Here is a 288,358-nt window from a genome sequence, read left to right as displayed (position 1 = left end):
GACGTGCTGTGATTTACCAGGGGGGAATGTAGCACCCTGAGGATTCGGCTGCTACAGGGGTATTGCACCTCAACCCAGAGGTGTGATATTCCACTCCCGGGTAAGGATGGAGTGTGGAACTGAGCTCAGAGCGCTGCATGCACTACACACATCCCATTTCCGGAGGGCAGACCAACGGTACTCCCACTTAGAAATGTGCAGGTACGATCGAGTCTGTCCTTGGCTGGAGTGGGAGGGGGGTGGAATATCCCAGTAGTGTAGGGGCAGATAGGGGGAGCAGTCTGGGTAGAGCTAGGAGCTCATTGGGTGCTGGTCACCTGAGCTCACACATAGAGGGTTATAAAAGGTGGGAACCATCTAAGATCAGGGTCAGTTGTTAGAGAGTCAGTCAGAGGAAGAGCCTGCAGAGCGAAGAGAGAGAGAGAGAGGAGCCAGAAAGACCCAGAGGGGGAGAAAGAAGGACTCTGAGATCCCAAATCCAACCATAGGGTGAAGAGTTGGCAACAGGGTACCGGATCCCAAACTGGTGGGGGCTACAGCATACCTCAGCCAGAGACCGGAGGCCGTGGGCAGGATCTGCCACGGCCACCCACCATATCCACCCGGAAGGCAGACCACGACTAGGGTCAGGGAACCCAGGGCCAAGGGTTTTCCAACAGAAGGCCCGAGGGAGCTGGACTTAGGTGGATCCCTGGTGGGGAAGGCCAGAGACGAGGACAAGACAGAAGGAGGGATCAGGGCCACGCTCCGGACTTGCTTGGGGGTTGGCCGAATCCAGGACCTGGTGGACGCAGCACGGCTCGGGTGGTCACTCAAGGCCGGAGTGGCCAGCACAACAGCAGTAAGTAAAGACCATGAACTGCAGAACCCGACTCTGAGTCTTTATACCATCTATACTGCACCACCACAACCCCCATCCTCTGCACCTGACCCCCTGAGGCTATACCCCTCCCGTTGGGGGTTATACTACCTGGGCTGCACGAACGCCATCAGCCTCAGTGGACCCTGCTGCAGCGGCGGCCATAGTGACCGCACATCAACGGGTGGCGTAGTCGACAAAAAGAACTTTATAACATCTGTAGGACTGCCACACACTCTGAGCTTGACACCCTGGGCACGGACCGGGTCACAGCCACTCGGCGACTACAACTCCCATCTGATCCGGCTCCGGGTATTCCCCTAAAGAATATGGCCCAGGGGGCGCGTCAACTGCGACCTCCACCACTCTTCCAAGGGGCATTTAAACCGTCTTGTTAAGCTACTGCGACCTGCACGTCTCTTCCAAGGGGCATTTAAACCGCCTTATTAAGCTACTGCGACCTGCACGTCTCTTCCAAGGGGCATTTAAACTGTCTTATTAAGGTACTGCGACCTGCACGTCTCGTCCAAGGGGCATTTAAACTGTCTTGTTAAGCTACTGCGACCTCCACCGCTCTTCCAAGTGGCATTTAAACGGTCTTGTTAAGCTACTGCGACCTGCACGTCTCATCCAAGGGGCATTTAAACCGTCTTGTTAAGCTACTGCGACTTGCACGTCTCTTCCAAGGGGCACTTAAACCGTCTTGTTAAGCTACTGCGACTTGCAAGTCTCTTCCAAGGGGCATTTAAACCGTCTTTTTAAGCTACTGCGACATGCGCGTCTCTTCCAAGCGGCATTTAAACCATCTTGTTAAGCTACTGCGACCTGCACGTCTCTTCTAAGGGGCATTTAAACCGTCTTGTTAAGCTAATGCGACTTGCACGTCTCTTCCAAGGGGCATTTAAACCTTCTTGTTTAGCTACTGTAACCTCCACCATTTTTCCAAGGGGCATTTAAACTGTCTTGTTAAGCTACTGCGACTTGCAAGTCTCTTCCAAGGGGCATTTAAACCGTTTTGTTAAGCTACTGCGACCTGCACGTCTCTTCCAAGGGGCATTTAAACCGTCTTGTTAAGCTACTGCGACTTGCACGTCTCTTCCAAGGGGCATTTAAACCTTCTTGTTTAGCTACTGTAAATTCCACCACTTTTCCAAGGGGCATTTAAACCGTCTTGTTAAGCTACTGCGACCTGCAAGTCTCTTCCAAGGGGCATTTAAGCCGTCTTGTTAAGCTACTGGGACCTGCACGTCTCTTCCAAGGGGCATTTAAACCGTCTTGTTAAGCTGCTGCGACCTGCATGTCTCTTCCAAGGGGCATTTAAACCGCCTTGTTAAGCTGCTGCGACCTGCACGTCTCTTACAAGGGGCACTTAAACCATCTTGTTAAGCTACTGCGACTTGCACGTCTCTTCCAAGGGGCATTTAAACCGTCTTTTTAAGCTACTGCGACCTGCAGGTCTCTTCCAAGGGGCATTTAAACCATCTTGTTAAGCTACTGCGACCTGCACGTCTCTTACAAGGGGCATTTCAACCGTCTTGTTAAGCTACTGCGACTTGCACGTCTCTTCCAAGGGGCATTTAAACCTTCTTGTTTAGCTACTGTAACCTCCACCACTTTTCCAAGGGGCATTTAAACCGTATTGTTAAGCTACTGCGACCTGCACGTCTCTTCCAAGGGGCATTTAAACCTTCTTGTTTAGTTACTGCGACCTCCACGTCTCTTCCAAGGGGCATTTAAACCGTATTGTTAAGCTACTGCGACCTGAACGTCTCTTCCAAGGGGCATTTAAACCTTCTTATTAAGCTACTGCGACCTGCTTGTCTCTTAAAAGGGGCATTTATACTGTCTTGTTAAGCTACTGCGACTTCCACCGCTCTTCCAAGGGACATTTAAACCATCTTGTTAAGCTACTGCGACCAGCACGTCTCTTCCAAGGGGCATTTAAACCCTCTTGTTAAGCTACTGCGACCTGCACGTCTCCTGAAAGGGACATTTAAACCCTCATGTTAAGCTACTGCGACCTGCACGTCTTTTTCAAGGGTCATTTAAAACATTTTGTTAAGCTACTGCGACCTGCACGTCTCTTCCAAGAGGCATTTAAACCGTCTTATTAAGCTACTGCGACCTGCACGTCTCTTTCAAGGGGCATTTAAACTGTCTTGTTAAGCTACTGCAACCTCCACCTCTCTTCCAAGGGGCATTTAAACCGTCTTGTTAGGCTACTGCGACCAGCATGTCTCTTCCAAGGGGCATTTAAACCGCATTGTTAAGCTACTGCGACCTGCATGACTCTTCCAAGGGGCATTTAAACCTTCTTATTAAGCTACTGCGACCTGCTCGTCTCTTAAAAGGGGCATTTAAACTGTCTTGTTAAGCTACTGCGACCTCCACCGCTCTTCCAAGGGACATTTAAACCATCTTGTTAAGCTACTGCGACCTGCACGTCTCTTCCAAGGGGCATTTAAACCGTCTTGTTAAGCTACTGCGACCTGCACGTCTCTTCCAAGGGGCATTTAAACCGTCTTGTTAAGCTCCTGTGACTTGCACGTCTCTTCCAAGGGTCATTTAAACCTTCCTGTTAAGCTACTGTAACCTCCACCACTTTTCCAAGGTGCATTTAAACCGTCTTGTTAAGCTACTGCGACCTGCACGTCTCTTCCAAGGGGCATTTAAACCATCTTGTTAAGCTGCTGCGACTTGCACGTCTCTTCCAAGGGGCATTTAAACCATCTTGATAAGCTACTACGACCTGCACGTCTCTTCCAAGGGGCTTTTAAACCATCTTGTTAAGGTACTGTGACTTGCACGTCTCTTCCAAGGGGCATTTAAACTGTCTTTTTAAGCTACTGCGATCTGCATGTCTATTCCAAGGGGCATTTAAACCGTCTTTTTAAGCTACTGCGACCTGCACGTCTCTTCCAAGGGGCATTTAAACCATCTTGTTAAGCTACTGCGACCTGCACGTCTCTTCCAAGGGGCATTTAAACCATCTTGTTAAGCTGCTGCGACTTGCACGTCTCTTCCAAGGGGCATTTAAACCTTCTTGTTTAGCTACTGTAACCTGCACGTCTCTCCCAAGGGTCATTTAAACAGTCTTGTTAAGCTACTGCGACCTGCACGTCTCTTCCAAGGTGCATTTAAACCATCTTGATAAGCTACTACGACCTGCACGTCTCTTCCAAGGGGCTTTTAAACCATCTTGTTAAGCTACTGTGACTTGCACGTCTCTTCCAAGGGGCATTTAAACCGTCTTGTTAAGGTACTGTGACCTGCACGTCTCTCCCAAGGGGCATTTAAACAGTCTTGTTAAGCTACTGCGATCTGCATGTCTCTTCCAAGGGGCATTTAAACCGTCTTTTTAAGCTACTGCGACCTGCTCGTTTCTTAAAAGGGGCATTTAAACCGTCTTGTTAAGCTACTGAGATCTGCACGTCTCTTCCAAAGGGCATTTAGACCGTCTTGTTAAGCTACTGCGACCTCCACCACTTTTCAAAGGGGCATTTAAACTGTCTTGTTAAGCTACTGGGACATGCACGTCTCTTCCAGGGGGCATTTAAACGGTCTTATTAAGCTACTGTGATCTGCACGTCTCTTCCAAGGGGCAATTAAAACGTCTTGTTAAGCTACTGCGACATGCACGTCTATTCCAAGTGGCATTTAAACCGTCTTGCTAAGCTACTGCGACCTGCACGTCTCTTCCAAGGGGCATTTGAACCGTCTTGTTAAGCTACTGCGACCTCCACCACTCTTCCAAAGGGCATTTTAACTGTTTTGTTAAGCTACTGCGACCTCCACCACTCTTCCAAAGGGCATTTTAACTGTCTTGTTAAGCTACTGTGACCTGCACGTCTCTACCAAGGGGCATTTAAACCGTCTTGTTAAGCTACTGCGACCTCCACTGCTTTTCTAAGGGGCATTTAATCCATCTTGTTAATCTACTGCGACCTGCACGTCTCTTCCAAGGGGCATTTAAACCGTCTTCTTAAGCTACTGCGACCTCCACCGCTCTTCCAAGGGGCATTTAAACCGTCTTGTTAAGCTACTGCGACCTGCAAGTCTCTTCCAAGGGGCATTTAAACCATCTTGTTAATCTACTGCAACCTCCACCGCTTTTCCAAGGGGCATTGAAACCGTCTTGTTAAGCTACTGCGACCTGCACTTCAATTCCAAGGGGCATTTAAACTGTCTTGTTAAGCTACTGCGACCTCCACCGCTCTTCCGAGGGGCATTTAAACCATCTTGTTAAGCTACTGCGACCTGCACGTCTCTTCCATGGGGCATTTAAACCGTCTTGTTAAGGTACTGCGACCTGCACTTCTCTTCCAAGGGGCATTTAAACTGTCTTGTTAAGCTACAGCGACCTGCACGTCTCTTCCAACGGGCATTTAAACCGTCTTGTTAAGCTACTGCGACCTGCACGTCTCTTCCAAGGGGCATTTAAACCGTCTTGTTAAGCTGCTGCGACCAGCACGTCTCTACCAAGGGTCATATAATCCGTCTTGTTAAGCTACTACGACCTCCACGTCTCTTCCAAGAGGCATTTAAACCGTCTCGTTAAGCTACTGCGACCTGCACGTCTCTTCCAGGGGGCATTTAAACCGTCTTGTAATGCTACTGCGACCTTCACGTTTCTTCCAAGGGGAATTTAAACCGATTGTTAAGCTACTGCTACCTGTACGTCTCTTGCAAGTGGTATTTAAACCCTTTTGTTAAGCTACTGAGATCTGCACGTCTCATCCAAAGATCATTTAAACCGTCTTGTTAAGCTTCTGCGATCTCCACCGCTTTTCAAAGGGGCATTTAAACCGTCTTGTTAAGCTACTGGGACCTGCACGTCTCTTCCAAGAGGCATTTAAACCGTATTATTAAGCTACTGTGATCTGCACATCTCTTCCAAGGGGCAATTAAAACGTCTTGTTAAGCTACTGCGACCTCCACCGCTCTTCCAAGGGGCATTTAAAGCGTCTTGTTAAGGTACTGCGACCTGCACTTCCCTTCCAAGGGGCATTTAAACTGTCTTGTTAAGCTACAGCGACCTGCACGTCTCTTCCAACGGGCATTTAAACCGTCTTGTTAAGCTACTGCGACCTGCACGTCTCTTCCAAGGGGCATTTAAACCGTCTTGTTAAGCTGCTGCGACCAGCACGTCTCTTCCATGGGGCATTTAAACCGTCTTGTTAAGGTACTGCGACCTGCACTTCTCTTCCAAGGGGCATTTAAACTGTCTTGTTAAGCTACAGCGACCTGCACGTCTCTTCCAACGGGCATTTAAACCGTCTTGTTAAGCTACTGCGACCTGCACGTCTCTTCCAAGGGGCATTTAAACCGTCTTGTTAAGCTGCTGCGACCAGCACGTCTCTACCAAGGGTCATTTAATCCGTCTTGTTAAGCTACTACGACCTCCACGTCTCTTCCAAGAGGCATTTAAACCGTCTCGTTAAGCTACTGCGACCTGCACGTCTCTTCCAGGGGGCATTTAAACCGTCTTGTAAAGCTACTGCGACCTTCACGTTTCTTCCAAGTGGTATTTAAACCGTTTTGTTAAGCTACTGAGATCTGCACGTCTCATCCAAAGATCATTTAAACCGTCTTGTTAAGCTACTGCGACCTCCACCGCTTTTCAAAGGGGCATTTAAACCGTCTTGTTAAGCTACTGGGACCTGCACGTCTCTTCCAAGAGGCATTTAAACCGTATTATTAAGCTACTGTGATCTACACATCTCTTCCAAGGGGCAATTAAAACGTCTTGTTAAGCTACTGCGACCTCCACCGCTCTTCCAAGGGGCATTTAAAGCGTCTTGTTTAGCTACTGTGACCTGTACGTCTCTACCAAGGGGCATTTAAACGGTCTTGTTAAGCTGCTGCGACCTCCACCACTCTTCCAAAGGGCATTTTAAGCGTCTTGTTAAGCTACTGTGACCTGCAAGTCTCTACCAAGGGGCATTTAAATGATCTTGTAAAGCTACTGCGACCTCCACTGGTTTTCCAAGGGGCATTTAATCCGTCTTGTTAATCTACTGCGACCTGCATGTCTCTTCCAATGGGCATTTATACCGTCTTGTTAAGCTACTGCGACCTCCACGTCTCTTCCATGGGGCATTGAACCCGTCAATTTAAACCACTCTGAACTCCACAGCTCTTGCAAGAGGCATTTATATTGTCTTTTTATTCCACTGTAACCTCCACCACTCTTCCAAGGGCATTGATTTTGTCTTTTTAATCCACTGCGACCTCCATCTCTCTTCCAAGTAGCATTAAAACCGTCCTGTTTAGCTACTGTGACCTCCATGTCTCTTCCACGTTGCCTTAAAACCTTCTGGTTAAACCACTGTGATCTGCACATCTCTTCCAAGGGGCAATTAAACTGTCTTGTTAAGCTACTGCGACCTCCACCGCTCTTCCAAGGGACATTTAAACCGTCTTGTTAAGCTACTGCGACCTGCACGTCTCTTCCAAGGGGCATTTAAACCATCTTGTTAAGCTACTTCTACCTGCATGTCTCTTCCAAGGGGCATTTAAACCATCTTGTTAAGCTACTGCGACCTGCAAGCCTATTCCCAGGGGCTTTTAAACCCTCGTGTTAAGCTACTGCGACTTGCAAGTCTCTTCCAAGGGGCATTTAAACCGTCTTTTTAAGCTACTGCGACATGCGCGTCTCTTCCAAGGGGCATTTAAACCCTCTTGTTAATCTACTGAGACCTGCACTTCTCTTCCAAGGGGCATTTAAACCATCTTGTTAATCTACTGCAACCTCCACCGCTTTTCCATGGGGCATTGAAACCGTCTTGTTAAGCTACTGTGACCTGCACTTCACTTCCAAGGGGCATTTAAACCATCTTGTTAAGCTAGTGGGACCTGCACGTCTCTACCATGGGGCATTTAAACCATCTTGTTAAGCTACTGCGACCTGCACTTCTCTTCCAGGGGGCATTTAAACCGTCTTGTTAAGCTACTGCGACCTGCACATCTCTTCCAACGGGCATTTAAACCGTCTTGTTAATAAGCTACTGCGACCTGCACGTCTCTTCCATCGGGCATTTAAAGCGTCTTGTTAAGCTGCTGCGACCTGCACATCTCTACCAAGGGTAATTTAATCCGTCTTGTTAAGCTACTACGACCTCCACGTCTCTTCCAAGGGGCATTTAAACCGTCTTGTTAAGCTACTGCTACCTGCACGTCTCTTGCAAGTGGTATTTAAACCGTTTTGTTAAGCTACTGAGATCTGCATGTCTCTTCCAAAGGGCATTTAAACCGTCTTGTTAAGCTACTGCGACCTGCACGTCTCTTCCAAGGGGCATTAAACCGTCTTGTAAAGCTACTGCGACCTTCACATTTCTTCCAAGGGGAACTTAAACCGTCTTGTTAAGCTACTGCTACTTGCACGTCTCTTGCAAGTGGTATTTAAACTGTTTTGTTAAGCTACTGAGATCTGCATGTCTCTTCCAAGGGGAATTTATACCGTCTTATTAAGCTACTGCTACCTGCACGTCTCTTGCAAGTGGTATTTAAACCGTCTTGTTAAGCTACTGGGACCTGCATGTCTCTTCCAAGGGGCATTTAAACGGTCTTGTTAAGCTACTGCGACCTCCACCACTCTTCCAAAGGGCATTTTAAGCGTCTTGTTAAGCTACTGCGACCTGCACGTCTCATCCAAGGGGCATTTAAACCGTCTTGTTAAGCTACTGCGACTTGCACGTCTCTTCCAAGGGGCACTTAAACCGTCTTGTTAAGCTACTGCGACTTGCAAGTCTCTTCCAAGGGGCATTTAAACCGTCTTTTTAAGCTACTGCGACATGCGCGTCTCTTCCAAGCGGCATTTAAACCATCTTGTTAAGCTACTGCGACCTGCACGTCTCTTCTAAGGGGCATTTAAACCGTCTTGTTAAGCTAATGCGACTTGCACGTCTCTTCCAAGGGGCATTTAAACCTTCTTGTTTAGCTACTGTAACCTCCACCATTTTTCCAAGGGGCATTTAAACTGTCTTGTTAAGCTACTGCGACTTGCAAGTCTCTTCCAAGGGGCATTTAAACCGTTTTGTTAAGCTACTGCGACCTGCACGTCTCTTCCAAGGGGCATTTAAACCGTCTTGTTAAGCTACTGCGACTTGCACGTCTCTTCCAAGGGGCATTTAAACCTTCTTGTTTAGCTACTGTAAATTCCACCACTTTTCCAAGGGGCATTTAAACCGTCTTGTTAAGCTACTGCGACCTGCAAGTCTCTTCCAAGGGGCATTTAAGCCGTCTTGTTAAGCTACTGGGACCTGCACGTCTCTTCCAAGGGGCATTTAAACCGTCTTGTTAAGCTGCTGCGACCTGCATGTCTCTTCCAAGGGGCATTTAAACCGCCTTGTTAAGCTGCTGCGACCTGCACGTCTCTTACAAGGGGCACTTAAACCATCTTGTTAAGCTACTGCGACTTGCACGTCTCTTCCAAGGGGCATTTAAACCGTCTTTTTAAGCTACTGCGACCTGCAGGTCTCTTCCAAGGGGCATTTAAACCATCTTGTTAAGCTACTGCGACCTGCACGTCTCTTACAAGGGGCATTTCAACCGTCTTGTTAAGCTACTGCGACTTGCACGTCTCTTCCAAGGGGCATTTAAACCTTCTTGTTTAGCTACTGTAACCTCCACCACTTTTCCAAGGGGCATTTAAACCGTATTGTTAAGCTACTGCGACCTGCACGTCTCTTCCAAGGGGCATTTAAACCTTCTTGTTTAGTTACTGCGACCTCCACGTCTCTTCCAAGGGGCATTTAAACCGTATTGTTAAGCTACTGCGACCTGAACGTCTCTTCCAAGGGGCATTTAAACCTTCTTATTAAGCTACTGCGACCTGCTTGTCTCTTAAAAGGGGCATTTATACTGTCTTGTTAAGCTACTGCGACTTCCACCGCTCTTCCAAGGGACATTTAAACCATCTTGTTAAGCTACTGCGACCAGCACGTCTCTTCCAAGGGGCATTTAAACCCTCTTGTTAAGCTACTGCGACCTGCACGTCTCCTGAAAGGGACATTTAAACCCTCATGTTAAGCTACTGCGACCTGCACGTCTTTTTCAAGGGTCATTTAAAACATTTTGTTAAGCTACTGCGACCTGCACGTCTCTTCCAAGAGGCATTTAAACCGTCTTATTAAGCTACTGCGACCTGCACGTCTCTTTCAAGGGGCATTTAAACTGTCTTGTTAAGCTACTGCAACCTCCACCTCTCTTCCAAGGGGCATTTAAACCGTCTTGTTAGGCTACTGCGACCAGCATGTCTCTTCCAAGGGGCATTTAAACCGCATTGTTAAGCTACTGCGACCTGCATGACTCTTCCAAGGGGCATTTAAACCTTCTTATTAAGCTACTGCGACCTGCTCGTCTCTTAAAAGGGGCATTTAAACTGTCTTGTTAAGCTACTGCGACCTCCACCGCTCTTCCAAGGGACATTTAAACCATCTTGTTAAGCTACTGCGACCTGCACGTCTCTTCCAAGGGGCATTTAAACCGTCTTGTTAAGCTACTGCGACCTGCACGTCTCTTCCAAGGGGCATTTAAACCGTCTTGTTAAGCTCCTGTGACTTGCACGTCTCTTCCAAGGGTCATTTAAACCTTCCTGTTAAGCTACTGTAACCTCCACCACTTTTCCAAGGTGCATTTAAACCGTCTTGTTAAGCTACTGCGACCTGCACGTCTCTTCCAAGGGGCATTTAAACCATCTTGTTAAGCTGCTGCGACTTGCACGTCTCTTCCAAGGGGCATTTAAACCATCTTGATAAGCTACTACGACCTGCACGTCTCTTCCAAGGGGCTTTTAAACCATCTTGTTAAGGTACTGTGACTTGCACGTCTCTTCCAAGGGGCATTTAAACTGTCTTTTTAAGCTACTGCGATCTGCATGTCTATTCCAAGGGGCATTTAAACCGTCTTTTTAAGCTACTGCGACCTGCACGTCTCTTCCAAGGGGCATTTAAACCATCTTGTTAAGCTACTGCGACCTGCACGTCTCTTCCAAGGGGCATTTAAACCATCTTGTTAAGCTGCTGCGACTTGCACGTCTCTTCCAAGGGGCATTTAAACCTTCTTGTTTAGCTACTGTAACCTGCACGTCTCTCCCAAGGGTCATTTAAACAGTCTTGTTAAGCTACTGCGACCTGCACGTCTCTTCCAAGGTGCATTTAAACCATCTTGATAAGCTACTACGACCTGCACGTCTCTTCCAAGGGGCTTTTAAACCATCTTGTTAAGCTACTGTGACTTGCACGTCTCTTCCAAGGGGCATTTAAACCGTCTTGTTAAGGTACTGTGACCTGCACGTCTCTCCCAAGGGGCATTTAAACAGTCTTGTTAAGCTACTGCGATCTGCATGTCTCTTCCAAGGGGCATTTAAACCGTCTTTTTAAGCTACTGCGACCTGCTCGTTTCTTAAAAGGGGCATTTAAACCGTCTTGTTAAGCTACTGAGATCTGCACGTCTCTTCCAAAGGGCATTTAGACCGTCTTGTTAAGCTACTGCGACCTCCACCACTTTTCAAAGGGGCATTTAAACTGTCTTGTTAAGCTACTGGGACATGCACGTCTCTTCCAGGGGGCATTTAAACGGTCTTATTAAGCTACTGTGATCTGCACGTCTCTTCCAAGGGGCAATTAAAACGTCTTGTTAAGCTACTGCGACATGCACGTCTATTCCAAGTGGCATTTAAACCGTCTTGCTAAGCTACTGCGACCTGCACGTCTCTTCCAAGGGGCATTTGAACCGTCTTGTTAAGCTACTGCGACCTCCACCACTCTTCCAAAGGGCATTTTAACTGTTTTGTTAAGCTACTGCGACCTCCACCACTCTTCCAAAGGGCATTTTAACTGTCTTGTTAAGCTACTGTGACCTGCACGTCTCTACCAAGGGGCATTTAAACCGTCTTGTTAAGCTACTGCGACCTCCACTGCTTTTCTAAGGGGCATTTAATCCATCTTGTTAATCTACTGCGACCTGCACGTCTCTTCCAAGGGGCATTTAAACCGTCTTCTTAAGCTACTGCGACCTCCACCGCTCTTCCAAGGGGCATTTAAACCGTCTTGTTAAGCTACTGCGACCTGCAAGTCTCTTCCAAGGGGCATTTAAACCATCTTGTTAATCTACTGCAACCTCCACCGCTTTTCCAAGGGGCATTGAAACCGTCTTGTTAAGCTACTGCGACCTGCACTTCAATTCCAAGGGGCATTTAAACTGTCTTGTTAAGCTACTGCGACCTCCACCGCTCTTCCGAGGGGCATTTAAACCATCTTGTTAAGCTACTGCGACCTGCACGTCTCTTCCATGGGGCATTTAAACCGTCTTGTTAAGGTACTGCGACCTGCACTTCTCTTCCAAGGGGCATTTAAACTGTCTTGTTAAGCTACAGCGACCTGCACGTCTCTTCCAACGGGCATTTAAACCGTCTTGTTAAGCTACTGCGACCTGCACGTCTCTTCCAAGGGGCATTTAAACCGTCTTGTTAAGCTGCTGCGACCAGCACGTCTCTACCAAGGGTCATATAATCCGTCTTGTTAAGCTACTACGACCTCCACGTCTCTTCCAAGAGGCATTTAAACCGTCTCGTTAAGCTACTGCGACCTGCACGTCTCTTCCAGGGGGCATTTAAACCGTCTTGTAATGCTACTGCGACCTTCACGTTTCTTCCAAGGGGAATTTAAACCGATTGTTAAGCTACTGCTACCTGTACGTCTCTTGCAAGTGGTATTTAAACCCTTTTGTTAAGCTACTGAGATCTGCACGTCTCATCCAAAGATCATTTAAACCGTCTTGTTAAGCTTCTGCGATCTCCACCGCTTTTCAAAGGGGCATTTAAACCGTCTTGTTAAGCTACTGGGACCTGCACGTCTCTTCCAAGAGGCATTTAAACCGTATTATTAAGCTACTGTGATCTGCACATCTCTTCCAAGGGGCAATTAAAACGTCTTGTTAAGCTACTGCGACCTCCACCGCTCTTCCAAGGGGCATTTAAAGCGTCTTGTTAAGGTACTGCGACCTGCACTTCCCTTCCAAGGGGCATTTAAACTGTCTTGTTAAGCTACAGCGACCTGCACGTCTCTTCCAACGGGCATTTAAACCGTCTTGTTAAGCTACTGCGACCTGCACGTCTCTTCCAAGGGGCATTTAAACCGTCTTGTTAAGCTGCTGCGACCAGCACGTCTCTTCCATGGGGCATTTAAACCGTCTTGTTAAGGTACTGCGACCTGCACTTCTCTTCCAAGGGGCATTTAAACTGTCTTGTTAAGCTACAGCGACCTGCACGTCTCTTCCAACGGGCATTTAAACCGTCTTGTTAAGCTACTGCGACCTGCACGTCTCTTCCAAGGGGCATTTAAACCGTCTTGTTAAGCTGCTGCGACCAGCACGTCTCTACCAAGGGTCATTTAATCCGTCTTGTTAAGCTACTACGACCTCCACGTCTCTTCCAAGAGGCATTTAAACCGTCTCGTTAAGCTACTGCGACCTGCACGTCTCTTCCAGGGGGCATTTAAACCGTCTTGTAAAGCTACTGCGACCTTCACGTTTCTTCCAAGTGGTATTTAAACCGTTTTGTTAAGCTACTGAGATCTGCACGTCTCATCCAAAGATCATTTAAACCGTCTTGTTAAGCTACTGCGACCTCCACCGCTTTTCAAAGGGGCATTTAAACCGTCTTGTTAAGCTACTGGGACCTGCACGTCTCTTCCAAGAGGCATTTAAACCGTATTATTAAGCTACTGTGATCTACACATCTCTTCCAAGGGGCAATTAAAACGTCTTGTTAAGCTACTGCGACCTCCACCGCTCTTCCAAGGGGCATTTAAAGCGTCTTGTTTAGCTACTGTGACCTGTACGTCTCTACCAAGGGGCATTTAAACGGTCTTGTTAAGCTGCTGCGACCTCCACCACTCTTCCAAAGGGCATTTTAAGCGTCTTGTTAAGCTACTGTGACCTGCAAGTCTCTACCAAGGGGCATTTAAATGATCTTGTAAAGCTACTGCGACCTCCACTGGTTTTCCAAGGGGCATTTAATCCGTCTTGTTAATCTACTGCGACCTGCATGTCTCTTCCAATGGGCATTTATACCGTCTTGTTAAGCTACTGCGACCTCCACGTCTCTTCCATGGGGCATTGAACCCGTCAATTTAAACCACTCTGAACTCCACAGCTCTTGCAAGAGGCATTTATATTGTCTTTTTATTCCACTGTAACCTCCACCACTCTTCCAAGGGGCATTGATTTTGTCTTTTTAATCCACTGCGACCTCCATCTCTCTTCCAAGTAGCATTAAAACCGTCCTGTTTAGCTACTGTGACCTCCATGTCTCTTCCACGTTGCCTTAAAACCTTCTGGTTAAACCACTGTGATCTGCACATCTCTTCCAAGGGGCAATTAAACTGTCTTGTTAAGCTACTGCGACCTCCACCGCTCTTCCAAGGGACATTTAAACCGTCTTGTTAAGCTACTGCGACCTGCACGTCTCTTCCAAGGGGCATTTAAACCATCTTGTTAAGCTACTTCTACCTGCATGTCTCTTCCAAGGGGCATTTAAACCATCTTGTTAAGCTACTGCGACCTGCAAGCCTATTCCCAGGGGCTTTTAAACCCTCGTGTTAAGCTACTGCGACTTGCAAGTCTCTTCCAAGGGGCATTTAAACCGTCTTTTTAAGCTACTGCGACATGCGCGTCTCTTCCAAGGGGCATTTAAACCCTCTTGTTAATCTACTGAGACCTGCACTTCTCTTCCAAGGGGCATTTAAACCATCTTGTTAATCTACTGCAACCTCCACCGCTTTTCCATGGGGCATTGAAACCGTCTTGTTAAGCTACTGTGACCTGCACTTCACTTCCAAGGGGCATTTAAACCATCTTGTTAAGCTAGTGGGACCTGCACGTCTCTACCATGGGGCATTTAAACCATCTTGTTAAGCTACTGCGACCTGCACTTCTCTTCCAGGGGGCATTTAAACCGTCTTGTTAAGCTACTGCGACCTGCACATCTCTTCCAACGGGCATTTAAACCGTCTTGTTAATAAGCTACTGCGACCTGCACGTCTCTTCCATCGGGCATTTAAAGCGTCTTGTTAAGCTGCTGCGACCTGCACATCTCTACCAAGGGTAATTTAATCCGTCTTGTTAAGCTACTACGACCTCCACGTCTCTTCCAAGGGGCATTTAAACCGTCTTGTTAAGCTACTGCTACCTGCACGTCTCTTGCAAGTGGTATTTAAACCGTTTTGTTAAGCTACTGAGATCTGCATGTCTCTTCCAAAGGGCATTTAAACCGTCTTGTTAAGCTACTGCGACCTGCACGTCTCTTCCAAGGGGCATTAAACCGTCTTGTAAAGCTACTGCGACCTTCACATTTCTTCCAAGGGGAACTTAAACCGTCTTGTTAAGCTACTGCTACTTGCACGTCTCTTGCAAGTGGTATTTAAACTGTTTTGTTAAGCTACTGAGATCTGCATGTCTCTTCCAAGGGGAATTTATACCGTCTTATTAAGCTACTGCTACCTGCACGTCTCTTGCAAGTGGTATTTAAACCGTCTTGTTAAGCTACTGGGACCTGCATGTCTCTTCCAAGGGGCATTTAAACGGTCTTGTTAAGCTACTGCGACCTCCACCACTCTTCCAAAGGGCATTTTAAGCGTCTTGTTAAGCTACTGTGACCTGCACGTCTCTACCAAGGGGCATTTAAACCGTCTTGTTAAGCTACTGCGACCTCCACTGCTTTTCCAAGGGGCATTTAATCTGTCTTGTTAATCTACTGCGATCTGCACGTCTCTTCCAAGGGGCATTTAAACCGTCTTGTTAATCTACTGCGAACTGCACGTCCCTTCCATGGGGCATTTAAACCGTCTTGTTAAGCTTCTGCGACCTGCACGTCTCTTCCAAGGGTCATTTAAACCATCTTGTTAAGCTACTGCGACCTGCATGTCTCTTCCAAGGGGCATTTAAACCGTCTTGTTAAGCTACTGCGACCTCCACCGCTCTTCCAAGGGGCATTTAAACCATCTTGTTAAGCTACTGCGACCTGCACGTCTCTACCATGGGGCATTTAAACCATCTTGTTAAGCTACTGCGACCTGCACTTCTCTTCCAAGGGGCATTTAAACCGTCTTGTTAAGCTACTGCGACCTGCACATCTCTTCCAACAGGCATTTAAACCGTCTTGTTAATAAGCTACTGCGACCTGCACGTCTCTTCCATGGGGCATTTAAAGCGTCTTGTTAAGCTGCTGCGAACTGCACGTCTCTACCAAGGGTAACTTAATCCATCTTGTTAAGCTACTACGACCTCCACGTCTCTTCCAAGGGGCATTTAAACCGTCTTGTTAAGCTACTGCGACCTACACGTCTCTTCCAAGGGGCTTTTAAACCGTCTTGTAAAGCTACTGCGACCTTCACATTTCTTCCAAGCGGAATTTAAACCGTCTTGTTAAGCTACTGCTACCTGCACGTCTCTTGCAAGAGGTATTTAAACCGTTTTGTTAAGCTACTGAGATCTGCATGTCTCTTCCAAAGGGCATTTAAACCATCTTGTTAAGCTACTGCGACCTGCACGTCTCTTCCAAGGGGCATTTAAACCATCTTGTAAAGCTACTGCGACCTTCACATTTCTTCCAAGGGGAATTTAAACCGTCTTGTTAAGCTACTGCTACCTGCACGTCTCTTGCAAGTGGTATTTAAACCGTTTTGTTAAGCTACTGAGATCTGCATGTCTCTTCCAAGGGGAATTTAAACTGTCTTGTTAAGCTACTGCTACCTGCACGTCTCTTGGAAGTGGTATTTAAACCGTCTTGTTAAGCTACTGGGACCTGCATGTCTCTTCCAAGGGGAATTTAAACGATCTTGTTAAGCTACTGCGACCTCCACCACTCTTCCAAAGGGCATTTTAAGTGTCTTGTTAAGCTACTGTGACCTGCACGTCTCTACCAAGGGGCATTTAAACCGTCTTTGTTAAGCTACTGCGACCTCCACTGCTTTTCCAAGGGGCATTTAATCTGTCTTGTTAATCTACTGCGAACTGCACGTCTCTTCCAAGGGGCATTTAAACCGTCTTGTTAATCTACTGCGAACTGCACGTCTCTTCCATGGGCATTTAAACCGTCTTGTTAAGCTTCTGTGACCTGCAAGTCTCTTCCAAGGGGCATTTAAACCATCTTGTTAAGCTTCTGCGACCTGCATGTCTCTTCCAAGGGGCATTTAAACTGTCTTGTTAAGCTACTGCTACCTCCACCGCTCTGCCAAGGGGCATTTAAACCGTCTTGTTAAGCTACTGCGACCTGCACGTCTCTTCCAAGGGGCATTTAAACCGTCTTGTTAAGCTACTGCAACCTGCATGTCTCTTCCAAGGGGCATTTAAACCATCTTGTAAAGCTACTGCGACCTGCATGTCTCTTCCAAGGGGCATTTAAACCGTCTTGTTAAGCTACTGCGACCTGCACGTCTCTTCGAAGGGGCATTTAAACCGTCTTGTTAAGCTTCTGCGACCTGCATGTCTCTTCCAATGGGCATTTATACCGTCTTGTTAAGCTACTTCGACCTCCACGTCTCTTCCAAGGGGCATTTAAACAGTCTTCTTAAGCTACTGCGACCTCCACAGCTCTTCCAAGGGGCATTTAAACCGTCTTGTTAAGCTACTGCGACCAACACGTCTCTTCCAAGGGGCATTTAAACCATCTTGTTAATCTACTGCAACCTCCACCGCTTTTCCAAGGGGCATTGAAACCGTCTTGTTAAGCTACTGTGACCTGCACTTCACTTCCAAGGGGCATTTAAACTGTCTTGTTAAGCTACTGCGACCTCCACCGCTCTTCCAAGGGGCATTTAAACCATCTTGTTAAGCTACTGCAACCTGCACGTCTCTTCCATGGGGCATTTAAACCGTCTTGTTAAGCTACTGCGACCTGCACTTCTCTTCCAAGGGGCATTTAAACTGTCTTGTTAAGCTACTGCGACCTGCACGTCTCTTCCAACCGGCATTTAAACCGTCTTGTTAATAAGCTACTGCGAACTGCACGTCTCTTCCATGGGGCATTTAAACCGTCTTGTTAAGCTGCTGCGACCTGCACGTCTCTACCAAGGGTCATTTAATCCGTCTTGTTAAGCTACTACCACCTCCACGTCTCTTCCAAGGGGCATTTAAACCGACTTGTTAAGCTACTGCGACCTCCACCACTCTTCCAAAGGGCATTTTAAGCGTTTTGTTAAGCTACTGTGACCTGCACGTCTCTACCAAGGGGCATTTAAAACGTCTTGTTAAGCTACTGAGACCTCCACTGCTTTTCCAAGGGGCATTTAATCCGTCTTGTTGACCTACTGCGACCTGCACGTCTCTTCCAAGGGGCATTTAAACCATCTTGTTAAGCTTCTGCGACCTGCACGTCTCTTCCAAGGGCATTTAAACCGTCTTGTTAAGCTACTGCGACCTGCACGTCTCTTCGAAGGGGCATTTAAACCGTCTTCTTAAGCTTCTGCGACCTGCATGTCTCTTCCAATGGACATTTATACTGTCTTGTTAAGCTACTGCGACCTCCACCGCTCTTCCAAGGGGCATTTAAACCAACTTGTTAAGCTACTGCGACCTGCACATCTCTTCCAAGGGGCATTTAAACCGTCTTGTTAAGATACTGCGACCTCCACCGCTTTTCAAAGGGGCATTTAATCCGTCTTGTTAAGCTACTGGGACCTGCACGTCTATTCCAAGGGGCATTTAAACCGTATTATTAAGCTACTGTGACGTGCACGTCTCTACCAAGGGGCAATTAAATCGTCTTATTAAGATACTGCAACCTCCACCGCTCTTCAAGGGGCATTTAAACCGTCTTGTTTAGCTACTGCGATCTGCACGTCTCTACCAAGGGGCATTTAAACCGTCTTGTTAAGATACTGCGACATGCATGTCACTTCCAAGCGGCATTTAAACCATCTTGTTAAGCTACTGCGACCTGCACGTCTCTTCCAAGGGGCATTTAAACAGTCTTGTAAAGCTACTGCGACCTTCACATTTCTTCCAAGGGGAATTTAAACCGTCTTGTTAAGCTACTGCTACCTGCACGTCTCTTGCAAGGGGTATTTAAAACGTTTTGTTAAGCTACTGAGATCTGCACGTCTCTTCCAAAGGGCATTTAAACCGTCTTGTTAAGCTACTGGGACCTGCACGTCTCTTCCAAGGGGCATTTAAACCGTCTTATTAAGCTACTGTGATCTGCACGTCTCTTCCAAGGGGCAATTAAAACGTCTTGTTAAGCTACTGCGACCTCCAACGCTCTTCCAAGGGTCATTTAAAGCGTCTTGTTTAGCTACTGCGACCTGTACGTCTCTACCAAGAGGCATTTAAACCGTCTTGTTAATCTACTGCGACATGCACGTCTCTTCCAAGTGGCATTTAAACAGTCTTGTTAAGCTACTGCGACCTGCACGTCTCTTCCAAGGGGCATTTAAACCGTCTTGTTAAGCTACTGCGACCTCCACCACTCTTCCAAAGGGCATTTTAAGCGTTTTGTTAAGCTACTGTGACCTGCACGTCTCTACCAAGGGGCATTTAAAACGTCTTGTTAAGCTACTGAGACCTCCACTGCTTTTCCAAGGGGCATTTAATCCCTCTTGTTAATCTACTGCGACCTGCACGTCTCTTCCAAGGGGCATTTAAATCGTCTTGTTAATCTACTGCGAACTGCACGTCTCTTCCAAGGGGCATTTAAACCGTCTTGTTAAGCTACTGCGACCTGCACGTCTCTTCGAAGGGGCATTTAAACCGTCTTCTTAAGCTTCTGCGACCTGCACGTCTCTTCCAATGGGCATTTATACCGTCTTGTTAAGCTACTGCGACCTCCACCGCTCTTCCAAGGGGCATTTCAGCCATCTTGTTAAGCTACTGCGACCTGCACGTCTCTTCCAAAGGGCATTTAAACCGTCTTGTTAAGATACTGTGACCTCCACCGCTTTTCAAAGGGGCATTTAAACCGTCTTGTTAAGCTACTGGGACCTGCACGTCTATTCCAAGGGGCATTTAAACCGTATTATTAAGCTACTGTGACCTGCACGTCTCTTCCAAGCGGCAATTAAATCGTCTTGTTAAGATACTGCAACCTCCACCGCTCTTCCAAGGGGCATTTAAACCGTCTTGTTTAGCTACTGCGACCTGCACGTCTCTACCAAGGGGCATTTAAACCGTCTTGTTAATCTACTGCGACATGCATGTCTCTTCCAAGGGGCATTTAAACCGTCTTGTTAATCTACTGCGACATGTACGTCTCTTCCAAGGGGCATTTAAACCGTCTTGTTAAGCTACTGCGACCTGCACGTCTCTTCCAAGGGGCATTTAAACCATCTTGTTAAGCTACTGCGACCTCCACTGCTTTTCAAAGGGGCATTTAAACCAACTTGTTAAGCTACTGGGACCTGCACGTCTCTTCCAAGGGGCATTTAAACCATCTTGTTAAGTTACTGCGACCTCCACCTCTCTTCAAACGAGCTTTTAAACGTCTTGTTATGCTACTGCGACCTGCACGTCTCTACCAAGGGACATTTAAACCGTCTTGTTAATCTACTGCGACATGCACGTCTCTTCCAAGGGGCATTTAAACTGTCTTGTTAAGCTACTGTGACCTCCACTGATCTTCCAAGGGGCATTTTAACCGTCTTGTTAAGCTACTGCGACCTGCACGTCTCTTCCAAAGGGCATTTAATCCGTCCTGTTAAGCTACTGCGACCTCCACCGCTGTTCAAAGGGGCATTTAAACCGTCTTGTTAAGCTACTGCAACCTGCACGTCTCTACCAAGGGGCATTTAAACCATCTTGTTAAGCTACTGCGAACGCCACTGCTTTTCCAAGGGGCATTTCTACCGTCTTGTTAAGCTACTGCGACTTGCACGTCTCTTCCAAGGGGCATTTAAACCGTCTTGTTAAGCTACTGCGACCTCCACTGCTCTTCCAAGGGGCATTTTAACCCTCTTGTTAAGCTACTGTGACCTGCACGTCTCTACCATGGGGCATTTAAACCGTCTTGTTAAGCTACTGCGAACTGCACGTCTCTTCGAAGGGGCATTTAATTCGTCTTGTTAAGCTTCTGCGACCTCCACCGCTCTTCCAAGGGGCATTTAAACTGTCTTGTTAAGTTACTGCGACCTGCACTACTCTACCAAAGGGTATTTAAACCGTCTTGTTAAGCTACTGCGACCTGCACGTCTCTTCCAAAGGGCATTTAAACCGTCTTGTTTAGCTACTGCGACCTCCACCGCTTTTCAAAGGGGCATTTAAACCGTCTTGTTAAGCTACTGTGACCTGCATGCCTCTTCCAAGGGGCAATTTAATCATCTTGTTAGCTACTGCGACCTCCACCGCTCTACCAAGGGGCATTTAAACCGTCTTGTTAATCTACTGCGACATGCACGTCTCTTCAATGTGGCATTTAAACCATCTTGTTAAGCTACTGCGACCTGCACGTCTCTTCCAAGTGGCATTTAAACCATCTTGTTAAGCTACTGCGACCTGAACGTCCCTACCAAGGGGCATTTAAACCGTCTTGTTAAGCTACTGCGACCTCCACTGCTTTTCCAAGGGGCATTTCTATCGTCTTGTTAAGCTACTGCGACCTGCACGTCTCTTCCAAGGGGCATTTAAACCTTCTTGTTAATCTACTGCGAACTGCACGTCTGTTCCAAGGGGCATTTAAACCGTCTTATTAAGCTACTGCGACCTGCACGTCTCTTCCAAGGGGCATTTAAACCATCTTGTTAAGCTACCGCGACCTGCACCGCTCTTCCAAAGGGCATTTTAACCGTACTGTTAAGCTACTGTGACCTGCACGTCTCTACTAAGGGGCATTTAAACCGTCTTGTTAAGCCACTGCGACCTCCACTGCTCTTCCAAGGGGCATTTAATCCATCTTGTTAAGCTTCTGCGACGTCCAACGCTCTTCCAAGGGGCATTTAAACCGTCTTGTTAAGCTACGGCGACCTGCAAGTCTCTTCAAAGGGGCATTTAAACCGTCTTCTTAAGCTACTGCGACCTGCACGTCTCTTCCAAGGGGCATTTAAACCATTTTCTTAAGCTACTGCGACCTGCACGTCTCTACTAAGGGGCATTTAAACCGTCTTGTTAAGCCACTGCGACCTCCACTGCTCTTCCAAGGGGCATTTAAACCGTCTTGTTAAGCTACTGCCACCTGCACGTCTCTTCCATGGGGCATTTAAACCGTCTTGTTAAGCTACTGCGACTTCCACTGCTCTTCCAAGGGGCATTTTAACCGTTTTGTTAAGCTACTGTGACCTGCACGTCTCTACCAAGGGGCATTTAAACCGTCTTGTTAAGCTACTGCGAACTGCACGTCTCTTCGAAGGGGCATTTATTCCGTCTTGTTAAGCTTCTGCGACCTCCATCGCTCTTCCAAGGGGCATTTAAACCGTATTGTTAAGCTACTGCGACCTGCACTACTCTACCAAAGGGTATTTAAACCGTCTTGTTAAGCTACTGCGACCTGCACGCCTCTTCCAAAGGGCATTTAAACCATCTTGTTAAGCTACTGCGACCTCCACCGCTTTTCAAGCGGCATTTAAACCGTCTTGTTAAGCTACTGGGACCTGCACGTCTCTTCCAAGTGGCAATTTAATCATCTTGTTAGCTACTGCGACCTCCACCGCTCTACCAAGGGGCATTTAAACCGTCTTGTTTAGATACTGCGACCTGCAATTCTCTACCAAGGGGCATTTAAACCGTCTTGTTAATCTACTGCGACATGCACGTCTCTTCCAAGTGGCATTTAAACCATCTTGTTAAGCTACTGCGACCTGCACATCTCTTCCAAGGGGCATTAAACCGTCTTGTTAAGCTACTGCGACCTCCACCACTCTTCCAAAGGGCATTTTAACTGCCTTGTTAAACTACTGTGACCTGCACGTCTCTACCAAGGGGCATTTAAACCGTCTTGTTAAGCTACTGCGACCTCCACTGCTTTTCCAAGGGGCATTTCTACCGTCTTGTTAAGCTACTGCGACCTGCACGTCTCTTCCAAGGGGCATTTAAACCGTCTTGTTAATCTACTGCGAACTGCACGTCTCTTCCAAGGGGCATTTAAACCGTCTTGTTAAGCTCCTGCGACCTGCACGTCTCTTCCAAGGGGCATTTAAACCATCTTGTTAAGCTACCGCGACCTGCACCTCTCTTCCAAAGGGCATTTTAACCGCATTGTTAAGCTACTGCGACCTGCACGTCTCTACCAAGGGGCATTTAAACCGTCTTCTTAAGCTACTGCGACCTGCACGTCTCTTCAAAGGGGCATTTAAACCATTTTCTTAAGCTACTGCGACCTGCACGTCTCTTCCAAGGGGCATTTAAACCATCTTGTTAAGCTACTGCGACCTGCACTTCTCTTCCATGGGGCATTTAAACCATCTTGTTAAGCTACTGCGACCTGCACTTCTCTTCCAAGGGGCATTTAAACCATCTTGTTAAGCTACTGCAACCTGCACGTCTCTTCCAAGGGGCATTTAAAACATCTTGTCAAGCTACTGCGACCTGCATTTCTCTTCCAAGGGACATTTAAACTCTGTTGTTAAGCTACTGCGACCTACACCGCTCTGCCAAGGGGCATTTAAACCGTCTTGTTAAGCTACTGCGACCTGCACGTCTCTTCCAAGGGGCATTTAAACTGTCTTGTTAAGCTACTGCGACCTGCATGTCTCTTCCAAGGGGCATTTGAACCATCTTTTTAGGCTACTGCGACCTGCATGTCTCTTCCAAGGGGCATTTAAACCGTATTGTTAAGCTACTGCGACCTGCACGTCTCTTCGAAGGGGCATTTAAACTGTCTTGTTAAGCTGCTGCGACCTGCATGTCTCTTCCAAGGGGCATTTAAACCGTCTTGTTAAGCTACTGCGACCTCCACCGCTGTCCCAAAGGGCATTTAAACCGTCTTGTTTAGCTACTGCGACCTGCACGTCTCTACCAAGGGGCATTTAAACCGTCTTGTTAATCTACTGCGACATGCATGTCTCTGCCAAGGGGCATTTAAACCGTCTTGTTATGCTTCTGCGACCTGCAAGTCTCTTCCAAGGGGCATTTAAACCATCTTGTTAAGCTACTGCGACCTCCACTGCTCTTCCAAAGGGCATTTTAACCGTCTTGCTAAGCTACTGTGACCTGCACGTCTCTACCAAGAGGCATTTAAACCATCTTGTTAAGCTACTGCGACGTCCACTGCTCTTCCAAGGGGCATTTAATCCTTCTTGTTAAGCTACTGCGGCCTGCACGTCTCTTCCAAGGGGCATTTAAACCGTCTTGTTAAGCTACTGCGAGCTGCACGTTTCTTCGAAGGGGCATTTAATCCGTCTTGTTAAGCTTCTGCGACCTGCACGTCTCTTCCAAGGGGCATTTAAACCGTGTTGTTAATCTACTACGAACTGCATGTCTCTTCCAAGGGGCATTTAAACCATCTTGTTAAGCTTCTGCGACCTGCACGTCTCTTACAAGGGGCATTTAAACCATCTTGCCAAGCTACTGCGGCCTGCATGTCTCTTCCAAGGGACATTTAAACTGTGTTGTTAAGCTACTGCGACTTCCACCGCTCTGCCAAAGGGCATTTAAACCATCATGCTAAGCTACTGCGACCTGCACGTCTCTTCCAAGGTGCATTTAAACTGTCTTGTTAATCTACTGCGACCTGCATGTCTCTTCCAAGGGGCATTTGAACCATCTTTTTAAGCTACTGCGACCTGCATGTCTCTTCCAAGGGGCATTTAAACCGTATTGTTAAGCTACTGCGACCTGCACGTCTCTTCGAAGCGGCATTTAAACCGTCTTGTTAAGCTACTGCGACCTGCACATCTCTTCGAAGGGGCATTTAAACCGTCTTGTTAAGCTACTGCGACCTCCACCTCTCTTCCAAGGGGCATTTAAACCATTTTGTTAAGCTACTGCGACCTGCACGTCTCTTGAAAGGGGCATTTAAAACCTCTTGTTATGCTACTGCAACCTGCACGTCTCTTCCAAGGGGCATTTAAACTGTCTTGTTAAGCTACTGCAGCCTCCACCTCTCTTGCAAGGGGCATTTAAACCGTCTTGTTAAGCTACTGCGAACTGCACGTCTCTTCCAAAGGGCTTTTAAACCGTCTTGCTCAGCTACTGCGACCTGCACGTCTCTTCCAAGGGGCATTTAAAGCGTCTTATTAAGCTTCTACGACCTGCACGTCTCTTCCAAGGGGCAGTTAAACTATCTTCTTAAGCTACTGCGACCTCCACCGCTCTTCCAAGGGGCATTTAAACCATCTTGTTAAGCTACTGCGACCTGCATGTCTCTTCCAAGGGGCATTTAAACCGTCTTGTTAAGCTACTGTGACCTCCACCGCTTTTCCAAGGGGCATTTAAACCATCTTGTTAAGCTACTGCGACCTGCACGTCTCTTCCAAGGGGCATTTAAACCATCTTGTTACTCTACTGCGACCGACACCGCTTTTCCAAGCGGCGTGTAAACCGTCTTGTTAAGCTACTGCGACCTGCACGTCTCTTCCAAGGGGCATTTAAACCATCTTGTTAAGCTACTGCGACCTGCACGTCTCTTCCATGGGGCATTTAAACCATCTTGTTAAGCTACTGCGACCTGCACTTCTCTTCCAAGGGGCATTTAAACCATCTTGTTAAGCTACTGCAACCTGCACGTCTCTTCCAAGGGGCATTTAAAACATCTTGTCAAGCTACTGCGACCTGCATTTCTCTTCCAAGGGACATTTAAACTCTGTTGTTAAGCTACTGCGACCTCCACCGCTCTGCCAAGGGGCATTTAAACCGTCTTGTTAAGCTACTGCGACCTGCACGTCTCTTCCAAGGGGCATTTAAACTGTCTTGTTAAGCTACTGCGACCTGCATGTCTCTTCCAAGGGGCATTTGAACCATCTTTTCAGGCTACTGCGACCTGCATGTCTCTTCCAAGGGGCATTTAAATCGTATTGTTAAGCTACTGCGACCTGCACGTCTCTTCGAAGGGGCATTTAAACTGTCTTGTTAAGCTGCTGCGACCTGCATGTCTCTTCCAAGGGGCATTTATACCGTCTTGTTAAGCTACTGCGACCTCCACCGCTCTCCCAAAGGGCATTTAAACCGTCTTGTTTAGCTACTGCGACCTGCACGTCTCTACCAAGGGGCATTTAAACCGTCTTGTTAATCTACTGCGACATGCATGTCTCTGCCAAGGGGCATTTAAACCGTCTTGTTATGCTTCTGCGACCTGCACGTCTCTTCCAAGGGGCATTTAAACCATCTTGTTAAGCTACTGCGACCTCCACTGCTCTTCCAAAGGGCATTTTAACCGTCTTGTTAAGCTACTGTGACCTGCACGTCTCTACCAAGAGGCATTTAAACCATCTTGTTAAGCTACTGCGACGTCCACTGCTCTTCCAAGGGGCATTTGATCCTTCTTGTTAAGCTACTGCGGCCTGCACGTCTCTTCCAAGGGGCATTTAAACCGTCTTGTTAAGCTACTGCGACCTGAGCCTCTCTTCCATGGGGCATTTAAACAGTCTTGTTAAGCTACTGCGACCTGCACGTCTCTTGCAAGGGGCATTTAAACCGTCTTGTTAAGCTACTGCGACCTGCACGTCTCTTCCAAGGGGCATTTAAACTGTCTTGTTAAGATGCTGCAACCTGCACGTCTCTACAAAGGGCCATTTAATCCGTCTTGTTTAGCTACTACGACCTCCACGTCTCTTCCAAGGGGCATTTAAACCGTCTTGTTAAGCTACTGCGACCTGCACGTCTCTTCCAAGGGGCATTTAAACGATCTTGTAAAGCTACTGCGACCTGCATGCTTCTTCCAAGGGGCATTTAAAACGTCTTGTTACGCTACTGCTACCTGCACGTCTCTTGCAAGGGGTATTTAAACCGTTTTGTTAAGCTACTGCGACCTGCCCGTCTCTTTCAAGGGGCATTTAAACCGTCTTGTTAAGCTACTGGGACCTGCATGTCTCTTCCAAGGGGCATTAAAACCGTCTTATTAAGCTACTGCGACCTGCACGTCTCTTCCAAGGTGCAATTAAATTGTCTTGTTAAGCTACTGCGACCTCCATCGCTCTTCCAAAGGGCATTTTAACCGTCTTGTTAAGCTACTGTGACCTGCACGTCTCTACCAAGGGGCATTTAAACCGTCTTGTTAAGCTACTGCGACCTCCACTGCTTTTCCTAGGGGCTTTTAATCCGTCTTTTTAAGCAACTGCGACCTGCACGTCTCTTCCAAGGGGCATTTAAACCGTGTTGTTAATCTACTACGAACTGCACGTCTCTTCCAAGGGGCATTTAAACCGTCTTGTTAAGCTTCTGCGACCTGCACGTCTCTTCCAAGGGGCATTTAAACCATCTTGTCAAGCTACTGCGACCTGCATGTCTCTTCCAAGGGACATTTAAACTGTGTTGTTAAGCTACTGTGACCTCCACCGCTCTGCCAAGGGGCATTTAAACCGTCTTGTTAAGCTACTGCGACCTGCACGTCTCTTCCAAGGAGCATTTAAACTGTCTTGTTAAGCTACTGCAACCTGCATGTCTCTTCCAAGGGGCATTTAAACCATCTTTTTAAGCTACTGCGACCTGCATGTCTCTTCCAAGGGGCATTTAAACCGTATTGTTAAGCTACTGCGACCTGCACGTCTCTTCAAAGGGGCATTTAAACCGTCTTGTTAAGCTACTGCGACCTGCATGTCTCTTCCAAGGGGCATTTATACCGTCTTGTTAAGCTACTGCGACCTCCACCGCTCTTCCAAGGGGCATTTAACCCATCTTGTTAAGCTACTGCGACCTGCAGGTCTCTTGAAAGGGGCATTTAAAACCTCTTGTTATGCTACTGCGACCTGCACGTCTCTTCCAAGTGGCATTTAAACTGTCTTGTTAAGCTACTGCAGCCTCCTCCTCTCTTACAAGCGGCATTTAAACCATCTTGTTAAGCTACTGCGAACTGTACGTCTCTTCCAAGAGTCTTTTAAACCATCTTGCTCAGCTACTGCAACCTGCACGTCTCTTCCAAGGGGCATTTAAACCGTCTTATTAAGCTTCTGCGAACTGCACTTCTCTTCCAAGGGGCATTTAAACCATCTTGTTAAGCTACTGCGACCTGCATGTCTCTTCCAAGGGGCATTTAAACCGTCTTGTTAAGCTACTGTGACCTCCACCGCTTTTCCAAGGGGCGTTTAAACAATCTTGCTAAGCTACTGCGACCTGCATGTCTCTTCCAAGGGGCATTTAAACCATCTTCTTACTCTACTGCGACCTCCACCGCTTTTCCAAGCGGCGTGTAAACCGTCTTCTTAAGCTACTGCGAACTGCACGTCTCTTCCAAGGGGCATTTAAACCATCTTGTTGAGCTACTGCGACCTCCACCGCTCTTCCAAGGGGCATTTAAACTGTCTTGTTAAGCTACTGCGACCTGCACGTCTCTTCCATGGGGCATTTAAACCGTCTTGTTAAGCTACTGCGTCCTGCACGTCTCTTCCAAGGGGCATTTAAACCGTCTTGTTAAGCTACTGCGACCTGCACGTCTCTTCCACGGGGCATTTAAACCGTCTTGCTAAGCTACTGCGACCTGCACATCTCTTCCAAGGGGCATTTAAACCATCTTGTAAAGCTACTGCGACCTGCATGCTTCTTCCAAGGGGCATTTAAACCGTCTTGTTACACTACTGCGACCTGCACGTCTCTTGCAAGGGGTATTTAAACCGTTTTGTTAAGCTACTGCGACCTGCACGTCTCTTCCAAGGGGCATTAAAACCGTCTTATTAAGCTACTGCGACCTGCATGTCTCTTCCAAGGGGCATTTGAACCATCTTTTTAAGCTACTGCGACCTGCACGTCTCTAAGAAGGGGCATTTAAACCATCTTGTTAAGCTGCTGCAACCTGCATGTCTCTTCCAAGGGGCATTTAAACCGTCTTGTTAAGCTACTGCGATCAGCACGTCTCTTGAAAGGTGCATTTCAAACCTCTTGTTAAGCTACTGCGAACTGCACGTCTCTTCCAAGGGGCTTTTAAACCGTCTTGCTCAGCTACTGCGACCTGCACGTCTCGTCCAAGGGGCATTTAAACCATCTTATTAAGCTACTGCGACCTCCACTGCTTTTCCAAGGGGCATTTAATCTGTCTTGTTAATCTACTGCGATCTGCACGTCTCTTCCAAGGGGCATTTAAACCGTCTTGTTAATCTACTGCGAACTGCACGTCTCTTCCATGGGGCATTTAAACCGTCTTGTTAAGCTTCTGCGACCTGCACGGCTCTTCCAAGGGTCATTTAAACCATCTTGTTAAGCTACTGCGACCTGCATTTCTCTTTCAAGGGGCATTTAAACCGTCTTGTTAAGCTACTGCGACCTCCACCGCTCTTCCAAGGGGCATTTAAACCATCTTGTTAAGCTACTGCGACCTGCACGTCTCTACCATGGGGCATTTAAACCATCTTGTTAAGCTACTGCGACCTGCACTTCTCTTCCAAGGGGCATTTAAACCGTCTTGTTAAGCTACTGCGACCTGCACATCTCTTCCAACAGGCATTTAAACCATCTTGTTAATAAGCTACTGCGACCTGCACGTCTCTTCCATGGGGCATTTAAAGCGTCTTGTTAAGCTGCTGCGAACTGCACGTCTCTACCAAGGGTAACTTAATCCGTCTTGTTAAGCTACTACGACCTCCACGTCTCTTCCAAGGGGCACTTAAACCGTCTTGTTAAGCTACTGCGACCTACACGTCTCTTCCAAGGGGCTTTTAAACCGTCTTGTAAAGCTACTGCGACCTTCACATTTCTTCCAAGGGGAATTTAAACCGTCTTCTTAAGCTACTGCTACCTGCACGTCTCTTGCAAGAGGTATTTAAACCGTTTTGTTAAGCTACTGAGATCTGCATGTCTCTTCCAAGGGGAATTTAAACCGTCTTGTTAAGCTACTGCTACCTGCACGTCTCTTGGAAGTGGTATTTAAACCGTCTTGTTAAGCTACTGGGACCTGCATGTCTCTTCCAATGGGAATTTAAACGGTCTTGTTAAGCTACTGCGACCTCCACCACTCTTCCAAAGGGCATTTTAAGTGTCTTGTTAAGCTACTGTGACCTGCACGTCTCTACCAAGGGGCATTTAAACCGTCTTGTTAAGCTACTGCGACCTCCACTGCTTTTCCAAGGGGCATTTAATCTGTCTTGTTAATCTACTGCGAACTGCACGTCTCTTCCAAGGGGCATTTAAACCGTCTTGTTAATCTACTGCGAACTGCACGTCTCTTCCATGGGGCATTTAAACCGTCTTGTTAAGCTTCTGCGACCTGCAAGTCTCTTCCAAGGGGCATTTAAACCATCTTGTTAAGCTACTGCGACCTGCATGTCTCTTCCAAGGGGCATTTAAACTGTCTTGTTAAGCTACTGCGACCTCCACCGCTCTGCCAAGGGGCATTTAAACCGTCTTGTTAAGCTACTGCGACCTGCACGTCTCTTCCAAGGGGCATTTAAACCATCTTGTAAAGCTACTGTGACCTGCATGTCTCTTCCAAGGGGCATTTAAACCGTCTTGTTAAGCTACTGCGACCTGCACGTCTCTTCGAAGGGGCATTTAAACCGTCTTGTTAAGCTTCTGCGACCTGCATGTCTGTTCCAATGGGCATTTATACCGTCTTGTTAAGCTACTTCGACCTCCACGTCTCTTCCAAGGGGCATTTAAACAGTCTTCTTAAGCTACTGCGACCTCCACAGCTCTTCCAATGGGCATTTAAACCGTCTTGTTAAGCTACTGCGACCAAGACGTCTCATCCAAGGGGCATTTAAACCATCTTGTTAATCTACTGCAACCTCCACCGCTTTTCCAAGGGGCATTTAAACTGTCTTGTTAAGCTACTGCGACCTCCACCGCTCTTCCAAGGGGCATTTAAACCATCTTGTTAAGCTACTGCAACCTGCACGTCTCTTCCATGGGGCATTTAAACCGTCTTGTTAAGCTACTGCGACCTGCACTTCTCTTCCAAGGGGCATTTAAACCGTCTTGTTAAGCTACTGCGACCTGCACGTCTCTTCCAACCGGCATTTAAACCGTCTTGTTAATAAGCTACTGCGAACTGCACGTCTCTTCCATGGGGCATTTAAACCGTCTTGTTAAGCTGCTGCGACCTGCACGTCTCTACCAAGGGTCATTTAATCCGTCTTGTTAAGCTACTACCACCTCCACCGCTTTTCAAAGGGGCATTTAATCCGTCTTGTTAAGCTACTGGGACCTGCACGTCTATTCCAAGGGGCATTTAAACTGTATTATTAAGCTACTGTTACCTGCACGTCTCTACCAAGGGTCATTTAATCCGTCTTGTTAAGCTACTACCACATCCACCGCTTTTCAAAGGGGCATTTAATCCGTCTTATTAAGCTACTGGGACCTGCACGTCTCTTCCAATGGGCATTTATACCGTCTTGTTAAGCTACTGCGACCTCCACCGCTCTTCCAAGGGGCATTTCAACCATCTTGTTAAGCTACTGCGACCTCCACCGCTTTTCAAAGGGGCATTTAAACCGTCTTATTAAGCTACTGGGACCTGCACGTCTATTCCAAGGGGCATTTAAACTGTATTATTAAGCTACTGTGACCTGCACGTCTCTTCCAAGGGGCAATTAAATCGTCTTGTTAAGATACTGCAACCTCCACCGCTCTTCCAAGGGGCATTTAAACCGTCTTGTTTAGCTACTGCGACCTGCACGTCTCTACCAAGGGGCATTTAAACCGTCTTGTTAATCTACTGCGACATGCATGTCTCTTCCAAGGGGCATTTAAACCGTCTTGTTAATCTACTGCGACATGCACGTCTCTTCCAAGGGGCATTTAAACCGTCTTGTTAAGCTACTGCGACCTGCACGTCTCTTCCAAGGGGCATTTAAACCATCTTGTTAAGCTACTGCGACCTCCACTGCTTTTCAAAGGGGCATTTAAACCAACTTGTTAAGCTACTGGGACCTGCACGTCTCTTCCAAGGGGCATTTAAACCATCTTGTTAAGTTACTGCTACCTCCACCTCTCTTCAAACGAGCTTTTAAACGTCTTGTTATGCTACTGCGACCTGCACGTCTCTACCAAGGGACATTTAAACCATCTTGTTAATCTACTGCGACATGCACGTCTCTTCCAAGGGGCATTTAAACTGTCTTGTTAAGCTACTGCGACCTCCACTGCTCTTCCAAGGGGAATTTTAACCGTCTTGTTAAGCTACTGCGACCTGCACGTCTCTTCCAAAGGGCATTTAAACCGTCTTGTTAAGCTACTGCAACCTGCACGTCTCTACCAAGGGGCAATTAAACCGTCTTGTTAAGCTACTGCGAACGCCACTGCTTTTCCAAGGGGCATTTCTACCGTCTTGTTAAGCTACTGCGACTTGCACGTCTCTTCCAAGGGGCATTTAAACCGTCTTGTTAAGCTACTGCGACCTCCACTGCTCTTCCAAGGGGCATTTTAACCCTCTTGTTAAGCTACTGTGACCTGCACGTCTCTACCATGGGGCATTTAAACCGTCTTGTTAAGCTACTGCGAACTGCACGTCTCTTCGAAGGGGCATTTAATTCGTCTTGTTAAGCTTCTGCGACCTCCACCGCTCTTCCGAGGGGCATTTAAACTGTCTTGTTATGCTACTGCGACCTGCACTACTCTACCAAAGGGTATTTAAACCGTCTTGTTAAGCTACTGCGACCTGCACGTCTCTTCCAAAGGGCATTTAAACCGTCTTGTTTAGCTACTGCGACCTCCATCGCTTTTCAAAGGGGCATTTAAACCGTCTTGTTAAGCTACTGGGACCTGCACGTCTCTTCCAAGGGGCATTTATACCTTCTTATTAAGCTACTGTGACCTGCATGCCTCTTCCAAGGGGCAATTTAATCATCTTGTTAGCTACTGCGACCTCCACCGCTCTACCAAGGGGCATTTAAACCGTCTTGTTAATCTACTGCGACATGCAAGTCTCTTCAAACTGGCATTTAAACCATCTTGTTAAGCTACTGCGACCTGCACGTCTCTTCCAAGTGGCATTTAAACCGTCTTGTTAAGCTACTGCGACCTGAACGTCTCTACCAAGGGGCATTTAAACCGTCTTGTTAAGCTACTGCGACCTCCACTGCTTTTCCAAGGGGCATTTCTATCGTCTTGTTAAGCTACTGCGACCTGCACGTCTCTTCCAAGGGGCATTTAAACCGTCTTGTTAATCTACTGCGAACTGCACGTCTCTTCCAAGGGGCATTTAAACCGTCTTGTTAAGCTACTGCGACCTGCACGTCTCTTCCAAGGGGCATTTAAACCATCTTGTTAAGCTACCGCGACCTGCACCGCTCTTCCAAAGGGCATTTTAACCGTACTGTTAAGCTACTGTGACCTGCACGTCTCTACTAAGGGGCATTTAAACCGTCTTGTTAAGCCACTGCGACCTCCACTGCTCTTCCAAGGGGCATTTAATCCATCTTGTTAAACTTCTGCGATATCCAACGCTCTTCCAAGGGGCATTTAAACCGTCTTGTTAAGCTACGGCGACCTGCACTACTCTACCAAAGGGTATTTAAACCGTCCTGTTAAGCTACTGCGACCTGCAAGTCTCTTCAAAGGGGCATTTAAGCCGTCTTCTTAAGCTACTGTGACCTGCACGTCTCTTCCAAGGGGCATTTAAACCATTTTCTTAAGCTACTGCGACCTTCACGTCTCTTCCAAGGGGCATTTAAACCGTCTTGTTAAGCTACTGCGACCTGCACGTCTCTTCCATGGGGCATTTAAACCGTCTTGTTAAGCTACTGCGACCTCCACTGCTCTTCCAAGGGGCATTTTAACCGTCTTGTTAAGCTACTGTGACCTGCACGTCTCTACCAAGGGGCATTTAAACCGTCTTGTTAAGCTACTCCGAACTGCACGTCTCTTCGAAGGGGCATTTAATCCGTCTTGTTAAGCTTCTGCGACCTCCACCGCTCTTCCAAGGGGCATTTAAACTGTCTTGTTAAGCTACTGTGACCTTCACTACTCTACCAAAGGGTATTTAAACCGTCTTGTTAAGCTACTGCGACCTGCACGTCTCTTCCAAAGGGCATTTAAACCATCTTGTTAAGCTACTGCGACCTCCACCGCTTTTCAAGCGGCATTTATACCGTCTTGTTAAGCTACTGGGACCTGCACGTCTCTTCCAAGTGGCAATTTAATCATCTTGTTAGCTACTGCGACCTCCACCGCTCTACCAAGGGGCATTTAAACCGTCTTGTTTAGCTACTGCGACATGCACGTCTCTACCAAGGGGCATTTAAACCGTCTTGTTAAGCTACTCCGAACTGCACGTCTCTTCCAAGTGGCATTTAAACCATCTTGTTAAGCTACTGCGACCTGCACATCTCTTCCAAGGGGCATTAAACCGTCTTGTTAAGCTACTGCGACCTCCACCACTCTTCCAAAGGGCATTTTAACTGCCTTGTTAAGCTACTGTGACCTGCACGTCTCTACCAAGGGGCATTTAAACCGTCTTGTTAAGCTACTGCGACCTCCACTGCTTTTCCAAGGGGCATTTAAACCGTCTTGTTAATCTACTGCGAACTGCACGTCTCTTCCAAGGGGCAGTTAAACCGTCTTGTTAAGCTACTGCGACCTGCACGTCTCTTCCAAGGGGCATTTAAACCATCTTGTTAAGCTACCGCGACCTGCACCTCTCTTTCAAAGGGCATTTTAACCGTATTGTTAAGCTACTGCGACCTGCACGTCTCTACCAAGGGGCATTTAAACCGTCTTGTTAAGCCACTGCGAACTCCACTGCTCTTCCAAGGGGCATTTAATCCATCTTGTTAAGCTTCTGCGACCTCCACCGCTCTTCCAAGGGGCATTTAAACCGTCTTGTTAAGCTACGGCGACCTGCACTACTCTACCAAAGGGTATTTAAACCGTCCTGTTAAGCTACTGCGACCTGTACTTCTCTTCCAAGGGGCATTTAAACCGTGTTCTTAAGCTACTGCGACCTGCACGTCTCTTCCAAGGGGCATTTAAACCATTTTCTTAAGCTACTGCGACCTGCACGTCTCTTCCAAGGGGCATTTAAACCATCTTGTTAAGCTACTGCGACCTGCACGTCTCTTCCATGGGGCATTTAAACCATCTTGTTAAGCTACTGCGACCTGCACTTCTCTTCCAAGGGGCATTTAAACCATCTTGTTAAGCTACTGCAACCTGCACGTCTCTTCCAAGGGGCATTTAAAACATCTTGTCAAGCTACTGCGACCTGCATTTCTCTTCCAAAGGACATTTAAACTGTGTTGTTAAGCTACTGCGACCTCCACCGCTCTGCCAAGGGGCATTTAAACCGTCTTGTTAAGCTACTGCGACCTGCACGTCTCTTCCAAGGGGCATTTAAACTGTCTTGTTAAGCTACTGCGACCTGCATGTCTCTTCCAAGGGGTATTTAAACCATCTTGTTATGCTTCTGCGACCTGCACGTCTCTTCCAAGGGGCATTTAAACCGTCTTGTTAAGCTACTGCGACCTCCACTGCTATTCCAAAGGGCATTTTAACCGTCTTGTTAAGCTACTGTGACCTGCACGTCTCTACCAAGAGGCATTTAAACCATCTTGTTAAGCTACTGCGACGTCCACTGCTCTTCCAAGGGTCATTTAATCCTTCTTTTTAAGCTACTGCGGCCTGCACGTCTCTTCCAAGGGGCATTTAAACCGTCTTGTTAAGCTACTGCGAACTGCACGTTTCTTCGAAGGGGCATTTAATCCGTCTTGTTAAGCTTCTGCGACCTGCACGTCTCTTCCAAGGGGCATTTAAACCGTGTTGTTAATCTACTACGAACTGCATGTCTCTTCCAAGGGGCATTTAAACCATTTTTTTAAGCTTCTGCGACCTGCACGTCTCTTACAAGGGGCATTTAAACCATCTTGCCAAGCTACTGCGACCTGCATGTCTCTTCCAAGGGACATTTAAACTGTGTTGTTAAGCTACTGCGACCTCCACCGCTCTGCCAAAGGGCATTTAAACCATCATGTTAAGCTACTGCGACCTGCACGTCTCTTCCAAGGTGCATTTAAACTGTCTTGTTAATCTACTGCGACCTGCATGTCTCTTCCAAGGGGCATTTGAACCATCTTTTTAAGCTACTGCGACCTGCATGTCTCTTCCAAGGGGCATTTAAACCGTATTGTTAAGCTACTGCGACCTGCACGTCTCTTCGAAGGGGCATTTAAACCGTCTTGTTAAGCTACTGCGACCTGCAAATCTCTTCGAAGGGGCATTTAAACCGTCTTGTTAAGCTACTGCGACCTCCACCTCTCTTCCAAGGGGCATTTAAACGATTTTGTTAAGCTACTGCGACCTGCACGTCTCTTGAAAGGGGCATTTAAAACCTTTTGTTATGCTACTGCAACCTGCACGTCTCTTCCAAGGGGCATTTAAACTGTCTTGTTAAGCTACTGCAGCCTCCACCTCTCTTGCAAGGGGCATTTAAACCGTCTTGTTAAGCTACTGCGAACTGCACATCTCTTCCAAGGGGCTTTTAAACCGTCTTGCTGAGCTACTGCGACCTGCACGTCTCTTCCAAGGGGCATTTAAACCGTCTTATTAAGCTTCTACGACCTGCACGTCTCTTCCAAGGGGCAGTTAAAATATCTTCTTAAGCTACTGCGACCTCCACCGCTCTTCCAAGGGGCATTTAAACCATCTTGTTAAGCTACTGCGACCTGCATGTCTCTTCCAAGGGGCATTTAAACCGTCTTGTTAAGCTACTGTGACCTCCACCGCTTTTCCAAGGGGAATTTAAACCATCTTGTTAAGCTACTGCGACCTGCACGTCTCTTCAAGGGGCATTTAAACCATCTCGTTACTCTACTGCGACCGACACCGCTTTTCCAAGCGGCGTGTAAACCGTCTTGTTAAGCTACTTCGAACTGCACGTCTCCTCCAAGGGGCATTAAAACCGTCTTGTTGAGCTACTCCGACCTCCACCGCTCTTCCAAGGGGCATTTAAACCGTCTTGTTAAGCTACTGCGACCTGCGCCTCTCTTCCATGGGGCATTTAAACAGTCTTGTTAAGCTACTGCGACCTGCACGTCTCTTGCAAGGGGCATTTAAACCGTCTTGTTAAGCTACTGCGACCTGCACGTCTCTTCCAAGGGGCATTTAAACTGTCTTGTTAAGATGCTGCAACCTGCACATCTCTACAAAGGGCCATTTAATCCGTCTTGTTTAGCTACTACGACCTCCACGTCTCTTCCAAGGGGCATTTAAACCGTCTTGTTAAGCTACTGCGACCTGCACGTCTCTTCCAAGGGGCATTTAAACCGTCTTGTTAAGCTACTGCGACCTGCATGCTTCTTCCAAGGAGCATTTAAAACGTCTTGTTACGCTACTGCGACCTGCACGTCTCTTGCAAGGGGTATTTAAACCGTTTTGTTAAGCTACTGCGACCTGCACGTCTCTTTCAAGGGGCATTTAAACCGTCTTGTTAAGCTACTGGGACCTGCATGTCTCTTCCAAGGGGCATTAAAACCGTCTTATTAAGCTACTGCGACCTGCACGTCTCTTCCAAGGTGCAATTAAATTGTCTTGTTAAGCTACTGCGACCTCCATCGCTCTTCCAAAGGGCATTTTAACCGTCTTGTTAAGCTACTGTGACCTGCACGTCTCTACCAAGGGGCATTTGAACCGTCTTGTTAAGCTACTGCGACCTCCACTGCTCTTCCAAGGGGCATTTAATCCGTCTTGTTAAGCTACTGCGGCCTGCACTTCTCTTCCAAGGGACATTTAAACCGTCTTGTTAAGCTACTGCGACCTGCACGTCTCTTCCAAGGGGCATTTAAAGCATCTTGTTAAGCTACTGCGACCTCCAACACTCTTCCAAAGGGCATTTTAACCTCTTGTTAAGCTACTGTGACCTGCACGTCTCTACCAAGGGGCATTTAAACCGTCTTGTTAAGCTACTGCGACCTCCACTGCTTTTCCTAGGGGCATTTAATCCGTCTTGTTAAGCTACTGCGACCTGCACGTCTCTTCCAAGGGGCATTTAAACCGTGTTGTTAATCTACTACGAACTGCACGTCTCTTCCAAGGGGCATTTAAACTGTCTTGTTAAGCTTCTGCGACCTGCACGTCTCTTCCAAGGGGCATTTAAACCATCTTGTCAAGCTACTGCGACCTGCATGTCTCTTCCAAGGGGCATTTAAACCGTATTGTTAAACTACTGCGACCTGCATGTCTCTTCAAAGGGGTATTTAAACTGTGTTGTTAAGCTACTGTGACCTCCACCGCTCTGCCAAGGGGCATTTAAACCGTCTTGTTAAGCTACTGCAACCTGCATGTCTCTTCCAAGGGGCATTTAAACCATCTTTTTAAGCTACTGCGACCTGCATGTCTCTTCCAAGGGGCATTTAAACCGTATTGTTAAACTACTGCCACCTGCACGTCTCTTCAAAGGGGTATTTAAACCGTCTTGTTAAGCTGCTGCGACCTGCATGTCTCTTCCAAGGGGCATTTATAACGTCTTGCTAAGCTACTGCGACCTCCACCGCTCTTCCAAGGGGCATTTAACCCATCTTGTTAAGCTACTGCGACCTGCAGGTCTCTTGAAAGGGGCATTTAAAACCTCTTGTTATGCTACTGCGACCTGCACGTCTCTTCCAAGTGGCATTTAAACTGTCTTGTTAAGCTACTGCAGCCTCCTCCTCTCTTGCAAGGGGCATTTAAACCGTCTTGTTAAGCTACTGCGAACTGTACGTCTCTTCCAAGGGGCTTTTAAACCGTCTTGCTCAGCTACTGCAACCTGCACGTCTTTTCCAAGGGGCATTTAAACCGTCTTATTAAGCTTCTGCGAACTGCACGTCTCTTCCAAGGGGAATTTAAACCATCTTGTTAAGCTACTGCGACCTGCATGTCTCTTCCAAGGGGCATTTAAACCGTCTTGTTAAGCTACTGTGACCTCCACCGCTCTTCCAAGGGGCGTTTAAACAATCTTGCTAAGCTACTGCGACCTGCATGTCTCTTCCAAGGGGCATTTAAACCATCTTCTTACTCTACTGCGACCTCCAGCGCTTTTCCATGCGGCGTGTAAACCGTCTTCTTAAGCTACTGCGAACTGCACGTCTCTTCCAAGGGGCATTTAAACCATCTTGTTGAGCTACTGCGACCTCCACCGCTCTTCCAAGGGGCATTTAAACTGTCTTGTTAAGCTACTGCGACCTGCACGTCTCTTCCATGGGGAATTTAAACCGTCTTGTTAAGCTACTGCGACCTGCACGTCTCTTCCATGGGGAATTTAAACCGTCTTGTTAAGCTACTGCGACCTGCACGTCTCTTCCACGGGGCATTTAAACCGTCTTGCTAAGCTACTGCGACCTGCACATCTCTTCCAAGGGGCATTTCAACCATCTTGTAAAGCTACTGCGACCTGCATGCTTCTTCCAAGGGGCATTTAAACCGTCTTGTTACACTGCTGCGACCTGCACGTCTCTTGCAAGGGGTATTTAAACCGTTTTGTTAAGCTACTGCGACCTGCACGTCTCTTTCAAGGGGCATTTAAACCGTCCTGTTAAGCTACTGCGACCTCCACCGCTTTTCAAAGGGGCATTTAAACCGTCCTGTTAAGCTACTGGGACCTTCACGTCTCTTCCAAGGGGCATTAAAACCGTCTTATTAAGCTACTGCGACCTGCATGTCTCTTCCAAGGGGCATTTGAACCATCTTTTTAAGCTACTGCGACCTGCACGTCTCTAAGAAGGGGCATTTAAACCATCTTGTTAAGCTGCTGCAACCTGCATGTCTCTTCCAAGGGGCATTTAAACCGTCTTGTTAAAATACTGCGATCAGCACGTCTCTTGAAAGGTGCATTTAAACCTCTTGTTATGCTGCTGCGACCTGCACGTCTCTTCCAAGGGGCATTTAAACCGTCTTGTTAAGCTACGGCAGCCTCCATCTCTCTTGCAAGGGGCATTTAAACCGTCTTGTTAAGCTACTGCGAACTGCACGTCTCTTCCAAGGGGCTTTTAAACCGTCTTGCTCAGCTACTGCGACCTGCACGTCTCGTCCAAGGGGCATTTAAACCGTCTTATTAAGCTACTGCGACCTGCACGTCTCTTCCAAGGGGCATTTAAACCGTCTTGTTAAGCTACTGTGACCTCCACCGCTCTTCCAAGGGGCATTTAAACCATCTTGTTAAGCTACTGCAACTTGCACGTCTCTTCCAAGGGGCATTTAAACCATCTTGTTACTCAACTGCGACCTCCACCGCTTTTCTAAGCGGCGTGTAAACCGTCTTGTTAAGATACTGCGAACTGCACGTCTCTTCCAAGGGGCATTTAAACCGTCTTGTTGAGCTACTGCGACCTCCACCGCTCTTCCAAGGGGCATTTAAACCGTCTTGTTAAGCTACTGCGACCTGCATGTCTCTTCCAAGCGGCATTTAAACCGTCTTGTTAAGCTACTGCGACCTGCACGCCTCTTCCAAGGGGCATTTAAACCGTCTTGTTGAGCTACTGCGACCTCCACCGCTCTTCCATGGGGCATTTAAACCGTCTTGTTAAGCTACTGCGACCTGCACGTCTCTTCCAAGCGGCATTTAAACCGTCTTGTTAAGCTACTGCGACCTGCACGCCTCTTCCAAGGGGCATTTAAACTGTCTTGTTAAGCTGCTGCAACCTGCACGTCTCTACCAAGGGCCATTTAATCTGTCTTGTTTAGCTACTACAACCTCCACTTCCCTTCCAAGGGGCATTTAAACCGTCTTGTTAAGCTACTGCGACCTGCACGTCTCTTCCAAGGGGCATTTAAACCATCTTGTAAAGCTACTGCGACCTGCATGCTTCTTCCAAGCGGTATTTAAACCGTCTTGTTACGCTACTGCGACCTGCACGTCTGTTGTAAGGGGTATTTAAACCGTTTTGTTAAGCTACTGCGACCTGCACGTCTCTTTCAAGGGGCATTTAAACCGTCCTGTTAAGCTACTGCTACCTCCACCGCTTTTCAAAGGGGCATTTAAACCGTTTTGTTAAGCTACTGGGACCTGCACGTCTCTTCCAAGGGGCATTAAAACCGTCTTATTAAGCTACTGCGACCTGCATGTCTCTTCCAAGGTGCATTTGAACCATCTTTTTAAGCTACTGCGACCTGCATTTCTCTTCCAAGGGGCATTTAAACCGTATTGTTAAGCTACTGCGACCTGCACATCTCTTCGAAGGGGCATTTAAACCATCTTGTTAAGCTGCTGCGACCTGCATGTCTCTTCCAAGGCGCATTTATACCGTCTTGTTAAGCTACTGTGACCTCCACGTCTCTTGAAAGGGGCATTTAAAACCTCTTGTTATGCTACTGCGACCTGCACGTCTCTTCCAAGGGGCATTTAAACTGTCTTGTTAAGCTACTGCAGCCTCCCCCTCTCTTGCAAGGGGCGTTTAAACCGTCTTGTTAAGCTACTAATAACTGCACGTCTCTTCCAAGGGGCTTTTAAACCGTCTTGTTCAGCTACTGCGACCTGCACGTCTCTTCCAAGGGGCATTTAAACCGTCTTATTAAGCTACTGCGACCTGCACTTCTCTTCCAAGGGGCAGTTAAACTATCTTGTTAAGCTAGTGCGACCTCCACCGCTCTTCCAAGGGGCAATTAAACCATATTGTTAAGCTACTGCGACCTGCATGTCTCTTCCAAGGGGCATTTAAACCGTCTTGTTAAGCTACTGTGACCTCCACCGCTCTTCCAAGGGGCATTTAAACCATCTTGTTAAGCTACTGCGACCTGCACGTCTCTTCCAAGGGGCATTTAAACCATCTTGTTACTCTACTGCGACCTCCACCGCTTTTCCAAGCGGCGTGTAAACCGTCTTGTTAAGCTACTGCGAACTGCACGTCTCTTCCAAGGGGCATTTAAACCGTCTTGTTGAGCTACTGCCACCTCCACCGCTCTTCCAAGGGGCATTTAAACCGTCTTGTTAAGCTACTGCGACCTGCGCCTCTCTTCCATGGGGCATTTAAACCGTCTTGTTAAGCTACTGCGACCTGCACGTCTCTTCCAAGGGGCATTTAAACCGTCTTGTTAAGCTACTGCGACCTCCACCGCTCTTCCAACGGGCATTTAAACCGTCTTGTTATGCTACTGCGACCTGCACGTCTCTTCCAAAGGGCATTTAAACCGTCTTGTTAAGCTCCTGCGACCTCCACCGCTTTTCAAAGGGGCATTTAAACCGTCTTGTTAAGCTACTGGGACCTACACTTCTCTTCCAAGAGGCATTTATACAATCTTATTAAGCTACTCAGACCTGCATGTCTCTTCAAAGGGGCAATTTAATCATCTTGTTAGCTACTGCGATCTCCACCGCTCTTCCAAGGGGCATTTAAACCGTCTTGTTTAGCTACTGCGACCTGCACGTCTCTACCAAGGGGCATTTAAACCGTCTTGTTAATCTACTGCGGCAGGCACGTCTCTTCCAAGGGGCATTTAAACCATCTTGTTAAGCTACTGCGACCTGCACGTCTCTTCCAAGGGGCATTTAAACCATCTTGTTAAGCTACTGCGACCTCCAACACTCTTCCAAAGGGCATTTTAACCGTCTTGTTAAGCTACTGTGACCTGCACGTCTCTACCAAGGGCATTTAAACCGTCTTGTTAAGCTACTGCGACCTCCACTGCTTTTCCAAGGGGCATTTAATCCGTCTTGTTAAGCTACTGCGACCTGCACGTCTCTTCCAAGGGGCATTTAAACCGCGTTGTTAATCTACTACGAACTGCATGTCTCTTCCAAGGGGCATTTAAACCGTCTTGTTAAGCTTCTGCGACCTGCACGTCTCTTACAAGGGACATTTAAACCATCTTGCCAAGCTACTGCGACCTGCATGTCTCTTCCAAGGGACATTTAAACTGTGTTGTTAAGCTACTGCGACCTCCACCGCTCTGCCAAGGGGCATTTAAACCGTCTTGTTAAGCTACTGCGACCTGCACGTCTCTTCCAAGGGGCATTTAAACTGTCTTGTTAAGCTACTGCGACCTGCATGTCTCTTCCAAGGGGCATTTGAACCATCTTTTTAAGCTACTGCGACCTGCATGTCTCTTCCAAGGGACATTTAAACCGTATTGTTAAGCTAGAGCGACCTGCACGTCTCTTGGAAGGGGCATTTAAACCGTCTTGTTAAGCTACTGCGACCTGCACGTCTCTTCGAAGGGGCATTTAAACCGTCTTGTTAAGCTACTGCGACCTCCACCGCTCTTCCAAGGGGCATTTAAACCATCTTGTTAAGCTACTGCGACCTGAACGTCTCTTGAAAGGGGCATTTAAAACCTCTTGTTATGCTACTGCAACCTGCACGTCTCTTCCAAGGGGCATTTAAACTGTCTTGTCAAGCTACTGCAGCCTCCACCTCTCTTGCAAGGGTCATTTAAACCGTCTTGTTAAGCTACTGCGAACTGCACGTCTCTTCCAAGGGGCTTTTAAATCGTCTTGCTCAGCTACTGCGACCTGCACGTCTCTTCCAAGGGGCATTTAAACCGTCTTATTAAGCTTCTACGACCTGCACGTCTCTTCCAAGGGGCAGTTAAACTATCTTCTTAAGCTACTGCGACCTCCACCGCTCTTCCAAGGGGCATTTAAACCATCTTGTTAAGCTACTGCGTCCTGCACGTCTCTTCCAAGGGGCATTTAAACCATCCTGTTACTCCACTGCGACCGCCACCGCTTTTCCAAGCGGCGTGTAAACCGTCTTGTTAAGCTACTGCGAACTGCACGTCTCTTCCAAGGGGCATTAAAACCGTCTTGTTGAGCTACTGCGACCTCCACCGCTCTTTCAAGGGGCATTTAAACCGTCTTGTTAAGCTACTGCGACCTGCGCCTCTCTTCCATGGGGCATTTAAACAGTCTTGTTAAGCAACTGCGACCTGCACGTCTCTATCAATGGCCATTTAATCCGTCTTGTTTAGCTACTACGACCTCCACGTCTCTTCCAAGGGGCATTTAAACCGTCTTGTTAAGCTACTGCGACCTGCACGTCTCTTCCAAGGGGCATTTAAACCATCTTGTAAAGCTACTGCGACCTGCATGCTTCTTCCAAGGGGCATTTAAAACGTCTTGTTACGCTACTGCGACCTGCACGTCTCTTGCAAGGGGTATTTAAACCGTTTTTGTTAAGCTACTGCGACCTGCACGTCTCTTTCAAGGGGCATTTAAACTGTCCTGTTAATGTGACACCCCAGGGGTCTGGTTGCCACAGTAATAGAGATATTATGTCTGAGAGCAAGTGGGAGGTTTCTCTGGTCAGGATCCCTAAACATGCAACACGGTCCGCCCAGGCCTGGGAGGGGAGGAATCTGCCCTTTTAAACTAGGTCTGGGGCGGAATTAGAGCAGTCAGAGCCTGGAGAGGGAAAGCAAGAACAGGAGCTCTGGAGGAGCAGAGGCAGAAGGCCAGGAGCTTTGAGCAGAGATATAGCTCGCCCTGGCTGAGTACACTAAAACCGGACACAGGAGTCCGAGGCTGTGGGGATTGATCTACACCCAGCAGCAGAAACCAGCCGGCAGGGGATTCCAGGTCCTCTGGCCATAGAAGCCCGGAGGCTCAGTCACAGAGAAGGGACCAGCGCCGCCATCCAGGAGCGGAGGCTAACAGAAGGCCCCAAGTCACCAGCCATACGGGTGAGCACCACACGGTATACTCAGGGACGTGGGCTACTTGTAAACGCTGACAGCAAGGTAGCCAGGAAGAGTGCAGATTAACGGGGAGGCCTACAACTCCACCTGGCCAGGGGAACTCCTGCTTGCTCGCAGACTGACCAGGCCCCTTATACTAGCCAGTACTCCCGGGAGGGTCCGCCTTGTACCATCAGTAAAGACCCTGAACTGCACCTCACGTCTCTGTGATTCCTTTCCGCTCCAGCACCATTAGCACTGGGACCCTCACACCATCACTCCCATCATCTTCCACATTAGCTGCCCTGAGGCAATACTTCTCCCGTGGGGAGTCATCCCATACTCGGCTGCGCGAACAACATCAGCCTCAGCGGTCTGCAGCGCAGCGGCGGTCCCCACTGACCGCAATCCACGGGTGGCATAGTCGGACACTTATTACAACATTTAGACTGCCACTGGTTTGACCACCCTGGGCACGGACCGGGTCACCGCCACACGGAGACTACAACCCCCAGCATCTCAGCGATCCGGCTCCGGGTATTCCCCCTGCACAGCAGCAGCAGCATAGGCCCAGGGGGCGCGTCAACTTTGGCATAGTCGGCACGATTTCTTGCCCGCAACCACCGGGTACTGCGTGCCTGAAAAAGAGACTTTTATACTTACCTGTGGTGAAGTTTCCCGCCGTCCGGAGTCGTTTCCCGCCATCCGGAGCCGATTCCCGCCTTCAGACGCCATCTTGGACTGTTTCCCGCCGTCTTCTACCTTCTTCCCGCCATCCGCAGCTGCTTCCCGCCTTCGGACGCCATCTTCGGGACGCCGCACGGGAAGAAGAGGGGCGTGGACGCCGAAAGCGCGCGAGATCCGAAGCTCCGCCCCACGCTCTGACGCTGCGCAAGGTCCTGGATGGGAGGAAGAGCGACGCTGACGTCATCGGAGCGCGACGCCAGGTCCTCAACCCCGACGATCGACTGCGGAGCCGCGGCCTACGGAAGAAGAGCATCGCAAGGTAGGCCACGGTCCACTAGGGGGGAGGAGGATGCCGGACACCGAGGGGAGCTCCACTGCCACAGCCACCGCCAGCGCAACCGCTGCAGCAGTCATGCCATTCACCATGCCCTATATCCCGGGGGCAACCTGGCTACCCCAGTACTCAGGGGAGTCACATACCCTAAATGACTTTAGAGAAAGACTGGATAGCCTCTTCCAGTTGTACCCCCTCACAGAAGAGCAAAAAGTGAGCATACTGGTGGCCCAATTAATCAGGGACAGCTGTAGCCCCTGGGCAGCTCCACTAGTCTTAGTGAAAAAGAAAGACAACACCATAAGAATGTATGTAGACTACAGGAAGGTCAACCGTATCACACACAAAGATGCGTACCCGTTACCAAGGATAGAAGAGTCCTTAGCTGCATTAAAATCTGCTAACTTCTTCTCTACTTTGGATCTCACTAGCGGGTACTGGCAGGTTCCTGTAGCAGAGGCGGACCGGGAGAAGACCGCATTCACCACCCCGATGGGTCTCAGTGAATTTAACTGCATGCCGTTCGGGCTCTGCAACGCACCAGGAACCTTCCAACGGTTGATGGAATGCTGTCTGGGACACCGGAACTTCGAGACGGTCCTGTTATACCTGGACGATGTCATCGTCTATTCCAAGACCTACGAGGACCACCTGAAACACCTGGCAGAAGTGTTCGAAGCTCTGGCAAATTACGGCCTAAAGGTGAAACCCTCCAAGTGTCACCTCCTGAAATCAAAGGTGCAGTACCTGGGACACGTGGTGAGTGCTGACGGAGTGGCTCCCGACCCTGATAAGATCACTGTGATTAAGGACTGGCCAAGGCCCTCCAGCATAAAGGAAGTGCGGCAGTTCCTCAGGTTGGTAGGCTACTACTGAAGATTCATTCCCGGTTTCACCAAAATGGCAGCCCCTATGCAGGACCTCCTGATAGGTCAATCTTGGAAAGCCAAAAACCAGAAGCCGCCCTTCAGGTGGGAAAAGCTGGAAGAGGAGTCCTTTTGCCAGCTGAAGATGGCCCTCACGGGGGATGAAATCCTGGCATATCCAGACTACAGCCAGCCCTTTATCCTCCACACGGACGCAAGCAACATCGGGCTAGGAGCCGTACTGTCCCAGATCCAGCAAGGGAAAGAACGGGTAATCGCTTACGCCAGCCGAAAGCTACGGCCCACGGAGAGGAACCCTGAGAATTATAGCTCATTCAAGCTGGAGTTCCTGGCAGTAGTGTGGGCAGTGACCGAATGTTTCAAGCATTACTTTGCCTCCTCCAAACTCACCGTGTACACGGATAACAACCCATTGACACACCTGGACACTGCAAGGCTCGGTGCCCTGGAACAGAGATGGATGGCCCGCCTGTCCAACTTTGAATTCACCATCAAATACCGGGCAGGACGCTCAAATGCCAACGCGGATGCCCTGTCTAGAATGCCGAACTTACCGGACGTAGGGGAAGATCCAGAAGATCTGGAAGAAGTTGAGCTCCCTGCGTTCCACCGTCATGGGATTACCCTGTATTCCCACCGTGTGAAGGACAGGCGCTCCGTGACGTTCAATCCCTTGCCCCACTACAACTGGGCGAAGACGCAAGACAGTGATCCCGCAGTCCGTTTGGTGAAGGAAATGCTGACCCAGGCCGATGCCAGTCTTGACCCAGACGCTCCGGAGGAGACCAAGCAACTGTGGAAGGAGAAAAGTAAGCTGTTCCTCTACAGGGAGAAGCTGTGCTGGAGAATGGTTAACTCTCGAACACATGAGTTGACCTGGCAGGTAGTGGTCCCAAGACGAGACGCGGCTATGGTTCTGGAGGCATACCACAACGGAGCAGGGCATTTCGGATGGAAGAAGCTGGAGTTCTTGTTGCGTGAACGGTTCTACTGGGTAGGCATGAGAGGAGCCATCGAGAGGTGGTGCAGAGACTGTGGCCCGTGCCACCTGAGAAGAAAAGACCGTGCCAGCCAGAAGACTCCCCTGCAGCCCATCATCACCAGACAGCCACTGGAACTGGTAGCCCTGGACCATGTGAAACTGGCTCCAAGCAGATCTGGGTATGGCTACGCCCTCACAATCGTAGTTCATTACTCCCGGTTCCTGGTGGTGGTCCCGGTCAAGGATTTAACGGCTCAAACAGCAGCTAGAGCCTTCCAGCAGCACTTCTGCCGTCCACACGGGTACCCGGACCAAGTGCTGACAGACCAAGGACCAGCCTTTGAAGCGGAGGTCTTCCAGGAGTTCTGCAACCTGTATGGCTGCAAGAAGATAAGAACAACGTCCTATCACCCTCAAACCAATGGACTCTGCGAGAAGATGAACCAGGTGGTGATAGATCTGCTAAAAACATTGCCCCTGGAAGAACACAGTCTGTGGCCTGAGAAACTGCCCGATCTGGTGGACCTGTATAACCACATCCCTGTAGGTTCCACCAACTGTACCCCGGCTTACCTAATGAGAGCAAGACCTGGTAAGCTGCCTATTGACCTGGATATGGGAGTCCTGATGCATGAGGACACCTCGCCAGAGGCAGACTGGGATACAGAACGGCAGCAGCAGCATCGGAAAGTACAGGAGAGCGTCAAGCGAAGTCTGTCTCAAGCTAGAGAAAGGCAAGAGAAGGCTTATAACCAGTATGCTCCCACTATTCCCCTGGTACCTGGAGAGCAGGTCTTGAAGAGGAAGAGGCGGCTCCACAAGTTGGACGACCAGTGGGAGAAGGACCCGTACACCGTACTGCCATCAAGCCATGAGAACCCAAAAATCTGCGTAATCAGTAAGGATGGAGGAGAAACCACAGCCATTGTCTCCAGAGACCACCTGAAGAAGTGTCCCGAGCAGCTGCAAAGCCCTGAAGAAGATCAAGAAAACCCTCAACCCGCAGAGGAAAGGGAAGAAATGATCAGTACCGTACTCGGAGACTTCCCCCGGTCTTGGACACAAGTAAACGGCGCTGTCGTAGTACCCGTCCTCACCTTTCTCCAGCCAGCCCCGCAAGTGCCTACAGAGGAACCGGTAGAGCTGGAAGGGCAGCCGGCCCAAAAGGCAGAAGAGTCCACACCAGCAGTACAGGAGAATCAACCCTCTGCTAGTAGTGAGCCTGCCGTGCCCCTAGTGAGCCAAAGAGTGCGCAGAAAGCTGCCCAGCTTGCCCATAACACCTCCTACACCCTGTAGTGCAGAACCAGTTAGTGAGCTCCGTAGGTCCACTAGAGTCACTAGAGGTCAGATGCCCGCTCGCTGGAGAATCTAAACCAATGCACTGTAAAGTTGACTGTTTATTGAAAAATGTTTATGGTTTTTGTTGTTGCCTGTTACTAATTATGTTTCTCAGTTACCCTGCAGATTTATTTGGACTAACAGGTTATGGACACTGGATAACCGGAACAATGCTTGTAGATAGTTGCACCTTGGTGCCTCTTGCGAAGACGGCCGCAGAAGAGAAAACCTGTCTGGCGTGGCCTACTTGCGGCCCAAAGTAGCTAGCTCCAGCCTTGCAGCCACGCCCAAGGACAACGCAAGGGGTTTGCTTTGGACAGGTCCCCTATTCTGTGCCAAGACTTCGCCTTGTTGGGTGACATGGACACCCCATTTGTTTCATAAACTTCACCTTGGGTGATATGGACACCCGGTCACGGAAACGCCGTGACCTCTACAGACTAAAGTTTCTTGTAAATATGTTGTCTTGTTATTGTTATACCTTGTATTTATGTTTCTTTAAAAATGTGTTTAGTCCCGGAGTACTAAAATTTACTAGGGGGGAATGTGACACCCCAGGGGTCTGGTTGCCACAGTAATAGAGATATTATGTCTGAGAGCAAGTGGGAGGTTTCTCTGGTCAGGATCTCTAAACATGCAACATGGTCCGCCCAGACCTGGGAGGGGAGGAATCTGCCCTTTTAAACTGGGTCTGGGGCGGGATTAGAGCAGTCAGAGCCTGGAGAGGGAAAGCAAGAACAGGAGCTCTGGAGGAGCAGAGGCAGAAGGCCAGGGGCTTTGAGCAGAGATATAGCTCGCCCTGGCTGAGTACACTAAAACCGGACACAGGAGTCCGAGGCTGTGGGGATTGATCTACACCCAGCAGCAGAAACCAGCCGGCAGGGGATTCCAGGTCCTCTGGCCATAGAAGCCCGGAGGCTCAGTCACAGAGAAGGGACCAGCGCCGCCATCCAGGAGCGGAGGCTAACAGAAGGCCCCAAGTCACCAGCCATACGGGTGAGCACCACACGGTATACTCAGGGACGTGGGCTACTTGTAAACGCTGACAGCAAGGTAGCCAGGAAGAGTGCAGATTAACGGGGAGGCCAACAACTCCACCTGGCCAGGGGAACTCCTGCTTGCTCGCAGACTGACCAGGCCCCTTATACTAGCCAGTACTCCCGGGAGGGTCCGCCTTGTACCATCAGTAAAGACCCTGAACTGCACCTCACGTCTCTGTGATTCCTTGCCGCTCCAGCACCATTAGCACTGGGACCCTCACACCATCACTCCCATCATCTTCCACATTAGCTGCCCTGAGGCAATACTTCTCCCGTGGGGAGTCATCCCATACTCGGCTGCGTGAACAACATCAGCCTCAGCGGTCTGCAGCGCAGCGGCGGTCCCCACTGACCGCAATCCACGGGTGGCGTAGTCGGACACTTATTACAACATTTAGACTGCCACTGGTTTGACCACCCTGGGCACGGACCGGGTCACCGCCACACGGAGACTACAACCCCCAGCATCTCAGCGATCCGGCTCCGGGTATTCCCCCTGCACAGCAGCAGCAGCAAAGGCCCAGGGGGAGCGTCATTAAGCTACTGCGACCTCCACCGCTTTTCAAAGGGGCATTTAAACCGTCTTGTTAAGCTACTGGGACCTGCACGTCTCTTCCAAGGGGCATTAAAACCGTCTTATTAAGCTACTGTGACCTGCACGTCTCTTCCAAGGGGCAATTAAATCGTCTTGTTAAGCTACTGCGACCTCCATCGCTCTTCCAAAGGGCATTTTAACCGTCTTGTTAAGCTACTGTGACCTGCACGTCTCTACCAAGGGGCATTTAACCGTCTTCTTAAGCTGCTGCGACCTCCACTGCTCTTCCAAGGGGCATTTAATCCGTCTTGTTAAGCTACTGCGGCCTGCACGTCTCTTCCAAGGGACATTTAAACCGTCTTGTTAAGCTACTGCGAACTGCACGTCTCTTCGAAGGGGCATTTAAACCGTCTTGTTAAGATTCTGCAACCTCCACCGCTCTTCCAAGGGGCATTTAAACCGTCTTGTTAAGCTACTGCGACCTGCACGTCTCTACCAAAGGGTATTTAAACCGTCTTGTTAAGCTACTGCGACCTGCATGTCACTTCCAAGGGGCATTTAAACCGTCTTGTTAAGCTACTGCGACCTCCACCGCTCTTCCAAGGGGCATTTAAACTGTCTTGTTATGCTACTGCGACCTGCACGTCTCTTCCAAAGGGCATTTAAACCGTCTTGTTAAGCTACTGCGACCTCCACCGCTTTTCAAAGGGGCATTTAAACCGTCTTCCTAAGCTACTGGGACCTGCACGTCTCTTCCAAGGGGCATTTATACCGTCTTATTAAGCTACTGTGACCTGCACGTCTCTTCCAAGGGGCAATTTAATCATCTTGTTAGCTACTGCGACCTCCACTGCTCTTCCAAGGGGCATTTAAACCGTCTTGTTTAGCTACTGCGACCTGCACGTCTCTACCAAGGGGCATTTAAACCGTCTTGTTAATCTACTGCGGCATGCACGTCTCTTTCAAGTGGCATTTAAACCATCTTGTTAAGCTACTGCGACCTGAACGTCTCTTCCAAGGGGCATTTAAACCATCTTATTAAGCTACTGCGACCTCCAACACTCTTCCAAAGGGCATTTTAACCGTCTTGTTAAGCTACTGTGACCTGCACGTCTCTACCAAGGGGCATTTAAACCGTGTTGTTAATCTACTACGAACTGCACGTCTCTTCCAAGGGGCATTTAAACCGTCTTGTTAAGCTTCTGCGACCTGCACGTCTCTTCCAAGGGGCATTTAAACCATCTTGTCAAGCTACTGCGACCTCCACTGCTTTTCCAAGGGGCATTTAATCCGTCTTGTTACGCTACTGCGACCTGCACGTCTCTTCCAAGGGGCATTTAAACCGTGTTGTTAATCTACTACGAACTGCACGTCTCTTCCAAGGTGCATTTAAACCGTCTTGTTAAGCTTCTGCGACCTGCACGTCTCTTCCAAGGGGCATTTAAACCATCTTGTCAAGCTACTGCGACCTGCATGTCTCTTCCACGGGACATTTAAACTGTGTTATTAAGCTACTGCGACCTCCACCGCTCTGCCAAGGGGCATTTAAACCGTCTTGTTAAGCTACTGCGACCTGCACGTTTCTTCCAAGGGGCATTTAAACTGTCTTGTTAAGCTACTGCGACCTGCATGTCTCTTCCAAGGGGAATTTGAACCATCTTTTTAAGCTACTGCGACCTGCATGTCTCTTCCAAGGGGCATTTAAACCGTATTGTTAAGCTACTGCGACCTGCACGTCTCTTCGAAGGGGCATTTAAACCGCCATCTTGGACTGTTTCCCGCCGTCTTCTGCCTTCTTCCCGCCATCCGCAGCTGCTTCCCGCCTTCGGACGCCATCTTCGGGACGCCGCACGGGAAGAAGAGGGGCGTGGACGCCGAAAGCGCGCGAGATCTGAAGCTCCGCCCCACGCTCTGACGCTGCGCAAGGTCCTGGAAGGGAGGAAGAGCGACGCTGACGTCATCGGAGCGCGACGCCAGGTCCTCAACCCCGACGATCGACTGCGGAGCCGCGGCCTACGGAAGAAGAGCATCGCAAGGTAGGCCACGGTCCACTAGGGGGGAGGAGGATGCCGGACACCGAGGGGAGCTCCACTGCCACAGCCACCGCCAGCGCAACCGCTGCAGCAGTCATGCCATTCACCATGCCCTATATCCCGGGGGCAACCTGGCTACCCCAGTACTCAGGGGAGTCACATACCCTAAATGACTTTAGAGAAAGACTGGATAGCCTCTTCCAGTTGTACCCCCTCACAGAAGAGCAAAAAGTGAGCATACTGGTGGCCCAATTAATCAGGGACAGCTGTAGCCCCTGGGCAGCTCCACTAGTCTTAGTGAAAAAGAAAGACAACACCATGAGAATGTATGTAGACTACAGGAAGGTCAACCGTATCACACACAAAGATGCGTACCCGTTACCAAGGATAGAAGAGTCCTTAGCTGCATTAAAATCTGCTAACTTCTTCTCTACTTTGGATCTCACTAGCGGGTACTGGCAGGTTCCTGTAGCAGAGGCGGACCGGGAGAAGACCGCATTCACCACCCCGATGGGTCTCAGTGAATTTAACTGCATGCCGTTCGGGCTCTGCAACGCACGAGGAACCTTCCAACGGTTGATGGAATGCTGTCTGGGACACCGGAACTTCGAGACGGTCCTGTTATACCTGGACGATGTCATCGTCTATTCCAAGACCTACGAGGACCACCTGAAACACCTGGCAGAAGTGTTCGAAGCTCTGGCAAATTACGGCCTAAAGGTGAAACCCTCCAAGTGTCACCTCCTGAAATCAAAGGTGCAGTACCTGGGACACGTGGTGAGTGCTGACGGAGTGGCTCCCGACCCTGATAAGATCACTGTGATTAAGGACTGGCCAAGACCCTCTAGCATAAAGGAAGTGCGGCAGTTCCTCAGGTTGGTAGGCTACTACCGAAGATTCATTCCCGGTTTCACCAAAATGGCAGCCCCTATGCAGGACCTCCTGATAGATCAATCTTGGAAAGCCAAAAACCAGAAGCCGCCCTTCAGGTGGGAAAAGCTGGAAGAGGAGTCCTTTTGCCAGCTGAAGATGGCCCTCACGGGGGATGAAATCCTGGCATATCCAGACTACAGCCAGCCCTTTATCCTCCACACGGACGCAAGCAACATCGGGCTAGGAGCCGTACTGTCCCAGATCCAGCAAGGGAAAGAACGGGTAATCGCTTACGCCAGCCGAAAGCTACGGCCCACGGAGAGGAACCCTGAGAATTATAGCTCATTCAAGCTGGAGTTCCTGGCAGTAGTGTGGGCAGTGACCGAATGTTTCAAGCATTACTTTGCCTCCTCCAAACTCACCGTGTACACGGATAACAACCCATTGACACACCTGGACACTGCAAGGCTCGGTGCCCTGGAACAGAGATGGATGGCCCGCCTGTCCAACTTTGAATTCACCATCAAATACCGGGCAGGACGCTCAAATGCCAACGCGGATGCCCTGTCTAGAATGCCGAACTTACCGGACGTAGGGGAAGATCCAGAAGATCTGGAAGAAGTTGAGCTCCCTGCGTTCCACCATCATGGGATTACCCTGTATTCCCACCGTGTGAAGGACAGGCGCTCCGTGACGTTCAATCCCTTGCCCCACTACAACTGGGCGAAGACGCAAGACAGTGATCCCGCAGTCCGTTTGGTGAAGGAAATGCTGACCCAGGCCGATGCCAGTCTTGACCCAGACGCTCCGGAGGAGACCAAGCAACTGTGGAAGGAGAAAAGTAAGCTGTTCCTCTACAGGGAGAAGCTGTGCTGGAGAATGGTTAACTCTCGAACACATGAGTTGACCTGGCAGGTAGTGGTCCCAAGACGAGACGCGGCTATGGTTCTGGAGGCATACCACAACGGAGCAGGGCATTTCGGATGGAAGAAGCTGGAGTTCTTGTTGCGTGAACGGTTCTACTGGGTAGGCATGAGAGGAGCCATCGAGAGGTGGTGCAGAGACTGTGGCCCGTGCCACCTGAGAAGAAAAGACCGTGCCAGCCAGAAGACTCCCCTGCAGCCCATCATCACCAGACAGCCACTGGAACTGGTAGCCCTGGACCATGTGAAACTGGCTCCAAGCAGATCTGGGTATGGCTACGCCCTCACAATCGTAGATCATTACTCCCGGTTCCTGGTGGTGGTCCCGGTCAAGGATTTAACGGCTCAAACAGCGGCTAGAGCCTTCCAGCAGCACTTCTGCCATCCACACGGGTACCCGGACCAAGTGCTGACAGACCAAGGACCAGCCTTTGAAGCGGAGGTCTTCCAGGAGTTCTGCAACCTGTATGGCTGCAAGAAGATAAGAACAACGTCCTATCACCCTCAAACCAATGGACTCTGCGAGAAGATGAACCAGGTGGTGATAGATCTGCTAAAAACATTGCCCCTGGAAGAACGCAGTCTGTGGCCTGAGAAACTGCCCGATCTGGTGGACCTGTATAACCACATCCCTGTAGGTTCCACCAACTGTACCCCGGCTTACCTAATGAGAGCAAGACCTGGTAAGCTGCCTATTGACCTGGATATGGGAGTCCTGATGCATGAGGACACCTCGCCAGAGGCAGACTGGGATACAGAACGGCAGCAGCAGCATCGGAAAGTACAGGAGAGCGTCAAGCGAAGTCTGTCTCAAGCTAGAGAAAGGCAAGAGAAGGCTTATAACCAGTATGCTCCCACTGTTCCCCTGGTACCTGGAGAGCAGGTCTTGAAGAGGAAGAGGCGGCTCCACAAGTTGGACGACCAGTGGGAGAAGGACCCGTACACCGTACTGCCATCAAGCCATGAGAACCCAAAAATCTGCGTAATCAGTAAGGATGGAGGAGAAACCACAGCCATTGTCTCCAGAGACCACCTGAAGAAGTGTCCCGAGCAGCTGCAAAGCCCTGAAGAAGATCAAGAAAACCCTCAACCCGCAGAGGAAAGGGAAGAAATGATCAGTACCGTACTCGGAGACTTCCCCCGGTCTTGGACACAAGTAAACGGCGCTGTCGTAGTACCCGTCCTCACCTTTCTCCAGCCAGCCCCGCAAGTGCCTACAGAGGAACCGGTAGAGCTGGAAGGGCAGCCGGCCCAAAAGGCAGAAGAGTCCACACCAGCAGTACAGGAGAATCAACCCTCTGCTAGTAGTGAGCCTGCCGTGCCCCTAGTGAGCCAAAGAGTGCGCAGAAAGCTGCCCAGCTTGCCCATAACACCTCCTACACCCTGTAGTGCAGAACCAGTTAGTGAGCTCTGTAGGTCCACTAGAGTCACTAGAGGTCAGATGCCCGCTCGCTGGAGAATCTAAACCAATGCACTGTAAAGTTGACTGTTTATTGAAAAATGTTTATGGTTTTTGTTGTTGCCTGTTACTAATTATGTTTCTCAGTTACCCTGCAGATTTATTTGGACTAACAGGTTATGGACACTGGATAACCGGAACAATGCTTGTAGATAGTTGCACCTTGGTGCCTCTTGCGAAGACGGCCGCAGAAGAGAAAACCTGTCTGGCGTGGCCTACTTGCGGCCCAAAGTAGCTAGCTCCAGCCTTGCAGCCACGCCCAAGGACAACGCAAGGGGTTTGCTTTGGACAGGTCCCCTATTCTGTGCCAAGACTTCGCCTTGTTGGGTGACATGGACACCCCATTTGTTTCATAAACTTCACCTTGGGTGATATGGACACCCGGTCACGGAAACGCTGTGACCTCTACAGACTAAAGTTTCTTGTAAATATGTTGTCTTGTTATTGTTATACCTTGTATTTATGTTTCTTTAAAAATGTGTTTAGTCCCGGAGTACTAAAATTTACTAGGGGGGAATGTGACACCCCAGGGGTCTGGTTGCCACAGTAATAGAGATATTATGTCTGAGAGCAAGTGGGAGGTTTCTCTGGTCAGGATCTCTAAACATGCAACATGGTCCGCCCAGACCTGGGAGGGGAGGAATCTGCCCTTTTAAACTGGGTCTGGGGCGGGATTAGAGCAGTCAGAGCCTGGAGAGGGAAAGCAAGAACAGGAGCTCTGGAGGAGCAGAGGCAGAAGGCCAGGGGCTTTGAGCAGAGATATAGCTCGCCCTGGCTGAGTACACTAAAACCGGACACAGGAGTCCGAGGCTGTGGGGATTGATCTACACCCAGCAGCAGAAACCAGCCGGCAGGGGATTCCAGGTCCTCTGGCCATAGAAGCCCGGAGGCTCAGTCACAGAGAAGGGACCAGCGCCGCCATCCAGGAGCGGAGGCTAACAGAAGGCCCCAAGTCACCAGCCATACGGGTGAGCACCACACGGTATACTCAGGGACGTGGGCTACTTGTAAACGCTGACAGCAAGGTAGCCAGGAAGAGTGCAGATTAATGGGGAGGCCTACAACTCCACCTGGCCAGGGGAACTCCTGCTTGCTCGCAGACTGACCAGGCCCCTTATACTAGCCAGTACTCCCGGGAGGGTCCGCCTTGTACCATCAGTAAAGACCCTGAACTGCACCTCACGTCTCTGTGATTCCTTGCCGCTCCAGCACCATTAGCACTGGGACCCTCACACCATCACTCCCATCATCTTCCACATTAGCTGCCCTGAGGCAATACTTCTCCCGTGGGGAGTCATCCCATACTCGGCTGCGTGAACAACATCAGCCTCAGCGGTCTGCAGCGCAGCGGCGGTCCCCACTGACCGCAATCCACGGGTGGCGTAGTCGGACACTTATTACAACATTTAGACTGCCACTGGTTTGACCACCCTGGGCACGGACCGGGTCACCGCCACACGGAGACTACAACCCCCAGCATCTCAGCGATCCGGCTCCGGGTATTCCCCCTGCACAGCAGCAGCAGCAAAGGCCCAGGGGGCGCGTCATTAAGCTACTGCGACCTCCACCGCTTTTCAAAGGGGCATTTAAACCGTCTTGTTAAGCTACTGGGACCTGCACGTCTCTTCCAAGGGGCATTAAAACCGTCTTATTAAGCTACTGCGACCTGCACGTCTCTTCCAAGGGGCAATTAAATCGTCTTGTTAAGCTACTGCGACCTCCATCGCTCTTCCAAAGGGCATTTTAACCGTCTTGTTAAGCTACTGTGACCTGCACGTCTCTACCAAGGGGCATTTAAACCATCTTCTTAAGCTGCTGCGACCTCCACTGCTCTTCCAAGGGGCATTTAATCCGTCTTGTTAAGCTACTGCGGCCTGCACGTCTCTTCCAAGGGACATTTAAACCGTCTTGTTAAGCTACTGCGAACTGCACGTCTCTTCGAAGGGGCATTTAAACCGTCTTGTTAAGATTCTGCGACCTCCACCGCTCTTCCAAGGGGCATTTAAACCGTCTTGTTAAGCTACTGCGACCTGCACGTCTCTACCAAAGGGTATTTAAACCGTCTTGTTAAGCTACTGCGACCTGCATGTCTCTTCCAAGAGGCATTTAAACCGTCTTGTTAAGCTACTGCGACCTCCACCGCTCTTCCAAGGGGCATTTAAACTGTCTTGTTAAGCTACTGCGACCTGCACGTCTCTTCCAAAGGGCATTTAAACCGTCTTGTTAAGCTACTGCGACCTCCACCGCTTTTCAAAGGGGCATTTAAACCGTCTTCCTAAGCTACTGGGACCTGCACGTCTCTTCCAAGGGGCATTTATACCGTCTTATTAAGCTACTGTGACCTGCACGTCTCTTCCAAGGGGCAATTTAATCATCTTGTTAGCTACTGCGACCTCCACTGCTCTTCCAAGGGGCATTTAAATCGTCTTGTTTAGCTACTGCGACCTGCACGTCTCTACCAAGGGGCATTTAAACCGTCTTGTTAATCTACTGCGGCATGCACGTCTCTTTCAAGTGGCATTTAAACCATCTTGTTAAGCTACTGCGACCTGAACGTCTCTTCCAAGGGGCATTTAAACCATCTTATTAAGCTACTGCGACCTCCAACACTCTTCCAAAGGGCATTTTAACCGTCTTGTTAAGCTACTGTGACCTGCACGTCTCTACCAAGGGGCATTTAAACCGTGTTGTTAATCTACTACGAACTGCACGTCTCTTCCAAGGGGCATTTAAACCGTCTTGTTAAGCTTCTGCGACCTGCACGTCTCTTCCAAGGGGCATTTAAACCATCTTGTCAAGCTACTGCGACCTCCACTGCTTTTCCAAGGGGCATTTAATCCGTCTTGTTAAGCTACTGCGACCTGCACGTCTCTTCCAAGGGGCATTTAAACCGTGTTGTTAATCTACTACGAACTGCACGTCTCTTCCAAGGGGCATTTAAACCGTCTTGTTAAGCTTCTGCGACCTGCACGTCTCTTCCAAGGGGCATTTAAACCATCTTGTCAAGCTACTGCGACCTGCATGTCTCTTCCACGGGACATTTAAACTGTGTTGTTAAGCTACTGCGACCTCCACCGCTCTGCCAAGGGGCATTTAAACCGTCTTGTTAAGCTACTGCGACCTGCACGTTTCTTCCAAGGGGCATTTAAACTGTCTTGTTAAGCTACTGCGACCTGCATGTCTCTTCCAAGGGGAATTTGAACCATCTTTTTAAGCTACTGCGACCTGCATGTCTCTTCCAAGGGGCATTTAAACCGTATTGTTAAGCTACTGCGACCTGCACGTCTCTTCGAAGGGGCATTTAAACCGTCTTGTTAAGCTGCTGCGACCTGCATGTCTCTTCCAAGGGGCATTTATACCGTCTTGTTAAGCTACTGCGACCTCCACCACTCTTCCAAGGGGCATTTAACCCATCTTGTTAAGCTACTGCGACCTACACGTCTCTTGAAAGGGGCATTTAAAACCTCTTGTTATGCTACTGCGACTTGCACGTCTCTTCCAAGTGGCATTTAAACTGTCTTGTTAAGCTACTGCAGCCTCCTCCTCTCTTGCAAGGGGCATTTAAACCGTCTTGTTAAGCTACTGCGAACTGCACGTCTCTTCCAAGGGGCTTTTAAACCGTCTTGTTCAGCTACTTCAACCTGCACGTCTCTTCCAAGGGGCATTTAAACCGTCTTATTAAGCTACTGCGAACTGCACGTCTCTTCCAAGGGGCATTTAAACCATCTTGTTAAGCTACTGCGACCTGCATGTCTCTTCAAAGGGGCATTTAAACCGTCTTGTTAAGCTACTGTGACCTCCACCGATCTTCCAAGGGGCATTTAAACCATATTGTTAAGGTACTGCGACCTGCATGTCTCTTCCAAGGGGCATTTAAACCATCTTCTTACTCTACTGCGACCTCCACCGCTTTTCCAAGCGGCGTGTAAACCGTCTTGTTAAGCTACTGCGAACTGCACGTCTCTTCCAAGGGGCATTTAAACCATCTTGATGAGCTACTGCGACCTCCACCGCTCTTCCAAGGGGCATTTAAACCGTCTTGTTAAGCTACTGCGACCTGCGCCTCTCTTCCATGGGGCATTTAAATCGTCTTGTTAAGCTACTGCGACCTGCACGTCTCTTCCAAGGGGCATTTAAACCGTCTTGTTAAGCTACTGCGACCTGCACGTCTCTTCCAAGGGGCATTTAAACCATCTTGTTAAGCTACTGCGACCTCCAACACTCTTCCAAAGGGCATTTTAACCGTCTTGTTAAGCTACTGTGACCTGCACGTCTCTACCAAGGGGCATTTAAACCGTGTTGTTAATCTACTACGAACTGCACGTCTCTTCCAAGGGGCATTTAAACCATCTTGTCAAGCTACTGCGACCTCCACTGCTTTTCCAAGGGGCATTTAATCCGTCTTGTTAAGCTACTGCGAACTGCACGTCTCTTCCAAGGGGCATTTAAACCGTGTTGTTAATCTACTACGAACTGCACGTCTCTTCCAAGGGGCATTTAAACCGTCTTGTTAAGCTTCTGCGACCTGCACGTCTCTTCCAAGGGGCATTTAAACCATCTTGTCAAGCTAATGCAACCTGCATGTCTCTTCCACGGGACATTTAAACTGTGTTGTTAAGCTACTGCGACCTCCACCGCTCTGCCAAGGGGCATTTAAACCGTCTTGTTAAGCTACTGCGACCTGCACGTTTCTTCCAAGGGGCATTTAAACTGTCTTGTTAAGCTACTGCGACCTGCATGTCTCTTCCAAGGGGAATTTGAACCATCTTTTTAAGCTACTGCGACCTGCATGTCTCTTCCAAGGGGCATTTAAACCGTATTGTTAAGCTACTGCGACCTGCACGTCTCTTCGAAGGGGCATTTAAACCGTCTTGTTAAGCTGCTGCGACCTGCATGTCTCTTCCAAGAGGCATTTATACCGTCTTGTTAAGCTACTGCGACCTCCACCACTCTTCCAAGAGGCATTTAACCCATCTTGTTAAGCTACTGCGACCTACACGTCTCTTGAAAGGGGCATTTAAAACCTCTTGTTATGCTACTGCGACCTTCACGTCTCTTCCAAGTGGCATTTAAACTGTCTTGTTAAGCTACTGCAGCCTCCTCCTCTCTTGCAAAGGGCATTTAAACCGTCTTGTTAAGCTACTGCGAACTGCACGTCTCTTCCAAGGGGCTTTTAAACCGTCTTGTTCAGCTACTGCAACCTGCACGTCTCTTCCAAGGGGCATTTAAACCGTCTTATTAAGCTACTGCGAACTGCACGTCTCTTCCAAGGGGCATTTAAACCATCTTGTTAAGCTACTGCGACCTGCATGTCTCTTCAAAGGGGCATTTAAACCGTCTTGTTAAGCTACTGTGACCTCCACCGCTCTTCCAAGGGGCATTTAAACCATCTTGTTAAGCTACTGCGACCTGCATGTCTCTTCCAAGGGGCATTTAAACCGTCTTGTTAAGCTACTGCGACCTGCGCCTCTCTTCCATGGGGCATTTAAATCGTCTTGTTAAGCTGCTGCGACCTGCACGTCTCTACCAAGGGCCATTTAATCCGTCTTGTTTAGCTACTACGACCTCCACGTCTCTTCCAAGGGGCATTTAAACCGTCTTGCTAAGCTACTGCCACCAGCATGTCTCTTCCAAGGGGCATTTAAACCATCTTGTAAAGCTACTGCGACCTGCATGCTTCTTCCAAGGGGCATTTAAACCGTCTTGTTACGCTACTGCGACCTGCACGTCTCTTGCAAGGGGTATTTAATCCATTTTGTTAAGCCACTGCGACCTGCACGTCTCTTTCAATGGGGCATTTAAACCGTCCTGTTAAGCTACTGCGACCTCCACTGCTTTTCAAAGGGGCATTTAAACCGTCTTGTTAAGCTACTGGGACCTTCACTTCTCTTCCAAGGGGCATTAAAACCGTCTTATTAAGCTACTGCGACCTGCATGTCTCTTCCAAGGGGCATTTGAACCATCTTTTTAAGCTACTGCGACCTGCATGTCTCTTCCAAGGGGCTTTTAAACCGTATTGTTAAGCTACTGCGACCTGCACGTCTCTACGAAGGGGCATTTAAACCATCTTGTTAAGCTGCTGCGACCTGCATGTCTCTTCCAAGGGGCATTTAAACCGTCTTGTTAAGCTACTGCGACCTGCACGTCTCTTGAAAGGGGCATTTAAAACCTCTTGTTATGCTGCTGCGACCTGCACGTCTCTTCCAAGGGGCATTTAAACCGTCTTGTTAAGCTACTGCAGCCTCCATCTCTCTTGCAAGGGGCATTTAAACCGTCTTGTTAAGCTACTGCGAACTGCACGTCTCTTCCAAGGGGCTTTTAAGCCATCTTGCTCAGCTACTGCGACCTGCACGTCTCTTCCAAGGGGCATTTAAACCGTGTTATTAAGCTACTGCGACCTGCACGTCTCTTCCAAGGGGGAGTTAAACTATCTTGTTAAGCTACTGCGACCTCCACCGCTCTTCCAAGTGGTATTTAAACCATCTTGTTAAGCTACTGCGACCTGCAGGTCTCTTCCAAGGGGCATTTAAACCGTCTTGTTAAGCTACTGTGACCTCCACCGCTCTTCCAAGGGGCATTTAAACCATCTTGTTAAGCTACTGCAACTTGCACGTCTCTTCCAAGGGGCATTTTAACCATCTTGTTACTCTACTGCGACCTCCACCGCTTTTCTAAGCGGCGTGTAAACCGTCTTGTTAAGCTACTGCGACCTCCACCGCTCTTCCAAGGGGCATTTAAACCGTCTTGTTAAGCTACTGCGACCTGCGCCTCTCTTCCATGGGGCATTTAAACCGTCTTGTTAAGCTACTGCGACCTGCACGTCTCTTCCAAGGGGCATTTAAACCATCTTGTTAAGCTACTGCGACCTGCACGTCTCTTCCAAGGGGCATTTAAACCATCTTGTTACTCTTCTGCGACCTCCACCGCTTTTCCAAGCGGCGTGTAAACCGTCTTGTTAAGCTACTGCGAACTGAACGTCTCTTGAAAGGGGCATTTAAACCGTCTTGTTGAGCTACTGCCACCTCCACCGCTCTTCCAAGGGGCATTTAAACCGTCTTGTTAAGCTACTGCGACCTGCGCCTCTCTTCCATAGGGCATTTCAACCGTCTTGTTAATCTACTGCGACCTGCACGTCTCTTCCAAGGGGCATTTAAACCGTCTTGTTAAGCTACTGCGACCTGCACGTCTCTTCCAAGGGGCATTTAAACTGTCTTGTTAAGCTGCTGCGACCTGCACGTCTCTACCAAGGGCCATTTAATCCGTCTTGTTTAGCTACTACGACCTCCACGTCTCTTCCAAGGTGCATTTAAACCGTCTTGTTAAGCTACTGCGACCTGCACGTCTCTTCCAAGGGGCATTTAAACCATCTTGTAAAGCTACTGCGACCTGAATGCTTCTGCCAAGGGGCACTTAAAACGTCTTGTTACGCTACTGCGACCTGCACGTCTCTTGCAAGGGGTATTTAAACCGTTTTGTTAAGCTACTGCGACCTGCACGTCTCTTCCAAGGGGCATTTAAACCATCTTGTAAAGCTACTGCGACCTGCATGCTTCTGCCAAGGGGCATTTAAACCGTCCTGTTAAGCTACTGCGACCTTCACCGCTTTTCAAAGGGGCATTTAAACCGTCTTGTTAAGCTACTGGGTCCTGCACGTCTCTTCCAAGGGGCATTAAAATCGTCTTATTAAGCTACTGCGACCTGCACGTCTCTTCCAAGATGCAATTAAATCGTCTTGTTAAGCTACTGCGACCTCCATCGCTCTTCCAAGGGGCATTTAAACCGTCTTGTTAAGCTACTGCGAACTGCACGTCTCTTCCAAGGGGCTTTTAAACCGTCTTGTTCAGCTACTGCAACCTGCACGTCTCTTCCAAGGGGCATTTAAACCGTCTTATTAAGCTACTGCGAACTGCACGTCTCTTCCAAGGGGCATTTAAACCATCTTGTTAAGCTACTGCGACCTGCATGTCTCTTCAAAGGGGCATTTAAACCGTCTTGTTAAGCTACTGTGACCTCCACCGCTCTTCCAAGGGGCATTTAAACCATCTTGTTAAGCTACTGCGACCTGCATGTCTCTTCCAAGGGGCATTTAAACCATCTTCTTACTCTACTGCGACCTCCACCGCTTTTCCAAGCGGCGTGTAAACCGTCTTGTTAAGCTACTGCGAACTGCACGTCTCTTCCAAGGGGCATTTAAACCATCTTGATGAGCTACTGCGACCTCCACCGCTCTTCCAAGGGGCATTTAAACCATCTTGTTAAGCTACTGCGACCTGCGCCTCTCTTCCATGGGGCATTTAAATCGTCTTGTTAAGCTTGTGCGACCTGCACGTCACTTCCAAGGGGCATTTAAACCGTCTTGTTAAGCTACTGCGACCTGCACGTCTCTTACAAGGGGCATTTAAACCGTCTTGTTAAGCTGCTGCGACCTGCACGTCTCTACCAAGGGCCATTTAATCCGTCTTGTTTAGCTACTACGACCTCCACGTCTCTTCCAAGGGGCATTTAAACCGTCTTGCTAAGCTACTGCCACCAGCATGTCTCTTCCAAGGGGCATTTAAACCATCTTGTAAAGCTACTGCGACCTGCATGCTTCTTCCAAGGGGCATTTAAACCGTCTTGTTACGCTACTGCGACCTGCACGTCTCTTGCAAGGGGTATTTAATCCGTTTTGTTAAGCTACTGCGACCTGCACGTCTCTTTCAATGGGGCATTTAAACCGTCCTGTTAAGCTACTGCGACCTCCACCGCTTTTCAAAGGGGCATTTAAACCGTCTTGTTAAGCTACTGGGACCTTCACGTCTCTTCCAAGGGGCATTAAAACCGTCTTATTAAGCTACTGCGACCTGCATGTCTCTTCCAAGGGGCTTTTAAACCGTATTGTTAAGCTACTGCGACCTGCACGTCTCTACGAAGGGGCATTTAAACCATCTTGTTAAGCTGCTGCGACCTGCATGTCTCTTCCAAGGGGCATTTAAACCGTCTTGTTAAGCTACTGCGACCTGCACGTCTCTTGAAAGGGGCATTTAAAACCTCTTGTTATGCTGCTGCGACCTGCACGTCTCTTCCAAGGGGCATTTAAACCGTCTTGTTAAGCTACTGCAGCCTCCATCTCTCTTGCAAGGGGCATTTAAACCGTCTTGTTAAGCTACTGCGAACTGCACGTCTCTTCCAAGGGGCTTTTAAGCCATCTTGCTCAGCTACTGCGACCTGCACGTCTCTTCCAAGGGGCATTTAAACCGTGTTATTAAGCTACTGCGACCTGCACGTCTCTTCCAAGGGGGAGTTAAACTATCTTGTTAAGCTACTGCGACCTCCACCGCTCTTCCAAGTGGCATTTAAACCATCTTGTTAAGCTACTGCGACCTGCAGGTCTCTTCCAAGGGGCATTTAAACCGTCTTGTTAAGCTACTGTGACCTCCACCGCTCTTCCAAGGGGCATTTAAACCATCTTGTTAAGCTACTGCAACTTGCACGTCTCTTCCAAGGGGCATTTAAACCATCTTGTTACTCTACTGCGACCTCCACCGCTTTTCTAAGCGGCGTGTAAACCGTCTTGTTAAGCTACTGCGACCTCCACCGCTCTTCCAAGGGGCATTTAAACCGTCTTGTTAAGCTACTGCGACCTGCGCCTCTCTTCCATGGGGCATTTAAACCGTCTTGTTAAGCTACTGCGACCTGCACGTCTCTTCCAAGGGGCATTTAAACCGTCTTGTTAAGCTACTGCGACCTGCACGTCTCTTCCAAGGGGCATTTAAACCATCTTGTTAAGCTACTGCGACCTGCACGTCTCTTCCAAGGGGCATTTAAACCATCTTGTTACTCTACTGCGACCTCCACCGCTTTTCCAAGCGGCGTGTAAACCGTCTTGTTAAGCTACTGCGAACTGCACGTCTCTTGAAAGGGGCATTTAAACCGTCTTGTTGAGCTACTGCCACCTCCACCGCTCTTCCAAGGGGCATTTAAACCGTCTTGTTAAGCTACTGCGACCTGCGCCTCTCTTCCATAGGGCATTTAAACCGTCTTATTAATCTACTGCGACCTGCACGTCTTTTCCAAGGGGCATTTAATCCGTCTTGTTAAGCTACTGCGACCTGCACGTCTCTTCCAAGGGGCATTTAAACTGTCTTGTTAAGCTGCTGCGACCTGCACGTCTCTACCAAGGGCCATTTAATCCGTCTAGTTTAGCTACTACGACCTCCACGTCTCTTCCAAGGTGCATTTAAACCGTCTTGTTAAGCTACTGCGACCTGCACGTCTCTTCCAAGGGGCATTTAAACCATCTTGTAAAGCTACTGCGACCTGCATGCTTCTGCCAAGGGGCACTTAAAACGTCTTGTTACGCTACTGCGACCTGCACGTCTCTTGCAAGGGGTATTTAAACCGTTTTGTTAAGCTACTGCGACCTGCACGTCTCTTCGAAGGGGCATTTAAACCATCTTGTAAAGCTACTGCGACCTGCATGCTTCTGCCAAGGGGCATTTAAACCGTCCTGTTAAGCTACTGCGACCTTCACCGCTTTTCAAAGGGGCATTTAAACCGTCTTGTTAAGCTACTGGGTTCTGCACGTCTCTTCCAAGGGGCATTAAAATCGTCTTATTAAGCTACTGCGACCTGCACGTCTCTTCTAAGATGCAATTAAATCGTCTTGTTAAGCTACTGCGACCTCCATCGCTCTTCCAAGGGGCATTTAAACCGTCTTGTTTAGCTACTGCGACCTGCACGTCTCTATCAAGGGGCATTTAAACCGTCCTGTTAATCTACTGCGACATGCACGTCTTTTCCAAGGGGCATTTAAACGGTCTTGTTAAGCTACTGCGACCTGCACGTCTCTTCCAAGGGGCATTTAAACCGTCTTGTTAAGCTACTGCGACCTCCACCGCTCTTCCAAAGGGCATTTTAATCGTCTTTTTATGCTACTGTGACCTGCACGTCTCTTCCAAGGGTCATTTAAACCGTCTTGTTAAGCTACTGCGACCTTCACTGCTCTTCCAAGGGCCATTTAATCCATCATGTTTAAATACTGCGACCTGCACGTCTCTTCCAAGGGGCATTTAAACTGTCTTGTTATTCTACTGCGAACTGCACGTCTCTTCCAAGGGGCATTTAAACCGTCTTGTTAAGCTTCTGCTACCTCCACCGCTCTTCCAAGCGGCATTTAAACTGTCCAGTTAAGCTACTGCGACCTGCACTACTCTACCAAAGCGTATTTAAACCGTCTTGTTAAGCTACTGCGACCTGCACGTCTCTTCCAAGGGGCATTTAAACCGTCTTGTTAAGCTACTGCTACCTCCACCGCTCTTCCAAAGGGCATTTAAACTGTCTTGTTAAGCTACTGCGACCTGCACGTCTCTTCCAAGGGGCATTTAAACCATCTTTTTAATCTACTGCGACCTCCACCACTTTTCCAAGGGGCATTTAAACTGTCTTGTTAAGCTACTGCGAACTGCACGTCTCTTCCAAGGGGCATTCAAACCGTCTTGTTATGCTACTGCAACCTCCACCGCTCTTCCAAGGGGCATTTAAACCGTCTTGTTAAGCTACTGCGACCTGCACGTCTCTTCCATGGGGCATTTAAACCATCTTTCTAAGCTACTGCGACCTGCACGTCTCTTCCAAGGGGCATTTAAACCGTCTTGTTAAACTACTGTGACCGGCACGTCTCTTCCAAGGGGCATTTAAACCGTCTTGTTAAGCTGCTGCGACCTGCACGTCTCTACCAAGGGGCATTTAATCCGTCTTGTTTAGCTACTACGACCTCCACTTCTCTTCCAAGGGGCATTTAAACTGTCTTGATAAGCTACTGCGGCCTGCACGTCTCTTCAAAGGGGCATTTAAACCGTCTTGTTAAGCTACTGTGACCTCCACCGATCTTCAAAGGGGCATTTAAACCATCTTGTTAAGCTACTGCGACCTGCATGTCTCTTCCAAGGGGCATTTAAACCATCTTCTTACTCTACTGCGACCTCCACCGCTTTTCCAAGCGGCGTGTAAACCGTCTTGTTAAGCTTCTGCGAACTGCACGTCTCTTCCAAGGGGCATTTAAACCATCTTGATGAGCTACTGCGACCTCCACCGCTCTTCCAAGGGGCATTTAAACCGTCTTGTTAAGCTACTGCGACCTGTGCCTCTCTTCCATGGGGCATTTAAATCGTCTTGTTAAGCTACTGCGACCTGCACGTCTCTTCCAAGGGGCATTTAAACCGTCTTGTTAAGCTACTGCGACCTGCACGTCTCTTCCAAGGGGCATTTAAACCATCTTGTTAAGCTACTGCGACCTCCAACACTCTTCCAAAGGGCATTTTAACCGTCTTGTTAAGCTACTGTGACCTGCACGTCTCTACCAAGGGGCATTTAAACCGTGTTGTTAATCTACTACGAACTGCACGTCTCTTCCAAGGGGCATTTAAACCGTCTTGTTAAGCTTCTGCGACCTGCACGTCTCTTCCAAGGGGCATTTAAACCATCTTGTCAAGCTACTGCGACCTCCACTGCTTTTCCAAGGGGCATTTAATCCGTCTTGTTAAGCTACTGCGAACTGCACGTCTCTTCCAAGGGGCATTTAAACCGTGTTGTTAATCTACTACGAACTGCACGTCTCTTCCTAGGGGCATTTAAACCGTCTTGTTAAGCTTCTGCGACCTGCACGTCTCTTCCAAGGGGCATTTAAACCATCTTGTCAAGCTACTGCGACCTGCATGTCTCTTCCACGGGACATTTAAACTGTGTTGTTAAGCTACTGCGACCTCCACCGCTCTGCCAAGGGGCATTTAAACCGTCTTGTTAAGCTACTGCGACCTGCACGTTTCTTCCAAGGGGCATTTAAACTGTCTTGTTAAGCTACTGCGACCTGCATGTCTCTTCCAAGGGGAATTTGAACCATCTTTTTAAGCTACTGCGACCTGCATGTCTCTTCCAAGGGGCATTTAAAGCGTATTGTTAAGCTACTGCGACCTGCACGTCTCTTCGAAGGGGCATTTAAACCGTCTTGTTAAGCTGCTGCGACCTGCATGTCTCTTCCAAGGGGCATTTATACCGTCTTGTTAAGCTACTGCGACCTCCACCACTCTTCCAAAAGGCATTTAACCCATCTTGTTAAGCTACTGCGACCTACACGTCTCTTGAAAGGGGCATTTAAAACCTCTTGTTATGCTACTGCGACCTTCACGTCTCTTCCAAGTGGCATTTAAACTGTCTTGTTAAGCTACTGCAGCCTCCTCCTCTCTTGCAAGGGGCATTTAAACCGTCTTGTTAAGCTACTGCGAACTGCACGTCTCTTCCAAGGGGCTTTTAAACCGTCTTGTTCAGCTACTGCAACCTGCACGTCTCTTCCAAGGGGCATTTAAACCGTCTTATTAAGCTACTGCGAACTGCACGTCTCTTCCAAGGGGCATTTAAACCATCTTGTTAAGCTACTGCGACCTGCATGTCTCTTCAAAGGGGCATTTAAACCGTCTTGTTAAGCTACTGTGACCTCCACCGCTCTTCCAAGGGGCATTTAAACCATCTTGTTAAGCTACTGCGACCTGCATGTCTCTTCCAAGGGGCATTTAAACCATCTTCTTACTCTACTGCGACCTCCACCGCTTTTCCAAGCGGCGTGTAAACCGTCTTGTTAAGCTACTGCGAACTGCACGTCTCTTCCAAGGGGCATTTAAACCATCTTGATGAGCTACTGCGACCTCCACCGCTCTTCCAAGGGGCATTTAAACCGTCTTGTTAAGCTACTGCGACCTGCGCCTCTCTTCCATGGGGCATTTAAAATGTCTTGTTAAGCTACTGCGACCTGCACGTCTCTTCCAAGGGGCATTTAAACCGTCTTGTTAAGCTACTGCGACCTGCACGTCTCTTACAAGGGGCATTTAAACCGTCTTGTTAAGCTGCTGCGACCTGCACGTCTCTACCAAGGGCCATTTAATCCGTCTTGTTTAGCTACTACGACCTCCACGTCTCTTCCAAGGGGCATTTAAACCGTCTTGCTAAGCTACTGCGACCAGCATGTCTCTTCCAAGGGGCATTTAAACCATCTTGTAAAGCTACTGCGACCTGCATGCTTCTTCCAAGGGGCATTTAAACCGTCTTGTTACGCTACTGCGACCTGCACGTCTCTTGCAAGGGGTACTTAATCCGTTTTGTTAAGCTACTGCGACCTGCACGTCTCTTTCAATGGGGCATTTAAACCGTCCTGTTAAGCTACTGCGACCTCCACCGCTTTTCAAAGGGGCATTTAAACCGTCTTGTTAAGCTACTGGGACCTTCACGTCTCTTCCAAGGGGCATTAAAACCGTCTTATTAAGCTACTGCGACCTGCATGTCTCTTCCAAGGGGCATTTGAACCATCTTTTTAAGCTACTGCGACCTGCATGTCTCTTCCAAGGGGCTTTTAAACCGTATTGTTAAGCTACTGCGACCTGCACGTCTCTACGAAGGGGCATTTAAACCATCTTGTTAAGCTGCTGCGACCTGCATGTCTCTTCCAAGGGGCATTTAAACCGTCTTGTTAAGCTACTGCGACCTGCACGTCTCTTGAAAGGGGCATTTAAAACCTCTTGTTATGCTGCTGCGACCTGCACGTCTCTTCCAAGGGGCATTTAAACCGTCTTGTTAAGCTACTGCAGCCTCCATCTCTCTTGCAAGGGGCATTTAAACCGTCTTGTTAAGCTACTGCGAACTGCACGTCTCTTCCAAGGGGCTTTTAATCCATCTTGCTCAGCTACTGCGACCTGCACGTCTCTTCCAAGGGGCATTTAAACCGTGTTATTAAGCTACTGCGACCTGCACGTCTCTTCCAAGGGGGAGTTAAACTATCTTGTTAAGCTACTGCGACCTCCACCGCTCTTCCAAGTGGCATTTAAACCATCTTGTTAAGCTACTGCGACCTGCAGGTCTCTTCCAAGGGGCATTTAAACCGTCTTGTTAAGCTACTGTGACCTCCACCGCTCTTCCAAGGGGCATTTAAACCATCTTGTTAAGCTACTGCAACTTGCACGTCTCTTCCAAGGGGCATTTAAACCATCTTGTTACTCTACTGCGACCTCCACCGCTTTTCTAAGCGGCGTGTAAACCGTCTTGTTAAGCTACTGCGACCTCCACCGCTCTTCCAAGGGGCATTTAAACCGTCTTTTTAAGCTACTGCGACCTGCGCCTCTCTTCCATGGGGCATTTAAACCGCCTTGTTAAGCTACTGCGACCTGCACGTCTCTTCCAAGGGGCATTTAAACCGTCTTGTTAAGCTACTGCGACCTGCACGTCTCTTCCAAGGGGCATTTAAACCATCTTGTTAAGCTACTGCGACCTGCACGTCTCTTCCAAGGGGCATTTAAACCATCTTGTTACTCTACTGCGACCTCCACCGCTTTTCCAAGCGGCGTGTAAACCGTCTTGTTAAGCTACTGCGAACTGCACGTCTCTTGAAAGGGGCATTTAAACCGTCTTGTTGAGCTACTGCTACCTCCACCGCTCTTCCAAGGGGCATTTAAACCGTCTTGTTAAGCTACTGCGACCTGCTCCTCTCTTCCATAGGGCATTTAAACCGTCTTGTTAATCTACTGCGACCTGCACGTCTCTTCCAAGGGGCATTTAAACCGTCTTGTTAAGCTACAGCGACCTGCACGTCTCTTCCAAGGGGCATTTAAACTGTCTTGTTAAGCTGCTGCGACCTGCACGTCTCTACCAAGGGCCATTTAATCCATCTTGTTTAGCTACTACGACCTCCACGTCTCTTCCAAGGTGCATTTAAACCGTCTTGTTAAGCTACTGCGACCTGCACGTCTCTTCCAAGGGGCATTTAAACCATCTTGTAAAGCTACTGCGACCTGCATGCTTCTGCCAAGGGGCACTTAAAACGTCTTGTTACGCTACTGCGACCTGCACGTCTCTTGCAAGGGATATTTAAACGTTTTGTTAAGCTACTGCGACCTGCACGTCTCTTCCAAGGGGCATTTAAACCATCTTGTAAAGCTACTGCGACCTGCATGCTTCTGCCAAGGGGCATTTAAACCGTCCTGTTAAGCTACTGCGACCTCCACCGCTTTTCAAAGGGGCATTTACACCGTCTTGTTAAGCTACTGGGTCCTGCACGTCTCTTCCAAGGGGCATTAAAATCGTCTTATTAAGCTACTGCGACCTGCACGTCTCTTCCAAGATGCAATTAAATCGTCTTGTTAAGCTACTGCGACCTCCATCGCTCTTCCAAGGGGCATTTAAACCGTCTTGTTTAGCTACTCCGACCTGCATGTCTCTATCAAGGGGCATTTAAACCATCCTGTTAATCTACTGCGACATGCACGTCTTTTCCAAGGGGCATTTAAACCGTCTTGTTAAGCTACTGCGACCTGCACGTCTCTTCCAAGGGGCATTTAAACCATCTTGTTAAGCTACTGCGACCTCCACCGCTCTTCCAAAGGGCATTTTAATCGTCTTTTTAAGCTACTGTGACCTGCACGTCTCTTCCAAGGGTCATTTAAACCGTCTTGTTAAGCTACTGCGACCTTCACTGCTCTTCCAAGGGGCATTTAATCCATCATGTTAAAATACTGCGACCTGCACGTCTCTTACAAGGGGCATTTAAACCGTCTTGTTATTCTACTGCGAACTGCACGTCTCTTCCAAGGGGCATTTAAACCGTCTTGTTAAGCTTCTGCTACCTCCACCGCTCTTCCAAGGGGCATTTAAATTGTCCAGTTAAGCTACTGCGACCTGCACTACTCTACCAAAGCGTATTTAAACCGTCTTGTTAAGCTACTGCGACCTGCACGTCTCTTCCAAGGGGCATTTAAACCGTCTTGTTAAGCTACTGCTACCTCCAACGCTCTTCCAAGGGGCATTTAAACTGTCTTGTTAAGCTACTGCGACCTGCACGTCTCTTCCAAGGGGCATTTAAACCATCTTTTTAATCTACTGCGACCTCCACCGCTTTTCCAAGGGGCATTTAAACTGTCTTGTTAAGCTACTGCGAACTGCACGTCTCTTCCAAGGGGCATTCAAACCGTCTTCTTATGCTACTGCAACCTCCACCGCTCTTCCAAGGGGCATTTAAACCGTCTTGTTAAGCTACTGCGACCTGCACGTCTCTTCCATGGGGCATTTAAACCATCTTTCTAAGCTACTGCGACCTGCACGTCTCTTCCAAGGGGCATTTAAACCGTCTTGTTAAACTACTGTGACCTGCACGTCTCTTCCAAGGGGCATTTAAACCGTCTTATTAAGCTGCTGCGACCTGCACGTCTCTACCAAGGGGCATTTAATCCGTCTTGTTTAGCTACTACGACCTCCACTTCTCTTCCAAGGGGCATTTAAACTGTCTTGATAAGCTACTGCGGCCTGCACGTCTCTTCCAAGGGGCATTTAAACCATCTTGTAAAGCTACTGCGAACTGCACGTCTCTTCCAAGGGGCTTTTAAACCATCTTGTTAAGCTACTGCGACCTGCATGTCTCTTCAAAGGGGCATTTAAACCGTCTTGTTAAGCTACTGTGACCTCCACCGATCTTCCAAGGGGCATTTAAACCATCTTGTTAAGCCACTGCGACCTGCACGTCTCTTCCAAGGGGCATTTAAACCATCTTGTAAAGCAGCTGCGACCTGCGTGCTTCTGCCAAGGGCCATTTAAACCGTCCTGTTAAGCTACTGCGACCTTCACCGCTTTTCAAAGGGGCATTTAAACCGTCTTGTTAAGCTACTGGGTCCTGCACGTCTCTTCCAAGGGGCATTAAAATCGTCTTATTAAGCTACTGCGACCTGCACGTCTCTTCCAAGATGCAATTAAATCGTCTTGTTAAGCTACTGCGACCTCCATCGCTCTTCCAAGGGGCATTTAAACCGTCTTGTTTAGCTACTGCGACCTGCACGTCTCTTTCAAGGGGCATTTAAACCGTCCTGTTAATCTACTGCGACATGCACGTCTTTTCCAAGGGGCATTTAAACCGTCTTGTTAAGCTACTGCGACCTGCACGTCTCTTCCAAGGGGTATTTAAACCGTCTTGTTAAGCTACTGCGACCTCCACCGCTCTTCCAAAGGGCATTTTAATCGTCTTTTTAAGCTACTGTGACCTGCACGTCTCTTCCAAGGGTCATTTAAACCGTCTTGTTAAGCTACTGCGACCTTCACTGCTCTTCCAAGGGGCATTTAATCCATCATGTTTAAATACTGCGACCTGCACGTCTCTTCCAAGGGGCATTTGAACCGTCTTGTTATTCTACTGCGAACTGCACGTCTCTTCCAAGGGGCATTTAAACCGTCTTGTTAAGCTTCTGCTACCTCCACCGCTCTTCCAAGCGGCATTTAAACTGTCCAGTTAAGCTACTGCGACCTGCACTACTCTACCAAAGCGTATTTAAACCGTCTTGTTAAGCTACTGCGACCTGCACGTCTCTTCCAAGGGGCATTTAAACCGTCTTGTTAAGCTACTGCTACCTCCACCGCTCTTCCAAGGGGCATTTAAACTGTCTTGTTAAGCTACTGCGACCTGCACGTCTCTTCCAAGGGGCATTTAAACCATCTTTTTAATCTACTGCGACCTCCACCGCTTTTCCAAGGGGCATTTAAACTGTCTTGTTAAGCTACTGCGAACTGCACGTCTCTTCCAAGGGGCATTCAAACCGTCTTGTTATGCTACTGCAACCTCCACCGCTCTTCCAAGGGGCATTTAAACCGTCTTGTTAAGCTACTGCGACCTGCACGTCTCTTCCATGGGGCATTTAAACCATCTTTCTAAGCTACTGCGACCTGCACGTCTCTTCCAAGGGGCATTTAAACCGTCTTGTTAAACTACTGTGACCGGCACGTCTCTTCCAAGGGGCATTTAAACCGTCTTGTTAAGCTGCTGCGACCTGCACGTCTCTACCAAGGGGCATTTAAACCGTCTTGTTTAGCTACTACGACCTCCACTTCTCTTCCAAGGGGCATTTAAACTGTCTTGATAAGCTACTGCGGCCTGCACGTCTCTTCCAAGGGGCATTTAAACCATCTTGTAAAGCTACTGCGAACTGCACGTCTCTTCCAAGGGGCTTTTAAACCATCTTGTTAAGCTACTGCGACCTGCATGTCTCTTCAAAGGGGCATTTAAACCGTCTTGTTAAGCTACTGTGACCTCCACCGATCTTCCAAGGGGCATTTAAACCATCTTGTTAAGCTACTGCGACCTGCATGTCTCTTCCAAGGGGCATTTAAACCATCTTCTTACTCTACTGCGACCTCCACCGCTTTTCCAAGCGGCGTGTAAACCGTCTTGTTAAGCTTCTGCGAACTGCACGTCTCTTCCAAGGGGCATTTAAACCATCTTGATGAGCTACTGCGAACTCCACCGCTCTTCCAAGGGGCATTTAAACCGTCTTGTTAAGCTACTGCGACCTGCGCCTCTCTTCCATGGGGCATTTAAATCGTCTTGTTAAGCTACTGCGACCTGCACGTCTCTTCCAAGGGGCATTTAAACCGTCTTGTTAAGCTACTGCGACCTGCACGTCTCTTCCAAGGGGCATTTAAACCATCTTGTTAAGCTACTGCGACCTCCAACACTCTTCCAAAGGGCATTTTAACCGTCTTGTTAAGCTACTGTGACCTGCACGTCTCTACCAAGGGGCATTTAAACCGTGTTGTTAATCTACTACGAACTGCACGTCTCTTCCAAGGGGCATTTAAACCGTCTTGTTAAGCTTCTGCGACCTGCACGTCTCTTCCAAGGGGCATTTAAACCATCTTGTCAAGCTACTGCGACCTCCACTGCTTTTCCAAGGGGCATTTAATCCGTCTTGTTAAGCTACTGCGAACTGCACGTCTCTTCCAAGGGGCATTTAAACCATGTTGTTAATCTACTACGAACTGCACGTCTCTTCCTAGGGGCATTTAAACCGTCTTGTTAAGCTTCTGCGACCTGCACGTCTCTTCCAAGGGGCATTTAAACCATCTTGTCAAGCTACTGCGACCTGCATGTCTCTTCCACGGGACATTTAAACTGTGTTGTTAAGCTACTGCGACCTCCACCGCTCTGCCAAGGGGCATTTAAACCGTCTTGTTAAGCTACTGCGACCTGCACGTTTCTTCCAAGGGGCATTTAAACTGTCTTGTTAAGCTACTGCGACCTGCATGTCTCTTCCAAGGGGAATTTGAACCATCTTTTTAAGCTACTGCGACCTGCATGTCTCTTCCAAGGGGCATTTAAAGCGTATTGTTAAGCTACTGCGACCTGCACGTCTCTTCGAAGGGGCATTTAAACCGTCTTGTTAAGCTGCTGCGACCTGCATGTCTCTTCCAAGGGGCATTTATACCGTCTTGTTAAGCTACTGCGACCTCCACCACTCTTCCAAGAGGCATTTAACCCATCTTGTTAATCTACTGCGACCTACACGTCTCTTGAAAGGGGCATTTAAAACCTCTTGTTATGCTACTGCGACCTTCACGTCTCTTCCAAGTGGCATTTAAACTGTCTTGTTAAGCTACTGCAGCCTCCTCCTCTCTTGCAAGGGGCATTTAAACCGTCTTGTTAAGCTACTGCGAACTGCACGTCTCTTCCAAGGGGCTTTTAAACCGTCTTGTTCAGCTACTGCAACCTGCACGTCTCTTCCAAGGGGCATTTAAACCGTCTTATTAAGCTACTGCGAACTGCACGTCTCTTCCAAGGGGCATTTAAACCATCTTGTTAAGCTACTGCGACCTGCATGTCTCTTCAAAGGGGCATTTAAACCGTCTTGTTAAGCTACTGTGACCTCCACCGCTCTTCCAAGGGGCATTTAAACCATCTTGTTAAGCTACTGCGACCTGCATGTCTCTTCCAAGGGGCATTTAAACCATCTTCTTACTCTACTGCGACCTCCACCGCTTTTCCAAGCGGCGTGTAAACCGTCTTGTTAAGCTACTGCGAACTGCACGTCTCTTCCAAGGGGCATTTAAACCATCTTGATGAGCTACTGCGACCTCCACCGCTCTTCCAAGGGGCATTTAAACCGTCTTGTTAAGCTACTGCGACCTGCGCCTCTCTTCCATGGGGCATTTAAAATGTCTTGTTAAGCTACTGCGACCTGCACGTCTCTTCCAAGGGGCATTTAAACCGTCTTGTTAAGCTACTGCGACCTGCACGTCTCTTACAAGGGGCATTTAAACCGTCTTGTTAAGCTGCTGCGACCTGCACGTCTCTACCAAGGGCCATTTAATCCGTCTTGTTTAGCTACTACGACCTCCACGTCTCTTCCAAGGGGCATTTAAACCGTCTTGCTAAGCTACTGCGACCAGCATGTCTCTTCCAAGGGGCATTTAAACCATCTTGTAAAGCTACTGCGACCTGCATGCTTCTTCCAAGGGGCATTTAAACCGTCTTGTTACGCTACTGCGACCTGCACGTCTCTTGCAAGGGGTATTTAATCCGTTTTGTTAAGCTACTGCGACCTTCACGTCTCTTTCAATGGGGCATTTAAACCGTCCTGTTAAGCTACTGCGACCTCCACCGCTTTTCAAAGGGGCATTTAAACCGTCTTGTTAAGCTACTGGGACCTTCACGTCTCTTCCAAGGGGCATTAAAACCGTCTTATTAAGCTACTGCGACCTGCATGTCTCTTCCAAGGGGCATTTGAACCATCTTTTTAAGCTACTGAGACCTGCATGTCTCTTCCAAGGGGCTTTTAAACCGTATTGTTAAGCTACTGCGACCTGCACGTCTCTACGAAGGGGCATTTAAACCATCTTGTTAAGCTGCTGCGACCTGCATGTCTCTTCCAAGGGGCATTTAAACCGTCTTGTTAAGCTACTGCGACCTGCACGTCTCTTGAAAGGGGCATTTAAAACCTCTTGTTATGCTGCTGCGACCTGCACGTCTCTTCCAAGGGGCATTTAAACCGTCTTGTTAAGCTACTGCAGCCTCCATCTCTCTTGCAAGGGGCATTTAAACCGTCTTGTTAAGCTACTGCGAACTGCACGTCTCTTCCAAGGGGCTTTTAAGCCATCTTGCTCAGCTACTGCGACCTGCACGTCTCTTCCAAGGGGCATTTAAACCGTGTTATTAAGCTACTGCGACCTGCACGTCTCTTCCAAGGGGGAGTTAAACTATCTTGTTAAGCTACTGCGACCTCCACCGCTCTTCCAAGTGGCATTTAAACCATCTTGTTAAGCTACTGCGACCTGCAGGTCTCTTCCAAGGGGCATTTAAACCGTCTTGTTAAGCTACTGTGACCTCCACCGCACTTCCAAGGGGCATTTAAACCATCTTGTTAAGCTACTGCAACTTGCATGTCTCTTCCAAGGGGCATTTAAACCATCTTGTTACTCTACTGCGACCTCCACCGCTTTTCTAAGCGGCGTGTAAACCGTCTTGTTAAGCTACTGCGACCTCCACCGCTCTTCCAAGGGGCATTTAAACCGTCTTGTTAAGCTACTGCGACCTGCGCCTGTCTTCCATGGGGCATTTAAACCGTCTTGTTAAGCTACTGCGACCTGCACGTCTCTTCCAAGGGGCATTTAAACCGTCTTGTTAAGCTACTGCGACCTGCACGTCTCTTCCAAGGGGCATTTAAACCATCTTGTTAAGCTACTGCGACCTGCACGTCTCTTCCAAGGGGCATTTAAACCATCTTGTTACTCTACTGCGACCTCCACCGCTTTTCCAAGCGGCGTGTAAATCGTCTTGTTAAGCTACTGCGAACTGCACGTCTCTTGAAAGGGGCATTTAAACCGTCTTGTTGAGCTACTGCCACCTCCACCGCTCTTCCAAGGGGCATTTAAACCGTCTTGTTAAGCTACTGCGACCTGCGCCTCTCTTCCATAGGGCATTTAAACCGTCTTGTTAATCTACTGCGACCTGCACGTCTCTTCCAAGGGGCATTTAAACCGTCTTGTTAAGCTACAGCGACCTGCACGTCTCTTCCAAGGGGCATTTAAACTGTCTTGTTAAGCTGCTGCGACCTGCACGTCTCTACCAAGGGCCATTTAATCCATCTTGTTTAGCTACTACGACCTCCACGTCTCTTCCAAGGTGCATTTAAACCGTCTTGTTAAGCTACTGCGACCTGCACGTCTCTTCCAAGGGGCATTTAAACCATCTTGTAAAGCTACTGCGACCTGCATGCTTCTGCCAAGGGGCACTTAAAACGTCTTGTTACGCTACTGCGACCTGCACGTCTCTTGCAAGGGGTTTTTAAACCGTTTTGTTAAGCTACTGCGACCTGCACATCTCTTCCAGGGGCATTTAAACCATCTTGTAAAGCTACTGCGACCTGCATGCTTCTGCCAAGGGGCATTTAAACCGTCCTGTTAAGCTACTGCGACCTCCACCGCTTTTCAAAGGGGCATTTACACCGTCTTGTTAAGCTACTGGGTCCTGCACGTCTCTTCCAAGGGGCATTAAAATCGTCTTATTAAGCTACTGCGACCTGCACGTCTCTTCCAAGATGCAATTAAATCGTCTTGTTAAGCTACTGCGACCTCCATCGCTCTTCCAAGGGGCATTTAAACCGTCTTGTTTAGCTACTGCGACCTGCATGTCTCTATCAAGGGGCATTTAAACCATCCTGTTAAACTACTGCGACATGCACGTCTTTTCCAAGGGGCATTTAAACCGTCTTGTTAAGCTACTGCGACCTGCACGTCTCTTCCAAGGGGCATTTAAACCGTCTTGTTAAGCTACTGCGACCTCCACCGCTCTTCCAAAGGGCATTTTAATCGTCTTTTTAAGCTACTGTGACCTGCACGTCTCTTCCAAGGGTCATTTAAACCGTCTTGTTAAGCTACTGCGACCTTCACTGCTCTTCCAAGGGGCATTTAATCCATCATGTTAAAATACTGCGACCTGCACGTCTCTTCCAAGGGGCATTTAAACCGTCTTGTTATTCTACTGCGAACTGCACGTCTCTTCCAAGGGGCATTTAAACCGTCTTGTTAAGCTTCTGCTACCTCCACCGCTCTTCCAAGGGGCATTTAAACTGTCCAGTTAAGCTACTGCGACCTGCACTACTCTACCAAAGCGTATTTAAACCGTCTTGTTAAGCTACTGCGACCTGCACGTCTCTTCCAAGGGGCATTTAAACCGTCTTGTTAAGCTACTGCTACCTCCAACGCTCTTCCAAGGGGCATTTAAACTGTCTTGTTAAGCTACTGCGACCTGCACGTCTCTTCCAAGGGGCATTTAAACCATCTTTTTAATCTACTGCGACCTCCACCGCTTTTCCAAGGGGCATTTAAACTGTCTTGTTAAGCTACTGCGAACTGCACGTCTCTTCCAAGGGGCATTCAAACCGTCTTCTTATGCTACTGCAACCTCCACCGCTCTTCCAAGGGGCATTTAAACCGTCTTGTTAAGCTACTGCGACCTGCACGTCTCTTCCATGGGGCATTTAAACCATCTTTCTAAGCTACTGCGACCTGCACGTCTCTTCCAAGGGGCATTTAAACCTTCTTGTTAAACTACTGTGACCTGCACGTCTCTTCCAAGGGGCATTTAAACCGTCTTGTTAAGCTGCTGCGACCTGCACGTCTCTACCAAGGGGCATTTAATCCGTCTTGTTTAGCTACTGCGACCTCCACTTCTCTTCCAAGGGGCATTTAAACTGTCTTGATAAGCTACTGCGGCCTGCACGTCTCTTCCAAGGGGCATTTAAACCATCTTGTAAAGCTACTGCGAACTGCACGTCTCTTCCAAGGGGCTTTTAAACCATCTTGTTAAGCTACTGCGACCTGCATGTCTCTTCAAAGGGGCATTTAAACCGTCTTGTTAAGCTACTGTGACCTCCACCGATCTTCCAAGGGGCATTTAAACCATCTTGTTAAGCTACTGCGACCTGCATGTCTCTTCCAAGGGGCATTTCAACCATCTTCTTACTCTACTGCGACCTCCACCGCTTTTCCAAGCGGCGTGTAAACCGTCTTGTTAAGCTACTGCGAACTGCACGTCTCTTCCAAGGGGCATTTAAACCATCTTGATGAGCTACTGCGACCTCCACCGCTCTTCCAAGGGGCATTTAAACCGTCTTCTTAAGCTACTGCGACCTGCGCCTCTCTTCCATGGGGCATTTAAATCGTCTTGTTAAGCTACTGCGACCTGCACGTCTCTTCCAAGGGGCATTTAAACCGTCTTGTTAAGCTACTGCGACCTGCACGTCTCTTCCAAGGGGCATTTAAACCATCTTGTTAAGCTACTGCGACCTCCAACACTCTTCCAAAGGGCATTTTAACCGTCTTGTTAAGCTACTGTGACCTGCACGTCTCTACCAAGGGGCATTTAAACCGTGTTGTTAATCTACTACGAACTGCACGTCTCTTCCAAGGGGCATTTAAACCGTCTTGTTAAGCTTCTGCGACCTGCACGTCTCTTCCAAGGGGCATTTAAACCATCTTGTCAAGCTCCTGCGACCTCCACTGCTTTTCCAAGGGGCATTTAATCCGTCTTGTTAAGCTACTGCGAACTGCACGTCTCTTCCAAGGGGCATTTAAACCGTGTTGTTAATCTACTACGAACTGCACGTCTCTTCCTAGGGGCATTTAAACCGTCTTGTTAAGCTTCTGCGACCTGCATGTCTCTTCCACGGGACATTTAAACTGTGTTGTTAAGCTACTGCGACCTGCACGTTTCTTCCAAGGGGCATTTAAACTGTCTTGTTAAGCTACTGCGACCTGCATGTCTCTTCCAAGGGGAATTTGAACCATCTTTTTAAGCTACTGCGACCTGCATGTCTCTTCCAAGGGGCATTTAAACCGTATTGTTAAGCTACTGCGACCTGCACGTCTCTTCGAAGGGGCATTTAAACCGTCTTGTTAAGCTACTGCGACCTGCACGTCTCTTCCAAGGGGCATTTAAACTGTCTTGTTAAGCTGCTGCGACCTGCACGTCTCTACCAAGGGCCATTTAATCCGTCTTGTTTAGCTACTACGACCTCCACGTCTCTTCCAAGGTGCATTTAAACCGTCTTGTTAAGCTACTGCGACCTGCACGTCTCTTCCAAGGGGCATTTAAACCATCTTGTAAAGCTACTGCGACCTGCATGCTTCTGCCAAGGGGCACTTAAAACGTCTTGTTACGCTACTGCGACCTGCACGTCTCTTCCAAGGGGCATTTAAACCATCTTGTCAAGCTCCTGCGACCTCCACTGCTTTTCCAAGGGGCATTTAATCCGTCTTGTTAAGCTACTGCGAACTGCACGTCTCTTCCAAGGGGCATTTAAACCGTGTTGTTAATCTACTACGAACTGCACGTCTCTTCCTAGGGGCATTTAAACCGTCTTGTTAAGCTTCTGCGACCTGCACGTCTCTTCCAAGGGGCATTTAAACCATCTTGTCAAGCTACTGCGACCTGCATGTCTCTTCCACGGGACATTTAAACTGTGTTGTTAAGCTACTGCGACCTGCACGTTTCTTCCAAGGGGCATTTAAACTGTCTTGTTAAGCTACTGCGACCTGCATGTCTCTTCCAAGGGGAATTTGAACCATCTTTTTAAGCTACTGCGACCTGCATGTCTCTTCCAAGGGGCATTTAAACCGTCTTGTTAAGCTACTGCGACCTGCACGTCTCTTCCAAGGGGCATTTAAACTGTCTTGTTAAGCTGCTGCGACCTGCACGTCTCTACCAAGGGCCATTTAATCCGTCTTGTTTAGCTACTACGACCTCCACGTCTCTTCCAAGGTGCATTTAAACCGTCTTGTTAAGCTACTGCGACCTGCACGTCTCTTCCAAGGGGCATTTAAACCATCTTGTAAAGCTACTGCGACCTGCATGCTTCTGCCAAGGGGCACTTAAAACGTCTTGTTACGCTACTGCGACCTGCACGTCTCTTGCAAGGGGTATTTAAACCGTTTTGTTAAGCTACTGCGACCTGCACGTCTCTTCCAAGGGGTATTTAAACCATCTTGTAAAGCTACTGCGACCTGCATGCTTCTGCCAAGGGGCATTTAAACCGTCCTGTTAAGCTACTGCGACCTCCACCGCTTTTCAACGGGGCATTTAAACCGTCTTGTTAAGCTACTGGGTCCTGCACGTCTCTTCCAAGGGGCATTAAAACCGTCTTATTAAGCTACTGCGACCTGCACGTCTCTTCCAAGGGGCAATTAAGTCGTCTTTTTAAGCTACTGCGACCTCCATCGCTCTTCCAAGGGGCATTTAAACCGTCTTGTTTAGCTACTGCGACCTGCACGTCTCTATCAAGGGGCATTTAAACCGTCCTGTTAATCTACTGCGACATGCACGTCTTTTCCAAGGGGCATTTAAACCGTCTTGTTAAGCTACTGCGACCTGCACGTCTCTTTCAAGGGGCATTTAAACCGTCTTGTTAAGCTACTGCTACCTCCACCGCTCTTCCAAAGGGCATTTTAATCGTCTTTTTAAGCTACTGTGACCTGCACGTCTCTTCCAAGGGTCATTTAAACCGTCTTGTTAAGCTACTGCGACCTTCACTGCTCTTCCAAGGGGCATTTAATCCGTCATGTTAAAATACTGCGACCTGCACGTCTCTTCCAAGGGGCATTTAAACCGTCTTGTTATTCTACTGCGAACTGCACGTCTCTTCCAAGGGGCATTTAAACCGTCTTGTTAAGCTTCTGCTACCTCCACCGCTCTTCCAAGGGGCATTTAAACTGTCCAGTTAAGCTACTGCGACCTGCACTACTCTACCAAAGCGTATTTAAACCGTCTTGTTAAGCTACTGCGACCTGCACGTCTCTTCCAAGGGGCATTTAAACCGTCTTGTTAAGCTACTGCTACCTCCACCGCTCTTCCAAAGGGCATTTAAACCGTCTTGTTAAGCTACTGCGACCTGCACGTCTCTTCCATGGGGCATTTAAACCATCTTTCTAAGCTACTGCGACCTGCACGTCTCTTCCAAGGGGCATTTAAACCTTCTTGTTAAACTACTGTGACCTGCACGTCTCTTCCAAGGGGCATTTAAACCGTCTTGTTAAGCTGCTGCGACCTGCACGTCTCTACCAAGGGGCATTTAATCCGTCTTGTTTAGCTACTACGACCTCCACTTCTCTTCCAAGGGGCATTTAAACTGTCTTGATAAGCTACTGCGGCCTGCACGTCTCTTCCAAGGGGCATTTAAACCATCTTGTAAAGCTACTGCGAACTGCACGTCTCTTCCAAGGGGCTTTTAAACCATCTTGTTAAGCTACTGCGACCTGCATGTCTCTTCAAAGGGGCATTTAAACCGTCTTGTTAAGCTACTGTGACCTCCACCGATCTTCCAAGGGGCATTTAAACCATCTTGTTAAGCTACTGCGACCTGCATGTCTCTTCCAAGGGGCATTTCAACCATCTTCTTACTCTACTGCGACCTCCACCGCTTTTCCAAGCGGCGTGTAAACCGTCTTGTTAAGCTACTGCGAACTGCACGTCTCTTCCAAGGGGCATTTAAACCATCTTGATGAGCTACTGCGACCTCCACCGCTCTTCCAAGGGGCATTTAAACTGTCTTGTTAAGCTACTGCGACCTGCGCCTCTCTTCCATGGGGCATTTAAATCGTCTTGTTAAGCTACTGCGACCTGCACGTCTCTTCCAAGGGGCATTTAAACCATCTTGTTAAGCTACTGCGACCTGCACGTCTCTTCCAAGGGGCATTTAAACCATCTTGTTAAGCTACTGCGACCTCCAACACTCTTCCAAAGGGCATTTTAACCGTCTTGTTAAGCTACTGTGACCTGCACGTCTCTACCAAGGGGCATTTAAACCGTATTGTTAATCTACTACGAACTGCACGTCTCTTCCAAGGGGCATTTAAACCGTCTTGTTAAGCTTCTGCGACCTGCACGTCTCTTCCAAGGGGCATTTAAACCATCTTGTCAAGCTCCTGCGACCTCCACTGCTTTTCCAAGGGGCATTTAATCCGTCTTGTTAAGCTACTGCGAACTGCACGTCTCTTCCAAGGGGCATTTAAACCGTGTTGTTAATCTACTACGAACTGCACGTCTCTTCCTAGGGGCATTTAAACCGTCTTGTTAAGCTTCTGCGACCTGCACGTCTCTTCCAAGGGGCAATTAAGTCGTCTTTTTAAGCTACTGCGACCTCCATCGCTCTTCCAAGGGGCATTTAAACCGTCTTGTTTAGCTACTGCGACCTGCACGTCTCTATCAAGGGGCATTTAAACCGTCCTGTTAATCTACTGCGACATGCACGTCTTTTCCAAGGGGCATTTAAACCGTCTTGTTAAGCTACTGCGACCTGCACGTCTCTTTCAAGGGGCATTTAAACCGTCTTGTTAAGCTACTGCGACCTCCACCGCTCTTCCAAAGGGCATTTTAATCGTCTTTTTAAGCTACTGTGACCTGCACGTCTCTTCCAAGGGTCATTTAAACCGTCTTGTTAAGCTACTGCGACCTTCACTGCTCTTCCAAGGGGCATTTAATCCGTCATGTTAAAATACTGCGACCTGCACGTCTCTTCCAAGGGGCATTTAAACCGTCTTGTTATTCTACTGCGAACTGCACGTCTCTTCCAAGGGGCATTTAAACCGTCTTGTTAAGCTTCTGCTACCTCCACCGCTCTTCCAAGGGGCATTTAAACTGTCCAGTTAAGCTACTGCGACCTGCACTACTCTACCAAAGCGTATTTAAACCGTCTTGTTAAGCTACTGCGACCTGCACGTCTCTTCCAAGGGGCATTTAAACCGTCTTGTTAAGCTACTGCTACCTCCACCGCTCTTCCAAGGGGCATTTAAACCGTCTTGTTAAGCTACTGCGACCTGCACGTCTCTTCCATGGGGCATTTAAACCATCTTTCTAAGCTACTGCGACCTGCACGTCTCTTCCAAGGGGCATTTAAACCTTCTTGTTAAACTACTGTGACCTGCACGTCTCTTCCAAGGGGCATTTAAACCGTCTTGTTAAGCTGCTGCGACCTGCACGTCTCTACCAAGGGGCATTTAATCCGTCTTGTTTAGCTACTACGACCTCCACTTCTCTTCCAAGGGGCATTTAAACTGTCTTGATAAGCTACTGCGGCCTGCACGTCTCTTCCAAGGGGCATTTAAACCATCTTGTAAAGCTACTGCGAACTGCACGTCTCTTCCAAGGGGCTTTTAAACCATCTTGTTAAGCTACTGCGACCTGCATGTCTCTTCAAAGGGGCATTTAAACCGTCTTGTTAAGCTACTGTGACCTCCACCGATCTTCCAAGGGGCATTTAAACCATCTTGTTAAGCTACTGCGACCTGCATGTCTCTTCCAAGGGGCATTTCAACCATCTTCTTACTCTACTGCGACCTCCACCGCTTTTCCAAGCGGCGTGTAAACCGTCTTGTTAAGCTACTGCGAACTGCACGTCTCTTCCAAGGGGCATTTAAACCATCTTGATGAGCTACTGCGACCTCCACCGCTCTTCCAAGGGGCATTTAAACTGTCTTGTTAAGCTACTGCGACCTGCGCCTCTCTTCCATGGGGCATTTAAATCGTCTTGTTAAGCTACTGCGACCTGCACGTCTCTTCCAAGGGGCATTTAAACCGTCTTGTTAAGCTACTGCGACCTGCACGTCTCTTCCAAGGGGCATTTAAACCATCTTGTTAAGCTACTGCGACCTCCAACTCTCTTCCAAAGGGCATTTTAACCGTCTTGTTAAGCTACTGTGACCTGCACGTCTCTACCAAGGGGCATTTAAACCGTGTTGTTAATCTACTACGAACTGCACGTCTCTTCCAAGGGGCATTTAAACCGTCTTGTTAAGCTTCTGAGACCTGCACGTCTCTTCCAAGGGGCATTTAAACCATCTTGTCAAGCTCCTGCGACCTCCACTGCTTTTCCAAGGGGCATTTAATCCGTCTTGTTAAGCTACTGCGAACTGCACGTCTCTTCCAAGGGGCATTTAAACCGTGTTGTTAATCTACTACGAACTGCACGTCTCTTCCTAGGGGCATTTAAACCGTCTTGTTAAGCTTCTGCGACCTGCACGTCTCTTCCAAGGGGCATTTAAACCATCTTGTCAAGCTACTGCGACCTGCATGTCTCTTCCACGGGACATTTAAACTGTGTTGTTAAGCTACTGCGACCTGCACGTTTCTTCCAAGGGGCATTTAAACTGTCTTGTTAAGCTACTGCGACCTGCATGTCTCTTCCAAGGGGAATTTGAACCATCTTTTTAAGCTACTGCGACCTGCATGTCTCTTCCAAGGGGCATTTAAACCGTATTGTTAAGCTACTGCGACCTGCACGTCTCTTCGAAGGGGCATTTAAACCGTCTTGTTAAGCTACTGCGACCTGCACGTCTCTTCCAAGGGGCATTTAAACTGTCTTGTTAAGCTGCTGCGACCTGCACGTCTCTACCAAGGGCCATTTAATCCGTCTTGTTTAGCTACTACGACCTCCACGTCTCTTCCAAGGTGCATTTAAACCGTCTTGTTAAGCTACTGCGACCTGCACGTCTCTTCCAAGGGGCATTTAAACCATCTTGTAAAGCTACTGCGACCTGCATGCTTCTGCCAAGGGGCACTTAAAACGTCTTGTTACGCTACTGCGACCTGCACGTCTCTTGCAAGGGGTATTTAAACCGTTTTGTTAAGCTACTGTGACCTGCACGTCTCTTCCAAGGGGTATTTAAACCATCTTGTAAAGCTACTGCGACCTGCATGCTTCTGCCAAGGGGCATTTAAACCGTCCTGTTAAGCTACTGCGACCTCCACCGCTTTTCAACGGGGCATTTAAACCGTCTTGTTAAGCGACTGGGTCCTGCACGTCTCTTCCAAGGGGCATTAAAACCGTCTTATTAAGCTACTGCGACCTGCACGTCTCTTCCAAGGGGCAATTAAATCGTCTTTTTAAGCTACTGCGACCTCCATCGCTCTTCCAAGGGGCATTTAAACCGTCTTGTTTAGCTACTGCGACCTGCACGTCTCTATCAAGGGGCATTTAAACCGTCCTGTTAATCTACTGCGACATGCACGTCTTTTCCAAGGGGCATTTAAACCGTCTTGTTAAGCTACTGCGACCTGCACGTCTCTTTCAAGGGGCATTTAAACCGTCTTGTTAAGCTACTGCGACCTCCACCGCTCTTCCAAAGGGCATTTTAATCGTCTTTTTAAGCTACTGTGACCTGCACGTCTCTTCCAAGGGTCATTTAAACCGTCTTGTTAAGCTACTGCGACCTTCACTGCTCTTCCAAGGGGCATTTAATCCGTCATGTTAAAATACTGCGACCTGCACGTCTCTTCCAAGGGGCATTTAAACCGTCTTGTTATTCTACTGCGAACTGCACGTCTCTTCCAAGGGGCATTTAAACCGTCTTGTTAAGCTTCTGCTACCTCCACCGCTCTTCCAAGGGGCATTTAAACTGTCCAGTTAAGCTACTGCGACCTGCACTACTCTACCAAAGCGTATTTAAACCGTCTTGTTAAGCTACTGCGACCTGCACGTCTCTTCCAAGGGGCATTTAAACCGTCTTGTTAAGCTACTGCTACCTCCACCGCTCTTCCAAGGGGCATTTAAACTGTCTTGTTAAGCTACTGCGACCTGCACGTCTCTTCCAAGGGGCATTTAAACCATCTTTTTAATCTACTGCGACCTCCACCGCTTTTCCAAGGGGCATTTAAACTGTCTTGTTAAGCTACTGCGAACTGCACGTCTCTTCCAAGGGGCATTCAAACCGTCTTGTTATGCTACTGCAACCTCCACCGCTCTTCCAAGGGGCATTTAAACTGTCTTGTTAAGCTACTGCGACCTGCACGTCTCTTCCATGGGGCATTTAAACCATCTTTCTAAGCTACTGCGACCTGCACGTCTCTTCCAAGGGGCATTTAAACCGTCTTGTTAAACTACTGTGACCTGCAAGTCTCTTCCAAGGGGCATTTAAACCGTCTTGTTAAGCTGCTGCGACCTGCACGTCTCTACCAAGGGGCATTTAATCCGTCTTGTTTAGCTACTACGACCTCCACTTCTCTTCCAAGGGGCATTTAAACCGTCTTGATAAGCTACTGCGGCCTGCACGTCTCTTCCAAGGGGCATTTAAACCATCTTGTAAAGCTACTGCGAACTGCACGTCTCTTCCAAGGGGCTTTTAAACCGTCTTGCTCAGCTACTGCAACCTGCACGTCTCTTCCAAGGGGCATTTAAACCGTCTTATTAAGCTACTGCGAACTGCACGTCTCTTCCAAGGGGCATTTAAACCATCTTGTTAAGCTACTGCGACCTGCATGTCTCTTCCAAGGGGCATTTAAACCGTCTTGTTATGCTACTGTGACCTCCACCGCTCTTTCAAGGGGCATTTAAACCATCTTGTTAAGCTACTGCGACCTGCATGTCTCTTCCAAGGGGCATTTAAACCATTTTCTTACTCTACTGCGACCTCCACCGCTTTTCCAAGCGGCGTGTAAACCGTCCTGTTAAGCTACTGCGAACTGCACGTCTCTTCCAAGGGGCATTTAAACCATCTTGTTGAGCTACTGCGACCTCCACCGCTCTTCCAAGGGGCATTTAAACCATCTTGTTAAGCTACTGCGACCTGCCCCTCTCTTCCATGGGGCATTTAAACCGTCTTGTTAAGCTACTGCGACCTGCACGTCTCTTCCAAGGGGCATTTAAACCGTCTTGTTAAGCTACTGCGACCTGCACGTCTCTTCCAAGGGGCATTTAAACTGTCTTGTTAAGCTGCTGCGACCTGCACGTCTCTACCAAGGGCCATTTAATCCGTCTTGTTTAGCTACGACGACCTCCACGTCTCTTCCAAGGGGCATTTAAACCGCCTTGCTAAGCTACTGCGACCTGCACGTCTCTTCCAAGGGGCATTTAAACCGTCTTGCTACGCTACTGCGACCTGCACTTCTCTTTCAAGGGGCATTTAAACCGTCCTGTTAAGCTACTGCGACCTCCACCGCTTTTCAAAGGGGCATTTAAACCATCTTGTTAAGCTACTGGGACCTTCACGTCTTTCCAAGGGGCATTAAAACCGTCTTATTAAGCTACTGCGACCTGCATGTCTCTTCCAAGGGGCATTTGAACCATCTTTTTAAGCTACTGCGACCTGCATGTCTCTTCCAAGGGGCTTTTAAACCGTTTTGTTAAGCTACTGCGACCTGCACGTCTCTACGAAGGGGCATTTAAACCATCTTGTTAAGCTGCTGCGACCTGCATGTCTCTTCCAAGGGGAATTTAAACCGTCTTGTTAAGCTACTGCGACCTGCACGTCTCTTGAAAGGGGCATTTAAAACCTCTTGTTATGCTGCTGCGACCTGCACGTCTCTTCCAAGGGTCATTTAAACCATCTTGTTAAGCTACTGCAGCCTCCATCTCTCTTGCAAGGGGCATTTAAACCGTCTTGTTAAGCTACTGCGAACTGCACGTCTCTTCCAAGGGGCTTTTAAACCGTCTTGCTCAGCTACTGCGACCTGCACGTCTCTTCCAATGGGCATTTAAACCGTGTTATTAAGCTACTGCGACCTGCACGTCTCTTCCAAGGGGCAGTTAAACTATCTTGTTAAGCTACTGCGACCTCCACCGCTCTTCCACGTGGCATTTAAACCATCTTGTTAAGCTACTGCGACCTGCAGGTCTCTTTCAAGGGGCATTTAAACCGTCTTGTTAAGCTACTGTGACCTCCACCGCTCTTCCAAGGGGCATTTAAACCATCTTGTTAAGCTACTGCAACTTACACGTCTCTTTCAAGGGGCATTTAAACCATCTTGTTACTCTACTGCGACCTCCACCGCTTTTCTAAGCGGCGTGTAAACCGTCTTGTTAAGCTACTGCGACCTACACCGCTCTTCCAAGGGGCATTTAAACCGTCTTGTTAAGCTACTGCGACCTGCGCCTCTCTTCCAAGGGGCATTTAAACCGTCTTGTTAAGCTACTGCGACCTGCACGTCTCTTCCAAGGGGCATTTAAACCATCTTGTTAAGCTACTGCGACCTGCACGTCTCTTCCAAGGGGCATTTAAACCATCTTGTTACTCTACTGCGACCTCCACCGCTTTTCCAAGCGGCGTGTAAACCGTCTTGTTAAGCTACTGCGAACTACACGTCTCTTGAAAGGGGCATTTAAACCGTCTTGTTGAGCTACTGCCACCTCCACCGCTCTTCCAAGGGGCATTTAAACCGTCTTGTTAAGCTACTGCGACCTGCGCCTCTCTTCCATGGGGCATTTAAACCGTCTTGTTAATCTACTGCGACCTGCACGTCTCTTCCAAGGGGCATTTAAACCGTCTTGTTAAGCTACTGCGACCTGCACGTCTCTTCCAAGGGGCATTTAAACTGTCTTGTCAAGCTGCTGCGACCTGCACGTCTCTACCAAGGGCCATTTAATCCGTCTTGTTTAGCTACTACGACCTCCACGTCTCTTCCAAGGTGCATTTAAACCGTCTTGTTAAGCTACTGCGACCTGCACGTCTCTTCCAAGGGGCATTTAAACCATCTTGTAAAGCTACTGCGACCTGCATGCTTCTGCCAAGGGGCACTTAAAACGTCTTGTTACGCTACTGCGACCTGCACGTCTCTTGCAAGGGGTATTTAAACCGTTTTGTTAAGCTACTGCGACCTGCACGTCTCTTCCAAGGGGTATTTAAACCATCTTGTAAAGCTACTGCGACCTGCATGCTTCTGCCAAGGGGCATTTAAACCGTCCTGTTAAGCTACTGCGACCTCCACCGCTTTTCAACGGGGCATTTAAACCGTCTTGTTAAGCTACTGGGTCCTGCACGTCTCTTCCAAGGGGCACTAAAACCGTCTTATTAAGCTACTGCGACCTGCACGTCTCTTCCAAGGGGCAATTAAGTCGTCTTTTTAAGCTACTGCGAATTCCATCGCTCTTCCAAGGGGCATTTAAACCGTCTTGTTTAGCTACTGCGACCTGCACGTCTCTATCAAGGGGCATTTAAACCGTCCTGTTAATCTACTGCGACATGCACGTCTTTTCCAAGGGGCATTTAAACCGTCTTGTTAAGCTACTGCGACCTGCACGTCTCTTTCAAGGGGCATTTAAACCGTCTTGTTAAGCTACTGCTACCTCCACCGCTCTTCCAAAGGGCATTTTAATCGTCTTTTTAAGCTACTGTGACCTGCACGTCTCTTCCAAGGGTCATTTAAACCGTCTTGTTAAGCTACTGCGACCTTCACTGCTCTTCCAAGGGGCATTTAATCCGTCATGTTAAAATACTGCGACCTGCACGTCTCTTCCAAGGGGCATTTAAACCGTCTTGTTATTCTACTGCGAACTGCACGTCTCTTCCAAGGGGCATTTAAACCGTCTTGTTAAGCTTCTGCTACCTCCACCGCTCTTCCAAGGGGCATTTAAACTGTCCAGTTAAGCTACTGCGACCTGCACTACTCTACCAAAGCGTATTTAAACCGTCTTGTTAAGCTACTGCGACCTGCACGTCTCTTCCAAGGGGCATTTAAACCGTCTTGTTAAGCTACTGCTACCTCCACCGCTCTTCCAAGGGGCATTTAAACCGTCTTGTTAAGCTACTGCGACCTGCACGTCTCTTCCATGGGGCATTTAAACCATCTTTCTAAGCTACTGCGACCTGCACGTCTCTTCCAAGGGGCATTTAAACCTTCTTGTTAAAATACTGTGACCTGCACGTCTCTTCCAAGGGGCATTTAAACCGTCTTGTTAAGCTGCTGCGACCTGCACGTCTCTACCAAGGGGCATTTAATCCGTCTTGTTTAGCTACTACGACCTCCACTTCTCTTCCAAGGGGCATTTAAACTGTCTTGATAAGCTACTGCGGCCTGCACGTCTCTTCCAAGGGGCATTTAAACCATCTTGTAAAGCTACTGCGAACTGCACGTCTCTTCCAAGGGGCTTTTAAACCATCTTGTTAAGCTACTGCGACCTGCATGTCTCTTCAAAGGGGCATTTAAACCGTCTTGTTAAGCTACTGTGACCTCCACCGATCTTCCAAGGGGCATTTAAACCATCTTGTTAAGCTACTGCGACCTGCATGTCTCTTCCAAGGGGCATTTCAACCATCTTCTTACTCTACTGCGACCTCCACCGCTTTTCCAAGCGGCGTGTAAACCGTCTTGTTAAGCTACTGCGAACTGCACGTCTCTTCCAAGGGGCATTTAAACCATCTTGATGAGCTACTGCGACCTCCACCGCTCTTCCAAGGGGCATTTAAACTGTCTTGTTAAGCTACTGCGACCTGCGCCTCTCTTCCATGGGGCATTTAAATCGTCTTGTTAAGCTACTGCGACCTGCACGTCTCTTCCAAGGGGCATTTAAACCGTCTTGTTAAGCTACTGCGACCTGCACGTCTCTTCCAAGGGGCATTTAAACCATCTTGTTAAGCTACTGCGACCTCCAACACTCTTCCAAAGGGCATTTTAACCGTCTTGTTAAGCTACTGTGACCTGCACGTCTCTACCAAGGGGCATTTAAACCGTGTTGTTAATCTACTACGAACTGCACGTCTCTTCCAAGGGGCATTTAAACCGTCTTGTTAAGCTTCTGCGACCTGCACGTCTCTTCCAAGGGGCATTTAAACCATCTTGTCAAGCTCCTGCGACGTCCACTGCTTTTCCAAGGGGCATTTAATCCGTCTTGTTAAGCTACTGCGAACTGCACGTCTCTTCCAAGGGGCATTTAAACCGTGTTGTTAATCTACTACGAACTGCACGTCTCTTCCTAGGGGCATTTAAACCGTCTTGTTAAGCTTCTGCGACCTGCACGTCTCTTCCAAGGGGCAATTAAGTCGTCTTTTTAAGCTACTGCGACCTCCATCGCTCTTCCAAGGGGCATTTAAACCGTCTTGTTTAGCTACTGCGACCTGCACGTCTCTATCAAGGGGCATTTAAACCGTCCTGTTAATCTACTGCGACATGCACGTCTTTTCCAAGGGGCATTTAAACCGTCTTGTTAAGCTACTGCGACCTGCACGTCTCTTTCAAGGGGCATTTAAACCGTCTTGTTAAGCTACTGCGACCTCCACCGCTCTTCCAAAGGGCATTTTAATCGTCTTTTTAAGCTACTGTGACCTGCACGTCTCTTCCAAGGGTCATTTAAACCGTCTTGTTAAGCTACTGCGACCTTCACTGCTCTTCCAAGGGGCATTTAATCCGTCATGTTAAAATACTGCGACCTTCACGTCTCTTCCAAGGGGCATTTAAACCGTCTTGTTATTCTACTGCGAACTGCACGTCTCTTCCAAGGGGCATTTAAACCGTCTTGTTAAGCTTCTGCTACCTCCACCGCTCTTCCAAGGGGCATTTAAACTGTCCAGTTAAGCTACTGCGACCTGCACTACTCTACCAAAGCGTATTTAAACCGTCTTGTTAAGCTACTGCGACCTGCACGTCTCTTCCAAGGGGCATTTAAACCGTCTTGTTAAGCTACTGCTACCTCCACCGCTCTTCCAAGGGGCATTTAAACCGTCTTGTTAAGCTACTGCGACCTGCACGTCTCTTCCATGGGGCATTTAAACCATCTTTCTAAGCTACTGCGACCTGCACGTCTCTTCCAAGGGGCATTTAAACCTTCTTGTTAAACTACTGTGACCTGCACGTCTCTTCCAAGGGGCATTTAAACCGTCTTGTTAAGCTGCTGCGACCTGCACGTCTCTACCAAGGGGCATTTAATCCGTCTTGTTTAGCTACTACGACCTCCACTTCTCTTCCAAGGGGCATTTAAACTGTCTTGATAAGCTACTGCGGCCTGCACGTCTCTTCCAAGGGGCATTTAAACCATCTTGTAAAGCTACTGCGAACTGCACGTCTCTTCCAAGGGGCTTTTAAACCATCTTGTTAAGCTACTGCGACCTGCATGTCTCTTCAAAGGGGCATTTAAACCGTCTTGTTAAGCTACTGTGACCTCCACCGATCTTCCAAGGGGCATTTAAACCATCTTGTTAAGCTACTGCGACCTGCATGTCTCTTCCAAGGGGCATTTCAACCATCTTCTTACTCTACTGCGACCTCCACCGCTTTTCCAAGCGGCGTGTAAACCGTCTTGTTAAGCTACTGCGAACTGCACGTCTCTTCCAAGGGGCATTTAAACCATCTTGATGAGCTACTGCGACCTCCACCGCTCTTCCAAGGGGCATTTAAACTGTCTTGTTAAGCTACTGCGACCTGCGCCTCTCTTCCATGGGGCATTTAAATCGTCTTGTTAAGCTACTGCGACCTGCACGTCTCTTCCAAGGGGCATTTAAACCGTCTTGTTAAGCTACTGCGACCTGCACGTCTCTTCCAAGGGGCATTTAAACCATCTTGTTAAGCTACTGCGACCTCCAACACTCTTCCAAAGGGCATTTTAACCGTCTTGTTAAGCTACTGTGACCTGCACGTCTCTACCAAGGGGCATTTAAACCGTGTTGTTAATCTACTACGAACTGCACGTCTCTTCCAAGGGGCATTAAAACCGTCTTGTTAAGCTTCTGAGACCTGCACGTCTCTTCCAAGGGGCATTTAAACCATCTTGTCAAGCTCCTGCGACCTCCACTGCTTTTCCAAGGGGCATTTAATCCGTCTTGTTAAGCTACTGCGAACTGCACGTCTCTTCCAAGGGGCATTTAAACCGTGTTGTTAATCTACTACGAACTGCACGTCTCTTCCTAGGGGCATTTAAACCGTCTTGTTAAGCTTCTGCGACCTGCACGTCTCTTCCAAGGGGCATTTAAACCATCTTGTCAAGCTACTGCGACCTGCATGTCTCTTCCACGGGACATTTAAACTGTGTTGTTAAGCTACTGCGACCTGCACGTTTCTTCCAAGGGGCATTTAAACTGTCTTGTTAAGCTACTGCGACCTGCATGTCTCTTCCAAGGGGAATTTGAACCATCTTTTTAAGCTACTGCGACCTGCATGTCTCTTCCAAGGGGCATTTAAACCGTATTGTTAAGCTACTGCGACCTGCACGTCTCTTCGAAGGGGCATTTAAAACGTCTTGTTAAGCTACTGCGACCTGCACGTCTCTTCCAAGGGACATTTAAACTGTCTTGTTAAGCTGCTGCGACCTGCACGTCTCTACCAAGGGCCATTTAATCCGTCTTGTTTAGCTACTACGACCTCCACGTCTCTTCCAAGGTGCATTTAAACCGTCTTGTTAAGCTACTGCGACCTGCACGTCTCTTCCAAGGGGCATTTAAACCATCTTGTAAAGCTACTGCGACCTGCATGCTTCTGCCAAGGGGCACTTAAAACGTCTTGTTACGCTACTGCGACCTGCACGTCTCTTGCAAGGGGTATTTAAACCGTTTTGTTAAGCTACTGTGACCTGCACGTCTCTTCCAAGGGGTATTTAAACCATCTTGTAAAGCTACTGCGACCTGCATGCTTCTGCCAAGGGGCATTTAAACCGTCCTGTTAAGCTACTGGGTCCTGCACGTCTCTTCCAAGGGGCATTAAAACCGTCTTATTAAGCTACTGCGACCTGCACGTCTCTTCCAAGGGGCAATTAAATCGTCTTTTTAAGCTACTGCGACCTCCATCGCTCTTCCAAGGGGCATTTAAACCGTCTTGTTTAGCTACTGCGACCTGCACGTCTCTATCAAGGGGCATTTAAACCGTCCTGTTAATCTACTGCGACATGCACGTCTTTTCCAAGGGGCATTTAAACCGTCTTGTTAAGCTACTGCGACCTGCACGTCTCTTTCAAGGGGCATTTAAACCGTCTTGTTAAGCTACTGCGACCTCCACCGCTCTTCCAAAGGGCATTTTAATCGTCTTTTTAAGCTACTGTGACCTGCACGTCTCTTCCAAGGGTCATTTAAACCGTCTTGTTAAGCTACTGCGACCTTCACTGCTCTTCCAAGGGGCATTTAATCCGTCATGTTAAAATACTGCGACCTGCACGTCTCTTCCAAGGGGCATTTAAACCGTCTTGTTATTCTACTGCGAACTGCACGTCTCTTCCAAGGGGCATTTAAACCGTCTTGTTAAGCTTCTGCTACCTCCACCGCTCTTCCAAGGGGCATTTAAACTGTCCAGTTAAGCTACTGCGACCTGCACTACTCTACCAAAGCGTATTTAAACCGTCTTGTTAAGCTACTGCGACCTGCACGTCTCTTCCAAGGGGCATTTAAACCGTCTTGTTAAGCTACTGCTACCTCCACCGCTCTTCCAAGGGGCATTTAAACTGTCTTGTTAAGCTACTGCGACCTGCACGTCTCTTCCAAGGGGCATTTAAACCATCTTTTTAATCTACTGCGACCTCCACCGCTTTTCCAAGGGGCATTTAAACTGTCTTGTTAAGCTACTGCGAACTGCACGTCTCTTCCAAGGGGCATTCAAACCGTCTTGTTATGCTACTGCAACCTCCACCGCTCTTCCAAGGGGCATTTAAACCGTCTTGTTAAGCTACTGCGACCTGCACGTCTCTTCCATGGGGCATTTAAACCATCTTTCTAAGCTACTGCGACCTGCACGTCTCTTCCAAGGGGCATTTAAACCGTCTTGTTAAACTACTGTGACCTGCAAGTCTCTTCCAAGGGGCATTTAAACCGTCTTGTTAAGCTGCTGCGACCTGCACGTCTCTACCAAGGGGCATTTAATCCGTCTTGTTTAGCTACTACGACCTCCACTTCTCTTCCAAGGGGCATTTAAACCGTCTTGATAAGCTACTGCGGCCTGCACGTCTCTTCCAAGGGGCATTTAAACCATCTTGTAAAGCTACTGCGAACTGCACGTCTCTTCCAAGGGGCTTTTAAACCGTCTTGCTCAGCTACTGCAACCTGCACGTCTCTTCCAAGGGGCATTTAAACCGTCTTATTAAGCTACTGCGAACTGCACGTCTCTTCCAAGGGGCATTTAAACCATCTTGTTAAGCTACTGCGACCTGCATGTCTCTTCCAAGGGGCATTTAAACCGTCTTGTTATGCTACTGTGACCTCCACCGCTCTTTCAAGGGGCATTTAAACCATCTTGTTAAGCTACTGCGACCTGCATGTCTCTTCCAAGGGGCATTTAAACCATTTTCTTACTCTACTGCGACCTCCACCGCTTTTCCAAGCGGCGTGTAAACCGTCCTGTTAAGCTACTGCGAACTGCACGTCTCTTCCAAGGGGCATTTAAACCATCTTGTTGAGCTACTGCGACCTCCACCGCTCTTCCAAGGGGCATTTAAACCATCTTGTTAAGCTACTGCGACCTGCCCCTCTCTTCCATGGGGCATTTAAACCGTCTTGTTAAGCTACTGCGACCTGCACGTCTCTTCCAAGGGGCATTTAAACCGTCTTGTTAAGCTACTACGACCTGCACGTCTCTTCCAAGGGGCATTTAAACTGTCTTGTTAAGCTGCTGCGACCTGCACGTCTCTACCAAGGGCCATTTAATCCGTCTTGTTTAGCTACGACGACCTCCACGTCTCTTCCAAGGGGCATTTAAACCGCCTTGCTAAGCTACTGCGACCTGCACGTCTCTTCCAAGGGGCATTTAAACCGTCTTGCTACGCTACTGCGACCTGCACTTCTCTTTCAAGGGGCATTTAAACCGTCCTGTTAAGCTACTGCGACCTCCACCGCTTTTCAAAGGGGCATTTAAACCATCTTGTTAAGCTACTGGGACCTTCACGTCTTTCCAAGGGGCATTAAAACCGTCTTATTAAGCTACTGCGACCTGCATGTCTCTTCCAAGGGGCATTTGAACCATCTTTTTAAGCTACTGCGACCTGCATGTCTCTTCCAAGGGGCTTTTAAACCGTTTTGTTAAGCTACTGCGACCTGCACGTCTCTACGAAGGGGCATTTAAACCATCTTGTTAAGCTGCTGCGACCTGCATGTCTCTTCCAAGGGGAATTTAAACCGTCTTGTTAAGCTACTGCGACCTGCACGTCTCTTGAAAGGGGCATTTAAAACCTCTTGTTATGCTGCTGCGACCTGCACGTCTCTTCCAAGGGGCATTTAAACCGTCTTGTTAAGCTACTGCAGCCTCCATCTCTCTTGCAAGGGGCATTTAAACCGTCTTGTTAAGCTACTGCGAACTGCACGTCTCTTCCAAGGGGCTTTTAAACCGTCTTGCTCAGCTACTGCGACCTGCACGTCTCTTCCAATGGGCATTTAAACCGTGTTATTAAGCTACTGCGACCTGCACGTCTCTTCCAAGGGGCAGTTAAACTATCTTGTTAAGCTACTGCGACCTCCACCGCTCTTCCAAGTGGCATTTAAACCATCTTGTTAAGCTACTGCGACCTGCAGGTCTCTTTCAAGGGGCATTTAAACCGTCTTGTTAAGCTACTGTGACCTCCACCGCTCTTCCAAGGGGCATTTAAACCATCTTGTTAAGCTACTGCAACTTACACGTCTCTTTCAAGGGGCATTTAAACCATCTTGTTACTCTACTGCGACCTCCACCGCTTTTCTAAGCGGCGTGTAAACCGTCTTGTTAAGCTACTGCGACCTACACCGCTCTTCCAAGGGGCATTTAAACCGTCTTGTTAAGCTACTGCGACCTGCGCCTCTCTTCCAAGGGGCATTTAAACCGTCTTGTTAAGCTACTGCGACCTGCACGTCTCTTCCAAGGGGCATTTAAACCATCTTGTTAAGCTACTGCGACCTGCACGTCTCTTCCAAGGGGCATTTAAACCATCTTGTTACTCTACTGCGACCTCCACCGCTTTTCCAAGCGGCGTGTAAACCGTCTTGTTAAGCTACTGCGAACTACACGTCTCTTGAAAGGGGCATTTAAACCGTCTTGTTGAGCTACTGCCACCTCCACCGCTCTTCCAAGGGGCATTTAAACCGTCTTGTTAAGCTACTGCGACCTGCGCCTCTCTTCCATGGGGCATTTAAACCGTCTTGTTAATCTACTGCGACCTGCACGTCTCTTCCAAGGGGCATTTAAACCGTCTTGTTAAGCTACTGCGACCTGCACGTCTCTTCCAAGGGGCATTTAAACTGTCTTGTCAAGCTGCTGCGACCTGCACGTCTCTACCAAGGGCCATTTAATCCGTCTTGTTTAGCTACTACGACCTCCACGTCTCTTCCAAGGTGCATTTAAACCGTCTTGTTAAGCTACTGCGACCTGCATGCTTCTGCCAAGGGGCATTTAAAACGTCTTGTTACGCTACTGCGACCTGCACGTCTCTTGCAAGGGGTATTTAAACCGTTTTGTTAAGCTACTGCGACCTGCACGTCTCTTTCAAGGGGCATTTAAACCGTCCTGTTAAGCTACTGCGACCTCCACCGCTTTTCAAAGGGGCATTTAATCCGTCTTGTTAAGCTACTGGGACCTGCACGTCTCTTCCAAGGGGCATTAAAACCGTCTTATTAAGCTACTGCGACCTGCACGTCTCTTCCAAGGGGCAATTAAATCGTCTTGTTAAGCTACTGCGACCTCCATCGCTCTTCCAAGGAGCATTTAAACCGTCTTGTTTAGCTACTGCGACCTGCACGTCTCTATCAAGGGGCATTTAAACTGTCCTGTTAATCTACTGCGACATGCACGTCTTTTCCAAGGGGCATTTAAATCGTCTTGTTAAGCTACTGCGACCTGCACGTCTCTTCCAAGGGGCATTTAAACCGTCTTGTTAAGCTACTGCAGCCTCCATCTCTCTTGCAAGGGGCATTTAAACCGTCTTGTTAAGCTACTGCGAACTGCACGTCTCTTCCAAGGGGCTTTTAAACCGTCTTGCTCAGCTACTGCGACCTGCACGTCTCTTCCAAGGGGCATTTAAACCTTGTTATTAAGCTACTGCGACCTGCACGTCTCTTCCAAGGGGCAGTTAAACTATCTTGTTAAGCTACTGCGACCTCCACCGCTCTTCCAAGTGGCATTTAAACCATCTTGTTAAGCTACTGCGACCTGCAGGTCTCTTTCAAGGGGCATTTAAACCGTCTTGTTAAGCTACTGTGACCTCCACCGCTCTTCCAAGGGGCATTTAAACCATCTTGTTAAGCTACTGCAACTTACACGTCTCTTTCAAGGGGCATTTAAACCATCTTGTTACTCTACTGCGACCTCCACCGCTTTTCTAAGCGGCGTGTAAACCGTATTGTTAAGCTACTGCGACCTACACCGCTCTTCCAAGGGGCATTTAAACCGTCTTGTTAAGCTACTGCGACCTGCGCCTCTCTTCCATGGGGCATTTAAACCGTCTTGTTAAGCTACTGCGACCTGCACGTCTCTTCCAAGGGGCATTTAAACCGTCTTGTTAAGCTACTGCGACCTGCACGTCTCTTCCAAGGGGCATTTAAACCATCTTGTTACTCTACTGCGACCTCCACCGCTTTTCCAAGCGGCGTGTAAACCGTCTTGTTAAGCTACTGCGAACTGCACGTCTCTTGAAAGGGGCATTTAAACCGTCTTGTTGAGCTACTGCCACCTCCACCGCTCTTCCAAGGGGCATTTAAACCGTCTTGTTAAGCTACTGCGACCTGCGGCTCACTTCCATGGGGCATTTAAACCGTCTTGTTAATCTACTGCGACCTGCACGTCTCTTCCAAGGGGCATTTAAACCGTCTTGTTAAGCTACTGCGACCTGCACGTCTCTTCCAAGGGGCATTTAAACTGTCTTGTCAAGCTGCTGCGACCTGCACGTCTCTACCAAGGGCCATTTAATCCGTCTTGTTTAGCTACTACGACCTCCACGTCTCTTCCAAGGTGCATTTAAACCGTCTTGTTAAGCTACTGCGACCTGCACGTCTCTTCCAAGGGGCATTTAAACCATCTTGTAAAGCTACTGCGACCTGCATGCTTCTGCCAAGGGGCATTTAAAACGTCTTGTTACGCTACTGCGACCTGCACGTCTCTTGCAAGGGGTATTTAAACCGTTTTGTTAAGCTACTGCGACCTGCACGTCTCTTTCAAGGGGCATTTAAACCGTCCTGTTAAGCTACTGCGACCTCCACCGCTTTTCAAAGGGGCATTTAAACCGTCTTGTTAAGCTACTGGGACCTGCACGTCTCTTCCAAGGGGCATTAAAACCGTCTTATTAAGCTACTGCGACCTGCACGTCTCTTCCAAGGGGCAATTAAATCGTCTTGTTAAGCTACTGCGACCTCCATCGCTCTTCCAAGGGGCATTTAAACCGTCTTGTTTAGCTACTGCGACCTGCACGTCTCTATCAAGGGGCATTTAAACCGTCCTGTTAATCTACTGCGACATGCACGTCTTTTCCAAGGGGCATTTAAACCGTCTTGTTAAGCTACTGCGACCTTCACTGCTCTTCCAAGGGGCATTTAATCCGTCATGTTAAAATACTGCGACCTGCACGTCTCTTCCAAGGGGCATTTAAACCGTCTTGTTATTCTACTGCGAACTGCACGTCTCTTCCAAGGGGCATTTAAACCGTCTTGTTAAGCTTCTGCTACCTCCACCGCTCTTCCAAGGGGCATTTAAACTGTCCAGTTAAGCTACTGCGACCTGCACTACTCTACCAAAGCGTATTTAAACCGTCTTGTTAAGCTACTGCGACCTGCATGTCTCTTCCAAGGGGCATTTAAACCGTCTTGTTAAGCAACTGCTACCTCCACCGCTCTTCCAAGGGGCATTTAAACTGTCTTGTTAAGCTACTGCGACCTGCACGTCTCTTCCAAGGGGCATTTAAACCATCTTTTTAATCTACTGCGACCTCCACCGCTTTTCCAAGGGGCATTTAAACTGTCTTGTTAAGCTACAGCGAACTGCACGTCTCTTCCAAGGGGCATTCAAACCGTCTTGTTATGCTACTGCAACCTCCACCGCTCTTCCAAGGGGCATTTAAACCGTCTTGTTAAGCTACTGCGACTTGCACGTCTCTTCCATGGGGCATTTAAACCATCTTGCTAAGCTACTGCGACCTGCACGTCTCTTCCAAGGGGCATTTAAACCGTCTTGTTAAACTACTGTGACCTGCACGTCTCTTCCAAGGGGCATTTAAACCGTCTTGTTAAGTTGCTGCGACCTGCACGTCTCTACCAAGGGGCATTTAATCCGTCTTGTTTAGCTACTACGACCTCCACTTCTCTTCCAAGGGGCATTTAAACCGTCTTGATAAGCTACTGCGGCCTGCACGTCTCTTCCAAGGGGCTTTTAAACCGTCTTGCTCAGCTACTGCAACCTGCACGTCTCTTCCAAGGGGCATTTAAACCGTCTTATTAAGCTGCTGTGAACTGCACGTCTCTTCCAAGGGGCATTTAAACCATCTTGTTAAGCTACTGCGACCTGCATGTCTCTTCCAAGGGGCATTTAAACCGTCTTGTTATGCTACTGTGACCTCCACCGCTCTTCCAAGGGGCATTTAAACCATTTTGTTAAGCTACTGCGACCTGCATGTCTCTTCCAAGGGGCATTTAAACCATCTTCTTACTCTACTGCGACCTCCACCGCTTTTCCAAGCGGCGTGTAAACCGTCCTGTTAAGCTACTACGAACTGCACGTCTCTTCCAAGGGGCATTTAAACCATCTTGTTGAGCTACTGCGACCTCCACCGCTCTTCCAAGGGGCATTTAAACCGTCTTGTTAAGCTACTGCGACCTGCGCCTCTCTTCCATGGGGCATTTAAACCGTCTTGTTAAGCTACTGCGACCTGCACGTCTCTTCCAAGGGGCATTTAAACCGTCTTGTTAAGCTACTGCGACCTGCACGTCTCTTCCAAGGGGCATTTAAACTGTCTTGTTAAGCTGCTGCGACCTGCACGTCTCTACCAAGGGCCATTTAATCCGTCTTGTTTAGCTACTACGACCTCCACGTCTCTTCCAAGGGGCATTTAAACCGTCTTGTTACGCTACTGCGACCTGCACGTCTCTTGCAAGGGGTATTTAATCCGTTTTGTTAAGCTACTGCGACCTGCACGTCTCTTTCAAGGGGCATTTAAACCGTCCTGTTAAGCTACTGCGACCTCCACCGCTTTTCAAAGGGGCATTTAAACCGTCTTGTTAAGCTACTGGGACCTTCACGTCTCTTCCAAGGGGCATTAAAACCGTCTTATTAAGCTACTGCGACCTGCATGTCTCTTCCAAGGGGCTTTTAAACCGTATTGTTAAGCTACTGCAACCTGCACGTCTCTACGAAGGGGCATTTAAACCATCTTGTTAAGCTGCTGCGACCTGCATGTCTCTTCCAAGGGGCATTTAAATCGTCTTGTTAAGCTACTGCGACCTGCACGTCTTTTGAAAGGGGCATTTAAAACCTCTTGTTATGCTGCTGCGACCTGCACGTCTCTTCCAAGGGGCATTTAAATCGTCTTGTTAAGCTACTGCAGCCTCCATCTCTCTTGCAAGGGGCATTTAAACCATCTTGTTAAGCTACTGCGAACTGCACGTCTCTTCCAAGGGGCTTTTAAACCATCTTGCTCAGGTACTGCGACCTGCATGTCTCTTCCAAGGGGCATTTAAACCGTGTTATTAAGCTACTGCGACCTGCACGTCTCTTCCAAGGGGCAGTTAAACTATCTTGTTAAGCTACTGCGACCTCCACCGCTCTTCCAAGTGGCATTTAAACCATCTTGTTAAGCTACTGCGACCTGCATGTCTCTTCCAAGGGGCATTTAAACCGTCTTGTTAAGCTACTGTGACCTCCACCGCTCTTCCAAGGGGCATTTAAACCATCTTGTTAAGCTACTGCAACTTGCACATCTCTTCAAAGGGGCATTTAAACCATCTTGTTACTCTACTGCGACCTCCACCGCTTTTCTAAGCGGCGTGTAAACCGTCTTGTTAAGCTACTGCGAAATGCGCGTCTCTTCCAAGGGGCATTTAAACCGTCTTGTTGAGCTACTGCGACCTCCACCGCTCTTCCAAGGGGCATTTAAACCGTCTTGTTAAGCTACTGCGACCTGCGCCTCTCTTCCATGGGGCATTTAAACCGTCTTGTTAAGCTAATGCGACCTGCACGTCTCTTCCAAGGGGCATTTAAACCGTCTTGTTAAGCTACTGCGACCTGCACGTCTCTTCCAAGGGGCATTTAAACTGTCTTGTTAAGCTGCTGCGACCTGCACGTCTCTACCAAGGGCCATTTAATCTGTCTTGTTTAGCTACTACGACCTCCACGTCCCTTCCAAGGGGCATTTAAACCGTCTTGTTAAGCTACTGCGACCTGCACGTCTCTTCCAAGGGGCATTTAAACCATCTTGTAAAGCTACTGCGACCTGCATGCTTCTTCCAAGGGGCATTTAAACCGTCTTGTTACGCTACTGCGACCTGCACGTCTCTTGCAAGGGGTATTTAAACCGTTTTGTTAAGCTACTGCGACCTGCACGTCTCTTTCAAGGGGCATTTAAACCGTCCTGTTAAGCTACTGCGACCTCCACCGCTTTTCAAAGGGGCATTTAAACCATCTTGTTAAGCTACTGGGACCTGCACATCTCTTCCAAGGGGCATTAAAACCGTCTTATTAAGCTACTGCGACCTGCATGTCTCTTCCAAGGGGCATTTGAACCATCTTTTTAAGCTACTGCGACCTGCATGTCTCTTCCAAGGGGCATTTAAACCGTATTGTTAAGCTACTGCGACCTGCACGTCTCTTCGAAGGGGCATTTAAACCGTCTTGTTAAGCTGCTGCGACCTGCATGTCTCTTCCAAGGCGCATTTATACCGTCTTGTTAAGCTACTGCGACCTCCACGTCTCTTGAAAGGGGCATTTAAAAGCTCTTGTTATGGTACTGCGACCTGCACGTCTCTTCCAAGGGGCATTTAAACTGTCTTGTTAAGCTACTGCAGCCTCCACCTCTCTTGCAAGGGGCGTTTAAACCGTGTTGTTAAGCTACTGCGAACTGCACGTCTCTTCCAAGGGGCTTTTAAACCATCTTGCTCAGCTACTGCGACCTGCACGTCTCTTCCAAGGGGCATTTAAACCGTCTTATTAAGCTACTGCGACCTGCACGTCTCTTCCAAGGGGCAGTTAAACTATCTTGTTAAGCTACTGTGACCTCCACCGCTCTTCCAAGGGGCATTTAAACCATCTTGTTAAGCTACTGCGACCTGCACCTCTCTTCCAAGGGGCATTTAAACCATCTTGTTACTCTACTGCGACCTCCACCGCTTTTCCAAGCGGCGTGTAAACCGTCTTGTTAAGCTACTGCGAACTACACGTCTCTTGAAAGGGGCATTTAAACCGTCTTGTTGAGCTACTGCCACCTCCACCGCTCTTCCAAGGGGCATTTAAACCGTCTTGTTAAGGTACTGCGACCTGCGCCTCTCTTCCATGGGGCATTTAAACCGTCTTGTTAAGCTACTGCGACCTGCACGTCTCTTCCAAGGGGCATTTAAACCATCTTGTTAAGCTACTGTGACCTGCACGTCTCTTCCAAGGGCCATTTAATCCGTCTTGTTTAGCTACTACGACCTCCACGTCTCTTCCAAGGGGCATTTAAACCGTCTTGTTAAGCTACTGCGACCTGCACGTCTCTTCCAAGGGGCATTTAAACCATCTTGTAAAGCTACTGCGACCTGCATGCTTCTTCCAAGGGGCATTTAAACCGTCTTGTTACGCTACTGCGACCTGCACGTCTCTTGCAAGGGGTATTTAAACCGTTTTGTTAAGCTACTGCGACCTGCACGTCTCTTTCAAGGGGTATTTAAACCGTCCTGTTAAGCTACTGCGACCTGCACCGCTTTTCAAAGGGGTATTTAAACCGTCTTGTTAAGCTACTGGGACCTGCACGTCTCTTCCAAGGGGCATTAAAACCGTCTTATTAAGCTACTGCGACCTGCACGTCTCTTCCAAGGGGCAATTAAATCGTCTTGTTAAGCTACTGCGACCTCCATCGCTCTTCCAAGGGGCATTTAAACCGTCTTGTTTAGCTACTGCGACCTGCACGTCTCTATCAAGGGGCATTTAAACCGTCCTGTTAATCTACTGCGACCTGCACGTCTTTTCCAAGGGGCATTTAAACCGTCTTGTTAAGCTACTGCGACCTGCACGTCTCTTCCAAGGGGCATTTAAACCGTCTTGTTAAGCTACTGCGACCTCCACCGTTCTTCCAAAGGGCATTTTAATCGTTTTTTTAAGCTACTGTGACATGCACGTCTCTACCAAGGGTCATTTAAACGGTCTTGTTAAGCTACTGCGACCTCCACTGCTCTTCCAAGGGGCATTTAATCCGTCATGTTAAAATACTGCGACCTGCACGTCTCTTCCAAGGGGCATTTAAACCGTCTTGTTAAGTTTCTGCTACCTCCACCGCTCTTCCAAGGGGCATTTAAACTGTCTAGTTAAGCTACTGCGACCTCCACTACTCTACCAAAGCGTATTTAAACCGTCTTGTTAAGCTACTGCGACCTGCACGTCTCTTCCAAGGGGCATTTAAACCGTCTTGTTAAGCTACTGCTACCTCCACCGCTCTTCCAAGGGGCATTTAAACTGTCTTGTTAAGCTACTGCGACCTGCACGTCTTTTCCAAGGGGCATTTAAACCATCTTTTTAATCTACTGCGACCTCCACCGCTTTTCCAAGGGGCATTTAAACTGTCTTGTTAAGCTACTGCGAACTGCACGTCTCTTCCAAGGGGCATTTATACCGTCTTGTTATGCTGCTGCAACCTCCACCGCTCTTCCAAGGGGCATTTAAACCGTCTTGTTAAGCTACTGCGACCTGCACGTCTCTTCCATGGGGCATTTAAACCATCTTGCTAAGCTACTGCGACCTGCACGTCTCTTTCAAGGGGCATTTAAACCGTCTTGTTAAACTACTGTGACCTGCACGTCTCTTCTAACGGGCATTTAAACCGTCTTGTTAAGCTACTGCGACCTGCACGTCTCTTCCAAGGGCATTTAAACCGTCTTGTTAAGCTACTGCGACCTGCACGTCTCTTCCCAGTGGCATTTAAACTGTCTTGTTAAGCTGCTGCGACCTGCACGTCTCTACCAAGGGGCATTTAATCCGTCTTGTTTAGCTACTACGACCTCCACTTCTCTTCCAAGGGGCATTTGAACCGTCTTGATAAGCTACTGCGGCCTGCACGTCTCTTCCAAGGGGCATTTAAACCATCTTGTAAAGCTACTGCGACCTGCATGTTTCTTCAAAGGGGCATTTAAACCGTCTTGTTACGCTACTGCGACCTGCACGTCTCTTGCAAGAGGTATTTAAACCGTTTTGTTAAGCTACTGCGACCTGCACATCTCTTCCAAGGGGCATTTAAACCGTCCTGTTAAGCTACTGCGACCTCCACCGCTTTTCAAAGGGTCATTTAAACCGTCTTGTTAAGCTACTGGGACCTGCACGTCTCTTCCAAGGGGCATTTAAACCGTCTTGTTAAGCTACTGCGACCTGCACGTCTCTTCCAAGGGGCAATTAAATCGTCTTGTTAAGCTACTGCGACCTCCATCGCTCTTCCAAGGGGCATTTGAACCGTCTTGTTAAGCTACTGCGACCTCCACCGCTCTTCCAAATGTCATTTTAACCGTCTTGTTAAGCTACTGTGACCTGCACGTCTCTACCAAGGGGCATTTAAACCATCTTGTTAAGCTACTGCGACCTCCACTGCTCTTCCAAGGTGCATTTAATCCATCATGTTAAGATACTGCGACCTGCACGTCTCTTCCAAGGGGCATTTAAACTGTCTTGTTATTCTACTGCGAACTGTGTTATGATCTGCTACAAGCACTAAGGAAAGACAGGAGATCTGTCCCTACAATAGAACTAAACTGGATCCCTACGATGTAACGGGGAACCTGATCCTCCGATCAGACCCGCTAAAGTCCTCGGCTAGTCTGTACGAAGACCTATAGATGCAAGCGAGGGATCCCTACAAGAACTAGGGACTGGGATAAAGTTGGACACCTCCTAGCAGAAATTGTAGCAGTAGAAGACAAACACACAACATAGAACATAGAGGTCAGAAGAATTAGCAAAACTAACAGAGAAAGGTAACAGAGTACCAAGCTAGCTCAAGAGTAGAAAATACAATGAAGTCCAGCAAGGCCAGGAGGGCGGAGCCGGATTAAATAGGCAAAAATGGTCATGTGACCAGCAAACTAGAAAAACCTAACAGGAGAGTTCTAACAGTACCCCCTCTTCTAAGAGGATCCTCCGGATCCCCTAGGACCGGGCTTATCAGGAAACCTCCTGTGAAACGCTCTGACAAGTCTGGAAGCAGAAACATCATCCGCCCTCACCCATGAGTTTTCCTCGGGTCCGAAACCCTTCCAAGCGACGAGATACTGCAAACTCCCTCTATACCGTCTAGAATTTAGGATGTGGGAAATTTCATATTCCCCGTCCTCCACCACCGGAGGAACAGTGGTAGAGGCGTCACCAACCGACACATCAGCTTTTTTCAACAGAGAAACATGAAACACCGGATTAATCTTCCAGGAGGTAGGAACCTCCAACCTAACAGCAGATTGGTTAACTATCTGAAGCACCTTATAGGGCCCTACAAACTTGGGACCCAATTTTTTCGAAGGAATCCTCAATCGCAGATTCTTAGAGGACAACCAAACCATGTCACCAATAGCAAACGAAACCTCTTGCCGTTTCCTATCAAAGTACCTCTTAGATTTTTTGTTAGCCTCCTGAAGATTATCATGCACATCCATCCAAACTCTCTCTAAATCACCGGAAAAACTCTCCTCCTCAGGCACAGCCGATACCAATTTGGAGAACGACCCAAAAGACGGATGTCTCCCAGAACAACAAAAAAAAGGCGAACACCCAGCAGAAGAGGATGTATGGTTGTTAAGAGCAAATTCAGCAAGTGGCAGAAACTCAGACCACCCCTCTTGATTGTCTGCCACAAAGCAACGCAAGAACTGCTCAACATCCTGGTTCTTTCTTTCTGTCTGGCCATTAGACTCAGGATGATATCCGGATGAAAACGACAAATGAACTCCCAACCTGTCACAAAAGGCACGCCAAAAACGAGCCACGAACTGAGGTCCCCTATCAGAAACAATGTCAGTAGGAATGCCATATAGTCTGACAATTTCCTTGACAAAGGCCTTAGCGAGTGTCTTAGCGCAAGGCAGTTTGATGAAGGGAACCAAGTGACACATCTTGCTAAAACGGTCCACGACCACCCAGATGACCGTGAAACCTTCAGAGGGGGGAAGGTCAGTAATAAAGTCCATAGCCAGATGTGTCCAAGGTGCACTAGGAACCTCCAGAGGGCAAAGCAACCCCGCAGCAGGAGCATGCGAAGACTTAGATCTAGCACACACAGTACATTGACGCACCCACTTAATGACTTCCTTCTGCCATCCAGGCCACCAAAAACTGCGACCCACAAGTCCCTTGGTCTCAGAAATTCCTGGATGACCTGCCAACCGAGACTCATGACACTCAACAAACAAATCTCTCCAAAAGGTCCTAGGCACAAACAACCTCCCATGGGGAGTGTTAGATGGGGCATTCTCCTGAGCTTTAAGAATCTCATCCTCCAAAACGGAGTCCAAAGCAGCAATCACAACACCTTCTTGTAAAATGCTCTCCTCCTCCTCCTCAGCACTGACCATGGGAGAAAAGCTGCGAGACAAAGGATGAAACTAAATGGGAGGAGACACAGATTAGATATTAGAAAAAACTTTTTGACAGTTAGGGTGATTAATGAGTGGAACAGGCTGCCACGAGAGGTGGTGAGTTCCCCTTCAATGGACGTCTTCAAACAGAGGCTGGACAGACATCTGTCTGAGATGATTACTGAAACCTGCTTTGAGCAGGGGGTTGGACCAGATGACCCAGGAGGTAACTTCCAACTCTACCATTCTATGATCCGCTTTAACATTCTTGGTACCCGGGATGTAAGTAACGGAAAAATTAAACCGCGAGAAAAAAAGTGCCTACCTAGCCTGACGGGCATTCAAGCGCTTGGCAGCATCAAGATAGATCAGATTTTTATGATCAGTGAAAACCTGAATGGGAAATTCAACACCTTCCAAGAGATGACGCCAGTGTTCAAATGCGAGTTTAATAGCCAGGAATTCCCGATTACCAATATCGTAATTAAGTTCGGTCTCAGAAAATTTTTTTGAAAAAAAGGCACAGGGATGTACTCCATCCTTGCTTTCCTGAGACAACACCGCACCAACCCCCACAGAAGAAGCATCAACCTCAACCAAAAACGGCTTAGTCACATCAGGCTGCATAAGGATGGGAGCAGAGGTGAACCGCTCCTTTAGAAACACAAAAGCTTCAATGGCCTCAGAAGTCCACTGAACCGCATTAGCACCTTTCCTAGTGAGATCGGTCAGCGGTTTGACAATAATAGAAATTTTTTTTATGAATTTTCTGTAATAATTGGCGAAACCCAAAAGCCTCTGTATCGATTTCAAACCAGTAGGCCTAGGCCATTCCTGCACAGCTTGAACTTTAACTGGGTCCATCTCAAAACCTTAACTGGAGATAATGTAACCCAAAAAACTAATTCTCTGTACAGCGAACTCACATTTCTCTAGCTTAGCAAAAAGCGAATTGTCCATTAATAACTGTAAAACCTCACGTATGCTCCGCCAATGAGACTCCAGATCCGGTGAATAAATCAAAATGTCATCCAAATACACAACCACATTTTTGCCGATCAAAGGTCTAAGGATGTCATTAATAAGATTCTGAAAAAATGCTGGAGCATTGGTAAGACCAAAAGGCATAACCAGATTCTCAAAATGACCCACAGGAGTGTTAAAAGCAGTCTTCCATTCATCACCCTCCTTCATGCGCAACAAATTGTATGCCCCCTGGAGATCAATTTTAGAGAACCACTTGGCCCCCACTAACTGGTTAAACAAATCAGGAATCAATGGCAGTGGGTAAGGATTGCGTACAGTAATTTTATTAATCTCACGAAAGTCCAGACAAGGACGTAAACCGCCATCTTTTTTTTTAACAAAAAAAAATCCAACAGCCACAGGAGACTTGGAAGGCCTAATGTGACCGGCGGCCAAGCTTGTCTGTATGTATTCCTCCAAAGCCTTTCTCTCAGGAATAGTAAGATTAAATAAACGACTTTTAGGAAGAGTCGCTCCAGGGACAAATTCAATGGTACAATCATAGTCTCTATGGGGAGGCAAAATTTGTGACTCCTCCTCAGAAAAAACTCTCCAAAAATCCTGAATAGGTACAGGTAATTCCCCTTTTTCCACCGCAGCAATACGTCCGTTACAACACTTGTCATAACATTTAGGGCTCCAGGACTTAATTTCATTGGTAGACCAATCCAGTACAGGATTATGCAATTTTAACCAGGGCAACCCCAATATTACTGGAAAAGGCAAATTATTCAATACTACCAAATCCAAATTCTCTTGATGAACACCATTAATAGTGAGGGGAAACTCACAGACCTTGTGAGTAACACTCTTCAAGGGAGAGTCATCAACAGAAACCACAGCAATAGGGGATGACAAAGGTTTAGGTTTTAATGTAAGTTTTTCCAAGAATCCCCCATCAATCACATTCAGAGTAGAACCACAATCCACAAATACCCGAAACTCAATTAATTCTTCCTGAGCAGCGGTAGTAGCAGATAGGAATACTCCCTTAGTATTTAAACAGGCTATACGTGCATAACTGACCATTTTTTTTTCTTTGTTCATACAAAGCACACAGATCTTAATAAAATGACCAAAATTTCCGCAATAGAAGCACAAACCTTCAGAAAGCCTGTGGTCTTTTTCCTGAGAGCGGGGTGTCATCGCCCCAATCTCCATCGGCTCTCCTTTGTCAGCACAGACCCTCTCAAGACTCGGAGCTAACATAGCAGAGGATTTGCTCTCATTAACCTTTGCACGCAGTCTCCTGTCCACCCGTATAGCTAATTGTATAGCCTCATGCAAGTTTCCAGGTGTGGGATAAGCAATCAGCAAATCTTTAACCCTTTCACCTAGCCCCGCAAGAAACAAACTTTTCAAAACTGAATCGTTCCACCCCACCTGGGCAGACCACCGACGGAAGTGAGAACAATATTTTTCCACATTACCTGATCCCTGCCTCAAACGTCTCAATTCAGACTCAGCAGATGAGACACGATCAGGATCATCGTACAACAAACCCAAAGCAGAGAAACAACTATCCACTGATCTAAAGCACGGATCACTAGGTTGGAGAGAAAAACACCATCCCTGAGGATCCTTGCGCAAAAGTGACATTATGAACCCTATGCGCTGTGATTCATCACCAGAGGATCCGGGTCTTAAACGAAAATACAATAAACAAGCATTTTTAAAAGAAAAAAAATCTTGTTGTTCACCAAAAAATAGATCAGGCAGACGTACCTTTGGCTCCACAAAATGTGCTCCAGGGCAGCTACTCACGTGTTGTTGGAGCTTGACCACCTCCAGAGAGAGTCCCTGTAAGCGTTGAGCCAAATCTTGAACCGAGACCATGATGGAAACTGGAGGTCTTTCCTTAGAGAAATTTATTTATTTTTTTTTTGGGCTGGACTTACTGTTATGATCTGCTACAAGCACTAAGGAAAGATAGGAGATCTGTCCCTACAATAGAACTAAACTGGATCCCTACGATGTAACGGGGAACCTGATCCTACGATCAGACCCGCTAAAGTCCTCGGCTAGTCTGTACGAAGACCTATAGATGCAAGCGAGGGATCCCTACAAGAACTAGGGACTGGGATAAAGTTGGACACCTCCTAGCAGAAATTGTAGCAGTAAAAGACAAACACTCAACATAGAACATAGAGGTCAGAATACCTAGCATAACTAACAGAGAACGGTAACAGAGTACCAAGCTAGCTCAAGAGTAGAAAATACAATGAAGTCCAGCAAGGCCAGGAGGGCGGAGCCGGATTAAATAGGCAAAAATGGTCATGTGACCAGCAAACTAGAAAAAACCTAACAGGAGAGTTCTAACAAACTGCACGTCTCTTCCAAGGGGCATTTAAACCGTCTTGTTAAGCTTCTGCTACCTCCACCGCTCTTCCAAGGGGCATTTAAACCGTCTAGTTAAGCTACTGCGACCTGCACTACTCGACCAAAGGGTATTTAAACCGTCTTGTTAAGCTACTGCGAACTGCACGTCTCTTCCAAGGGGCATTTAAACCGTCTTGTTAAGCTACTGCGACCTGCACGTCTCTTCCAAGGGGCATTTAAACCATCTTGTTAATCTACTGCGACCTCCACCGCTTTTCCAAGGGACATTTAAACTGTCTTGTTAAGCTACTGCGAACTGCACGTCTCTTCCAAGGGGCATTTAAACCTGTCTTGTTATGCTACTGCGACCTCCACCGCTCTTCCAAGGGGCATTTAAACCGTCTTGTTAAGCTACTGCGACCTGCACGTCTCTTCCATGGGGCATTTAAACCGTCTTGCTAAGCTACTGTGACCTGCACGTCTCTTCCAAGGGGCATTTAAACCGTCTTGTTAAACTACTGCGACCTGCACGTCTCTTACAACAGGCATTTAAACCGTCTTGTTAAGCTCCTGCGACCTGCACGTCTCTTCCAAGGGGCATTCTAACCGTCTTGTTAAGCTGCTGCGACCTGCACGTATCTACCAAGGGTCATTTAATCCGTCTTGTTAAGCTACTACGACCTCCACGTCTCTTCCAAGGGGCATTTAAACCGTCTTGTTAAGCTACTGCGACCTGCACGTCTCATCCAAGGGGCATTTAAACCGTCGTGTAAAGCTACTGCGACCTGTACGTTTCTTCCAAGGGGCATTTAAAGCGTCTTGTTAAGCTACTGCTACCTGCACGTCTCTTCCAAGGGGCATTTAAACTGTCTTGTTAAGCTACTGCGACCTCCACCGCTCTTCCAAGGGGAATTTAAACCGTCTTGTTAAGCTACTGCGACCTGCACGTCTCTTCCAAGGGGCATTTAAACCGTCTTGTTAAGCTACTGCGACCTGCATGTCTCTTACAAGGGGCATTTAAAGCATCTTGTTAAGCCACTGCGATCTGCACGTCTCTTCCAAGGGGAATTTAAACCGTCTTGTTAAGCTACTGCGACCTGCACGTCTCTTCCAAGGGGCATTTAAACAGTCTTGTTAAGCTACTGCGACCTGCATGTCTCTTACAAGGGGCATTTACAGCGTCTTGTTAAGCCACTGCGATCTGCACGTCTCTTCCAAGGGGCATTTAAGCCGTCTTTTTAAGCTGCTGCGACCTGCATGTCTCTTCCAATGGACATTTAAACCATCTTGTTAAGCTACTGCGACCTCCACCTCTCTTCCAAGGGGCATTTAAACCATCTTGTTAAGCTACTGCAACCGGCACGTCTCTTTCAAGGGGCATTTAAGCCGTCTTGGTAAGCTACTGCGACCTGCAAGCCTATTCCAAGAGGCATTTAAACCCTCTTGTTAAGCTACTGCAACCTGCAAGTCTCTTCCAAGGGGGATTTAAACTGTCTTGTTAAGCTACTGCGACCTGCACGTCTCTTCCAAGGGGCATTTAAACTGTCTTTTTAAGCTACTGCGACCTGCACGTCTCTTCCAAGGGGCATTTAAACCTTCTTATTAAGCTACTGCGACCTGCACTTCTCTTCCAAGGGTCATTTAAACTGTCTTTTTAAGCTACTGCGACCTGCATGTCTCTTCCAAGGGGCATTTAAACCGTCTTGTTAAGCTACTGAGACCTCCACCGCTCTTCCAAGTGGCATTTAAACCGTCTTGTTAAGCTACTGCGACCTGTATGTCTCTTCCAAGGGGCATTTAAACCGTATTGTTAAGCTACTGCGACCTGCACGTCTCTTCCAAGGGGCATTTAAACCGTCTTTTTAAACTGCTGCGACCTGCATGTCTCTTCCAATGGACATTTAAACCGTCTTGTTAAGCTACTGCGACCTCCAACTCTCTTCCAAGGGGCATTTAAACCATCTTGTTAAGCTACTGCGAACTGCACGTCTCTTCCAAGGGGCATTTAAACCGTCTTGATAAGCTACTGCGACCTGCAAGCCTATTCCAAGAGGCATTTAAACCCTCTTGTTAAGCTACTGCAACCTGCAAGTCTCTTTCAAGGGGGATTTAAACTGTCTTGTTAAGCTACTGCAACCTGCACGTCTCTTCCAAGGGGCATTTAAACTGTCTTGTTAAGCTACTGCGACCTGCACGTCTCTTCCAAGGGGCATTTAAACCTTCTTATTAAGCTACTGCGACCTGCAGGTATCTTCCAATGGGCATTTAAACTGTCTTGTTAAGCTACTGCGACCTCCACCCCTCTTCTAAGTGGCATTTAAACCGTCTTGTTAAGCTACTGCAACCTGCACTTCTCCTCCAAGGGGCATTTAAACCGTATTGTTAAGCTACTTCGACCTGCACGTCTCTTCCAAGGGTCATTTAAACCGTCTTATTAAGCTACTGCGACGTGCACGTCTCTTCCAAGGGGTATTTAAACTGTCTTGATAAGCTACTGCGACCTCCACCGCTCTTCCAAGGGGCATTTATACCATCTTGTTAAGCTACTGCGACCTGCATGTCTCTTCCAAGGGGCATTTAAACTGTCTTGTTAAGCTGCTGCGACCTGCATGTCTCTTCCAAGAGGCATTTAAACCGTCTTATTAAGCTACTGCGACCTGCACGTCTCTTCCAAAGGGAATTTCAACCGTCTTGTTAAGCTACTGCGACCTGCACGTCTCTTCCAAGGGGCATTTAAACCGTCTTGTTAAGCTACTACGACCTGCACGTCTCTTGCAAGGGGCATTTAAACTGTCTTATTAAGCTACTGCGACCTGCAGGTCTCTTCCAAGGGGCATTTAACCCGTCTTGTTAAGCTACTGCGACCACCCCCGCTCTTCCAATGGGCATTTAATCCGTCTTGTTAAGCTACTGCGACCTGCACGACTCTTCCAAGGGGCATTTAAACCATCTTGTTAAGCTACTGCGACCTGCTCGTCTCTTCCAAGGGGCATTTAAACCGTCTTGTTATGCTACTGCAACCTGCACGTCTCTTCCAAGGCGCATTTAAACCGTCTTTTTAAGCTACTTTGACTTGCACGTCTCTTCCAAGGGGCATTTAAACCGTCTTGTTAAGCTACTGTAACCTCCACCACTTTTCCAAGGGGCATTTAAACCGTCTTGTTAAGCTACTGCTACCTGCACGTCTCTTCCAAGAAGCATTTAAACTGTCTTGTTAAGCTACTGCGACCTCCACCGCTCTTCCAAGGGGCATTTAAACCGTCTTGTTAAGCTACTGCAACCTGCTCGTCTCTTCCAAGGGGCATTTAAACCATTTTGTTAAGCTACTGCGACCTGCACGTCTCTTCCAAGGCGCATTTAAACAGTCTTTTTAAGCTACTGCGACTTGCACGTCTCTTCCAAGGGGCATTTTAACCGTCTTATTAAGCTACTGTAACCTCCACCACTTTTCCAAGGGGCATTTAAACCATCTTGTTAAGCTACTGCGACCTGCATATCTCTTCCAAGGTGCATTTAAACCGTCTTGTTAAGCCACTGCGACCTGCACGTCTCTTCCAAGGGGCATTTTAACCGTCTTATTAAGCTACTGTAACCTCCACCACTTTTCCAAGAGGCATTTAAACCGTCTTTTTAAGCTGCTGCGACCTGCATGTCTCTTCCAATGGGCATTTAAACCGTCTTCTTAAGCTACTGCGACCTCCACCGCTCTTCCAAGGGGCATTTAAACCATCTTGGTAAGCTACTGCGACCTGTAAGACTATTCCAAGGGGCATTTAAACCCTCTTGTTAAGCTACTGCAACCTGCACGTCTCTTCCAAGGGGAATTTAAACTGTCTTGTTAAGCTACTGCAACTTGCACGTCTCTTCCAAGGGGCATTTAAACCATCTTGTTAAGCTACTGCTACCAGCACGTCTCTTCCAAGAGGCATTTAAACCTTCGCATTAAGCTACTGCGACATGCACGTCTCTTCCAAGGGGTATTTAAACTGTCTTGTTAAGCTACTGCGACCTCCACCGCTCTTCCAAGTGGCATTCAAACCATCTTGTTAAGCTACTGCGACCTGCACTTCTCTTCCTAGGGGCATTTAAACCGTCTTGTTAAGCTACTGCTACCTGCACGTCTCTTCCAAGGAGCATTTAAACCATCTTGTTAAGCTACTGCGACCTCCACCGCTCTTCCAAGGCGCATTTAAACCGTCTTGTTAAGCTACTGCAACCTGCTCGTCTCTTCCAAGAGGCATTTAAACCGTTTTGTTAAGCTACTGCGACCTGCACGTCTCTTCCAAGACGCATTTAAACAGTCTTTTTAAGCTACTGCGACTTGCACTTCTCTTCCAAGGGTCATTTAAACTGTCTTTTTAAGCTACTGCGACCTGCATGTCTCTTCCAAGGGGCATTTAAACCGTCTTGTTAAGCTACTGAGACCTCCACCGCTCTTCCAAGTGGCATTTAAACCGTCTTGTTAAGCTACTGCGACCTGTATGTCTCTTCCAAGGGGCATTTAAACCGTCTTGCTAAGCTACTGCGACCTGCACGTCTCTTCCAAGGGGCATTTAAACCGTCTTTTTAAGCTGTTGCGACCTGCATGTCTCTTCCAATGGACATTTAAACCGTCTTGTTAAGCTACTGCGACCTGCACTTCTCCTCCAAGGGGCATTTAAACCGTATTGTTAAGCTACTTCGACCTGCACGTCTCTTCCAAGGGTCATTTAAACCGTCTTATTAAGCTACTGCGACCTGCACGTCTCTTCCAAGGGGTATTTAAACTGTCTTGATATGCTACTGCGACCTCCACCGCTCTTCCAAGGGGCATTTAAACCATCTTGTTAAGCTACTGCGACCTGCATGTCTCTTCCAAGGGGCATTTAAACTGTCTTGTTAAGCTGCTGCGACCTGCATGTTTCTTCCAAGAGGCATTTAAACCGTCTTATTAAGCTACTGCGACCTGCACGTCTCTTCCAAGGGGAATTTCAACCGTCTTGTTAAGCTACTGCGACCTGCACGTCTCTTCCAAGGGGCATTTAAACCGTCTTGTTAAGCTACTACGACTTGCACGTCTCTTCCAAGGGGCATTTAAACTGTCTTATTAAGCTACTGCGACCTGCAGGTCTCTTCCAAGGGGCATTTAACCCGTCTTGTTAAGCTACTGCGACCACCACCGCTCTTCCAATGGGCATTTAATCCTTCTTGTTAAGCTACTGCGACCTGCACGACTCTTCCAAGGGTCATTTAAACCATCTTGTTAAGCTACTGCGACCTGCTCGTCTCTTCCAAGGGGCATTTAAACCGTCTTGTTATGCTACTGCAACCTGCACGTCTCTTCCAAGGCGCATTTAAACCGTCTTTTTAAGCTACTTTGACTTGCACGTCTCTTCCAAGGGGCATTTAAACCGTCTTGTTAAGCTACTGTAACCTCCACCACTTTTCCAAGTGGCATTTAAACCGTCTTGTTAAGCTACTGCTACCTGCACGTCTCTTCCAAGTAGCATTTAAACTGTCTTGTTAAGCTACTGCGACCTGCACGTCTCTTCCAAGGGGCATTTAAACCGTCTTGTTAAGCTACTACGACCTGCACGTCTCTTCCAAGTGGCATTTAAACTGTCTTATTAAGCTACTGCGACCTGCAGGTCTCTTCCAAGGGGCATTTAACCCGTCTTGTTAAGCTACTGCGACCACCACCGCTCTTCCAATGGGCATTTAATCCGTCTTGTTAAGCTACTGCGACCTGCACGACTCTTCCAAGGGGCATTTAAACCATCTTGTTAAGCTACTGCGACCTGCTCGTCTCTTCCAAGGGGCATTTAAACCGTCTTGTTATGCTACTGCAACCTGCACGTCTCTTCCAAGGCGCATTTAAACCGTCTTTTTAAGCTACTTTGACTTGCACGTCTCTTCCAAGGGGCATTTAAACCGTCTTATTAAGCTACTGTAACCTCCACCACTTTTCCAAGGGGCATTTAAACCATCTTGTTAAGCTACTGCGACCTGCATATCTCTTCCAAGGTGCATTTAAACCATCTTGTTAAGCCACTGCGACCTGCACATCTCTTCCAAGGGGCATTTTAACCGTCTTATTAAGCTACTGTAACCTCCACCACTTTTCCAAGGGGCATTTAAACCGTCTTTTTAAGCTGCTGCGACCTGCATGTCTCTTCCAATGGGCATTTAAACCGTCTTCTTAAGCTACTGCGACCTCCACCGCTCTTCCAAGGGGCATTTAAACCATCTTGGTAAGCTACTGCGACTTGTAAGACTATTCCAAGGGGCATTTAAACCCTCTTGTTAAGCTACTGCAACCTGCATGTCTCTTCCAAGGGGAATTTAAACTGTCTTGTTAAGCTACTGCGACTTGCACGCCTCATCCAAGGGGCATTTAAACCATCTTGTTAAGCTACTGCTACCAGCACGTCGCTTCCAAGAGGCATTTAAACCTTCGTATTAAGCTACTGCGACCTGCACGTCTCTTCCAAGGGGTATTTAAACTGTCTTGTTAAGCTACTGCGACCTCCACCGCTCTTCCAAGTGGCATTCAAACCGTCTTGTTAAGCTACTGCGACCTGCACTTCTCTTCCAAGTGGCATTTAAACCGTCTTGTTAAGCTACTGCGACCTGCACGTCTCTTCCAAGGGAAGTTTAAACCGTCTTATTAAGCTACTGCGACCTGCACTTCTCTTCCAAGGGGTATTTAAACTGTCTTGTTAAGCTACTGCGAACTGCACGTCTCTTCCAAGGGGCATTTAAACCTGTCTTGTTATGCTACTGCGACCTCCTCCACTCTTCCAAGGGGCATTTAAACCGTCTTGTTAAGCTACTGCGACCTGCACGTCTCTTCCATGGGGCATTTAAACAGTCTTGCTAAGCTACTGTGACCTGCACGTCTCTTCCAAGGGGCATTTAAACCGTCTTGTTAAACTACTGCGACCTGCACGTCTCTTCCAACGGGCATTTAAACCGTCTTGTTAAGCTACTGCGACCTACACGTCTCTTCCAAGGGGCATTCTAACCGTCTTGTTAAGCTGCTGCGACCTGCACGTGTCTACCAAGGGTCATTTAATCCGTCTTGTTAAGCTACTACAACCTCCACGTCTCTTCCAAGGGGCATTTAAACCGTCTTGTTAAGCTACTGTTACCTGCACGTCTCATCCAAGGGGCATTTAAACCGTCTTGTAAAGCTACTGCGACCTGCACGTTTCTTCCAAGGGGCATTTAAAGCGTCTTGTTAAGCTACTGCTACCTGCACGTCTCTTCCAAGGGGCATTTAAACTGTCTTGTTAAGCTACTGCGACCTCCACCGCTCTTCCAAGGGGCATTTAAAGCGTCTTGTTAAGCCACTGCGATCTGCACGTCTCTTCCAAGGGGAATTTAAACCGTCTTGTTAAGCTACTGCGACCTGCACGTCTCTTCCAAGGGGCATGTAAACAGTCTTGTTAAGCTACTGCGACCTGCATGTCTCTTACTAGGGGCATTTAAAGCGTCTTGTTAAGCCACTGCGATCTGCACGTCTCTTCCAAGGGGCATTTAAGCTGTCTTTTTAAGCTGCTGCGACCTGCATGTCTCTTCCAATGGACATTTAAACCATCTTGTTAAGCTACTGCGACCTCCACCTCTCTTCCAAGGGGCATTTAAACCATCTTGTTAAGCTACTGCGACCGGCACGTCTCTTCCAAGGGGCATTTAAGCCGTCTTGGTAAGCTACTGCGACCTGCAAGCCTATTCCAAGAGGCATTTAAACCCTCTTGTTAAGCTACTGCAACCTGCAAGTCTCTTCCAAGGGGGATTTAAACTGTCTTGTTAAGCTACTGCGACCTACACGTCTCTTCCAAGGGGCATTTAAACTGTCTTTTTAAGCTAGTGCGACCTGCACGTCTCTTCCAAGGGGCATTTAAACCTTCTTATTAAGCTACTGCGACCTGCACTTCTCTTCCAAGGGGCATTTAAACTGTCTTGTTAAGCTACTGCGACCTGCATGTCTCTTCCAAGGGGCATTTAAACCGTCTTGTTAAGCTACTGCGACCTCCACCGCTCTTCCAAGTGGCATTTAAACCGTCTTGTTAAGCTACTGCAATCTGTATGTCTCTTCCAAGGGGCATTTAAACCGTCTTGTTAAGCTACTGCGACCTGCACGTCTCTTCCAAGGGGCATTTAAACCGTCTTTTTAAGCTGCTGCGACCTGCATGTCTCTTCCAATGGACATTTAAACCGTCTTGTTAAGTTAAGGATGTTACCGATAGGATACCAAAGCTCATCAGTCCCAAGGATGTCCACCCATTTCTTCTGATACATGTTGGCACCAATGACACGGCAAAGAAGGACCTACCGACAATCTGCAAGGACTTTGAAGCATTGGGGAAGAAAGTAAAAGAACTGGATGCGCAGGTAGTTTTTTCTTCTATCCTTCCAGTAGACGGGCATGGCGTCAGGAGATGGAACAGGATCCTTGATGTGAACAGCTGGCTGAGACGATGGTGCAGACAACAAGGATTTGGATTCCTGGACCACGGTGTGAATTACCTCTATGATGGACTCCTTGCCAGAGACGGACTACACCTCAACAAACCCGGGAAACACACATTCGCCAGGAGACTCGCAACACTCATCAGGAGGGCGTTAAACTAGAAGAAGAGGGGATGGGAAGAAAAACGCCGGACACGAACATGCAACCAGAGGACATACTAATGAAAGATATGAAGTGCGACAAAGAAGGTCCAAGACAAGATACTTGGAAGGAAGGTAAGAAAATTTCTAATACAATCCACAGGGAGAAGATTGGAACAAAACAAAATCGTGTAAACTGCGTGCTAGCAAATGCCAGGAGCCTGACAAACAAGATGGATGAACTGGAAGCAGAAATATCTACAGGTAACTATGACATAGTGGGAATAACCGAGACATGGTTGGATGAAAGCTATGACTGGGCAGTTAACTTACAGGGTTACAGTCTGTTTAGAAGGGATCGAAGAAATCGGAAAGGGGGTGGAGTCTGTCTATATGTAAAGACGTGTCTAAAGCCTACAATACGGGAGGATGTATGGGAGGGAAATGAGGAGGTCGAGTTCTTATGGATGTTGATACATGGGGCAAAAAACAATAATAAAATTATCATAGGAGTCTGTTATAAACCACCAAATATAGCAGAAGCCACGGAAAGTCTATTAATGAGACAAATAGACGAAGTAGCAAAAAATAACGAGGTGATTATTATGGGGGACTTCAACTACCCCGATATAGACTGGGAAACCGAAAGCTGTAGATCTCAGAAAGGAAACAGGTTTCTGTCAATTATCAAAGACAATTATTTGTCACAACTTGTGCAGGAACCAACTAGAGGGACGGCCCTTTTAGACTTAATATTAACTAACAGGCCAGACAGAATAACTGAGGTGCAGGTTGGGGGGCACCTCGGAAATAGTGACCACAACATTATACAATTCCACATGTGCTTCAGTAGGGTGCCCAGCAAGGGAGTCACAAAAACACTGAACTTCAGGAGGGCAAAGTTTGATCAGCTAAGAGATGCCCTTCACCTTATAGACTGGGATAGTATCTTCAGTAATAGGAGCACGGATAGAAAATGGGAAATTTTCAAAACAGTCCTACATAGTCACTGTAGAAGGTACATACCTTATGGGAATAAAAGGGCTAGGAATAGGAGGAAGCCAATGTGGCTAAATAAGGAAGTCAAGAGGGCAATGAAAAACAAAAAAAGGGCTTTCGGTAAACTTAAACAAGAAGGCAGCGAGGAAGCGCTAATATCTTATAGGGAAAAAAACAAAATCTGTAAGAAACAAATAAGAATAGCAAAAGAGGAGACAGAGAGACTAATTGCCAAAGAAAGTAAAACGAATCCCAAACTGTTCTTTAACTATATAAACAGTAAAAGGATTAAAACTGATGGAGTTGGCCCATTGAAAAATAACCTGGGTAAAATCATAGAGGGCGATGAGGGTAAAGCAAACCTACTCAATAGCTTCTTCTCCACTGTTTTCACAAAAGAAAACAATTTATCGGAGGAAATGCAAAGTGATAAAGTAAACCCTCCGCTAAATATCACCCACCTAACCCAGGAGGAAGTTCAGAAACGCCTAAATAATATCAAAATAGACAAGTCACCAGGCCCAGATGGCATACACCCCCGGGTACTAAAAGAATTAAGTAATGTGATAGACAGACCGCTGTATCTTATATTCAAGCACTCTTTATGGACAGGGACTGCCCCACTAGACTGGCGCCAAGCAAATGTGGTACCAATATTCAAAAAGGGGTCTAAAAGTGACCCTGGGAACTATAGACCAGTCAGCTTAACGTCTGTTGTGGGTAAATTGTTTGAAGGATTTCTTAGAGATGCTATTGTAGAATATCTTAATGATAATAACTGTCTAACTCCATATCAACATGGATTCATGAGAGATCGCTCCTGCCAAACAAACCTGATTGCCTTCTACGAGGAGGTGAGCTCACAGCTGGACCGGGGAGAGTCAGTGGATGTTGTATACCTTGACTTCTCCAAAGCGTTTGATACCGTGCCACACAAAAGGTTGGTATATAAAATGAGAATGCTTGGTCTGGGGGATAATGTGTGTAAGTGGGTAAATAGCTGGCTGAGTGATAGAAAGCAGAGGGTGGTTATCAATGGAGTAAGCTCAGGGTGTGTCAGGGTTACTAGCGGGGTGCCTCAAGGGTCTGTCTTGGGCCCTATATTATTTAATATATTTATTAATGATCTAGTGGAAGGGTTGCATAGTAAAATAGCAATATTTGCAGATGATACTAAACTTTGTAAAGTAGTTAACACAGATGAGGATAGGGCACAGCTACAGGAGGATTTAGATAAATTGGGGAGTTGGGCCAAAAAATGGCAAATGGGGTTCAATGCCGATAAATGTAAGGTCATGCACATGGGAAAGAAAAACAGCAGTCACCCATACATATTAAATGGGAAACCGTTGGGGAAATCTGACATGGAGAAGGACCTGGGCGTCTTGGTTAATAGCAAATTAAATTGGAGTGCCCAGTGTCAGGCAGCAGCTGCGAAGGCAAATAGAGTCATGGCATGCATCAAAAGAGGAATAGGGGCATATGATGAGAACATTGTTCTTCCTCTGTATAAAGTGCTGGTAAGGCCGCACTTAGAATATTGTGCACAGTTCTGGGCTCCGGTGCTCAGGAAAGACATATTGGAGCTAGAGAGGGTACAAAGGAGGGCGACTAAGGTAATAAAGGGAATGGGGGGACTAGAATACCCAGAGAGGTTGTCAAAATTAGGCCTATTTACGTTGGAAAAGAGAAGGCTTAGGGGAGACCTCATAAACATGTATAAATACATCAGGAGGCAGTACAGAGATCTCTCCCATGACCTGTTTATACCAAGGATGGTGACAAAGACGAGGGGGCACACTATGCGTCTGGAGGAAAGGAGGTTCCTGCACCAGCATAGAAGGGGATTCTTTACGGTCAGAGCCGTGAGACTCTGGAACTCTCTGGGAGAGGAAGTGGTGATGTCCAACTCACTTAATGAGTTCAAGAGAGGCCTGGACGCCTTTCTTGAGAACAATAAAATTACATCTTATGCTTAGTGATAGTTAATTAATCCAGATTGGTGTCGGGAAGTGAATTTTTTCCTCAATGATGTCAATTGGCCTATACCGCATGTTTTTTTTTTTTGTTTTGTTTTGTTTTTTTTTGCGTTCCCCTGGATCAACGCTGCGTAATAGCTGCAGTGCACAAGAAATAGGCTGAACTGGATGGACGCTTGTCTTTTTTCGGCCTTATAAAATATGTAACTATGTACTGCGACATCCACCTCTCTTCCAAGGGGCATTTAAACCATCTTGTTAAGCTACTGCGAACTGCACGTCTCTTCCAAGGGGCATTTAAACCGTCTTGATAAGCTACTGCGACCTGCAAGCCTATTCCAAGAGGCATTTAAACCCTCTTGTTAAGCTACTGCAACCTGCAAGTCTCTTTCAAGGGGGATTTAAACTGTCTTGTTAAGCTACTGCAACCTGCACGTCTCTTCCAAGGGGCATTTAAACTGTCTTGTTAAGCTACTGTGACCTGCACGTCTCTTCCAAGGGGCATTTAAACCTTCTTATTAAGCTACTGCGACCTGCACGTATCTTCCAATGGGCATTTAAACTGTCTTGTTAAGCTACTGCGACCTCCACCCCTCTTCCAAGTGGCATTTAAACCGTCTTGTTAAGCTACTGCGACCTGCACTTCTCCTCCAAGGGGCATTTAAACCGTCTTGTTAAGCTACTTCGACCTGCACGTCTCTTCCAAGGGTCATTTAAGCCGTCTTATTAAGCTACTGCGACCTGCACGTCTCTTCCAAGGGGCATTTAAACTGTCTTGTTAAGCTACTGTGACCTGCACGTCTCTTCCAAGGGGCATTTAAACCTTCTTATTAAGCTACTGCGACCTGCACGTATCTTCCAATGGGCATTTAAACTGTCTTGTTAAGCTACTGCGACCTCCACCCCTCTTCCAAGTGGCATTTAAACCGTCTTGTTAAGCTACTGCAACCTGCACTTCTCCTCCAAGGGGCATTTAAACCGTCTTGTTAAGCTACTTCGACCTGCACGTCTCTTCCAAGGGTCATTTAAGCCGTCTTATTAAGCTACTGCGACCTGCACGTCTCTTCCAAGGGGTATTTAAACTGTCTTGATAAGCTACTGCGACCTCCACCGCTCTTCCAAGGGGCATTTAAACCATCTTGTTAAGCTACTGCGACCTGCATGTCTCTTCCAAGGGGCATTTAAACTGTCTTGTTAAGCTGCTGCGACCTGCATGTCTCTTCCAAGAGGCATTTAAACCGTCTTATTAAGCTACTGCGACCTGCACGTCTCTTCCAAGGGGAATTTCAACCGTCTTGTTAAGCTACTGCGACCTGCATGTCTCTTCCAAGGGGCATTTAAACCGTCTTGTTAAGCTACTACGACCTGCACGTCTCTTCCAAGGGGCATTTAAACTGTCTTATTAAGCTACTGCGACCTGCAGGTTTATTCCAAGGGGCATTTAACCCGTCTTGTTAAGCTACTGCGACCACCACCGCTCTTCCAATGGGGATTTAATCCGTCTTGTTAAGCTACTGCGACCTGCACGACTCTTCCAAGGGGCATTTAAACCGTCTTGTTAAGCTACTGCGACCTGCTCGTCTCTTCCAAGGGGCATTTAAACCGTCTTGTTATGCTACTGCAACCTGCACGTCTCTTCCAAGGCGCATTTAAACCGTCTTTTTAAGCTACTTTGACTTGCACGTCTCTTCCAAGGGGCATTTAAACCGTCTTGTTAAGCTACTGTAACCTCCACCACTTTTCCAAGGGGCATTTAAACCGTCTTGTTAAGCTACTGCTACCTGCACGTCTCTTCCAAGAAGCATTTAAACTGTCTTGTTAAGCTACTGCGACCTCCACCGCTCTTCCAAGGGGCATTTAAACCGTCTTGTTAAGCTACTGCAACCTGCTCGTCTCTTCCAAGGGGCATTTAAACCGTTTTGTTAAGCTACTGCGACCTGCACGTCTCTTCCAAGGCGCATTTAAACCGTCTTTTTAAGCTACTGCGACTTGCACGTCTCTTCCAAGGGGCATTTTAACCGTCTTATTAAGCTACTGCAACCTCCACCACTTTTCCAAGGGGCATTTAAACCATCTTGTTAAGCTACTGCGACCTGTAAGACTATTCCAAGGGGCATTTAAACCCTCTTGTTAAGCTACTGCAACCTGCACGTCTCTTCCAAGGGGAATTTAAACTGTCTTGTTAAGCTACTGCGACTTGCACGTCTCTTCCAAGGGGCATTTAAACCATCTTGTTAAGCTACTGCTACCAGCACGTCTCTTCCAAGAGGCATTAAAACCTTCGTATTAAGCTACTGCGACCTGCACGTCTCTTCCAAGGGGTATTTAAACTGTCTTGTTAAGCTACTGCGACCTCCACCGCTCTTCCAAGTGGCATTCAAACCGTCTTGTTAAGCTACTGCGATCTGCACTTCTCTTCCTAGGGGCATTTAAACCGTCTTGTTAAGCTACTGCTACCTGCACGTCTCTTCCAAGGAGCATTTAAACTGTCTTGCTAAGCTACTGCGACTTCCACCGCTCTTCCAAGGGGCATTTAAACCGTCTTGTTAAGCTACTGCAACCTGCTCGTCTCTTCCAAGGGGCATTTAAACCGTTTTGTTAAGCTACTGCGACCTGCACATCTCTTCCAAGACGCATTTAAACCGTCTTTTTAAGCTACTGCGACTTGCACGTCTCTTCCAAGGGGCATTTTAACCGTCTTATTAAGCTACTGTAACCTACACCACTTTTCCATGGGGCATTTAAACCATCTTTTTAAGCTACTGCGACCTGCATATCTCTTCCAAGGTGCATTTAAACCGTCTTGTTAAGCCACTGTGACCTGCACGTCTCTTCCAAGGGGCATTTTAACCGTCTTATTAAGCTACTGTAACCTCCACCACTTTTCCAAGGGGCATTTAAACCGTCTTTTTAAGCTGCTGCGACCTGCATGTCTCTTCCAATGGGCATTTAAACCGTCTTCTTAAGCTACTGCGACCTCCACCGCTCTTCCAAGGGGCATTTAAACCATCTTGGTAAGCTACTGCGACCTGTAAGACTATTCCAAGGGGCATTTAAACCCTCTTGTTAAGCTACTGCAACCTGCACGTCTCTTCCAAGGGGAATTTAAACTGTCTTGTTAAGCTACTGCGACTTGCACGTCTCATCCAAGGGGCATTTAAACCATCTTGTTAAGCTACTGCTACCAGCATGTCTCTTCCAAGAGGCATTTAAACCTTCGTATTAAGCTACTGCGACCTGCACGTCTCTTCCAAGGGGTATTTAAACTGTCTTGTTAAGCTACTGCGACCTCCACCGCTCTTCCAAGTGGCATTCAAACCGTCTTGTTAAGCTACTGCGACCTGCACTTCTCTTCCAAGTGGCATTTAAACCGTCTTGTTAAGCTACTGCGACCTGCACGTCTCTTCCAAGGGAAGTTTAAACCGTCTTATTAAGCTACTGCGACCTGCACTTCTCTTCCAAGGGGTATTTAAACTGTATTGTTAAGCTACTGCGAACTGCACGTCTCTTCCAAGGGGCATTTAAACCTGTCTTGTTATGCTACTGCGACCTCCTCCGCTCTTCCAAGGGGCAATTAAACCGTCTTGTTAAGCTACTGCGACCTGCACGTCTCTTCCATGGGGCATTTAAACCGTCTTGCTAAGCTACTGTGACCTGCACGTCTCTTCCAAGGGGCATTTAAACCGTCTTGTTAAACTACTGCGACCTGCACGTCTCTTCCAACGGGCATTTAAACCGTCTTGTTAAGCTACTGCGACCTACACGTCTCTTCCAAGGGGCATTCTAACCGTCTTGTTAAGCTGCTGCGACCTGCACGTGTCTACCAAGGGTCATTTAATCCGTCTTGTTAAGCTACTACGACCTCCACGTCTCTTCCAAGGGGCATTTAAACTGTCTTGTTAAGCTACAGCGACCACCACCGCTCTTCCAAGGGGAATTTAAACCGTCTTGTTAAACTACTGCGACCTGCACGTCTCTTCCAAGGGGCATTTAAACCGTCTTGTTAAGCTACTGCGACCTACACGTCTCTTCCAAGGGGCATTCTAACCGTCTTGTTAAGCTGCTGCGACCTGCACGTGTCTACCAAGGGTCATTTAATCCGTCTTGTTAAGCTACGACGACCTCCACGTCTCTTCCAAGGGGCATTTAAACCGTCTTGTTAAGCTACTGCGACCTGCACGTCTCATCCAAGGGGCATTTAAACCGTCTTGTAAAGCTACTGCGACCTGCACGTTTCTTCCAAGGGGCATTTAAAGCGTCTTGTTAAGCTACTGCTACCTGCACGTCTCTTCCAAGGGGCATTTAAACTGTCTTGTTAAGCTACTGCGACCTCCACCGCTCTTCCAAGGGGAATTTAAACCGTCTTGTTAAGCTACTGCGACCTGCACGTCTCTTCCAAGGGGCATTTAAACCATCTTGTTAAGCTACTGCGACCTGCATGTCTCTTACAAGGGGGATTTAAAGCGTCTTGTTAAGCCACTGCGATCTGCACGTCTCTTCCAAGGGGAATTTAAACCGTCTTGTTAAGCTACTTTGACCTGCACGTCTCTTCCAAGGGGCATTTAAACCGTCTTGTTAAGCTACTGCGACCTGCATGTCTCTTACAAGGGGCATTTAAAGCGTCTTGTTAAGCCACTGCGATCTGCACGTCTCTTCCAAGGGGCATTTAAGCCGTCTTTTTAAGCTGCTGCGACCTCCATGTCTCTTCCAATGTACATTTAAACCATCTTGTTAAGCTACTGCGACCTCCACCTCTCTTCCAAGGGGCATTTAAACCATCTTGTTAAGCTACTGCGACCGGCACGTCTCTTCCAAGGGGCATTTAAGCCGTCTTGGTAAGCTACTGCGACCTGCAAGCCTATTCCAAGAGACATTTAAACCCTCTTGTTAAGCTACTTCAACCTGCAAGTCTCTTCCAAGGGGGATTTAAACTGTCTTGTTAAGCTACTGCTACCTGCACGTCTCTTCCAAGGGGCATTTAAACTGTCTTGTTAAGCTACTGCGACCTCCACCGCTCTTCCAAGGGGAATTTAAACCGTCTTGTTAAGCTACTGCGACCTGCACGTCTCTTCCAAGGGGCATTTAAACCGTCTTGTTAAGCTACTGCGACCTGCATGTCTCTTACAAGGGGCATTTAAAGCGTCTTGTTAAGCCACTGCGATCTGCACGTCTCTTCCAAGGGGAATTTAAACCGTCTTGTTAAGCTACTGCGACCTGCACGTCTCTTCCAAGGGGCATTTAAACTGTCTTTTTAAGCTTCTGCGACCTGCACGTCTCTTCCAAGGGGCATTTAAACCTTCTTATTAAGCTACTGCGACCAGCACTTCTCTTCCAAGGGGCATTTAAACTGTCTTGTTAAGCTACTGCGACCTGCATGTCTCTTCCAAGGGGCATTTAAACCGTCTTGTTAAGCTACTGCGACCTCCACCGCTCTTCCAAGTGGCATTTAAACCGTCTTGTTAAGCTACTGCGACCTGAATGTCTCTTCCAAGGGGCATTTAAACCGTTTGTTAAGCTACTGCGACCTGCACGTCTCTTCCAAGGGGCATTTAAACCGTCTTGTTAAGCTACTGCGACCTCCACCTCTCTTCCAAGGGGCATTTAAACCATCTTGTTAAGCTACTGCAAACTGCACGTCTCTTCCAAGGGGCATTTAAACCGTCTTGATAAGCTACTGCGACCTGCAAGCCTATTCCAAGAGGCATTTAAACCCTCTTGTTAAGCTACTGCAACCTGCAAGTCTCTTTCAAGGGGGATTTAAACTGTCTTGTTAAGCTACTGCGACCTGCACGTCTCTTCCAAGGGGCATTTAAACTGTCTTGTTAAGCTACTGCGACCTGCACGTCTCTTCCAAGGGGCATTTAAACCTTCTTATTAAGCTACTGCGACTTGCACATCTCTTCCAATGGGCATTTAAACTGTCTTGTTAAGCTACTGCGACCTCCACTCCTCTTCCAAGTGGCGTTTAAACCATCTTGTTAAGCTACTGCGACCTGCAATTCTCCTCCAAGGCGCATTTAAGCCATCTTGTTAAGCTACTTCGACCTGCACGTCTCTTCCAAGGGTCATTTAAACCATCTTATTAAGCTACTGCGACCTGCACGTCTCTTCCAAGGGGTATTTAAACTGTCTTGATAAGCTACTGCGACCTCCACCGCTCTTCCAAGGGGCATTTAAACCATCTTGTTAAGCTACTGCGACCTGCATGTCTCTTCCAAGGGGCATTTAAACTGTCTTGTTAAGCTGCTGCGACCTGTATGTCTCTTCCAAGAGGCATTTAAACCGTCTTATTAAGCTACTGCGACCTGCACGTCTCTTCCAAGGGGAATTTAAACCGTCTTGTTAAGCTACTGCGACCCGCACGTCTCTTCCAAGGGGCATTTAAACCGTCTTGTTAAGCTACTACGACCTGCACTTCTCTTCCAAGGGGCATTTAAACTGTCTTATTAAGCTACTGCGACCTGCAGGTCTCTTCCAAGGGGCATTTAACCCGTCTTGTTAAGCTACTGCGACCACCACCGCTCTTCCAATGGGCATTTAATCCGTCTTGTTAAGCTACTGCTACCTGCACGTCTCTACCAAGGGGCATTTAAACCATCTTGTTAAGCTACTGCGACCTGCACGTCTCTTCCAAGGGGCATTTAAACCGTCTTTTAAGCTACTGCGACCTCCACCGCTCTTCCAAGGGGCATTTAAACCGTCTTGTTAAGCTATTGCGACCTGCACGTCCCTTCCAAGGGGCATTGAAACCGTCTTTTTAAGCTACTGCGACCTCCACCGCTCTTTCAAGGGGCATTTAAACCGTCTTGTTAAGCTACTGCGACCTGAATGTCTCTTACAAGGGTCATTTAAACCGTCTTATTAAGCTACTGCGTACTGCATGTCTCTTCCAAGGGGCATTTAAACTGTCTTGTTAAGCTACTGCGACCTCCACCGCTCTTCCAATGGGCATTTAAACCGTCTTGTTAAGCTACTGCGACCTGCACGTCTCTTCAAAGGGGCATTTAAACTGTCTTGTTAAGCTGCTGCGACCTCCACTTCTCTTCCAGGGAGCATTTAAAGCGTCTTGTTAAGCTACTGCGACCTCCACTTCTCTTCCAGGGGGCATTTAAATCGTCTTGTTTAGCTACTGCGACCTGCACGTCTCTTCCAAGGGGCATATAAACCGTCTTGTTAAGCTACTGCGACCTGCACGTCTCTTCCAAGGGGCATTTAAACCGTCTTGTTAAGCTGCTGTAACCTCCACCATTTTTCCAAGGGGCATTTAAACCGTCTAGTTAAGCTACTGCGACCTGCACATCTCTTCCAAGGGGTATTTAAACCGTCTTGTTAAGATTCTGCGACCTGCACGTCTCTTTCAAGGGGCATTTAAACTGTCTTGTTAAGCTACTGCGACCTGCACGTCTCTTCCAAGGGGCATGTAAACTGTCTTGTTAAGCTATGCGACCTCCACCTCTCTTCCAAGGGGCATTTAAACCATCTTGTTAAGCTACTGCGACATGCACGTCTCTTCCAAGTGGCATTTAAACCGTCTTGTTAAGATACAGCGACCGGCACGTCTCTTCCAAGGGGCATTTAAACAGTCTTTTTAAGCTGCTGCGACCTGCATGTCTCTTCTAATGGGCATTTAAACCGTCTTCTTAAGCTACTGCGACCTCCACCGCTCTTCCAAGGGGCATTTAAAACATCTTGGTAAGCTACTGCGACCTGTAAGACTATTCCAAGGGGCATTTAAACCCTCTTGTTAAGCTACTGCAACCTGCACGTCTCTTCCATGGGCGATTTAAACTGTCTTGTTAAGCTACTGCGACCTGCACGTCTCTTCCAAGGGGCATTTGAACCATCTTGTTAAGCTACTGCGACCTGCACGTCTCTTCCAAGGGTCATTTAAACCTTCGTATTAAGCTACTGCGACGTGCACGTCTCTTCCAAGGGGTATTAAACTGTCTTGTTAAGCTACTGCGACCTCCACCGCTCTTCCAAGTGGCATTCAAACCGTCTTGTTAAGCTACTGCAACCTGCACTTCTCTTCCAAGTGGCATTTAAACCGTCTTGTTAAGCTACTGCGACCTGCACGTCTCTTCCAAGGGACATTTAAACCGTCTTATTAAGCTACTGCAACCTGCACTTCTCTTACAAGGGGTATTTAAACTGTCTTGTTTAGCTACTGCGACCTCCACCGCTCTTCCAAGGGGCATTTAAACCATCTTGTTAAGCTACTGCGACCTGCACGTCTCTTTCAAGGGGCATTTAAACCGTCTTGTTAAGCTACTGCGACCGGCACGTCTCTTCCAAGGGGAATTTAAACCGTCTTGTTAAGCTACTGCGACATGCACGTCTCTTCCAAGGGGCATTTCAACCGTCTTGTTAAGCTACTGCTACCTGCATGTCTCTACCAAGGGGCATTTAAACCATCTTTTTAAGCTACTGCGACCTGCACGTCTCTTCCAAGGAGCATTTAAACCGTCTTGTTAAGCTACTGCGACTTGCACGTCTCTTACAAGGGGCATTTAAACCGTCTTGTTAAGCTATTGTAACCTCCACCACTTTTCCAAGGGGCATTTAAACAGTCTTGTTAAGCTACTGCTACATGCACGTCTCTTCCAAGGGGCATTTTAACCGTCTTATTAAGCTACTGCGACCTGCACGTCTCTTCCAAGGCGTATTTTAACTATATTGTTAAGCTACTGCGACCTCCACCTCTCTTCCAAGGGACATTTAAACCGTCTTGTTAAGCTACTGCGACCTGCACGTCTCTTCCAAGGGGCATTTAAACCGTCTTTTTAAGCTACTGTGACCTGCACGTCTCTTCCAAGGGTCATTTAAACCCTCGTATTAAGCTACTGCGACCTGCACTTCTCTTCCAAGGGGTATTTAAACTGTCTTGTTAAGCTACTGCGACCTCCACCGCTCTTCCAAGTGGCATTCAAACCGTCTTGTTAAGCTACTGCGACCTGCACTTCTCTTCCAAGTGGCATTTAAACCGTCTTGTTGAGCTACTTCGACCTGCACGTCTCTTCCAAGGGACATTTAAACCGTCTTATTAAGCTACTGCGACCTGCACTTCTCTTCCAAGGGGTATTTAAACTGTCTTGTTAAGCTACTGCGACCTCCACCGCTCTTCCAAGGGGCATTTAAACCATCCTGTTAAGCTACTGCGACCTGCACGTCTCTTTCAAGGGGCATTTAAACCATCTTGTTAAGCTACTGCGACCGGCACGTCTCTTCCAAGGAGCATTTAAACCGTCTTGTTAAGCTACTGCGACTTGCACGTCTCTTACAAGGGGCATTTAAACCGTCTTGTTAAGCTATTGTAACCTCCACCACTTTTCCAAGGGGCATTTAAACCGTCTTGTTAAGCTACTGCGATATGCACGTCTCTTCCAAGGGGCATTTTAACCGTCTTATTAAGCTATTGCGACCTGCAAGTCTCTTCCAAGGGGTATTTTAACTATATTGTTAAGCTACTGCGACCTCCACCTATCTTCCAAGGGACATTTAAACCGTCTTGTTAAGCTACTGCGACCTGCACGTCTCTTCCAATGGGCATTTAAACCGTCTTGTTAAGCTACTGCGACCTGCACGTCTCTTCCAAGGGTCATTTAAACCTTCGTATTAAGCAACTGCGACCTGCACGTCTCTTCCAAGGGGTATTTAAACTGTCTTGTTAAGCTACTGCGACCTCCACCGCTCTTCCAAGTGGCATACAAACCATCTTGTTAAGCTACTGCGACTTGCACTTCTCTTCCAAGTGGAATTTAAACCGTCTTGTTGAGCTACTGCGACCTGCACGTCTCTTCCAAGGGTCATTTAAACCTTCGTATTAAGCTACTGCGAAATGCACGTCTCTTCCAAGGGGTATTTAAACTGTCTTGTTAAGCTACTGCGACCTCCACCGCTCTTCCAAGTGGCATTCAAACCGTCTTGTTAAGCTACTGCGACTTGCACTTCTCTTCCAAGAGGCATTTAAACCGTCTTGTTAAGCTACTGCGACCTGCACTTCTCTTCCAAGTGGCATTTAAACCGTCTTGTTGAGCTACTGCGACCTGCACGTCTCTTCCAAGGGAGATTTAAACCGTCCTATTAAGCTACTGCGACCTGCACTTCTCTTCCAAGGGGTATTTAAACTCTCTTGTTAAGCTACTGCGACCTCCACCGCTCTTCCAAGGGGCATTTAAACCATCTTGTTAAGCTACTGCGACCTGCACGTCTCTTTCAAGGGGCATTTAAACCGTCTTGTTAAGCTACTGCGACCAGCACTTCTCTTCCAAGGGGCATTTAAACCGTCTTTTTAAGCTACTGCGACATGCACGTCTCTTCCAAGGGGCATTTCAACCGTCTTGTTAAGCTACTGCTATCTGCATGTCTCTACCAAGAGGCATTTAAACCGTCTTTTTAAGCTACTGCGACCTGCATGTCTCTTCCAAGTAGCATTTAAACCGTCTTGTTAAGCTACTGCGACTTGCACGTCTCTTCCAAGGAGCATTTAAACCGTCTTGTTAAGCTAATGCGACCTGCATGTCTCTTACAAGGGTCATTTAAACCGTCTTATTAAGCTACTGCGACCTGCACGTCTCTTCAAACGGGCATTTAAACTGTCTTGTTAAGCTGCTGCGACCTCCACTTCTCTTCCAGGGAGCATTTAAACCGTCTTGTTAAGCTACTGCGACCTCCACTTCTCTTCCAGGGGGCATTTAAACCGTCTTGTTAAGCTACTGCAACCTGATCTTCTCTTCCAAGGGGCATTTAAACCGTCTTGTTAAGCTACTGCGACCTGCACGTCTCTTCCAAGTCGCATTTAAACCGTCTTTTTAAGTTACTGCAACTTGAACGTCTCTTCCAAGGGGCATTTTAACAGTCTTGTTAAGCTACTGTAACCTCCACCACTTTTCCACGGGGCATTTAAAACGTCTTATTAAGCTAATGCGACCTTCACATCTCTTCCAAGGGGCATTTAAAGCATCTTGTTAAGCTACTGCGACCTGCATGTCTCTTCCAAGGGACATATAAACCGTCGTGTTAAGCTACTGCGACCTGCACGTCTCTTCCAAGGGGCATTTAAACCGTCTTGTTAAGCTGCTGTAACCTCCACCATTTTTCCAAGGGGCATTTAAACCGTCTTGTTAAGCTACTGCGACCTGCACATCTCTTCCAAGTGGTATTTAAACCGTCTCGTTAAGATGCTGCGACCTGCACGTCTCTTTCAAGGGGCATTTAAACTGTCTTGTTAAGCTACAGCGACCTGCACGTCTCTTCCAAGGGGCATTTAAACCATCTTGTTAAGCTATGCGACCTCCACCTCTCTTCCAAGGGGCATTTAAACCATCTTGTTAAGCTACTGCGACATGCACGTCTCTTCCAAGTGGCATTTAAACCGTCTTGTTAAGCTACTCCGACCAGCACGATTCTACCAAGGTACATTTAAACCGCCTTATTAAGCTACTGCGACCGGCAAGTCTCTTCCAAGGGGCATTTAAACCATCTTGTTAAGCTACTGCGACCTGCACGTCTCTTCCAAGGGGCATTTAAACCATCTTACTAAGCTACTGCGATCTGCACGTCTCTTCCAAGGGGCATTTAAGATGTCTTGTTAAGCTACTGAGACCTCCACCTCTCTTCCAAGGGGCATTTAAACCGTCTTGTTAAGCTACTACTACTTGCACGTCTCTTCCAAGGGGCATTAAAACTGTCTTGCTAAGCTGCTGCGACCTCCACCACTCTTCCAAGGGGCATTTAAACCATCTTGTTAAGCTACTTCGACCTGCTCGTCTCTTCCAAGGGGCATTTAAACCGTCTTGTTATGCTACTGCAACCTGCACGTCTCTTCCAAGGCGCATTTAAACCGTCTTTTTAAGCTACTTTGACTTGCACGTCTCTTCCAAGGGGCATTTAAACCGTCTTGTTAAGCTACTGTAACCTCCACCACTTTTCCAAGGGGCATTTAAACCGTCTTGTTAAGCTACTGCTACCTGCACGTCTCTTCCAAGGAGCATTTAAACTGTCTTGTTAAGCTACTGCGACCTCCACCGCTCTTCCAAGGGGCATTTAAACAGTCTTGTTAAGCTACTGCAACCTGCTCGTCTCTTCCAAGGGGCATTTAAACCATCTTGTTAAGCTACTGCGACCTGCATATCTCTTCCAAGGTGCATTTAAACCGTCTTGTTAAGCCACTGCGACCTGCACGTCTCTTCCAAGGGGCATTTTAACCGTCTTATTAAGCTACTGTAACCTCCACCACTTTTCCAAGGGGCATTTAAACCGTCTTTTTAAGCTGCTGCGACCTGCATGTCTCTTCCAATGGGCATTTAAACCGTCTTCTTAAGCTTCTGCGACCTCCACCGCTCTTCCAAGGGGCATTTAAACCATCTTGGTAAGCTACTGCGACCTGTAAGACTATTCCAAGGGGCATTTAAACCCTCTTGTTAAGCTACTGCAACCTGCACGTCTCTTCCAAGGGGAATTTAAACTGTCTTCTTAAGCTACTGCGACTTGCACTTCTCTTCCAAGGGGCATTTAAACCATCTTGTTAAGCTACTGCTACCAGCACGTCTCTTCCAAGAGGCATTTAAACCTTCGTATTAAGCTACTGCGACCTGCACGTCTCTTCCAAGGGGTATTTAAACTGTCTTGTTAAGCTACTGCGACCTCCACCGCTCTTCCAAGTGGCATTCAAACCGTCTTGTTAAGCTACTGCGACCTGCACTTCTCTTCCAAGGGGCATTTAAACCGTCTTGTTAAGCTACTGCTACCTGCACGTCTCTTCCAAGGAGCATTTAAACTGTCTTGTTAAGCTACTGCGACCTCCACCGCTCTTCCAAGGGGCATTTAAACCGTCTTGTTAAGCTACTGCAACCTGCTCGTCTCTTCCAAGGGGCATTTAAACCGTTTTGTTAAGCTACTGCGACCTGCACGTCTCTTCCAAGGCGCATTTAAACTGTCTTTTTAAGCTACTGCGACTTGCACGTCTCTTCCAAGGAGCATTTTAACCGTCTTATTAAGCTACTGTAACCTCCACCACTTTTCCAGGGGGCATTTAAACCATCTTGTTAAGCTACTGCGACCTGCATATCTCTTCCAAGGTGCATTTAAACCGTCTTGTTAAGCCACTGCGACCTGCACGTCTCTTCCAAGGGACATTTAAACCGTCTTGTTAAGCTACTGCGACCTGCACGTCTCTTCCAAGGGTCATTTAAACCCTCGTATTAAGCTACTGCGACCTGCACTTCTCTTCCAAGGGGAATTTAAACTGTCTTGTTAAGCTACTGCGACCTCCACCGCTCTTCCAAGTGGCATTCAAACCGTCTTGTTAAGCTACTGCGACCTGCACTTCTCTACCAAGTGGCATTTAAACCGTCTTGTTGAGCTACTTCGACCTGCACGTCTCTTCCAAGGGACATTTAAACCGTCTTATTAAGCTACTGCGACCTGCACTTCTCTTCCATGGGGTATTTAAACTGTCTTGTTAAGCTACTGCGACCTCCACCGCTCTTCCAAGGGGCATTTAAGCCATCCTGTTAAGCTACTGCGACCTGCACGTCTCTTACAAGGGGCATTTAAACCGTCTTGTTAAGCTATTGTAACCTCCACCACTTTTCCAAGGGGCATTTAAACCGTCTTGTTAAGCTACTGCGATATGCACGTCTCTTCCAAGGGGCATTTTAACCGTCTTATTAAGCTATTGCGACCTGCAAGTTTCTTCCAAGGGGTATTTTAACTATATTGTTAAGCTACTGCGACCTCCACCTATCTTCCAAGGGACATTTAAACCGTCTTGTTAAGCTACTGCGACCTGCACGTCTCTTCCAATGGGCATTTAAACCGTCTTGTTAAGCTACTGCGACCTGCACGTCTCTTCCAAGGGTCATTTAAACCTTCGTATTAAGCAACTGCGACCTGCACGTCTCTTCCAAGGGGTATTTAAACTGTCTTGTTAAGCTACTGCGACCTCCACCGCTCTTCCAAGTGGCATACAAACCGTCTTGTTAAGCTACTGCGACTTGCACTTCTCTTCCAAGTGGAATTTAAACCGTCTTGTTGAGCTACTGCGACCTGCACGTCTCTTCCAAGGGTCATTTAAACCTTCGTATTAAGCTACTGCGACCTGCACGTCTCTTCCAAGGGGTATTTAAACTGTCTTGTTAAGCTACTGCGACCTCCACCGCTCTTCCAAGTGGCATTCAAACCGTCTTGTTAAGCTACTGCGACTTGCACTTCTCTTCCAAGTGGCATTTAAACCGTCTTGTTAAGCTACTGCGACCTGCACTTCTCTTCCAAGTGGCATTTAAACCGTCTTGTTGAGCTACTGCGACCTGCACGTCTCTTCCAAGGGTGATTTAAACCGTCTTATTAAGCTACTGCGACCTGCACTTCTCTTCCAAGGGGTATTTAAACTGTCTTGTTAAGCTACTGCGACCTCCACCGCTCTTCCAAGGGGCATTTAAACCGTCTTTTTAAGCTACTGCGACATGCACGTCTCTTCCAAGGGGCATTTCAACCGTCTTGTTAAGCTAGTGCTACCTGCATGTCTCTACCAAGAGGCATTTAAACCGTCTTTTTAAGCTACTGCGACCTGCATGTCTCTTCCAAGTAGCATTTAAACCGTCTTGTTAAGCTACTGCGACTTGCATGTCTCTTCCAAGGAGCATTTAAACCGTCTTGTTAAGCTACTGCGACCTGCATGTCCCTTACAAGGGTCATTTAAACCGTCTTATTAAGCTACTGCGTACTGCATGTCTCTTCCAAGGGGCATTTAAACCGTCTTGTTAAGCTACTGCGACCTGCACGTCTCTTCCAAGTGGCATTTAAACCGTCTTGTTGAGCTACTTCGACCTGCACGTCTCTTCCAAGGGACATTTAAACCGTCTTATTAAGCTACTGCGACCTGCACTTCTCTTCCATGGGGTATTTAAACTGTCTTGTTAAGCTACTGCGACCTCCACTGCTCTTCCAAGGGGCATTTAAGCCATCCTGTTAAGCTACTGCGACCTGCACGTCTCTTACAAGGGGCATTTAAACCGTCTTGTTAAGCTATTGTAACCTCCACCACTTTTCCAAGGGGCATTTAAACCGTCTTGTTAAGCTACTGCGATATGCACGTCTCTTCCAAGGGGCATTTTAACCGTCTTATTAAGCTATTGCGACCTGCAAGTCTCTTCCAAGGGGTATTTTAACTATATTGTTAAGCTACTGCGACCTCCACCTATCTTCCAAGGGACATTTAAACCGTCTTGTTAAGCTACTGCGACCTGCACGTCTCTTCCAATGGGCATTTAAACCGTCTTGTTAAGCTACTGCGACCTGCACGTCTCTTCCAAGGGTCATTTAAACCTTCGTATTAAGCAACTGCGACCTGCACGTCTCTTCCAAGGGGTATTTAAACTGTCTTGTTAAGCTACTGCGACCTCCACCGCTCTTCCAAGTGGCATACAAACCGTCTTGTTAAGCTACTGCGACTTGCACTTCTCTTCCAAGTGGAATTTAAACCGTCTTGTTGAGCTACTGCGACCTGCACGTCTCTTCCAAGGGTCATTTAAACCTTCGTATTAAGCTACTGCGACCTGCACGTCTCTTCCAAGGGGTATTTAAACTGTCTTGTTAAGCTACTGCGACCTCCACCGCTCTTCCAAGTGGCATTCAAACCGTCTTGTTAAGCTACTGCGACTTGCACTTCTCTTCCAAGTGGCATTTAAACCGTCTTGTTAAGCTACTGCGACCTGCACTTCTCTTCCAAGTGGCATTTAAACCGTCTTGTTGAGCTACTGCGACCTGCACGTCTCTTCCAAGGGTGATTTAAACCGTCTTATTAAGCTACTGCGACCTGCACTTCTCTTCCAAGGGGTATTTAAACTGTCTTGTTAAGCTACTGCGACCTCCACCGCTCTTCCAAGGGGCATTTAAACCATCTTGTTAAGCTACTGCGACCTGCACGTCTCTTTCAAGGGGCATTTAAACCGTCTTGTTAAGCTACTGCGACCGGCACTTCTCTTCCAAGGGGCATTTAAACCGTCTTTTTAAGCTACTGCGACATGCACGTCTCTTCCAAGGGGCATTTCAACCGGCTTGTTAAGCTAGTGCTACGTGCATGTCTCTACCAAGAGGCATTTAAACCGTCTTTTTAAGCTACTGCGACCTGCATGTCTCTTCCAAGTAGCATTTAAACCGTCTTGTTAAGCTACTGCGACTTGCATGTCTCTTCCAAGGAGCATTTAAACCGTCTTGTTAAGCTACTGCGACCTGCATGTCCCTTACAAGGGTCATTTAAACCGTCTTATTAAGCTACTGCGTACTGCATGTCTCTTCCAAGGGGCATTTAAACCGTCTTGTTAAGCTACTGCGACCTGCACGTCTCTTCAAAGGGGCATTTAAACTGTCTTGTTAAGCTGCTGCGACCTCCACTTCTCTTCCAGGGAGCATTTAAACCGTTTTGTTAAGCTACTGCGACCTCCACTTCTCTTCCAGGGGGCATTTAAACCGTCTTGTTAAGCTACTGCAACCTGATCTTCTCTTCCAAGGGGCATTTAAACCGTCTTGTTAAGCTACTGCGACCTGCACGTCTCTTCCAAGTCGCATTTAAACCATCTTTTTAAGTTACTGCAACTTGAACGTCTCTTCCAAGGGGCATTTTAACAGTCTTGTTAAGCTACTGTAACCTCCACCACTTTTCCACGGGGCATTTAAAACGTCTTATTAAGCTAATGCGACCTTCACATCTCTTCCAAGGGGCATTTAAAGCATCTTGTTAAGCTACTGCGACCTGCATGTCTCTTCCAAGGGACATATAAACCGTCGTGTTAAGCTACTGCGACCTGCACGTCTCTTCCAAGGGGCATTTAAACCGTCTTGTTAAGCTGCTGTAACCTCCACCATTTTTCCAAGATGCATTTAAACCGTCTTGTTAAGCTACTGCGACCTGCACATCTCTTCCAAATGGTATTTAAACCGTCTCGTTAAGATGCTGCGACCTGCACGTTTCTTTCAAGGGGCATTTAAACTGTCTTGTTAAGCTACAGCGACCTGCACTTCTCTTCCAAGGGGCATTTAAACCATCTTGTTAAGCTATGCGACCTCCACCTCTCTTCCAAGGGGCATTTAAACCATCTTGTTAAGCTACTGCGACATGCACGTCTCTTCCAAGTGGCATTTAAACCGTCTTGTTAAGCTACTCCGACCAGCACGATTCTACCAAGGTACATTTAAACCGCCTTATTAAGCTACTGCGACCGGCAAGTCTCTTCCAAGGGGCATTTAAACCATCTTGTTAAGCTACTGCGACCTGCACGTCTCTTCCAAGGGGCATTTAAACCATCTTACTAAGCTACTGCGATCTGCACGTCTCTTCCAAGGGGCATTTAAGATGTCTTGTTAAGCTACTGAGACCTCCACCTCTCTTCCAAGGGGCATTTAAACCGTCTTGTTAAGCTACTACTACTTGCACGTCTCTTCCAAGGGGCATTAAAACTGTCTTGCTAAGCTGCTGCGAGCTCCACCACTCTTCCAAGGGGCATTTAAACCGTCTTGTTAAGCTACTTCGACCTGCTCGTCTCTTCCAAGGGGCATTTAAACCGTCTTGTTATGCTACTGCAACCTGCACGTCTCTTCCAAGGTGCATTTAAACCGTCTTTTTAAGCTACTTTGACTTGCACGTCTCTTCCAAGGGGCATTTAAACCGTCTTGCTAAGCTACTGTAACCTCCACCACTTTTCCAAGGGGCATTTAAACCGTCTTGTTAAGCTACTGCTACCTGCACGTCTCTTCCAAGGAGCATTTAAACTGTCTTGTTAAGCTACTGCGACCTCCACCGCTCTTCCAAGGGGCATTTAAACAGTCTTGTTAAGCTACTGCAACCTGCTCGTCTCTTCCAAGGGGTATTTAAACCATCTTGTTAAGCTACTGCGACCTGCATATCTCTTCCAAGGTGCATTTAAACCGTCTTCTTAAGCCACTGCGACCTGCACGTCTCTTCCAAGGGGCATTTTAACCGTCTTATTAAGCTACTGTAACCTCCACCACTTTTCCAAGGGGCATTTAAACCGTCTTTTTAAGCTGCTGCGACCTGCATGTCTCTTCCAATGGGCATTTAAACCGTCTTCTTAAGCTACTGCGACCTCCACCGCTCTTCCAAGGGGCATTTAAACCATCTTGGTAAGCTACTGCGACCTGTAAGACTATTCCAAGGGGCATTTAAACCCTCTTGTTAAGCTACTGCAACCTGCACGTCTCTTCCAACGGGAATTTAAACTGTCTTGTTAAGCTACTGCGACTTGCACTTCTCTTCCAAGGGGCATTTAAACCATCTTGTTAAGCTACTGCTACCAGCACGTCTCTTCCAAGAGGCATTTAAACCTTCGTATTAAGCTACTGCGACCTGCACGTCTCTTCCAAGGGGTATTTAAACTGTCTTGTTAAGCTACTGCGACCTCCACCGCTCTTCCAAGTGGCATTCAAACCGTCTTGTTAAGCTACTGCGACCTGCACTTCTCTTCCAAGGGGCATTTAAACCGTCTTGTTAAGCTACTGCTACCTGCACGTCTCTTCCAAGGAGCATTTAAACTGTCTTGTTAAGCTACTGCGACCTCCACCGCTCTTCCAAGGGGCATTTAAACCGTCTTGTTAAGCTACTGCAACCTGCTCGTCTCTTCCAAGGGGCATTTAAACCGTTTTGTTAAGCTACTGCGACCTGCACGTCTCTTCCAAGGCGCATTTAAACTGTCTTTTTAAGCTACTGCGACTTGCACGTCTCTTCCAAGGAGCATTTTAACCGTCTTATTAAGCTACTGTAACCTCCACCACTTTTCCAGGGGGCATTTAAACCATCTTGTTAAGCTACTGCGACCTGCATATCTCTTCCAAGGTGCATTTAAACCGTCTTGTTAAGCCACTGCGACCTGCACGTCTCTTCCAAGGGACATTTAAACCGTCTTGTTAAGCTACTGCGACCTGCACGTCTCTTCCAAGGGGCATTTAAACCCTCGTATTAAGCTACTGCGACCTGCACTTCTCTTCCAAGGGGAATTTAAACTGTCTTGTTAAGCTACTGCGACCTCCACCGCTCTTCCAAGTGGCATTCAAACCGTCTTGTTAAGCTACTGCGACCTGCACTTCTCTTCCAAGTGGCATTTAAACCGTCTTGTTGAGCTACTTCGACCTGCACGTCTCTTCCAAGGGACATTTAAACCATCTTATTAAGCTACTGCGACCTGCACTTCTCTTCCATGGGGTATTTAAACTGTCTTGTTAAGCTACTGCGACCTCCACCGCTCTTCCAAGGGGCATTTAAGCCATCCTGTTAAGCTACTGCGACCTGCACTTCTCTTACAAGGGGCATTTAAACCGTCTTGTTAAGCTATTGTAACCTCCACCACTTTTCCAAGGGGCATTTAAACCGTCTTGTTAAGCTACTGCGATATGCACGTCTCTTCCAAGGGGCATTTTAACCGTCTTATTAAGCTATTGCGACCTGCAAGTCTCTTCCAAGGGGTATTTTAACTATATTGTTAAGCTACTGCGACCTCCACCTATCTTCCAAGGGACATTTAAACCGTCTTGTTAAGCTACTGCGACCTGCACGTCTCTTCCAAGGGTCATTTAAACCTTCGTATTAAGCAACTGCGACCTGCACGTCTCTTCCAAGGGGTATTTAAACTGTCTTGTTAAGCTACTGCGACCTCCACCGCTCTTCCAAGTGGCATACAAACCGTCTTGTTAAGCTACTGCGACTTGCACTTCTCTTCCAAGTGGAATTTAAACCGTCTTGTTGAGCTACTGCGACCTGCACGTCTCTTCCAAGGGTCATTTAAACCTTCGTATTAAGCTACTGCGACCTGCACGTCTCTTCCAAGGGGTATTTAAACTGTCTTGTTAAGCTACTGCGACCTCCACCGCTCTTCCAAGTGGCATTCAAACCGTCTTTTTAAGCTACTGCGACTTGCACTTCTCTTCCAAGTGGCATTTAAACCGTCTTGTTAAGCTACTGCGACCTGCACTTCTCTTCCAAGTGGCATTTAAACCGTCTTGTTGAGCTACTGCGACCTGCACGTCTCTTCCAAGGGTGATTTAAACCGTCTTATTAAGCTACTGCGACCTGCACTTCTCTTCCAAGGGGTATTTAAACTGTCTTGTTAAGCTACTGCGACCTCCACCGCTCTTCCAAGGGGCATTTAAACCATCTTGTTAAGCTACTGCGACCTGCACGTCTCTTTCAAGGGGCATTTAAACCGTCTTGTTAAGCTACTGCGACCGGCACTTCTCTTCCAAGGGGCATTTAAACCGTCTTTTTAAGCTACTGCGACATGCACGTCTCTTCCAAGGGGCATTTCAACCGTCTTGTTAAGCTAGTGCTACCTGCATGTCTCTACCAAGAGGCATTTAAACCGTCTTTTTAAGCTACTGCGACCTGCATGTCTCTTCCAAGTAGCATTTAAACCGTCTTGTTAAGCTACTGCGACTTGCATGTCTCTTCCAAGGAGCATTTAAACCGTCTTGTTAAGCTACTGCGACCTGCATGTCCCTTACAAGGGTCATTTAAACCGTCTTATTAAGCTAATGCGTACTGCATGTCTCTTTCAAGGGGCATTTAAACCGTCTTGTTAAGCTACTGCGACCTGCACGTCTCTTCAAAGGGGCATTTAAACTGTCTTGTTAAGCTGCTGCGACCTCCACTTCTCTTCCAGGGAGCATTTAAACCGTCTTGTTAAGCTACTGCGACCTCCACTTCTCTTCCAGGGGGCATTTAAACCGTCTTGTTAAGCTACTGCAACCTGATCTTCTCTTCCAAGGGGCATTTAAAACGTCTTGTTAAGCTACTGCGACCTGCACGTCTCTTCCAAGTCGCATTTAAACCATCTTTTTAAGTTACTGCAACTTGAACGTCTCTTCCAAGGGGCATTTAAACCGTCTTGTTAAGCTACTGCGACCTGCACTTCTCTTCCAAGGGGCATTTAAACTGTCTTGTTAAGCTACTGCGACATGCACGTCTCTTCCAAGGGACTTTTAAACCGTCTTATTAAGCTACTGCGACCTGCACGTCTCTTCCAATGGGTATTTAAACTGTCTTTTTAAGCTACTGCGACCTCCACCGCTCTTCCAAGGGGCATTTAAACCATCTTGTTAAGCTACTGCGACCTGCACGTCTCTTCCAAGGGGCATTTAAACCGTCTTGTTAAGCTACTGCGACCGGCACGTCTCTTCCAAGGGGCATTTAAACCGTCTTGTTAAGCTACTGCGACATGCACATCTCTTCCAAGGGGCATTTAAACCGTCTTGCTAAGATACTGTAACCTCCAACACTTTTCCAATGGGCATTTCAACCGTCTTGTTAAGCTACTGCGACCTGCATGTCGCTAACAAGGGGCATTTAAACCGTCTTTTTAAGATACTGCGACCTGCAAGTCTCTTCCAAGGGGAATTTTAACAGTCTTATTAAGCTACTGCGACCTGCACGTCTCTTCCAAAGGGTATTTAAACTATCTTGTTAAGCTACTGCGACCTGCACGTCTCTTCCAAGGGGCATTTAAACCGTTTTGTTAAGCTACTGCGACCTGCACGTCTTTTCCAAGGGGCATTTAAACTGTCATGTTATGCTAATGCGACCTCCACCGCTCTTCCAAGGGGCAATTAAACCATCTTGTTAAGCTACTGCGACCTGCACGTCTGTTCCAAGGGGCATTTAAAACATCTTATTAAGCTACTGCGACCTGCATGTCTCTTCCAAGGGGCATTTAAACCGTCTTGTTAAGCTACTGCGACTTGCACGTCTCTTCCAAGGGTCATTTAAACCGTCTTGTTAAGCTACTGTAACCTCCACCTCTCTTCCAAGGGGCAATTAAACCTTCTTGTTAAGCTACTGCGACCTACATGTCTCTTCCAAGGTGCATTTAAACCATCTTGTTAAGCCACTGCGACCTGCACGTCTCTTCCAAGGGGCATTTAAACCGTCTTGTTAAGCTACTGCGACCGGCACGTCTCTTCCAAGGGGCATTTAAACCGTCTTGTTAAGCTACTGCGACATGCACGTCTCTTCCAAGGGGCATTTAAACCGTCTTGCTAAGATACTGTAACCTCCACCACTTTTCCAAGGGGCATTTAAACCGTCTTGTTAAGCTACTGCGACCTACATGTCTCTTCCAAGGGGCATTTAAACCATCTTGTTAAGCTACTGCTACCTGCTCGTCTCTTCCAAGGGGCATTTAAACTGTCTTATTAAGCTACTGAGACCTGCACGTCACTTCCAAGGGGCATTTAAACTGTCTTGTTAAGCTACTGCGACCTGCACGTCTCTTCCAAGGGGCATTTAAACCGTCATTTTAAGCTACTGCAACCGCCACCACTTTTCCAAGGGGCATTTAAACAGTATTGTTAAGCTACTGCGACCTACACGTCTCTTCCAATGGGCATTTAAACCGTCTTGTTAAGCTACTGCGAACTCCACGTCTCTTCCAAGGGCATTTAAACTGTCTTGTTAAGCTACTGCTACCTGCACGTCTCTTCCAAGGGCCATTTAAACCGTCTTGTTAAGCTACTGCGACCTGCAAGCCTCTTCCAAGGGGCATTTAAACGTCTTGTTAAGCTACTGCGACCTGCACGTCTCTTCCAAGGGACATTTAAACCGTCTTATTAAGCTACTGCGACCTGCACTTCTCTTCCAAGGGGTCTTTAAACTGTCTTGTTAAGCTACTGCGACCTCCACCGCTCTTCAAAGGGGCATTTAAACCATCTTGTTAAGCTACTACGACCTGCACGTCTCTTTCAAGGGGCATTTAATCCGTCTTGTTAAGCTACTGCGACCGGCACGTCTCTTCCAAGGGGCATTTAAACCGTCTTGTTAAGCTACTGCGACATGCACGTCTCTTCCAAGGGGCATTTCAACCGTCTTGTTAAGCTAATGCTACCTGCATGTCTCTACCAAGGGGCATTTAAACAGTCTTTTTAAGCTACTGCGACCTGCACGTCTCTTCCAAGGAGCTTTTAAACCGTCTTGTTAAGCTACTGCGACTTGCACGTCTCTTCCGAGGGGCATTTAAACCGTCTTGTTAAGCTATTGTAACCTCCACCACTTTTCCAAGGGGCATTTAAACCGTCTTGTTAAGCTACTGCGACATGCACGTTTCTTCAAATTGGCATTTTAACCTTCTTATTAAGCTACTGCGACCTGCATGTCTCTTCCAAGGGGTATTTAAACTACAGTTATATGAAAAAGTTTGGGCACCCCTATTAATATTAAGCTTAATGTTTTATAAAAATTGGTGGTTTTGCAACAGCTATTTCAGTTTGATATATGTAATAACTGTTGGACACAGTAATGTTTCTGCCTTGAAATGAGGTTTATTGTACTAACAGAAAATGTGCAATCTGCATTCAAACAAAATTTGACAGGTGCATAAGTATGGGCACCGTTATCATTTTCTTGTTTTAAATACTCCTACCTACTTTTTTCTGACTTACTAAAGCACTTTTTTTGGTTTTGTAATCTCATTGAGCTTTGAACTTCATAGCCAGGTGTATGGAATCATGAGAAAAGCTACTTAAAGTGGCCACTTGCAAGTTGTTCTCCTGTTTGAATCTCCTCTGAAGAGTGGCATCATGGGCTCCTCAAAACAACTGTCAAATGATCTGAAAACAAAGATTATTCAACATAGTTGTTCAGGGGAAGGATACAAAAAGCTGTCTCAGAGATTTAACCTGTCAGTTTCCACTGTGAGGAACATAATAAGGAAATGGAAGAACACAGGGACAGTTCTTGTTAAGGCCAGAAGTGGCAGGCCAAGAAAAATATCAGAAAGGCAGAGAAGGAGAATGGTGAGATCAGTCAAGGACAATCCTCAGTCCACCTCCTGAGAGCTGCAGCATCAACTTGCTGCAGATGTTGTCACTGTGCATCGGTCAAATATCCAACGCACTTTGCACAAGGAGAAGCTGTATGGGAGAGTGATGCGAAAGAAGCCATTTCTGCAAGCACGCCACAAACAGAGTCAGCTGAGGTATGCAAAAGCACATTTGGAGAAGCCAATTTCTTTTCGGAAGAAGGTCCTGTGGACTGATGAAACCAAGATTGAGTTGTTTGGTCATACAAAAAGACGTTATGCATGGCGGCAAAAAAACACAGCATTCCAAGAAAAACACTTGCTACCCACAGTAAAATTTGGTGGAGGTTCCATCATGCTTTGGGGCTGTGTGGCCAATGCCGGCATCGGGAATCTTGTTAAAGTAGAGGGACGCATGGATTCCACTCAGTATCAGCAGATTCTTGACAATAATGTTCAAGAATCAGTGACAAAGTTGAAGTTACGCAGGGGATGGATCTTTCAGCAATGCAATGAACCAAAACACTGCTCCAAATCTACTCAGGCATTCATGCAGAGGAACAATTACAATGTTCTGAAATGGCCATCCCAGTCCCCAGACCTGAATATCATTGAACATCTGTGGGATCATTTGAAGAGGGCTGTCCATGCTCGGCGACCAACAAACTTAACTGAACTGGAATTGTTTGGTAAAGAGGAATGGTCAAAAATACCTTCATCCAGGATCCAGGAAATCATTAAAAGCTACAGGAAGCGACTAGAGGCTGTTATTTTTGCAAAAGGAGGATCTACTAAATATTAATGTCACTTTTCTGGTGAGGTGCCCATATTTATGCACCTGTCAAATTTTGTTTGAATGCAGATTGCACATTTTCTGTTAGTACAATAAACCTCATTTCAAGGCAGAAACATTACTGTGTCCAACAGTTATTACATGTATCAAACTGAAATAGTTGTTGAAAAAACACCAATTTTTATAAAACATTGAGCTTAAGATTAATAGGGGTGCCCAAACTTTTTCATATAACTGTATCTTATTAAGCTATTGCGACCTCCACCTCTCTTCCAAGGGACATTTAAACCGTCTTGTTAAGCTACTGCGACCTGCACGTCTCTTCCAAGGGGCATTTAAACCGTCTTGTTAAGCTACTGTGACTTGCACGTCTCTTCCAAGGGGCATTTAAGCCGTCTTGTTAAGCTACTGTAACCTCCACCACTTTTCCAAGGGGCATTTAAACCGTCTTGTTAAGCTAATGCGACCTGCATGTCTCTTCCAAGGGGCATTTAAACCGTCTTTTTAAGCTACTGCGACCTGCTCGTCTCTTCCAAGGGGCAGTTAAACCGTCTTGTTAAGCTACTGCGACTTGCACTTCTCTTCCAAGGGGCATTTAAAGGATCTTGTTAAGCTACTGTGAACTGCACGTCTCTTCCAAGGCGCATTTAAACCGTCTTTTTAAGCTACTGCGACTTGCACGTCTCTTCCAAGGGGCATTTAAACTGTATTTTTAAGCTACTGTAACCTCAACCACTTTTCCAAGGGGCATTTAAAACGTCTTGTTAAGCTACTGCGACCTGCACGTCTCTTCCAAGGGGCATTTAAACCATCTTCTTAAGCTACTGCAACCTCCACCTCTCTTCCAAGGGGCATTTAAACCATCTTGTTAATCTACTGCGACCTGCACGTCTGTTCCAAGGGGCATTTAAACTGTCTTGTTAAGCTACTGCGACCTGCACGTCTCTTCCAAGGGGCATTTAAACCGTCTTGTTAAGCTACTGCGACTTGCACCTCTCTTCCAAGGGGCATTTAAACCGTCATTTTAAGCTATTGTAACCGCCACCACTTTTCCAAGGGGCATTTAAACAGTATTGTTAAGCTACTGCGACCTGCATGTCTCTTCCAAGGGGCATTTAAACCATCTTGTTAAGCTTCTGCGACCTGCATGTCTCTTCCAAGGGGCATTTAAACCGTCTTGTTAAGATACTGCGAACTCCATCGCTCTTCCAAGGGGCATTTAAACTGTCTTGTTAAGCTACTGCGACCTGCACGTCTCTTCCAAGGGCCATTTAAACCGTGTTGGTAAGCTACTGCGACCTGCAAGCCTCTTCCAAGGGGCATTTATCCAGTCTTATTAAGCTACTGCGACCTGCACGTCTTTTCCAAGAGGCATTTAAACCATCTTGTTAAGCTATTGCGACCTGCACGTCTTTTCCACGGGGCATTTAAAACGTCTTGTTAAGCTACTGCGACCTGCACGTCTCTTCCAAGGGTGCATTTAAACTGTCTTATTAAGCTACTGCGACCTGCAATTATCTTCCAAGGGGCATTTAAACTGACTTGTTAAGCTACTGCGACCTCCACCGCTCTTTCAAGGGGCATTTAAACCATCTTGTTAAGCTACTGATACCTGCACGTCTCTTCCAAGGGGCATTTAAACTGTCTTGTTAAGCTACTGCGACCTCAACCGCTATTCCAAGCGGCATTTAAACCGTCTTGTTAAGCTACTGCGACCTGCTCGTCTCTTCCAATGGGCATTTACACCATCTTGTTAAGCTACTGCGACCTGCATGTCTCTTCCAAGGCGCATTTAAACCGTCTTTTTAAGCAACTGCGACTTGCACGTCTATTCCAAGGGGCATTTAAACCGTCTTGTTAAGCTACTGTAACCTCCACCACTTTTCCAAGGGGCATTTAAACCGTCTTGGTAAGCTACTGCGACCTGCATGTCTCTTCCAAGGGGCATTTAAACTGTCTTGTTAAGCTACTGCGACCTGCATGTCTCTTCCAAGGGGCATTTAAACTGTCTTGTTAAGCCACTGCGACCAGCACGTCTCTTCCAAGGGGCATTTAAACCGTCTTTTTAAGCGGCTGCGACCTGCTTGTCTCTTCCAATGGGCATTTAAACCGTCTTGTTAAGCTACTGCGACCTCCACCGCTCTTCCAAGGGGCATTTAAACCATCTTGTTAAGCTACTGCGACCTGCACGTCTCTTCCAAGGGGCATTTAAACCGTCTTGGTAAGCTACTGCGACCTGCAAGCCTATTCCAAGGGGTATTTAAACCCTCATGTTAAGTTACTGCAACCTGCATGTCTCTTCCAAGGGGGATTTAAACTGTCTTGTTAAGCTACTGCGACCTGCACGTCTCTTCCAAGGGGCATTTAAACCGTCTTGTTAAGATACTGCTATCTGCACGTCTCTTCCAAGGGGCATTTAAACCTTCTTTTAAAGCTACTGTGACTTCACGTCTCTTCCAAGGGGCGTTTAAACTATCTTGTTAAGCTACTGTAACCTCCACCACTTTTCCAAGGGGCATTTAAACCATCTTGTTAAGCTACTGCGACCTGCACTTCTCTTGCAAGGTGCACTTAAACCGTCTTATTAAGCTACTGCGACCTGCACTTCTCTTCCAAGGGGCATTTAAACTGTCTTGTTAAGCTACTGCGACCTGCATGTCTCTTCCAAGGGGCATTTAAACTGTCTTGTTAAGCTACTGCGACCTCCACTGCTCTTTCAAGAGGCATTTGAACCTTCTTGTTAAGCTACTTCTACCTGCACGTCTCTTCCAAGGGGCATTTAAACTGTCTTTTAAAGCTACTGCGACCTCCACCGCTCTTCCAAGGGGCATTTAAACCGTCTTGTTAAGCTACTGCAACCTGCTCGTCTCTTCCAAGGGGCATTTAAACCGTCTTGTTAAGCTACTGCAACCTGCTCGTCTCTTCCAAGGGGCATTTAAACCGTCTTTTTAAGCTACTGCGACTTGCACGTCTCTTCCAAGGGGCATTTTAACCGTCTTATTAAGCTACTGTAACCTCCACCACTTTTCCAAGGGGCATTTAAACCATCTTGTTAAGGTACTGCGACCTGCATATCTCTTCCAAGGTGAATTTAAACCGTCTTGTTAAGCCACTGCGACCTGCACGTCTCTTCCAAGGGGCATTTAAACCGTCTTTTTAAGCTGCTGCGACCTGCATGTCTCTTCCAATGGCATTTAAACCATCTTCTTAAGCTACTACGACCTCCACCGCTCTTCCAAGGGGCATTTAAACCATCTTGGTAAACTACTGCGACCTGCAAGACTATTCCAAGGGGCATTTAAACCCTCTTGTTAAGCTACTGCAACCTGCACGTCTCTTCCAAGGGGGACTTAAACTGTCTTGTTAAGCTACTGCGACCTGCACGTTTCTTCCAAGGGGCATTTAAACCGTCTTGGTAAGCTACTGCGACCTGCAAGACTATTCCAAGGGGCATTTAAACCCTGTTGTTAAGCTACTGCAACCTGCACGTCTCTTCCAAGGGGGATTTAAACCGTCTTGTTAAGCTACTGCGACCTGCACGTCTCTTCCAAGGGGCATTTAAACCTTCTTATTAAGCTACTGCGACCTGCACGTCTCTTTAAAGAGGTATTTAAACTGTCTTGTTAAGCTACTGCGACCTGCACGTCTCTTCCAAGGGGCATTTAAACCGTCTAGTTAAGCTACTGCGACCTGTACGTCTCTTCCAAGGGGCATTTAAACCTTCTTATTAAGCTACTGCGACCTGCACGTCTCTTGCAAAAGGTATTTAAACCGTCGTGTTAAGCTACTGCGACCTGCACTTCCCTTCCAAGTGGCATTTAAACCGTGTTGTTAAGCTACTGCGACCTGCACGTCTCTTCCAAGGGACATTTAAACCGTCTTATTAACCTACTGCGACCTGCACTTCTCTTCCAAGTGGTATTTAAACTGTCTTGTTAAGCTACTGTGACCTCCACCGCTCTTCCAAGGGGCATTTAAACCATCTTGTTAAGCTACTGCGACCTGTACGTCTCTTTCAAGGGGCATTTAAACCGTCTTGTTAAGCTACTGCGACCTGCACGTCTCTTCCAAGGGGCATTTAAACCGTCTTGTTAAGCTACTGCGACATGCACGTCTCTTCCAAGGGGCATTTAAACTGTCTTGTTAAGCTACTGTAACCTCCACCACTTTTCCAAGGGGCATTTAAACCGTCTTGTTAAGCTACTGCGACCTGCATGTCTCTTCCAAGGGGCATTTAAACCGTCTTTTTAAGCTACTGGGACCTGCACGTCTCTTCCAAGGGGCATTTAAACCGTCTTGTAAGCTACTGCGACCTGCACCTCTCTTCCAAGGGGCATTTAAACCGTCATTTTAAGCTATTGTAACCACCACCACTTTTCCAAGGGGCATTTAAATAGTATTGTTGATCTACTGCGACCTGCATGTCTCTTCCAAGAGGCATTTAAACCGTCTTGTTAAGCTTCTGCGACCTGCATGTCTCTTCCAAGGGGCATTTAAACCGTCTTGTTAAGATACTGCGAACTCCACCGCTCTTCCAAGGGGCATTTAAGCTGTCTTGTTAAGCTACTGCGACCTGCATGTCTCTTCCAAGGGCCATTTAAACCGTCTTGGTAAGCTACTGCGACCTGCAAGCCTCTTCCAAGGGGCATTTAACCCGTCTTATTAAGCTACTGCGACCTGCACGTCTTTTCCAAGAGGCATTTAAACCGTCTTGTTAAGCTACTGCGACCTGCACGTCTTTTCCACAGGCATTTAAACCGTCTTGTTAAGCTACTGCGACCTGCACGTCTCTTCCAAGGGGCATTTAAACCGTCTTATTAAGCTACTGCGACCTGCAATTCTCTTCCAAGGGGCATTTAAACTGTCTTGTTAAGCTACTGCGACCTCCACCGCTCTTTCAAGGGGCATTTAAACCGTCTTGTTAAGCTAATGCTACCTGCACGTCTCTTCCAAGGGGCATTTAAACTGTCTTGTTAAGCTGCTGCGACCTCAACCGCTCTTCCAAGGGGCATTTAAACCGTCTTGTTAAGCTACTGCGACCTGCTCATCTCTTCCAAGGGGCATTTAAACCATCTTGTTAAGCTACTGCGACCTGCATGTCTCTTCAAAGGCGCATTTAAACCGTCTTTTTAAGCAACTGCGACTTGCACGTCTCTTCCAAGGGGCATTTAAACCGTCTTGTTAAGCTACTGTAACCTCCACCACTTTTCCAAGGAGCATTTAAACCGTCTTGTTAAGCTACTGCGACCTGCACGTCTCTTCCAAGGGGCATTTAAACTGTCTTGTTAAGCCACTGCGACCTGCACGTCTCTTCCAAGGGGCATTTAAACTGTCTATTTAAGCGGCTGCGACCTGCATGTCTCTTCCAATGGGCATTTAAACCGTCTTGTTAAGCTACTGCGACCTCCACCGCTCTTCCAAGTGGCATTTAAACCACCTTGTTAAGCTACTGCGACCTGCACGTCTCTTCCAAGCGGCATTTAAACCGTGTGGGTAAGCTACTGCAACCTGCAAGCCTATTCCAAGGGGCATTTAAACCCTCATGTTAAGCTACTGCAACCTGCACGTCTCTTCCAAGGTGCATTTAAACCGTCTTTTTAAGCTACTGCGACCTGCACGTCTCTTCCAAGGGGCATTTAAACCTTCTTTTAAAGCTACTGTGACTTGCACGTCTCTTCCAAGGGGCATTTAAATCGTCTTGTTAAGCTACTGTAACCTCCACCTCTTTTCCAAGGAGCATTTAAACCGTCTTGTTAAGCTACTGCGACCTGCACGTCTCTTCCAAGGGGCATTTAAACCGTCTTGTTAAGCTACTGCGACCTGCATGTCTCTTCCAAGGGGCATTTAAACTGTCTTGTTAAGCCACTGCGACCTGCACGTCTCTTCCAAGGGGCATTTAAACCGTCTGTTTAAGCGGCTGCGACCTGCATGTCTCTTCCAATGGGCATTTAAACCGTCTTGTTAAGCTACTGCGACCTCCACCGCTCTTCCAAGGGGCATTTAAACCATCTTGTTAAGCTACTGCGACCTGCACGTCTCTTCCAAGGGGCATTTCAACCGTCTTGGTAAGCTAATGCGACCTGCAAGCCTATTCCAAGGGGCATTTAAACCCCCATGTTAAGTTACTGCAACCTGCATGTCTCTTCCAAGGGGGATTTAAACTGTCTTGTTAAGCTACTGCGACCTGCACGTCTCTTCCAAGGGGCATTTAAACCTTCTTTTAAAGCTACTGTGACTTGCACTTCTCTTCCAAGGGGCATTCAAACCATCTTGTTAAGCTACTGTAACCTCCACCACTTTTCCAAGGGGCATTTAAACCATCTTGATAAGCTACTGCGACCTGCACTTCTCTTGCAAGGTGCACTTAAACCGTCTTGTTAAGCTACTGCGACCTGCACTTCTCTTCCAAGGGGCATTTAAACTGTCTTGTTAAGCTACTGCGACCTGCACGTCTCTTCCAAGGGGCATTTAAAATGTCTTGTTAAGCTACTGCGACCTCCACTGCTCTATCAAGAGGCATTTGAACCTTCTTGTTAAGCTACTGCTACCTGCACGTCTCTTCCAAGGGGCATTTAAACCGTCTTGTTAAGCTTCTGCAACCTGCTCGTCTCTTCCAAGGGGCATTTAAACCGTCTTGTTAAGCTACTGCGACCTGCACGTCTCTTCCAAGGGTCATTTAAACCGTCTTTTTAAGCTACTGCGACTTGCACGTCTCTTCCAAGGGGCATTTTAACCGTTTTATTAAGCTACTGTAACCTCCACCACTTTTCCAAGGGGCATTTAAACCATCTTGTAAGGTACTTCGACCTGCATATCTCTTCCAAGGTGAATTTAAACCGTCTTGTTAAGCCACTGCGAGCTGCACGTCTCTTCCAAGGGGCATTTAAACCGTCTTTTTAAGCTGCTGCGATCTGCATGTCTCTTCCAATGGCATTTAAACCGTCTTCTTAAGCTACTACGACCTCCACCGCTCTTCCAAGGGGCATTTAAACCATCTTGGTAAACTACTACGACCTGCAAGACTATTCCAAGGGGCATTTAAACACTCTTGTTAAGCTACTGCAACCTGCACGTCTCTTCCAAGGGGGACTTAAACTGTCTTGTTAAGCTACTGCGACCTGCACGTCTCTTCCAAGGGGGATTTAAACTGTCTTGTTAAGCTACTGCGACCTGCACGTCTCTTCCAAGGGGCATTTAAACCGTCTTGTTAAGCTACTGCGACCTGCACGTCTATTCCAAGGGGCATTTAAACCTTCTTATTAAGCTACTGCGACCTGCACGTCTCTTCAAAGAGGTATTTAAACTGTCTTGTTAAGCTACTGAGACCTGCACGTCTCTTCCAAGGGGCATTTAAACCGTCTTGTTAAGCTACTGCGACCTGCACGTCTCTTCCAAGGGGCATTTAAACCTTCTTATTAAGCTACTGCGACCTGCACGTCTCTTGCAAAAGGTATTTAAACCGTCTTGTTAAGCTACTGCGACCTGCACTTCCCTTCCAAGTGGCATTTAAACCGTGTTGTTAAGCTACTGCGACCTGCACGTCTCTTCCAAGGGACATTTAAACCGTCTTATTAAGCTACTGCGACCTGCACTTCTCTTCCAAGGGGTATTTAAACTGTCTTGTTAAGCTTCTGTGACCTCCACCGCTCTTCCAAGGGGCATTTAAACGATCTTGTTAAGCTACTGCGACCTGCACGTCTCTTTCACGGGGCATTTAAACCGTCTTGTTAAGCTACTGCGACCTGCACGTCTCTTCCAAGGGGCATTTAAACCGTCTTGTTAAGCTACTGCGACCTGCACGTCTCTTCCAAGGGGCATTTAAACCGTCTTGTTAAGCTACTGCGACATGCACGTCTCTTCCAAGGGGCATTTCAACCGTCTTGTTAAGCTACTGTAAACTCCACCACTTTTCCAAGGGGCATTTAAACCGTCTTGTTAAGCTACTGCGACCTGCATGTCGCTTCCAAGGGGCATTTAAACCGTCTTTTTAAGCTACTGCGACCTGCTCGTCTCTTCCAAGGAGCATTTAAACCGTCTTGTTAAGCTACTGCGACTTGCACGTCTCTTCCAACGGGCATTTTAACCATCTTGTTAAGCTACTGCGACCTGCACGTCTCTTCCAAGGCGCATTTAAACCGTCTTTTTAAGCTACTGCGACTTGCACGTCTCTTCCAAGGGGCATTTAAACTGTCTTTTTAAGCTACTGTAACCTTCACCACTTTTCCAAGCGGCATTTAAACCGTCTTGTTAAGCTACTGCGACCTGCACCTCTCTTCCAAGGGGCATTTAAACCGTCATTTTAAGCTATTGTAACCTCCACCACTTTTCCAAGGGGCATTTAAACGGTATTGTTAATCTACTGCGACCTGCATGTCTCTTCCAAGGGGCATTTAAACCGTCTTGTTAAGCTTCTGCGACCTGCATGTCTCTTCCAAGGGGCATTAAAACCGTCTTGTTAAGATACTGCGAACTCCACCGCTCTTCCAAGGGGCATTTAAGCTGTCTTGTTAAGCTACTGCGACCTGCACGTCTCTTCCAAGGGCCATTTAAACCGTCTTGGTACTCTACTGCGACCTGCAAGCCTCTTCCAAGAGGCATTTAACCCGTCTTATTAAGCTACTGCGAACTGCACGTCTTTTCCAAGAGGCATTTAAACCATCTTGTTAAGCTACTGCGACCTGCACGTCTTTTCCACGGGCATTTAAACCGTCTTGATAAGCTACTGCGACCTGCACGTCTCTTCCAAGGGGCATTTAAACCGTCTTATTAAGCTACTGCGACCTGCAATTCTCTTCCAAGGGGCATTTAAACTGTCTTGTTAAGCTACTGCGACCTCCACCGCTCTTTCAAGGGGCATTTAAACCATCTTGTTAAGCTACTGCTACCTGCACGTCTCTTCCAAGGGGCATTTAAACTGTCTTGTTAAGCTGCTGCGACCTCAACCGCTCTTCCAAGGGGCATTTAAACCGTCTTGTTAAGCTACTGCGACCTGCTCGTCTCTTCCAAGGGGCATTTAAACCATCTTGTTAAGCTACTGCGACCTGCATGTCTCTTCAAAGGCGCATTTAAACCGTCTTTTTAAGCAACTGCGACTTGCACGTCTCTTCCAAGGGGCATTTAAACCGTCTTGTTAAGCTACTGTAACCTCCACCACTTTTAAAAGGAGCATTTAAAACGTCTTGTTAAGCTACTGCGACCTGCACGTCTCTTCCAAGGGGCATTTAAACTGTCTTGTTGACCCACTGCGACCTGTACGTCTCTTCCAAGGGGCATTTAAATCGTCTGTTTAAGCGGCTGCGTCCTGCATGTCTCTTCCAATGAGCATTTAAACTGTCTTGTTAAGCTACTGCGACCTCCACCGCTCTTCCAAGTGGCATTTAAACCACCTTGTTAAGCTACTGCGACCTGCACGTCTCTTCCAAGCGGCATTTAAACCGTTTGGTAAGCTACTGCAACCTGCAAGCCTATTCCAAGGGGCATTTAAACCCTCATGTTAAGCTACTGCAACCTGCAGGTCTCTTCCAAGGGGGATTTAAACTGTCTTGTTAAGCTACTGCGACCTGCACGTCTCTTCCAAGGGGCATTTAAACCGTCTTTTTAAGCTACTGCGACCTGCACGTCTCTTCCAAGGGGCATTTAAACCGTCTTGTTAAGCTAATGCGAACTGCACGTCTCTTCCAAGGGGTATTTAAACCTTCTTTTAAAGCTACTGTGACTTGCACGTCTCTTCCAAGGGGCATTTAAACCATCTTGTTAAGCTACTGTAACCTCCACCACTTTTCCAAGGGGCATTTAAACCGTCTTGTTAAGCTACTGCGACCTGCACTTCTCTTCCTAGGTGCACTTAAACCGTCTTTTTAAGCTACTGCGACCTGCACTTCTCTTCCAAGGGGCATTTAAACTGTCTTGTTAAGCTACTGCGACCTGCACGTCTCTTCCAAGGGGCATTTAAACTGTCTTGTTAAGCTACTGCGACCTCCACCGCACTTCCAAGGGGCATTTAAACCGTCTTGTTAAGCTACTGCAACCTGCTCGTCTCTTCCAAGGGGCATTTAAACCGTCTTTTTAAGCTACTGCGACTTGCACGTCTCTTCCAAGGGGCATTTTAACCGTCTTATTAAGCTACTGTAACCTCCACCACTTTTCCAAGGGGCATTTAAACCATCTTGTTAAGCTACTGCGACCTGCATATCTCTTCCAAGGTGCATTTAAACCGTCTTGTTAAGCCACTGCGACCTGCACGTCTCTTCCAAGGGGCATTTAAACCATCTTGTAGGTACTGCGACCTGCATATCTCTTCCAAGGTGAATTTAAACCGTCTTGTTAAGCCACTGCGACATGCACGTCTCTTCCAAGGGGCATTTAAACCGTCTTTTTAAGCTGCTGCGACCTGCATGTCTCTTCCAATGGCATTTAAACCGACTTCTTAAGCTACTACGACCTCCACCGCTCTTCCAAGGGGCATTTAAACCATCTTGGTAAACTACTGCGACCTGCAAGACTATTCCAAGGGGCATTTAAACCCTCTTGTTAAGCTACTGCAACCTGCACGTCTCTTCCAAGAGGGACTTAAACTGACTTGTTAAGCTACTGCGACCCGCACATTTCTTCCAAGGGGCATTTAAACCGTCTTGGTAAGCTACTGCGACCTGCAAGACTATTCCAAGGGGCATTTAAACCCTCCTGTTAAGCTACTGCAACCTGCACGTCTCTTCCAAGGGTGATTTACACTGTCTTGTTAAGCTACTGCGACCTGCACGTCTCTTCCAAGGGGCATTTAAACCGTCTTGTTAAGCTACTGCGACCTGCACGTCTCTTCCAAGGGGCATTTAAAACTTCTTATTAAGCTACTGCGACCTGCACGCCTCTTCAAAGAGGTATTTAAACTGTCTTGTTAAGCTACTGCGACCTGCACGTCTCTTCCAAGGGGCATTTAAACCGTCTTGTTAAGCTACTGCGACCTGCACGTCTCTTCCAAGGGGCATTTAAACCTTCTTATTAAGTTACTGCGACCTGCACTTCTCTTGCAAAAGGTATTTAAACCGTCTTGTTAAGCTACTGCGACCTGCACTTCCCTTCCAAGTGGCATTTAAACCGTGTTGTTAAGCTACTGCGACCTGCACGTCTCTTCCAAGGGACATTTAAACCGTCTTATTAAGCTACTGCGACCTGCACTTCTCTTCCAAGGGGTATTTAAACTGTCTTGTTAAGCTACTGTGACCTCCACCGCTCTTCCAAGGGGCATTTAAACCATCTTGTTAAGCTACTGCGACCTGCACGTCTCTTTCAAGGGGCATTTAAACCATCTTGTTAAGCTACTGCGACATGCACGTCTCTTCCAAGGGGCATTTCAACCGTCTTGTTAAGCTACTGTAACCTCCACCACTTTTCCAAGGGGCATTTAAACCGTCTTGTTAAGCTACTGCGACCTGAATGTCTCTTCCAAGGGGCATTTAAACCTTCTTTTTAAGCTACTACGACCTGCTCGTCTCTTCCAAGGGGCATTTAAACCGTCTTGTTAAGCTACCGCGATTTGCACGTCTCTTCCAAGGCGCATTTAAACCATCTTTTTAAGCTACTGCGACTTGCACGTCTCTTACAAGGGGCATTTAAACTGTCTTTTTAAGCTACTGTAACCTCCACCACTTTTCCAAGCGGCATTTAAACCGTCTTGTTAAGCTACTGCGACCTGCACGTCTCTTCCAAGGGGCATTTAAACCATCTTGTTAAGCTACTGCTACCTGCACGTCTCTTCCAAGGGGCATTTAAACTGTCTTATTAAGCTACTGCGACCTGCACGTCTCTTCCAAGGGGCATTTAAACTGTCTTGTTAAGCTACTGCGACCTGCACGTCTCTTCCAAGGGGCATTTAAACCGTCTTGTTAAGCTACTGCAACTTGCACCTCTCTTCCAAGGGGCATTTAAACCGTCATTTTAAGCTATTGTAACCGCCACCACTTTTCCAAGGGGCATTTAAACAGTATTGTTAATCTACTGCGACCTGCATGTCTCTTCCAAGGGGCATTTAAGCCATCTTGTTAAGCTTCTGCGACCTGCATGTCTCTTCCAAGGGGCATTTAAACCATCTTGTTAAGATACTGCGAACTCCACCGCTCTTCCAAGGGGCATTTAAGCTGTCTTGTTAAGCTACTGCGACCTGCACGTCTCTTCCAAGGGCCATTTAAACCGTCTTGGTAAGCTACTGCGACCTGCAAGCCTCTTCCAAAGGGCATTTAACCCGTCTTATTAAGCTACTGCGACCTGCACGTCTTTTCCAAGAGGCATTTAAACCATCTTGTTAAGCTACTGCGACCTGCACTTTTTTTCCACGGGCTTTAAACCGTCTTGTTAAGTTACTGCGACCTGCACGTCTCTTCCAAGGGGCATTTAAACCGTTTAATTAAGCTACTGCGACCTGAAATTCTCTTCCAAGGGGCATTTAAACTGTCTTGTTAAGCTACTGCGACCTCCACCGCTCTTTCAAGGGGCATTTAAACCGTCTTGTTAAGCTACTGCTACCTGCACGTCTCTTCCAAGGGGCATTTAAACTGTCTTGTTAAGCTGCTGCGACCTGCTCGTCTCTTCCAAGGGGCATTTAAACCATCTTGTTAAGCTACTGCGACCTGCATGTCTCTTCAAAGGGGCATTTAAACCGTCTTGTTAAGCTACTGCGACCTGCTCGTCTCTTCCAAGGGGCATTTAAACCGTCTTGTTAAGCTACTGCGACCTGCTCGTCTCTTCCAAGGGGCATTTAAACCGTCTTTTTAAGCAACTGCGACTTGCACGTCTCTTTCAAGGGGCATTTAAACCATCTTGTTAAGCTACTGTAACCTCCACCACTTTTCCAAGGAGCATTTAAACCGTCTTGTTAAGCTACTGCGACCTGCACGTCTCTTCCAAGGGGCATTTAAACCGTCGTCTTAAGCTACTGCGACCTGCATGTCTCTTCCAAGGGGCATTTAAACTGTCTTGTTAAGCCACTGCGACCTGCACGTCTCTTCCAAGGGGCATTTAAACCGTCTGTTTAAGCGGCTGCGACCTGCATGCCTCTTCCAATGGGCATTTAAACCGTCTTGTTAAGCTACTGCGACCTCCACCACTCTTCCAAGTGGCATTTAAACCACCTTGTTAAGCTACTGCGTCCTGCACGTCTCTTCCAAGCGGCATTTAAACCGTCTTGGTAAGCTACTGCAACCTGCAAGCCTATTCCAAGGGGCATTTAAACCCTCATGTTAAGCTACTGCAACCTGCACGTCTCTTCCAAGGGGGATTTAAACTGTCTTGTTAAGCTACTGCGACCTGCACGTCTCTTCCAAGGGGCATTTAAACCATCTTGTTAAGCTGCTGCTATCTGCACGTCTCTTACAAGGGGCATTTAAACCGTCTTGTTAAGCTACTGCGACCTGCACGTCTCTTCCAAGGGGCATTTAAACCGTCTTTTTAAGCTACTGCGACCTGCACGTCTCTTCCAAGGGGCATTTAAACCGTCTTGTTAAGCTACTGCGACATGCACGTCTCTTCCAAGGGGCATTTAAACCTTCTTTTAAAGCTACTGTGACTTGCACGTCTCTTCCAAGGGGCATTTAAACCATCTTGTTAAGCTACTGTAACCTCCACCACTTTTCCAAGGGGCATTTAAACCGTCTTGTTAAGCTACTGCGACCTGCACTTCTCTTCCTAGGTGCACTTAAACCGTCTTATTAAGCTACTGCGACCTGCACTTCTCTTCCAAGGGGCATTTAAACTGTCTTGTTAAGCTACTGCGACCTGCACGTCTCTTCCAAGCGGCATTTAAACTGTCTTGTTAAGCTACTGCGACCTCCACCGCACTTCCAAGGGGCATTTAAACCGTCTTGTTAAGCTACTGCAACCTGCACGTCTCTTCCAAGGGGCATTTAAACCGTCTTTTTAAGCTACTGCGACTTGCACGTCTCTTCCAAGGGGCATTTTAACCGTCTTATTAAGCTACTGTAACCTCCACTACTTTTCCAAGGGGCATTTAAACCATCTTGTTAAGCTACTGCGACCTGCATATCTCTTCCAAGGGGCATTTAAACCGTCTTGTTAAGCTACTGCGACATGCACGTCTCTTCCAAGGGGCATTTAAACCGTCCTGTTAAGCTACTGCTACCTGCATGTATCTACCAAGGGGCATTTAAACCGTCTTTTTAAGCTACTGCGACCTGCACATCCCATCCAAGGAGCATTTAAACCGTCTTTTTAAGCTACTGCGACCTGCACGTCTCTACCAAGGGGCATTTAAACCGTCTTGTTAAGCTATTGTAACCTCCACCACTTTTCCAAGGGGCATTTAAACCGTCTTGTTAAGCTACTGCGACCTGCACGTCTCTTCCAAGGGGCATTTAAACCTTCTTATTAAGCTACTGCGACCTGCACGTCTCTTCCAAGAGGTATTTAAACTGTCTTGTTAAGCTACTGCGACCTCCACCGCTCTTCCAAGGGGCATTTAAACCATATTGTTAAGCTACTGCGACCTGAACGTCTCTTTCAAGGGGCATTTAAACCGTCTTGTTAAGCTACTGCGGCCGGCACGTCTCTTCCAAGGGGCATTTAAACCGTCTTGTTAAGCTACTGCGACATGCACGTCTCTTCCAAGGGGGATTTCGACCGTCTTGTTAAGCTCCTGCTACCTGCATGTCTCTACCAAGGGGCATTTAAACCGTCTTTTTAATCTACTGCGACCTGCACATCTCTTCCAAGGAGCATTTAAACCGACTTTTTAAGCTACTGCGACCTGCACGTCTCTTCCAATGGGCATTTAAACCGTCTTGTTAAGCTATTGTAACCTCCACCACTTTTCCAAGGGGCATTTAAACCGTCTTGTTAAGCTACTGCGACATGCTCGTCTCTTCCAAGGGGCATTGTTATCGTCTTATTAAGCTACTGCGACCTGCACGTCTCTTCCAAGCGGTATTTAAACTATATTGTTAAGCTACTGCGACCTCCACCTCTCTTCCAAGGGACATTTAAACCGTCTTGTTAAGCTACTGCGACCTGCACGTCTCTTCCAAGGGGCATTTAAACCGTCTTGTTAAGCTACTGCGACCTGCACGTCTTTTCCAAGGGGCATTTAAACTGTCATGTTAAGCTACTGCGACCTGAACGTCTCTTCCAAGGCGGATTTAAACTGTCTTATTAAGCTACTGTGACATGCACGTCTCTTCCAAAGGGCATTTAAACCATCTTGTTAAGCTACTGTAACCTCCACCACTTTTCCAAGGGGCATTTAAACCGTCTTGTTAAGCTACTGCGACCTGCACGTCTCTTCCAAGGGGTATTTAAACTATATTGTTAAGCTACTGTGACCTCCACCTCTCTTACAAGGGACATTTAAACCGTGTTGTTAAGCTACTGCGACCTGCACGTCTCTTCCAAGGGGCATTTAAACCGTCTTGTTAAGCTACTGCGACCTGCACTTCTCTTCCAAGGGGCATTTAAACTGTCTTTTTAAGCAACTGCGACCTCCACCCCTCTTTCAAGGGGCATTTAAACCTTCTTGTTAAGCTACTGCTACCTGCACTTCTCTTCCAAGGGGCATTTAAACTGTCTTGTCAAGCTACTGCGACCTCCACCGCTCTTCCAAGGGGCATTTAAACCGTCTTGTTAAGCTACTGCGACCTGCACGTCTCTTCCAAGGGGTATTTAAACTATATTGTTAAGCTACTGTGACCTCCACCTCTCTTACAAGGGACATTTAAACCGTGTTGTTAAGCTACTGCGACCTGCACGTCTCTTCCAAGGGGCATTTAAACCGTCTTGTTAAGCTACTGCGACATGCACTTCTCTTCCAAGGGGCATTTAAACTGTCTTGTTAAGCAACTGCGACCTCCACCGCTCTTTCAAGGGGCATTTAAACCTTCTTGTTAAGCTACTGCTACCTGAACTTCTCTTCCAAGGGGCATTTAAACTGTCTTGTTAAGCTACTGCGACCTCCACCGCTCTTCCAAGGGGCATTTAAACCGTCTTGTTAAGCTACTGCGACATGCACGTCTCTTCCAAGAGGCATTTTAACCGTCTTGTTAAGCTACTGCTACCTGCATGTCTCTACCAAGGGGCATTTAAACTGTCTTTTTAAGCTACTGCGACCTGCACGTCTCTTCCAAGGAGCATTTAAACCGTCTTTTTAAGCTACTGCGACCTGCACGTCTCTTCCAAGGGGCATTTAAACCGTCTTGTTAAGCTATTGTAACCTCCACCACTTTTCCAAGGGGCATTTAAACCGTCTTGTTAAGCAACTGCGACATGCTCGTCTCTTCCAAGAGGCATTTTAATCATCTTATTAAGCTACTGCGACCTGCACGTCTCTTCCAAGGGGTATTTAAACTGTCTTGTTAAGCTTCTGCGACCTCCACCGCACTTCCAAGGGGCATTTAAACCGTCTTGTTAAGCTACTGCAACCTGCTCGTCTCTTCCAAGGGGCATTTAAACCGTCTTGTTAAGCTACTGCGACCTGCACGTCTCTTCCAAGGGGCATTTAAACCGTCTTTTTAAGCTACTGCGACTTGCACGTCTCTTCCAAGGGGCATTTTAACCGTCTTATTAAGCTACTGTAACCTCCACCACTTTTCCAAGGGGCATTTAAACCATCTTGTTAAGCTACTGCGACCTGCATATCTCTTCCAAGGTGCATTTAAACCGTCTTGTTAAGCCACTGCGACCTGCATGTCTCTTCCAATGGGCTTTAAACCGTCTTCTTAAGCTACTACGACCTCCACCGCTCTTCCAAGGGGCATTTAAACCATCTTGGTAAACTACTGCGACCTGCAAGACTATTGCAAGGGGCATTTAAACCCTCTTTTTAAGCTACTGCAACCTGCACGTCTCTTCCAAGGGGGACTTAAACTGTCTTGTTAAGCTACTGCGACCTGCACGTTTCTTCCAAGGGGCATTTAAACCGTCTTGGTAAGCTACTGCGACCTGCAAGACTATTCCAAGGGGCATTTAAACCCTCTTGTTAAGCTACTGCAACCTGCACGTCTCTTCCAAGGGGCATTTAAACCGTCTTGTTAAGCTAGTGCGACCTGCACGTCTCTTCCAAGGGGCAGTTAAACCTTCTTATTAAGCTACTGCGACCTGCACGTCTCTTCCAAGAGGTATTTAAACTGTCTTGTTAAGCTACTGCGACCTCCACCGCTCTTCCAAGTGGCATTCACACCGTCTTGTTAAGCTACTGTGACCTGCACTTCTCTTCCAAGGGGCATTTAAACCGTCTTGTTAAGCTACTGCGACCTGCACGTCTCTTCCAAGGGGCATTTAAACCGTCTTTTTAAGCTACTGCGACTTGCACGTCTCTTCCAAGGGGCATTTTAACCGTCTTATTAAGCTGCTGTAACCTCCACCACTTTTCCAAGGGGCATTTAAACCATCTTGTTAAGCTACTGCGACCTGCATATCTCTTCCAAGGTGCATTTAAACCGTCTTGTTAAGCCACTGCGACCTGCACGTCTCTTCCAAGGGGCATTTAAACCGTGTTGCTAAGCTACTGCGACCTGCACGTCTCTTCCAAGGGACATCTAAACAGTCTTATTAAGCTACTGCGACCTGCACTTCTCTTCCAAGGGGTATTTAAACTGTCTTGTTAAGCTACTGCGACCTCCACCGCTTCCAAGGGGCATTTAAACCATCTTGTTAAGCTACTGAGACCTGCACGTCTCTTTCAAGGGGCATTTAAACCGTCTTGTTAAGCTACTGCGGCCGGCACGTCTCTTCCAAGGGGCATTTAAACCGTCTTGTTAAGCTACGGCGACATGCACGTCTCTTCCAAGGGGCATTTCAACCGTCTTGTTAAGCTACTGCTACCTGCATGTCTCTACCAAGGGGCATTTAAACCGTCTTTTTAAGCTACTGCGACCTGCACATCTCTTCCAAGGAGCATTTAAACCGTCTTTTTAAGCTACTGCGACCTGCACGTCTCTTCCAAGGGGCATTTAAACAGTCTTTTAAAGCTATTGTAACCTCCACCACTTTTCCAAGGGGCATTTAAAACATCTTGTTAAGCTACTGCGACCTGCACGTCTCTTCCAAGGGGCATTTAAACCTTCTTATTAAGCTACTGCGACCTGCACGTCTCTTCCAAGAGCATTTAAACTGTCTTGTTAAGCTACTGCGACCTCCACCGCTCTTCCAAGTGGCATTCACACCGTCTTGTTAAGCTACTGCGACCTGCACTTCTCTTCCAAGTGGCATTTAAACCGTGTTGTTAAGCTACTGCGACCTGCACTTCTCTTCCAAGGGACATTTAAACCGTCTTATTAAGCTACTGCGACCTGCACTTCTCTTCCAAGGGGTATTTAAACTGTCTTGTTAAGCTACTGCGACCTCCACCGCTCTTCCAAGGGGCATTTAAACCATCTTGCTAAGCTACTGCGACCTGCACGTCTCTTTCAAGGGGCATTTAAACCGTCTTGTTAAGCTACTGCGGCCGGCACGTCTCTTCCAAGGGGCATTTAAACCGTCTTGTTAAGCTACTGCGACATGCACGTCTCTTCCAATGGGGATTTCAACCGTCTTGTTAAGCTACTGCTACCTGCATGTCTCTACCAAGGGGCATTTAAACCGTCTTTTTAATCTACTGCGACCTGCACATCTCTTCCAAGGAGCATTTAAACCGTCTTTTTAAGCTACTGCGACCTACACGTCTCTTCCAAGGGGCATTTAAACCGTCTTGTTAAGCTATTGTAACCTCCACCACTTTTCCAAGGGGCATTTAAACCGTCTTGTTAAGCTACTGCGACATGCTCGTCTCTTCCAAGGGGCATTTTAATCGTCTTATTAAGCTACTGCGACCTGCACGTCTCTTCCAAGGGGTATTTAAACTATATTGTTAAGCTACTGCGACCTCCACCTCTCTTCCAAGGGACATTTAAACCGTCTTGTTAAGCTACTGCGACCTGCACGTCTCTTCCAAGGGGCATTTAAACCGTCTTGTTAAGCTACTGCGACCTGCACGTCTTTTCCAAGGGGCATTTAAACTGTCATGTTATGCTACTGCGACCTGAACGTCTCTTCCAAGGTGGATTTAAACAGTCTTATTAAGCTACTGTGACATGCACGTCTCTTCCAAGGGGCATTTAAACCGTCCTGTTAAGCTACTGTAACCTCCACCACTTTTCCAAGGGGCATTTAAACCGTCTTGTTAAGCTACTGCGACCTGCTCGTCTCTTCCAAGGGACATTTAAACCGTCTTATTAAGCTACTGCGACCTGCACGTCTCTTCCAAGGGGTATTTAAACTATATTGTTAAGCTACTGTGACCTACACCACTCTTACAAGGGACATTTAAACCGTGTTGTTAAGCTACTGCGACCTGCACGTCTCTTCCAAGGGGCATTTAAACCGTCTTGTTAAGCTACTGCGACCTGCACTTCTCTTCCAAGGGGCATTTAAACTGTCTTGTTATGCAACTGCGACCTCCACCGCTCTTTCAAGGGGCATTTAAACCTTCTTGTTAAGCTACTGCTACCTGCACTTCTCTTCCAAGGGGCATTTAAACTGTCTTGTTAAGCTACTGCGACCTCCACCGCTCTTCCAAGGGGCATTTAAACCGTCTTGTTAAGCTACGGCAACCTGCTCATCTCTTCCAAGGGGCATTTAAACCATCTTGTTAAGCTACTGCGGCCGCCACGTCTCTTCCAAGGGGCATTTAAACCGTCTTGTTAAACTACTGCGACATGCACGTCTCTTCCAAGAGTCATTTCAACCGTCTTGTTAAGCTACTGCTACCTGCATGTCTCTACCAAGGGGCATTTAAACTGTCTTTTTAAGCTACTGCGACCTGCACGTCTCTTCCAAGGAGCATTTAAACCGTCTTTTTAAGCTACTGCGACCTGCACGTCTCTTCCAAGGGCATTTAAACCGTCTTGTTAAGCTATTGTAACCTCCACCACTTTTCCAAGGGGCATTTAAACCGTCTTGTTAAGCTACTGCGACCTGCATGTCTCTTCCAAGGGGCATTTAAACCGTCTTGTTAAGCTACTGCGACCTGCACGTCTTTTCCAAGGGGCATTTAAACTGTCATGTTAAGCTAATGCGACCTGCAAGTCTCTTCCAAGGCGGATTTAAACTGTCTTTTTAAGCTATTGTGACTTGCACGTCTCTTCCAAGGGGCATTTAAACCGTCTTGTTAAGCTACTGTAACCTCCACCACTTTTCCAAGGGGCATTTAAACCGTCTTGTTAAGCTACTGCGACCTGCTCGTCTCTTCCAAGGGGCATTTAAACCGTCTTGTTAAGCTACTGCAACCTGCACGTCTCTTCCAAGGTGCACATAAACCATCTTATTAAGCTACTGCGACCTGCACTTCTCTTCCAAGGGGCATTTAAACTGTCTTGTTAAGCAACTGCGACCTCCACCGCTCTTTCAAGGGGCATTTAAACCTTCTTGTTAAGCTACTGCTACCTGCACGTCTCTTCCAATGGGCATTTAAACTGTCTTGTTAAGCTACTGCGACCTCCACTGCTCTTCCAAGGGGCATTTAAACCGTCTTGTTAAGCTACTGCTACCTGCATGTCTCTACCAAGGGGCATTTAAACCGTCTTTTTAATCTACTGCGATCTGCACATCTCTTCCAAGGAGCATTTAAACCGTCTTTTTAAGCTACTGCGACCTGCACGTCTCTTCCAAGGGGCATTTAAACCGTCTTGTTAAGCTATTGTAACCTCCACAACTTTTCCAAGGGGCATTTAAACCGTCTTGTTAAGCTACTGCGACATGCTCGTCTCTTCCAAGGGGCATTTTAATCGTCTTATTAAGCTACTGCGACCTGCACGTCTCTTCCAAGGGGTATTTAAACTATATTGTTAAGCTACTGCGACCTCCACCTCTCTTCCAAGGGACATTTAAACCGTCTTGTTAAGCTACTGCGACCTGCACGTCTCTTCCAAGGGGCATTTAAACCGTCTTGTTAAGCTACTGCGACCTGCACGTCTTTTCCAAGGGGCATTTAAACTGTCATGTTAAGCTACTGCGACCTGAACGTCTCTTCCAAGGTGGATTTAAACAGTCTTATTAAGCTACTGTGACATGCACGTCTCTTCCAAGGGGCATTTAAACCGTCTTGTTAAGCTACTGTAACCTCCACCACTTTTCCAAGGGGCATTTAAACCGTCTTGTTAAGCTACTGCGACCTGCTCGTCTCTTCCAAGGGACATTTAAACCGTCTTGTTAAGCTACTGCGACCTGCACGTCTCTTCCAAGGGGTATTTAAACTATATTGTTAAGCTACTGTGACCTACACCACTCTTACAAGGGACATTTAAACCGTGTTGTTAAGCTACTGCGACCTGCACGTCTCTTCCAAGGGGCATTTAAACCGTCTTGTTAAGCTACTGCGACCTGCACTTCTCTTCCAAGGGGCATTTAAACTGTCTTGTTAAGCAACTGCGACCTCCACCGCTCTTTCAAGGGGCATTTAAACCTTCTTGTTAAGCTACTGCTACCTGCACTTCTCTTCCAAAGGGCATTTAAACTGTCTTGTTAAGCTACTGCGACCTCCACCGCTCTTCCAAGGGGCATTTAAACCGTCTTGTTAAGCTACGGCAACCTGCTCATCTCTTCCAAGGGGCATTTAAACCGTCTTGTTAAGCTACTGCGGCCGCCACGTCTCTTCCAAGGGGCATTTAAACCGTCTTGTTAAACTACTGCGACATGCACGTCTCTTCCAAGAGTCATTTCAACCGTCTTGTTAAGCTACTGCTACCTGCATGTCTCTACCAAGGGGCATTTAAACTGTCTTTTTAAGCTACTGCGACCTGCACGTCTCTTCCAATGAGCATTTAAACCGTCTTTTTAAGCTACTGCGACCTGCACGTCTCTTCCAAGGGGCATTTAAACCGTCTTGTTAAGCTATTGTAACCTCCACCACTTTTCCAAGGGGCATTTAAACCGTCTTGTTAAGCTACTGCGACCTGCATGTCTCTTCCAAGGGGCATTTAAACCGTCTTGTTAAGCTACTGCGACCTGCACGTCTTTTCCAAGGGGCATTTAAACTGTCATGTTAAGCTAATGCGACCTGCACGTCTCTTCCAAGGCGGATTTAAACTGTCTTTTTAAGCTACTGTGACTTGCACGTCTCTTCCAAGGGGCATTTAAACCGTCTTGTTAAGCTACTGTAACCTCCACCACTTTTCCAAGGGGCATTTAAACCGTCTTGTTAAGCTACTGCGACCTGCTCGTCTCTTCCAAGGGGCATTTAAACCGTCTTGTTAAGCTACTGCGACCTGCACGTCTCTTCCAAGGTGCACATAAACCATCTTATTAAGCTACTGCGACCTGCACTTCTCTTCCAAGGGGCATTTAAACTGTCTTGTTAAGCAACTGCGACCTCCACCGCTCTTTCAAGGGGCATTTAAACCTTCTTGTTAAGCTACTGCTACCTGCACGTCTCTTCCAAGGGGCATTTAAACTGTCTTGTTAAGCTACTGCGACCTCCACCGCTCTTCCAAGGGGCATTTAAACCGTCTTGTTAAGCTACGGCAACCTGCTCGTCTCTTCCAAGGGGCATTTAAACCGTCTTGTTAAGCTACTGCGACCTGCACGTCTCTTCCAAGGCGCATTTAAACCGTCTTTTTAAGCTACTGCGACTTGCACGTCTCTTCCAAGGGGCATTTTAACCGTCTTATTAAGATACTGTAACCTCCACCACTTTTCCAAGGGGCATTTAAACCGTCTTATTAAGCTACTGTAACCTCCACCACTTTTCCAAGGGTCATTTAAAGCGTCTTGTTAAGCTACTGCGACCTACATGTCTCTTCCAAGGTGCATTTAAACTGTCTTGTTAAGCTACTGCGACCTGCACGTCTCTTTCAAGGGGCATTTAAACCGTCTTTTTAAGCTACTGCGACATGCACGTCTCTTCCAAGGGGGATTTCAACCGTCTTGTTAAGCTACTGCTACCTGCATGTCTCTACCAAGGGGCATTTAAACCGTCTTTTTAATCTACTGCGACCTGCACATCTCTTCCAAGGAGCATTTAAACCGTCTTTTTAAGCTACTGCGACCTGCACGTCTCTTCCAAGGGGCATTTAAACCGTCTTGTTAAGCTATTGTAACCTCCACCACTTTTCCAAGGGGCATTTAAACCGTCTTGTTAAGCTACTGCGACATGCTCGTCTCTTCCAAGGGGCATTTTAATCATCTAATTAAGCTACTGCGACCTGCACGTCTCTTCCAAGGGGTTTTTAAACTATATTGTTAAGCTACTGCGACCTCCACCTCTCTTCCAAGGGACATTTAAACCGTCTTGTTAAGCTACTGCGATCTGCACGTCTCTTCCAAGGGGCATTTAAACCGTCTTGTTAAGCTACTGCGACCTGCACGTCTTTTCCAAGGGGCATTTAAACTGTCATGTTAAGCTACTGCGACCTGAACGTCTCTTCCAAGGCGGATTTAAACTGTCTTATTAAGCTACTGTGACATGCACGTCTCTTCCATGGGGCATTTAAACCGTCTTGTTAAGCTACTGTAACCTCCACCACTTTTCCAAGGGGCATTTAAACCGTCTTGTTAAGCTACTGCGACCTCCTCGTCTCTTCCAAGGGGCATTTAAACCGTCTTGTTAAGCTACCTCGACCTGCACGTCTCTTCCAAGCGGTATTTAAACTATATTGTTAAGCTACTGTGACCTCCGCCTCTCTTACAAGGGACATTTAAACCGTGTTGTTAAGCTACTGCGACCTGCACATCTCTTCCAAGGGGCATTTAAACCGTCTTGTTAAGCAACTGCGACCTCCACCGCTCTTTCAATGGGCATTTAAACCTTCGTATTAAGCTACTGCAACCTGCACTTCTCTTCCAAGGGGCATTTAAACTGTCTTGTTAAGCAACTGCGACCTCCACCGCTCTTTCAAGGGGCATTTAAACCTTCTTGTTAAGCTACTGCTACCTGCACGTCTCTTCCAAGGGGCATTTAAACTGTCTTGTTAAGCTACTGCGACCTCCACCGCTCTTCCAAGGTGCATTTAAACCGTCTTGTTAAGCTACGGCAACCTGCTCATCTCTTCCAAGGGATATTTAAACCGTCTTGTTAAGCTACTGCTGCCGCCACGTCTCTTCCAAGGGGCATTTAAACCGTCTTGTTAAGCTACTGCGACATGCACGTCTATTCCAAGAGGCATTTCAACCGTCTTGTTAAGCCACTGCTACCTGCATGTCTCTACCAAGGGGCATTTAAACTGTCTTTTTAAGCTACTGCGACCTGCACGTCTCTTCCAAGGAGCATTTAAACCGTCTTTTTAAGCTACTGCGACCTGCACGTCTCTTCCAAGGGGCATTTAAACCGTCTTGTTAAGCTATTGTAACCTCCACCACTTTTCCAAGGGGCATTTAAACCGTCTTGTTAAGCTACTGCGACATGCTCGTCTCTTCCAAGGGGCATTTTAATTGTCTTATTAAGCTACTGCGACCTGCACGTCTCTTCCAAGGGGTATTTAAACTATATTGTTAAGCTACTGCGACCTCCACCTCTCTTCCAAGGGACATTTAAACCATCTTGTTAAGCTACTGCGACCTGCACGTCTCTTCCAAGGGGCTTTTAAACCGTCTTGTTAAGCTACTGCGACCTGCACGTCTTTTCCAAGGGGCATTTAAACTGTCATGTTAAGCTAATGCGACCTGCACGTCTCTTCCAAGGTGGATTTAAACTGTCTTTTTAAGCTACTGTGACTTGCACGTCTCTTCCAAGGGGCATTTAAACTGTCTTGTTAAGCTACTGTAACCTCCACCACTTTTCCAAGGGGCATTTAAACCATCTTGTTAAGCTACTGCGACCTGCTCGTCTCTTCCAAGGGGCATTTAAACCGTCTTGTTAAGCTACTGCGACCTGCACGTCTCTTCCAAGGTGCACATAAACCATCTTATTAAGCTACTGCGACCTGCACTTCTCTTCCAAGGGGCATTTAAACTGTCTTGTTAAGCTACTGCGACCTCCACCGCTCTTCCAAGGGGCATTTAAACCGTCTTGTTAAATACGGCAACCTGCTCGTCTCTTCCAAGGGGCATTTAAACCGTCTTGTTAAGCTACTGCGACCTGCACGTCTCTTCCAAGGCGAATAAAAACCGTCTTTTTAAGCTACTGCGACTTGCACTTCTCTTCCAAGGGGCATTTTAACCGTCTTATTAAGCTACTGTAACCTCCACCACTTTTCCAAGGGGCATTTAAACTGTCTTGTTAAGCTACTGCGACCTACATGTCTCTTCCAAGGTGCATTTAAACTGTCTTGTTAAGCTACTGCGACCTGCACGTCTCTTCCAAGGGGCATTTAAACCGTCTTTTTAAGCTTCTGCGACCTCCACCTCTCTTCCAATGGGCATTTAAACCGTCTTCTTAAGGTACTGCGACCTCCACCGCTCTTCCAAGGGGCATTTAAACCATCTTGTTAAGCTACTGCGACCTGCACGTTTCTTCCAAGGGGCATTTAAACCGTCTTGGTAAGCTACTGCGACCTGCAAGACTATTCCAAGGGGCATTTAAACCTTCTTGTTAAGCTACTGCAACCTGCACATCTCTTCCAAGGGGGATTTAAACTGTCTTGTTAAGCTACTGCGACCTGCACGTCTCTTCCAAGGGGCATTTAAACCGTCTTGTTAAGCTACTCCGACCTGCATGTCTCTTCCAAGGGGCATTTAAACCTTCTTATTAAGCTACTGCGACCTGAACGTCTCTTCCAAATGGCATTTAAACTGTCTTGTTAAGCAACTGCGACCTGCACCGCTCTTCCAAGTGGCATTCAAACCGTCTTATTAAGCTACTGCGACCTGCACGTCTCTTCCAAGGGACATTTAAACCGTCTTATTAAGCTAATGTGACCTGCACGTCTCTTCCAAGGGGTATTTAAACTGTCTTGTTAAGCTACTGAGACCTCCACCGCTCTTCCAAGGGGCATTTAAACCATCTTGTTAAGCTACTGCGACCTGCACGTCTCTTCCAAGGGGCATTTAAACCTTCTTGTTAAGCTACTGTGACTGGCACGTCTCTTCCAAGGGGCATTTAAACCGTCTTGTTAAACTACTGCGACATGCACGTCTCTTCCAAGGGGCATTTAAAACGTCTTGCTAAGCTACTGTAACCTCGACCACTTTTCCAAGGGGCATTTCAACCGTCTTGTTAAGCTACTGCGACCTGCATGTCTCTAACAAGGGGCATTTAAACCGTCTTTTTAAGCTACTGCGACCTGCACGTCTCTTCCAAGGGGCATTTCAACCGTATTGTCAACCGTATTGTTAAGCTACTGCTACCTGCATGTCTCTACCAATGGGCATTTAAACCGTCCTTTTAAGCTACTGCGACCTGCACGTCTCTTCCAAGGAGCATTTAAACCGTCTTGTTAAGCTACTGCGACATGCACGTCTCTTCCAAGGGGCATTTTAACCGTCTTATTAAGCTACTGCGACCTGCACGTCTCTTCCAAGGGGTATTTAAACTATATTGTTAAGCTACTGCGACCTCCACCTCTCTTCCAAGGGACATTTAAACCGTCTTGTTAAGCTACTGCGACCTGCACGTCTTTTCCAAGGGGCATTTAAACTGTCATGTTAAGCTAATGCGACCTGCACGTCTCTTCCAACGCGCATTTAAACTGTCTTTTTAAGCTACTGTGACTTGCACGTCTCTTCCAAGGGGCATTTAAACCGTCTTGTTAAGCTACTGTAACATCCACCACTTTTCCAAGGGGCATTTAAACCGTCTTGTTAAGCAACTGCGACCTCCACCGCTCTTTCAATGGGCATTTAAACCTTCGTATTAAGCTACTGCAACCTGCACTTCTCTTCCAAGGGGCATTTAAACTGTCTTGTTAAGCAACTGCGACCTCCACCGCTCTTTCAAGGGGCATTTAAACCTTCTTGTTAAGCTACTGCTGCCTGCACGTCTCTACCAAGGGGCATTTAAACTGTCTTGTTAAGCTACTGCGACCTCCACCGCTCTTCCAAGGTGCATTTAAACCGTCTTGTTAAGCTACGGCAACCTGCTCATCTCTTCCAAGGGGCATTTAAACCGTCTTGTTAAGCTACTGCTGCCGCCACGTCTCTTCCAAGGGGCATTTAAACCGTCTTGTTAAGCTACTGCGACATGCACGTCTATTCCAAGAGGCATTTCAACCGTCTTGTTAAGCCACTGCTACCTGCATGTCTCTACCAAGGGGCATTTAAACTTTCTTTTTAAGCTACTGCGACCTGCACGTCTCTTCCAAGGAGCATTTAAACCGTCTTTTTAAGCTACTGCGACCTGCACGTCTCTTCCAAGGGGCATTTAAACCGTCTTGTTAAGCTATTGTAACCTCCACCACTTTTCCAAGGGGCATTTAAACCGTCTTGTTAAGCTACTGCGACATGCTCGTCTCTTCCAAGGGGCATTTTAATTGTCTTATTAAGCTACTGCGACCTGCACGTCTCTTCCAAGGGGTATTTAAACTATATTGTTAAGCTACTGCGACCTCCACCTCTCTTCCAAGGGACATTTAAACCATCTTGTTAAGCTACTGCGACCTGCACGTCTCTTCCAAGGGGCTTTTAAACCGTCTTGTTAAGCTACTGCGACCTGCACGTCTTTTCCCAAGGGGCATTTAAACTGTCATGTTAAGCTAATGCGACCTGCACGTCTCTTCCAAGGCGGATTTAAACTGTCTTTTTAAGCTACTGTGACTTGCACGTCTCTTCCAAGGGGCATTTAAACTGTCTTGTTAAGCTACTGTAACCTCCACCACTTTTCCAAGGGGCATTTAAACCATCTTGTTAAGCTACTGCGACCTGCTCGTCTCTTCCAAGGGGCATTTAAACCGTCTTGTTAAGCTACTGCGACCTGCACGTCTCTTCCAAGGTGCACATAAACCATCTTATTAAGCTACTGCGACCTGCACTTCTCTTCCAAGGGGCATTTAAACTGTCTTGTTAAGCAACTGCGACCTCCACCGCTCTTTCAAGGGGCATTTAAACCTTCTTGTTAAGCTACTGCTACCTGCACGTCTCTTCCAAGGGGCATTTAAACTGTCTTGTTAAGCTACTGCAACCTCCACCGCTCTTCCAAGGGGCATTTAAACCGTCTTGTTAAGCTACGGCAACCTGCTCGTCTCTTCCAAGGGGCATTTAAACCGTCTTGTTAAGCTACTGCGACCTGCACGTCTCTTCCAAGGCGCATAAAAACCGTCTTTTTAAGCTACTGCGACTTGCACTTCTCTTCCAAGGGGCATTTTAACCGTCTTATTAAGCTACTGTAACCTCCACCACTTTTCCAAGGGGCATTTAAACCGTCTTGTTAAGCTACTGCGACCTACATGTCTCTTCCAAGGTGCATTTAAACTGTCTTGTTAAGCTACGGCGACCTGCACGTCTCTTCCAAGGGGCATTTAAACCGTCTTTTTAAGCTTCTGCGACCTCCACCTCTCTTCCAATGGGCATTTAAACCGTCTTCTTAAGGTACTGCGACCTCCACCGCTCTTCCAAGGGGCATTTAAACCATCTTGCTAAGCTACTGCGACCTGCACGTTTCTTCCAAGGGGCATTTAAACCGTCTTGGTAAGCTACTGCGACCTGCAAGACTATTCCAAGGGGCATTTAAAACTTCTTGTTAAGCTACTGCAACCTGCACATCTCTTCCAAGGGGGATTTAAACTGTCTTGTTAAGCTACTGCGACCTGCACGTCTCTTCCAAGGGGCATTTAAACCGTCTTGTTAAGCTACTCCGACCTGCATGTCTCTTCCAAGGGGCATTTAAACCTTCTTATTAAGCTACTGCGACCTGAACGTCTCTTCCAAATGGCATTTAAACTGTCTTGTTAAGCAACTGCGACCTGCACCGCTCTTCCAAGTGGCATTCAAACCGTCTTATTAAGCTACTGCGACCTGCACGTCTCTTCCAAGGGACATTTAAACCGTCTTATTAAGCTAATGTGACCTGCACGTCTCTTCCAAGGGGTATTTAAACTGTCTTGTTAAGCTACTGAGACCTCCACCGCTCTTCCAAGGGGCATTTAAACCATCTTGTTAAGCTACTGCGACCTGCACGTCTCTTCCAAGGGGCATTTAAACCTTCTTGTTAAGCTACTGCGACTGGCACGTCTCTTCCAAGGGGCATTTAAACCGTCTTGTTAAACTACTGCGACATGCACGTCTCTTCCAAGGGGCATTTAAAACGTCTTGCTAAGCTACTGTAACCTCGACCACTTTTCCAAGGGGCATTTCAACCGTCTTGTTAAGCTACTGCGACCTGCATTTCTCTAACAAGGGGCATTTAAACCGTCTTTTTAAGCTACTGCAACCTGCACGTCTCTTCCAAGGGGCATTTCAACCGTATTGTCAACCGTATTGTTAAGCTACTGCTACCTGCATGTCTCTACCAATGGGCATTTAAACCGTCCTTTTAAGCTACTGCGACCTGCACGTCTCTTCCAAGGAGCATTTAAACCGTCTTGTTAAGCTACTGCGACATGCACGTCTCTTCCAAGGGGCATTTTAACCGTCTTATTAAGCTACTGCGACCTGCACGTCTCTTCCAAGGGGTATTTAAACTATATTGTTAAGCTACTGCGACCTCCACCTCTCTTCCAAGGGACATTTAAACCGTCTTGTTAAGCTACTGCGACCTGCACGTCTCTTCCAAGGGGCATTTAAACCGACTTGTTAAGCTACTGCGACCTGCACGTCTTTTCCAAGGGGCATTTAAACTGTCATGTTAAGCAAATGCGACCTGCACGTCTCTTCCAACGCGCATTTAAACTGTCTTTTTAAGCTACTGTGACTTGCACGTCTCTTCCAAGGGGCATTTAAACCGTCTTGTTAAGCTACTGTAACATCCACCACTTTTCCAAGGGGCATTTAAACCGTCTTGTTAAGCTACTGCGGCCGCCACGTCTCTTCCAGGGGGCATTTAAACCGTCTTGTTAAGCTACTGCGACATGCACGTCTATTCCAAGAGGCATTTCAACCGTCTTGTTAAGCTACTGCTACCTGCATGTCTCTAACAAGGGGCATTTAAACTGTCTTTTTAAGCTACTGCGACCTGCACGTCTCTTCCAAGGAGCATTTAAACCGTCTTTTTAAGCTACTGCGACCTGCACGTCTCTTCCAAGGGGCATTTAAACCATCTTGTTAAGCTATTGTAACCTCCATCACTTTTCTAAGGGGCATTTAAACCGTCTTGTTAAGCTACTGCGACATGCTCGTCTCTTCCAAGGGGCATTTTAATCGTCTTATTAAGCTACTGCGACCTGCACGTCTCTTCCAAGGGGTATTTAAACTATATTGTTAAGTTACATACATAGTTACATAGTTACATAGTTTATAAGGCTGAAAAAAGACAAGCGTCCATCCAGTTCAGCCTATTTCTTGTGCACTGCAGCTATTCCGCAGCGTTGATCCAGGGGAACGCAAAAAAAAACAAAACAAAACAAAAAAAAACAAACATGCGGTATAGGCCAATTGACATCATTGAGGAAAAAATTCACTTCCCGACACCAATCTGGATTAATTAACTATCACTAAGCATAAGATGTAATTTTATTGTTCTCAAGAAAGGCGTCCAGGCCTCTCTTGAACTCATTAAGTGAGTTGGACATCACCACTTCCTCTCCCAGAGAGTTCCAGAGTCTCACGGCTCTGACCGTAAAGAATCCCCTTCTATGCTGGTGCAGGAACCTCCTTTCCTCCAGACGCATAGTGTGCCCCCTCGTCTTTGTCACCATCCTTGGTATAAACAGGTCATGGGAGAGATCTCTGTACTGCCCCCTGATGTATTTATACATGTTTATGAGGTCTCCCCTAAGCCTTCTCTTTTCCAACGTAAATAGGCCTAATTTTGACAACCTCTCTGGGTATTCTAGTCCCTTCATTCCCTTTATTACCTTAGTCGCCCTCCTTTGTACCCTCTCTAGCTCCAATATGTCTTTAAGCTACTGCGACCTCCACCTCTCTTCCAAGGGACATTTAAACCATCTTGTTAAGCTACTGCGACCTGCACGTCTCTTCCAAGGAGCATTTAAACCGTCTTGTTAAGGTACTGCGACCTGCACGTCTTTTCCAAGGGGCATTTAAACTGTCATGTTAAGCTACTGCGACCTGCACGTCTCTTCCAAGGCGGATTTAAACTGTCTTTTTAAGCTACTGTGACTTGCACGTCTCTTCCAAGGGGCATTTAAACCGTCTTGTTAAGCTACTGTAACCTCCACCACTTTTCCAAGGGGCATTTAAACCGTCTTGTTAAGCTACTGCGACCTGCTCGTCTCTTCCAAGGGGCATTTAAACCGTCTTGTTAAGCTACTGCGACCTGCACTTCTCTTCCAAGGGGCATTTAAACTGTCTTGTTAAGCAACTGCGACCTCCACCGATCTTTCAAGGGGCATTTAAACCTTCTTGTTAAGCTACTGCTACCTGCACGTCTCTTCCAAGGGGCATTTAAACTGTCTTGTTAAGCTACTGCGACCTCCACCGCTCTTCCAAGGGGCATTTAAACCGTCTTGTTAAGCTACGGCAACCTGCTCGTCTCTTCCAAGGGGCATTTAAACCGTCTTGTTAAGCTACTGCGACCTGCACGTCTCTTCCAAGGCGCATTTAAACCGTCTTTTCAAGCTACTGCGACTTGCATGTCTCTTCCAAGGGGCATTTTAACCGTCTTATTAAGCTACTGTAACCTCCACCACTTTTCCAAGGGGCATTTAAACCGTCTTGTTAAGCTACTGCGACCTGCTCGTCTCTTCCAAGGGGCATTTAAACCGTCTTGTTAAGCTACTGCGACCTACATGTCTCTTCCAAGGTGCATTTAAACTGTCTTGTTAAGCCACTGCGACCTGCACGTCTCTTCCAAGGGGCATTTAAACCATCTTTTTAAGCTTCTGCGACCTCCACCTCTCTTCCAATGGGCATTTAAACCGTCTTCTTAAGGTACTGCGACCTCCACCGCTCTTCCAAGGGGCATTTAAACCATCTTGTTAAGCAACTGCGACCTGCACGTTTCTTCCAAGGGGCATTTAAACCGTCTTGGTAAGCTACTGAGACCTGCAAGACTATTCCAAGGTGCATTTAAACCTTCTTGTTAAGCTACTGCAACCTGCACATCTCTTCCAAGGGGGATTTAAACTGTCTTGTTAAGCTACTGCGACCTGCACGTCTCTTCCAAGGGGCATTTAAACCGTCTTGTTAAGCTACTCCGACCTGCACGTCTCTTCCAAGGGGCATTTAAACCTTCTTATTAAGCTACTGCGACCTGCACGTCTCTTTCAAAGGGCATTTAAACTGTCTTGTTAAGCAACTGCGACCTCCACCGCTCTTCCAAGTGGCATTCAAACCGTCTTATTAAGCTACTGCGACCTGCACGTCTCTTCCAAGGGACATTTAAACCGTCTTATTAAGCTACTGTGACCTGCACGTCTCTTATAAGGGGTATTTAAACTGTCTTGTTAAGCTACTGCGACCTCCACCGCTCTTCCAAGGGGCATTTAAACCATCTTGTTAAGCTTCTGCGACCTGCACGTCTCTTCCAAGGGGCATTTAAACCTTCTTGTTAAGCTACTGCGACTGGCACGTCTCTTCCAAGGGGCATTTAAACCGTCTTGTTAAACTACTGCGACATGCACGTCTCTTCCAAGGGGCATTTAAACCGTCTTGCTAAGCTACTGTAACCTCGACCACTTTTCCAAGGGGCATTTCAACCGTCTTGTTAAGCTACTGCGACCTGCATGTCTCTAACAAGGGGCATTTAAACCGTCTTTTTAAGCTACTGCAACCTGCACGTCTCTTCCAAGGGTCATTTCAACCGTCTTGTTAAGCTACTGCTACCTGCATGTCTCTACCAAAGGGCATTTAAACCGTCCTTTTAAGCTACTGCGACTTGCACGTCTCTTCCAAGGGGCATTTAAACCGTCTTGTTAAGCTACTGCGACATGCACGTCTCTTCCAAGGGGCATTTTAACCGTCTTATTAAGCTACTGCCACCTGCACGTCTCTTCCAAGGGGTATTTAAACTATATTGTTAAGCTACTGCGACCTCCACCTCTCTTCCAAGGGACATTTAAACCGTCTTGTTAAGCTACTGCGACCTGCACGTCTCTTCCAAGGGGCATTTAAACTGTCTTGTTAATCTACTGCGACCTGCACGTCTTTTCCAAGGGGCATTTAAACTGTCATGTTAAGCTAATGCGACCTGCATGTCTCTTCCAACGCGCATTTAAACTGTCTTTTTAAGCTACTGTGACTTGCACGTCTCTTCCAAGGGGCATTTAAACCGTCTTGTTAAGCTACTGTAACATCCACCACTTTTCCAAGGGACATTTAAACCGTCTTGTTAAGCTACTGCGACCTGCTTGCCTCTTCCAAGGGGCATTTAAACCGTCTTGTTAAGCTACTGCGACCTGCACGTCTCTTCCAAGGTGCACTTAAACCATCTTATTAAGCTACTGCGACCTGCACTTCTCTTCGAAGGTTCATTTAAACTGTCTTGTTAAGCAACTGCGACCTCCACCGCTCTTTCAAGGGGCATTTAAACCTTCTTGTTAAGCTACTGCTACCTGCACGTCTCTTCCAAGGGGCATTTAAACTGTCTTGTTAAGCTACTGCGACCTCCACCGCTCTTCCAAGGGGCATTTAAACCATCTTGTTAAGCTACTGCGACCTGCATGTCTCTTCCAAGGGGCATTTAAACCTTCTTGGTAAGCTACTGCGACCTGCACGTCTCTTCCAAGGGGCATTTAAACCATCTTATTAAGCTACTGCGACCTGCACTTCTCTTCCAAGGGGCATTTAAACTGTCTTGTTAAGCTACTGCGACCTCCACCGCTCTTTCAAGGGGCATTTAAACTGTCTTTTTAAGCTACTGTAACCTCCACCACTTTTCCAAGGGGCATTTAAACTGTCTTGTTAAGCTACTGCGACCTGCACGTCTCTTCCAAGGGCCATTTAAACCGTCTTATTAAGCTACTGCGACCTGCACGTCTCTTCCAAGGGTCATTAAACTCTCTTGTTAAGCTACTGCAACCTCCACCTCTCTTCCAAGGGGCATTTAAACCGTCTTGTTAAGCTAATGCGACCTGCATGTGACGCGCCCCCTGGGCCTGTGTTGTGTAGCGTTGCGCACGCGGGGAATTCCCGGAGCCGGATCTGTTGGGGTTAGTAGGCCTCGTGGCGGTGACCCGGTCCATGCCCAGGGTGTCAAACCAAGTGGCGGAATTTAGTAGAAGATGTTATAGTGTTCGACTACGCCACCCGTTGAATGCCGTTATGAAGCCGCCGCTGCAGGGCAGACCGCTGAGGCCGGTGGTACGGTTGTGCAGCGTGGATAGTATAACCCCCAACGGGAGGGGTATGGCCTCAGGGCAGCGGACGTGGATGATGGGGATAGCAGAATTGCACGCAGGCACCAGGAACCACTCAGAGACGGTGCGGTGTAGTTCAGGGTCTTTACTGGTGGCAAAGGTAGACCCTCCCGGGAGTACTGGCTAGCGATTGGGGCCTGGTCAGTCCGTGAGCAAATAGGATCTCCCCTGGCCAGGCGAAGTTGTAGGCCTCCCCAACTAATTGTACTCTTCCTGGCTACCTTGCTAGAAGCGGGTAAAAGTAGCCCACGTCCCTAAGTGTACCGTGTGGTGCTCACCCGTATGGCCGGCGACTCGGGGCCTTCTGGTAGCCTCCGCTCCACGACGGCGGTGCTGGTCCCTTTGCGTGTGACCGTGCCTTCGGGTTTCTTGGCCAGAGGACCTGAAATCCCCTGCCGGTCGGTTTCTGCTGCTGGGTATGGATCAGTCCCCACAGCCTCGGACTCCGTGTCCGGTGAGATCTCTTTAGTCAGGATGAGCTCTACAGCTTCCAGTCCCTGACCCCTTTTATCACTGCTCCCACAGAGCTCCTGATCTTGCTCTCCCTGTATCTACTCCACTCCAGACCAGACTGTGTCTCTGTCTGGGACTCCTCTTCTTCTCCTTAACCCCGCCTCAGCCCCAGTTTATATAGGGGAAGTTCTTCCCCTCCCAGGACTGGGCAGGAGGTGGTGCATGCTTAGGGCTCCTGACCAGGAGACCTCCCACCTGCTCTCAGACGTAATATTGCTATTACTGTGGTAACCAGACCCCTGGGATGCCACATTCCCCCCTAGTAAAATTTAGTACTCCGGGACTAAACATATTTTTGAAAACATAACAGGGTATAAACAGGAACAATACAATAAGGAAAACACGTTAGGGTGGTCACGGCGTGTCCGCAACCGGGTGCAGTTTTTGAAGCAATAAGGGTGTCCATTTCACCAAAGAACGGGGAGCCGTAACCAGGTAGGGGTCTGTCCTGCCCCGAGTCTTTAACAGTCTTTAGTCCGTTCCTGGGTTACGCTCCAAACATATATACAACAGAGTTCCTGTTAATCCACAAAAGACACCTATAAAATAACTGGAAAAACATAATTATTTACAAGCAACAGTAAACAGGTAAATACCAATAAAACAGTCCGAACACTTTAGATCCTCCAACGTACGGGCAACTGGCCTCTAGTGGCCTTAGTAGACCTACGGAGTTTACTGACCGGTCCTGAGCTACAGGGTGTAGGAGCTGTCAAAGTAAGCTGGGCAGCTGTCTACGGGCTCTTTGGCTCACTAGGGGCACGGCAGGCTCACTATAAGCAGAGGGTCGATTCTCCTGGTCTGCTTGTGTGGGGTCTTCTGCCTCCTGGACCGGCTGCTCTTCCAGCTCTACCTGTTTTTCCGTAGGCACTTGGGATGCTGGTTGGAGGAAGGTGAGGACGGGTACCACAACAGCGCCATTTACTTGTGTCCAAGACCGAGGAAAGTCTCCGAGTACAGTACTGACCATCTCTTCCCTTTCCTCTGTGGGTCGAGGGTTTTCTTGATCTTCTTCAGGGTTTCGTAGCTGCTCTGGACACTTCTTCAGGTGATCTCGGGAGACAATGGCTGTGGTTTCTCCTCCATCCTTACTGATTGTGCAGATTTTTGTGTTTTCATGGCTTGATGGCAGTACGGTGTACGGGTTCTTCTCCCACTGGTCGTCCAACTTGTGGAGCCGTCTTTTCCTCTTCAAGACCTGCTCTCCAGGTACCAGGGGAACAGCGGGAGCATACTGGTTGTAAGTCTTCTCCTGTCTTTCTCTTGCTTGACAGAGACTTCGCTCAACGCTCTCCTGTACTTTCCGGTACTGCTGCTGCCTCTCTGTGTCCCAATCTGCTTCTGGTGAAGTGTCCTCGGGTGTCAGGACTCCCATATCCAGATCAACAGGCAGCTTACCAGGTCTTGCTCTCATTAGGTAAGCCGGGGTACAGTTGGTAGAACCTACCGGGATGTGGTTGTATAGGTCCACCAGATCAGGCAGTTTCTCAGGCCACAGACTGCGTTCTTCCAGGGGCAATGTTTTCAGAAGGTCTATCACCACCTGGTTCATCTTCTCGCAGAGTCCATTGGTTTGCGGATGATAGGGTGTTGTTCTTATCTTCCGGCAGCCATACAGAGTGCAGAACTCCTGGAAGACTTCCGCTTCAAAGGCAGGTCCTTGGTCCGTCAGCACCTGCTCTGGGTATCCATGTGGACGGCAGAAGTGCTGCTGGAAGGCTCTAGCTGCTGTTTGAGCCGTTAAGTCCTTGACGGGGACTACAACCAAGAACCGGAGGTAGTGATCCACGATGGTTAACGCATAGACGTAGCCACTTCTGCTGGGGGTCAGTTTTACATGGTCCAAGGCTACCAGTTCCAACGGCTGCCTGGTGACGATGGACTGCAGGGGAGTCTTCTGGCTGGCACGGTCCTTCCTTCTTAGGCTGCATGGGCCACAGTCTCTGCACCACCTCTCGATGGTTCCTCTCATGCCTACCCAGTGTAACCGCCCGCGCAGCAGGAACTCCAGCTTCTTCCATCCGAAGTGCCCAGCTCCGTCGTGGTATGCCTCCAGTACCATAGCCGCGTCTCTTCTTGGCACCACTACTTGCCAGATCAGTTCATGCGTCCAAGAGTTAACCATTCTGTGGCACAACTTCCCCTTGTAAAGGAACAGTCGACTCTTCTCAGCCCACAGTTGCTTGGTCTCCTCCGGAGCGTCTGGGTCAAGGCGGGCATCTGGCTGAGTCAGCATCTCCTTCACCAGTCGGACGGCAGGGTCACTGTCTTGCGTTTCCGCCCAGTTGTAATGAGGTAAGGGGTTGAACGTAGCGGATTGCTTACCCCTTACACGGTGGGAATACTGGGTAGTCCCATGACGGTGGAACGCGGGGAGTTCAACTTCTTCCAGTTCCTCTGGATCTTCCCCTACGTCCGGTAGGTTTGGCATTCTGGACAAGGCATCCGCGTTGGTATTGGAGCGTCCTGCCCGGTATTTGATCGTGAACTCATAGTTGGACAAGCGGGCCATCCATCTCTGCTCCAGGGCACCGAGTCTTGCAGTGTCCAGGTGTGTCAACGGGTTGTTATCCGTGTACACGATGAACCGGGTAGAGGCGAGGTAGTGCCTAAAGCGTTCGGTGACTGCCCACACCACTGCCAGGAACTCTAGCTTAAATGAGCTGTAATTCTCAGGGTTTCTTTCGGTGGGTCGCAGTTTTCGGCTGGCGTAAGCAATTACCCGTTCTCTCCCCTGCTGGATCTGGGACAGTACGGCTCCTAGCCCGATGTTACTTGCGTCGGTGTAGAGGATAAAGGGCTGGCTGTAATCAGGGTACGCCAGGATTTCATCCCCCGTGAGGGCCATCTTCAGCTGGCGAAAGGACTCTTCTTCCAGCTTCTCCCATCTGAAGGGCGGCTTCTGGTTCTTGGCCTTCCTGGACTGGCCTATCAGGAGGTCCTGCATAGGAGCTGCCTTTTTGGTGAAACCGGGAATGAATCTTCGGTAGTAGCCTACCAACCCGAGGAACTGCCGCACTTCCTATACGCTGGAGGGTCTTGGCCATTCCTTAATCGCGGTGATCTTATCAGGGTCGGGAGCCACTCCGTCAGCACTCACCACGTGTCCCAGGTACTGCACTTTTGGTTTTAGCAGGTGACACTTCGACGGTTTCACCTTCAGACCGTAGTTTGCCAGGGCTTCAAACACTTCCGCCAGGTGTTTCAGGTGGTCCTCGTAGGTTTTGGAATAAACTATAACATCGTCCAGGTACAGCAGGACCGTCTCAAAGTTCCGGTGTCCCAGACAGCATTCCATCAATCGTTGGAAGGTTCCTGGTGCGTTGCAGAGTCCGAACGGCATGCAGGTAAACTCGCTAAGTCCCATCGGGGTGGTGAATGCGGTCTTCTCCCGGTCCGCCTCTGCTACAGGAACCTGCCAGTACCCGCTAGTGAGATCCAAAGTGGAGAAGAAGTTAGCAGATTTTAAAGCAGCCAAAGACTCCTCTATCCTTGGTAAGGGGTACGCATCTTTGTGTGTGATACGGTTGATTTTCCGGTAATCTACACACATTCTCATGGTGTTGTCTTTCTTTTTAACCAAGACTAGTGGAGCTGCCCAGGGGCTACAGCTATCCCTGATTACCCCAGCCTCCTTCATGTCTCTAAGCATCCCCTTGGCGTGTTGGTAGTGTGAAGGGGGTACGGGACGATACCTCTCCTTTATGGGACGATGGTCTCCCGTGGGGATGTGATGTTCCACTCCCTTTACTCGCCCGAAGTCTAGCGGGTGTTTACTGAACACTCTCTCGTATTCCTGGATCACCCGGTAGACTCCCTGCTTTTGGTGAGCGGGTGTGGAGTCAGTACCCAAATGCAGTTGCTGACACCAGTCCTCCATTTGTTGCTTAGAGCCGTTACCTTCCTCTGGATGAGATGGAGGCAAGGGTTCCACGGACTGTACAGAATTTTGGTTGATGGTATACAATTTGGCTAGCGTAGCATACCGGGGCAGGTACACTTCCCTCTTCCCGATATTTATTATGCGAACGGGCACCCTCCCATGGCGTACATCAACCACCCCCCGTGCCGTCAAAATGGTGGGCCTACTGTCTGAGTAGACTGGTTCCACCATTGCCTGGTAATCTCTACCTCTCAGACTAATAGCTGCCCGGCACCAAATCATCATTTCACTTTTCGGGGGCATGGCAATAGGGAAAGGGTCACACATTCTCACTCTACCAATCTCACCACCGGAGAGTTCCACCTGTTGCCGTCGCATCAGTGCCCGGATCTCTTTTTGGAGCACTCGCTGCTGGCCGGAGCTGGCGTTCTTGGCAACCTGCTGTAAAATGAGAATCACCTCTGCAAGACAATTTTCAATCACATTAGTTCCTAGAGTTATCTTTGGGTGACTCTCGCGCTTGTCAATGTCCACAATGATCAGTCCCTGTGCTGCCAGTTCGACTTTACCGATTTTAATGGTCACCTCTTTAAATCCGATCTGTGGCACGGGCTGACCATTGCTGGCGATGATACTCAAGTCGTCGTCTGGGTAGCGGGTTATATCCGAGTCATTCCAGTACTGCTTGAAGAGCACGTACGGGATGGTGGTGACCTGTGACCCGGTGTCAAGTAGGGCACTCATAGGAATGCCATCCAGTACCACAGGCAAGACTGGACGTCCTCCCACGTATTTGTCACGCCAGTTCGATGGGCCTGGTGATCTTATTCCTAGGGGTTGGCCCTCTACCCCAGGTTGTGCCAGTTTAAAGGACAGTACCTTGCCATATGTCCGGGTTGATTGCAGCGGCGGCAGATGGGTTGTCCGTCCTCGTTGTATCGGTCGCTGGGTCTTCCTCTGGCCGGTTGGGTCCTCCTTGGTCGGCGCCACGGGATGTCCTCCGGTCCGGATGCCAGCTGGATCTTCCCTGGAGTAGAAACCTGTAAAGACTGCACAGTTCGGGTTAGCGCGGCAACGCTTTTAGTTAGCTCTTGGACCTGATGGTGCAGGTCTGTAGCCGGGTCATTGTTTAAAGCCTGCGCATCAGCTCCCACAGGCCCTGCCGACAAGGGCGCCGTCTCCTGGTGATAAGTGGTAGCAGGGCGTCTGTGGGTCACAGCGCCACCTGGTGCCGGTTCTCGGAGCACCCGGATGGCTCTGTCCTTGAACTGTGCAAAGTCCAGATGAGGGTCCTGTAAGGCCATTGCCCGCAACTGGGTTCGGTGGGCATTGCAATGTAGACCCTCTATAAATTGTTCAGTCAGCAGCTTGTCTTCGTTTCCCACGCCATCAGGGTCGGCCTGCTTAATGGCTCTCAGGGCCTCTTGTAGGTTTAGTGCATAGTCCCTTATATTCTCATGTGCTCGCTGCTTGCACCCGTAGAATCTAAGCTTGATCTCGGCTGAGGTACGGGTATCAAAGGTGTCCTTCAGCCGGGCTAGTATCTCTGCGACAGTCCTCCTCCTCCCAAGGGCCAGGACTTTACCTCCCTTTGGGCTGCCCCTGTTAATTGAGCCACCAGGATGCTCACTTTTTGCTCTTCTGTGAGGGGGTACACCTGGAAGAGGCTATCCAGCCTTTCTCTGAAGTCATTTAGGGCAGGGTTCCCCAACTCCAGTCCTCAAGGCCCACCAACAGGTCATGTTTTCAGGATTTCCTTAGTATTGCACAGGTGATGTAACTATTGCCTGTGCTGATGATGGAATTATCACCTGAGCAATACTAAGGAAATCCTGAAAACATGACCTGTTGGTGGGCCTTGAGGACTGGAGTTGGGGAACCCTGATTTAGGGTATGTGACTCCCCTGAGTACTGGGGTAGCCAGGCTGCCCCCGGGATATAGGGCATGGTGAAAGGCATGACCGCAGCAGCGGTGGCGCTGGCGGTGGCTGTGGCAGTGAAGCTCTCCTCCGTATCCGACATCCTCCTCCCCCCTAGTGAACCGTGGCCTACCTTGCGATGATCCTCTTCCGTAGGCCGCGGCTCCGCAGTGGATCGTCAGGGTTGAGGACCTTCCGTCGCGCTCCTGTGACGTCGGCGTCTGCTGGGCTCCTTCCAGGACCTTACGCAACGTCCGGACGAGAGGCGGAGCTTCAGTTCTCGCGCGCTTTCGGAGTCCACGCCCCTCTTCTTCCCGCGCGGCGTCCTCAAGATGGCGTCCAATGGCGGGAAAACTCCACGGATGGCGGGAAAACTCCACGGATGGCGGGAAGAAGGCAGAAGATGACGTCGGATGGCGGGAATCTTCACCACAGGTAAGTTTAACAGTCTTTTTCAGGCACGCAGTACCCGGTGGTTGCGGGCACGGGATCCTGCCGACTACGCCAAAGTTGACGCGCCCCCTGGGCCTGTGTTGTGTAGCGTTGCGCATGCGGGGAATACCCGGAGCCGGATCTGTTGGGGTTAGTAGGCCTCGTGGCGGTGACCCGGTCCGTGCCCAGGGTGTCAAACCAAGTGGCGGAATTTAGTAGAAGATGTTATAGTGTTCGACTACGCCACCCGTTGAATGCGGTTATGAAGCCGCCGCTGCAGGGCAGACCGCTGAGGCCGGTGGTACGGTTGTGCAGCGTGGATAGTATAACCCCCAACGGGAGGGGTATGGCCTCAGGGCAGCGGACGTGGATGATGGGGATAGCAGAATTGCACGCAGGCACCAGGAACCACTCAGAGACGGTGCGGTGTAGTTCAGGGTCTTTACTGGTGGCAAAGGTAGACCCTCCCGGGAGTACTGGCTAGCGATTGGGGCCTGGTCAGTCCGTGAGCAAATAGGATCTCCCCTGGCCAGGCGAAGTTGTAGGCCTCCCCAACTAATTGTACTCTTCCTGGCTACCTTGCTAGAAGCGGGTAAAAGTAGCCCACCCGTATGGCCGGCGACTCAGGGCCTTCTGGTAGCCTCCGCTCCACGACGGCGGTGCTGGTCCCTTGCGTGTGACCGTGCCTTCGGGTTTCTTGGCCAGAGGACCTGAAATCCCCTGCCGGTCGGTTTCTGCTGCTGGGTATGGATCAGTCCCCACAGCCTCGGACTCCGTGTCCGGTGAGATCTCTTCAGTCAGGATGAGCTCTACAGCTTCCAGTCCCTGACCCCTTTTATCACTGCTCCCACAGAGCTCCTGATCTTGCTCTCCCTGTATCTGCTCCACTCCAGACCAAACTGTGTCTCTGTCTGGGACTACTCTTCTTCTCCTTAACCCCGCCTCAGCCCCAGTTTATATAGGGGAAGTTCTTCCCCTCCCAGGACTGGGCAGGAGGTGGTGCATGCTTAGGGTTCCTGAACAGGAGACCTCCCACCTGCTCTCAGACGTAATATTGCTATTACTGTGGTAACCAGACCCCTGGGGTGCCACACATGTCTCTTCCAAGGGGCATTTAAACCGTCTTGTTAAGCTACTGCTACCTGCACGTCTCTTCCTAGGGGCATTTAAACCGTCTTGTTAAGCTACTTCGACCTGCATGTCTCTTCCAAGGGGCATTTAAACCGTCTTGCTAAGCTACTGCGAACTCCACCGCTCTTCCAAGGGGCATTTAAACCGTCTTGTTAAGCTACTGCGACCTGCAAGTCTCTTCCAAGGGTCATTTAAACCGTCTTTGTAAGCTACTGCGACCTGCAAGCCTCTTCCAAGGGGAATTTAAACCGTCTTATTAAGCTACTGCGACCTGCACGTCTTTTCCAAGAGGCATTTAAACCATCTTGATAAGCTCCTGCGACCTGCACGTCTTTTCCAAGGGGCATTTAAACCGTCTTGTTAAGCTACTGCGACCTGCACGTCTCTTCCAAGGGGCATTTAAACAGTCTTATTAAGCTACTGCGACCTGCACTTCTCTTCCAAGGGGCATTTAAACTGTCTTGTTAAGCTACTGCGACCTCCACCGCTCTTTCAAGGGGCATTTAAACCGTCTTGTTAAGCTACTGCTACCTGCACGTCTCTTCCAAGGGGCATTTCAACTGTCTTGTTAAGCTACTGCGACCTCCACCGCTCTTCCAAGGGGCATTTAAACCATCTTGTTAAGCTACTTCGACCTGCTCGTCTCTTCCAAGGGGCATTTAAACTGTCTTGTTAAGCTACTGTAACCGCCACCACTTTTCCAAGGGGCATTTAAAACGTCTTGTTAAGCTACTGCGACCTGCACGTCTCTTCCAAGGGGCATTTAAACCGTCTGGTTAAGCTACTGTGACCTGCATGTCTCTTCCAAGAGGCATTTAAACTGTCTTGTTAAGCCACTTCGACCTGCACGTCTCTTCCAAGGGGCATTTAAACCGTCTTTTTAAGCTGCTGCGACCTGCATGTCTCTTCCAATGGGAATTTAAACCGTCTTGTTAAGCTACTGCGACCTCCACCGCTCTTCCAAGGGGCATTTAAACCATCTTGTTAAGATACTGCGACCTGCACGTCTCTTCCAAGGGTCATTTAAACCGTCTTGGTAAGGTACTGCGACCTGCAAGTCTATTCCAAGGTTCATTTAAACCCTCTTGTTAAGCTATTATAACCTGCATGTCTCCTACAAGGGGGATTTAAACTGTCTTGTTAAGCTACTGCGACCTGCACGTCTCTTCCAAGGGGCATTTAAACCGTCTTGTTAAGCTACTGCTATCTGCATGTCTCTTCCAAAGGGCATTTAAACCTTCTTATTAAGCTACTGCGACCTGCACGTCTCTTCCAAGGGGCATTTAAACTGTCTTGTTAAGCTACTGCGACCTCCACTGCTCTCCCAAGTGGCATTTAAACCGTCTTGTTAAGCTACTGCGAACTGCACTTCTCTTCCAAGGGGAATTTAAACCGTCTTGTTAAGCTACTGCGACCTGCACGTCTCTTCCAAGGGACATTTAAACCATCTTATTAAGCTACTGCGAACTGCACGTCTCTTCCAAGGGGTATTTAAACTGTCTTGTTAAGCTACTGCGACCTGAACGTCTCTTCCAAAGGGCAATTAAACTGTCTTGTTAAGCTACTGCGACCTGCACGTCTCTTCCAAGGGGCATTTAAACCGTCCTGTTAAGCTACTGAGACTTGCACGTCTCTTCCAAGGGGCATTTAAACCATCTTGTTAAGCTACTGTAACCTCCACCACTTTTCCAAAGGGCATTTAAACCGTCTTGTTAAGCTACTGCGACCTGCTCGTCTCTTCCAAGGGGCATTTAAACCGTCTTGTTAAGCTACTGCGACCTGCACGTCTCTTCCAAGGTGCACTTAAACCGTCTTTTTAAGCTACTGCGACCTGCACTTCTCTAACAAGGGGCATTTAAACTGTATTGTTAAGCTACTTCGAACTCCACCGCTCTTTCAAGGAGCATTTAAACCTTCTTGTTAAGCTACTGCTACCTGCACGTCTCTTCCAAGGGGCATTTAAACTGTCTTGTTAAGCTACTTCGACCTGCACGTCTCTTCCAAGTCGCATTTAAACCGTCTTTTTAAGCTACTGCGACTTGCACATCTTTTCCAAGGGGCATTTTAACCATCTTATTAAGCTACTGTAACCTCCACCACTTTTCCAAGGGGCATTTCAACCGACTTGTTAAGCTACTGCTACCTGCACGTCTCTTCCAAGGGGCATTTAAACTGTCTTATTAAGTTACTGCGACCTGCACGTCTCTTCCAAGGGGCATTCAAACTCTCTTGTTAAGCTACTGCGACCTGCACGTCTCTTCCAAGGGGCATTTAAACCGTGTTGTTAAGCTACTGCGACCTCCACCGTTCTTCCAAGGGGCATTTAAACCGTATTGTTAAGCTACTGCGACCTGGACGTCTTTTCCAAGGGGCATTTAAACTGTCTTGTTAAGTTACTGCAACCTGCACGTCTCTTCCAAGGGGCATTTAAAACGTCATATTAAGCTACTGCGACCTGCATGTCTCTTCCAAGGGGCATTTAAACAGTCTTGTTAAGCTACTGCGACTTGCACGTCTCTTCCAAGGGGCATTTAAACCGTCTTGTTAAGCTACTTTAACCTCCACCACTTTTCCAAGGGGCATTTAAACCGTCTTGTTAAGCTACTGCGACCTGCATCTCTCTTCCAAGGGGCATTTAAACCGTCTTTTTAAGCTACTGCTACCTGCTCGTCTCTTCCAAGGGGTATTTAAACCATCTTGTTAAGCTTCTGCGACTTGCTCGTCTCTTCCAAGGGGCATTTAAACCGTCTTGTTAAGCTATTGTAACCTCCACCACTTTTCCAAGGGGCATTTAAACCATCTTGTTAAGCTACAGCGACATGCACGTCTCTTCCAAGGGGCATTTTAACCGTCTTATTAAGCTACTGCGACCTGCACGTCTCTTCCAAGGGGTATTTAAACTATATTGTTAAGCTACTGCGACCTCCACCTCTCTTCCAAGGGACATTTAAACCGTCTTGTTAAGCTACTGCGACCTGCACGTCTCTTCCAAGAGGCATGTAAACCGTCTTGTTAAGCTACTGCGACTTCACGTCTTTTCCAAGGGGCATTTAAACTGTCATGTTAAGCTAATGCGACCTGCATGTCTCTTTCAAGGCGCATTTAAACTGTCTTTTTAAGCTACTGTGACTTACACGTCTCTTCCAATGGGCATTTAAACCGTCTTGTTAAGCTACTGTAACCTCCACCACTTTTCCAAGGGGCATTTAAACCGTCTTGTTAAGCTACTGCGACCTGCACGTGTCTTCCAAGGTGCACTTAAACCATTTTATTAAGCTACTGCGAACTGCTCTTCCCTTCCAAGGTTCATTTAAACTGTCTTGTTAAGCAACTGCGACCTCCACCGCTCTTTCAAGGGGCATTTAAACCTTCTTGTTAAGCTACTGCTACCTGCACGTCTCTTCCAAGGGGCATTTAAACTGTCTTGTTAAGCTACTGCGACCTCCACCGCTCTTCCAAGGGACATTTAAACCATCTTGTTAAGCTACTGCGACCTGCATGTCTCTTCCAAGGGGCATTTAAACCTTCTTGGTAAGCTACTGCGACCTGCAAGCCTATTCCAAGGGGCATTTAAACCCTCATGTTAAGCTACTGCAACCTGCATGTCTCTTCCAAGGGGGATTTAAACTGTCATGTTAAGCTACTGCTATCTGCACGTCTCTTCCAAGGAGCATTTAAACCTTCTTTTAAAGCTACTGTGACTTGCACGTCTCTTCCAAGGGGCATTTAAACCATCTTGTTAAGCTACTGTAACTTCCACCACTTTTCCAAGGGGCATTTAAACCACCTTGTTAAGTTACTGCGACCTGCTCGTCTCTTCCAAGGGGCATTTAAACCATCTTGTTAAGCTACTGCGACCTGCACGTCTCTTCCAAGGTGCACTTAAACCGTCTTATTAAGCTACTGCGACCTGCACGTCTCTTCCAAGGGGCATTTAAACTGTCTTGTTTTAGCTACTGCGACCTCCACCGCTCTTCCAAGGGGCATTTAAACCGTCTTGTTAAGCTACTGCAACCTGCTCGTCTCTTCCAAGGGGCATTTAAACCGTCTTGTTAAGCTACTGCGACCTGCACGTCTCTTCCAAGGTGCACTTAAACCGTCTTATTAAGCTACTGCGACCTGCACGTCTCTTCCAAGGGGCATTTAAACTGTCTTGTTTTAGCTACTGCGACCTCCACCGCTCTTCCAAGGGGCATTTAAACCGTCTTGTTAAGCTACTGCAACCTGCTCGTCTCTTCCAAGGGGCATTTAAACCGTCTTGTTAAGCTACTGCGACCTGCACGTCTCTTCCAAGGCACATTTAAACCGTCTTTTTAAGCTACTGCGACTTGCACGTCTCTTCCAAGGGGCATTTTAACCGTCTTATTAAGCTACTGTAACCTCCACCACTTTTCCAAGGGGCATTTAAACCGTCTTGTTAAGCTACTGCGACCTGCATGTCTCTTCCGAGGTGCATTTAAACCATCTTGTTAAGCCACTGCGACCTGCACGTCTCTTCCAAGGGGCATTTAAACCATCTTTTTAAGCTGCTGCGACCGGCAGGTCTCTTCCAATGGGCATTTAAACCGTCTTCTTAAGCTACTGCGACCTCCACTGCTCTTCCAAGGGCATTTAGACCATCTTGTTAAGATACTGCGACCTGCACGTTTCTTCCAAGGCGCATTTAAACCGTCTTGGTAAGCTACTGCGACCTGCAAGCCTATTCCAAGGGGGATTTAAACACTCTTGTTACGCTACTGCAATCTGCACGTCTCTTCCAAGGGGGATTTAAACTGTCTTGTTAAGCTACTGCTACCTGCACGTCTCTTCCATGGGGCATTTAAACCGTCTTGTTAAGCTACTGCGACCTGCACGTCTCTTCCAAGAGTCATTTAAACCTTCTTATTAAGCTACTGCGACTTGCACGTCTCTTCCAAGGGGCATTTCAACTGTCTTTTTAAGCTGCTGCGACCTGCATGTCTCTTTCAATGGGAATTTAAACCGTCTTGTTAAGCTACTGCGACCTTCACCGCTCTTCCAAGGGGCATTTAAACCATCTTGTTAAGCTACTGCGACCTGCACGTCTCTTCCAAGGGGCATTTAAACCGTCTTGGTAAGGTACTGCGAACTGCAAGCCTATTCCAAGGTTCATTTAAGCCCTCTTGTTAAGCTATTATAACCTGCATGTCTCCTACAAGGGGGATTTAAACTGTCTTGTTAAGCTACTGTGACCTGCACATCTCTTCCAAGGGGCATTTAAACCGTCTTGTTAAGCTACTGCTATCTGCATGTCTCTTCCAAGGGGCATTTAAACCTTCTTATTAAGCTACTGCGACCTGCACGTCTCTTCCAAGGGGCATTTAAACTGTCTTGTTAAGCTACTGCGACCTCCACTGCTCTCCCAAGTGGCATTTAAACCGTCTTGTTAAGCTACTGCGAACTGCACTTCTCTTCCAAGGGGCATTTAAACCGTCTTGTTAAGCTACTGCGACCTGCACGTCTCTTCCAAGGGACATTTAAACCATTTTATTAAGCTACTGCGAACTGCACGTCTCTACCAAGGGGTATTTAAACTGTCTTGTTAAGCTACTGCGACCTGTACGTCTCTTCCAAAGGGCAATTAAACTGTCTTGTTAAGCTACTGCGACCTGCACGTCTCTTCCAAGGGGCATTTAAACCGTCCTGTTAAGCTACTGAGACTTGCACGTCTCTTCCAAGGGGCATTTAAACCATCTTGTTAAGCTACTGTAACCTCCACCACTTTTCCAAGGGGCATTTAAACCGTCTTGTTAAGCTACTGCGACCTGCTTGTCTCTTCCAAGGGGCATTTAAACCTTCTTGGTAAGCTACTGCGACCTGCAAGCCTATTCCAAGGGGCATTTAAACCCTCATGTTAAGCTACTGCAACCTGCATGTCTCTTCCAAGGGGGATTTAAACTGTCATGTTAAGCTACTGCTATCTGCACGTCTCTTCCAAGGAGCATTTAAACCTTCTTTTAAAGCTACTGTGACTTGCACGTCTCTTCCAAGGGGCATTTAAACCATCTTGTTAAGCTACTGTAACTTCCACCACTTTTCCAAGGGGCATTTAAACCACCTTGTTAAGTTACTGCGACCTGCTCGTCTCTTCCAAGGGGCATTTAAACCATCTTGTTAAGCTACTGCGACCTGCACGTCTCTTCCAAGGTGCACTTAAACCGTCTTATTAAGCTACTGCGACCTGCACGTCTCTTCCAAGGGGCATTTAAACTGTCTTGTTTTAGCTACTGCGACCTCCACCGCTCTTCCAAGGGGCATTTAAACCGTCTTGTTAAGCTACTGCAACCTGCTCGTCTCTTCCAAGGGGCATTTAAACCGTCTTGTTAAGCTACTGCGACCTGCACGTCTCTTCCAAGGTGCACTTAAACCGTCTTATTAAGCTACTGCGACCTGCACGTCTCTTCCAAGGGGCATTTAAACTGTCTTGTTTTAGCTACTGCGACCTCCACCGCTCTTCCAAGGGGCATTTAAACCGTCTTGTTAAGCTACTGCAACCTGCTCGTCTCTTCCAAGGGGCATTTAAACCGTCTTGTTAAGCTACTGCGACCTGCACGTCTCTTCCAAGGCACATTTAAACCGTCTTTTTAAGCTACTGCGACTTGCACGTCTCTTCCAAGGGGCATTTTAACCGTCTTATTAAGCTACTGTAACCTCCACCACTTTTCCAAGGGGCATTTAAACCGTCTTGTTAAGCTACTGCGACCTGCATGTCTCTTCCGAGGTGCATTTAAACCATCTTGTTAAGCCACTGCGACCTGCACGTCTCTTCCAAGGGGCATTTAAACCATCTTTTTAAGCTGCTGCGACCGGCAGGTCTCTTCCAATGGGCATTTAAACCGTCTTCTTAAGCTACTGCGACCTCCACTGCTCTTCCAAGGGCATTTAGACCATCTTGTTAAGATACTGCGACCTGCACGTTTCTTCCAAGGCGCATTTAAACCGTCTTGGTAAGCTACTGCGACCTGCAAGCCTATTCCAAGGGGGATTTAAACACTCTTGTTACGCTACTGCAATCTGCACGTCTCTTCCAAGGGGGATTTAAACTGTCTTGTTAAGCTACTGCTACCTGCACGTCTCTTCCATGGGGCATTTAAACCGTCTTGTTAAGCTACTGCGACCTGCACGTCTCTTCCAAGAGTCATTTAAACCTTCTTATTAAGCTACTGCGACTTGCACGTCTCTTCCAAGGGGCATTTCAACTGTCTTTTTAAGCTGCTGCGACCTGCATGTCTCTTTCAATGGGAATTTAAACCGTCTTGTTAAGCTACTGCGACCTTCACCGCTCTTCCAAGGGGCATTTAAACCATCTTGTTAAGCTACTGCGACCTGCACGTCTCTTCCAAGGGGCATTTAAACCGTCTTGGTAAGGTACTGCGAACTGCAAGCCTATTCCAAGGTTCATTTAAGCCCTCTTGTTAAGCTATTATAACCTGCATGTCTCCTACAAGGGGGATTTAAACTGTCTTGTTAAGCTACTGTGACCTGCACATCTCTTCCAAGGGGCATTTAAACCGTCTTGTTAAGCTACTGCTATCTGCATGTCTCTTCCAAGGGGCATTTAAACCTTCTTATTAAGCTACTGCGACCTGCACGTCTCTTCCAAGGGGCATTTAAACTGTCTTGTTAAGCTACTGCGACCTCCACTGCTCTCCCAAGTGGCATTTAAACCGTCTTGTTAAGCTACTGCGAACTGCACTTCTCTTCCAAGGGGCATTTAAACCGTCTTGTTAAGCTACTGCGACCTGCACGTCTCTTCCAAGGGACATTTAAACCATTTTATTAAGCTACTGCGAACTGCACGTCTCTACCAAGGGGTATTTAAACTGTCTTGTTAAGCTACTGCGACCTGTACGTCTCTTCCAAAGGGCAATTAAACTGTCTTGTTAAGCTACTGCGACCTGCACGTCTCTTCCAAGGGGCATTTAAACCGTCCTGTTAAGCTACTGAGACTTGCACGTCTCTTCCAAGGGGCATTTAAACCATCTTGTTAAGCTACTGTAACCTCCACCACTTTTCCAAGGGGCATTTAAACCGTCTTGTTAAGCTACTGCGACCTGCTTGTCTCTTCCAAGGGGCATTTAAACCGTCTTGTTAAGCTACTGCGACCTGCACGTCTCTTCCAATGTGCACTTAAACCGTCTTATTAAGCTACTGCGACCTGCACTTCTCTAACAAGGGGCATTTAAACTGTATTGTTAAGCTACTTCGAACTCCACCGCTCTTTCAAGGAGCATTTAAACCTTCTTGTTAAGCTACTGCTACCTGCACGTCTCTTCCAAGGGGCATTTAAACTGTCTTGTTTTAGCTACTGCGACCACCACCGCTCTTCCAAGGGGCATTTAAACCGTCTTGTTACGCTACTGCAACCTGCTCGTCTCTTCCAAGGGGCATTTAAACGGTCTTGTTAAGCTACTTCGACCTGCACGTCTCTTCCAAGTCGCATTTAAACCGTCTTTTTAAGCTACTGCCACTTGCACATCTTTTTCAAGGGGCATTTTAACCATCTTATTAAGCTACTGTAACCTCCACCACTTTTCCAACGGGCATTTCAACCGACTTGTTAAGCTACTGCTACCTGCACGTCTCTTCCAAGGGGCATTTAAACTGTCTTATTAAGTTACTGCGACCTGCACGTCTCTTCCAAGGGGCATTCAAACTGTCTTGTTAAGCTACTGCGACATGCACGTCTCTTCCAAGGGGCATTTAAACCGTGTTGTTAAGCTACTGCGACCTCCACCGTTCTTCCAAGGGGCATTTAAACCGTATTGTTAAGCTGCTGCGACCTGGACGTCTTTTCCAAGGGGCATTTAAACTGTCTTGTTAAGCTACTGCAACCTGCACGTCTCTTCCAAGGGGCATTTAAAACGTCATATTAAGCTACTGCGACCTGCATGTCTCTTCCAAGGGGCATTTAAACCGTCTTGTTAAGCTACTGCGACTTGCACGTCTCTTCCAAGGGGCATTTAAACCGTCTTGTTAAGCTACTTTAACCTTCACCACTTTTCCAAGGGGCATTTAAACCGTCTTGTTAAGCTACTGCGACCTGCATCTCTCTTCCAAGGGGCATTTAAACCGTCTTTTTAAGCTACTGCTACCTGCTCGTCTCTTCCAAGGGGCATTTAAACCGTCTTGTTAAGCTTCTGCGACTTGCTCGTCTCTTCCAAGGGGCATTTAAACCGTCTTGTTAAGCTATTGTAACCTCCACCACTTTTCCAAGGGGCATTTAAACCGTCTTGTTAAGCTACTGCGACATGCACGTCTCTTCCAAGGGGCATTTTAACCGTCTTATTAAGCTACTGCGACCTGCACGTCTCTTCCAAGGGGTATTTAAACTATATTGTTAAGCTACTCCGACCTCCACCGCTCTTCCAAGTGGCATTCAAACCGTCTTGTTAAGCTACTGCGACCTGCACGTCTCTTCCAAGGGGCATTTAAACCGTCTTGTTAAGCTACTGCGACCGGCACGTCTCTTCCAAGGGGCATTTAAACCGTCTTGTTAAGCTACTGCGACTTGCACGTCTCTTCCAAGGGACATTTAAACCGTCTTGTTAAGCTACTGTAACCTCCACCACTTTTCCAAGGGGCATTTCAACTGTCTTGTTAAGCTACTGCGACCTGCACGTCTCTTCCAAGGGGCATTTAAACCATCTTATTAAGCTACTGCGACCTGCACTTCTCTTCCAAGGGGCATTTAAACTGACTTGTTAAGCTACTGCGACCTCCACCGCTCTTTCAAGGGGCATTTAAACTGTCTTTTTAAGCTACTGTAACCTCCACCACTTTTCCAAGGGGCATTTAAACCGTCTTGTTAAGCTACTGCGACCTGCACGTCTCTTCCAAGGGGCATTTAAACCGTCTTATTAAGCTACTGCGACCTGCACGTCTCTTCTAAGGGGCATTAAACTGTCTTGTTAAGCTACTGCAACCTCCACCTCTTTTCCAAGGGGCATTTAAACTGTCTTGTTAAGCTACTGCGACCTGCATGTCTCTTCCAAGGGGCATTTAAACCGTCTTGTTAAGCTACTGCTACCTGCACTTCTCTTCCAAGGGGCATTTAAACCGTCTTGTTAAGCTACTGCGACTTGCACATCTCTTCCAAGGGGCATTTAAACCGTCATTTTAAGCTACTGTAACCGCCACCACTTTTCCAAGGGGCATTTAAACAGTCTTGTTAAGCTACTGCGACCTGCTCGTCTCTTCCAAGGGGCATTTAAACCGTCTTGTTAAGCTACTGCGACCTGCATGTCTCTTCCAAGGGGCATTTAAACCGTCTTGCTAAGCTACTGCGAACTCCACCGCTCTTTCAAGGGGCATTTAAACTGTCTTGTTAAGCTACTGCTACCTGCACGTCTCTTCCAAGGGGCATTTAAACTGTCTTGTTAAGCTACTGCGACCTCCACCGCTCTTCCAAGGGGCATTTAAACCATTTTGTTAAGCTACTGCGACCTGCTCGTCTCTTCCAAGGGGCATTTAAACCATCTTGTTAAGCTTCTGCTTCCTGCACGTCTCTTCCAAGGGGCATTTAAACTGTCTTATTAAGCTAATGCGACCTGCATGTCTCTTCCAAGGGGCATTTAAACCGTCTTGTTAAGCTACTGCGACCTGCACGTCTCTTCCAATGGGCATTTAAACCGTCTTGTTAAGCTACTGCGACTTGCACCTCTCTTCCAAGGGGCATTTAAACATTCATTTTAAGCTACTCTAACCGCCAACACTTTTCCAAGGGGCATTTAAACAGTCTTGATAAGCTACTGCGAACTGCACGTCTCTTCCAAGGGGCATTTAAACCGTCTTGTTAAGCTACTACGACCTGTATGTCTCTTCCAAGGGGCATTTAAATCGTCTTGCTAAGCTACTGCGAACTCCACCGCTCTTCCAAGGGGCATTTAAACCGTCTTGTTAAGCTACTGCGACCTGCACGTCTCTTCCAAGGGTCATTTAAACCGTCTTGGTAAGCTACTGCGACTTGCAAGCCTCTTCCACGGGGCATTTAAACCGTCTTATTAAGCTACTGCGACGTGCACGTCTTTTCCAAGGGGCATTTAAACCATCTTGTTAAGCTCCTGCGACCTGCACGTCTTTTCCAAGGGGCATTTAAACCGTCTTGTTAAGCTACTGCGACCTGCACGTCTCTTCCAAGGGGCATTTAAACCGTCTTATTAAGCTACTGCGACCTGCACTTCTCTTCCAAGGGGCATTTAAACCGTCTTGTTAAGCTACTGCGACCTCCACCGCTCTTCCATTGGGCATTTAAACCGTCTTGTTAAGCTACTGCGACTTGCATGTCTCTTCCAAGGGGCATTTAAACCGTCTTGTTAAGCTACTGTAACCTCCACCACTTTTCCAAGGGCCATTTAAACCATCTTGTTAAGCTACTGCGACCTGCACGTTTCTTCCAAGGGCATTTAAACCGTCTTATTAAGCTACTGCGACCTGCATGTCTCTTCCAAGGGGCATTTAAACTGTCCTGTTAAGCCACTTCGACCTGCACGTCTCTTCCAAGGGGCATTTAAACCGTCTTTTTAAGCTGCTGCGACCTGCATGTCTCTTCCAATGGGCATTTAAACCGTCTTGTTAAGCTACTGCGACCTCCACCGCTCTTCCAAGGGGCATTTAAACCATCTTGTTAAGCTACTGCGACCTGCACGTCTCTTCCAAGGGGCATTTAAACCATCTTGGTAAGCTACTTCGACCTGCAAGCCTATTCCAAGGTTCATTTAAACCCTCTTGTTAAGCTATTGTAATCTGCATGTCTCCGACAAGGGGGATTTAAACTGTCTTGTTAAGCTACTGCGACCTGCACTTCTCTTCCAAGGGGCATTTAAACCGTCTTGTTGAGCTACTGCGACCTGCATGTCTCTTCCAAGGGACATTTAAACCATCTTATTAAGCTACTGCGACCTGCACGTCTCTTCCAACGGGTATTTAAACTGTCTTGCTAAGCTACTGCGTACTCCACCGCTCTTCCAAGGGGCATTTAAACCATCTTGTTAAGCTACTGCGACCTGCACGTCTCTTCCAAAGGGCATTTAAACTGTCTTGTTAAGCTACTGCGACCTGCACGTCTCTTCCAAGGGGCATTTAAACCGTCCTGTTAAGCTACTGCGACTTGCACGTCTCTTCCAAGGAGCATTTAAACCGTCTTGTTAAGCTACTGTAACCTCCACCACTTTTCCAAGGGGCATTTCAACCGTCTTGTTAAGCTACTGCGACCTGCACATCTCTTCCAAGGGGCATTTAAACCGTCTTATTAAGCTACTGCGACCTGCACTTCTCTTCCAAGGGGCATTTAAACTGTCTTCTTAAGCTACTGCGACCTCCACCGCTCTTTCAAGGGGCATTTAAACCGTCTTTTTAAGCTACTGTATCCTCCACCACTTTTCCAAGGGGCATTTAAACCGTCTTGTTAAGGTACTGCGACATGCACGTCTCTTCCAAGGGGCATTTAAACCGTCTTGTTAAGCTACTGCGACCTGCACGTCTCTTCCAAAGGACATTTATACCATCTTATTAAGCTACTGCGACCTGCACGTCTCTTCCAACGGGTATTTAAACTGTCTTATTAAGCTACTGCGAACTCCACCGCTCTTCAAAGGGGCATTTAAACTATCTTGTTAAGCTACTGCGACCTGCACGTCTCTTCCAAGGTGCATTTAAACCGTCTTGTTAAGCCACTGTAATCTACACCACTTTTCCAAGGGGCATTTAAACCGTCTTGTTAAGCTACTGCGACTTGCACGTCTCTTCCAAGGGGCATTTAAACCTTCTTGTTTAGCTACTGTAACCTCCACCACTTTTCCAATGGTCATTTAAACCGTCCTGTTAAGCTACTGCGACCTGCATGTCTCTTCCAAGGGGCATTTAAACCGTGTTCTTATTCTACTGGGACCTGCACGTCTCTTCCAAGGAGCATTTAAACCGTCTTGTTAAGCTACTGCGACCTGCTCGTCTCTTCCAAGGGGCATTTAAACCATCTTGTTAAGCTTCTGCTACCTGCACGTCTCTTCCAAGGGGCATTTAAACTGTATTATTAAGCTACTGCGACCTGCACTTCTCTTCCAATGGGCATTTAAACTGGCTTGTTAAGCTACTGCGACCTGCACGTCTCTTCCAAGGGGCATTTAAACCGTCTTGTTAAGCTACTGCGACTTGTACCTCTCTTCCAAGGGGCATTTAAACAGTCATTTTAAGCTACTGTAACCGCCACCACTTTTCCAAGGGGCATTTAAACAGTCTTGTTAAGCTACTGCGACCTGCATGTCTCTTCCAAGGGGCATTTAAACTGTCTTGTTAAGCTACTGCGACCTGCACTTCTCTTCCAAGGGGCATTTAAACCGTCTTGTTGAGCTACTGCGACCTGCATGTCTCTTCCAAGGGACATTTAAACCATCTTATTAAGCTACTGCGACCTGCACGTCTCTTCCAACGGGTATTTAAACTGTCTTGCTAAGCTACTGCGTACTCCACCGCTCTTCCAAGGGGCATTTAAACCATCTTGTTAAGCTACTGCGACCTGCACGTCTCTTCCAAAGGGCATTTAAACTGTCTTGTTAAGCTACTGCGACCTGCACGTCTCTTCCAAGGGGCATTTAAACCGTCCTGTTAAGCTACTGCGACTTGCACGTCTCTTCCAAGGGGCATTTAAACCGTCTTGTTAAGCTACTGTAACCTCCACCACTTTTCCAAGGGGCATTTCAACCGTCTTGTTAAGCTACTGCGACCTGCACATCTCTTCCAAGGGGCATTTAAACCGTCTTATTAAGCTACTGCGACCTGCACTTCTCTTCCAAGGGGCATTTAAACTGTCTTCTTAAGCTACTGCGACCTCCACCGCTCTTTCAAGGGGCATTTAAACCATCTTTTTAAGCTACTGTATCCTCCACCACTTTTCCAAGGGGCATTTAAACCGTCTTGTTAAGCTACTGCGACATGCACGTCTCTTCCAAGGGGCATTTAAACCGTCTTGTTAAGCTACTGCGACCTGCACGTCTCTTCCAAGGGACATTTAAACCATCTTATTAAGCTACTGCGACCTGCACGTCTCTTCCAACGGGTATTTAAACTGTCTTATTAAGCTACTGCGAACTCCACCGCTCTTCAAAGGGGCATTTAAACTATCTTGTTAAGCTACTGCGACCTGCACGTCTCTTCCAAGGTGCATTTAAACCGTCTTGTTAAGCCACTGTAATCTACACCACTTTTCCAAGGGGCATTTAAACCGTCTTGTTAAGCTACTGCGATGTGCATGTCTCTTCCAAGGGGCATTTAAACCGTCTTTTTAAGCTACTGCGACCTGCACGTCTCTTCCAATGGGCATTTAAACCGTCTTGTTAAGCTACTGTGACTTGCACGTCTCTTCCAAGGGGCATTTAAACCTTCTTGTTTAGCTACTGTAACCTCCACCACTTTTCCAATGGTCATTTAAACCGTCCTGTCAAGCTACTGCGACCTGCATGTCTCTTCCAAGGGGCATTTAAACCGTGTTCTTATTCTACTGGGACCTGCACGTCTCTTCCAAGGAGCATTTAAACCGTCTTGTTAAGCTACTGCGACCTGCTCGTCTCTTCCAAGGGGCATTTAAACCATCTTGTTAAGCTTCTGCTACCTGCACGTCTCTTCCAAGGGGCATTTATACTGTCTTATTAAGCTACTGCGACCTGCACTTCTCTTCCAATGGGCATTTAAACTGTCTTGTTAAGCTACAGCGACCTGCACGTCTCTTCCAAGGGGCATTTAAACCGTCTTGTTAAGCTACTGCGACTTGCACCTCTCTTCCAAGGGGCATTTAAACAGTCATTTTAAGCTACTGTAACCGCCACCACTTTTCCAAGGGGCATTTAAACAGTCTTGTTAAGCTACTGCGACCTGCATGTCTCTTCCAAGGGGCATTTAAACAGTCTTGTTAAGCTACTGCGACCTGCATGTCTCTTCCAAGGGGCATTTAAACCGTCTTGCTAATCTACTGCGAACTCCACCGCTCTTCCAAGGGGCATTTAAACCGTCTTGTTAAGCTACTGCGACCTGCACGTCTCTTCCAAGGGTCATTTAAACCGTCTTGGTAAGCTACTGCGACATGCAAGCCTCTTCCAAGGGGCATTTAAACCGTCTTATTAAGCTACTGCGACCTGCATGTCTTTTCCAAGGGGCATTAAAACCATCTTGTTAAGCTCCTGCGACCTGCACGTCTCTTCCAAGGGTCATTTAAACCGTCTTGGTAAGCTACTGCGACCTGCAAGCCTCTTCCAATGGGCATTTAAACCGTCTTGTTAAGCTACTGCGACTTGCACGTCTCTTCCAAGGGGCATTTAAACCGTCTTGTTAAGCTACTGTAACCTCCACCACTTTTCCAAGGGGCATTTAAACCGTCTTGTTAAGCTACTGCGACCTGCATGTCTCTTCCAAGGGGCATTTAAACCGTCTTTTTAAGCTACTGCGACCTGCACATCTCTTCCAATGGGCATTTAAACCGTTTTGTTAAGCTACTGCGATTTGCACGTCTCTTCCAAGGGGCATTTAAACCATCTTGTTAAGCTACTGTAACCTCCACCACTTTTCCAAGGGGCATTTAAACCGTCTTGTTGAGCAACTGCGACCTGCATGTCTCTTCCAAGGGACATTTAAACCATCTTATTAAGCTACTGCGACCTGCACGTCTCTTCCAACGGGTATTTAAACTGTCTTGCTAAGCTACTGCGTACTTCACCGCTCTTCCAAGGGGCATTTAAACCATCTTGTTAAGCTACTGCAACCTGCACGTCTCTTCCAAAGGGCATTTAAACTGTCTTGTTAAGCTACTGCGACCTGCACGTCTCTTCCAAGGGGCATTTAAACCGTCCTGTTAAGCTACTGCGACTTGCACGTCTCTTCCAAGGGGCATTTAAACCGTCTTGTTAAGCTACTGTAACCTCCACCACTTTTCCAAGGGGCATTTCAACCGTCTTGTTAAGCTACTGCGACCTGCACATCTCTTCCAAGGGGCATTTAAACCGTCTTATTAAGCTACTGCGACCTGCACTTCTCTTCCAAGGGGCATTTAAACTGTCTTCTTAAGCTACTGCGACCTCCACCGCTCTTTCAAGGGGCATTTAAACCGTCTTTTTAAGCTACTGTATCCTCCACCACTTTTCCAAGGGGCATTTAAACCGTCTTGTTAAGCTACTGCGACATGCACGTCTCTTCCAAGGGGCATTTAAACCGTCTTGTTAAGCTACTGCGACCTGCACGTCTCTTCCAAGGGACATTTAAACCATCTTATTAAGCTACTGCGACCTGCACGTCTCTTCCAACGGGTATTTAAACTGTCTTATTAAGCTACTGCGAACTCCACCGCTCTTCAAAGGGACATTTAAACTATCTTGTTAAGCTACTGCGACCTGCACGTCTCTTCCAAGGTGCATTTAAACCGTCTTGTTAAGCCACTGTAATCTACACCACTTTTCCAAGGGGCATTTAAACCGTCTTGTTAAGCTACTGCGATGTGCATGTCTCTTCCAAGGGGCATTTAAACCGTCTTTTTAAGCTACTGCGACCTGCACGTCTCTTCCAATGGGCATTTAAACCATCTTGTTAAGCTACTGCGACTTGCACGTCTCTTCCAAGGGGCATTTAAACCTTCTTGTTTAGCTACTGTAACCTCCACCACTTTTCCAATGGTCATTTAAACCGTCCTGTTAAGCTACTGCGACCTGCATGTCTCTTCCAAGGGGCATTTAAACCGTGTTCTTATTCTACTGGGACCTGCACGTCTCTTCCAAGGAGCATTTAAACAGTCTTGTTAAGCTACTGCGACCTGCTCGTCTCTTCCAAGGGGCATTTAAACCATCTTGTTAAGCTTCTGCTACCTGCACGTCTCTTCCAAGGGGCATTTAAACTGTCTTATTAAGCTACTGCGACCTGCACTTCTCTTCCAATGGGCATTTAAACTGTCTTGTTAAGCTACTGCGACCTGCACGTCTCTTCCAAGGGGCATTTAAACCGTCTTGTTAAGCTACTGCGACTTGCACCTCTCTTCCAAGGGGCATTTAAACAGTAATTTTAAACTACTGTAACCGCCACCACTTTTCCAAGGGGCATTTAAACAGTCTTGTTAAGCTACTGCGACCTGCATGTCTCTTCCAAGGGGCATTTAAACAGTCTTGTTAAGCTACTGCGACCTGCATGTCTCTTCCAAGGGGCATTTAAACCGTCTTGCTAATCTACTGCGAACTCCACCGCTCTTCCAAGGGGCATTTAAACCGTCTTGTTAAGCTACTGCGACCTGCACGTCTCTTCCAAGGGTCATTTAAACCGTCTTGGTAAGCTACTGCGACATGCAAGCCTCTTCCAAGGGGCATTTAAACCGTCTTATTAAGCTACTGCGACCTGCATGTCTTTTCCAAGGGGCATTTAAACCATCTTGTTAAGCTCCTGCGACCTGCACGTCTCTTCCAAGGGTCATTTAAACCGTCTTGGTAAGCTACTGCGACCTGCAAGCCTCTTCCAATGGGCATTTAAACCATCTTGTTAAGCTACTGCGACTTGCACGTCTCTTCCAAGGGACATTTAAACCGTCTTGTTAAGCTACTGTAACCTCCACCACTTTTCCAAGGGGCATTTAAACCGTCTTGTTAAGCTACTGCGACCTGCATGTCTCTTCCAAGGGGCATTTAAACCGTCTTTTTAAGCTACTGCGACCTGCACGTCTCTTCCAATGGGCATTTAAACCGTCTTGTTAAGCTACTGCGATTTGCACGTCTCTTCCAAGGGGCATTTAAACCATCTTGTTAAGCTACTGTAACCTCCACCACTTTTCCAAGGGGCATTTCAACCGTCTTGTTAAGCTACTGCGACCTGCACATCTCTTCCAAGGGGCATTTAAACCGTCTTATTAAGCTACTGGGACCTGCACTTCTCTTCCAAGGGGCATTTAAACTGTCTTGTTAAGCTACTGCGACCTCCACCGCTCTTTCAAGGGGCATTTAAACCGTCTTTTAAGCTACTGTATCCTCCACCACTTTTCCAAGGGGCATTTAAACCGTCTTGTTAAGCTACTGCGACATGCACGTCTCTTCCAAGGGGCATTTAAACCGTCTTGTTAAGCTACTGCGACCTGCTCGTCTCTTCCAAGGGACATTTAAACCATCTTATTAAGCTACTGCGACCTGCACGTCTCTTCCAACGGGTATTTAAACTGTCTTGTTAAGCTACTGCGTACTCCACCGCTCTTCAAAGGGGCATTTAAACTCTCTTGTTAAGCTACTGCGACCTGCACGTCTTTTCCAAAGGGCATTTAAACTGTCTTGTTAAGCTACTGCGACCTGCACGTCTCTTCCAAGGTGCATTTAAACCGTCTTGTTAAGCTACTGTAATCTACACCACTTTTCCAAGGGGCATTTAAACCGTCTTGTTAAGCTACTGCGACCTGCATGTCTCTTCCAAGGGGCATTTAAACCGTCTTTTTAAGCTACTGCGACCTGCACGTCTCTTCCAATGGGCATTTAAACCGTCTTGTTAAGCTACTGCGACTTGCACGTCTCTTCCAAGGGGCATTTAAACCTTCTTGTTTAGCTACTGTAACCTCCACCACTTTTCCAATGGTCATTTAAACCGTCTTGTTAAGCTACTGCGACCTGCATGTCTCTTCCAAGGGGCATTTAAACCGTGTTCTTATTCTACTGGGACCTGCACGTCTCTTCCAAGGAGCATTTAAAGCGTCTTGTTAAGCTACTGCGACCTGCACTACTTTACCAAAGGGTATTTAAACCATCTTGTTAATCTACTGCGACCTGTACGTCTTTTCCAAGGGGCATTTAAACCATCTTGTTAAGCTACTGCGACCTCCACCGCTCTTCCAAGGGGCATTTAAACTGGCTTGTTAAGCTACTGCGACCTGCATGTCTCTTCCAAGGGGCATTTAAAACGTCTTGTTAAGCTACTGCGACTTGCACGTCTCTTCCAAGGGGCATTTAAACCTTCTTGTTTAGCTACTGTAACCTCCATGACTTTTCCAAGGGGCATTTAAACCATGTTGTAAAGCTACTGCGACCTGCACGTCTCTTCTAAGGCGCATTTAATCCGTCTTTTTAAGCTACTGCGACTTGCACGTCTCTTCCAAGGGGCATTTAAACCGTGTTTTTAAGCTACTGTATCCTCCACCACTTTTCCAAGGGGAATTTAAACCGTCTTGTTAAGCTACTGCTACATGCACTTCTCTTCCAAGGGTCATTTAAACCGTCTTGTTAAGCTACTGCGACCTGCACGTCTCTTCCAAGGGGCATTTAAACCGTCTTATTAAGGTACTGCGACCTGCACGTCTCTTCCAAGGGGCATTTAAACTGTCTTGTTAAGCTTCTGCGACCTCCACCTCTATTCCAAGGTTCATTTAAACCGTCTTGTTAAGATACTGCGACCTGCATGTCTCTTCCAAGGGGCATTTAAACCGTCTTGTTGAGCTACTGCGACCTGCACGTCTCTTCCAAGGGGCATTTAATCCGTCTAATTAAGCTACTGCGACCTGCACGTCTCTTCCAAGAGGCATTTAAACTGTCTTGTTAAGCTACTGCGACCTGCACGGCTCTTCCATGGGGCATTTGAACCGTCTAGTTAAGCTACTGCGACCTGCACGTCTCTTCCAAGGGCCATTTAAAAAGTCTTGTTAAGCTACTGCGACCTGCAAGCCTCTTCCAACGGGCATTTAAACCGTCTTATTAAGCTTCTGCGACCTGCACGTCTTTTCCAAGAAGCATTTAAACCATCTTGTTAAGCTACTGCGAACTGGACGTCTCTTCCAAGGGCCATTTAAACCGTCTTGTTAAGCTACTGCGATCTGCACGTCTCTTCCAAGGGGCATTTAAACCGTTTTATTAAGCTACTGCGACATGCACTTCTCTTCCAAGGGGCATTTAAACTGTCTTGTTAAGCTACTGCGACCTCCACCGCTCTTCAATGGGCATTTAAACCGTCTTGTTAAGCTACTGCTACCTGCACGTCTTTTCCAAGGGGCATTTAAACTGTCTTGTTAAGCTACTGCGACCTCCACCACTCTTCCAAGGGGCATTTAAACCGTCTTGTTAAGATACTGCGACCTGCTCGTCTCTTCCAAGGGGCATTTAAACCGTCTTGTTAAGCAACTGCGACCTGCATGTCTCTTCCAAGGCGCATTTAAACCGTCTTTTTAAGCTACTGCGACTTGCAAGTCTCTTCCAAGGGGCATTTAAACCGTCTTTTAAGCTATTGTAACCTCCACCACTTTTCCAAAAGGCATTTAAACCATCTTGTTAAGCTACTGCGACCTGCACGTCTCTTCCAAGGGGCATTTAAACATTCTTGTTAAGCTACTGCGACCTGCATGTCTCTTCCAAGGGGCATTTAAACTGTCTTGCTAAGCCACTGTGACCTGCACGTCTCTTCCAAGGGGCATTTAAACCGTCTTTTTAAGCTGCTGCGACCTGCATGTGTCTTCCAATGGGCATTTAAACCGTCTTGTTAAGCTACTGCGACTTCCACCGCTCCTCCAAGGGGCAGTTAAATCATCTTGTTAAGCTACTGCGACCTGCATGTCTCTTCCAAGGGGCATTTAAACCGTCTTGGTAAGCTACTGCGACCTGCAAGCCTATTCCAAGGGGCATTTAAACCCTCATGTTGAGTTACTGCAACCTGCATGTCTCTTCCAAGGGGGATTTAAACTGTCTTGTTAAGCTACTGCGACCTGCATGTCTCTTCCAAGGGGGATTTAAACTGTCTTGTTAAGCTACTGCGAACTCCACCACTCTTCAAAGGGGCATTTAAACTATCTTGTTAAGCTACTGCGACCTGCACGTCTTTTCCAAAGGGCATTTAAACTGTCTTGTTAAGCTACTGCGACCTGCATTTCTCTTCCAAGGTGCATTTAAACCGTCTTGTTAAGCGACTGTAATCTACGCCACTTTTCCAAGGGGCATTTTAACCATCTTGTTAATCTACTGCGACCTGCATGTCTCTTCCAAGGGGCATTTAAACCGTCTTTTTAAGCTACTGCGACCTGCACGTCTCTTCCAATGGGCATTTAAACCGTCTTGTTAAGCTACTGCGACTTGCACGTCTCTTCCAAGGGGCATTTAAACCTTCTTGTTTAGCTACTGTAACCTCCACCCCTTTTCCAATGGTCATTTAAACCGTCTTGTTAAGCTACTGCGACCTGCATGTCTCTTCCAAGGGGCATTTAAACCGTGTTCTTATTCTACTGGGACCTGCACGTCTCTTCCAAGGAGCATTTCAACCGTCTTGTTAAGCTACTGCGACCTGCACTACTTTACCAAAGGGTATTTAAACCATCTTGTTAATCTACTGCGACCTGCACGTCTCTTCCAAGGGGCATTTAAACCGTCTTGTTTAGCTACTGCGACCTCCACCGCTCTTCCAAGGGGCATTTAAACTGTGTTGTTAAGCTACTGCTACCTGCACGTCTCTTCCAATGGGCATTTAAACCATCTTGTTAATCTACTGTGACCTCCACCGCTTTTCCAAGGGGCATTTAAACCATCTTGTTAAGCTACTGCGACCTGCATGTCTCTTCCAAGGGGCATTTAAACCGCCTTTTTAAGCTTCTGCGACCTGCACGTCTCTTCCAAGGGGCATTTAAACTGTCTTGTTAAGCTACTGCGACTTGCACGTCTCTTCCAAGGGGCATTTAAACCTTCTTTTTAAGCTACTGTAACCTCCACGACTTTTCCAAGGGGCATTTAAACCATCTTGTAAAGCTACTGCGACCTGCACGTCTCTACCAAGGGGCATTTAAACCGTCTTATTAAGGTACTGCGACCTGCACTTCTCTTCCAAGGGGCATTTAAACTGTCTTGTTAAGCTTCTGCGACCTCCACCCCTCTTCCAAGGTTCATTTAAACCGTCTTGTTAAGATACTGCGACCTGCATGTCTCTTCCAAGGGGCATTTAAACCGTCCTCTTAAGCTACTGCGACCTGCAAGCCTCTTCCAACGGGCATTTAAACCGTCTAATTAAGCTACTGCGACCTGCACGTCTTTTCCAAGAGGCATTTAAACCATCTTGTTAAGCTACTGCGAACTGCACGTCTCTTCCAAGGGCCATTTAAACCGTCTTGTTATGCTACTGCGATCTGCACGTCTCTTCCAAGGGGCATTTAAACTGTCTTATTAAGCTTCTGCGACCTGCACTTCTCTTCCAAGGGGCATTTAAACTGTCTTGTTAAGCTACTGCGACCTCCACCACTCTTCAATGGGCATTTAAACCGTCTTGTTAGGCTACTGCTACCTGCACGTCTCTTCCAAGGGGCATTTAAACTGTCTAGTTAAGCTACTGCGACCTCCAACACTCTTCCAAGGGGCATTTAAACCGTCTTGTTAATATACTGCGACCTGCTCGTCTCTTCCAAGGGGCATTTAAACCGTCTTGTTAAGCTACTGCGACCTGCATGTCTCTTCCAAGGCGCATTTAAACCGTCTTTTTAAGCTACTGCGACTTGCACGTCTCTTCCAAGGGGCATTTAAACCGTCTTTTAAGCTACTGTAACCTCCACCACTTTTCCAAAGGGCATTTAAACCATCTTTTTAAGCTACTGCGACCTGCACGTCTCTTCCAAGGGGCATTTAAACATTCTTGTTAAGCTACTGCGACCTGCATGTCTTTTCCAAGGGGCATTTAAACTGTCTTGCTAAGCCACTGCGACCTGCACGTCTCTTCCAAGGGGCATTTAAACTGTCTTGTTAAGCTACTGCGAACTGCACGTCTCTTCCAATGGGCATTTAAACCATCTTGTTAATCTACTGTGACCTCCACCGCTTTTCCAAGGGGCATTTAAACCGTCTTGTTAAGCTACTGCGACCTGCATGTCTCTTCCAAGGGGCATTTAAACCGCCTTTTTAAGCTTCGGCGACCTGCACGTCTCTTCCAAGGGACATTTAAACCATCTTATTAAGCTACTGCGACCTGCACGTCTCTTCCAACGGGTATTTAAACTGTCTTGTTAAGCTACTGCGAACTCCACCGCTCTTCAAAGGGGCATTTAAACTATCTTGTTAAGCTACTGCGACCTGCACGTCTTTTCCAAAGGGCATTTAAACTGCCTTGTTAAGCTACTGCGACCTGCACTTCTCTTCCAAGGTGCATTTAAACCGTCTTGTTAAGCTACTGTAATCTACACCACTTTTCCAAGGGGCATTTTAACCATCTTGTTAAGCTACTGCGACCTGCATGTCTCTTCCAAGGGGCATTTAAACCGTCTTTTTAAGCTACTGCGACCTGCACGTCTCTTCCAATGGGCATTTAAACCGTCTTGTTAAGCTACTGCGACTTGCACGTCTCTTCCAAGGGGCATTTAAACCTTCTTGTTTAGCTACTGTAACCTCCACCACTTTTCCAATGGTCATTTAAACCGTCTTGTTAAGCTACTGCGACCTGCATGTCTCTTCCAAGGGGCATTTAAACCGTGTTCTTATTCTACTGGGACCTGCACGTCTCTTCCAAGGAGCATTTAAACCGTCTTGTTAAGCTACTGCGACCTGCACTACTTTACCAAAGGGTATTTAAACCATCTTGTTAATCTACTGCGACCTGCATGTCTCTTCCAAGGGGCATTTAAACCGCCTTTTTAAGCTTCTGCGACCTGCACGTCTCTTCCAAGGGGCATTTAAACTGTCTTGTTAAGCTACTGCGACTTGCATGTCTCTTCCAAGGGGCATTTAAACCTTCTTTTTTAGCTACTGTAACCTCCACGACTTTTCCAAGGGGCATTTAAACCATCTTGTAAAGCTACTGCGACCTGCACGTCTCTACCAAGGGGCATTTAAACCGTCTTATTAAGGTACTGCGACCTGCACTTCTCTTCCAAGGGGCATTTAAACTGTCTTGTTAAGCTTCTGCGACCTCCACCCCTCTTCCAAGGTTCATTTAAACCGTCCTGTTAAGATACTGCGACCTGCATGTCTCTTCCAATGGGCATTTGAACCGTCCTCTTAAGCTACTGCAACCTCCACCGCTCTTCCAAGGGGCATTTGAACCGTCTTGTTAAGCTACTGCGACCTGCACGTCTCTTCCAAGGCCATTTAAAAAGTCTTGTTAAGCTACTGCGACCTGCAGGCCTCTTCCAACGGGCATTTAAACCGTCTAATTAAGCTACTGCGACCTGCACGTCTTTTCCAAGAGGCATTTAAACCATCTTGTTAAGCTACTGCGACCTGCACGTCTCTTCCAAGGGGCATTTAAACCGTCTTTTTAAGCTACTGCGACCTGCATGTGTCTTCCAGTGGTCATTTAAACCGTCTTGTTAAGCTACTGCGACTTCCACCGCTCTTCCAAGGGGCAGTTAAACCATCTTGTTAAGCTACTGCGACCTGCATGTCTCTTCCAAGGGGCATTTAAACCGTCTTGGTAAGCTACTGCGACCTGCAAGCCTATTCCAAGGGGCATTTAAACCCTCATGTTGAGCTACTGCAACCTGCATGTCTCTTCCAAGGGGGATTTAAACTGTCTTGTTAAGCTACTGCGACCTGCACGTCTCTTCCAATTGGCATTTAAACCGTCTTATTAAGCTACTGCGACCTGCACTTCTCTTCCAAGAGGCATTTAAACTGTCTTGTTAAGCTACTGCGACCTCCACCGCTCTTTCAAGGGGCATTTAAACCAGCTTTTTAAGCTACTGTATCCTCCACCACTTTTCAAAGGGGCATTTAAACCGTCTTGTTAAGCTACTGCGACATGCACGTCTCTTCCAAGGGGCATTTAAACCGTCTTGTTAAGCTACTGCGACATGCACGTCTCTTCCAAGGGGCATTTAAACCGTCTTGTTAAGCTACTGCGACCTGCACGTCTCTTCCAACGGGTATTTAAACTGTCTTGTTAAGCTACTGCGAACTCCACCGCTCTTCAAAGGGGCATTTAAACTGTCTTGTTAAGCTACTGCGACCTGCACGTCTCTTCCAAGGTGCATTTAAACCGTCTTGTTAAGCTACTGTAATCTACACCACTTTTCCAAGGGGCATTTAAACCGTCTTGTTAAGCTACTGCAACCTGCATGTCTCTTCCAAGGGGCATTTAAACCGTCTTTTTAAGCTACTGCGACCTGCACGTCTCTTCCAATGGGCATTTAAACCGTCTTGTTAAGCTACTGCGACTTGCACGTCTCTTCCAAGGGGCATTTAAACCTTCTTGTTTAGCTACTGTAACCTCCACCACTTTTCCAAGGGTCATTTAAACCGTCTTGTTAAGCTACTGCGACCTGCATGTCTCTTCCAAGGGGCATTTAAACCGTGTTCTTATTCTACTGGGACCTGCACGTCTCTTCCAAGGAGCATTTAAATCGTCTTGTTAAGCTACTGCGACCTGCACTACTTTACCAAAAGGTATTTAAACAATATTGTTAAGCTACTGCGACCAGCACGTCTCTTCCAAGGGGCATTTGAACCGTCTTGTTAAGCTACTGCGACCTCCACCGCTCTTCCAAGGGGCATTTAAACTGTCTTGTTAAGCTACTGCGACCTCCAGCGCTCTTCCAAGGGGCATTTAAACTGTCTTGTTAAGCTACTGCGACCTGCACGTCTCTTCCAAGGGGCATTTAAACCATTTTGTTAATCTACTGAGACCTCCACCGCTCTTCTAAGGGGCATTTAAACCGTCTTTTTAAGCTTCTGCGTCCTGCATGTCTCTTCCAAGCGGCATTTAAACCGTCTTGTTAAGCTACTGCGACTTGCACGTCTCTTCCAAGGGGCATTTAAACCTTCTTGTTTAGCTACTGTAACCTCCACGACTTTTCGAAGAGGCATTTAAACCATCTTGTAAAGCTACTGCGACCTGCACGTCTCTTCCAAGTCGCATTTAAACTGTCTTTTTAAGCTACTGCGACTTGCACGTCTCTTCCAAGGGGCATTTAAACCGTGTTTTTAAGCTACTGTATCCTCCACCACTTTTCCAAGGGGCAATTAAACCGTCTTGTTAAGCTACTGCGACATGCACTTCTCTTCCAAGGGTCATTTAAACCGTCTTGCTAAGCTACTGCGACCTGCACGTCTCTTCCAAGGGGCATTTAAACCGTATAATTAAGGTACTGCGATCTGCATGTCTTTTCCAAGGGGCATTTAAACTGTCTTGTTAAGCTTCTGCGACCTTCACCTTTCTTCCAAGGTTCATTTAAAACGTCTTGTTAAGCTACTGCGACCTGCATGTCTCTTCCATGGGGCATTTAAACCGTCTTGTTAAGCTACTGTGACCTGCACGTCTCTTCCAAGGGGCATTTAAACCGTCTAATTAAGCTACTGCGACCTGCACGTCTCTTCCAAGAGGCATTTAAACTGTCTTGTTAAGCTACTGCGACCTGCACGTCTCTTCCAAGGGGCATTTAAACCGTCTTGTTAAGCTTCTGCGACCTGCATGTCTCTTCCAAGGGGCATTTAAACCGTCCTCTTAAGCTACTGCGACCTCCACCGCTCTTCCAAGGGGCATTTAAACCGTCTTGTTAAGCTACTGCGACCTGCACGTCTCTTCCAAGGGCCATTTAAACCGTCTTGTTAAGCTACTGCGACCTGCAAGCCTCTTCCAAGGGGCATTTAAACCGTCTTATTAAGCTACGCGACCTGCAAGTGTTTTCCAAGAGGCATTTAAACCATCTTGTTAAGCTACTGCGAACTGCACGTCTCTTCCAAGGGCCATTTAAACCGTCTTGTTAAGCTACTGCGACCTGCACGTCTCTTCCAAGGGGCATTTAAACCGTCTTATTAAGCTACTGCGACCTGCACTTCTCTTCCAAGGGGCATTTAAACTGTCTTGTTAAGCTACTGCGACCTGCACCGCTCTTCAATGGGCATTTAAACCGTCTTGTTAAGCTACTACTACCTGCACGTCTCTTCCAAGGGGCATTTAAACTGTCTTGTTAAGCTACTGCAACCTCCACCACTCTTCCAAGGGGCATTTAAACCGTCTTGTTAAGACACTGCGACCTGCTCGTCTCTTCCACGGGGCATTTAAACCGTCTTGTTGAGCTACTGCGACCTGCATGTCTCTTCCAAGGCGAATTTAAACCGTCTTTTTAAGCTACTGCGACTTGCACGTCTCTTCCAAGGGGCATTTAAACCGTCTTTTAAGCTACTGTAACCTCCACCACTTTTTCAAAGGGCATTTAAACAACCTTGTTAAGCTACTGCGACCTGCACGTCTCTTCCAAGGGGCATTTAAACATTCTTGTTAAGGTACTGCGACCTGCATGTCTCTTCCAAGGGGCATTTAAACTGTCTTGCTAAGCCACTGCGACCTGCACGTCTCTTCCAAGGGGCATTTAAACCGTCTTTTTAAGCTGCTGCAACCTGCATGTTTCTTCCAATGGGCATTTAAACCGTCTTGTTAAGCTACTGCGACTTCCACCGCTCTTCCAAGGGGCAGTTAAACCATCTTGTTAAGCTACTGCGACCTGCACGTCTCTTCCAAGGGGCATTTAAACCATCTTGGTAAGCTATTGCGACCTGCAAGCCTATTCTAAGGGGCATTTAAACCCTCATGTTAAGCTACTGCAACCTGCATGTCTCTTCCAAGGGGTATTTAAACTGTCTTGTTAAGCTACTGCGACCTGCACGTCTCTTCCAAGGGGCATTTACACCGTCTTGTTAAGCTACTGCTACGTGCAGGTCTCTTCCAAGGGGCATGTAAACCGTCTTGTTAAGCTACTGTAACCTCCACCACTTTTTCATGGGGCATTTCAACCGTCTTGTTAAGCTACTGCGACCTGCACATCTCTTCCAAGGGGCATTTAAACCGTCTTATTAAGCTACTGCGACCTGCACTTCTCTTCCAAGGGGCATTTAAACTGTCTTGTTAAGCTACTGCGACCTCCACCGCTCTTCAATGGGCATTTAAACCGTCTTGTTAAGCTACTACTACCTGCACGTCTCTTCCAAGGTGCATTTAAACTGTCTTGTTAAGCTACTGCAACCTCCACCACTCTTCCAGGGGGCATTTAAACCATCTTGTTAAGACACTGCGACCTGCTCGTCTCTTCCAAGGGGCATTTAAACCGTCTTGTTGAGCTACTGCGACCTGCATGTCTCTTCCAAGGCGCATTTAAACCGTCTTTTTAAGCTACTGCGACTTGCACGTCTCTTCCAAGGGGCATTTAAACCGTCTTTTAAGCTACTGTAACCTCCACCACTTTTTCAAAGGGCATTTAAACAGTCTTGTTAAGCTACTGCGACCTGCACGTCTCTTCCAAGGGGCATTTAAACATTCTTGTTAAGGTACTGCGACCTGCATGTCTCTTCCAAGGGGCATTTAAACCGTCTTTTTAAGCTGCTGCGACCTGCATGTTTCTTCCAATGGGCATTTAAACCGTCTTGTTAAGCTACTGCGACTTCCACCGCTCTTCCAAGGGGCAGTTAAACCATCTTGTTAAGCTACTGCGACCTGCACGTCTCTTCCAAGGGGCATTTAAACCGTCTTGGTAAGCTACTGCGACCTGCAAGCCTATTCCAAGGGGCATTTAAACCCTCATGTTAAGCTACTGCAACCTGCATGTCTCTTCCAAGGGGTATTTAAACTGTCTTGTTAAGCTACTGCGACCTGCACGTCTCTTCCAAGGGGCATTTAAACCGTCTTGTTAAGCTACTGCTACGTGCAGGTCTCTTCCAAGGAGCATGTAAACCGTCTTGTTAAGCTACTGTAACCTCCACCACTTTTCCATGGGGCATTTCAACCGTCTTGTTTAGCTACTGCGACCTGCACATCTCTTCCAAGGGGCATTTAAACCGTCTTATTAAGCTACTGCGACCTGCACTTCTCTTCCAAGGGGCATTTAAACTGTCTTGTTAAGCTACTGCGACCTCCTCCGCTCTTTCAAGGGGCATTTAAACCGTCTTTTTAAGCTACTGTATCCTCCACCACTTTTCCAAGGGGCATTTAAACCGTCTTGTTAAGCTACTGCGACATGCACGTCTCTTCCAAGGGGCATTTAAACCGTCTTGTTAAGCTACTGCGACCTGCACGTCTCTTCCAAGGGACATTTAAACCATCTTATTAAGCTACTGCGACCTGTACGTCTCTTCCATCGGGTATTTAAACTGTCTTGTTAAGCTACTGCGAACTCCACCGCTCTTCAAAGGGGCATTTAAACTATCTTGTTAAGCTACTGCGACCTGCACGTCTTTTCCAAAGGGCATTTAAACTGTCTTGTTAAGCTACTGCGACCTCCACGTCTCTTCCAAGGTGCATTTAAACCGTCTTGTTAAGCTACTGTAATCTACACCACTTTTCCAAGGGGCATTTAAACCGTCTTGTTAAGCTACTGCGACCTGCATGTCTCTTCCAAGGGGTATTTAAACCGTCTTTTTAAGCTACTGCGACTTGCACGTCTCTTCCAATGGGCATTTAAACCGTCTTGTTAAGCTACTGCGACTTACACGTCTCTTCCAAGGGACATTTAAACCTTCTTGTTTAGCTACTGTAACCTCCACCACTTTTCCAATGGTCATTTAAACCGTCTTGTTAAGCTACTGCGACCTGCATGTCTCTTCCAAGGGGCATTTAAACCGTGTTCTTATTCTACTGGGACCTGCACGTCTCTTCCAACGAGCATTTAAACCGTCTTGTTAAGCTACTGCGACCTGCAATACTTTACCAAAGGGTATTTAAACCATCTTGTTAATCTACTGCGACCTGCACGTCTCTTCCAAGGGGCATTTAAACTGTCTTGTTAAGCTACTGCGACCTCCACCGCTCTTCCAAGGGGCAATTAAACTGTCTTGTTAAGCTACTGCGACCTGCACGTCTCTTCCAATGGGCATTTAAACCATTTTGTTAATCTACTGTGACCTCCACCGCTTTTCCAAGGGGGATTTAAACCGTCTTGTTAAGCTACTGCGACCTGCATGTCTCTTCCAAGTGGCATTTAAACCGTCTTTTTAAGCTTCTGCGACTGCACGTCTCTTCCAAGGGGCATTTAAACCGTCTTGTTAAGCTACTGCGACTTGCACGTCTCTTCCAAGGGGCATTTAAACCTTCTTATTTAGCTACTGTAACCTCCAGGACTTTTAAAAGGTGCATTTAAACCATCTTGTAAAGCTACTGCGACCTGCACGTCTCTTCCAAGGCGCATTTAAACCGTCTTTTTAAGCTACTGCGACTTGCACGTCTCTTCCAAGGGGCATTTAAACCGTCTTGTTAAGCTACTGCGACCTGCATGTCTCTTCAAGGGGCATTTAAACCGTCCTCTTAAGCTACTGCGACCCCCACCGCTCTTCCAAGGGGCATTTAAACCGTCTTGTTAAGCTACTGCGACCTGCACGTCTCTTCCAAGGGCCATTTAAACCGTCTTGTTAAGCTACTGCGACCTGCAAGCCTCTTCCAAGGGGAATTTAAACCGTCTTATTAAGCTACTGCGACCTGCAAATGTTTTCCAAGAGGCATTTAAACCATCTTGTTAAGCTACTGCGAACTGCACGTCTCTTCTAAGGGCCATTTAAACCGTCTTGTTAAGCTACTGCGACCTGCACGTCTCTTCCAAGGGGCATTTAAACCGTCTTATTAAGCTACTGCGACCTGCACTTCTCTTCCAAGGGGCATTTAAACTGTCTTGTTAAGCTACTGCGACCTCCACCGCTCTTCAATGGGCATTTAAACCGTCTTGTTAAGATACTGCGACCTGCTCGTCTCTTCCAAGGGGCATTTAAACTGTCTTGTTAAGCTACTGCAACCTCCACCACTCTTCCAAGGGGCATTTAAACCGTCTTGTTAAGATACTGCGACCTGCTCGTCTTTTCCAAGGGGCATTTAAACTGTCTTGTTAAGCCACTGCAACCTCCACCACTCTTCCAAGGGGCATTTAAACCGTCTTGTTAAGATACTGCGACCTGCTCGTCTCTTCCAAGGGGCATTTAAACCGTCTTGTTAAGCTACTGCGACCTGCATGTCTCTTCCAAGGCGCATTTAAACCGTCTCTTTAAGCTACTGCGACTTGCACGTCTCTTCCAAGGAGCATTTAAACCGTCTTTTAAGCTACTGTAACCTCCACCACTTTTCCAAAGGGCATTTAAACCATCTTGTTAAGCTACTGCGACCTGCACGTCTCTTCCAAGGGGCATTTAAACATTCTTGTTAAGCTACTGTGACCTGCATGTCTCTTCCAAGGGGCATTTAAACTGTCTTGCTAAGCCACTGCGACCTGCACGTCTCTTCCAAGGGGCATTTAAACCGTCTTTTTAAGCTGCTGCGACCTGCATGTGTCTTCCAATGGGCATTTAAACCGTCTTGTTAAGCTACTGCGACTTCCACCGCTCTTCCAAGGGGCAGTTAAACCATCTTGTTAAGCTACTGCGACCTGCACGTCTCTTCCAAGGGGCATTTAAACCGTGTTGGTAAGCTACTGCGACCTGCAAGCCTTTTCCAAGGGGTACTTAAACCCTCATGTTAAGCTACTGCAACCTGCATGTCTCTTCCAAGGGGGATTTAAACTGTCTTGTTAAGCTACTGCGACCTGCACGTCTTTTCCAAGGGGCATTTAAACCTTCTTATTAAGCTACTGCGACCTTCACGTCTCTTCCAAGGGGCATTTAAACTGTCTTGTTAAGCTACTGCGACCTCCACCGCTCTCCCAAGTGGCATTTAAACCGTCTTGTTAAGCTACTGCGACCTGCACTACTCTTCCAAGGGGCATTTAAACCGTCTTGTTAAGCTACTGCGACCTGCTCGTCTCTTAAAAGGGGCATTTAAACCGTCTTGTTAAGCTACTGCGACATGCATGTCTCTTCCAAGGCGCATTTAAACCGTCTTTTTAAGCTACTGCGACTTGCACGTCTCTTCCAAGGGGCATTTAAACCGTCTTGTTAAGCTACTGTAACCTCCACCACTTTTCCAAAAGGCATTTAAACCATCTTGTTAAGCTTCTGCGACCTGCACGTCTCTTCCAAGGGGCATTTAAACATTCTTGTTAAGCTACTGCAACCTGCATGTCTCTTCCAAGGGGCATTTAAACTGTCTTTTTAAGCCACTGCGACCTGCACGTCTGTTCGAAGGGGCATTTAAACCGTCTTTTTAAGCTGCTGCGACCTGCATGTCTCTTCCAATGGGCAATTAAACCGTCTTGTTAAGCTACTGCGACTTCCACTGCTCTTCCAAGGGGCATTTAAACCATCTTGTTAAGCTACTGCGACCTGCACGTCTCTTCCAAGGGGCATTTAAACCGTCTTGGTAAGCTACTGCGACCTGCAAGCCTATTCCAAGGGACATTTAAACCCTCATGTTAAGCTACTGCAAACTGCATGTCTCTTCCAAGGGGGATTTAAACTGTCTTGTTAAGCTACTGCGACCTGCACGTCTCTTCCAAGGGGCATTTAAACCGTCATGTTAAGCTACTGCTACGTGCACGTCTATTCCTAGGGGCATTTAAACCTTCTTATTAAGCTACTGCGACCTGCACGTCTCTTCCGAGGGGCATTTAAACTGTCTTGCTAAGCTACTGCGACCTCCACCGCTCTCCCAAATGGCATTTAAACCGTCTTGTTAAGCTACTGCGACCTGCAGTTCTCTTCCAAGGGGCATTTAAACCGTCTTGTTAAGATACTGCGACCTGCACGTCTCTTCCAAGGGATATTTAAACCGTCTTGTTAAGCTATTGTAACCTCCACCATTTTTCCAAGGGGCATTTAAACTGTCTTTTTAAGCTACTGCGACCTGCACGTCTGTTCCAATGGGCATTTAAACCGTCTTATTAAGCTACTGCGACCTGCACGTCTCTACCAAGGGGCATTTAAACCGTCTTGTTAAGCAACTGCGAACTCCACCTCTCTTCCAAGGGGCATTTAAACCATCTTTTTAAGCTACTGCGACCTGCACGTCTCTTCCAAGGGGCATTTAAACCGTCTTGTTAAGCTACTGCGACTTGCACGTCTCTTCCAAGGGTCATTTAAACCGTCTTGTTAAGCTACTGTAACCTCCACCACTTTTCCAAGGGGCATTTAAACTGTCTTGTTAAGCTACTGCGACCTGCATGTCTTTTCCAAGGGGCATTTAAACTGTCTTTTTAAGCTACTGCGACCTGCACGTCTCTTCCAATGGGCATTTAAACCGTCTTGTTAAGCTACTGCGACTTGCACGTCTCTTCCAAGGGGCATTTAAACCGTCTTGTTAAGCTACTGCGACCTGCATATCTCTTCCAAGGGGCATTTAATCCGTCTTGTTAAGCTACTGCGACCTCCACCGCTCTACCAAGGAGCATTTAAACCGTCTTGTTAGCTACTGCGACCTGCACTACTCTACCAAAGGGTATTTAAACCATCTTAATAAGCTACTGCGACCTGCACGTCTCTTCCAAGAGGCATTTAAACCGTCTTGTTAAGCTACTGCGACCTCCACGGCTCTTCCAAGGGGCATTTAAATCGTCTTTTTAAGCTACTGCGACCTGCACGTCTCTTCCAAGGGGCATTTAAACCATCTTGTTAATGTACTGTGACCTCCACCGCTTTTTCAAGGGGCATTTAAACCCTCTTGTTAAGCTACTGCGAACTGCACGTCTCTTCCAACGGGCATTTAAACCGTCTTCTAAAGCTACTGTGCCCTGCACGTCTCTTCCAAGGGGCATTTAAACCGTCTTGTTAAGCTGCTGCGACCTGCACTTCTCTACCAAGGGTCATTTAATCCGTCTTGTTAAGCTACTATGACCTCCAACGCTCTTCCGAGGGGCATTTAAACCGTCTTGTTAAACTACTGCAACCTGCAAGTCTCTTCCAAGCGACATTTAAACCGTCTTATAAAGCTACTGCGACCTGAACATTTCTTCCAAGGGGCATTAAAACCGTCTTGTCAAGCTACTGCGACCTGAACATCTCCTGCAAGGGGTATTTAAACCGTTTTGTTAAGCTACTGCGACCTGCAAGTCTCTTCCAAGGGGCATTTAAACCGTCTTGTTAAGCTACTGTGACCTCCACCGCTCTTCCAAAATGCATTTTCACTGTCTTGTTAAGCTACTGTGACCTGCACGTCTCTCCCAAGGGGCATTTAAACCGTCTTGTTAAGCTACTGCCAACTGCACGTCTCTTCCAAGGGGCATTTAAACCGTCTTGTTAAGCTTCTGCGACCTGCACGTCTCTTCCAAGGGGGATTTTAACCGTCTTGTTAAGCTACTGCGAACTTCACGTCTCTTCCAAGGGGCATTTAAACTGTCTTGTTAAGCTACTGCGACCTCCACCGCTCTTCCAAGGGGCATTTAAACCGTCTTTTTAAGCTACTGCGACCTGCACGTCTCTTCCAAGGGGCATTTAAACCGTCTTGTTAAGCTTCTGTGACCTGCAAGTCTTTTCCAAGGGGCATTTAAGCCATCTTGTTAAGCTACTGCGACTTGCATGTCTCTTCCAAGGGGCATTTAAAAAGCTTTGTTAAGCTACTGCGACCTGCATGTCTCTTCCAAGGGGCATTTAAACCGTCTTGTTAAACTGCTGCGACTTGCATGTCTCTTCCAAGGATCATTTAAACTGTGTTGTTAGGCTACTGTAACCTCCACCACTTTTCCATGGGGCATTTATACCGTCTTGTTAAGCTACTGCGACCTGCACATCTCTTCCAAGGGGCATTTTAAAAGCTTTGTTATGCTACTGCGACCTGCATGTCTCTTCCAAGGGGCATTTAATCCGTCTTGTTAAGCTGTTGTGACCGGCATGTCTCTTCCAAGGGGCATTTAAATCGTCTTGTTAACCTACTGCGACCTCCACCGCACTTCCAAGGGGCATTTAAACCGTCTTGTTAAGCTACTGCGACCTGCACGTCTCTTTCAAGGGGCATTTGAACTGTCTTGTTAAGCTACTGCGACCTCCACCGCTCTTCCAAGGAGCATTTAAACCGTGTTTTTAAGCTACTGCGACCTGCACGTCTCTTCCAAGGGGCATTTAAACCGTCTTGTTAAGCTACTGCGACCTGCAGGTCTCTTCCAAGTTGCATTTAAACCGTCTTATTAAGCTACTGCGACCTCCACGTCTCTTCCAATGGGCATTTAAACTGTCTTTTTAAGCTACTGTGACCTCCACCGCTCTTCCAAGGGGCATTTAAACCGTTTTGTTAAGCTACTGCGACCTGCACTTCTCTTACAAGGGGCATTTAAACCGTCTTGTTAAGCTACTGCGACCTGCACGTCTCTTCCAAGGGGCATTTAAACCGTCTTAAAAAGTTACTGCGACCTGCACGTCTCTTGCAAGGGGTATTTAAACCATCTTGTTAAGCTACTGAGACCTGCACATCTCTTCCAAGGGGCATTTAAACTGTCTCGTTAAGCTACTGCGACCTGCACGTCTCTTCCAAGAGGCATTTAAACTGTCTTGTTAAGCTACTGCGACCTGCACGTCTCTTCCAATGGGCATTTAAACCGTCTTGTTAAGCTGCTGCGACCTGCACGTCTCTTACAAGGGACATTTAAACCGTCTTGTTAAGCTACTGCGACCTCCACCGATCTTCCAAGGGGCATGTAAACCGTCTTGTTAAGCTACTGCGATGAGCACGTCTCTTACAAGGGGCATTTAAACCGTCTTGTTAAGCTACTGCGACCTGCACGTCTCTTCCAAGGGACATTTAAACCGTTTTGTTAAGCTACTGCGACCACCACCGCTCTTCCAAGGGGCATTTAAACCGTCTTGTTAAGCTACTGTGACCTGCACGTCTCTACCAAGGGGCATTTAAACCTTCTTGTTAAGCTACTGCGACCTGCACGTCTTTTTCAAGGGGCATTTAAACCGTCTTTTTAAGCTACTGCGACCTCCACCGCTCTTCCAAGGGGCATTTAAACCATCTTGTTAAGCTACTGCGACCTGCACTTCTCTTCTAAGGGACATTTAAACCGTCTTTTTAAGCTAATGCGACCTGCACGTCTCTTCCAAGGGTCATTTAAACCATTTTGTTAAGCTACTGCGACCTGCATTTCTCTTCCAAGGGGCATTTAAACCGTCTTGTTAAGCTACTGCGAACTGCATGTCTCTTCCAAGGGTCATTTAAACTGTCTTGTTAAGCTACTGCGATCTGCACGTCTCTTCAAAGGGGCATTTAAACTGTCTTGTTAAGCTACTGCGACCTCCACCTCTCTTCCAGGGGGCAATTAAACCATCTTGTTAAGCTACTGCGACCTGCTCGTCTCTTCCAAGGGGCATTTAAACCGTCTTGTTAAGCCACTGCGACCTGCACGTCTCTTCCAATGCGCATTTAAACCGTCTATTTAAGCTACTGCGACTTGCACGTCTCTTCCAAGGGGATTTAAACCATCTAATTAAGCTACTGTAACCTCCACCACTTTTCCAAGGGGCATTTAAACCGTCTTGTTAAGCTACTGCGACCTGAATGTCTCTTCCAAGGGGCATTTAAACCGTCTTAAAAAGTTACTGCGACCTGCACGTCTCTTGCAAGGGGTATTTAAACCATCTTGTTAAGCTACTGAGACCTGCACATCTCTTCCAAGGGGCATTTAAACTGTCTCGTTAAGCTACTGCGACCTGCACGTCTCTTCCAAGAGGCATTTAAACTGTCTTGTTAAGCTACTGCGACCTGCACGTCTCTTCCAATGGGCATTTAAACCGTCTTGTTAAGCTGCTGCGACCTGCACGTCTCTTACAAGGGGCATTTAAACCGTCTTGTTAAGCTACTGCGACCTCCACCGATCTGCCAAGGGGCATGTAAACCGTCTTGTTAAGCTACTGCGATGAGCACGTCTCTTACAAGGGGCATTTAAACCGTCTTGTTAAGCTACTGCGACCTGCACGTCTCTTACAAGGGACATTTAAACCGTCTTGTTAAGCTACTGCGACCACCACCGCTCTTCCAAGGGGCATTTAAACCGTCTTGTTAAGCTACTGTGACCTGCATGTCTCTACCAAGGGGCATTTAAACCTTCTTGTTAAGCTACTGCGACCTGCACTTCTCTTCTAAGGGACATTTAAACCGTCTTTTTAAGCTAATGCGACCTGCACGTCTCTTCCAAGGGTCATTTAAACCATTTTGTTAAGCTACTGCGACCTGAATTTCTCTTCCAAGGGGCATTTAAACCGTCTTGTTAAGCTACTGCGAACTGCATGTCTCTTCCAAGGGTCATTTAAACTGTCTTGTTAAGCTACTGCGATCTGCACGTCTCTTCAAAGGGGCATTTAAACTGTCTTGTTAAGCTACTGCGACCTCCACCTCTCTTCCAGGGGGCAATTAAACCGTCTTGTTAAGCTACTGCGACCTGCTCGTCTCTTCCAAGGGGCATTTAAACCGTCTTGTTAAGCCACTGCGACCTGCACGTCTCTTCCAATGCGCATTTAAACCGTCTATTTAAGCTACTGCGACTTGCACGTCTCTTCCAAGGGGATTTAAACCATCTAATTAAGCTACTGTAACCTCCACCACTTTTCCAAGGGGCATTTAAACCGTCTTGTTAAGCTACTGCGACCTGAATGTCTCTTCCAAGGGGCATTTAAACCGTCTTGTTACGCTACTGCAACCTCCACCGCTCTTCCAAGGGGCATTTAAACCATCTTGTTAAGCTACTGCGACCTGCTCGTTTCTTCCAAGCGACAATTAAACCGTCTTGGTAAGCTACTGCGACATGCAAGCCTATTCCAAGGGGCATTTAAACCCTCTTGTTAAGCTATTGCAACCTGCACGTCTCTTCCAAGGGGGATTTAAACCGTCTTGTTAAGCTACTGTGACCTGCTCGTCTCTTCCAATTGGCATTTAAACCGTCTTGTTAAGCTACTGCGACATGCACGTCTCTTCCAAGGGGCATTTAAACCGTCTTGTTAAGCTACTGCGACCTCCACCACTTTTCAAAGGGGCATTTAAACCGTCTTGTTAAGCTACTTGGACCTGCACGTCTCTTCCAAGGGGCATTTAAACCGTCTTATTAAGCTACTGTGAACTGCACGTCTCTACCAAGGGGCATTTAAACCGTCTTGGTAAGCTCCTGCGACCTGCAAGCCTATTCCAAGGGGCATTTAAACAATGTTGTTAAGCTATTGCAACCTGCACGTCTCTTCCAAGGGGGATTTAAATGTCTTGTTAAGCTACTGCGACCTTCTCGTCTCTTCCAAGGGACATTTAAACCGCCTTGTTAAGCTACTGTGACCTGCACGTCTCTTCCAAGGGGCATTTAAACCGTCTTGTTTAGCTACTGCGACCTGCACGTCTCTTCCAAGGGGCATTTAAACCGTCTTGTTTAGCTACTGCGACCTGCACGTCTCTACCAAGGGGCATTTAAACCGTCTTGTTAAGCTACTGTGACCTCCACCGCTCTTCCAAAGGGCATTTTCACTGTCTTGTTAAGCTACTGTGACCTGCACGTCTCTCCCAAGGGGCATTTAATCTGCCTTGTTAAGCTACTGCGACCTGTACGTCTCTTCCAAGGGGCATTTAAACCGTCTTGTTAACCTACTGCGACCTCCACCGCACTTCCAAGGGGCATTTAAACCGTCTTGTTAAGCTACTGCGACCTGCACGTCTCTTTCAAGGGGCATTTGAACTGTCTTGTTAAGCTACTGCGACCTCCACCGCTCTTCCAAGGGGCATTTAAACCGTCTTTTTAAGCCACTGCGACCTGCACGTCTCTTCCAAGGGGCATTTAAACCGTCTTGTTAAGCTACTGAGACCTGCAGGTCTCTTCCAAGTTGCATTTAATCCGTCTTATTAAGCTACTGCGACCTCCACGTCTCTTCCAATGGGCATTTAAACCGTCTTTTTAAGCTACTGTGACCTCCACCGCTCTTCCAAGGGGCATTTAAACCGTCTTTTTAAGCTACTGCGACCTGAACTTCTCTTCCAAGGGGCATTTAAACCGTCTTAAAAAGTTACTGCGACCTGCACGTCTCTTGCAAGGGGTATTTAAACCGTCTTGTTAAGCTACTGAGACCTGCACGTCTCTTCCAAGGGGCATTTAAACTGTCTCCTTAAGCTACTGCGACCTGCACGTCTCTTCCAAGGGGCATTTAAACTGTCTTGTTAAGCTACTGCGACCTGCACGTCTCTTCCAATGGGCATTTAAACCGTCTTGTTAAGCTGCTGCGACCTGCACGTCTCTTACAAGGGGCATTTAAACCGTCTTGTTAAGCTACTGCGACCTCCACCGATCTTCCAAGGGGCATTTAAACCGTCTTGTTAAGCTACTGCGATGAGCACGTCTCTTACAAGGGGCATTTAAACTGTCTTGTTAAGCTACTGCGACCTGCACGTCTCTTCCAAGGGGCATTTAAACTGTCTTGTTAAGCTACTGCGACCTGCATGTCTCTTGCAATGGGCATTTAAACCGTCTTGTTAAGCTAATGCGACCTGCACGTCTCTTCCAAGGGGCATTTAAACCGTTTTGTCTAGCTACTGCGACCTCCACGTCTCTTACAGGGGGCACTTAAACCGTCTTATTAAGCTGCTGCGACCTACATGTCTCTTCCAAAAGGCATTTAAACCGTCTTATTAAGCTACTGCGACCTGCACGTCTCTTCCAAGGGGCATTTAAACCGTCTTGTTAAGCTACTGCGACCTGCACGTCTCTTCCAAGGGACATTTAAACCTTCTTATTAAGCTACCGCGACCTGCACGTCTCTTCCAAGGGGCATTTAAACCATCTTGTTAAGCTACTGCGACCACCACCGCTCTTCCAAGGGGCATTTAAACCGTCTTGTTAAGCTACTGTCACCTCCACCGCTCTTCCAAGGGGCATTTAAACCGTCTTGTTAAGCTACTGTGACCTGTACGTTTCTACCAAGGAGCATTTAAACCGTCTTAAAAAGTTACTGCGACCTGCACGTCTCTTGCAAGGGGTATTTAAACCGTCTTGTTAAGCTACTGAGACCTGCACGTCTCTTCCAAGGGGCATTTAAACTGTCTCCTTAAGCTACTGCGACCTGCACGTCTCTTCCAAGGGGCATTTAAACTGTCTTGTTAAGCTACTGCGACCTGCACGTCTCTTCCAATGGGCATTTAAACCGTCTTGTTAAGCTGCTGCGACCTGCACGTCTCTTACAAGGGGGCATTTAAACCGTCTTGTTAAGCTACTGCGACCTCCACCGATCTTCCAAGGGGCATTTAAACCGTCTTGTTAAGCTACTGCGATGAGCACGTCTCTTACAAGGGGCATTTAAACTGTCTTGTTAAGCTACTGCGACCTCCACCGATCTTCCAAGGGGCATTTAAACCGTCTTGTTAAGCTACTGCGAACTGCATGTCTTTTGCAATGGGCATTTAAACCGTCTTGTTAAGCTACTGCGACCTGCACGTCTCTTCCAAGGGGCATTTAAACCGTTTTGTCTAGCTACTGCGACCTCCACGTCTCTTACAGGGGGCACTTAAACCGTCTTATTAAGCTGCTGCGACCTACATGTCTCTTCCAAAAGGCATTTAAACCGTCTTATTAAGCTACTGCGACCTGCACGTCTCTTCCAAGGGGCATTTAAACCGTCTTGTTAAGCTACTGTGACCTGCACGTCTCTTCCAAGGGACATTTAAACCTTCTTATTAAGCTACCGCGACCTGCACGTCTCTTCCAAGGGGCATTTAAACCATCTTGTTAAGCTACTGCGACCACCACCGCTCTTCCAAGGGGCATTTAAACCGTCTTGTTAAGCTACTGTGACCTGCACGTCTCTACCAAGGGGCATTTAAACCTTCTTGTTAAGCTACTGCGACCTGCACGTCTTTTCCAAGGGGCATTTAAACCATCTTGTTAAGCTACTGCCTACCTGCACTTCTCTTCTAAGGGACATTTAAACTGTCTTTTTAAGCTAATGCGACCTGCACGTCTCTTCCAAGGGTCATTTAAACCGTCTTGTTAAGCTACTGCGACCTGCATTTCTCTTCCAAGGGGCATTTAAACCGTCTTGTTAAGCTACTGCGAACTGCACGTCTCTTCCAAGGGTCATTTAAACCGTCTTATTAAGCTACTGCGTCCTGCATGTCTCTTCCAAGGGGCTTTTAAACTGTCTTGATAAGCTACTGCGACCTGCACGTCTCTTCCAAGGGGCATTTAAACCGTCTTGTTAAGCTACTGAGACCTGCAGGTCTCTTCCAAGTTGCATTTAAACCGTCTTATTAAGCTACTGCGACCTCCACGTCTCTTCCAATGGGCATTTAAACCGTCTTTTTAAGCTACTGTGACCTCCACCGCTCTTCCAAGGGGCATTTAAACCGTATTTTTAAGCTACTGCGACCTGAACTTCTCTTCCAAGGGGCATTTAAACCGTCTTGTTAAGCTACTGTGACCTGTACGTTTCTACCAAGGGGCATTTAAACCGTCTTAAAAAGTTACTGCGACCTGCACGTCTCTTGCAAGGGGTATTTAAACCGTCTTGTTAAGCTACTGCGTCCTGCATGTCTCTTCCAAGGGGCATTTAAACTGTCTTGATAAGCTACTGCGATCTGCACGTCTCTACAAAGGGGCATTTAAACTGTCTTGTTAAGCTACTGCGACCTCCACCCCTCTTCCAGGGGGCAATTTAACCGTCTTGTTAAGCTACTGCGACCTGCTCGTCTCTTCCAAGGGGCATTTAAACCGTCTTGTTAAGCCACTGCGACCTGCACGTCTCTTCCAATGCGCATTTAAACCGTCTATTTAAGCTACTGCAACTTGCACGTCTCTTCCAAGGGGCATTTAAACCGTCTAATTAAGCTACTGTAGCCTCCACCACTTTTCCAAGGGGCATTTAAACCGTCTTGTTAAGTTACTGCGACCTGAATGTCTCTTCCAAGGGGCATTTAAACCGTCTTGTTAAGCCACTGCGACCTGCACGTCACTTCCAAGTGGCATTTAAACAGTCTTTTTAAGCTGCTGCGACCTGCACGTCTCTTCCAAGGGGCATTTAAACCGTCTTGTTAAGCTACTGCGACCTGCACGTCTCTTCCAAGGGACATTTAAACCTTCTTATTAAGCTACCGCGACCTGCACGTCTCTTCCAAGGGGCATTTAAACCGTCTTGTTAAGCTACTGCGACCACCACCGCTCTTCCAAGGGGCATTTAAACCGTCTTGTTAAGCTACTGTGACCTGCACGTCTCTACCAAGGGGCATTTAAACCTTCTTGTTAAGCTACTGCGACCTGCAAGTCTTTTCCAAGGGGCATTAAAACCGTCTTTTTAAGCTCCTGCGACCTCCACCGCTCTTCCAAGGGGCATTTAAACCATCTTGTTAAGCTACTGCGACCTGCACTTCTCTTCTAAGGGACATTTAAACCGTCTTTTTAAGCTAATGCGACCTGCACGTCTCTTCCAAGGGTCATTTAAACCGTCTTGTTAAGCTACTGCGACCTGCATTTCTCTTCCAAGGGGCATTTAAACCGTCTTGTTAAGCTACTGCGAACTGCACGTCTCTTCCAAGGGTCATTTAAACCGTCTTATTAAGCTACTGCGTCCTGCATGTCTCTTCCAAGGGGCATTTAAACTGTCTTGATAAGCTACTGCGATCTGCACGTCTCTTCAAAGGGGCATTTAAACTGTCTTGTTAAGCTACTGCGACCTCCACCTCTCTTCCAGGGGGCAATTAAACCGTCTTGTTAAGCTACTGCGACCTGCTCGTCTCTTCCAAGGGGCATTTAAACCGTCTTGTTAAGCCACTGCGACCTGCACGTCTCTTCCAATGCGCATTTAAACCGTCCATCTAAGCTACTGCGACTTGCACGTCTCTTCCAAGGGGCATTTAAACCGTCTAATTAAGCTACTGTAGCCTCCACCACTTTTCCAAGGGGCATTTAAACCGTCTTGTTAAGCTACTGCGACCTGAATGTCTCTTCCAAGGGGCATTTAAACCGTCTTGTTAAGCCACTGCGACCTGCACGTCACTTCCAAGGGGTATTTAAACAGTCTTTTTAAGCTGCTGCGACCTGCATGTCTCTTCCAAGGGGCATTTAAACCGTCTTGTCACGCTACTGCAACCTCCACCGCTATTCCAAGGGGCATTTAAACCATCTTGTTAAGCTACTGCGACCTGCTCGTTTCTTCCAAGCGGCATTTAAACCGTCTTGGTAAGCTACTGCGACCTACAAGCCTATTCCAAGGGGTATTTAAACCCTCTTGTTAAGCTATTGCAACCTGCACGTCTCTTCCAAGAGGGATTTAAACCGTCTTGTTAAGCTACTGCGACCTGCTCGTCTCTTTCAAGGGGCATTTAAACCGTCTTGTTAAGCTACTGCGACCTTCACGTTTCTTCCAAGGGGCATTTAAACCGTCTTGTTAAGCTACTGCGACCTCCACCGCTCTTCCAAGGGGCATTTAAACCGTCTTTTTAAGCTTCTGCGACCTGCACTTCTCTTCCAAGGGGCATTTAAACCGTCATGTTAAACTACTGCGACCTGCACATCTCTTCCAAGGGGCATTTAAAATGCTTTGTTAAGCTACTGCGACCTGCATGTCTCTTCCAAGGGGCATTTAATCCGTCTTGTTAAGCTGCTGCGACCTGCATGTCTCTTTCAAGGGGCATTTAAATCGTCTTGTTAACCTACTGCGACCTCCACCGCACTTCCAAGGGGCATTTAAACCGTCTTGTTAAGCTACTGCGACCTGCACCTCTCTTTCAAGGGGCATTTGAACTGTCTTGTTAAGCTACTGCGACCTCCACCGCTCTTCCAAGGGGCATTTAAACCGTCTTTTTAAGCTACTGCGACCTGCACGTCTCTTCCAAGGGGCATTTAAACCGTTTTGTTAAGGTACTGAGACCTGCAGGTCTCTTCCAAGTTGCATTTAAACCGTCTTATTAAGCTACTGCGACCTCCACGTCTCTTCCAATGGGCATTTAAACCGTCTTTTTAAGCTACTGTGACCTCCACCGCTCTTCCAAGGGGCATTTAAACCGTCTTTTTAAGCTACTGCGACCTGAACTTCTCTTCCAAGGGGCATTTAAACCGTCTTGTTAAGCTACTGTGACCTGTACGTTTCTACCAAGGGGCATTTAAAGAGTCTTAAAAAGTTACTGCGACCTACACGTCTCTTGCAAGGGGTATTTAAACCGTCTTGTTAAGCTACTGAGACCTGCACGTCTCTTCCAAGGGGCATTTAAGCTGTCTCCTTAAGCTACTGCGACCTGCACGTCTCTTCCAAGGGGCATTTAAACTGTCTTGTTAAGCTACTGCGACCTGCACGTCTCTTCCAATGGGCATTTAAACCGTCTTGTTAAGCTACTGCGACCTCCACCGATCTTCCAAGGGGCATTTAAACAGTCTTGTTAAGCTACTGCGATGAGCACGTCTCTTACAAGGGGCATTTAAACTGTCTTGTTAAGCTACTGCGACCAGCACGTCTCTTCCAAGGGGCATTTAAACTGTCTTGTTAAGCTACTGCGACCTGCATGTCTCTTGCAATGGGCATTTAAACCGTCTTGTTAAGCTACTGCGACCTGCACGTCTCTTCCAAGGGGCATTTAAACCGTTTTGTCTAGCTACTGCGACCTCCACGTCTCTTACAGGGGGCACTTAAACCGTCTTATTAAGCTGCTGCGACCTAAATGTCTCTTCCAAAAGGCATTTAAACCGCCTTATTAAGCTACTGCGACCTGCACGTCTCTTCCAAGGGACATTTAAACCTTCTTATTAAGCTACCGCGACCTGCACGTCTCTTCCAAGGGGCATTTAAACCATCTTGTTAAGCTACTGCGACCACCACCGCTCTTCCAAGGGGCATTTAAACCATCTTGTTAAGCTACTGCGACCTGCACTTCTCTTCTAAGGGACATTTAAACCGTCTTTTTAAGCTAATGCGACCTGCACGTCTCTTCCAAGGGTCATTTAAACCGTCTTGTTAAGCTACTGCGACCTGCATTTCTCTTCCAAGGGGCATTTAAACCGTCTTGTTAAGCTACTGCGAACTGCACGTCTCTTCCAATGGTCATTTAAACCGTCTTATTAAGCTACTGCGTCCTGCATGTCTCTTCCAAGGGGCATTTAAACTGTCTTGATAAGCTACTGCGATCTGCACGTCTCTTCAAAGGGGCATTTAAACTGTCTTGTTAAGCTACTGCGACCTCCACCTCTCTTCCAGGGGGCAATTAAACCGTCTTGTTAAGCTACTGCGACCTGCTCGTCTCTTCCAAGGGGCATTTAAACCGTCTTGTTAAGCCACTGCGACCTGCACGTCTCTTCCACTGCGCATTTAAACCGTCTATTTAAGCTACTGCGACTTGCACGTCTCTTCCAAGGGGCATTTAAACCATCTAATTAAGCTACTGTAGCCTCCACCACTTTTCCAAGGGGCATTTAAACCGTCTTGTTAAGCTACTGCGACCTGAATGTCTCTTCCAAGGGGCATTTAAACCGTCTTGTCAAGCCACTGCGACCTGCACGTCACTTCCAAGGGGCATTTAAACCGTCTTGTTAAGCTACTGCGACCTGCACGTCTCTTCCAAGGGACATTTAAACCTTCTTATTAAGCTACCGCGACCTGCACGTCTCTTCCAAGGGGCATTTAAACCGTCTTGTTAAGCTACTGCGACCACCACCGCTCTTCCAAGGGGCATTTAAACCGTCTTGTTAAGCTACTGTGACCTGCACGTCTCTACCAAGGGGCATTTAAACCTTCTTGTTAAGCTACTGCGACCTGCACGTCTTTTCCAAGGGGCATTTAAACCGTCTTTTTAAGCTACTGCGACCTCCACCGCTCTTCCAAGGGGCATTTAAACCATCTTGTTAAGCTACTGCGACCTGCGCTTCTCTTCTAAGGGACATTTAAACCGTCTTTTTAAGCTAATGCGACCTGCACGTCTCTTCCAAGGGTCATTTAAACCGTCTTGTTAAGCTACTGCGACCTGCATTTCTCTTCCAAGGGGCATTTAAACCGTCTTGTTAAGCTACTGCGAACTGCACGTCTCTTCCAAGGGTCATTTAAACCGTCTTATTAAGCTACTGCGTCCTGCATGTCTCTTCCAAGGGGCATTTAAACTGTCTTGATAAGCTACTGCGATCTGCAAGTCTCTTGAAAGGGGCATTTAAACTGTCTTGTTAAGCTACTGCGACCTCCACCTCTCTTCCAGGGGGCTATTAAACCGTCTTGTTAAGCTACTGCGACCTGCTCGTCTCTTCCAAGGGGCATTTAAACCGTCTTGTTAAGCCACTGCGACCTGCACGTCTCTTCCAATGCGCATTTAAACCGTCTATCTAAGCTACTGCGACTTGCACGTCTCTTCCAAGGGGCATTTAAACCGTCTAATTAAGCTACTGTAGCCTCCACCACTTTTCCAAGGGGCATTTAAACCGTCTTGTTAAGCTACTGCGACCTGAATGTCTCTTCCAAGGGGCATTTAAACCGTCTTGTTAAGCCACTGCGACCTGCACGTCACTTCCAAGGGGCATTTAAACAGTCTTTTTAAGCTGCTGCGACCTCCATGTCTCTTCCAAGGGGCATTTAAACCGTCTTGTTACGCTACTGCAACCTCCACCGCTCTTCCAAGGGGCATTTAAACCATCTTGTTAAGCTACTGCGACCTGCTCTTTTCTTCCAAGCGGCATTTAAACCGTCTTGGTAAGCTACTGCGACCTGCAAGCCTATTCCAAGGGGCATTTAAACCCTCTTGTTAAGCTATTGCAACCTGCACGTCTCTTCCAAGAGGGATTTAAACCGTCTTGTTAAGCTACTGCGACCTGCTCGTCTCTTTCAAGGGGCATTTAAACCGTCTTGTTAAGCTAGTGGGACCTGCACGTCTCTTCCAAGGGGCATTTAAACCGTCTTGTTAAGCTTCTGCGACCCGCACGTCTTTTCCAAGGGGCATTTTAACCGTCTTGTTAAGCTACTGCGACCTTCACGTCTCTTCCAAGCGGCATTTAAACTGTCTTGTTAAGCTACTGCAACCTCCACCTCTCTTCCAAGGGGCATTTAAACCGTCTTTTTAAGCTACTGCGACCTGCACGTCTCTTCCAAGAGGCATGTAAACCGTCTTGTTAAGCTAGTGCGACCTGCACTTCTCTTCCAAGGGGCACTTAAGCCGTCTTGTTAAGCTACTGCGACTTGCATGTCTCTTCCAAGGGGCATTTAAACCATCTTGTTAAGCTACTGTAACCTCCACCACTTTTCCAAGGGGCATTTAAACCGTCTTGTTAAGCTTCTGCGACCTGCACGTCTCTTCCAAGGGGCATTTTAACCGTCTTGTTAAGCTACTGAAACCTGCACGTCTCTTTCAAGGGGCATTTAAACTGTCTTGTTAAGCTACTGCGACCTGCACGTCTCTATCAAGGGGCATTTAAACCGTCTTGTTAAACTACTGCGACCTGCACGTCTCTTCCAAGGGGCATTTTAACCGTCTTGTTAAGCTACTGCGACCTGCACGTCTCTTTCAAGGGGCAATTAAACTGTCTTGTTAAGGTACTGCGACCTGCACGTCTCTTCCAAGGGGCATTTAAACCGTCTTGTTAAGCTACTGCGACCTGCACGTCTCTATCAAGGGGCTTTTAAACCGTCTTCTTAAGCTACTGCGACCTGCACGTCTCTTCCAATGGGCATTTAAACCGTCTTGTTAAGCTACTGCGACCTGCACTTCTCTTCCAAATGGCATTTAAACCGTCTTGTTAAGCTACTGTGATCTGTACGTTTCTACCAAGGGGCATTTAAACCATCTTATTAAGCTACTGTGACCTGCACGTCTCTTGCAAGGGGCATTTAAACCGTCTTGTTAAGCTACTGCGACCTGCAGGTCTCTTCCAATGGGCATTTAAACCATCTTATTAAGCTACTGCGACCTGCACGTCTCTTCCAATGGGCATTTAAACCGTCTTGTTAAGCTACTGCGACCTGCACTTCTCTTCCAAGTGGCATTTAAACCGTCTTGTTAAGCTACTGTGACCTGTACGTTTCTACCAAGGGGCATTTAATCCGTCTTATTAAGCTACTGCGACCTGCACTTCTCTTCCAATGGGCATTTAAACCATCTTGTTAAGCTGCTGCGACTTGCACGTCTCTTCCAAGGGGCATTTAAACCGTCTTGTTAAGCTACTGCGACCTCCACCGCTCTTCCAAGGGGCATTTAAACCGTCTTGTTAAGCTACTGCGTCGAGCACGTCTCTTACTAGGGGCATTTAAACCGTCTTGTTAAGCTGCTGCGACCTTCACGTCTCTTCCAAGGGGCATTTAAACCGTCTTGTTAAGCTACTGCGACCTCCACCGCTCTTCCAAGGGGCATTTAAACCGTCTTTTTAAGCTACTGCTACCTGCACTTCTCTTCCAATGGGCATTTAAACCGTCTTGTTAAGCTACTGCGACCTGCACGTCTCTTCCAAGGGGCATTTAAGCCGTCTTGTTAAACTACTGAGACTTGCATGTCTCTTCCAAGGATCATTTAAACCGTGTTGTTAAGCTACTGTAACCTCCACCACTTTTCCATGGGGTATTTATACCGTCTTGTTAAGCTACTGCGACCTGCACATCTCTTCCAAGGGGCATTTCAAAAGCTTTGTTAAGCTACTGCGACCTGCACGTCTCTTCCAAGGGGCATTGAATCCGTCTTGCTAAGCTGCTGCGACCTGCACGTCTCTTCCAAGGGGCATTTAAGCCGTCTTGTTAAGCTACTGCGACTTGCATGTCTCTTCCAAGGGGCATTTAAACCGTCTTGTTAAGCTACTGTAACCTCCAGCACTTTTCCAAGGGGCATTTAAACCATCTTGTTAAGCTACTGCGACCTGCACGTCTCTTCCAACGGGCATTTAAACCGTCTTTGTTAAGCTACTGCGACCTCAAACGCTCTTCTAAAGGGCATTTTCACCATCTTGTTAAGCTACTGTGACCTGCACATCTCTACCAAGGGGCTTTTAAACCGTCTTATTAAGCTACTGCGACCTCCACTGCTCTTCCAAGGGGCATTTAATCCGTCTTGTTAAGCTACTGCGACCTGCACGTCTCTTCCAAGGGGCATTTAAACCGTCTTGTTAAGCTACTGCGAACTGCACGTCTCTTCCAAGGGGCTTTTAAACCGTCTTGTTAAACTTCTGAGACCTGCACGTCTCTTCCAAGGGGCATTTTATCCGTCTTGTTAAGCTACTGCGACCTTCACGTTTCTTCCAAGGGGCATTTAAACCGTCTTGTTAAGCTACTGCGACCTCCACCGCTCTTCCAAGGGGCATTTAAACCGTCTTTTTAAGCTACTGCGACCTGCACTTCTCTTCCAAGGGGCATTTAAACCGTCTTGTTAAGCTACTGCGACCTACAAGTCTCTTCCAAGGGTCATTTAAGCCGTCTTGTTAAACTACTGCGACTTGCATGTCTCTTCCAAGGATCATTTAAACCGTTTTGTTAAGCTACTGTAACCTCCACCACTTTTCCATGGGGTATTTATACCGTCTTGTTAAGATACTGTGAACTGCACATCTCTTCCAAGGGGCATTTTAAAAGCATTGTTAAGCTACTGCGACCTGCATGTCTCTTCCAAGGGGCATTTAATCCGTCTTGTTAAGCTGCTGCGACCTGCATGTCTCTTCGAAGGGGCATTTAAACCGTCTTGTTAACCTACTGCGACCTCCACCGCACTTCCAAGGGGCATTTAAACCGTCTTGTTAAGCTACTGCGACCTGCACGTCTCTTTCAAGGGGCATTTGAACTGTCTTGTTAAGCTACTGCGACCTCCACCGCTCTTCCAAGGAGCATTTAAACCGTCTTTTTAAGCTACTGCGACCTGCACGTCTCTTCCAAGGGGCATTTAAACCGTCTTGTTAAGCTACTGCGACCTGTAGGTCTCTTCCAAGTTGCATTTAAACCGTCTTATTAAGCTACTGCGACCTCCACGTCTCTTCCAATGGGCATTTAAACTGTCTTTTTAAGCTACTGTGACCTCCATCGCTCTTCCAAGGGGCATTTAAACCGTTTTGTTAAGCTACTGCGACCTGCACTTCTCTTCCAAGGGGCATTTAAACCGTCTTGTTAAGCTACTGCGACCTGCACGTCTCTTCCAAGGGACATTTAAACCTTCTTATTAAGCTACCGCGACCTGCACGTCTCTTCCAAGGGGCATTTAAACCGTCTTGTTAAGCTACTGCGACCACCACCGCTCTTCCAAGGGGCATTTAAACCGTCTTGTTAAGCTACTGTGACCTGCACGTCTCTACCAAGGGGCATTTAAACCTTCTTGTTAAGCTACTGCGACCTGCACTTCTCTTCTAAGGGACATTTAAACCGTCTTTTTAAGCTAATGCGACCTGCACGTCTCTTCCAAGGGTCATTTAAACCGTCTTGTTAAGCTACTGCGACCTGCATTTCTCTTCCAAGGGGCATTTAAACCGTCTTGTTAAGCTACTGCGAACTGCACGTCTCTTCCAAGGGTCATTTAAACCGTCTTATTAAGCTACTGCGTCCTGCATGTCTCTTCCAAGGGGCATTTAAACTGTCTTTATAAGCTACTGCGATCTGCACGTCTCTTCAAAGGGGCATTTAAACTGTCTTGTTAAGCTACTGCGACCTCCACCTCTCTTCCAGGGGGCAATTAAACCGTCTAGTTAAGCTACTGCGACCTGCTCGTCTCTTCCAAGGGGCATTTAAACCGTCTTGTTAAGCCACTGCGACCTGCACGTCTCTTCCAATGCGCATTTAAACCGTCTATTTAAGCTACTGCGACTTGCACGTCTCTTCCAAGGGGCATTTAAACCATCTAATTAAGCTACTGTAGCCTCCACCACTTTTCCAAGGGGCATTTAAACCGTCTTGTTAAGCTACTGCGACCTGAATGTCTCTTCCAAGGGGCATTTAAACCGTCTTGTTAAGCCACTGCGACCTGCACGTCACTTCCAAGGGGCATTTAAACCGTCTTGTTAAGTTACTGCGACCTGCACGTCTCTTCCAAGGGACATTTAAACCTTCTTATTAAGCTACCGCGACCTGCACGTCTCTTCCAAGGGGCATTTAAACCGTCTTGTTAAGCTACTGCGACCACCACCGCTTTTCCAAGGGGCATTTAAACCGTCTTGTTAAGCTACTGTGACCTGCACGTCTCTACCAAGGGGCATTTAAACCTTCTTGTTAAGCTCCTGCGACCTGCACGTCTTTTCCAAGGGGCATTTAAACGGTCTTTTTAAGCTACTGCGACCTCCACCGCTCTTCCAAGGGGCATTTAAACCATCTTGTTAAGCTACTGCGACCTGCACTTCTCTTCTAAGGGACATTTAAACCGTCTTTTTAAGCTAATGCGACCTGCACGTCTCTTCCAAGGGTCATTTAAACCGTCTTGTTAAGCTACTGCGACCTGCATTTCTCTTCCAAGGGGCATTTAAACCGTATTGTTAAGCTACTGCGAACTGCACGTCTCTTCTAAGGGTCATTTAAACCGTCTTATTAAGCTACTGCGTCCTGCATGTCTCTTCCAAGGGGCATTTAAACTGTCTTGATAAGCTACTGCGATCTGCACGTCTCTTCCAAGGGGGATTTAAACTGTCTTGTTAAGCTACTGCGAACTCCACCTCTCTTCCAGGGGGCAATTAAACCGTCTTGTTAAGCTACTGCGACCTGCTCGTCTCTTCCAAGGGGCATTTAAACCGTCTTGTTAAGCCACTGCGACCTGCACGTCTCTTCCAATGTGCATTTAAACCATCTATCTAAGCTACTGCGACTTGCACGTTTCTTCCAAGGGGCATTTAAACCGTCTAATTAAGCTACTGTAGCCTCCACCACTTTTCCAAGGGGCATTTAAACCGTCTTGTTAAGCTACTGTGACCTGAATGTCTCTTCCAAGGGGCATTTAAACCGTCTTGTTAAGCCACTGGGACCTGCACGTCACTTCCAAGGGGTATTTAAACAGTCTTTTTAAGCTGCTGCGACCTGCATGTCTCTTCCAAGGGGCATTTAAACCGTCTTGTTACGCTACTGCAACCTCCACCGCTCTTCCAAGGGCCATTTAAACCATCTTGCTAAGCTACTGCGACCTGCTCGTTTCTTCCAAGCGGCATTTAAACCGTCTTGGTAAGCTACTGCGACCTGCAAGCCTATTCCAAGGGGCATTTAAACCCTCTTGTTAAGCTATTGCAACCTGCACGTCTCTTCCAAGAGGGATTTAAACCGTCTTGTTAAGCTACTGCGACCTGCTCGTCTCTTTCAAGGGGCATTTAAACCGTCTTGTTAAGCTACTGGGACCTGCACGTCTCTTCCAAGGGGCATTTAAACCGTCTTGTTAAGCTTCTGCGACCCGAACGTCTTTTCCAAGGGGCATTTTAACCGTCTTGTTAAGCTACTGCGACCTTCACATCTCTTCCAAGGGGCATTTAAACTGTCTTGTTAAGCTACTGCGACCTCCACCTCTCTTCCAAGGGGCATTTAAACCGTCTTTTTAAGCTACTGCGACCTGCACGTCTCTTCCAAGAGGCATTTAAGCCGTCTTGTTAAGCTACTGCGACTTGCATGTCTGTTCCAAGGGGCATTTAAACCGTCTTGTTAAGCTAGTGCGACCTGCACGTCTCTTCCAAGGGGCATTTTAACCGTCTTGTTAAGCTACTGCGACCTGCACGTCTGTTCCAAGGGGCATTTAAACCGTCTTGTTAAGCTACTGTAACCTCCACCACTTTTCCAAGGGGCATTTAAACCGTCTTGTTAAGCTTCTGCGACCTGCACGTCTCTTCCAAGGGGCATTTTAACCGTCTTGTTAAGCTACTGCGACCTGCACGTCTCTTTCAAGGGGCATTTAAACTGTCTTGTTAAGCTACTGCGACCTGCACGTCTCTATCAAGGGGCATTTAAACCGTCTTGTTAAGCTACTGCGACCTGCACGTCTCTTCCAAGGGGCATTTTAACCGTCTTGTTAAGCTACTGCGACCTGCACGTCTCTTTCAAGGGGCAATTAAACTGTCTTGTTAAGCTACTGCGACCTGCACGTCTCTTCCAAGGGGCATTTAAACCGTCTTGTTAAGCTACTGCGACCTGCATGTCTCTATCAAGGGGCTTTTAATCCGTCTTCTTAAGCTACTGCGACCTGCACGTCTCTTCCAATGGGCATTTAAACCGTCTTGTTAAGCTACTGCGACCTGCACTTCTCTTCCAAATGGCATTTAAACCGTCTTGTTAAGCTACTGTGACCTGTACGTTTCTACCAAGGGGCATTTAAACCATCTTATTAAGCTACTGTGACCTGCACGTCTCTTGCAAGGGGCATTTAAACCGTCTTGTTAAGCTACTGTGACCTGCAGGTCTCTTCCAATGGGCATTTAAACCGTCTTGTTAAGCTACTGCGACCTGCACTTCTCTTCCAAGTGGCATTTAAACCGTCTTGTTAAGCTACTGTGACCTGTACGTTTCTACCAAGGGGCATTTAATCCGTCTTATTAAGCTACTGCGACCTGCACGTCTCTTCAAAGGGGAATTTAAACCATCTTGTTAAGCTACTGCGACCTGCACTTCTCTTCCAATGGGCATTTAAACCATCTTGTTGAGCTGCTGCGACTTGCACGTCTCTTCCAAGGGGCATTTAAACCGTCTTGTTAAGCTACTGCGACCTCCACCGCTCTTCCAAGGGGCATTTAAACCGTCTTGTTAAGCTACTGCGTCGAGCACGTCTCTTACAAAGGGCATTTAAACCGTCTTGTTAAGCTACTGCGACCTTCACGTCTCTTCCAAGGGGCATTTAAACCGTCTTGTTAAGCTACTGCGACCTCCACCGCTCTTCCAAGGGGCATTTAAACCGTCTTTTTAAGCTACTGCGACCTGCACTTCTCTTCCAAGGGGCATTTAAACCGTCTTGTTAAGCTACTGCGACCTGCACGTCTCTTCCAAGGGGCTTTTAAGCCGTCTTGTTAAACTACTGCGACTTGCATGTCTCTTCCAAGGATCATTTAAACCGTGTTGTTAAGCTACTGTAACCTCCACCACTTTTCCATGGGGTATTTATACAGTCTTGTTAAGCTACTGCGACCTGCACATCTCTTCCAAGGGGCATTTCAAAAGCTTTGTTAAGCTACTGCGACCTGCATGTCTCTTCCTAGGGGCATTGAATCCGTTTTGTTAAGCTGCTGCGACCTGCACGTCTCTTCCAAGGGGCATTTAAGCCGTCTTGTTAAGCCCCTGCGACCTGCACGTCACTTCCAAGGGGCATTTAAACCGTCTTGTTACGCTACTGCAACCTCCACCGCTCTTCCAAGGGGCATTTAAACCATCTTGTTAAGCTACTGCGACCTGCTCGTTTCTTCCAAGCGGCATTTAAACCGTCTTGGTAAGCTACTGCGACCTGCAAGCCTATTCCAAGGGGCATTTAAACCCTTTTGTTAAGCTATTGCAACCTACACGTCTCTTCCAAGGGGGATTTAAACCGTCTTGTTAAGCTACTGTGACCTGCTCGTCTCTTCCAATTGGCATTTAAACCGTCTTGTTAAGCTACTGCAACATGTACGTCTCTTCCAAGGGGCATTTAAACCGTCTTGTTAAGCTACTGCGACCTCCACCACTTTTCAAAGGGGCATTTAAACCGTCTTGTTAAGCTACTTGGACCTGCACGTCTCTTCCAAGGGGCATTTAAACCGTCTTATTAAGCTACTGTGAACTGCACGTCTCTACCAAGGGGCATTTAAACCGTCTTGGTAAGCTCCTGCGACCTGCAAGCCTATTCCAAGGGGCATTTAAACCCTGTTGTTAAGCTATTGCAACCTGCACGTCTCTTCCAAGGGGGATTTAAACGTCTTGTTAAGCTACTGCGACCTGCTCGTCTCTTCCAAGGGGCATTTAAACCGTCTTGTTAAGCTACTGTGACCTGCACGTCTCTTCCAAGGGGCATTTAAACCGTCTTGTTTAGCTATTGCGACCTGCACGTCTCTTCCAAGGGGCATTTAAACCGTCTTGTTTAGCTACTGCGACCTGCACGTCTCTACCAAGGGGCATTTAAACCGTCTTGTTAATGTACTGCGACATGCACTTCTCTTCCAAGGGGCATTTAAACCGTCTTGTTAAGCTACTGTGACCTCCACCGCTCTTCCAAAGGGCATTTTCACTGTCTTGTTAAGCTACTGTGACCTGCACGTCTCTCCCAAGGGGCATTTAAACTGTCTTGTTAAGCTACTGCGACCTCCACTGCTCTTCCAAGGGGCATTTAATGTGTCTTGTTAAGCTACTGCGACCTGTATGTCTCTTCCAAGGGGCATTTAAACCGTCTTTTTAAGCTACTGTCAACTTCACGTCTCTTCCAAGGGGCATTTAAACCGTCTTGTTAAGCTTCTGCGACCTGCACGTCTCTTCCAAGGGGCATTTTAACCGTCTTGTTAAGCTACTGCGACCTTCACGTCTCTTCCAAGGGGCATTTAAACTGTCTTGTTAAGCTACTGCGACCTCCACCGCTCTTCCAAGGGGCATTTAAACCGTTTTTTTAAACTACTGCGACCTGCACGTCTCTTCCAAGGGGCATTTAAACCGTCTTGTTAAGCTACTGCGACCTGCACGTCTCTTCCAAGGGGCACTTAAGCCGTCTTGTTAAGCTACTGCGACTTACATGTCTCTTCCAAGGGGCATTTAAACCGTCTTGTTAAGCTACTGTAACCTCCACCACTTTTCCAAGGGGCATTTAAACCTTCTTGTTAAGCTACTGCGACCTGCACGTCTCTTCCAAGGGGCATTTAAACCGTCTTGTTAAGCTACTACGACCTCCACCGCTCTTCTAAAGGGCATTTTCACCATCTTGTTAAGCTACTGTGACCTGCATGTCTCTACCAAGGGGCTTTTAAACCGTCTTGTTAAGCTACTGCGACCTCCACTGCTCTTCCAAGGGGCATTTAATCCGTCTTGTTAAGCTACTGCGACCTGCACGTCTCTTCCAAGGGGCATTTAAACCGTCTTGTTAAACTTCTGCGACCTGCACGTCTCTTCCAAGGGGCATTTTAACCGTCTTGTTAAGCTACTGCGACCTTCACGTTTCTTCCAAGGGGCATTTAAACCGTCTTGTTAAGCTGCTGCGACCTCCACCGCTCTTCCAAGGGGCATTTAAACCGTCTTTTTAAGCTACTGCGACCTGCACTTCTCTTCCAAGGGGCATTTAAACCGTCTTGTTAAGCTACTGCGACCTGCACATCTCTTCCAAGGGGCATTTAAAAAGCTTTGTTAAGCTACTGCGACCTGCATGTCTCTTCCAAGGGGCATTTAATCCGTCTTGTTAAGCTGCTGCGACCTGCATGTCTCTTTCAAGGGGCATTTAAATCATCTTCTTAACCTACTGCGACCTCCACGGCACTTCCAAGGGGCATTTAAACCGTCTTGTTAAGCTACTGCGACCTGCACGTCTCTTTCAAGGGGCATTTGAACTGTCTTGTTAAGCTACTGCGACCTCCACCGCTCTTCCAAGGGGCATTTAAACCGTCTTTTTAAGCTACTGCGACCTGCACGTCACTTCCAAGGGGCATTTAAACCGTCTTGTTAAGCTACTGAGACCTGCAGGTCTCTTCCAAGTTGCATTTAAACCGTCTTATTAAGCTACTGCGACCTCCATGTCTCTTCCAATGCGGATTTAAACCGTCTTTTTAAGCTACTGTGACCTGCACGTCTCTTCCAAGGGGCATTTAAACTGTCTTGTTAAGCTACTGCGACCTGCACGTCTCTTCCAACGGGCATTTAAACTGTCTTGTTAAGCTACTGCGACCTCCACCGCTCTTCTAAAGGGCATTTTCACCATCTTGTTAAGCTACTGTGACCTGCACGTCTCTACCAAGGGGCTTTTAAACCGTCTTGTTAAGCTACTGCGAACTCCACTGCTCTTCCAAGGGGCATTTAATCCGTCTTGTTAAGCTACAGCGACCTGCACGTCTCTTCCAAGGGGCATTTAAACCATCTTGTTAAGCTACTGCGAAATGCACGTCTCTTCCAAGGGGCATTTAAACCGTCTTGTTAAGCTTCTGCGACCTGCACGTCTCTTCCAAGGGGCATTTTAACCGTCTTGTTAAGCTACTGCGACCTTCACGTCTCTTCCAAGGGGCATTTAAACCGTCTTGTTAAGCTACTGCGACCTCCACCGCTCTTCCAAGGGACATTTAAACCGTCTTTTTAAGCTACTGCGACCTGCACTTCTCTTCCAAGGGGCATTTAAACCGTCTTGTTAAGCTACTGTGACCTGCACGTCTCTTCCAAGGGGCATTTAAGCCGTCTTGTTAAACTACTGCGACTTGCATGTCTCTTCCAAGGATCATTTAAACCGTGCTGTTAAGCTACTGTAACCTCCACCACTTTTCCATGGGGCATTTATACCGTCTTGTTAAGCTACTGCGACCTGCACATCTCTTCCAAGGGGCATTTAAAAAGCTTTGTTAAGCTACTGCAACGTGCATGTCTCTTCCAAGGGGCATTTAATCCGTCTTGTTAAGCTGCTGCGACCTGCATGTCTCTTCCAAGGGGCCTTTAAATCGTCTTGTTAACCTACTGCGACCTCCACCGCACTTCCAAGGGGCATTTAAACTGTCTTGTTAAGCTACTGCGACCTCCACCGCTCTTCCAAGGGGCATTTAAACTGTCTTTTTAAGCTACTGCGACCTGCACGTCTCTTCCAAGGGGCATTTAAACTGTCTTGTTAAGCTACTGCGACCTGCACGTCTCTTCCAAGTTGCATTTAAACCGTCTTATTAAGCTACTGCGACCTCCACGTCTCTTCCAATGGGCATTTAAACCGTCTTTTTAAGCTACTGCGACCTCCACCGCTCTTCCAAGGGGCATTTAAACCGTCTTGTTAAGCTACTGCGACCTGCACATCTCTTCCAAGGGGCATTTAAATCGTCTTGTTAAGCTACTGTGACCTGTACGTTTCTACCAAGGGGCATTTAAAACGTCTTAAAAAGTTACTTCGACCTGCACGTCTCTTGCAAGGGGTATTTAAACCGTCTTGTTAAGCTACTGATATCTGCACGTCTCTTCCAAGGGGCATTTAAACTGTCTCATTAAGCTACTGCGACCTGCACGTCTCTTTCAAGCGGCATTTAAACTGTCTTGTTAAGCTACTGCGACCTGCACGTCTCTTCAGAGGGGCATTTAAACCATCTTGTTAAGCTACTGCGAACTGCACGTCTCTTCCAAAGGGCATTTAAACCGTCTTGTTAAGCTGCTGCGACCTGCAAGTCTCTTACAAGGGGCATTTAAACCGTCTTGTTAAGCTACTGCGACCTCCACCGATCTTCCAAGGGGCATTTAAACCGTTTTGTTAAGCTACTGCGCCTTGCACGTCTTTTCCAAGGGGCATTTAAACCGTCTTGTTAAGCTACTGCGACCTTTACCGCTCTTCCAAGGGGCATTTAAACCATCTTGTTAAGATACTGCGACCTGCACGTTTCTTCCAAGGGGCATTTAAACAGTCTTGTTAAGCTATTGCGACCTCCACCTCTCTTCCAAGGGGCATTTAAACCGTCTTGTTAAGCTACTGCAACCTGCTCGTCTCTTCCATGGGCCATTTAAACCAACTTGGTAAGCTACTGCGTCCTGCAAGCCTCTATCAAGCGGCATTTAAACCGTCTTATTAAGCTACTGCGACCTGCACGTCTTTTCCAAGAGGCAATTAAACCATCTTGTTAAGCTACTGCGACCTGCACGTCTTTTCCAAGTGGCATTTAAACCGTCTTGTTAAGCTACGGCGACCCGCACGTCTCTTCCAAGGGGCATTAAAACCGTATTATTAAGCTACTGAGACCTGCACTTCTCTTCCAAGGGGCATTTAAACTGTCTTGTTAAGCTTCTGCGACCTCCACCGCTCTTTCAAGGGGCATTTAAACCGTCTTGCTAAGCTACTGCTACCTGCACGTCTCTTCCAAGGGGCATTTAAACTGTTTGTTAAGCTACTGTGACCTCCACCGCTCTTCCAAGGGGCATTTAAACCGTCTTGTTAAGCTACTGCGAACTGCTCGTCTCTTCCAAGGGGCATTTAAACCGTCTTGTTAAGCTACTGCGACCTGCACGTCTCTTTCAAGGCACATTTAAACCGTCTTTTTAAGCTACTGTGACCTGCACGTCTCTTCCAAGGCGCATTTAAACCGTCTTTTTAAGCTACTGCGACTTGCACGTCACTTCCAAGGGGCATTTAAACTGTCTTGTTAAGCTACTGCGACCTGCATGCCTCTTCCAAGGGGCATTTAAACCGTCTTGTTACGCTACTGCGACCTCCACCGCTCTTCCAAGGGGCATTTAAACCATCTTGTTAAGCTACTGCGACCTGCACGTTTCTTCCAAGGGGCATTTAAACTGTCTTGTTAAGCTACTGCGACCTGCACGTCTCTTCCAAGGGGCATTTAAACCGTCTTGTTAAGCTTCTGCGACCTGCATGTCTCTTCCAAGGGGCATTTTAACCATCTTGTTAAGCTACAGTGACCTTCACGTCTCTTCCAAGGGGCATTTAAACTGTCTTGTTAAGCTACTGCGACCTCCACCGCTCTTCCAAGGGGCATTTAAACCGTCTTTTTAAGCTACTGCGACCTGCACGTGTCTTCCAAGGGGCATTTAAACCGTATTATTAAGCTACTGAGACCTGCACTTCTCTTCCAAGGGGCATTTAAGCCGTCTTTTTAAGCTACTGTGACTTGCATGTCTCTTCCAAGGGGCATTTAAACAGTGTTGTTAAGCTACTGTAACCATCCACCACTTTTCAAAGGGGCATTTAAACCGTCTTGTTAAGCTACTGCGACCTGCACGCCTCTTCCAAGGGGCATTTAAAAAGCTTTGTTAAGCTACTGCGACCTGCATGTCTCTTCTAATGGGCATTTAATCCATCTTGTTAAGCTGCTGCGACCTGCATGTCTCTTCCAAGGGACATTTAAACCATCTTGTTAACCTACTGCGACCTCCACCGCACTTCCAAGGGGCATTTAAACCGTCTTGTAAGCTACTGCGATCTGCACGTCTCCTTCAAGGGGCATTTAAACTGTCTTGTTAAGCTACTGCGACTTCCACCGATCTTCCAAGGGTCATTTAAACCGTCTTTTTAAGCTACTGCGACCTGCACGTCTCTTCCAAGAGACATTTAAACCGTCTTGTTAAGCTACTGCGACCTGCATGTCTCTTCCAAGGGGCATTTAAACCGTCTTATTAAGCTACTGCGACCTGCACGTCTCTTCCAATGGGCATTTAAACCGTCTTGTTAAGCTAATGCGACCTGCACTTCTCTTCCAAGTGGCATTTAAACCGTCTTGTTAAGCTACTGTGACCTGTACGTTTCTACCAATGGACATTTAAACCGTCTTATTAAGCTACTGCGACCAGCACGTCTCTTGCAAGGGGCATTTAAACCGTCTCGTTAAGCTACTGAAACCTGCACTTCTCTTCCAAGGGGCATTTAAACTGTCTTGTTAAGCTACTGCGACCTGCACGTCTCTTCCAAGGGGCATTTAAACAGTCTTGTTAAGCTACTGCGACCTGCACGTCTCTTCCAAGGGGCATTTAAACCGTCTTGTTAAGCTACTGCGACCAGCACTTCTCTTCCAATGGGCATTTAAACCATCTTCTTAGGCTGCTGCGACCTGCACGTCTCTTCCAAGGGGCATTTAAACCGCGTTGTTAAGCTACTGCGACCTCCACCGCTCTTCCAAGGGGCATTTAAACCGTCTTGTTAAGCTACTGCGACAAGCACGTCTCTTACAAGGGGCATTTTAAACATTTTATTAAGCTACTGCGACCTGCACGTTTCTTCCAAGGGGCATTTAAACCGTCTTGTTAAGCTTCTGCAACCTGCATGTCTCTTGCAATGGGCATTTAAACCGTCTTGTTAAGCTACTGCGACCTCCACGTCTCTTACAAGGGGCACTTAAAACGTCTTGTTAAGCTACTGCGACCTGCATGTCTCTTCCAAAAGGCATTTAAACCGTCTTATTAAGCTACTGCAACCTGCGCGTCTCTTCCAAGGGGCATTTAAACCATCTTGTTAAACTACTGCGACCTACACGTCTCTTCCAAGGGGCATTTAAACCTTCTTATTAAGCTACCGTGACCTGCACTTCTCTTCCAAGGGGCATTTAAACCGTCTTGTTAAGCTACTGCGACTACCACCACTCTTCCAAGGGGCATTTAAACCGTCTTGTTAAGCTACTGCGACCTCCACGTCTCTTACAAGGGGCACTTAAAACGTCTTGTTAAGCTACTGCGACCTGCTTGTCTCTTCCAAGGGGCATTTAAACCGTGTTGTGACGCTACTGCGACCTCCACCGCTCTTCCAAGGGGCATTTTAACCATCTTGTTAAGCTACTGCGACCTGCACGTTTCTTCCAAGGGGCATTTAAACCGTCTTATTAAGCTACTGTGACCTGCAAGCCTTTTCCAAGGGGCATTTAAACCCTCTTGTTAAGCTGCTGCAACCTGCACGTCTCTTCTAAGGGGGATTTAAACCGTCTTCTTAAGCTACTGCGACCTGCACGTCTCTTCCAAGGGGCATTTAAACCGTCTTGTTAAGCTACTGCGACTTGCACGTCTCTTCCAAGGGGCATTTAAACCGTCTTGTCAAGCTACTGCGACCTGCACGTCTCTTCCAAGGGGCATATAAACCGTCTTTTTAAGCTACTGCGACCTGCACATCTCTTCCAAGGGTCATTTAAACTGTCTTGTTAAGCTACTCCGACCTCCAACGCTCTTCCAAGGGGCATTTAAAGCGTCTTGTTAAGCTACTGCGACCTGCACGTCTCTTCCAAGGGGCATATAAACCTTCTTGTAAAGCTACTGCGACATGCACGTCTCTTCCAGGGGGCATTTAAACCGTCTTGTTAAGCTACTGCGACTTACACCTCTCTTCCAAGGGGCATTTAAACCGTCATGTTAAGCTACTGTAACCTCCACCACTTTTCCAAGGGGCATTTAAACCGTCTTGTTAAGCTTCTGAAAACTGCACGTCTCTTCCAAGGGGCATTTAAACCGTCTTGTTAAGCTACTGCGACCTGCACGTCTCTTCCAAGGGGAATTTAAACAGTCTTGCTAAGCTGCTGCGACCTGCATATCTCTTCCAAGGGGCATTTAAACCGTCTTATTAAGCTACTGCGACCTCCACCGCTCTTCCAAGGGACATTTAAACCGTCTTGTTAAGCTACTGCGACCTGCATGTCTGTTCCAAGGGGCATTTAAACCATCTTGTTAAGCTAATGCGACTTGAACCTCTCTTCCAAGGGGCATTTAAAGCGTCATGTTAAGCTACTGTTACCTCCACCACTTTTCCAAGGGGCATTTAAACCATCTTGTTAAGCTACTGCGACCTGCACGTCTCTACCAAGGGGCATTTAAACAATCTTGTTAAGCTACTGCGACCTGCACGTCTCTACCAAGGGGCATTTAAACAATCTTGTTAAGCTACTGCGACCTGCACGTCTCTTCCAAGGGGCATTTAAACCGTCTTGTTAAGCTACTGCTTCCTCCACCGCTCTTCCAAGGGGCATTTAGACCGTGTTGTTAAGCTACTGCGACCTGCTCGTCTCTTCCAAGGGCCATTTAAAACATCTTGGTAACCTACTGTGACCTGCAAGCCTCTTCCAAGGGGCATTTAAACCGTCTTATTAAGCTACTGCGACCTGCATGTTTTTTCCAAGAGGCATTTAAACCATCTTGTTAAGCTACTGTGACCTGCACGTCTATTCCAAGTGGCATTTAAACCGTCTTGTTAAGTTACTGCGACCCGCACGTCTCTTCCAAGGGGCATTTAAACCGTATTATTAAGCTACTGAGACCTGCACTTCTCTGCCAAAGGGCATTCAAACTGTCTTTTTAAGCTACTGTGACCTCCACCGCTCTTCCAAGGGGCATTTAAACTGTCTTGTTAAGCTACTGCGACCTGCTCGTCCCTTCCAAGGGGCATTTAAACCGTCTTGTCAAGCTACTGTGACCTGCAAGCCTTTTCCAAGGGGCATTTAAACCCTCTTGTTAAGCTGCTGCAACCTGCACGTCTCTTCTAAGGGGGATTTAAACCGTCTTCTTAAGCTACTGCGACCTGCACGTCTCTTCCAAGGGGCATTTAAACCGTCTTGTTAAGCTACTGCGACCTGCTCGTCTCTTCCAAGGGCCATTTAAAACATCTTGGTAACCTACTGCGACCTGCAAAACTCTTCCAATTGGCATTTAAACCGTCTTATTAAGCTACTGCGACCTGCATGTTTTTTCCAAGAGGCATTTAAACCATCTTGTTAAGCTACTGTGACCTGCACGTCTATTCCAAGTGGCATTTAAACCATCTTGTTAAGCTACTGCGACCTGCACGTTTCTTCCAAGGGGCATTTAAACCGTCTTATTAAGCTACTGTGACCTGCAAGCCTTTTCCAAGGGGCATTTAAACCCTCTTGTTAAGCTGCTACAACCTGCACGTCTCTTCTAAGGGGGATTTAAACCGTCTTCTTAAGCTACTGTGACCTGCACGTCTCTTCCAAGGGCCATTTAAACCGTCTTGTTAAGCTACTGCGACCTGCACGTCTCTTCCAAGGGGCATTTAAACCGTCTTGTCAAGCTACTGCGACCTGCACGTCTCTTCCAAGGGGCATATAAACCGTTTTTTTAAGCTACTGCGACCTGCACATCTCTTCCAAGGGTCATTTTAACTGTCTTGTTAAGCTACTCCGACCTCCACCGCTCTTCCAAGGGGCATTTAAAGCATCTTGTTAAGCTACTGCGACCTGCACGTCTCTTCCAAGGGGCATATAAACCGTCTTGTAAAGCTACTGCGACATGCACGTCTCTTCCAGGGGGCATTTAAACCATCTTGATAAGCTACTGCGACTTGCACCTCTCTTCCAAGGGGTATTTAAACCGTCATGTTAAGCTACTGTAACCTCCACCACTTTTCCAAGGGGCATTTAAACCGTCTTGTTAAGCTACTGCGAACTGCACGTCTCTTCCAAGGGGCATTTAAACCGTCTTGTTAAGCTACTGCGACCTGCACGTCTCTTCCAAGGGGAATTTAAACAGTCTTGCTAAGCTGCTGCGACCTACATATCTCTTCCAAGGGGCATTTAAACCGTCTTATTAAGCTACTGCGACCTCCACCGCTCTTCCAAGGGACATTTAAACCGTCTTGTTAAGCTACTGCGACCTGCATGTCTCTTCCAAGGGGCATTTAAACCGTCTTGTTAAGCTACTGCGACTTGCACCTCTTTTCCAAGGGGCATTTAAACCATCATGTTAAGCTACTGTTACCTCCACCACTTTTCCAAGGGGCATTTAAACCATCTTGTTAAGCTACTGCGACCTGCACGTCTCTACCAAGGGGCATTTAAACCATCTTGTTAAGCTACTGCGACCTGCACGTCTCTTCCAAGGGGCATTTAAACTGTCTTGTTAAGCTACTGCGACCTGCATGTCTCTTCCAAGGGGCATTAAAACCGTCTTGTTAAGCTACTGCGACTTGCACCTCTCTTCCAAGGGGCATTTAAACCGTCATGTTAAGCTACTGTTACCTCCACCACTTTTCCAAGGGGCATTTAAACCATCTTGTTAAGCTACTGCGACCTGCACGTCTCTACCAAGGGGCATTTAAACCATCTTGTTAAGCTACTGCGACCTGCACGTCTCTTCCAAGGGGCATTTAAACTGTCTTGTTAAGCTACTGTGACCTGCATGTCTCTTCCAAGGGGCATTTAAACCGTCTTGTTAAGCTACTGCGTCCTCCACCGCTCTTCCAAGGGGCATTTAAACTGTCTTGTTAAGCTACTGCGACCTGCTCGTCTCTTCCAAGGGATATTTAAAACATTTTGGTAACCTACTGCGACCTGCAAGCCTCTTCCAAGGGGTATTTAAACCGTCTTATTAAGCTACTGCGACCTGCATGTTTTTTCCAAGAGGCATTTAAACCATCTTGTTAAGCTACTGTGACCTGCACGTCTATTCCAAGTGGCATTTAAACCGTCTTGTTAAGTTACTGCGACCCGCACGTCTCTTCCAAGGGGCATTTAAACCGAATTATTAAGCTACTGAGACCTGCATTTCTCTTCCAATGGGCATTTAAACTGCCTTTTTAAGCTACTGCGACCTCCACCGCTCTTTCAAGGGGCATTTAAACCATCTTGTTAAGCTGCTGCTACCTGCAATTCTCTTCCAAGGGGCATTTAAACTGTCTTGCTAAGCTACTGTGACCTCCACCGCTCTTCCAAGGGGCATTTAAACTGTCTTGATAAGCTACTGCGACTTGCTCGTCCCTTCCAAGGGGCATTTAAACCATCTTGTTAAGCTACTGCGACCTGCACGTCTCTTCCAAGGCACATTTAAACCGTCTTTTTAAGCTACTGCGACCTGCACGTCTCTTCCAAGGCGCATTTAAACCGTCTTTTTAAGCTACTGCGACTTGCACGTCTCTTCCAAGGGGCATTTAAACTGTCTTGTTAAGCTATTGTAACCTCCACCACTTTTCCAAGGGGCATTTCAACCGTCTTGTTAAGCTACTGTGACCTGCTCGTCTCTTCCAAGAGGCATTTAAACCGTCTTGGTAAGCTACTGCGACCTGCTCGTCTCTTCCAAGGGGCATTAAAACCGTCTTGTTAAGCTGATGCGACCTGCACGTCTCTTCCATGGGGCATTTAAACCGTCTTGTTAAGCTACTGCGACCTGCATGTCTCTACCTAGGGGCAGTTAAACCGTCTTGTTAAGCTACTGCGACCTGCATCTATCTTCCAAGGGGCATTTAAACAGTCTTCTTAAGCTACTGCGACCTGCATGTCTCTTCCAAGGGGCATTTAAACCGTCTTGTTAAGCTACTGCGACCTCCACCGCTCTTCCAAGGGGCATTTAAACCGTCGTGTTAAGCTACTGCGACCTGCTCGTCTCTTCCAAGGGCCATTTAAACCATCTTGGTAAGCTACTGCGACCTGCAAGCCTCTTCCAAGGGGCATTTAAACCGTCTTATTAAGCTACTGCGACCTGCACGTCTTTTCCAAGAGGCATTTAAACCATCTTGTTAAGCTACTGCGACCTGCACGTCTTTTCCAAGGGGCATTTAAACTGTCTTGTTAAGCTACTGCGACCCGCACGCCTCTTCCAATGGGCATTTAAACTGTCTTATTAAGTTACTGAGACCTGCACTTCTCTTCCAAGAGGCATTTAAACTGTTTTGTTAAACTACTGCGACCTCCAGTGCTCTTCCAAGGGGCATTTAAACCATCTTGTTAAGCTACTGCGACCTGCAAGTTTCTTCCAAGGGGCACATAAACGTTCTTATTAAGCTACTGCGACCTGCAAGCCTATTCCAAGGGGCATTTAAACAATCTTGTTAAGCTTCTGCGACCTGCACGTTTTTTCCAAGGGGCATTTAAACCGTCTTATTAAGCTACTGCGACCTGCAAGCCTATTCCAAGGGGCATTTAAACTCTCTTGTTAAGCTACTGCAACCTGCACGTCTCTTCCAAGGGCGATTTAAACCGTCTTGTTAAGCTACTGCGACCTGCACGTCTCTTCCAAGGGGCATTTAAACCGTCTTGTTAAGCTACTGCGACCTGCACGTCTCTTCCAAGGGGCATATAAACCATCTTTTTAAGCTACTGCGACCTGCACATCTCTTCCAAGGGGCATTTAAACTGTCTTGTTAAGCTACTCCGACCTCCACCGCTCTTCCAAGGGGCATTTAAACAGTCTTGTTAAGCTACTGCGACCTGCACGTCTCTTCCACGGGGCATTTAAACCGTCTTGTCAAGCTACTGCGACCTGCACGTCTCTTTCAAGGGGCATATAAACCGTTTTTTTAAGCTACTGCGACCTGCACATCTCTTCCAAGGGTCATTTTAACTGTCTTGTTAAGCTACTCCGACCTCCACCGCTCTTCCAAGGGGCATGTAAAGCGTCTTGTTAAGCTACTGCGACCTGCACGTCTCTTCCAAGGGGCATATAAACCGTCTTGTAAAGCTACTGCGACATGCACGTCTCTTCCAGGGGGCATTTAAACCATCTTGTTAAGCTACTGCGACTTGCACCTCTCTTCCAAGGGGCATTTAAACCGTCATGTTAAGCTACTGTAACCTCCACCACTTTTCCAAGGGGCATTTAAACCGTCTTGTTAAGCTACTGCGAACTGCACGTCTCTTCCAAGGGGCATTTAAACCGTCTTGTTAAGCTACTGCGACCTGCACGTCTCTTCCAAGGGGAATTTAAACAGTCTTGCTAAGCTGCTGCGACCTGCATATCTCTTCCAAGGGGCATTTAAACCGTCTTATTAAGCTACTGCGACCTCCACCGCTCTTCCAAGGGACATTTAAACCGTCTTGTTAAGCTACTGCGACCTGCATGTCTCTTCCAAGGGGCATTTAAACCGTCTTGTTAAGCTACTGTTACCTCCACCACTTTTCCAAGGGGCATTTAAACCATCTTGTTAAGCTACTGCGACCTGCACGTCTCTACCAAGGGGCATTTAAACCATCTTGTTAAGCTACTGCGACCTGCACGTCTCTTCCAAGGGGCATTTAAACTGTCTTGTTAAGCTACTGCGACCTGCATGTCTCTTCCAAGGGGCATTTAAACCGTCTTGTTAAGCTACTGCGACTTGCACCTCTCTTCCAAGGGGCATTTAAACCGTCATGTTAAGCTACTGTTACCTCCACCACTTTTCCAAGGGGCATTTAAACCATCTTGTTAAGCTACTGCGACCTGCACGTCTCTACAAAGGGGCATTTAAACCATCTTGTTAAGCTACTGCGACCTGCACGTCTCTTCCAAGGGGCATTTAAACTGTCTTGTTAAGCTACTGCGACCTGCATGTCTCTTCCAAGGGGCATTTAAACCGTCTTGTTAAGCTACTGCGTCCTCCACCGCTCTTCCAAGGGGCATTTAAACTGTCTTGTTAAGCTACTGCGACCTGCTCGTCTCTTCCAAGGGATATTTAAAACATTTTGGTAACCTACTGCGACCTGCAAGCCTCTTCCAAGGGGCATTTAAACCGTCTTATTAAGCTACTGCGACCTGCATGTTTTTTCCAAGAGGCATTTAAACCATCTTGTTAAGCTACTGTGACCTGCACGTCTATTCCAAGTGGCATTTAAACCGTCTTGTTAAGTTACTGCGACCCGCACATCTCTTCCAAGGGGCATTTAAACCGAATTATTAAGCTACTGAGACCTGCATTTCTCTTCCAATGGGCATTTAAACTGCCTTTTTAAGCTACTGCGACCTCCACCGCTCTTTCAAGGGGCATTTAAACCATCTTGTTAAGCTACTGCTACCTGCAATTCTCTTCCAAGGGGCATTTAAACTGTCTTGCTAAGCTACTGTGACCTCCACCGCTCTTCCAAGGGGCATTTAAACTGTCTTGTTAAGCTACTGCGACCTGCTCGTCCCTTCCAAGGGGCATTTAAACCATCTTGTTAAGCTACTGCGACTTGCACGTCTCTTCCAAGGGGCATTTAAACTGTCTTGTTAAGCTATTGTAACCTCCACCACTTTTCCAAGGGTCATTTCAACCGTCTTGTTAAGCTACTGTGACCTGCTCGTCTCTTCCAAGAGGCATTTAAACCGTCTTGGTAAGCTACTGCGACCTGCTCGTCTCTTCCAAGGGGCATTAAAACCGTCTTGTTAAGCTGATGCGACCTGCACGTCTCTTCCATGGGGCATTTAAACCGTCTTGTTAAGCTACTGCGACCTGCATGTCTCTACCTAGGGGCAGTTAAACCGTCTTGTTAAGCTACTGCGACCTGCATCTATCTTCCAAGGGGCATTTAAACAGTCTTGTTAAGCTACTGCGACCTGCATGTCTCTTCCAAGGGGCATTTAAACCGTCTTGTTAAGCTACTGCGACCTCCACCGCTCTTCCAAGGGGCATTTAAACCGTCGTGTTAAGCTACTGCGACCTGCTCGTCTCTTCCAAGGGCCATTTAAACCATCTTGGTAAGCTACTGCGACCTGCAAGCCTCTTCCAAGGGGCATTTAAACCGTCTTATTAAGCTACTGCGACCTGCACGTCTTTTCCAAGAGGCATTTAAACCATCTTGTTAAGCTACTGCGACCTGCACGTCTTTTCCAAGGGGCATTTAAACTGTCTTGTTAAGCTACTGCGACCCGCACGCCTCTTCCAATGGGCATTTAAACTGTCTTATTAAGTTACTGAGACCTGCACTTCTCTTCCAAGAGGCATTTAAACTGTTTTGTTAAACTACTGCGACCTCCACTGCTCTTCCAAGGGGCATTTAAACCATCTTGTTAAGCTACTGCGACCTGCAAGTTTCTTCCAAGGGGCACTTAAACCTTCTTATTAAGCTACTGCGACCTGCAAGCCTATTCCAAGGGGCACTGAAACAATCTTGTTAAGCTTCTGCGACCTGCACGTTTTTTCCAAGGGGCATTTAAACCGTCTTATTAAGCTACTGCAACCTGCAAGCCTATTCCAAGGGGCATTTAAGCTCTCTTGTTAAGCTACTGCGACCTGCACGTCTCTTCCAAGGGGCATACAAACCATCTTTTTAAGCTACTGCGACCTGCACATCTCTTCTAGGGGCATTTAAACTGTCTTGTTAAGCTACTCCGACCTCCACCGCTCTTCCAAGGGGCATTTAAACAGTCTTGTTAAGCTACTGCTACCTGCACGTCTCTTCCAAGGGGCATATAAACCGTCTTGTAAAGGTTCTGCGACCTGCACGTCTCTTCCAGGGGGCATTTAAACCGTCTTGTAAAGGTTCTGCGACCTGCATGTCTCTTCCAAGGGGCATTTAAACCGTCATGTTAAGCTACTGTAACCTCCACCACATTTCCAAGGGGCATTTAAACCGTCTTGTTAAGCTACTGCGACCTGCACGTCTCTTCCAAGGGGCATTTAAACCGTCTTGTTAAGCTACTGCGACCTGCATGTCTCTACCAAGGGGCATTTAAACCGTCTTGTTAAGCTACTGCGACCTGCACGTCTCTTCCAAGGGGCATTTAAACAGTCTTGTTAAGCTGCTGCGACCTGCATGTCTCTTCCAAGGGGCATTTAAACCGTCTTGTTAAGCTACTGCGACCTCCACCGCTTTTCCAAGGGGCATTTAAACTGTCTTGTTAAGCTACTGCGACCTGCACGTCTCTTCCAAGGGGCATTTAAACCGTCATGTTAAGCTACTGCGACTTGCACCTCTCTTCCAAGGGGCATTTGAACCATCATGTTAAGCTACTGTTACCTCCACCACTTTTCCAGGGGGCATTTAAACCGTCTTGTTAAGCTACTGCGACCAGCATGTCTCTACCAAGGGGCATTTAAACCATCTTGTTAAGCTACTGAGACCTGCACGTCTCTCCAAGGGGCATTTAAACTGTCTTGTTAAGCTACTGCGACCTGCATGTCTCTTCCAAGGGGCATTTAAACCTTCTTGTTAAGCTACTGCGACCTGCACGTCTATTCCAAGTGGCATTTAAACCGTCTTGTTAAGCTTCTGCGACCCGCACGTCTCTTCCAAGGGGCAAATAAACCGTCTTATTAAGTTAGTGAGACCAGCACTTCTCTTCCAAGGGGCATTTAAACTGTCTTTTTAAGCTACTGCGACCTCCACCGCTCTTTCAAGGGGCATTTAAACCATCTTGTTAAGCTACTGCTACCTGCACGTCTCTTCCAAGGCGCATTTAAACCTTCTTTTTAAGCTACTACGACTTGCACGTCTCTTCCAAGGGGCATTTAAACCATCTTGTTAAGCTACTGTAACCTCCACCACTTTTCCAAGGGGCATTTAAACCGTCTTGTTAAGCTACAGTGACCTGCACGTCTCTTACAAGAGGCATTTAAACCGCCTTGGTAAGCTACTGCGACCTGCTCGTCTCTTCCAAGGGGCATTTAAACCGTCTTGTTAAACTACTGCGACCTGTACGTCTCTTCCAAGGGGCATTTAAGCCGTCTTGTTAAACTACTGCGACCTGCATGTCTCTTCTAAGGGGCATTTAAACCGTCTTTTTAAGCTACTGTGACTTGCATGTCTCTTCCAAGGGGCATTTAAACAGTGTTGTTAAGCTACTGTAACCTCCACCACTTTTCCAAGGGGCATTTATACCGTCTTGTTAAGCTACTGCGACCTGCACGTCTCTTCCAAGGGGCATTTAAAAAGCTTTGTTAAGCTACTGCGACCTGCATGTCTCTTCTAATGGGCATTTAATCCATCTTGTTAAGCTGCTGCGACCTGCATGTCTCTTCCAAGGGGCATTTAAACCATCTTGTTAACCTACTGCGACCTCCACCGCACTTCCAAGGGGCATTTAAACTGTCTTGTTAAGCTACTGCGACTTCCACCGATCTTCCAAGGGTCATTTAAACCGTCTTTTTAAGCTACTGCGACCTGCATGTCTCTTCCAAGGGACATTTAAACCGTCTTGTTAAGCAACTGCGACCTGCACGTCTCTTCCAAGGGGCATTTAAACCGTCTTGTTAAGCTACTGCGACCTGCATGTCTCTTCCAAGGGGCATTTAAACCGTCTTGTTAAGCTACTGCGACCTCCACCACTCTGCCAAGGGGCATTTAAACAGTCTTGTTAAGCTACTGCGACCTGCTCGTCTCTTCCAAGGGCCATTTAAACCATCTTTGTAAGCTACTGCGACCTGCAAGCCTTTTCCAAGGGGCATTTAAACCGTCTTATTAAGCTACTGCGACCTGCACGTCTTTTCCAAGAGGCATTTAAACCATCTTGTTAAGCTACTGCGACTTGCACATCTTTTCCAAGGGGCATTTAAACCGTCTTGTTAAGCTAGTGCGACCAGCACGTCTCTTCCAAGGGGCATTTAAACCGTCTTGTTAAGCTTCTGCGACCTGCATGTCTCTTTCAAGGGGCATTTTAACCATCTTGTTAAGCTACAGCAACCTTCACGTCTCTTCCAAGGGGCATTTAAACTGTCTTGTTAAGCTACTGCGACCTCCACCGCTTTTCCAAGGGGCATTTAAACCGTCTTTTTAAGCTACTGCGACCTGCACGTGTCTTCCAAGGGGCATTTAAACCGTCTTGTTAAGCTACTGCGACCTGCACTTCTCTTCCAAGGGGCATTTAAGCCGTCTTTTTAAGCTACTGTGACTTGCATGTCTCTTCCAAGGGGCATTTAAACAGTGTTGTTAAGCTACTGTAACCTCCACCACTTTTCCAAGGGGCATTTATACCGTCTTGTTAAGCTACTGTGACCTGCACGTCTCTTCCAAGGGGCATTTAAAAAGCTTTGTTAAGCTACTGCGACCTGCATGTCTCTTCTAATGGGCATTTAATCCATCTTGTTAAGCTGCTGCGACCTGCATGTCTCTTCCAAGGGGCATTTAAACCATCTTGTTAACCTACTGCGACCTCCACCGCACTTCCAAGGGGCATTTAAACCGTCTTGTTAAGCTACTGCGATCTGCACGTCTCCTTCAAGGGGCATTTAAACTGTCTTGTTAAGCTACTGCGACTTCCACCGATCTTCCAAGGGTCATTTAAACCGTCTTTTTAAGCTACTGCGACCTGCATGTCTCTTCCAAGGGACATTTAAACCGTCTTGTTAAGCTACTGCGACCTGCACGTCTCTTCCAAGGGGCATTTAAACCGTCTTATTAAGCTACTGCGACCTGCACGTCTCTTCCAATGGGCATTTATACCGTCTTGTTAAGCTACTGCGACCTGCACTTCTCTTCCAAGTGGCATTTAAACCGTCTTGTTAAGCTACTGTGACCTGTACGTTTCTACCAATGGGCATTTAAACCGTCTTATTAAGCTACTGCGACCAGCACGACTCTTGCAAGGGGCATTTAAACCGTCTCGTTAAGCTACTGAGACCTGCACGTCTCTTCCAAGGGGCATTTAAACTGTCTTGTTAAGCTACTGCGACCTGCACGTCTCTTCCAAGGGGCATTTAAACAGTCTTGTTAAGCTACTGCGACCTGCACGTCTCTTCCAAGGGGCATTTAAACCGTCTTGTTAAGCTACTGCGACCAGCACTTCTCTTCCAATGGGCATTTAAACCATCTTGTTAGGCTGCTGCGAACTGCACGTCTCTTCCAAGGGGCATTTAAAGCGCCTTGTTAAGCTACTGCGACCTCCACCGCTCTTCCAAGGGGCATTTAAACCATCGTGTTAAGCTACTGCGACCTGCTCATCTCTTCCAAGGGCCATTTAAACCATCTTGGTAAGCTACTGCGACCTGCAAGCCTCTTCCAAGGGGCATATAAACCGTCTTATTAAGCTACTGCGACCTGCACGTCTTTTCCAAGAGGCATTTAAACCATCTTGTTAAGCTACTGCGACCTGCACGTCTTTTCCAAGGGGCATTTAAACTGTCTTGTTAAGCTACTGCGACCCGCACGCCTCTTCCAAGGGGCATTTAAACCGTCTTATTAAGCTACTGAGACCTGCACTTCTCTTCCAAGGGGCATTTAAACTGTTTTGTTAAACTACTGCGACCTCCACTGCTCTTCCAAGGGGCATTTAAACCATCTTGTTAAGCTACTGCGACCTGCAAGTTTCTTCCAAGGGGCATTTAAACCTTCTTATTAAGCTACTCCGACCTGCAAGTCTATTCCAAGGGGCATTTAAACAATCTTGTTAAGCTTCTGCGACCTGCACGTTTCTTCCAAGGGGCATTTAAACCGTCTTATTAAGCTACTGCGACCTGCAAGCCTATTCCAAGGGGCATTTAAACTCTCTTGTTAAGCTACTGCAACCTGCACTTCTCTTCCAAGGGCGATTTAAACCGTCTTGTTAAGCTACTGCGACCTGCACGTCTCTTCCAAGGGGCATTTAAACTGTCTTGTTAAGCTACTGCGACCTGCACGTCTCTTCCAAGGGGCATATAAACCATCTTTTTAAGCTACTGCGACCTGCACATCTCTTCCAAGGGGCATTTAAACTGTCTTGTTAAGCTACTCCGACCTCCACCGCTCTTCGAAGGGGCATTTAAACAGTCTTGTTAAGCTACTGCTACCTGCACGTCTCTTCCAAGGGGCATATAAACCGTCTTGTAAAGGTTCTGCCACCTGCACGTCTTTTCCAGGGGGCATTTAAACCGTCTTGTAAAGGTTCTGCGACCTGCATGTCTCTTCCAAGGGGCATTTAAACCATCATGTTAAGCTACTGTAACCGCCACCACATTTCCAAGGGGCATTTAAACCGTCTTGTTAAGCTACTGCGACCTGCACGTCTCTTCCAAGGGGCATATAAACCATCTTTTTAAGCTACTGCGACCTGCACATCTCTTCCAAGGGGCATTTAAACTGTCTTGTTAAGCTACTCCGACCTCCACCGCTCTTCCAAGGGGCATTTAAACAGTCTTGTTAAGCTACTGCTATCTGCACGTCTCTTCCAAGGGGCATTTAAACCGTCATGTTAAGCTACTGTAACCTCCACCAGATTTCCAAGGGGCATTTAAACCGTCTTCTTAAGCTACTGCGACCTGCACGTCTCTTCCAAGGGGCATTTAAACCGTCTTGTTAAGCTACTGCGACCTGCATGTCTGTACCAAGGGACATTTAAACCGTCTTGTTAAGCTACTGCGACCTGCACGTCTCTTCCAAGGGGCATTTAAACAGTCTTGTTAAGCTGCTGCGACCTGCATGTCTCTTCCAAGGGGCAATTAAACCGTCTTGTTAAGCTACTGCGACCTCCACCACTCTTCCAAGGGGCATTTAAACCGTCTTGTTAAGCTACTGCGACCTGCACGTCTCTTCCAAGGGGCATTTAAACCGTCTTGTTAAGCTACTGCGACTTGCACCTCTCTTCCAAGGGGCATTTAAACCATCATGTTAAGCTACTGTTACCTCCACCACTTTTCCAGGGGGCATTTAAACCGTCTTGTTAAGCTACTGCGACCAGCATGTCTCTACCAAGGGGCATTTAAACCATCTTGTTAAGCTACTGAGACCTGCACGTCTCTCCAAGGGGCATTTAAACTGTCTTGTTAAGCTACTGCGACCTGCATGTCTCTTCCAAGGGGCATTTAAACCTTCTTGTTAAGCTACTGCGACCTGCTCGTCTCTTCCAAGGGCCATTTAAACCATCTTTGTAAGCTACTGCGACCTGCAAGCCTTTTCCAAGGGGCATTTAAACCATCTTATTAAGCTACTGCGACCTGCACGTCTTTTCCAAGGGGCATTTAAACCATCTTGTTAAGCTACTGCGACTTGCACGTCTTTTCCAAGGGGCATTTAAACCGTCTTGTTAAGCTAGTGGGACCAGCACGTCTCTTCCAAGGGGGATTTAAACCGTCTTGTTAAGCTTCTGCGACATGCATGTCTCTTCCAAGGGGCATTTTAACCATCTTGTTAAGCTACAGCGACCTTCACGTCTCTTCCAAGGGGCATTTAAACTGTCTTGTTAAGCTACTGCGACCTCCACCGCTTTTCCAAGGGGCATTTAAACCGTCTTTTTAAGCTACTGCGACCTGCACGTGTCTTCCAAGGGGCATTTAAACCGTCTTGTTAAGCTACTGCGACCTGCGCTTCTCTTCCAAGGGGCATTTAAGCCGTCTTTTTAAGCTACTGTGACTTGCATGTCTCTTCCAAGGGGCATTTAAACAGTGTTGTTAAGCTACTGTAACCTCCACCACTTTTCCAAGGGGCATTTATACCGTCTTGTTAAGCTACTGCGACCTGCACGTCTCTTCCAAGGGGCATTTAAAAAGCTTTGTTAAGCTACTGCGACCTGCATGTCTCTTCTAATGGGCATTTAATCCATCTTGTTAAGCTGCTGCGACCTGCATCTCTCTTCCAAGGGGCATTTAAACCATCTTGTTAACCTACTGCGACCTCCACAGCACTTCCAAGGGGCATTTAAACCGTCTTGTTAAGCTACTGCGATCTGCACGTCTCCTTCAAGGGGCATTTAAACTGTCTTGTTAAGCTACTGCGACTTCCACCGATCTTCCAAGGGTCATTTAAACCATCTTTTTAAGCTACTGCGACCTGCATGTCTCTTCCAAGGGACATTTAAACCGTCTTGTTAAGCTATTGCGACCTGCACGTCTCTTCCAAGGGGCATTTAAACCGTCTTATTAAGCTACTGCGACCTGCACGTCTCTTCCATTGGGCATTTATACCGTCTTGTTAAGCTACTGCGACCTGCACTTCTCTTTCAAGTGGCATTTAAACCGTCTTGTTAAGCTACTGTGACCTGTACGTTTCTACCAATGGGCATTTAAACCGTCTTATTAAGCTACTGCGACCAGCACGTCTCTTGCAAGGGGCATTTAAACCGTCTCGTTAAGCTACTGAGACCTGCACGTCTCTTCCAAGGGGCATTTAAACTGTCTTGTTAAGCTACTGCGACCTGCACGTCTCTTCCAAGGGGCATTTAAACAGTCTTGTTAAGCTACTGCGACCTGCACGTCTCTTCCAAGGGGCATTTAAACCGTCTTGTTAAGCTACTGCGACCAGCACTTCTCTTCCAATGGGCATTTAAACCATCTTGTTAGGCTGCTGCGACCTGCACGTCTCTTCCAAGGGGCATTTAAACTGCCTTGTTAAGCTACTGCGACCTCCACCGCTCTTCCAAGGGGCATTTAAACCGTCTTGTTAAGCTACTGCGACGAGCACGTCTCTTACAACGGGCATTTAATCCATCTTATTAAGCTTCTGCGACCTGCACGTTTCTTCCAAGGGGCATTTAAAACGTCTTGTTAAGCTTCTGCAACCTGCATGTCTCTTGCAATGGGCATTTAAACCGTCTTGTTAAGCTACTGCGACCTCCACGTCTCTTACAAGGGACATTTAAAACGTCTTGTTAAGCTACTGCGACCTGCATGTCTCTTCCAAAAGGCATTTAAACCGTCTTATTAAGCTACTGCAACCTGCGAGTCTCTTCCAAGGGGCATTTAAACCATCTTGTTAAACTACTGCGACCTGCACGTCTCTTCCAAGGGGCATTTAAACCTTCTTATTAAGCTACCGTGACCTGCACTTCTCTTCCAAGGGGCATTTAAACCGTCTTGTGAAGCTACTGCGACTACCACCGCTCTTCCAAGGGGCATTTAAACCGTCTTGCTAAGATACTGTGACCTGCAATTCTCTACCAAGGGGCATTTAAACCATCTTGTTAAGCTACTGTGTCCTGCACGTTACTTCCAAGGGGCATTTAAACCGTCTTTTAAAGCTACTGCGACCTCCACCGCTTTTCCAAGCGGCATTTCAACAGTCTTGTTAAGCTACTGCGACCTGCACGTCTCCTCCAAGGGTCATTTAAACCGTATTATTAAGCTACAGCATCCTGCATGTCTCTTCCAAGGGGCATTTAAACTCTTTTGTTAAGCTACTGCGACCTCCACCGCTCTTCCAAGGGGCATTTAAACCATCTTGCTATGCTACTGCGACCTGCACGTCTCTTCCAAGGCGCATTTAAACCGTCTATTTAAGCTACTGCGACTTGCACGTCTCTTCCAAGTGGCATTTATACCGTCTTATTAAGCTACTGTAACCTCCACCACTTTTCCAAGGGGCATTTAAACCGTCTTGTTAAGCTACTGCGACCTGCACGTCTCTTTCAAGGGGCATTTAAACCGTCTTGTTAAGCTACTGCGACCTGCATGTCTCTTCCAAGGGGCATTTAAACCGTCTTGTGACGCTACTGCGACCTCCACCGCTCTTCCAAGGGGCATTTAAACCATCTTGTTAAGCTACTGCGACCTGCACGTTTCTTCCAATGGGCATTTAAACCGTCTTGTTAAGCTACTGCGACCTCCACGTCTCTTACAAGGGACATTTAAAACGTCTTGTTAAGCTACTGCGACCTGCATGTCTCTTCCAAAAGGCATTTAAACCGTCTTATTAAGCTACTGCAACCTGCGAGTCTCTTCCAAGGGGCATTTAAACCATCTTGTTAAACTACTGCGACCTGCACGTCTCTTCCAAGGGGCATTTAAACCTTCTTATTAAGCTACCGTGACCTGCACTTCTCTTCCAAGGGGCATTTAAACCGTCTTGTGAAGCTACTGCGACTACCACCGCTCTTCCAAGGGGCATTTAAACCGTCTTGCTAAGATACTGTGACCTGCAATTCTCTACCAAGGGGCATTTAAACCATCTTGTTAAGCTACTGTGTCCTGCACGTTACTTCCAAGGGGCATTTAAACCGTCTTTTAAAGCTACTGCGACCTCCACCGCTTTTCCAAGCGGCATTTCAACAGTCTTGTTAAGCTACTGCGACCTGCACGTCTCCTCCAAGGGTCATTTAAACCGTATTATTAAGCTACAGCATCCTGCATGTCTCTTCCAAGGGGCATTTAAACTCTTTTGTTAAGCTACTGCGACCTCCACCGCTCTTCCAAGGGGCATTTAAACCATCTTGCTATGCTACTGCGACCTGCACGTCTCTTCCAAGGCGCATTTAAACCGTCTATTTAAGCTACTGCGACTTGCACGTCTCTTCCAAGTGGCATTTATACCGTCTTATTAAGCTACTGTAACCTCCACCACTTTTCCAAGGGGCATTTAAACCGTCTTGTTAAGCTACTGCGACCTGCACGTCTCTTTCAAGGGGCATTTAAACCGTCTTGTTAAGCTACTGCGACCTGCATGTCTCTTCCAAGGGGCATTTAAACCGTCTTGTGACGCTACTGCGACCTCCACCGCTCTTCCAAGGGGCATTTAAACCATCTTGTTAAGCTACTGCGACCTGCACGTTTCTTCCAAGGGGCATTTAAACCGTCTTATTAAGCTACTGCGACCTGCAAGCCTATTCCAAGGGACATTTAAACCATCTTGTTAAGCTACTGCGACCTTCACGTTTCTTCCAAGGGGCATTTAAACCGTCTTATTAAGCTACTGTGACCTGCAAGCCTTTTCCAAGGGGCATTTAAACCCTCTTGTTAAGCTGCTGCAACCTGCACGTCTCTTCTAAGGGGGATTTAAACCGTCTTTTTAGGCTACTGCGACCTACACATCTCTTCCAAGGGTCATTTGAACTGTCTTGTTAAACTACTCCGACCTCCACCGCTCTTCCAAAGGGCATTTAAAGCGTCTTGTTAATCTACTGCAACCTGCACGTCTCTTCCAAGGGGCATATAAACCGTCTTGTAAAGCTACTGCGACATGCACGTCTTTTCCAGGGGGCATTTAAACCGTCTTGTTAAGCTACTGCGACTTGCACCTCTCTTCCAAGGGGCATTTAAACCGTCATGTTAAGCTACTGTAACCTCCACCACTTTTCCAAGGGGCATTTAAACCGTCTTGTTAAGCTACTGCGAACTGCACGTCTCTTCCAAGGGGTATTTAAACCGTCTTGTTAAGCTACTGCGACCTGTACGTCTCTTCCAAGGGGAATTTAAACAGTCTTGCTAAGCTGCTGCGACCTGCATATCTCTTCCAAGGGGCATTTAAACCGTCTTATTAAGCTACTGCGACCTCCACCGCTCTTCCAAGGGACATTTAAACCGTCTTGTTAAGCTACTGCGATCTGCACGTCTCTTCCAAGGGGCATTTAAACCGTCTTGTTAAGCTACTGCGACTTGCACCTCTCTTCCAAGGGGCATTTAAACCGTCATGTTCAGCTACTGTTACCTCCACCACTTTTCCAAGGGGCATTTAAACCATCTTGTTAAGCTACTCCGACCTGCACGTCTCTACCAAGGGGCATTTAAACCATCTTGTTAAGCTACTGCGACCTGCACGTATCTTCCAAGGGGCATTTAAACTGTCTTGTTAAGCTACTGCGACCTGCATGTCTCTTCCAAGGGGCATTTAAACTGTCTTGTTAAGCTACTTCGTCCTCCACCGCTCTTCCAAGGGGCATTTAAACCGTGTTGTTAAGCTACTGCGACCTGCTCGTCTCTTCCAAGGGCCATTTAAAACATCTTGGTAACCTACTGCGACCTGCAAGCCTCTTCCAAGGGGCATTTAAACCGTCTTATTAAGCTACTGCGACCTGCATGTTTTTTCCAAGAGGCATTTAAACCATCTTGTTAAGCTACTGTTACCTGCACGTCTATTCCAAGTGGCATTTAAACCGTCTTGTTAAGTTACTGCGACCCGCACGTCTCTTCCAAGGGGCATTTAAACCGTATTATTAAGCTACTGCTACCTGCACTTCTCTTCCAAGGGGCATTTAAAATGTCTTGCTAAGCTACTGCGACCTCCACGCTCTTTCAAGGGGCATTTAAACCATCTTGTTAAGCTACTGCTACCTGCACTTCTCTTCCAAGGGGCATTTAAACTGTCTTGCTAAACTACTGTGACCTCCACCGCTCTTCCAAGGGGCATTTAAACTGTCTTGTTAAGCTACTGCGACCTGCTCGTCCCTTCCAATGGGCATTTAAACCGTCTTGTTAAGCTACTGCGACCTGCACGTCTCTTCCAAGGCACATTTAAACCGTCTTTTTAAGCTACTGCGACCTGCACGTCTCTTCCAAGGGGCATTTAAACTGTCTTGTTAAGATACTGTAACCTCCACCACTTTTCCAAGGGGCATTTCAACCGTCTTGTTAAGCTACTGTGACCTGCTCGTCTCTTCCAAGAGGCATTTAAACCGTCTTGGTAAGCTACTGCGACCTGCTCGTCTCTTCCAAGGGGCATTTAAACCGTCTTGTTAAGCTGATGCGACCTGCACGTCTCTTCCAAGGGGCATTTAAACCGTCTTGTTAAGCTACTGCGACCTGCATGTCTCTACCTAGGGGCCTTTAAACCGTCTTGTTAAGCTACTGCGACCTGCATGTCTCTTCCAAGGGGCATTTAAACAGTCTTGTTAAGCTACTGCGACCTGCATGTCTCTTCCAAGGGGCATTTCAACCGTCTTGTTAAGCTACTGCGACCTGCACGTCTCTTCCAAGGGGCATATAAACCATCTTTTTAAGCTACTGCGACCTGCACATCCCTTCCAAGGGGCATTTAAACTGTCTTGTTAAGCTACTCCGACCTCCACCGCTCTTCCAAGGGGCATTTAAACAGTCTTGTTAAGCTACTGCTACCTGCACGTCTCTTCCAAGGGGCATATAAACCGTCTTGTAAAGGTTCTGCGACCTGAACGTCTCTTCCACGGGGCATTTAAACCGTCTTGTAAAGGTTCTGCGACCTGCATGTCTCTTCCAAGGGACATGTAAACCGTCATGTTAAGCTACTGTAACCTCCAACACATTTCCAAGGGGCATTTAAACCGTCTTGTTAAGCTACTGCGACCTGCACGTCTCTTCCAAGGGGCATTTAAACCGTCTTGTTAAGCTACTGCGACCTGCATGTCTCTTCCAAGGGGCATTTAAACCGTCTTGTTAAGCTACTGCGACCTCCACCGCTCTTCCAAGGGGCATTTAAACCGTCGTGTTAAGCTACTGCGACCTGCTCGTCTCTTCCAAGGGCCATTTAAACCATCTTGGTAAGCTACTGCGACCTGCAAGCCTCTTCCAAGGGGCATTTAAACCGTCTTATTAAGCTACTGCGACTTGCACGTCTTTTCCAAGAGGCATTTAAACCATCTTGTTAAGCTACTGCGACCTGCACGTCTTTTCCAAGGGGCATTTAAACTGTCTTGTTAAGCTACTGCGACCCGCACTCCTCTTCCAAGGGGCATTTAAACCGTCTTATTAAGCTACTGAGACCTGCACTTCTCTTCCAAGGGGCATTTAAACTGTTTTGTTAAACTACTGCGACCTCCACCGCTCTTCCAAGGGGCATTTAAACCATCTTGTTAAGCTACTGTGACCTGCAAGTTTCTTCCAAGGGGCATTTAAACCGTCTTATTAAGCTACTGCGACCTGCAAGCCTATTCCAAGGGGCATTTAAACAATCTTGTTAAGCTTCTGCGACCTGCACGTTTCTTCCAAGGGGCATTTAAACCATCTTATTAAGCTACTGCGACCTGCAAGCCTATTCCAAGGGGCATTTAAACTCTCTTGTTAAGCTACTGCAACCTGCACGTCTCTTCCAAGGGCGATTTAAACCGTCTTGTTAAGCTACTGCGACCTGCACGTCTCTTCCAAGGGGCATTTAAACCGTCTTGTTAAGCTAATGCGACCTGCACGTCTCTTCCAAGGGGCATTTAAACCGTCTTGTTAAGCTACTGCGACCTGCACGTCTCTTCCAAGGCACATTTAAACCGTCTTTTTAAGCTACTGCGACCTGCACGTCTCTTCCAAGGCGCATTTAAACCGTCTTTTTAAGCTACTGCGACTTGCACGTCTATTCCAAGGGGCATTTAAACTGTCTTGTTAAGATACTGTAACCTCCATCACTTTTCCAAGGGGCATTTCAACCGTCTTGTTAAGCTACTGTGACCTGCTCGTATCTTCCAAGAGGCATTTAAACCGTCTTGGTAAGCTACTGCGACCTGCTCGTCTCTTCCAAGGGGCATTTAAACCGTCTTGTTAAGCTGATGCGACCTGCACGTCTCTTCCAAGGGGCATTTAAACCGTCTTGTTAAGCTACTGCGACCTGCATGTCTCTACCTAGGGGCCTTTAAACCGTCTTGTTAAGCTACTGCGACCTGCATGTCTCTTCCAAGGGGCATTTAAACAGTCTTGTTAAGCTACTGCAACCTGCATGTCTCTTCCAAGGGGCATTTAAACAGTCTTGTTAAGCTACTGCAACCTGCTCGTCTCTTCCAAGGGCCATTTAAACCATCTTGGTAAGCTACTGCGACCTGCAAGCCTCTTCCAAGGGGCATTTAAACCGTCTTATTAAGCTACTGCGACCTGCACGTCTTTTCCAAGAGGCATTTAAACCATCTTGTTAATCTACTGCGACCTGCACGTCTTTTCCAAGGGGCATTTAAACTGTCTTGTTAAGCTACTGCGACCCGCACTCCTCTTCCAAGGGGCATTTAAACCGTCTTATTAAGCTACTGAGACCTGCACTTCTCTTCCAAGGGGCATTTAAACTGTTTTGTTAAACTACTGCGACCTCCACCGCTCTTCCAAGGGGCATTTAAACCATCTTGTTAAGCTACTGCGACCTGCAAGTTTCTTCCAAGGGGCATTTAAACCGTCTTATTAAGCTACTGCGACCTGCAAGCCTATTCCAAGGGGCATTTAAACAATCTTGTTAAGCTTCTGCGACCTGCACGTTTCTTCCAAGGGGCATTTAAACCATCTTATTAAGCTACTGCGACCTGCAAGCCTATTCCAAGGGGCATTTAAACTCTCTTGTTAAGCTACTGCAACCTGCACGTCTCTTCCAAGGGCGATTTAAACCGTCTTGTTAAGCTACTTCGACCTGAACGTCTCTTCCAAGGGGCATTTAAACCATCTTGTTAAGCTAATGCGACCTGCACGTCTCTTCCAAGGGGCATTTAAACCGTCTTGTTAAGCTACTGCGACCTGCACGTCTCTTCCAAGGGGCATATAAACCATCTTTTTAAGCTACTGCGACCTGCACATCCCTTCCAAGGGGCATTTAAACTGTCTTGTTAAGCTACTCCGACCTCCACCGCTCTTCCAAGGGGCATTTAAACAGTCTTGTTAAGCTACTGCTACCTGCACGTCTGTTCCAAGGGGCATATAAACCGTCTTGTAAAGGTTCTGCGACCTGCACGTCTCTTCCAGGGGGCATTTAAACCGTCTTGTAAAGGTTCTGCGACCTGCATGTCTCTTCCAAGGGGCATTTAAACCGTCATGTTAAGCTACTGTAACCTCCACCACATTTCCAATGGGCATTTAAACCGTCTTGTTAAGCTACTGCGACCTGCACGTCTCTTCCAAGGGGCATTTAAACCGTCTTGTTAAGCTACTGCGACCTGCATGTCTCTACCAAGGGGCATTTAAAACGTCTTGTTAAGCTACTGCGACCTGCACGTCTCTTCCAAGGGGCATTTAAACAGTCTTGTTAAGCTGCTGCGACCTGCATGTCTCTTCCAAGGGGCATTTAAACCGTCTTTTAAGCTACTGCGACCTCCACCACTCTTCCAAGGGGCATTTAAACCTTCTTGTTAAGCTACTGCGACCTGCACGTCTCTTCCAAGGGGCATTTAAACCTTCTTGTTAAGCTACTGCGACCTGCACGTCTATTCCAAGTGGCATTTAAACCGTCTTGTTAAGCTTCTGCGACCCGCACGTCTCTTCCAAGGGGCATATAAACCGTCTAATTAAGCTAGTGAGACCTGCACTTCTCTTCCAAGGGGCATTTAAACTGTCTTTTTAAGCTACTGCGACCTCCACCGCTCTTTCAAGGGGCATTTAAACCATCTTGTTAAGCTACTGCTACCTGGACGTCTCTTCCAAAGGGCATTTAAACCGTCTTGTTAAGCTACTGCGACCTGTACGTCTCTTCCAAGGCACATTTAAAGCGTCTTTTTAAGCTACTGCGACCTGCACGTCTCTTCCAAGGCGCATTTAAACCTTCTTTTTAAGCTACTGCGACTTGCACATCTCTTCCAAGGGGCATTTAAACCATCTTGTTAAGCTAATGTAACCTCCACCACTTTTCCAAGGGGCATTTAAACCGTCTTGTTAAGCTACATTGACCTGCACGTCTCTTCCAAGTGGCATTTAAACCGCCTTGGTAAGCTACTGCGACCTGCTCATCTCTTCCAAGGGGCATTTAAACCGTCTTGTTAAGCTACTGCGACCTGTACGTCTCTTCCAAGGGGCATTTAAGCCGTCTTGTTAAACTACTGCGACCTGCATGTCTCTTCTAAGGGGCATTTAAACCGTCTTGTTAAGCTACTGCGACCTGCAAGTTTCTTCCAAGGGGCATTTAAACCGTCTTATTAAGCTACTGCGACCTGCAAGCCTATTCCAAGTGGCATTTAAACAATTTTGTTAAGCTTCTGCGACCTGCACGTTTCTTCCAAGGGGCATTTAAACCATCTTATTAAGCTACTGCGACTTGCAAGCCTATTCCAAGGGGAATTTAAACTCTCTTGTTAAGCTACTGCAAACTGCACGTCTCTTCCAAGGGCGATTTAAACCGTCTTGTTAAGCTACTGCGACCTGCACGTCTCTTCCAAGGGGCATTTAAACCGTCTTGTTAAGCTAATGCGACCTGCACGTCTCTTCCAAGGGGCATTTAAACCATCTTGTTAAGCTACTGCGACCTGCACGTCTCTTCCAAGGGGCATATAAACCATCTTTTTAAGCTACTGCGACCTGCACATCCCTTCCAAGGGGCATTTAAACTGTCTTGTTAAGCTACTCCGACCTCCACCGCTCTTCCAAGGGGCATTTAAACAGTCTTGTTAAGCTACTGCTACCTGCACGTCTCTTCCAAGGGGCATATAAACCGTCTTGTAAAGGCTCTGCGACCTGAACGTCTCTTCCACGGGGCATTTAAACCGTCTTGTAAAGGTTCTGCGACCTGCATGTCTCTTCCAAGGGGCATGTAAACCGTCATGTTAAGCTACTGTAACCTCCAACACATTTCCAAGGGGCATTTAAACCGTCTTGTTAAGCTACTGCGACCTGCACGTCTCTTCCAAGGGGCATTTAAACCGTCTTGTTAAGCTACTGCGACCTGCATGTCTCTTCCAAGGGGCATTTAAACCGTCTTGTAAAGCTACTGCGACCTCCACCGCTCTTCGAAGGGGCATTTAAACCGTCGTGTTAAGCTACTGCGACCTGCTCGTCTCTTCCAAGGGCCATTTAAACCATCTTGGTAAGCTACTGCGACCTGCAAGCCTCTTCCAAGGGGCATTTAAACCGTCTTATTAAGCTACTGCGACTTGCACGTCTTTTGCAAGAGGCATTTAAACCATCTTGTTAAGCTACTGCGACCTGCACGTCTTTTCCAAGGGGCATTTAAACTGTCTTGTTAAGCTACTGCGACCCGCACTCCTCTTCCAAGGGGCATTTAAACCGTCTTATTAAGCTACTGAGACCTGCACTTCTCTTCCAAGGGGCATTTAAACTGTTTTGTTAAACTACTGCGACCTCCACCGCTCTTCCAAGGGTCATTTAAACCATCTTGTTAAGCTACTGTGACCTGCAAGTTTCTTCCAAGGGGCATTTAAACCGTCTTATTAAGCTACTGCGACCTGCAAGCCTATTCCAAGGGGCATTTAAACAATCTTGTTAAGCTTCTGCGACCTGCACGTTTCTTCCAAGGGGCATTTAAACCATCTTATTAAGCTACTGCGACCTGCAAGCCTATTCCAAGGGGCATTTAAACTCTCTTGTTAAGCTACTGCAACCTGCACGTCTCTTCCAAGGGCGATTTAAACCGTCTTGTTAAGCTACTGCGACCTGCACGTCTCTTCCAAGGGGCATTTAAACCGTCTTGTTAAGCTACTGCGACGTGCACGTCTCTTCCAAGGGGCATTTAAACCGTCTTGTTAAGCTACTGCGACCTGCACGTCTCTTCCAAGGCACATTTAAACCGTCTTTTTAAGCTACTGCGACCTGCACGTCTCTTCCAAGGCGCATTTAAACCGTCTTTTTAAGCTACTGCGACTTGCACGTCTATTCCAAGGGGCATTTAAACTGTCTTGTTAAGATACTGTAAAATCCACCACTTTTCCAAGGGGCATTTCAACCGTCTTGTTAAGCTACTGTGACCTGCTCGTCTCTTCCAAGAGGCATTTAAACCGTCTTGGTAAGCTACTGCGACCTGCTCGTCTCTTCCAAGGGGCATTTAAACCGTCTTGTTAAGCTGATGCGACCTGCACGTCTCTTCCAAGGGGCATTTAAACCATCTTGTTAAGCTACTGCGACCTGCATGTCTCTACCTAGGGGCCTTTAAACCGTCTTGTTAAGCTACTGCGACCTGCATGTCTCTTCCAAGGGGCATTTAAACAGTCTTGTTAAGCTACTGCAACCTGCATGTCTCTTCCAAGGGGCATTTAAACCGTCTTGTTAAGCTACTGCGACCTCCACCGCTCTTCCAAGGGGCATTTAAACCGCCGTGTTAAGCTACTGCTACCAGCTCGTCTCTTCCAAGGGCCATTTAAACCATCTTGGTAAGCTACTGCGACCTGCAAGCCTCTTCCAAGGGGCATTTAAACCGTCTTATTAAGCTACTGCGACCTGCACGTCTTTTCCAAGAGGCATTTAAACCATCTTGTTAATCTACTGCGACCTGCACGTCTTTTCCAAGGGGCATTTAAACTGTCTTGACAAGCTACTGCGACCCGCACTCCTCTTCCAAGGGGCATTTAAACCGTCTTATTAAGCTACTGAGACCTGCACTTCTCTTCCAAGGGGCATTTAAACTGTTTTGTTAAACTACTGCGACCTCCACCGCTCTTCCAAGGGGCATTTAAACCATCTTGTTAAGCTACTGCGACATGCAAGTTTCTTCCAAGGGGCATTTAAACCGTCTTATTAAGCTACTGCGACCTGCAAGCCTATTCCAAGGGGCATTTAAACAATCTTGTTAAGCTTCTGCGACCTGCACGTTTCTTCCAAGGGGCATTTAAACCATCTTATTAAGCTACTGCGACCTGCAAGCCTATTCCAAGGGGCATTTAAACTCTCTTGTTAAGCTACTGCAACCTGCACGTCTCTTCCAAGGGCGATTTAAACCGTCTTGTTAAGCTACTGCGACCTGCACGTCTCTTCCAAGGGGCATTTAAAACGTCTTGTTAAGCTAATGCGACCTGCACGTCTCTTCCAAGGGGCATTTAAACCGTCTTGTTAAGCTACTGCGACCTGCACGTCTCTTCCAAGGGGCATTTAAACCGTCTTGTTAAGCTAATGCGACCTGCACGTCTCTTCCAAGGGGCATTTAAACCGTCTTGTTAAGCTACTGCGACCTGCACGTCTCTTCCAAGGGGCATATAAACCATCTTTTTAAGCTACTGCGACCTGCACATCTCTTCCAAGGGGCATTTAAACTGTCTTGTTAAGCTACTCCGACCTCCACCGCTCTTCCAAGGGGCATTTAAACAGTCTTGTTAAGCTACTGCTACCTGCACGTCTCTTCCAAGGGGCATATAAACCGTCTTGTAAAGGTTCTGCGACCTGCACGTCTCTTCCAGGGGGCATTTAAACCGTCTTGTAAAGGTTCTGCGACCTGCATGTCTCTTCCAAGGGGCATTTAAACCATCATGTTAAGCTACTGTAACCTCCACCACATTTCCAATGGGCATTTAAACCGTCTTGTTAAGCTACTGCGACCTGCACGTCTCTTCCAAGGGGCATTTAAACCGTCTTGTTAAGCTACTGCGACCTGCATGTCTCTACCAAGGGGCATTTAAAACGTCTTGTTAAGCTACTGCGACCTGCACGTCTCTTCCAAGGGGCATTTAAACAGTCTTGTTAAGCTGCTGCGACCTGCATGTCTCTTCCAAGGGGCATTTAAACCGTCTTTTAAGCTACTGCGACCTCCACCACTCTTCCAAGGGGCATTTAAACCTTCTTGTTAAGCTACTGCGACCTGCACGTCTCTTCCAAGGGGCATTTAAACCTTCTTGTTAAGCTACTGCGACCTGCACGTCTATTCCAAGTGGCATTTAAACCGTCTTGTTAAGCTTCTGCGACCCGCACGTCTCTTCCAAGGGGCATATAAACCGTCTTATTAAGCTAGTGAGACCTGCACTTCTCTTCCAAGGGGCATTTAAACTGTCTTTTTAAGCTACTGCGACCTCCACCGCTCTTTCAAGGGGCATTTAAACCATCTTGTTAAGCTACTGCTACCTGGACGTCTCTTCCAAATGGCATTTAAACCGTCTTGTTAAGCTACTGCGACCTGTACGTCTCTTCCAAGGCACATTTAAAGCGTCTTTTTAAGCTACTGCGACCTGCACGTCTCTTCCAAGGCGCATTTAAACCTTCTTTTTAAGCTACTGCGACTTGCACGTCTCTTCCAAGGGGCATTTAAACCATCTTGTTAAGCTAATGTAACCTCCACCACTTTTCCAAGGGGCATTTAAACCGTCTTGTTAAGCTACAGTGACCTGCACGTCTCTTCCAAGTGGCATTTAAACCGCCTTGGTAAGCTACTGCGACCTGCTCATCTCTTCCAAGGGGCATTTAAACCGTCTTGTTAAGCTACTGCGACCTGTACGTCTCTTCCAAGGGGCATTTAAGCCGTCTTGTTAAACTACTGCGACCTGCATGTCTCTTCTAAGGGGAATTTAAACCGTCTTGTTAAGCTACTGCGACCTGCATGTCTCTTCCAAGGGGCATTTAAACCGTCTTGTTAAGCTACTGCGACCTCCACCTCTCTGCCAAGGGGCATTTAAACTGTCTTGTTAAGCTACTGCGACCTGCTCGTCTCTTCCAAGGGCCATTTAAACCATCTTGGTAAGCTACTGCGACCTGCAAGCCTTTTCCAAGGGGCATTTAAACCGTCTTATTAAGCTGCTGCGACCTGCATGTCTTTTCCAAGAGGCATTTAAACCATCTTGTTAAGCTACTGCGACCTGCACGTCTTTTCCAAGGGGCATTTAAACCGTCTTGTTAAGCTAGTGCGACCAGCACGTCTCTTCCAAGGGGCATTTAAACCGTCTTATTAAGCTACTGAGACCTACTCTTCTCTTCCAAGGGTCATTTAAACTGTCTTGTTAAACTACTGCGACCTCCACCGCTCTTTCAAGGGGCATTAAAACCGTCTTGTTAAGCTACTGCTACCTGCACTTCTCTTCCAAGGGGCATTTAAACTGTCCTGTTAAGCTACTGTGACATCCACCGCTCTTCCAAGGGGCATTTAAACCATCTTGTTAAGCTACTGCGACCTGCTCGTTTCTTCCAAGGGGCATTTAAACCGTCTTGTTAAGCTACTGTGACCTGTACGTCTCTTCCAAGGCAAATTTAAACCGTCTTTTTAAGCTACTGCGACCTGCATTTTTCTTCCAAGGCGCATTTAAACCGTCTTTTTAAGCTACTGCGACTTGCACGTCACTTCCAAGGGGCATTTAAACCGTCTTGTTAAGCTACTGTAACCTCCACCTCTTTTCCAAGGGGCATTTAAACAGTCTTGTTAAGCTACTGTGACCTGCACGTCTCTTCCAAAAGGCATTTAAACCCTCTTGTTAAGCTACTGCAACCTGCACGTCTCTACCAAGGGGGATTTAAACTGTCTTGTGAAGCTACTGCGACCTGCACGTCTCTTCCAAGGGGCATTTAAACCGTCTTTTTAAGCTACTGCGACCTGCACGTCTCTTCCAAGGGCCATTAAAACCATCTTGTTAAGCTACTGCGACTTGCACGTCTCTTCCAAGGGGCATTTAAAACCGTCTTGTTAAGCTACTGTAACCTCCACCACTTTTCCAAGGGGCATTTAAACCGTCTTGTTAAGCTACTGCGACCTGCATGTCTCTTCCAAGGGGCATTTAAATCATCCTTTTAAGCTACTGCGACCTGCACGTCTCTTCCAAGGGGCATTTAAACCGTCTTGTTAAGCTACTGCGACTTGCAAGTCTCTTCCAAGGGGCATTTAAACCTTCTTGTTTAGCTAATATAACCTCCACCACTTTTCCAAGGGGCATTTAAACCGTCTTGTTAAGCTACTGCGACCTGCTCTACTCAACCAAAGGGTATTTAAACCGTCTTGTTAAGCTACTGCGGCGTGCACGTCTCTTCCAAGGGGCATTTAAACCGTCTTGTTAAGCTACTGCGACCTCCACCGCTCTTCCAAGGGGCATTTAAACTAGCTTGTTAAGCTACTGTGACCTGCACGTCTCTTCCAAGGGGAATTTAAACAGTTTTGTTAACCTACTGCGACCGCCACCGCTCTTCCAAAGGGCATTTTAACCATCTTGTTAAGCTTCTGTGACCTGCACGTCTCTACCAAGGAGCATTTAAACCGTCTTGTTAAGCTACTGCAGTAAATACAAAAAAATCACTGCACACCCTAAAGTGGTGCTCAAGAAGGGACAGTGCCCTGTCACATGCGAAAATAATCTTGGCACTCGAAAAAATTCTGCTTAAGAAAATTTATTGCAGTCCATATTAATATACAGTGAACAATACGTTAACGTTTCGGTCTACACGACCTTCTTCAGTTGACTGAAAAATGGACAAATAAAGAAAATCTAAACAAAGGAATACAGAAAATCTCTGTTGAAAAACCGTATATAAACATATGCAAAAGACATACAATGTTACAAATCTACGGAGGACAGGGTAATGGGGTATAGGGGAACAGGGAGACAAATAGAGGGCAACACAAAAGGAGGGAGGAAGAGGGAAAGGCCATTTTAAGTGTAGGACCTACCCGTATATTCGTATCAATGATATAAGGAAAGATAAGCTGGAGGAGTCAACTAGGACAGCCTGGAGGGAGAGCAGTAAATATGTGTGATACTAGGGTAAAAGCCATGTTGGAGGCAGCGAGATAAAACATATATATAGAGAAAGCATATAAAGCAAATGGCCAGTTTAGGAAGAAAGACCCGGGCATGTACCTGCTAAGGAGCTCAAAAGGGACTCAGGACCGGCAGCGCGGCATCCACCGCTAGATGCTGTGGTTTGGAGCGGGAGGGAGGGCATTTAAATATGGAGGGGGATGATTGAAGAGCCAATCATCTACGAGAGCGCTAAATTCCGCGATTGCGCATGTCCGGAAGTAACCTGAGTCACGTGACCGGAAGGAACGGAGAACAGGTCACGTGTGCGTTCCATTGGACTAAAGCTTGCGTTCCACACTAGGAACGAGCGGAGCAAGGCTAGTAACGGAGTGTGAACCGTTCAGATAAGGTGCTGGAGGGGTACAGGAGCAGGAGGGGAAGACGGGGGAGGACCAGGCAATAGGCAAATCAGCAAAAAAGGAGAAGGCATATGTGAATGAGTTGAACAGGCATGAGTATGATAACAAGACAATATGATAAATAGAATTACAGATAATAATATAATACAGCAACACCTGAATAGGTTACAGAACTAGGCATAGATGACAAAGTATTGCATAAAAGATCCACAGAAAAAGACAACAAGTTAACAATGGCAAGGTACTGTGGGGTAAGTCTTCAGATAAAGGACATTAAGTCATAATCCCTGTTCAAGCCCCTTGGGGAAAGGGAATCCAACTCATGGATCCAAAATGCCTCTCGTTGTTTAAGGAGGCGGATACGATCGCCACCCCGCCGGGGTGGTGGAACCTGTTCAAGCACCTGAAACCTAAGTTGGGAGATGTTGTGGCCTGTTGATATGAAGTGGTGGGGTATTGGCAAGAGAAGGTTCTTGCAACGGATTGTGGACTTATGTTTGGAAATTCTGTCACGTATAGGTTGGGTAGTTTCACCCACATATAGGAGTCCACAAGGGCATTTAATTAAATACACTACATACGAGCTCTCACAGGTGAAGAAACCTTTGATGTTGTATTTCCGTCCAGAATGGGGATGGTGTATGAGGTTACCTTTTAAGACATTGTTACACTGCCTACACTGTAGACACGGGAAAGTACCCATTTTGGAGTTCTGAAGAAAACGTTGGGTGGATTTGGGTCGACTTGTGCCAATATCAGCTCGGATGAGTGAATCTCTGAGATTGGGGGCTCGTTTAAAGCAGGGCATGAAAGGATTTCGGAAGCTAGTGATGGATGGGTAGCCCGTACGTAAGATATTCCAGTGCTTACAGATAGTCTTGTGGAGTGTATAAGCAAACGGGTGGAAGGTGTGTACAAAAGGGATTCGATTCGAATTGTCAGGACGTGTATCTGGAGAAGCAGCCCTTGGGGGCTGTAGGGAGGGGGAAGGGTAGCCCCTTTCTGCGAATTTCCGATGCATTTCTTGTAGTCTCAGTTTACGGGTGTCGGGGTTGTATACAATCCGCTCGACCCTCTTGAGTTGAGACCGGGGAACGGATTTTTTGATGTGTAAAGGATGATTGCTAGAATAGTGAAGGAGGCTATTCCGATCCGTGGGTTTGGTATATAGGTCTGTGGAGAGAGAGCCAGTATTGTTCTTGATGACCACTGTGTCTAGGTAGCTGATCTGATTTGAATCATGGGTCATGGTAAATTTTAAGTCAGGCCATGCAGTATTGAGATCAGTAAAGAATGTCTCAAGAGAAGACAGAGGGCCATCCCAGATACAAAAAATATCATCTATATACCTCTTCCAAATCATAGAGTGTGATTGGAAGAGGGGATGGGTGTAGACGATCTGTGTTTCAAATGCCGCCATATAGCAGTTAGCGTAGGGTGGCGCAACATTAGAACCCATAGCCGTGCCCTTAGTCTGTAGGCAATATGTATCTTGGAACATAAAGTAATTCTTTTTGAGTATTAAAGATAGTAAATCCACAACTAGGTCAACAATCTGATGATTGGTCTGGGCCTCTAACAAAAGTGTTCTGACTGCGTGTATACCTTGATCGTGCGGGATGGAGGTATAGAGATCCTTGACGTCAAAAGAGACTAGCCATGCGGAAGATGGAACCTGTTTGAGATCCGCAAGGATATTGAGGAATGAGCCTGTGTCTAACAGAAAGGAAGTGCTCTTGTGTACAAGGGGTGTGATGATTTTTTATACGAAAATCGAGAGGGGGGAAAGGAGCGAATCAGTAGAGGCCACGATAGGACGTCCAGGGGGTTCGGTCAAATTTTTATGTATCTTGGGTAGGATATATAGAACAGGGGTGATGGGATGTGTCTTGGTGAGATACTCACCCGTTTTAATATCAATCGGCCCTGCTCTAATGTGTCGGTCAATGGTGTCTCTAATAAGAGTTTGGAACTGGGAGGTGGGGTCCTGGGGAAGTTGTCGGTATGTGGTTTTATCACTAAGTTGACGCTCCACCTCATTAGTGTATAGGGCCTTGTCCATAACGACTATAGCACCCCCTTTGTCTGCTGGTTTTATAACTAGGTCATGGTCCTCTCGAAGACTATTAAGGGCTTGGAAGTCGAGAGCAGTCAGGTTTGGTTCATAATGGAGTTTACCTTTGTCAGCCTTAGAGCGTAAATCCCTAAAGGCCGAGTTGACAAAGCCAATAAATGTTTCAAGGGCATGAGAGCCCTGAGGGGGTCTATAGGTACTCTTAGTGTACAAGCCTAAACCTTTGGCAGTAATGACCGCCCTATCCAAAGTGTTGGGGAGTGGTGGTGTGACGTGGGTCTGGTCAAAGTGGACTTTTAACCTCAATGAGCGATAAAAACGCTGCAACTCCATTTCGAGCCTGAAAGTATTATATCTAGTAGTGGGACTGAAAGAAAGTCCCTTCTGTAGGACCGAGAGTTGGGCCATATTGAGAGTCTTAGAAGAGATATTTACCACCAAGCGGGGCGAGTCTGGGACCGGGTTACTCTCTGGTAGTCTGTGTTGCCTCCGGCGTTGGCCGCCCCTCCTCGTCTTCTTCTTGATTAATAACGTCGTGGTTGACCTAAAAAACGAGATGTGTTAGAAAAGTAGTCTCCTCTGTCTGGTTCAGAACCCGAGGATGAAGTGTCTGCAGAGGAACGGGTGAATCTAGGAGGATTCCCACTTGGCTGATATCTCTCTTGCCAGCGGTATACTTTATTAGACTCGTAATCCTCAGTGTCTCTTTGAAATTTGTTTCTCTTTCTGGATTCAGTATCCCTTCTGTGTAGATCAATATTGGATTGGATTTTCGTTTTGAGGTTAGACCATGCGTCTGGACTCAGGGAGGAGACGAGTTGTGCTTCCGTATTACTGATCAGCTCCTTGGTGGATGCTATGGCCTTATGTAGAAAGTCTATAGTAAGGACCATAAGGTCAAAGGAGCACTTATTAAGAATTTGTTCAAATTTGTTATTGTAGTCAGGCAGATCAGAAAAAAGCGTGGGTCTAAGGGGGACCCTGAGACCCCTAGGGATTCTCTGTACTCGCAGGTACTCAGTAAGCGTTGTACAGTGCAATTTCAGATTTACCAATTGTCGATGGTCCTTCTCCAAATTCCGTCCTCTCACCTCGCCTGGAGGAAGTCGCTAGAAATGCAGGTACGAGCCAAGATAGAATTGGTTTCCTCTGCATTATAGGAGAATGTGGAAGAGGACATATCTCCTTAGGGGTGCCAGCGGACCGGTATAGCAGTAAATACAAAAAAATCACTGCACACCCTAAAGTGGTGCTCAAGAAGGGACCGTGCCCTGTCACATGCGAAAATAACCTTGGCACTCGAAAAAATTCTGCTTAAGAAAATTTATTGCAGTCCATATTAATATACAGTGAACAATACGTTAACGTTTCGGTCTACACGACCTTCTTCAGTTGACTGAAAAATGGACAAATAAAGAAAATATAAACAAAAGAATACAGAAAATCTCTGTTGAAAAACCGTATATAAACATATGCAAAAGACATACAATGTTACAAATCTACGGAGGACAGGGTAATGGGGTATAGGGGAACAGGGAGACAAATAGAGGGCAACACAAAAGGAGGGAGGAAGAGGGAAAGGCCATTTTAAGTGTAGGACCTACCCGTATATTCGTATCAATGATATAAGGAAAGATAAGCTGGAGGAGTCAACTAGGACAGCCTGGAGGGAGAACTGTAAACATGTGTGATACTAGGGTAAAAGCCATGTTGGAGGCAGCGCGATAAAACATATATATAGAGAAAGCATATAAAGCAAATGGCCAGTTTAGGAAGAAAGACCCGGGCATGTACCTGCTAAGGAGCTCAAAAGGGACTCAGGACCGGCAGCGCGGCATCCACCGCTAGATGCTGTGGTTTGGAGCGGGAGGGAGGGCATTTAAATATGGAGGGGGATGATTGAAGAGCCAATCATCTACGAGAGCGCTAAATTCCGCGATTGCGCATGTCCGGAATAGTGTTGAGCCACCCCCGTAGTGTTCGAGTTCGGTTCGGTTCGTCGAACACCCGTGTGTTCGCCGAACTGTTCGTCTAACTGTTCGTCGAACACCTTCGAACACCGTTAAAACCAATGGCAGGCAAACAAAAACACATAGAAACACATAGAAAACACCTTCAAAGGTGTCCAAAAGCTGACAAACTGCTTAGAAGACACAACTAACACATGGAAAAGTGACAAGTGCATATAGTCATGCGAAAAGAAAAGAGGTGGAGGAGTAAAAGGAGGGGGAGACACGGATATAGGCATGTCATGCCCTTCTAAAATCCAAAAAGTGAGAAGCCGACACGGCCAGTCCGTTCCTGCCTGTGCCACCTCTGTGTCGCCGGGTTTGTGCCAGAGCCGCGGTGGACCCTGACAGCCAGCCCCCCTATCCCAATACTGGTGCCTGTCCGCCGGTGGATCGAGGCCCCCCACGGTGGGGGGGGCAGTAACATCTGCAGAAGAAAGACCATCTTCCAGCCAAACTAAGATGTCGACTTCTTTTCGTGGACAATGTGATACGATCCCATTCTTACGGACACGCCCATCGCTACAAATTCTAGATGAGGCACAAAAACAGCAGGTGCTTCAACGGATATCAAGTGCTCCTTCAAGTGGGCTCTCCATCACCTCAATTTCAACATCACAAATACTCCAGTCCTCAGAGGTGTCACCCCAATCGCACTTGCTTCCTCACAGCTCCCAAGTCTCCAGCTGCCCGTCTGAGTATGGGGTAACACAGATGGCTGAGTCTGCCCAGCTGTTTACTCATACTATAGCCTGGGAAACGGAGGTCTGCTCCAGAGCTTCTGTTAATCCAGATGAGGAAATGATCTGATCCGATGCCCAGAATCTTTATAAGTTGGATCCAGGACCAGATGAAGAAGGTTCTGAGCATAATGTAGACCCTTTTTCCCAAACTGTAACTCCTGTTGGTGGAGACAATGATGAAGACGATGATGAGACTCAAATACCTGATTGGAGCGACAACTTGACTTTTCGGTCAGGGCAGGAAGAGGTTGGCTCTGAGGGCGACGGGTGTGATAACACACAGGGTGATGATGACGAGGTTGGAGATCCCACTTACTGTCAACCCACAGTCAGACAGTCGATGAGGTCAGCAGAGGAGGTGGAGGAGGATGTGACTAGCCCTGGGGATGGGGATGACTCGGTACCCGGGCATTTGCCTGGCCTTGGGGATGTCGCGGTGGTCGGCTCCCTGGCCCGTACCCTGGGGTCTCTCTTTAAAAGGGTGGATAATTGTAAATTTTATAAGAGTTCATGACGCCACCTGTGGTATCTGGTGACAAGCACCAGCGCTGCAGCAGACCACTGAGGCCGGTGATAAGGCAGCTCGATGGTATAGCTCCCCACAGGTGGAGCTAGGTCTCAGGGCAGCGTATGCAGGGGGAATGCAGGACAGGCGAGACCCAGCTGGGTCAGAGCAAGAACGGGAACGGACACGGTAGTCACTTCAGTATCTTTTACTGGTGGAAATTCAGGCACATCCCGGAGCACTGTAGGGTGAAGGGTGCATATCAGGATCCTCCCCAATGAGCGGGTGTAGGGCCTCCTGTTTCTTGCCTCTGCGTAGTAAGTTTCTGACATGCCTGGAGCTAGGCCTAACTTTGTCTCTGTCCTGCGCTGGCTGACCTTGTGGTAGGGCCTTCTCTTGGAGTTCACGCT

Source organism: Phyllobates terribilis, unplaced genomic scaffold (assembly GCF_046119375.1).
Source record: "Phyllobates terribilis strain yellow unplaced genomic scaffold, ASM4611937v1 Scaffold_161__1_contigs__length_4309998, whole genome shotgun sequence".
NCBI classification, from domain to species: domain Eukaryota; kingdom Metazoa; phylum Chordata; class Amphibia; order Anura; family Dendrobatidae; genus Phyllobates; species Phyllobates terribilis.
Note: the sequence above shows the minus strand (reverse complement) of the source record.